Source organism: Salvelinus namaycush, chromosome 20, assembly GCF_016432855.1.
Source record: "Salvelinus namaycush isolate Seneca chromosome 20, SaNama_1.0, whole genome shotgun sequence".
Taxonomy (NCBI): domain Eukaryota; kingdom Metazoa; phylum Chordata; class Actinopteri; order Salmoniformes; family Salmonidae; genus Salvelinus; species Salvelinus namaycush.
In genome coordinates this window covers 42,410,740-42,668,476 of record NC_052326.1, presented here as the reverse complement: position 1 = coordinate 42,668,476, position 257,737 = coordinate 42,410,740, and the positions used below count along the sequence as shown (strand labels likewise).

The following is a 257,737-nucleotide window of genomic DNA, read 5'->3' as shown; positions in this document are numbered from 1 at the left end:
AGGGCTGCTGCTGGTTCAAAATATACAACCATACAGGGCCTGCTGCTGGTTCAACTATACTACCATATAGGGCCTGCAGCTGGTTCAACTATACTACCATACAGGGCCTGGCTGGTTCAACTATAATACCATACAGGCCTGCTGTGGTTCAACTATACAACCATACAGGGCCTGCTGCTGGTTCAACTATACAACCATACAGGGCCTGCAGCTGGTTCAACTATACAACCATACAGGGCCTGCTGCTGGTTCAACTATAAAACCATACAGGGCCTGCAGCTGGTTCAACTATACAACCATATAGGGCCTGCTGCTGGTTGAACTATACTACCATACAGGGCCTGCATGGGTTCAACTATACAACCATACAGGGCTGCTGCTGGTTCAACTATACTACCATACAGGCCTGCTGCTGGTTCAACTATACAACATACAGGGCCTGCTGCTGGTTCACATATACTACCATATAGGGCCTGCTGCTGGTCAACTATACAACCATACAGGGCCTGCAGCTGGTTCAACTATACAACCATACAGGGCCTGCTGCTGGTTCAACTATACTACCATACAGGGCCTGCAGCTGGTTCAACTATACTACCATACAGGGCCGCTGCTGGTCAACTATACAACATACAGGGCCTGCTGCTGTTCAACTATACTACCATACAGGGCCTGCGCTGGTTCAACTATACTACCATACAGGGCCTGCTGCTGGTTCAACAATAACAACCATACGGGCCTGCGCTGGTTCAACTATACAACCATATAGGGCCTGCAGCTGGTTCAACTATACAACCATATGGGCCTGCAGCTGGTTCAAATATACAACCATACAGGGCCTGCTGCTGGTTCAACTATACAACCATACAGGGCCTGCTGCTGGTTCAACTATACCAACCATACAGGGCCTGCTGCTGGTTCAACTATACTACCATACAGGCCTGCAGCTGGTTCAACTATACTACCATAGGGCCTGCTGCTGGTTCAACTATACAACCATACAGGGCCTGCAGCTGGTTCAACTATACATCATACAGGGCCTGCAGCTGGTTCAACTATACAACCATACAGGGCCTGCTGCTGGTTCAACTATACTACCATATAGGCTGCTGGGGTTCAACTATACAACCATACAGGGCCTGCAGCTGGTTCAACTATACAACCATACAGGGCTGCTGCTGGGTTCAACTATACTACCATACAGGGCCTGCAGCTGGTTCAACTATACTACCATACAGGGCCTGCTGCTGGTTCAACTATACAAACATACAGGGCCTGCGCTGGTTCAACTATACACCATACAGGGCCTGCTGCGGTTCAACTATACACCATACAGGGCTGCAGCTGGTTCAACTATACTACCATACAGGGCCTGCGCTGGTCAACTATACAACCATACAGGGCTGCGCTGGTTCAACTATAATACCAAATAAGGGCCTGCAGCGGTTCAACTATACAACCATACAGGGCCTGCTGCGGTTCAACTATACTACCATACAGGCCTGCTGCTGGTTCAACTATACTACCATACAGGGCCTGCTGCTGTTCAACTATACTACCATACAGGCCTGCTGCTGGTTCAAATATACAACCCATACAGGGCCTGCAGTCTGTTCAAATATACAACCATACAGGGCCTGCAGCTGGTTCAAACTATAACCATACAGGGCCTGCAGCTGGTTCAAATATACAACCATACAGGGCCTGCTGCTGGTTCAATATACAACCATACAGGGCCTGCAGCTGGTTCAAATATACAACCATACAGGGCCTGCTGCTGGTTCAAACTATACAACCTACAAGGCCTGCTGCTGGTTCAACTATACTACCATATAGGGCCTGCGCTGGTTCAACTATACTACCATACAGGCCTGCAGCTGGTTCAAATATACTACCATACAGGGCCTGCGCTGGTTCAACTATACACCTACAGGGCCTGCTGCTGGTTCAAATATACAACCATACAGGGCCTGCAACTGGTTCAACATATACCACTACAGGGCCTGCTGCTGGTTCAATATACAACCATACAGGGCCTGCAGCTGGTTCAAAAATATACAACCATACAGGGCCTGCTGCTGGTTCAAATATACAACCATACAGGGCCTGCAGTGGTTCAACTATACAACCATACAGGGCCTGCTGCTGGTCAACTATACTACCATACAGGCCTGCTGCTGGTTCAACTATACAACCATACAGGGCCGTGCTGGTTCAACTATACTACCATACAAGGGCCTGCTGCTGGTTCAACTATACTACCATACAGGGCCTGCTGCTGGTTCAACTATACAACCATACAGGGCCTGCAGCTGGTTCAACTATACAACCATACAGGGCCTGCAGCTGGTTCAACTATACAAACCATATAGGGCCTGCAGCTGGTTCAACTATACAACCATACAGGGCCTGCTGCTGGTTCAACTATACAACCATACAGGGCCTGCTGCTGGTCAACTATACAACCATACAGGGGCCTGCTGCTGGTTCAACTATACAACCATACAGGGCCTGCAGCTGGTTCAACTATACTACCATATAGGGCCTGCTGCTGGTTCAACTATACAACCATACAGGGCCTGCTGCTGGTTCAAATATACAACCATACAGGGCCTGCAGCTGGTTCAACTATACTACCATACAGGGCCTGCAGCTGGTTCAAATATACAACCATACAGGGCCTGCTGCTGGTTCAACTATACTACCATACAGGGCCTGCTGCTGGTTCAAATATACAACCATACAGGCCCTGCTGCTGGTTCAACTATACTACCATACAGGGCCTGCAGCTGGTTCACTATACTACCATACAGGGCCTGCAGCTGGTTCAACTATACAACCATACAGGGCCTGCTGCTGGTTCAACTATACTACCATACAGGGCCTGCAGCTGGTTCAACTATACTACCATACAGGGCCTGCTGCTGGTTCAACTATACTACCATACAGGGCCTGCAGCTGGTTCAACTATACACCATACAGGGCCTGCTGCTGGTTCAAATATACAACCATACAGGGCCTGCTGCTGGTTCAACTATACTACCATATAGGGCCTGCAGCTGGTTCAACTATACTACCATACAGGGCCTGCAGCTGGTTCAACTATACTACCATACAGGCCTGCTGCTGGTTCAACTATACAACCATACAGGGCCTGCTGCTGGTTCAACTATACAACCATACAGGGCCTGCAGCTGGTTCAACTATACAACCATACAGGGCCTGCTGCTGGTTCAAATATACAACCATACAGGGCCTGCAGCTGGTTCAAATATACAACCATACAGGGCCTGCTGCTGGTTCAAATATACAACCATACAGGGCCTGCAGCTGGTTCAACTATACAACCATACAGGGCTTGCTGCTGGTCAACTATACTACCATACAGGCCTGCTGCTGGTTCAACTATACAACCATACAGGGCCTGCTGCTGGTTCAAATATACAACCATACAGGGCCTGCTGCTGGTCAACTATACAACCATACAGGGCCTGCAGCTTGTTCAACTATACAACCATACAGGGCCTGCTGCTGGTCAACTATACTACCATACAGGGCCTGCAGCTGGTTCAACTATACTACCATACAGGCCTGCTGCTGGTTCAACTATACAACCATACAGGGCCTGCTGCTGGTTCAAATATACAACCATACAGGGCCTGCTGCTGGTTCAAATATACAACCATACAGGGCCTGCAGCTGGTTCAACTATACAACCATACAGGGCCTGCAGCTGGTTCAACTATACAACCATACAGGGCCTGCTGCTGGTTCAAATATACAACCATACAGGGCCTGCTGCTGGTTCAAATATACAACCATACAGGGCCTGCAGCTGGTTCAACTATACAACCATACAGGGCTTGCTGCTGGTCAACTATACTACCATACAGGCCTGCTGCTGGTTCAACTATACAACCATACAGGGCCTGCTGCTGGTTCAAATATACAACCATACAGGGCCTGCTGCTGGTCAACTATACAACCATACAGGGCCTGCAGCTTGTTCAACTATACAACCATACAGGGCCTGCTGCTGGTCAACTATACTACCATACAGGGCCTGCAGCTGGTTCAACTATACTACCATACAGGCCTGCTGCTGGTTCAACTATACAACCATACAGGGCCTGCTGCTGGTTCAAATATACAACCATACAGGGCCTGCTGCTGGTTCAAATATACAACCATATAGGGCTTGCTGCTGGTTCAACTATACTACCATACAGGGCCTGCAGCTGGTTCAACTATACAACCATACAGGGCCTGCTGCTCGTTCAAATATACAACCATACAGGGCCTGCTGCTGGTTCAACTATACTACCATACAGGGCCTGCAGCTGGTTCAACTATACAACCATACAGGGCCTGCTGCTGGTCAACTATACAACCATACAGGGCCTGCTGCTGGTCAACTATACAACCATACAGGGCCTGCAGCTGGTTCAACTATACTACCATACAGGGCCTGCTGCTGGTTCAACTATACTACCATACAGGGCCTGCTGCTGGTCAACTATACAACCATACAGGGCCTGCTGCTGGTTCAAATATACAACCATACAGGGCCTGCTGCTGATCAACTATACAACCATACAGGGCCTGCAGCTGGTTCAACTATACTACCATACAGGGCCTGCTGCTGGTTCAACTATACTACCATACAGGGCCTGCTGCTGGTTCAACTATACTACCATACAGGGCCTGCTGCTGGTTCAACTATACTACCATACAGGGCCTGCTGCTGGTTCAACTATACTACCATACAGGGCCTGCTGCTGGTTCAACTATACTACCATACAGGGCCTGCTGCTGGTTCAACTATACTACCATACAGGGCCTGCTGCTGGTTCAACTATACTACCATACAGGGCCTGCAGCTGGTTCAACTATACAACCATACAGGGCCTGCTGCTGGTCAACTATACAACCATACAGGGCCTGCAGCTGGTTCAACTATACTACCATACAGGGCCTGCTGCTGGTTCAACTATACTACCATACAGGGCCTGCTGCTGGTCAACTATACAACCATACAGGGCCTGCAGCTGGTTCAACTATACTACCATACAGGGCCTGCTGCTGGTCAACTATACAACCATACAGGGCCTGCTGCTGGTTCAAATATACAACCATACAGGGCCTGCAGCTGGTTCAACTATACTACCATACAGGGCCTGCAGCTGGTTCAAATATACAACCATACAGGGCCTGCTGCTGGTTCAACTATACTACCATACAGGGCCTGCTGCTGGTTCAAATATACAACCATACAGGCCCTGCTGCTGGTTCAACTATACTACCATACAGGGCCTGCAGCTGGTTCAACTATACTACCATACAGGGCCTGCAGCTGGTTCAACTATACAACCATACAGGGCCTGCTGCTGGTTCAACTATACTACCATACAGGGCCTGCAGCTGGTTCAACTATACAACCATACAGGGCCTGCAGCTGGTTCAACTATACTACCATACAGGGCCTGCTGCTGGTTGAACTATACTACCATACAGGGCCTGCAGCTGGTTCAACTATACTACCATACAGGGCCTGCTGCTGGTTCAACTATACTACCATACAGGGCCTGCAGCTGGTTCAACTATACAACCATACAGGGCCTGCTGCTGGTTCAACTATACTACCATACAGGGCCTGCTGCTGGTTCAACTATACTACCATACAGGGCCTGCAGCTGGTTCAACTATACAACCATACAGGGCCTGCTGCTGGTTCAACTATACTACCATACAGGGCCTGCTGCTGGTTCAAATATACAACCATACAAGGCCTGCTGCTGGTTCAACTATACTACCATATAGGGCCTGCAGCTGGTTCAACTATACTACCATACAGGGCCTGCAGCTGGTTCAACTATACTACCATACAGGCCTGCTGCTGGTTCAACTATACAACCATACAGGGCCTGCTGCTGGTTCAAATATACAACCATACAGGGCCTGCAGCTGGTTCAACTATACAACCATACAGGGCCTGCTGCTGGTTCAAATATACAACCATACAGGGCCTGCAGCTGGTTCAAATATACAACCATACAGGGCCTGCTGCTGGTTCAAATATACAACCATACAGGGCCTGCAGCTGGTTCAACTATACAACCATACAGGGCTTGCTGCTGGTCAACTATACTACCATACAGGCCTGCTGCTGGTTCAACTATACAACCATACAGGGCCTGCTGCTGGTTCAACTATACTACCATACAGGGCCTGCAGCTGGTTCAACTATACTACCATACAGGGCCTGCTGCTGGTTCAACTATACAACCATACAGGGCCTGCAGCTGGTTCAACTATACAACCATACAGGGCCTGCAGCTGGTTCAACTATACAACCATACAGGGCCTGCAGCTGGTTCAACTATACAACCATACAGGGCCTGCTGCTGGTTCAACTATACAACCATACAGGGCCTGCTGCTGGTTCAACTATACAACCATACAGGGCCTGCTGCTGGTTCAACTATACAACCATACAGGGCCTGCAGCTGGTTCAACTATACTACCATACAGGGCCTGCTGCTGGTTCAACTATACTACCATACAGGGCCTGCAGCTGGTTCAACTATACTACCATACAGGGCCTGCAGCTGGTTCAACTATACAACCATACAGGGCCTGCAGCTGGTTCAACTATACTACCATATAGGGCCTGCAGCTGGTTCAACTATACAACCATACAGGGCCTGCTGCTGGTTCAACTATACTACCATACAGGGCCTGCAGCTGGTTCAACTATACTACCATACAGGGCCTGCTGCTGGTTCAACTATACTACCATACAGGGCCTGCAGCTGGTTCAACTATACAACCATACAGGGCCTGCTGCTGGTTCAAATATACAACCATACAGGGCCTGCTGCTGGTTCAACTATACTACCATATAGGGCCTGCAGCTGGTTCAACTATACTACCATACAGGGCCTGCAGCTGGTTCAACTATACTACCATACAGGCCTGCTGCTGGTTCAACTATACAACCATACAGGGCCTGCTGCTGGTTCAAATATACAACCATACAGGGCCTGCAGCTGGTTCAACTATACAACCATACAGGGCCTGCTGCTGGTTCAAATATACAACCATACAGGGCCTGCAGCTGGTTCAAATATACAACCATACAGGGCCTGCTGCTGGTTCAAATATACAACCATACAGGGCCTGCAGCTGGTTCAACTATACAACCATACAGGGCTTGCTGCTGGTCAACTATACTACCATACAGGCCTGCTGCTGGTTCAACTATACAACCATACAGGGCCTGCTGCTGGTTCAAATATACAACCATACAGGGCCTGCTGCTGGTCAACTATACAACCATACAGGGCCTGCAGCTTGTTCAACTATACAACCATACAGGGCCTGCTGCTGGTCAACTATACTACCATACAGGGCCTGCAGCTGGTTCAACTATACTACCATACAGGCCTGCTGCTGGTTCAACTATACAACCATACAGGGCCTGCTGCTGGTTCAAATATACAACCATACAGGGCCTGCTGCTGGTTCAAATATACAACCATATAGGGCTTGCTGCTGGTTCAACTATACTACCATACAGGGCCTGCAGCTGGTTCAACTATACAACCATACAGGGCCTGCTGCTGGTTCAAATATACAACCATACAGGGCCTGCTGCTGGTTCAACTATACTACCATACAGGGCCTGCAGCTGGTTCAACTATACAACCATACAGGGCCTGCTGCTGGTCAACTATACAACCATACAGGGCCTGCTGCTGGTCAACTATACAACCATACAGGGCCTGCAGCTGGTTCAACTATACTACCATACAGGGCCTGCTGCTGGTTCAACTATACTACCATACAGGGCCTGCTGCTGGTCAACTATACAACCATACAGGGCCTGCTGCTCGTTCAAATATACAACCATACAGGGCCTGCTGCTGATCAACTATACAACCATACAGGGCCTGCAGCTGGTTCAACTATACTACCATACAGGGCCTGCTGCTGGTTCAACTATACTACCATACAGGGCCTGCTGCTGGTTCAACTATACTACCTTACAGGGCCTGCTGCTGGTTCAACTATACTACCATACAGGGCCTGCTGCTGGTTCAACTATACTACCATACAGGGCCTGCTGCTGGTTCAACTATACTACCATACAGGGCCTGCTGCTGGTTCAACTATACTACCATACAGGGCCTGCTGCTGGTTCAACTATACTACCATACAGGGCCTGCAGCTGGTTCAACTATACAACCATACAGGGCCTGCTGCTGGTCAACTATACAACCATACAGGGCCTGCAGCTGGTTCAACTATACTACCATACAGGGCCTGCTGCTGGTTCAACTATACTACCATACAGGGCCTGCTGCTGGTCAACTATACAACCATACAGGGCCTGCAGCTGGTTCAACTATACTACCATACAGGGCCTGCTGCTGGTCAACTATACAACCATACAGGGCCTGCTGCTGGTTCAAATATACAACCATACAGGGCCTGCAGCTGGTTCAACTATACTACCATACAGGGCCTGCAGCTGGTTCAAATATACAACCATACAGGGCCTGCTGCTGGTTCAACTATACTACCATACAGGGCCTGCTGCTGGTTCAAATATACAACCATACAGGCCCTGCTGCTGGTTCAACTATACTACCATACAGGGCCTGCAGCTGGTTCAACTATACTACCATACAGGGCCTGCAGCTGGTTCAACTATACAACCATACAGGGCCTGCTGCTGGTTCAACTATACTACCATACAGGGCCTGCAGCTGGTTCAACTATACAACCATACAGGGCCTGCAGCTGGTTCAACTATACTACCATACAGGGCCTGCTGCTGGTTGAACTATACTACCATACAGGGCCTGCAGCTGGTTCAACTATACTACCATACAGGGCCTGCTGCTGGTTCAACTATACTACCATACAGGGCCTGCAGCTGGTTCAACTATACAACCATACAGGGCCTGCTGCTGGTTCAACTATACTACCATACAGGGCCTGCTGCTGGTTCAACTATACAACCATACAGGGCCTGCAGCTGGTTCAACTATACAACCATACAGGGCCTGCTGCTGGTTCAACTATACTACCATACAGGGCCTGCTGCTGGTTCAACTATACAACCATACAGGGCCTGCTGCTGGTCAACTATACTACCATACAGGGCCTGCAGCTGGTTCAACTATACAACCATACAGGGCCTGCTGCTGGTCAACTATACTACCATACAGGGCCTGCTGCTGGTTCAACTATACAACCATACAGGGCCTGCAGCTGGTTCAACTATACAACCATACAGGGCCTGCTGCTGGTTCAAATATACAACCATACAGGGCCTGCTGCTGGTTCAACTATACTACCATACAGGGCCTGCAGCTGGTTCAACTATACAACCATACAGGGCCTGCTGCTGGTCAACTATACAACCATACAGGGCCTGCTGCTGGTCAACTATACAACCATACAGGGCCTGCAGCTGGTTCAACTATACTACCATACAGGGCCTGCTGCTGGTTCAACTATACTACCATACAGGGCCTGCTGCTGGTCAACTATACAACCATACAGGGCCTGCTGCTGGTTCAAATATACAACCATACAGGGCCTGCTGCTGGTCAACTATACAACCATACAGGGCCTGCAGCTGGTTCCACTATACTACCATACAGGGCCTGCTGCTGGTTCAACTATACTACCATACAGGGCCTGCTGCTGGTTCAACTATACTACCATACAGGGCCTGCTGCTGGTTCAACTATACTACCATACAGGGCCTGCTGCTGGTTCAACTATACTACCATACAGGGCCTGCAGCTGGTTCAACTATACTACCATACAGGGCCTGCTGCTGGTTCAACTATACTACCATACAGGGCCTGCAGCTGGTTCAACTATACAACCATACAGGGCCTGCAGCTGGTTCAACTATACAACCATACAGGGCCTGCAGCTGGTTCAACTATACAACCATACAGGGCCTGCTGCTGGTTCAACTATACAACCATATAGGGCCTGCAGCTGGTTCAACTATACTACCATACAGGGCCTGCAGCTGGTTCAACTATACTACCATACAGGGCCTGCTGCTGGTTCAACTATACAACCATACAGGGTCTGCTGCTGGTTCAACTATACAACCATACAGGGCCTGCAGCTGGTTCAACTATACAACCATACAGGGCCTGCAGCTGGTTCAACTATACAACCATACAGGGCCTGCAGCTGGTTCAACTATACAACCATACAGGGCCTGCAGCTGGTTCAACTATACTACCATACAGGGCCTGCAGCTGGTTCAACTATACTACCATATAGGGCCTGCTGCTGGTTCAACTATACAACCATACAGGGCCTGCAGCTGGTTCAACTATACAACCATACAGGGCCTGCTGCTGGTAGAACTATACTACCATACAGGGCCTGCAGCTGGTTCAACTATACAACCATACAGGGCCTGCAGCTGGTTCAACTATACAACCATACAGGGCCTGCAGCTGGTTCAACTATACTACCATATAGGGCCTGCTGCTGGTTCAACTATACTACCATATAGGGCCTGCAGCTGGTTCAACTATACAACCATACAGGGCTTGCTGCTGGTTCAACTATACAACCATACAGGGCCTGCAGCTGGTTCAACTATACAACCATACAGGGCCTGCAGCTGGTTCAACTATACTACCATACAGGGCTTGCTGCTGGTAGAACTATACTACCATACAGGGCCTGCAGCTGGTTCAACTATACAACCATACAGGGCTTGCTGCTGGTTGAACTATACAACCATACAGGGCCTGCTGCTGGTTCAACTATACAACCATACAGGGCCTGCAGCTGGTTCAACTATACAACCATACAGGGCTTGCTGCTGGTAGAACTATACTACCATACAGGGCCTGCAGCTGGTTCAACTATACAACCATACAGGGCTTGCTGCTGGTTGAACTATACTACCATACAGGGCCTGCAGCTGGTGAGAGTAAAGGGAAAACCCATTCGTTGTGCCCAAAAAGTCTATTCCAAAAATGATCAACGTTTATGCCAAAAAAAACATCAGCTACAATATCTGTTCATATGTACAGTAAAACATCTGAGGGCATTATAGGTCATTTATGTAGATTTCAGAGCTTGTGATGAGCTTTCGGTCCAGGGTAAGCTTTTGGTCCAGGGAAGCTTAAATTAGCAAGAGGCTGCTCAAAGTATCACAATAACAAAAGTGTTGGGGTAATCTCTGACGACCCAGGGACAGCGCATCTATATCAACCTTGTTTCTTCCCTACGGAAAATAAATAGCGCCTCCCAAACTAGATCAATGTCTGTGAGATAAAACTCCCCCAGACAGGTGTCTTTTGTTGCGCCATAGAAACCCCCTGACCCCCTTCCTCAAACCCCCATTTTAGGAGAAACTGATTGGTAAAAAAGTAATGTGTCCACAATCTCACCGTTTATAATGCTACAGGGGGAGATTCGCCAGGGTAGAGAGAAAACCCATCATCGCACCATCACCTGGCTGTAACATTTTTTTTGCCAATCTATTTCTCACCCTGCTCCTTTGGAGGAAGAAATTGACAGTTGACTCAAGGTAGCAAAGTCCTATTTTTTTCCCTGTTGAGGCGAACCCTGCAGTTGTATTAACCTTGTGCATTCCTATGGGATGTAGAGCCCTAAGAGGGAGGTTCATGTAATTTTGTGTTTCTCCTATTCCGGGAGAATTCTCACTATTCCTGGAGAACTCCCTGGGTGTGCCATTTTTATATTAGCCCAAGTAGTAAGACACCCGCCATTCATTACAGGTACCATGAGAGCATTTTTATTTTTTATTTAACCTTTATTTAACTAGGCAAGTCAGTTAAGAACAAATTCTTATTTACAATGACGGCCTAGGAACAGTGGGTTACCTGCCTTTTTCAGGGGAAGAACGACAGATTTTTACCTTGTCAGCTCGGGGATTCGATCTAGCAACCTTTCGGTTACTGGCCCAACCACAAGGCTACCTGCATGCGTTAAATATCTTCCGATGACTGTCTACCTTCATCCTTCCAGTCAAAACAACACATAGTTATGTCTCATCCGCAATCATATCACCCTAGCAAGTGTGCAACAACTGAATAATTAAACAAGCAATTAAGACAGCTTAAAGTGTTTAATTTGATTAGTAAGTATACCCATCCCTCTGGTCTGTGTGTGTGTGTGTGTGTGTGTGTGTGTGTGTGTGTGTGTGTGTGTGTGTGTGTGTGTGTGTGTGTGTGTGTGTGTGTGTGTGTGTGTGTGTGTGTGTGTGTGTGTGTGTGTGTGTGTGTGTGTCTGAGAGAGAGTGTGCGTGTGTGTGAGAGTGTTCGTGAGAGTGGAGAGGAAACAGCCTCGAGTAAGGCTCCTTGTTATTTCTATTGCAATTATTTCCCACTGGGCACAGACGTCAGTTCAACATCTAGTTTTGATTTACATTCTGTTGAGTTGTCAACTAACATAAATTCTAAGTGAAATCAACAACAAAAAAGTAATCCTGTCATTGGATTTACGTTAAAAGTTAGGTGAAAAGAAGACAAAGTTATCTTACGTTGCAAATTCTATCAGTTTTCCATGTTGATTCAACGTCATCACATGAAACATTTTTGTTGAAATTACTTGGATTCAACCAGGTCTTGCCCAGTGGGTTATACTTTCAGTGGCCTGAGCAAAAGCTACAGCCATGCAGTAGCTAGAGACCCCTTATCACTCTCCCCCTCACTCTCTCTCCTGTATCCCCTCACTCTCTCACCTGTATCCCCTCACTCTCTCTCCTGTATCCCGTCATTCTCTCTCCTGTATCCCCTCACTCTCTCTCCTGTATCCCCTCACTCTCTCTCCTGTATCCCCTCACTCTCTCACCTGTATCCCCCCACTCTCTCTCCTGTATCCCCTCACTCTCTCTCCTGTATCCCCTCACTCTCTCTCCTGAACCCCTCACTCTCTCTCCTGTATCCCCTCACTCTCTCACCTGTATCCCCTCACTCTCTCTCCTGTATCCCCTCATTCTCTCTCCTGTATCCCCTCACTCTCTCTCCTGTATCCCCTCACTCTCTCTCCTGAACCCCTCACTCTCTCTCCTGTATCCCCTCACTCTCTCTCCTGTATCCCCTCACTCTCTCACCTGTATCCCCTCACTCTCTCACCTGTATCCCCTCACTCTCTCTCCTGTATCCCCTCACTCTCTCACCTGTATCCCCTCACTCTCTCTTCTGTATCCCCTCACTCTCTCTCCTGTATCCCCCCACTCGCTCTATCAATCTGTGATCATCTCCGAACAGTGGTAGATGCTTGAGCTCCGGCTGTCTGTGGCAGGATGTGCCTTGAGGGATCAGCATCCATCACTCAATATTATCTGCGTCCACCCAGTGTTCTCAAAGGGGGGATTTGGGTTGCGGGAGCAAGGGAACAGTGGTTCAGAATCTAAACACTGCAGGCATTTATTCATTCACACATACAAGTTCCAAATGTGCACACTTCATTCACACACACTCCAGATGTAATGTCCAAGCATACTGGGATTTTGCTAGCTGCTCAAATACCCTCTAAACCCTGAAAGCTAAAACCTCAGAGCACCCACCCACCCACGCAGACACACACACACACACACACACACACACACACACACACACACACACACACACACACACACACACACACACACACACACACACACACACACACACACACACACACACACACACACTGATGAATTCAGATGAAAGCTATGATCCCTTATTGATGTCACTTGTTAAATCCACTTCAATCACTGTAGATGATGGGGAGGAGACAGGTAAAAAAATATATATCCTTGAGACATGGATTGTATATGTGTGCCATTCAGAGGGGGAATGGGAAAGACAAAATATTTAAGTGCCTTTGAACAGGTGCCAAGCACACCGGTTTGAGTGTGTCAAGAATTGCAACGCTGCTGGGTTTTTCAAGCTCAACAGTTTCCCGTGTGTATCGAGAATGGTCCACCACCCAAAAGACATGGGGGGGGCTTATTTGATTGAACAGAAGTTTCCAGACAATATTGATGTGCCCGTCTCTCTGAAGGGAATTCAATTAAATGCTTGTTTACAGTTGTAAAGCTGAAATAAACATGTTTCCATGCTGGGAGAAGGTCAGCGAACAGACATAAAGGTTACCGTGATAGCAATTAATCAAAGCCTATCACAGCACTGCACACAGAAAGACATTGACATTAGAGTCCACCTCCCATCGAATGGGTCTCAAAGTACCATCTGCCTGGTTGGATATCTCATGGAAGCCGTGCTGAAATGCTAACAAACAAGATGGAGCAGTCCAAAGATGACGAGAACCTACTATTTTGACAAAGGATTTAAAAAAGTCCTGTGGGACATTGACTGTGTTTTACATATGCATGTAACTTGGTAGTTAAATCAAATCAAATCAAATCAAATTTTATTTGTCACATACACATGGTTAGCAGATGAGCGAAATGCTTGTGCTTCTAGTTCCGACAATGCAGTAATAACCAACGAGTAATCTAACCTAACAATTCCACAACTACTACCTTATACACACAAGTGTAAAGGGATAAAGAATATGTACATAAAGATATATGAATGAGTGATGATACAGAACGGCATAGGCAAGATGCAGTAGATGGTATAGAGTACAGTATATACATATGAGATGAGTAATGTAGGGTATATAAACATAAAGTGGCATAGTTTAAAGTGGCTAGTGATACATGTATTACATAAAGATGGCAAGATGCAGTAGATGATATAGAGTACAGTATATACATATACATATGAGATGAGTAATGTAGAGTATGTAAACATTATATTAAGTGGCATTGTTTAAAGTGGCTAGTGATACATTTTTACATACATTTCCATCAATTCCCATTATTAAAGTGGCTGGAGTTGAGTCAGTATGTTGGCAGCGGCCACTAAATGTTAGTGGTGGCTGTTTAACAGTCTGATGGCCTTGAGATAGAAGCTGTTTTTCAGTCTCTCGGTCCCTGCTTTGATGCACCTGTACTGACCTCGCCTTCTGGATGATAGCGGGGTGAACAGGCAGTGGCTCGGGTGGTTGTTGTCCTTGATGATCTTTATGGCCTTCCTGTGACATCGGGTGGTGTAGGTGTTCTGGAGGGCAGGTAGTTTGCCCCCGGTGATGCGTTGTGCAGACCTCACTAACCTCTGGAGAGCCTTATGGTTGTGGGCGGAGCAGTTGCCGTACCAGGCGGTGATACAGCCCGACAGGATGCTCTCGATTGTGCATCTGTAGAAGTTTGTGAGTGCTTTTGGTGACAAGCCGAATTTCTTCAGCCTCCTGAGGTTGAAGAGGCGCTGCTGCGCCTTCTTCACAACGCTGTCTGTGTGGGTGGACCAATTCAGTTTGTCCGTGATGTGTACACCGAGGAACTTAAAACTTACTACCCTCTCCACTACTGTCCCGTCGATGTGGATAGGGGGGTGCTCCCTCTGCTGTTTCCTGAAGTCCACAATCATCTCCTTTGTTTTGTTGACGTTGAGTGTGAGGTTATTTTCCTGACACCACACTCCGAGGGCCCTCACCTCCTCCCCGTAGGCCGTCTCATCGTTGTTGGTAATCAAGCCTACCACTGTAGTGTCGTCCGCAAACTTGATGATTGAGTTGGAGGCGTGCATGGCAACGCAGTCGTGGGTGAACAGGGAGTACAGGAGAGGGCTCATGACGCACCCTTGTGGGGCCCCAGTGTTGAGGATCAGCGGGGTGGAGATGTTGTTACCTACCCTCACCACCTGGGGGTGGCCCGTCAGGAAGTCCAGTACCCAGTTGCACAGGGCGGGGTCGAGACCCAGGGTCTCGAGCTTGATGACGAGTTTGGATGGTACTATGGTGTTAAATGCTGAGCTGTAGTCGATGAACAGCACTCTCACATAGGTATTCCTCTTGTCCAGATGGGTTAGGGCAGTGTGCAGTGTGGTTGCGATTGCGTCGTCTGTGGACCTATTGGGTCGGTAAGCAAATTGGAGTGGGTCTAGGGTGTCAGGTAGGGTGGAGGTGATATGGTCCTTGACTAGTCTCTCAAAGCACTTCATGATGACGGAAGTGAGTGCTACGGGGCGGTAGTCGTTTAGCTCAGTTACCTTAGCTTTCTTGGGAACAGGAACAATGGTGGCCCTCTTGAAGCATGTGGGAACAGCAGACTGGGATAAGGATTGATTGAATATGTCCGTAAACACACCAGCCAGCTGGTCTGCGCATGCTCTGAGGACGCGGCTGGGAATGCCGTCTGGGCCTGCAGCCTTGCGAGGGTTAACACGTTTAAATGTTTTACTTACCTCGGCTGCAGTGAAGGAGAGCCTGCAGGTTTTGGTAGCGGGCCGTGTCAGTGGCACTGTATTGTCCTCAAAGCGAGCAAAAAAGTTATTTAGTCTGTCTGGGAGCAAGACATCCTGGTCCGCGAGGGGGCTGGTTTTCTTTTTGTAATCCGTGATTGACTGTAGACCCTGCCACATACCTCTTGTGTCTGAGCTGTTGAATTGCGACTCTACTTTGTCTCTATACTGGCACTTAGCTTGTTTGATTGCCTTGCGGAGGGAATAGCTACACTGTTTGTATTTGGTCATGTTTCCGGTCACCTTGCCCTGGTTAAAAGCAGTGGTTCACGCTTTCAGTTTCACGTGAATGCTGCCATCAATCCACGGTTTCTGGTTTGGGAATGTTTTAATCATTGCTGTGGGTATTACGTCGCTGATGCACTTTTTAATGAACTCGCTCACCGAATCAGCGTATTCGTCAATGTTGTTGTTGGACGCAATGCGGAACATATCCCAATCCACGTGATCGAAGCAGTCTTGAAGCGTGGAATCAGATTGGTCGGACCAGCGTTGAACAGACCTGAGTGCTGGAGCTTCTTGTTTTAATTTCTGTTTGTAGGCTGGAAGCAACAAAATGGAGTCATGGTCAGCTTTTCCGAAAGGAGGGCGGGGGAGGGCCTTATATTGATGTAGTTATGATACTACACGGTTGACAACTGAGCTGTCTAGTCTCAGTTGTCAACCGTGTAGAGCACCACAATACGTCTTTATGGGAAATAGGGAGTTTGGCTGGGAAATGTTTGTGCAGACTAGCTCAGATATTAGAACACTGAAGGATACTGATGTGGGGTGTTTTCATCTACAGCATATTTTTGGGATGCTGGAAAAGTGTGAAGGTAATGCAAGGATGCATACATTTACTGTATAATAGCCAACTAGAAAGAACTAAAAGCCAATTCCAGATAGAAAGCACCACAACACAAGCCAATAGCTTATGCAACTGAGACGTGCCAGCTGTCATTGGCCATGGACATTATCAGTACACTTTTTTGGGTTGTTAGACACACATCCTGAGGAGGTGTCTGTTGTTCAGTCCTACAGATAACCCGGCAGAATTTGGCAGATAAATATCCCCTTGAGGCAAAGCATCACAGCAGTAGTGAAAATAGCTAAGAAGTGAATCACAATAGGGAGAAGTGAATCACATTAGTGAATCGGGCTCAACTGAGAATTGTTGAGAGGCAATGAAACATTTTACACCCTTCTTCATCGTATGGATTGGAAATATGATGAAGATTATTTATTTTTTTCACCTTTATTTAACCAGGTAGGCTAGTTGAGAACAAGTTCTCATTTACAACTGCGACCTGGCCAAGATAAAGCAAAGCAGTGCGACAGAAACATCAACACAGAGTGACACATGGAATAAACAAGCGTACAGTCAATAACACAATAGAAAAAAAAGAGTCTATATACAGTGTGTGCAAATGGTGTGAGGAGGTAAGGCAATAAATAGGCCATAGTAGCAAAGTAATTACAATTTAGCAGATTAACACTGGAGTGATAGATGAGCAGATGATGATGAGCAGATGATGGTGTGTAAGTAGTGATGCTGGTGTGCAAAAGAGCAGCAAAGTAAATAAAAATAATATGGGGATGAGGTAGGTAGATTGGGTGGGCTATTTACAGATGGACTATGTACAGCTGCAGCGATCGGTTAGCTGCTCAGATAGCTGATGTTTAAAGTTAGTGAGGGAAATGTAAGTCTCCAGCTTCAGCAATTTTTGCAATTCGTTCCAGTCACTGGCAGCAGAGAACTGGAAGGAAAGGCGGCCAAAGGAGGTGTTGGCTTTGGGGATGACCAGTGAGATATACCTGCTGGAGCGCGTGCTACGGGTGGGTGTTGTTATCGTGACCAGTGAGCTGAGATAAGGCGGAGCTTTACCTAGCATAGACTTATAGATGACCTGGAGCCAGTGGGTATAGCGACGAATATGTAGTGAGGGCCAGCCGACTAGAGCATACAGGTCGCAGTGGTGGGTGGTATAAGGCGCTTTGGTAACAAAACGGATGGCACTGTGATAGACTACATCCAATTTGCTGAGTAGAGTATTGGAAGCTATTTTGTAGATGACATCGCCGAAGTCGAGGATCGGTAGGATAGTCAGTTTTACGAGGGTAAGTTTGGCGGCAAAAGCATGCATTGGGTTTTGCTAGCATTTAAGAGCAGTTGGAGGCCACGGAAGGAGTGTTGTATGGCATTGAAGCTCGTTTGGAGGTTAGTTAACACAGTGTCCAAAGAAGGGCCAGATGTATACAGAATGGAGTCGTCTGCGTAGAGGTGGATCAGGTAATCACCCGCAGCAAGAGCGACATCGTTGATATATACAGAGAAAAGAGTCGGCCCGAGAATTGAACCCTGTGGTACCCCCATAGAGACTGCCAGAGGTCCGGAAAACAGGCCCTCCGATTTGACACACTGAACTCTGCAAAGTAGTTGGTGAACCAGGCGAGGCAGTCATTTGAGAAACCAAGGCTATTGAGTCTGCCGATAAGAATACGGTGATTGACAGAGTCGAAAGCCTTGGCCAGGTCAATGAAGATGGCTGCACAGTATTGTCTTTTATCGATGGCGGTTATGATATCATTTAGTAACTTGAGCGTGGCTGAGGTGCACCCATGACCAGCTCGGAACCCGGATTGCACAGCGGGGAAGTTACGGTGGGATTTGAAATGGTCAGTGATCTGTTTATTAACTTGGCTTTCAAAGACTTTAGAAAGGCAGGGCAGGATGGATATAGGTCTATAACAGTTTGGGTCTAGAGTGTCACCCCCTTTGAAGAGGGGGAAGACCGCGGCAGCTTTCCAAACTATAAGGATCTCGGACCAAAATGAAAGAGAGGTTGAACAGACTGGTAATAGAAGTTGCAACAATGGCGGCGGATAATTTTAGGAAGAGAGGGTCCAGATTGTCTAGCCGAGCTAATTTGTACGGGTCCAGGTTTTGCAGCTCTTTCAGAACATCTGCGATCTGGATTTGGGTGAAGGAGAAGCTGGGGAGGCTCCGGCAAGTAGTTGCGGGGGGTGCGGAGCTGTTGGCTGGTGTTGGGGTAGCCAGGAGGAAAGCATGGCCAGCCGTAGAGAAATGCTTATTGAAATTTTAGATTATCACGGATTTATCGGTGGTGACAGTGTTTCCTAGCCTCAGTGCAGTGGGCAGCTGGGAGGAGGTGCTCTTGTTCTCCATGGACTTTACAGTGTCCCAGAACTTTTTGGAGTTAAAGCTACAGGATGCAAATTTTTGTTTGAAAAAGCTAGCCTTTGCTTTCCTGACTGACTGTGTGTATTGGTTCCTGACTTCCCTGAACAGTTGCATATCGCGGGGACTATTCGATGCTATTGCAGTCCGCTACAGGATGTTTTTGTGCTGGTCAAGGGCAGTCTGGTCTGGAGTGAACCAAGGGCTATATATGTTCTTAGTTCTACATTTTTTGAAAGGGTCATGCTTATTTAAGATAGTGAGGAAATTACTTTTAAAGAACGACCAGGCATCCTCGACTGACGGGATGAGGTCAATATCCTTCCAGGATACCCGGGCCAGGTCGATAAGAAAGGCCTGCTCGCAGAAGTGTTTTAGGGAGCGTTTGACAGTGATGAGGGGTGGTCGTTGGACCGCGGACCCATAGCGGATGCAGGCAATGAGGCAGTGATCGCTGAGATCCTGATTGAAAACAGCAGAGGTGTATTTGTAGGGCAAGTTGGTCAGGATAATATCTATGAGGGTGCCCATGTAACGGATTTATGGTTGTACCTGGTGGTTTCCTTGATGATTCGTATGAGATTGAGGGCATCTAGCTTAGATTGTAGGACTGCTGGGGTGTTAAGCATATCCCACATGATTGGACTGCCAGCCAAGGTAAAACACATTATGTAAAATACTTGAAAATAATTAGTTGTTATTTATTAAGCTTGACCAACATGCAGGGTGGATGGTGTTTGCACTGTTGAGTCTATTCCATTGATTTACGTGTGCCCGTCAAGATAAATCAAGTGGATCTCTCAAGTCTTTGAAAGTATATTGTTTGTATTTGACACAGGTCTGTTGGGCAAGCGTGTCACTGACCAGGGTAGGGTAAATGTGGTTGAGGAGGCCTAGTATTTTGACTGGCCACATCCTGACTTGAAATAATAGCACATGATGCAGAGATTAAAAAAGTTTAGCTCTCATATCTCATGTTTGGATTTGACATTCATTAAACTTTTCAGTTTAGTACAGTATCCATATTAGGACACAATCTCAGAATCCCAGTCACCAGTGTTTCCTAGTCATATGACCATACCGTATGTATGTTTCTTCAAACAGAAAAAAACATTCACCAAAACGTGCAAACTGTTAGGCCGCAATGTTATTCTCTCTCAGGATTGACAAGGATGGAAAAGACAGGACAGCTGTTGACCGGGGAAGAGGTACTGTTTGCACGTTTGAATGTTTGTACTGGTGGTTAAATTCCCTTAAGTTCAGAATCAATGAATAGCTTTTAAGCCTTTGGAGTTTCTTGCCTTTGAACTTGAATGTAATATCAAATTAAAAATATCAAAGTAAAAAAAAATTGCATGAAAGAGTGTGTGGTTTCATATCCAATGACAATGCCCTCGAGAGGTACACTACATGACCAAAAGTATGTGGACACCTGAATGTCGAACATCTCATTCTAAAATCATGGGTATTAACATGGTGTATGTCCCCCCTTTGCTACAATAACAGCCTCCACTCTTCAGGGAAGGCTTTCCACTAGATGTTGGAAGCACAGAATCATCTAGAATGACCATAATTCCTCCTCCACCAAACTTTACAGTTGGCACTATGCATTGGGGCAGGTAGCATTCTTCTGGCATCCACCAAACCCAGATTCGGCAGTAAGCTTTACACCACTTCAGCCAACGCTTGGCATTGGGCACAATGATCTTAGGCTTGTGTGCGGCAGCTTGACCATGGAAGCCCATTGTATGAAGCTCCCGACGAACAGTTCTTGTGATGACGTTGCTCCCAGAGGCAGTTTGGAACTTGGTAGTGAGTGTTACAACCGAGGACAGATGATATTTACGTGCTATGTGCTTCAGCAATTGGCGGTCCCGTTCTGTGAGCTTGTGTGGCCTACCACTTTGTGTCTGAGCCATTGTTGCTCCTAGACATTTCCACTTCACAATAACAGCACTTACAGTTGACCGGTACCTCTAGCAGGGCATCAATTTGATGAACTGATGCCACAATGAAAGTCTCTGAGCTCTTCAGTGAGGCCATTCTACTGCCAATGTTTTTTTGTGCTCAATTTTATAAACCTGTCAAAAACGGGACTGGCTGAAATTGCCAAATCCGCTAATTTGAAGGGGTGTCCACAGACTTTTGTATATATAGTGTAATCTTCCAAGTGTTAATTAGGCAGTTAATTAACACCTCCGATATAGTGTTAACATTCTGAGTAAACCTGCAGTGCAGTTCTTATAGTATGTCTTTGTCAGTGATTGAACACTGAAACACTGACTGCAAAGTTGAGGGAAATGTTAATCTGTTAATGGAAAATGGGAGATTTTTTTCTTTCTTGTCTGATCATAAATTGTAGGCTAATTGTCTCGGAAAAGTGGACAAGCGTTAAAATCAACCTCAGCTTACCTTGCACTTATCCAACAAACCCTTGTCTCTTTGAACTGCCAGCCATTACTAGTCAACAACATAGCTCAGGCAGTAGGGAGCTCTCTCATCCATTTATATGCATGATACAGTCTTACTCAGCTGGTCCCTCCACGGATTTTGTGTTAAACGCTCTGCAACAAAGCTTTCTTAGTGTCCAACAAGCTTTCTCTGCCCTTAACCTTGTTTTGAACACCTCCAAAACAAAGGTCATGTGGTTTGGTAAGAAGAATGCCCCTCTCCCCACCGGTGTGATTACTACCTCTGAGGGTTTAGAGCTTGAGGTAGTCACCTCATGCAAGTACTTGGGAGTATGGCTAGAGCGCTAGATGGTACACTGTTCTTCTCTCAGAACATATCAAAGCTGCATGCTAAGGTTACATCTAGACTTGGTTTCCTCTGTTGTAATCGCTCCTCTTTCACCCCAGCTGCCAAACTAACCCTGATTCAGATGACCATTTTACCCATGCTAGATTACGCAGACATAATTTATAGATCGGCAGTTAACCTCTACTTAACACCCATCCCGGATCCGGGAGCATCCTCATCAGTAAAAGCTGACTAGCATAGCCTAGCATAGCGCCACAAGTAAATAATAGCATAAAAAAATCATGAAATCACAAGTCCAATACAGCAAATGAAAGATAAACATCTTGTGAATCCAGCCATCATTTCCGATTTTTAAAATGTTTTACAGCGAAAACACTATTTATTTATATTAGCTAACCACAATAGCCAAAGACTCAACCGCATATTTTCACCAGGTAGCTATCACAAAACCGACCAAATAGAGATATAATTAGTCACTAACCAAGAAACAACTTCATCAGATGACAGTCTTATAACATGTTATACAATAAATGTATGTTTTGTTCGAAAATGTGCATATTTGAGGTATAAATCATAGTTTTACATTGCAGCTACCATCAAAAATATCACCAAAGCAGCCAGAATAATTACAGAGAGCAACGTGAAATACCTAAATACTCATCATAAAACATTTATGAAAAATACATGGTGTACAGCAAATGAAAGATAAACATCTTGTGAATCCAGCCAATATTTCCGATTTTTTAAGTGTTTTACAGCGAAAACACAATATAGCATTATATTAGCTTACCACAATAGCCAAACACACAACCGCATTTATTCACCGCATAGATAGCATTCGCAAAAACCAGCAAAAGATATAAAATTAATCACTAACCTTGACCAACTTCATCAGATGACAGTCTTATAACATCAGGTTATACAATACACTTATGTTTTGTTCGAAAATGTGCATATTTAGAGCTGCAAACCGTGGTTATACATTGTGAATATGTAGCATCGATTCACCAGAATGTCCGGAGCTAGTTTGGACACTCACCTAATCTGACCAAAGAACTCATCATAAACTTTACATAAAAATACTTGTTGTATGGCAAATGAAAGATACACTGGTTCTTAATGCAACCGCCGTGTTAGATTTTTAAAAATAACTTTCCCATAACAAACAGCTTGCGTTATTGCAAGACAGCGCCCGCCAAAACGGCAGAGAATAGGAATAACATTTTCCACAGAAATACGAAATAACATCATAAATTGTTCTTACTTTTGTTGAGCTTCCATCAGAATCTTGTACAAGGAGTCCTAGGTCGAGGATAAATCGTTGTTTGGTTTTAGAATGTCCTTTTCTCCTGTCGAATTCGTGCCACAATGCTAGCCAATGTTGATTACGTTCCCAGTTTCTCTCGACGCAAAGAACGGAAAACTCCAAAAGTCCCATTAAACGTTGAATAAACTGATGAAACTCGGTTGAAAAAACCTACTTTATGATGTTTTTCTAATATGTATCAAATAAAAACAGAGCCGGAGATATTAGCCGTGTATACCGAACGCTTATCATAAGACAATATGGAGGTGCTTCCCGCGCCTAGGTAGAGAAAGGAAATTCTGGACACGTCATTCCAAGAGCTCTTGTTCGACCTCAGATCAAGCTAGACACCCCATTCCACCTTCCACTGCCTGTTGACATCTAGTGGAAGGCGTATGAAGTGCATGCATATCGATAAATATTAGGCAATTGAATAGGCAGGCCCTGGAACAGAGCATCGTTTTCAGATTTTTCACTTCCTATCTGGAAGTTTTCTGCAAAATGAGTTCTGTTTTACTCACAGATATAATTCAAACAGTTTTAGAAACTTGAGAGTGTTTTCTATCCAATAATAATAATATGCATATTTTACGATCTAGAATAGAGTACGAGGCAGTTTAATTTGGGCACGATTTTTTCCAAAGTGAAAACAGCGCCCCCCTATTGACAAGAAGTTTTAAGGGTGCTCTTGAGTGGCTAGATATTCTTTACCATTCAGCCATCAGATTTGCCACCAATGCTCCTTATAGGACACATCACAGCACTCTATGCTCCTCTGTAAACTGGTCATCTCTGTATACCCGTCACAAGACCCACTGGTTGATGCTTATTTATAAAACCCTCTTAGGCCACCACCTCCCCACCCACACTATCTGAGATATCTACTGCACCTGTTCTGCCAGTCACATTCTGTTAAAGGTCCCCAAAGCACACACATCCCTGGGTCGCTCCTCTTTTCACTTCGCTGCAGCTAGCAACTGGAACGAGCTGCAAAAAACACTGGAACTGGACAGTTTTATCTCCATCTCCTCATTCAAATACTTAATCATGGACACTTTTACTGACAGTTGTGGCTGCTTCGCATGATGTATTGTTGTCTCTACCTTCTTGCCTTTGTGCTGTTGTCTGTGTCCAATAATGTTTGTACCATGTTTTGTGCTGCTACCATGTTGTGCTGCTGTCATGTGGTGTTGCTACCATGCTGTGTTGTCATGTGTTGCTGCTATGCTATGTTGTTGTCTTAGGTCTCTCTTTATGTAGTGTTGTGGTGTCTCACCTTGTCCTAAAGAGATTTACATGGTTATCAAGACGTCATGCCAGTGTAAGCCTACACAAACACAGCCCTTATTTTAAGTGTTTGTAAAATCCACCATGGGAAAAATGAATGGTGGGAAAACGATTGGCACCATTTCCTTGTTTGACCACTTCTCTCCTCGTCACAGAAAGACAGGATAAACCTCCGGAACAGAGGAGTGATGCAACTGGACTTCTCCTGAGCCATGAGGAACTTGCTGTTGTGGTAGAAGACCTCTGTGTTGTGTGGACACTGGGACAGTGCCCATAGCCACACCCCAACACCCTGCTCACTGTCCACCTTCCCCACGTACAGGCCTTACAGGGCATCTAACAGGGCACAGGTCTGCAGGCACAGCGCCAACAGGGACTCGCACAGCTCCAGGCCCGCATTGTACCTTCCCAGCAGGCTATAGGCAGTGATGAGGTTATGTGTGTAGAGGAAGACAGGCCAAGGTTATTTCACTGGGAGGCAGAGTCTGGTCTGTGCACTGATGCAGTGCATCTTCGAACACAGCGATGAGTATGTCAGGCTCTGTGCAGATGTTGAGTGGCATTCTCCCGGGAAGGGTGAAGGCCTCGGTGCTGACTGGCCGGGAGGGGTTGGAGTTAGCCGGGCCGTACAGGCTGTCCGGCAGGTGGTCAAACTCCGTCACGTAGATGAAGGACAGCCAGACCAGGCAGCGGTCACTCATGGTCAGGTAATCAGTAATGCACCGCTCAATGACTGACTTCAAGGCATTTTGTAGGATGGCCAGGGTGTTCTGTAGCCGGCCTGTGAACGCACTGAGTTGGACCCTGTAGAGTAGTGACTCCTCCAGTATCTAGATGGACAGCCTCTCAGAGAGACAACTAGTCCAGTCCATTTTTGGCTTTGAAGTGAAAAATCTCAATTTCAGTTGTGATTATTTATTTATTTTGGTCCTGTGCAGTTGTAAATGAAACAAACCAAACCAACACCAAAAAATAAAATTTAAACTTATTTTAGAAGAAATAATGAATCGTGCAAGGGTGTACTGGACCGCAACTGTATATTGTGCTTAGCCCTTTATCACTGTATCATGCTGTAACCAAATTGCGTGTTTATGATTAGTTCTGTTAGTTTGACAGTCATGTCTTCTCTGGTTCTTTTAGATCTTGGTAGTATAATAAAAAGGTAAATTTTCTCAAAATCACCCTTATGAAACACATGGTTATTGTATTGGATTTTTGGCACTGATTCAATCACAAGTATGTGGACACCTCTTCAAATTTGTGGATTTGATTATTTCAGCCACACCCATTGCGGACAGGTGTATAAAATTGAGCACACAGCCATGCAATCTCCTTAGACAAACATTGGCAGTAGAAAGGCCTTACTGAACAGCTCAGTGACCTTCATCATGGCACCGTCATAGGATGCCACCTTTCCAAAAAGTCAGTTTGTCACATTTCTGCCCTGCTAGAGCTTACCCGTTCAACTGTAAGTGCTGTTATTGTGAAGTGGAAACGTGTAGGAGCAACAACGGCTCAGCCGCGAAGTTGTAGGCCACACAAGCACACAGAACTGCACCGCAGAGTGCTGAAGCTGGTAAAAATCATTTGTCTTCGGTTGTCCAAACTGCTTCTGGAAGCAAAGTCAGCACAAGAACTGTTCGCCGGGAGCGTCATGAAGTAATGAATCACACTTCACCATCTCCCAGATGAATCTGGGATTGGCAAATTCCAGGAGAATGCTACCTGCCCCAATGAAAAGTGCCAACTGTAAAGTTTGGTGGATGAGGAATAATGGTCTAGGGCTGTTAATTCATGGATTCGGGCTAGACCCCTTAGTTCCAGTGAAGGGAAATCTTAATGCTACAGCATACAATGGCATTTTAGACAATTCTGTGTTTCCAACTTTGTAGCAACAGTTGGGGATGGCCCTTTCCTGTTTCAGCATAACAATGCCCCCGTGCAGAAAGCGAGGTCCACACAGAAAGGGTTTATTGAGATCGGTGTGGAAGAACTTGACTGGCCTGCACAGAGCCTTGGAACGCCGACTGCGAGCATCAGTGCCCTAACTCACTAATGCTCTTGTGGCTGAATGGAAGCAACTCCCCGCAGCAATGTTTCAACATCTAGGAGAAAGCCTTCCCAGAAGAGTTGAGGCTGTTATAGCAGCAAAGGAGGGACCAACTCCATATTAATGCCCATGATTTTGGAATGAGATGTTCGACAAGCAGGTGTGCACATATTTTTGGTTATGTAGTGTGTTGTATAATAGTATGTCATTGATGAGTCATCTAAGAGTCTTGAGAATCTGCTGGTTGAGACTATTTTTAGCTAGTTGGGGGATAATGGTGAGATTTCTCCAGCCTAGCAGAAAGAGCACTCACCAGAGTCTACCCCCATGACGAAACGACCAATTATGAGCCTGCCTACTCCCCAGGACCAACAACAGAGCAGCTATAACTGCAAAGCCGTTATTCAGGAGCAAGGTGCCCTTCCTAGAGAGAGAGAGGTGGGGAGGGAAAGAGCGAGATAAGGAAGAAGGGATGAGTTCAGAATAGTCACAGGTGGAATTTTTAATCCACAGAGCGTTTTGCAATATTGAAACAGCTTCTTATCATAGAAGAAAAAGGATTAAACTAATGAATACACCTTATTTCCTTCAGTCAGTGAGACAACCTGTACACTTGCCTCAAACCTTACAGCTCACTGAGCTTGGTGTCCTTGGATATTCATAAAAAACTGGTTAAAAATTATCCAGATTGTAGCTTTAATGAATTGACTATTTTATCATGATTACAGGCTGAAGATTTCTACTCTGACATTATTAATTCAATAAGCTTAACAAATGACCTCATCCATAAAGTAGCTGTCAATAAATGTATCAGGGTAGTTGAGATGTATTGTCAACGAATTCCAGGAGTAAACACACCACGTCAAATAGTTTGACAAAACAATTACGTCTGCACACTATCATCTACACAGATGACAGTGAAGTATTTGTATAATTTGCCTCAGTGTCAATTGTGGCATGATAGCAATGACATGCAGAATCCTAATGTCAGGTGCATTAGGATTGAATGCTATTACAATCCTTTCTGTGTAGATAAGAGAATAGAGCAGGGAACATAGCTCATTAGATTTGTCATGTCATTTCCCATGCCTGTTTTAATGCCTTTGCCTCAACTAGTGAATAACATTTTGCACACTTGACCAAGTCCATCCAATCTAATTACAAACAACACCACTGAAAAGGGAACAGTTCTTGTGCCTTTGTTTTGATGCCTTTTTTGAGTGGGAGATGACATATCTCTGATGTGGGAGAAAAACATATCTTGAGTGGGAGAAAAACATATCTCTGGTGTCCCTTGATCTCTGCCTTCAAATGATCCCTTCTGAATGCACAAGTGCTCAATGCAGCATTTTTCCCCAAACAGAGGCTGAAAACGTCAGCCCATGATTACTTTTTATTATTGAAGTCACAGCTGCTTTAGTGACTTCACTTTTCAAATAAAGCACATCTCTCCAAAATGTTTTGAGTTGTTTACAAAGTGTACATGACTGAACTGATAATGTATTGGGCAAAATGTTAAAATGAGGTGTATAAGTAGGTGTAATAACATCCTGTTCACTCAAATCTGGGTCAAGAGGACAGCGAATTAAATTAGAATTGGATTTATACACCCACTTTGTTGGAAATAAGAAATGTGGAGCAATTCATTAAATAAATAAAATAAATAAAATAACAGCCATCGTTATTCACTTGGTAGAAATTAACGGAAATAAGACTCTCCACGGTTTTTATGAATAATTCTCAAAGTAGTGAAAAGTAATCTTTTAATGAGGCTGAAAAAGGCCTTTGAAAGGCCGTAATGGATTCCTGGCGGAGGAAAGGGAAAGAACATAGAGGTTATCATTAGTCTGTTCTCTCGTCACACCATGGAGCCATTTCATCCATTAGCAAAATGAAACATAGTCACTGGGATTCCATAATCCTCCTTCAGTCTGAGGAACCACAGATATACAGTATGGGATGTGTTCCATTTCTCCATTCGTTTTCTTTTTTACTTCTGTGTCTGCAAGGGGAGATGTCGGAGAAACAGACTTGAGACACTGTTATTGAATGAATCATCCAAATGTGACCATTTCATGCCCTACTGAATGCAATGCTTCCCTCATGTTATGTCACCCTTCAACACACAGAGAGTGTGATGTCTGCCGGTCTGCATATTATTCCACACAATTGCGTACTATTTTCATATCGACAACTGGATGCACTGACAACACACAAAACAACTACAACACAACGAGGAAAAGTGTGAATTTCGTTTTCTGGTTATATCCCCCAAACAAATGAACAACAGTCCCCAGTGTCAGAAAAATACTGTAAATCTCTTCATTACAATGGTCACAACCTCTATTTACCGTAAAGGATTTTCTACAAGGCTCTCATCCACCCTTTGGTATGAGGCTTGCTAAATTTCATCTGATTAGGTTTCCTTTTCTCAACCTTTCTTTTCCTCTCAAAAGGCTGGAATTACAGTTGGAAACTCCCACAAAGGTGCAATGTAGCACTTGTTAATCTATTAGCATCAAAGTCTTTCGGGCCGAACAGTTCTTTGAACACAAATGCTTTGCCAAAAATGTAAATTGTCTGCATTGCTGAATGCAATTCAAAGTCTCTGAGCCTCAAGTGAAGGACTGATAAGTAACACACAAAAAAGGTCAATTTTGTGCTACAGTATTGACCACACCAACATTTGTAACTTTCGTGCAAAAGAAGACTGCGATAGCGCATATCTGAGAAACATTACTCATGTTGTTGATTTATGCCTCTGTGATTTCATTTTCTACTCCATTAATTTGAGCCTTAACTTGTCTGTCTCAGAAAACGTTCTGTGCATTCTACACACAATATCAAATCATTTCTGAGATTTTTTCAACAAAACAATTGTCAAAAAGCTTCTTAGCAAAGAGCACTTTCTCAAGCAAGAATTTTGAGTGGAGAGGGGAAAACTGAAAGATTGCTGTTATTGGCAGAGAGTTTTGGAACTCTTTCATATTGGTCTATTAAGTAATTTACTGCATGGTGATGCCATCATGAAAGGCCAGAACCCCCTCTCATCGATACAGGCTGAAATTTCAGGCGGTCTTTTCAAACAGTTCTTACACTAAAGGGGCATTATCATCATTTTCACAATTTCACAGTATCATTCCAACGTCATAGTGTGGAAATATATATAAAACACAAGAAATCACGTATTAGACTGCACTGGACCTTTAATTTTTTTGTTGTTGAAAGATCAATCTGTATATCAAGGCTATCTTGACCTTCGGCGAGTCCAAGACCTTGATTTTGTTATTTTAATATGATCGTTTAGTTTGAACAAATTATTTGGGAAAAGGATGAAAAAGTTCCACTTGCACAGACAGATTGACAGTCTGATCATTAGTAGAAAATGGATTCTTTGAAATGTACATTTGTTGAAGTAATGAGGTGAAAGTGGGTAGCAGGGGCATTGACACTGCAGTCGAGGCACTGTCTGACAAAATGACACTGAGCACAACAATCCCTAACCTTGCTAACTCATCATACTTTCACCTAAATTAGATATGAGGGACTGGAATTGGTCTACAGATTTCTGAGAAAGAATATTACTTTTCACCCCCAAAAACATTATGTTCCAATCTGCACTTGAGTGAGAAAGCTTGTGTTGAAACTTTGTTTTCCCTAATAGAAGAACAAATCATTCTCGTAAGTTTCGGTCGATTGCAAGGATTTTTTCCAGTTGATGATGTCCTACTTATTTCTAACTTCAACTTATATCTTACTGGTATACTTAGTTAGCTAACATATTGATCCTGCTTCCTGTCATACCCTCCGGCCGAAAATATAATCAATAACATGTAAGCTAACAGACCCGCCTGCTTCCTTTACCCACATAAGCTTCCTTAGCAGGAAAACAGGTTGGTTCTTATTAACACTATTTTAGCAACCAGAAAAATCTGGTTGTGTTCTGGTTATAAAAGGTCTTCTCAACCAGAAAACGAGTGTACAACCAGAAAATAACGACGTTAAGATGTCAAGTGACATATTTTTCCGCTGGGTCCTTTCACATTGGCCATCACACTTGATTTTCTCTGTTCCAATTCTGTCTAAACGCAACCTTTTTGTTTTCCTAATCATATATTGCTGTCTCGTTAATTGACTCATTTTAGGCCATGCAGAAAGTAATCAACCTATGTTGTATTAGTCGTATGATAAATGAATGTATTTATGAATCTCATCCTAAGGCTATTTATTACCACATGCAGTAGTCTTAACAGCTCATTCACTTAGCCCACAAATCACAGAGGGCAAACAAGGAATGATTGCTTGGCGATGTCAACACGCCTCCAGAGTCTACATTATCGCTCTCCAACAATGTCAAGAGCTGCAATCGGACTCTCAAAATCATTACTGGCCGCAGTGCGCGACAAATTCCCAAGTGTCTGCACCGGGAAATTTGCTGTAGCTGCATTGCTATGAGCCACATAGAACGAGTTGGCAAAGTTAACTTTTGTTTGTGCTATAGTAAACTTTTGTTTATGAACAGGCAGGGTTGAAATGACAGAATTAAGGGAAAAACCTTTACTATTCTAGAGGTTCATTATGACATTTAGAGAGTAGGCAATGTACTGTCACATAATACTGTCTGTGTAATTGACTTGGTTAAACTGGAGCAACAGCACATATAGGCTATAGGTAACTTACATTTACAAACCTTGATTCACTCTGCTAAACAATTCTGAATTTGTTCATTTCAGCAAATGCTCATTTGCTATACTTTTTCCACAAATTGAGGAACAAAACAATAATCAAGTGTCAAGTGAAAGGAATGAGACATCCGAGGGAATGTGTCTCCTCCCACACTTTCCATGACGTCATAAAATGTCTAGTGACAAATTCCCTGACCCGGCGTATTGGAACAATGAATATCTTAATAATTCCCTGCTATTATTTTTGACACATGCACTAAACACTACCTGAATACAGTACTGCTTAATAATTACAAGGGGTTTTAAATGCTGGAGCTGAAAGGTGGATCACATGTTTGCCCCTGCGTCACGTACCATTTCTGTCAACAGGCTTTTAAGTCATGTTCAGCCTCACACCCACTAGTATCTCCGATGAACTAAGAGAGGGAATGGGGGACTGAAGCATGAAGCTGTACATCTCAGTTAATGGAGGCTTCGTGTTAAATTGACTTTACACTTTACTCTCCCCGGGGGAGGGAATATTGACTCAAAGTGTGTTTATTTTTGTGTGTGGCTATATATTTGTGTGGCTATATACCGTATTTATATGTGTAAACTTGCCCAATTTAGACTTGAAATGCGTTCCTCTCTCTCTCTCCAAACACATGATACAAAAACAACAACACATATTAAGACACATAAAGGTGCAGGTGTCTTGATGTGTCTTACATTTTTTTTAAATTGCTAACATACATTGGTCAAAACTGAAGTCTTCACACAGTCAGCGAAACAGAAGTGTATGTGGACCAAACTGTGAATCATTTTTCTTTGCTTTCACACAAAATGCATTCAATGACCACATTCTCCGAAATCCATGAACTCTTTTCTCATTCATACTCCACCACCTGCAAAACTATATATTTGCAGCACATGTTTTCAAATGCTGACACACTGTTTCCAAAACTGTTAAAAACACATTCAAAACAGAATGATGGCAAATGTTGTGCATTACTGCAGTAACCAGATTGAAACATATAGAAAATCTCAGCAGAATATTTAGTCATTCCAAACACAGCTGATTGCAATTTCAGCTGAAAGCCTACCCAAGTGTCAGGTTTTTTGTCCCGTTACCAAACAGACAAAAGAGGACGGCTTCGGAATGATTTAGTTTGGAAACACGGATCAAGGAAGACAGGTTGGTGGGGAAAGAAGAGTGGCAGGGAGAGGGAGAATGCGTGGAGGACAAAGGAGAGAAAGACCAAGAGCAGTGTTCTCTAATGAGATAAGGGCCACAATTATTGACCATGTTGTAAACCATGGTCTCTCTTTGAGAGAGGCCGGTTTAAGGGTGCAACCAAATCTGCAGCTTTCAACACTTGCATCAATAGTATGAATTTTCCAGCAAACAACAAGTGAGATGTGCATCCTTCAATGATAATTGAACTACATATTACAGTACAATACAGTATGTTCACATTTTTACATTGTTGAAGGAATTTATTTCCTATATGTTCATTAACCAATTTAATTATACAAAGCAAACACTCTGTCCATTTATAAGAATTTGTAAGATCCTTATTTGCATAAAATAGACATAGACCAGTGTCCAAATGTAATCAATAGTGTTTATTCTCGAGAGTACTCTGACGTGCATATACAAAAACCGTTCTTTTTATCCCTTCTATTACTAACGCACATACATACACACTAATCTGGTGTCACGTTCCTGACCTTATTTCCTTTGTTTAGTCTTTGTTTAGTTGGTCAGGACATGAGCTGGGTGGGTATATTCTATGTTATGTGTTTCATTGGTTTAGGGTTGTCTAATTGGCCTGATATGGTTCTCAATCAGAGGCAGGTGTTTTACGTTGTCTCTGATTGGGAACCATATTAAGGTAGGCTGTTCTCACTGTTTGTTTGTGGGTGATTGTTCCTGTTCATTGCGTTCTTTGTTTTCACGAGGTTCACATGTTCAGGTCTGTTATTGTTTTGCTCGTGTTTATAAGTGTTCAAATAAATATGGAAACGTACCACGCTGCGATTTGGTCCTCCTCTCTTCCACCCAACGACGAAAGCCGTTACATCTGGATTATCTCCTGAAGCCTTTTACCAGCCTTTATTACCACTTAGCTGACAGTTCCAGCCCCCCCCCCCCCCCCCCCCCCCCCCCAGATACGGAAAACCTGGAGGGGGGCTCTCCCTGTCTCCTCTTATCTTCACAGAGTTATAGCTGGGTCGGTTCAAACATAGTTTAATGATCCACAGTGTTTTCTTTAAGCACACACACAGACATTCCTTTCTAACCCCTCTACATGCTACCTAACAAATAATGCCAATGGTTAAGTTTCTGGGTAGAATTATTTAATAATTTATCTTAACCCTTGATAAAATATTCTAATATACATGTACTGACATTTTGAAATATATTGATTGTTTTGTGTATTTCAGGATCCAAATATTATCAGATGCGCAGGAAATTGCCATTGTTGACATGGTAATTGGCAACAATGCAATAAAACTGTGGACAATTCAGGAGAGAGGGGCAAGAATCTCCCCTACCTTCGTTGTTGTGTGGGATAATGTGGCATTCCACCACTCTGCTGCAGTCACAGACTGCACATCCCAGGATATCAGTACTATTCCTGCCTCCATACTCCCCCTTCCTAAACCCCATTGAGGAGTTTTTCCTCTGCGTGGAAGTCGAAGGTTTATGACCACCATCCACATGACCAGTTGTACTTACTGGATGCCATGAATGCGGGGTGTGGAGACACTTCTCCTGAAGACTGCCAGGGTGTGGAGACACTTCTCCTGAAGACTGCCAGGGTTGGATTAGACATTCCAGAAGATACTTTATAAGATGCATCGCCAGAGAAGACATAAGAAGTGATGTTGATGAGAACTTGGGGCCAAATGCAGGAGAGAGGGAGAACTAGAACCCTCACAGTCCTGTACAGTATGAGTGATTATACTACACATTTTGTTTATTTTTTCTTTGTTGTTGTAATTATTACTGCAGCCCTGGAATTTCAGGAATTTGTTTTTGTTTCAACTTTTTATTTTTCACCAATAAATTACTATATGCAAAGATATAGAAAAAAATAAAGACTTTTGAAGCAAATTGCTGCATTTCTGATTCATTCTTGTTATATACTTTAGTACAGTCAATAAAGTGAAAAGTTGTTATTCTTATTCTATAATGAACTACTGATTTATGTGTAATCATTCAAACTTCAAAGAGAAAAGTTAATTTATGTAATGCTCCCTGTTAGTGTGTTTTAGGTCAGTGTGTTATGAGTGACAACGTATGCTTTCTGAGTGAGAATTGTTGCCAGTGTTATGGTCGAACGAGCTTATTTTGAGACATGTATGAAGTGTTTTGGTGGTTTGAGTGAGTTTTGGAGATGAGATTAACTGTTTGGCCAAGATGCATGTTGATAATGCAGACTGCAAAGTTTTTAAAAAGTGGTTTCAGTATTGACCAATGCTTGTTGAAAAAACTGTAATATGTTGTATTTTATCATTGTTGTGTGTCCTGTCCTTGTAAGTCATTGATGCATGCTGTGGTAAAACAATTTCCCAAGTTGGGATTAATAAAGTAAAACTCTAATTTACTCTATTCAACTCGCTCTCTCTCTTATCCTACAACCACCTTGGCCATTGAAGCAGATGACCAGCTTGTTTCTGGAGGCCTTTTGGTTTATCATCAGTGGATCCTAGTTTGACAAATTCGCACACACAGTCAGGGCCTACAGGGATAATGAGGGGGAACAGCATGCAAGTTGGTCTAACACTCTGAAATTGAAAGTGTAACCAGCCGCCCCAGTGATTTATTTTGACTGTGTGCGTGTGTGCGTGCGTGCGTGTGTGCGTGCGTGCGTGCGTGCGTGCGTGCGTGCGTGCGTGCGTGCGTGCGTGCGTGCGTGCGTGCGTGCGTGCGTGCGTGCGTGCGTGTGTGCATTCATGCGTGTCGGTCTGGACTATTTTTAACATAACTATATTGACTGATTTGTGAGTATATGTGTTAAAGAGAGAGACAGCTAGAGAGAGAGACAGCTAACTGGATTTAGATACAGGGTGGGAGACCGAGACTACGTGTCTCGGGACTATCAGGCTGCTCAGGATCCAATTAGCCAACTAATTTGTGTATTTTAATTGGGTTCTGCAATAAATGAAGAAAGACGAATGCCAAAGCAGTCATTTTGAGCTCAGAACCTGGAGTCATGAACAACTGCTCAGAATGCATGGGTGGCAGTATCCACTCACACTAGATGTGTTAAAATTCTGTAAAACATAGAGGATCATTTGGATTATTTCCAAATTAATTAGATTATTACTGTAAACCTTAGTTACCCTATTCTTGAACCCTCTATGATAAGACCTACAGTGGCTTGTGAAAGTATTCACCCCTTTTGGCATTTTTCCTATTTTGTTGCCTTACAACCTGGAATTAAAATTGATTTTTTGGGGGTTTGTATCATTTGATTTACACAACACTTTTAAGATGCAAGATATTTTTTATTGTGAAACAAACAAGAAATAAGACAAAAAAAATCTGCTTGAGCGTGCATAACTATTCACCCCCCATAGTCAATACTTTGTAGAGCCACCTTTTGTAGCAATTACAGCTGCAAGTCTCTTGGGGTATGTCTCTATAAGCTTGGCACATCTAGCCACTGGGATTTTTGCCCATTCTTCAAGGCATAACTGCTCCAGCTCCTTCAAGTTGGATGGGTTCCGCTGGTGTACAGCAATCTTTAAGTCATACCACAGATTCTCTGGGCTTTGACTTGGACATTCCAAGACATTTAAATGTTTCCCCTTAAACAACTCAAGTGTTGCTTTAGCAGTATGCTTAGGGTCATTGTCCTGCTGGAAGGTAAACCTCCGTCCCAGTCTCAAATCTCTGGAAGACTGAAACAGGTTTCCTTCAAGAATTTCCCTGTATTTAGAGCCATCCATCATTCCTTCAATTCTGACCAGTTTCCCAGTACCTGCCGATGAAAAACATCCCCACAGCATGATGCTGCCACAACCATGCTTCACTGTGGGGATGGTGTTCTCGGGGTGATGAGGGGTGTGGTGTTTGCGTCAGATATAGTGTTTTCCTTAACGGCCAAAAAGTTCAATTGTAGTCTCATCTGACCAGAGTACCTTCTTCCATATGTTTGGGGAGTCTCCCACCTGCCTTTTGGCGAACACCAAATGTGTTTGCTTATTTATTTTTTTGAGCAATGGCTTTTTTCTGGCCACTCTTCCGTAAAGCCCAGCTCTGTGGCTTAAAGCGGTCCTATGGACAGATACTCCAATCTTCGCTTTGTTGCCTCTCTGATTAATGCCCTCCTTGCCTGGTCTGTGAGTTTTGGTGGGCGGCATTCTCTTGACAGGTTTATTGTGGTGCCATATTCTTTCAATTTTTTCCATCTTCGGGATGGGTGTCCCTTCCACGGGACGGTTGAGCTAACGTAGGCTAATGCGATTAGCACGAGGTTGTAAGTAACAAGAAAATTTCCCAGGACATAGACACATCTGATATTGGCAGAAAGCCTAAATTCTTGTTAATCTAACTGCACTGTCCGATTTACAGTAGCTATTACAGTGAAATAATACCATGCTACTGTTTAAGGAGAGTGCACAATTTTGAACATAAAAAATTATTAATGAACAAATTAGGCCCATTTGGGCAGTCTTGATATAACATTTTGAACAGAAATGGAATGGTTCATTGGATCAGTCTAAAACTTTGCACATACACTGATGCCATCGAGTGGCAAAAATCTAAATTGCACCTGGGCTGGAATAATACATGATGGCCTTTCTCTTGAATTTCAAAGATGATGGTACAAAATAAATACAAAATATATATTTTTTTCTTTGTATTATCTTTTAACAGATCTATTGTGTTATATTCTACTACATTCCTTTCACATTTCCATAAACTTCAAAATATTTCCTTTCAAATGGTACTGAGAATATGCATATCCTTGTTTCAGGGCCTGAGCTACAGGCAGTTAGATTTGGCTATGTCATTTTAGGCAAAAAAATAATTTAAAAAGGGGGTGGATCCTTAAGAGGTTTTTAATAATGGATGTAATGGTGCTCTGTGGGATGTTCAAAGTTTCAGATATTTTTTTATAACCCAACCCTGATCTGTACTTCCCCACAACTTTGTCCCTGACCTGTTTGGAGAGCTCTTTGTTCTTCATGGTGCCGCTTGCTTGGTGGTGCCCCTTCCTTAGTGGTGTTGCAGACTCTGGGGCCTTTCTCAACAGGTGTAATTATGCTGAGATCATGTGACAGATCATGTGACACTTAGATTGCACACAGGTGGACTTTATTGAACTAGTTATGTGACTTCTGGAGGTAATTGGTTGCACCAGATCTTATTTAGGGGCTTCATAGCAAAGGGGGTGAATACATATACACCACTTTTTTTTTTTTACTTCTTTTTTTTTTCACTTGACCAATTTGGACTATTTTGTGTATGTCCATTACATGAAATCCAAATAAAAATCCATTTAAATTACAGGTTGTAATGCAACAAAATAGGAAATTACCAAGGGGGATGAATACTTTTGCAAGACACTGTATAGTACAGGACAGTCATTATAATGCTGCTATGATATTGACATAGTACTAGTAGGTCGGTGTCATAAGCCATACTGTATACAGCTGAAATTAGCTTTAGCGACTGATTTTACATTGTCAAGACACAAGACACAAAAAGAGGGTGTCCTTACGACGTATTTGGTAGAGAGAAGGCAGTTAACAAAGCAAGACGACAGAAAAAGTTCAGACTTTGCTTCTGCCAATTATTACTTTGTTGTGTGTGTCATTTTCTTCCCTCTATGATACAAGCCTGTAATCAAGGCTGACACTCTGATCTTTGGTTTTCTCAGCTTGTCCACAATAGGGCCAATTATCAGAGGAACCCCACTGTTCTGGGACGATCAGGAGGCGCCTCTTGGGCTTTATTTCATACTCCAGTCTAATTACTCTATGATCTTTCCTGTTATCAAGGAAATCAAAAGGCATGTTTGCACCACTGTATCTAAATTAGCAGAGGGAAGCTGTTAAAAGTGGTAACACAGCGAATTACTTAATGGTCTCTACAAGTTTCTCTCTCGGTTTAGTCACTGGCCCTTTATTGTGAAACTAATTATAAGGGTATGTGAATCCTTAGAAATGGCCTAGAAATAGAGGCCCAAGTGTCACAGCAGTCTAAGGCACTGAATCTCAGCGCTAGAGGCTTTCCTACAGACCCTGGTTCGATCCTGGGCTGTATCACAACCGGCCGTGATCGAGAGTCCCATAGGGTGGCACACAATTGGCCCAGCGTCGTCCGGGTTAGGGGTGGGTTTAGCCGGGGTAATCCATCATTGTAAAATAAGAATGTGTTTTTTGAAATTATTATACATTTTAAAAAATCATTGAATATCTGAAACATACAACATACTTGCAGTGAAGCCGCTCAACAACAACATCATACCAGTCATCCAACAGACTCCCATTCAGAGCGACACACAGAAGCATCCAGGGTCAATGCCCTGCTCAAGGGCACGTTGACAGATCTCCCACCAGGCCAGAAAACGTGAACCCAAACCCTCCAAGATCCCTCCACAGTTCCCTAATAGCTGGCCCTCAACCATTCGAGACCCCTCCCACAGTCCCCCCCCCCAAGAAGAAAAATAAAATAAAAAATACAATTCATTACATTCCCCACCCACAAGAACCCCCCAATGCACCAACAACCAAGAGAATGAACTAAATAGAAAATAAAAATACAGGAGAAAACAGCAAACAATGCAATTGTTTTTTTTTTAAACCAAAAATATATATATATATAAAAAATAAAAAACAAATGACATCAAGGACAAATCATAATAGCAATGCCAACTGTATATGTTTGTGTGCACAATTGGCCCTGCGTCATCTGGGTTAGGGGAGGGTTTGGCCGGGGTAAGCCATCATTGTAAAATAAGAATGTATTATTAACTGACTTGCCTAGCTCAATAAAGATTGGGAATGATACACATTTCAACATAACAGAGAGCCATTGCTGTATGTTGAATAAAATATAAATGGGAGCAAGTCTCCCATGAAAGTCTGTTTAAAGTAGCCTCACTTCCCAGCCTTATATCAACACTATGAAACTATTTTTCTGTAGTTTGGTTCCATTTAGAATACATGGCTAAATCTCTGATAAAACCTGGTACAGGCTGTCTTGGAGGAAAAGTGATGTTGCAGAACAATACCTTGGTGATGTAAAAACCTAAAACATAGTTAGGATAAGTTCAACCCAAGCTAGGCTAGACAATAGATAATCTCAGTTAACTCAAAACAAAAATCTCACGTAATTTGGTCAGATGCTCGATTATGTCTACGTAGTCTGTCCACGAGAGGTTATGCAATATATATGCATGATTGTAATAACTATTCAACAACAGTTCCGCAAGCCTTCTCTTTTTTGTTGATTTTTTTCTATATACTGTATATCTAGGTAAGTTAATTAGAACCCAATACTTATTATCAATAATGAACTGTATAAGACACAGGATATTATGGAATTGATGCCTGAAGCCTCTATGATATCCTCCGGGAAAATACTGACCACTGCAGAGGATGTTCCCCTCATTCTAAAATGAATCAAGTTACCAGTGGAAGACAGAAAAACAAACACAAAGCCAGCACTGAGTGAACAATGACAAACAAACCAAACAGTGACAGCTGTATCTCCATCTGAAGATGGATGATGGCTCTTGTCTCCATGACAATTTGAAGGGCTACACACATTTCACACTTGTTCAGATCGAAGTGGAGAATTACAGTCCCTGATAACTCTGGGCCCTGTGCCTGTACCAGATACAACGGTAAATCAACACTATTTTCCTGCCGGGTATTGTTGCTTCCTTGTGATGTCTTGCTTACGTGCCAAATGGAAACAATTAACAAAGCTCTAAGGCTAACAGACGGAAATGCTTTAAGACTGAAATACCACTCACCTCCCTAAAAGAATCTCCCATCTGCCAAAAAGAATGCAACAACAGAAGTTTTTTCTGATACATAGGTTTATTAAAAAGCTGATGTGTTTCGAACTAATTCGGTCTTTGCCAAACTTGCCTTTTTCACTTGCTTCAGTCTGCTAAATTCTAACTATTTCTTAAACCTCAAAAGAGCTCCCAATGGTCAGGGAGATTATTTTCTCAACTTTCCTTCTGTAGATTAGATTTCATTAGAAGAAATCAAGAAACCTGGAAGAAACCTTCCAAAGGAACATTTGTGGGAATCGTGAACATTAAAAACCCACATGACAGGACATTACGTTCAACAATAAAGTGCATGTAGCTAATAGACTCTATTAGCATTCATGAAAGGAAGTGAAAGGAGCTCAAGGGGGGTGCCTAACAGGACTGGGGTAACAAATTGGCAATCCTCATTAAGTAGCACATCATATGAATGTGGGTACAAAGCTAGAGGCCCACTGGTAAGCCCATTTGGTTATCATGGACAGAGACTATATCATGCACGTTGATGATATAAGGGTATATCATGCACGTTGATGATATAAGGGTATATCATGAGTTGATTAATCGGGTGGGTGTCAAAAGATATCCTTGCCCTTTTTGTGGCCCAAAAAAAAAAAACACATGGGGCTCATGGTTTATAGATTTTTGAAGAGTGCCAACAAGGTTTCACAGGGGATAAATCAATGTTAGATGGCACCTTTAGCTACAGGAGTACATCCGAGTTGATACAATAAATCTCACTGGTGCAGGAGCGTTGACGACAGATAGGTTGTAACCATAGAGATAAGTGGTTTCCTTTTTGTTTCAATGGAACTGATTGTCAAGGAGTACAGCAATCCATTACTTTAGTGTGTGTGTGTGTGTGTGTGTGTGTGTGTGTGTGTGTGTGTGTGTGTGTGTGTGTGTGTGTGTGTGTGTGTGTGTGTGTGTGCGTGTGCGTGTGCGTGTGCATGTGTATACACACGTTTGGAGAGAAGTGGCAGACCCAATAAACCAAAAAACTGGGATGATTACTGATCTTTGTCCAATTACTTTTTTGAAGAGGATGGATGGGCAATCTAATCTGGTCTAATCCCAAATGGTGGGATTCCCTTTAGATTTCAGTGTAAAACTGAAAGTTTTACACCTGTACAGTAATGGGCTAAAAGTTGAGCCATTAAAGTACAGCTTGTCTTCATTGTTTATAGGTTTTCGAAGAGTGCCAACAAGGTTTCACAAGGGAGTACATCCGAGGTGACACAATAAATTGACTCACCAGTGCAGGAGCGCTGACAAAAGACAGGTTGTAACGATAGAGATAAAATGAGCCAAGGGCACCGAAGAAGGCTACATTCCCCAGACAGGCTGTGATGCGATGTGGCTAAAAATAAAGACACACACAAACCACATTAAGCCATTTCAGAGGTCATGTCATTGTACAATTGCATTTCATGTGCATGTACAATCCAATCAAGGTCAGGGTGAGACGCAGGGGTATTCTGGCAATGACAATCCATGTATATATCTGGGCCACAAGTCCAGGGCCTCCCCCATACGTCCTAGAGCAGGGTTTCCCAAACTCTGTCCTGGGTGCACGTTTCGTTTTTTGCCATAGCACTACACAGATGATTCAAATAATCAAAGCTTGATGATGAGTTGGTTATTTGAATCAGCTGCATAGTGCTAGGGCAAAAACCAAAATGTTTGTGTGGGGGGGAGACTAGAACATTGCACTATTATATTACTGGCACTGTGACAGAATGCAGTGTATCCCCATAGGGATGATCAAACTTTGCAGCTTTTAAAAACTTAACCAGTTATAGCTAAATATAGTACAGTTATAGCTCTTCATTATGTTGTTTTCTCAATTTAATCAGTGAACCATTACATCACAAACTTTTGGTTGCTTATTCATTCTGGGTAATCCACTCCTCACAGCCATATTAGAAATCCCCATAGAGATTAAACAACTAAAAACTATACATAACAATGCATGTGGATAAATCACTCTTTTGATTATAGCACAGGTACAATAGATATGTGGTTATATATTTGTCAACAAATCAAACAAATTACAAGGTTCCTCGCAGTTATCTGATCAGAAAGTGAAACCCCAGAGAAATCTTAGCAGGAAAGCAAATCATTGCCCCTCTCTGTTTTTGGCTGAATGCATTTCCGACACCTTCTTCAACTCCAAGACCAATACCCATCTAGTGTATGAGCAGAAGTGTATCTGAATATCAGGAGGATGAAATTAGGAATTACATCCGAGATAAAAATGCAATGTACTATTCCCCAGGCAACCGGCCTCTACTGTGTGTGACTCAACAAGACCAAGCCACAGTGCAGTACAAAGAGCCTTTGTCAGGATCACACTATACCTGGGGAAAAAGGGAGGAAGCGAAGAAGGGAGTAAGGGGAGGAGAGGGGTTGGCCATGAAGAGGGGACAAAGGAGGACCGCTAACAAGTGCACTTGGGCTAATCTTTCAATTGGATCTGACAGAGACTTTGTAGGCGTGTATGGAATATGGAATCCCATTACATTCTAATAGTTGGTTTAGAATCTATTAATGTGTTTTTCCACATTACAGTGAACTAATTTCTTGTGAAAATGTTGCTTAGTTCTTGTGGTTACAACTGAGTTAAGCTTAGGGCAATTGTTTCACTGCAACATGGGAATACATTTTTCAAATAAAAATAAATAAACTGCTTGCTGAGGGAGAGAAATTGAAATACACTATATATACAAAGTATGTGGACATACAGTACCAGTCAAACGTTTGGACACACCTACTCATCCAAGGGTTTTTCTTTATTTTTACTATTTTCTACATTGTACAATAATAGTGAAGACATCAAAACTATGAAATAACACATGGAATCATGTAGTAACCAAAAAAGTGTTAAACAAATCAAAATACATTTTATATTTGAGATTTTTCAAAGTAGCCACCCTTTGCCTTGATGACAGCTTTGCCCACTCTTAGCATTCTCTCAACCAGCTTCATGAGGTAGTCACCTGCAATGCATTTCAATTAACAGGCGTGCTTTGTTAAAAGTTAATTCGCGGACGTTTAATGTGTTTGAGCCAATCAGTTGTGTTGTGACAAGGTAGGGGTGGTATACAGAAGAGAGCCCTACTTGGTAAAAGACCAAGTCCATATTATGGCAAGAACAGCTCAAATAAGCAAAGAGAAACGACATTACTTCATTACTTTAAGAAATGAAGGTCAGTCAATCCAGAAAATGTCAAGAACTTTGAAAGTTTCTTCAAGTACAGTCGCAAAAACCATCAAGCACTATGATGAAACTGGCTCTCATGAGGACCGCCACAGGAAAAGAAGACCCAGAGTTACCTCTGCTGCAGAGGATAAGTTCATTAGAGAAATTGCAGCCCAAATTGTCACGGCTGTCTTCCTCTTCTTCCTCTTAAGAGGTGTAACAAGGATCGGACCAATACGCAGCGTGGTAGGTATCCATGTTTTAATATAGAAAACTGAACTATGAACACCAATACAAAACAATAAATGTGAACAAACCGTAACAGTCCCGTGTGGCACAAACACTGACACAGGAAACAATCACCCACAAAATACCCAAAGAACATGGCTGCCTAAATATGGTTCCCAATCAGAGACAACGATAAACACCTGCCTCTAATTGAGAACCAATCTAGGTAACCATAGACTTACATAAACACCTATAATGAACACAACCCCATAAATCTACAAAAAAAACCTAGACAGTACAAACACCCTAGACGAGACAAAAACACACAAACCACCCTCGTCACACCCTGACCTAACCAAAATAATAAAGAGAACAAAGATAACTAAGGCCAGGGCGTGACAGTACCTCCCCCCAAAGGTGCGGACTCCGGCCGCAAAACCTGAACCTATAGGGGAGGGTCTGGGTGGGCATCTGTCCACGGTGGCGGCTCTAGCGCTGGACGTGGCCCACCCCACCATAGTTAATTCCCGCTTCCGTGGCCTCCTCTTAATGGCGACCCTCCAAATTAACCCCACTGGACTGATGGGCGCCTCTGGACGGAGGGGCAGCTCCGGACTGAGGGGCAGCTCCGGACTGAGGGGCAGCTCCGGACTGAGGGGCAGCTCCGGACTGAGGGGCAGCTCCGGACTGAGGGGCAGCTCCGGACTGACTGACGCCTCTGGCAGGTCATGGCTGACTGACGACTCTGGCAGGTCATGGCTGACTGACGACTCTGGCAGGTCATGGCTGACTGACGACTCTGGCAGGTCATGGCTGACTGACGACTCTGGCAGGTCATGGCTGACTGATGACTCTGGCAGGTCCTGGCTGACTGACGACTCTGGCAGGTCCTGGCTGACTGACGACTCTTGCCAGTCCTGGCTGACTGACGACTCTGGTCGGTCCTGGCTGAATGACGGCTCTGGTCGGTCCTGGCTGAATGACGGCTCTGGTCGGTCCTGGCTGAATGACGGCTCTGTCAGCTCCTGTGTGGCGGGCGGCTCTGTCAGCTCCTGTGTGGCGGGCGGCTCTGGCAGCTCCTGTCTAGCGGGCGGCTCTGGCGGCTCCTGTCTGGCGGGCGGCTCTTGTCTGGCGGGCGGCTCTGGCAGCTCCTGTCTGGCGGGCGGCTCTGGCGGCTCCTGTCTGACGGACGGCTCTAGCGGCTCCTGACTGACGGACGGCTCTAGCGGCTCCTGACTGACGGACGGCTCTGAAGGCTCAGGACAGACGGGCAGCTCAGACGGCGCTGGGCAGACGGGCAGCTCAGACGGCGCTGGGCAGACGGGCAGCGCAGGCGGCGCTGGGCAGACGGGCAGCGCAGACGGCGCTGGGCAGACGGGCAGCGCAGACGGCGCTGGGCAGACGGGCAGCGCAGACGGCGCTGGGCAGACGGGCAGCACAGGCGGCAGCTCAGACGGCGCTGGGCAGGCGGGCAGCGCAAGCGGCCCTGGGCAGACGGCAGACTCTGGCCTGCTGAGGCACACTGGTATGCCTGGTGCGTGGTGCCGGAACTGGTGGTACCGGGCTAGGGACACGCACCTCAAGGCTAGTGCGGGGAGAAACAACAGTGCGTACAGGGCTCTGGATACGCACAGTAGGCTTGGTGCGTGGTGCCGGAACTGGTGGTACCGGGCTGGAGACACGCACCACAGGGAGAGTGCGTGGAGGAGGAACAGGGTTCTGGAGACGCACAGGAAGCCTGGTGCGTGGTGTTGGCACTGGTGGTACTGGACTGGATCGAGGAGGTGGCACCGGATATACCGGACCGTGAAGGCATACTGGCTCTCTTGAGCACCGAGCCTGCCCAACCTTACCTGGTTGAATGCTCCCCGTAGCCAGGCCAATGCGGGGAGGTGGAATAACCCGCACTGGGCTGTGCTGGCAAACCGGGGACACCATACGTAAGGCTGGTGCCATGTACACCGGCCCGAGGAGACGCACTGGAGACCAGCTGCATTGAGCCGGCTTCATGGCACCTGGCTCGATGCCCACTCTAGCCCGGCCGATACGTGGGATGTACCGCACCGGGCTAAGCACACGTACAGGAGACACCGTGCGCTCTTCCGCATAACACGGTGTCTTCCCGTACTCTCGCTCTCCACGGTAAGCCCGGGAAGTTGGAGCAGGTCTCCTACCTGACTTCGCCACACTCCCCTTTAGCCACACTCCCCTTTTCCCCAATAAATTTTTGGGGCTGACTCTCAGGCTTCCAGCCTCGCTTCCGTGCTGCCTCCTCATACCACCGCCTCTCGGCTTTAGCTGCCTCCAGCTCTTCACGAGGGCGGCGATACTCTCCAGCTTGAACCCAAGGTCCCTTACCACGCTGCTTGGTCCTATGTTGGTGGGTGATTCTGTCACGGCTGTCTTCCTCTTCTTCCTCTGAAGAGGTGTAACAAGGATCGGACCAATACGCAGCGTGGTAGGTATCCATGTTTTAATATAGAAAACTGAACTATGAACACCAATACAAAACAATAAACGTGAACAAACCGTAACAGTCCCGTGTGGCACAAACACTGACACAGGAAACAATCACCCACAAAATACCCAAAGAACATGGCTGCCTAAATATGGTTCCCAATCAGAGACAACGATAAACACCTGCCTCTAATTGAGAACCAATCTAGGCAACCATAGACTTACATAAACACCTATAATGAACACAACCCCATAAATCTACAAAAAACCCTAGACAGTAGAAACACCCTAGACGAGACAAAAACACACAAACCACCCTCGTCACACCCTGACCTAACCAAAATAATAAAGAGGACAAAGATAACTAAGGCCAGGGCGTGACACAAATAAATGCTTCACAGAGTTCAAGTAACAGACACATCTGAACATCAACTGTTCAGAGGATACTAAGTGAATCAGGCCTTCAGGGTCAAATTGCGGCAAAGAAACCACTACTAAAGGACACCAATAAGAAAAAGAGACTTGCTTGTGCCAAGAAACACGATCAATGGACATTAGACCAGTGGAAATCTGTCCTTTGGTCTGATTTTTGGTTACAACTGCCGTGTCTTTGTAAGACGTAGAGTAGGTGAACGGATGATCTCGTATGTATGGTTCCCACCGTGAAGCATGGAGGAGGAGGTGTGATGGTGTGGGGGTGCTTTGCAGATGACACTGTCAGTGATTTATTTAGAATTCAGGGCACACTTAACCAGCATGGCTACCCCAGAATTCTGCAGCAATACGCCATCCCATCTGGTTTGCGCTTAGTAGGACTATCATTTGTTTTTTAACAGGATAATGACCCAACAGACCTCCCGGCTGTGTAAGGGCTATTTGACCAAGAAGGAGAGTGATGGAGTGCTGCATCAGATGACCTCACAGCCAACAAGTGCTCAGCATATGTGGGAACTCCTTCAAGACTGTTGGAAAAGCATTCCAGATGAAGCTGGTTGAGAGAATGCCAAGAGTGTTCAAATTTGTCATCAAGGCAAAGGGTGGCTACTTTGAAGAATCTAATATATAAAATATATTTTGGATTTGTTTAACACTTTTTTGGTCACTTCATGATTCCATATGTGTTATTTCATAGTTTTGATGTCTTCACTTTTATAATACAATGTAGAAAAAATAAAAAATAAAGAATAACACTTGAATGAGTAGGTGTGTCCAAACTTTTGACTGCTACTGTACCTTCAAATTAGTAGATTCGGCTATTTCAGCTACACCTGTTGATGACAGGTGTATAAAATTTCCCACACAGCCATGCAGTCTCCATAGTCTCTGTGTTGTTGTTTTCGTCGCACTGCTTTGCTTTATCTTGGCCAGGTCGCAGTGATAAATGAGAACTTGTTCTCAACTGGCCTACCTGGTTAAATAAAGGTGAAATAAAAAAATAAAAATTTAAAAAATAGACAAACATTGGCAGTAGAATGGCCTTACTGAAGAGCTCAGTGAATTTCAACATGGCACTGTAATAGGATGCCACCTTTCCAACAAGTCAGTTCATCAAATCTCGGCCCTGCTAAAGCTTCCCTGGTCAACTGTAAGTGCTGTTATTGTGAAGTGGAAACGTCTAGGAGCAACAACGGCTCAGCCGCAAAGTGATAGGCCACACGAGAATAGGACCGCAGAGTGCTGAAGTGCGTAAAAATCATCTGTCCTTGGTTGCAACACTCACTACCCAATTCCAAACTGCCTCTGGAAGCAATGTCAGCACAATAACTGTTAATCAGGAGCTTCGTATAGCTTCACCATCTGGGTTTGGCGGATGCCAGGAGATCTCTACCTGTCCCAATGCATAGTGCCTGCTAACTGTGAAGTTGGGGGGAGGAGGAATAATGGTCTGGGGCTGATTTTTATGGTTCGGGCTAAACAGTAGCTACTGCTAACAAAGGAGCTAAAGAATAATATAGTATAATGCTTCTAGAAAGAAATGGAAAAATGCATAAGGGAAATAGGGCCTAATTTCAGATTAGACAGTGTGTGCGTTCGTGAAGAGTGGGAATAAATCCACATCGTTACAGTCACAGATTAACATTTTTTTATGACCTTTGTTCTTAACTTTTTAACCACAGATTATAGAAACGCACTGTTTTCACACATGTATATGAGGTTGAAAACATTTGGAAAAAAGAATAAGCTGATTGTAAAATGAACTCTATTTTGTTTCAAATGGCATCTTGAACATGTATTTATTTCACAGTGGGTTACAGAAATAGAGTCCATAGTGCTTCCTGTAAATGGCCATAAAAGATCATGGATGCTAGTGTTTGACAATAAATAAAAGTCGCTTTAGGAAGTGTAGAGGAAAGCTTGCTTGACAAAGCAAAAATTGCATGCAAGGCCAGAATGGTTGAAACTTCAACGCTTTCCATTATTTTTGAACGGGTATAAGTATCAGACAAGAATACATGCATGCAACATTTTAAATGACCAAATTGTTACCAGGTGATATCATTATTTTATCCTCTGATATCCAATGAATTAGGGTATATTCACTTTATATCCACTGAATGGTACTGCATCAATTGACCCTCACAACTGGTAAAGATGGCAAGCAGCAGGGCACATAGACTCATGGTATATGCTTGAAATGCTCCAAGTAACATGATTGCTCTGGTGGAATCAGCACTTTGAACTTGTACATCATGGAATATCTGTCTGGTTCCATCCAGAACACACATGGTAATATATATTCTTATAAGAACAGGTGGGGTTACAGTGCCTTCAGAAAGTATTCATACATCATGACCTATTCCACATGTTGTGTTACAGCCTGAATTCAAAATTGACTAAATATTTTTGTTCACCCATCTACACACAGTACACCATAATGACAAAGTGAAAACATGTTTATATTTTTGCACATTACTTGAAATTGAAAAGCTGAAATATCTCATTTACAAAAGTATTCACACACCTGAGTCAGTACAAGTTACAATCACCTTTGGCAGCGATTACAGCTAAGTCTCTAAGAGCTTTGCACACCTGGAATGTAAAATATTTGCACATTGTACTTTTTTAAATACTTTAAGCTCTGTCAAGTTGGTTGTTGATCATTGCTAGACAGCCATTTTCAAGTCTTGCCATAGATAATTCAAAACTGTAACTAGACCACTCAGGAACATTCAATGTCATCTTGGTAATCAACTCCAGTGTATATTTTACCTTGTGTTTTAGGTTATTGTCCTGCTGAAAGGTGAATTTGTCTCAGTGTTTGTTGGAAAGCAGACTGAACCAAGTTTTTCTCTAGGATTTTGCCTGTGCTAAGCTTTATTCCGTTTTTACTCTAAAAAACTCCCTAGTACTTGCCAATGACAAGCATACCCATAACATGACGCAGCCACCACCATGCTTGAAAATATTAAGAGTGGTACTCAGTGATGTGTCGTGCTGTATTATCCCCAAACATAATGGTTTGTATTCAGAACTGTCACGCCCTGGCCTTAGTATTCTTTGTTTTCTTTATGTTTTTTAGTTAGGTCAGGGTGTGACATGGGGAATGTATGTGTTTTGTAGTGTCTATGGGGTGTTGTATGTGTATGGGGCAGAGTAGAGTATAGTTGTCTAGTTATGTCTATGGCTGCCTAGATTGGTTCTCAATCAGAGACAGCTGTCATTCATTGTCTCTGATTGGGAGCCATATTTAAGGCAGCCATAGGCAGTAGGCTTTTGTGGGTAGTTGTCTATGTTGTACGTTTGTAGCTTGTTATTGCACTTACGTCTTTAGCTTCACGATCGTTTGATGTTTTGTTTCGTTTTGTAATTGTGTTCGTTACGTGTTTTTTCCTTCTCTAAAATAAAAGAGATGTATTTTGCACACGCTGCGCCTTGGTCCACTCTCTCTCACGAAGACGATCGTGACAAGAACATAAAGTTAATTTCTTTGCCACATTTTTAGCAATTTTACTTTAGTGCCTTATTGCAAACAGGATGCACGTTTTGGAATATTTTTATTCTGTCCAGGCTTCCTTCTTTTCACTCTGTCATTTAGATTAGTATTGTGAAGTAACTACAATGTTGTTGATCCATCCTCCATTTTCTCCTATCACAGCCATTAAACTCTGTAACTGTTTAAAAGTCACCATTGACCTCATGGTGAAATCCCTGTGCCGTTTCCTTCCTCTCTTGCAACTGAGTTAAGAATGCCTGTATCTTTCTAGTGACTGGGTGTATTGATACACCATCCAAAGTGTAATTAATAACTTCACCATGCCCAAAGGCATATTCAATGTCTGCTTCTTTTTTTCTTCCATCTACCAATAGGTGCCCTTCTTTGTGAGGCATTGGAAAACCTCCCTGGTCTTTGTGGTTGATACTGTGTTTGAAATTCACTGCTCGACTGAAGGACCTTACATGTATGTTTGTGGTACAGAGATGAGGTAGTCATTCAAAAACCATGTTAAGTACTATTATTGCACACAGAGTGAGTCCATGCAACTTATTATGTGGCTTGTTAAGAACATTTTTACTCCTGAATTTAGGCTTGCGTTAACAAGGGGGTTGAATACTTACTGACTCAAAACATTTCAGCTTTTTATTTTTTATTCATTTGTAAATATTTCAGAAAACATAATTGAGATGACATGTAAACATATGAAACCATGACCCACATTGGTGTCAGGATCACACATGAATGATTGACAAAAAGGTATTGTGATAAGCCACCATGTGACAAGCCATAAACAAAGATATTACTTATTCTGAAAAGATCCTGAAATTACCCACTAACCTTTTCTGGGTGAGAGTCTATTGACTCTTGATCTTGTGGTCTGGTTCAACATTTTCAATGTTAGGTTCCATTTTTTACTTTTAAGACATTGTAATGAAAATAAAGTCCTAAGTCACATTACTCTCACAGAAGGACATCCATTCAGGTCCAAAATGATTGACATCCGTGATAAAGATCAGCAAAAATGACTGTATAAAATAAATAATTCAAATACTGAGCTATATAGTAATGTAATTGCTCAGAAAAAAATATTTTGTTTAACAAGGCTGTATCACATCCAGCCGTGATTGGGAGTCCCATAGGGCGGCGCACAATTGGCCCAGCGTCGTCAGGGTTCGGCCGAGGTAGGCCATCATTGTAAATAAGAATTTGTTCTTAACTGACTTGCCTAGTTAAATAAAGGTTCCATTTAAAAAACAATAAAACAAGTAATAAACTCAGCAACAAATTTAACATGTGTAAATATTTGTATGAACATAATAAGATTCAACAACTGAGACATAAACTGAACAAGTTCCACAGACATGTGACTAACAGAAATGGAATAATGTGTCCTTGAACAAATGGGGGGTCAAAATCAAAAGTAACAGTCAGTATCTGGTGTGGCCACCAGCTGCATTAAGTACTGCAGTGCATCTCTTCCTCATGGACTGCACCAGATTTGCCAGTTCTTGCTGTGAGATGTTACCCCACTCTTCCAACAAGGCACCTGCAAGTTCCCAGACATTTCTGGGGGGAATGGCCTTACCCCTCACCCTCCGATCCAACAGGTCCCAGACATGCTCAATTGGATTGAGATCTGCCATGGCTTTTCGCTGGCCATGGCAGAACACTGACATTCCTGTCCTGCAGGAAATCACGGCCAGAACGAGCAGTATGGCTGGTGGCATTGTTATGCTGGAGGGTCAGGATGAACCTGCAGGAAGGGTACCACATGAGGGAGGAGGATGTCTTCCCTGTAACGCACAGCATTGAGATTGCCTGCAATGACAACAAGCTCAATCCGATGATGCTGTGGCACACCGCCCCAGACGATGACATACCCTCCACCTCCAAAATCGATCCTGCTCCAGAGTACAGGCCTCGGTGTAACGTTCATCCAACCATCACCCATGTTGAGACAAAACCGCGACTCATCAGTGAAGAGCCCTTTTTGCCAGTTCTGTCTGGTCCAGTAACGATGGGTTTGTGCCCAGAGGCGACGTTGTTGCCGATGATGTCTGGTGAGGACCTGCCTTTACAACAGGCCTACAAGCCCTCAGTCCAGCTTCTCTCAGCCTATTGCGGACAGTCTGAGCACTGATGGAGGGATTGTGCATTCCTGGTGTAACTCGGGCAGTTGTTGTTGCCATCCTGTACCTGTCCCGCAGGTGTGATGTTCGGATGTACCGATCTTGTGCAGGTGTTGTTACACGTGGTCTGCCACTGCGAGGACGATCAGCTGTCCGTCCTGTCTCCCTGTTGCGCTGTCTTAGGCGTCTCACAGTACAGATATTGCAATTCATTGCCCCGGCCACATCTGCAGTCCTCATGCCTCCTTGCAGCATGCCTAAGGCACTTTCACGCAGATGAGCAAGGATGAGCAGGAGCATCTTTCTTTTGGTGTTTTTCAGAGTCAGTAGAAAGGCCTCTTTAGTGTTCTAAGTTTTCATAACTGTGACCTTAATTGCCTACCGTCTGTATGTTGTTAGTGTCTTAACGACCGTTCCACAGGTGCATGTTCATTAATTGTTTATGGTTCATTGAACAAGCATGGGCAACAGTGTTTAAACCCTTTACAATGAAGATCTGTGAAGTTATTTGGATTTTTACGAATTATCTTTGAAAAACAGAGTCGTTTCTTTTTTTGCTGAGTTTACTTTTTTCTCAAAAGGTAGGGGTCAAAATTATTGACACCCCATTTTCAATACCTCACCTTGTGAGGATAACACCACTGAGCCTTTTTCTAAAATGTTTTATGAGTTGGAGAACACCTTGGGAGGGATCTTAGACCAATCCTCCAGACATAATCCTTCCAGATCCTTGATATCCTTCGTCTGATATCTTTTGTTTTCATTTCATCTGACCAAAGCACCGGTTCCAATCCAAGTGCCAATGGCGTTTAGCAAACTCCAGACTTGTTGGATGACATGAAACTAGAGCTCTTTGGCCACTCACACCAGTGGTGGGTTTGGTGTCGAAATGAGAATGCATGAGCAGAAAAGAACCCTACTGTAAAATATGGTGTTGGATATTTGATGTTATAGGGCTATTTTGCTTCCCCTGGTCCTGGGGGCCCTTGTTGATTTCAACAGCATCATGAACTTTACCCAGTACAATGATATTTTAACCAAAAACCAGGTTGTCTCTGCCAGGCTAAAACTTTGCCGCAAGTGGATCTTCCAGCAAGACAATAACCCAAGCACACATCAAAATCCACAAAGAAAGGGTTAATTGGCCACCAAATCAACATTTTGCAATGGTCATCTCAGTCTCTGAACATGGAAAGCCTGTGGTTTGAATTGAAGAGTGCAGTCCATAACCACAGACAAAAGATATCAAGGATCTGGAAGGATGATATAGATCCCTCCCAATATGTTCTCCAACTCTTTTTTTAAATCATTTTTTAAAGGCTCAGTGCCGTAATTCTCACAAGGTGGGGTATTGAAGGGTAATATATATATATATATATATATTACTTGTTAAACAAAATCTCTTTCTCTGAGCAATTTAATTAGTTTACGATCCTATAATTTACCCCAAAACTGTTTTACGTACAATATTGCTCAGTATTTGAATTATTTATTTTACACAGTCATTTTTGCTCATTTTTATCAAGGCTGTCAATAATTTCAGACCCTACTGTATGTATGGAGACATGCAGTATGGTAAGGAAAGTTATTTTAGGGAAATAGCTTGTGACTCTAAACATGGGAGCTTAAATGTGGTGGATGAGTGCAATATTAGGTGCAAAAAGTTTCTATTCAATCAAAGCTGGAAGTTTCCATGTGAATATAAGCTCCAAGTATGAACAATTTAATCAATGTTCTTGTAAAATAAATTATTAGTATGTGCAAGAGGAACAAAAAGAAACTCAACTTGATACTAACACAAAAAGATCGCTCACAGCATGGGCTGAATAAATAATATTTAGCTTCCCTCATCCTGGAAACGTTGAGAAGCCATTTTTGATTTAACATGATCTGTAGTAGTGGACTGATGATGAGCCATGTCCTACTACCTAAACTGTATTACACAGTTCTAAAAATAGCCAACTGAGCCACACTGTCCTCTGTTACTCAGTGGTTGACAAGGAAAGGATGAAGAAACAGAGGTAAAGTAAGTCTGCCATCTGGTGGTTGACATTATATTTCACTTCTCACAGTTCCTTACTTTCTGATAGACTATGGGTGGAATTTATTCATGATATTGTGCGGTATAATATGACACACCTCCCATGGGAGGTATAAGATGACACGCCTCCAACCCTGCTTCCTATTACTTCAATGTAACCTGAAAAACTGCCATCTTGTGGGACGTTGGATTTTGATGCACACCCACAGCCGTCTTAACACCCACCCGTGCATGTTTATTACAACTCTAAATGCAAATCGCTTTACATTGATACTCAGACAATAATTATTAACTGGATATAACGTAGGCTACTGTACGTCCCGTCTTCAAAACCCTGACAAGACTATGTATTTAAGATAAGCGACAGAGGAAATACTTCAAAATCTAAAACACTTTCTAAATATATCATAAGACTAGGAAAATAACTATGCAGTTACTTTGAAGTGACTCCGACCTATATTAAACATAGAGGGAATGAGAGCCAATGGTAGCCATGTTAATTCGCTCAGGAGTTTGAGTTACATGCATGGTGTATCAAATTAGGAATCAGCCCATCAACTGTATTAGAAAACCATCACTATTGGACAATTCAACATTATTGTAATTCAACATGTCTATTTGCATATACATAAACAAAAATTGCAGTCAAATACAAACGAATATAACTGTTTTGGTTTGTTTTACTGTTAAGATACCAGCTGGACTCGTATCCATCCAATTTTCAGAATGAGGTATGAGTTTTTAGGCTATGCACAACATTGGCACGATGTGGGCCCAACCACATGAAAAAATACTATAGTATACTGTAGTATTACTATATTTATGTACTGTATGATTTACTATAGTGTTTTTGCTTTATTAGCTTTGACATAGAAGTGGGGGCTATCTCCTTGAGGACACCTACTGGACAAATACTAAAAGAGATAATTTTCCATAACCTGTCGGTAGGTAGGACTGGAGTCAGAGTTTCTGTTATTTTCTATAATATTGGTCTATACTTGGGCATGCAGGTTTCTCACTCACGGGTGGCACGCATTGGGATATGGGGGAAGGGAATGTGTGGGGTATATGCACATTAAATACTGTAGTATTACTATAGTTAAAAAATACTGTAGTGTTTTCGCGGATACTGTAGTGTTTTTGCAGTCATTACTGTAGTATTTACTACAGAGTTTTTTTTAGGATAATACTGTAGCATTTGCTATAGTATTCTACAGTATACCACAAAATGATATAGTAAGTACTACACATGACCGAGGGATACTACAGTGTGTAGTGTATTCTACAGTGTACTACAAAATTCTATATTAAGCCCTACCCGATCGAGGGATATTACAGTGTGTAGTATAGTATTCTACAGTAAACTGTAGTATTTTTTCATGTGGGCAATGCGGGATGAATTATTGGCCCAGTATCAGCAGCCCATATCTGGTGAGGGCTGCCCTCACTTTGCCTCAATAAGCCCATACTTTTGATCTTTTATTTATTTGATTTTATTAGGATGCCCATTAGCCATCGCCAATGGCGACCGCTACTCTTACTGGGGTCAGACACATAACGAAAAAGACATTACAGGCAAAAGACTTTACCATTTACATACATTAAAAACATTAACATGTAGTGTGTGTGTGCGTGCTTATCTATCAGTTACACATACATGTCAGTACATACACACAAAAAGTAGGTCACATGGGGAGAGGTGTTGTGCCGTGAGGTGTTGCTATATTTGTTTTTTGAAAGCAGGTTTACTGTTCGCTTGCTCTATATGAAATGGAAGGGAGTTCCATGCAATCACGGCTCTGTATAATACTATACGTTTCCATGAATTTGTTCTGGACCTGGGGACTGTGATTTAAACAGTGGAGGCTCCTGAGGGGAGGACGGCTCATAATAATGGCTGGAATGGAGTCAATGGAGTGGTATCAATGACATGGAAAGCATGTTTTTGGTGTGTTTGTTACCAATCCATTGACTCCATTCCAGCAATTATTATGAGCCGTCTACCCCTCAGCAACCTATACTCAGTGGTGCTTTTAGCATGTCACACAAAAAAAAAAATTATGCATGCCAGCAAAGCCATTACACAACACAATACTAAACAATACATAAATTGCACTATAATGGTGACAAAGGCTGCCCACAAACTGTTAGGGCCTACAGTACATAAAGCTGTCCCAACAGCAGAGTATTCTTTTCAACACCATGGACTGAATCCTTACCACCGCACACCTGGCTATCAGCGGAGCCTTGTCTGACATTAATGAGCGAGCTATGATGGGTGTAGTCATTATAACTATTTGTTCATCACTTTTGAAATGTACAGCGACAGAATTCAGAACATGGACCACTCTTACAGTATTCTCCCTGTACACCAAGTCAGAAACATAGGATAAATAAAGGGGGCATATAAGCGGACAACGAAAGCTCTTACAATATTCAATGATGACATTTCTCTAAAACAGGATATAAGCTACATGTGCACCACCAAGTCAGAACAGTAGGCTAAGTTATGAGGGGGGAAGGGACCAAATTATTAGGGTGTGTCACGCCCTGACCTTAGAGATCCTTTTTATGTCTCTATTTTGGTTGGTCAGGGCGTGAGTTTGGGTGGACATTCTATGTCTGGTGTTCTATGTTGTCCTTGTTTTGTATTTCTATGTGTTTGGCCTGGTATGGTTCCCAATCAGAGGCAGCTGTCTATCGTTGTCTCTGATTGAGAACCATACTTAGGTAGCCTGTTCCCACCTGTGTTTGTGGGTGGTTATTTTCTGTTTAGTGTTTGTTGCTGTAACGGCTATCGTCATATTCGTTCTCCTCCTCAGACGAGGAGGAGCATGGATCGGACCAACACGCAGCGAGGTATGTAGACATAATGATTTATTATAACAAGACGAAACACTATGAACACTTGAACAAACTACAAAACAATAAACGAAGTCAACAGACCTGAACAAACGAACTTACATAATAATACGAAGAACGCACGAACAGGAACAGACTACATACACGAACGAAAACGAAACAGTCCCGTGTGGTGCGACAAACACGGAAGACAATCACCCACAAACAAACAGTGAGAACAGCCTACCTTAATATGGTTCTCAATCAGAGGAAACGTCAAACACCTGCCTCTAATTGAGAACCATATCAGGCAACACATTAGACCCAACATGGAAACACATAACATAGAATGCCCACCCCAACTCATGCCCTGACCAACTAAACACATACAAAAACAATGGAAAACAGGTCAGGAACGTGACAGTTGCACCTTTCAGAACTGTTCGTTGGTCATTTTGTTGTTTTTGTTCGCGTGTTCATCTTTATTAAAAGTATTATGGATACGTACCACGCTGCACTTTGGTCCTCCTCTCCTTCTCCCGACGACAATCGTTACAGGGTGAGGCACATTGGCTACTAACAGCTTAAAACAGAACATACACTTAGTATTACTTTCTTAGCTACAGTATACATATCTCTCTGGCATATTACATAATTTATGCAGCTGCACACAAAACATTTCTGGACTCACCGTTGTGCTTTACTCACTTGAACAGGAAGGTGTCGTGGCGGTCCTTCTTATGGGAAAATTTTGTCATGAAACTTTGTCATCAAAGTCTGTCAGTCTCTGGATTTGTAGTGCTTTCAAGACAACTGGGACACGGAAAAAACAAGATTGAATCATGACGTCAGTGATCTTCAGGTCGGAGCTCTAGAAAGAGGCCTGAGTTCCCAACTTGGAATTCCGAGTTGGATGACCGTTCAAAATTAATTTTCCCAGTCTGAGAATTTCTTTCCAAGCTCCCAGTTGTCTTGAACTCACTGAAGTCTGAGATTTCCCAGTTCTGAGTTTCCAGTTGTTTTGAATGTGCAGAAGTCATACAGCATTGACAATTTATTCAACCTTTTCTGGCCAATGTTGTTGCGTGTAAATGTTTATCCTTTTAAGCTTAGAAAAGACACCCTTAAACCCAGAAATGGACGACAAACCCTCTCTACCGAAATAGCACGGGAAGCAAAATAGTGACTGCTTTGCATAGTTTGCACTAGGCCACTAATTCCATCTAAACCACTCATTGTTAAATTTGCGATTTCCAACTTATGGCTGATGAGCACCGATACATTTTATCTATAATTTCTCTTCATATGACAAGGATTGAAAAGGATTTGCCAGTAGATTGTCAACATCATTCATGATGATGACTGCTTGTCTAGCTTGCTAGCTAAGATTTTGAAATTATGATGTTGACATGATCAGTCCAATCAAAGCTACGGTAGATATAACATGATTTGACGTCCTTTTATCTGTGAGCGATGACCTTAAGCCTTCTTGGATGGGCACTTCTAATGTAAATCTATGGCAGCCCCCAAGGGGGCTTGAACTTTCTAGCTCTCCCTGTAGATTTTGCAGTGACGTAGTGTCCTCCTGAGTGACAGAACACTGAGGCAATCACAGCACAACTAGAGAAAATTACCAACCCCTACGCTCTGTATTTTCCGCTGACTACCTCTCCACCACAGAACACTGAGCTAGGCTGAAACACCTGCATTTTGGAGCTGTCTTACTCAAGAAAGCAAAAAAGAGACCATGTTTGTATGCAGCTTTACTAACTCAAATAGTTATTTTTTTTACATTATTTGCGCAAAACAGGCAACAAAAAATAATACAAAAATAGATTTTTAAGCTAGAATGATGGGTCGCCACTGCTAAGTTGGTGTAATGTTTACATTACACCAATGTAAACATTTTTTTTGCTTGCTCTTTATTAAATGCCTTTATTATGGCTAATAATTAGACTAAGGAAAAGCCAGTAACACTTCATTAAGAAAACACAAATAAAGTGTTACCAAAAAGTAATTTGGCACAGAGACTGTTCCACAGCAAGCCACAAAATACAAATTAATACAAGAGCTTATTTTATAGGAAATCTGATTTGTTGGTAACAAGGGCACTTTTTCAATAATGCAGTGCTCACAAGGCAAGTCTAGGTCCAAGAGGCTTCTAAACAGCTTCTACCCCCAAGCCATAAGACTACTGAACATCTAATCAAATGGCTACCCAGACTATTTGCATTGCCCCCCCTCCCTTTTACGCTGCTGCTACTCTCTGTTATTTTCTATGCATAAGTCACTTTAATAACACTACCTACATGTATATATTACCTCAATTACATCGACTAACTGGTGCCCCTGCACATTGACTCTGTACCGGTCCCCCTGTATATAGCCTCGCTATTGTTATTTTACTGCTGCTCTTTAATTATTTGTTACTTTTATTTCTTATTTTTCTTTAGCCAACCAGCTCAGGGAATGGGGACCAGTGACCACCACATTATACTAATTTAGCCATCCGCTACATCTACTTTGTCCAGGTTAACAGAATATTTATTAGAAATGCTAATGTGATGGACATTAGTCCCGCCCACAAAGGAGCTTCAGAAGCTACAAAGAATCTGCAGTTCAGGCGCTTCCGAGGCGGCGTTTTCCATCTGTCTGAAAAGGTCTCATTTTATATAAATACTTGTTTTTGAAGGCAGTCTGAGATAGCATTTAAAGGAGTCGTTTTTTACAACTTGATGTTTGATTGTTTCTCACCCTGAAAGTAGTCTATAGGCCAGGAGAAACAAATTAATGTTTCAGTCCTTTAAAGAGCCACCACAAACTTCAGCTAACCTTAGCCACCAAAAGCTAACAATCAATCACCTGAAATCAATTCATATTAACTACATATTTGGTTTGATGTTACTTAAAATGTGATTTGACCATTAAAAAAAGTATAAAATGCATGCTCACATGCCCATCACTTCCATTGATTGTTAGCTTGTGGTGGCTAAAGTTAGCTGAAGTGTGTAGTGGATGTTTAAAGAGAAGGAACCATGGATTACAATTTATCCAGGCCCATAGACCACTTTCAGGGTGAGGAACTATCTTACATCAAGTTATAAAATCATGAACTATAACGCAAAAATCTTAATCGTTGCACAGTAATATCTATAAAGATGGAACATGTGACTAGACTGGACCTTTAAACCAAAAATATATTGCTGGTAAATGTTCCAGTACACATGTAATATCACACCCAATAACAAACCTAATGTAATATCATATGTCAATACTTTTGCTTGATTTAGCCTAGCTCGAGTACTTGAAAGTGTTTAACAAATATTATGCATTTGATCAAGGACTGTATAGTACAGGTTGTAAACAACCTCTGCAGTAGTCAAATATCCTACAACCAAATTAACAAAGATACGTCTCGAAAACAAGACTTTTCAGAGACCAAACCACCTGAAATACATTCATAATAACTTGGTGGGTGCTTATATCTGTCCTATTTTACATGTACGAGTGTGTATTAATACGCATGCTTGAATTAGATTTTTTTTTTTTTTCCATATCCCATATCTGAGAGTGGGGTCGCGGACAGGGTCTGCCATTATCAACAGCGACCCTGGAGCAATTAGGGTTAGGTGCTTTCGGCTCAGGGATTCAAACTAGCGACCTTTTGGTTACCATCCCAGCACTTACCGCTAGGCTACCTGCCGTCCTTCATGGAGATATTCAGATGAATACCCTCTACTAAACCACTTTTGCCAGTGTTACCAGCCAAACAATCAACGCCATAGTCAAAGGTTAACAAATAGGAAATCAAACTGAACACAATTACAGCCTCTAAAATCTCCATGCCATTTTCAAGGCTCAGATTATACATGCATTCTCTATATTAGCAGAGAAGGAATGTGACGTCACCGGGTTAAAAGACTCTCTTTCCCGGGAGCATATACACAAGGAGGGAACCTAACACTGACCCTTAAAACTATCCTCCTTGCAATTACAGTATTTGAAATACATTTGAAAACCTTAGAAGTGATTAACAGGCACTGACTGAAAAAAATTGTGTAGCACATGTGAGGTCCTGTAAATAATCAAACGCACAGTATGGAAGTTGGAAAATTAAAAGTCGGACATTTCCATGTAAAAAGCCCCATAAGCACTAATGTGAAGTTCATAGGAGCACATTTTAAATTTGGTGTCAAATGAAATCTAAGAGTCTATATTTGAGAAATGATGGTATACATGGTCAAACGGATGGAAAAGTGGTCTTAGAAAACATCTATCAGAAAAAGTCTTAAGTCAGTAGAAATACATCAACACAATGTTGATGTAAAGACCCCTGCCAACTAATATCAATATTCGTTTTACAAAAATGATTTGCCTTCTGCATGTTTAAGAAAGTGTCTTGTCATTATGTTACCAAAAAAAAACAGATCCTAGATATTTTCTCATTTCTCCCCCTCATGAGGAGGGAGGACAATGACAGTTCACAGAAGTAACAAGTAAAGGTAGACCTACCAATTAGTGTTTTTACTGCAAAGAATTGGGTTTATGATTTATTAGTGATTAAAATGAGTAATTCTGTTACCAAATATCCTATCCTTTGCACTTTAACAATCATTTACACCAAACATTGTGACCAAACAAATGACAACACATGGCATTCATTTTAAATAAAGACATCTTTATCAAATTGCTGCATATATTAATTATACGATGAGTGCACGCTCTTAGATTTATATTTGCAACATTATCTTAAATCAGACAAACCATTTCAGTTTCTAGCAGCTTTCCTGTTGCCTTGTGTGCAGCATGGTGGACAGATGTGTTTGTTAGAGGGCTAGCTGCTAATTGGCATGTCCTCTCATCCTGAAATGTAGGGGCGTGATGGGGGGATTTCCCCAGTTTAAAATGTTATGCTAGAATTGTATTTAAAAAATTATTATATTTCAAACCAATCATGTTAATGGTAATATTTATGAATAAAATCCTGTTTCTGATAAAAAGGAATATATCCTTGAATAAAAATGATGTGCATCTTTGTAGTCTACCTGCTCAGATGTGGAACTGGCCACTCCCTTTATTTTCTGTGTGCTAACTTTATGACTTCAATTAACCCTTGGAGTGGTGCTGGTTCTGCTATGTAGACCTCAGTTATACATTTATCTATGTTTGAGGTTTTAGAACATTTGTACTTCTATTGATTTACAGAATTGTAAGTACTTTTTTTACTATGCCTTTTTCTCTCTCTTTGGGTAAATAAAACTCCTAATATTTGCACCCAACTCAGTTGTCTCTCGTTGCCTGCTTGGTCATCCCTTACATATGATGGCAGCGGTGGTATTTGAACCAACGCCTCCGAAGAGACTGGAGCCAATCAGGCACCAGGAAAGAGCTGCAAGAAACTCAAATACTAAATCATAGAAAACAGTTTGTTAGGTAAATATATGCAACAATGTAATAAAGATGTCTTTAATATTTGAAATGAAAGCCATGCAAATGAAATGTTAAAGTGCAAAGGACAGGGATATTTAGCTGTGCGTTATGTGGCCGTCACAGACACACACTGACCGATAGGTTTGACTGTATGTGCCTCCCTTCCCACAATATGTCATAATATAACTTACAGTACTATCTTTTTAACCTTATTACTTTCATCTGAAATAAATTGCAATTACTGTAGTAATTCTGGATATACATTAAATATATCGATGTGAATGCAAATAAGAAATGTTATTTTGTAACCGTGTCAAATCCACTTATGTAAATGGTCATAACACATACCAGTGTAACAGGGTGGATAATCCCTGTTACTGATAGCCTGTTTAAGTATTTGTTGGGACCGCCATTTTGTGTTGAATGTGATCGGTATTCCATTATGTTTGTTTTCCTGTTTGCAGATTAATAATCTGATTGAGCACACCTGTGCCCCTCCCTATAAATGAGGAGCACATCGTGTGCTCTGAGCGCAAGTTTGCTGTTGTAACGGCAGTCTACTTCGTCCTCCTCCTCAGACGAGGAGAGGCGAGAAGGATCAGAGGACCAATGTGCAGCGTGGTAATTAGACATAATGAAATTTAATAGGACAAAACAAACACACTAACCGTCACAGTCCTTGCTGGTGCAGACAAAACACAAAGACAGGAAACAACCACCCACAATCCCCAACACAAAACAAGCCACCTATATATGATTCTCAATCAGGGACAACGAATGACAGCTGTCTCTGATTGAGAACCATATCAGGCTGAACATAGAAACAGACGAACTAGACACACAACATAGAATTCCCACCCAGCTCACGTCCTGACCAACACTAAACAAGCAAAACACATAAGAACTCTGGTCAGGACGTTACAGCTGTCAGTGTTTTATAGAATTGTTTGTCGAGCATCATAGTTAAAGCCCCCATGCAGTCTTTTTAATTATATTTTTAAATCATCACTATTTCTAATAAATCAATGTTTATTTCATTTAAATAACTTAAAATATATTTTTAATAATTTATTTCCCTGAGCCACAGTTTGCCATTACAATGCTCAGTCTGATCATGTGGGCATGTTGACACAAATGTAAATATATTTACATACACAGCCCTGATATGCAGGTAGGATCATCTATACTCTAGAGCAGGGGTATTCAACTATTACTCTACGACCCTCAAACTCAACTCTGGACCTCGAAGCCAGTTCCACTGCATTTTTTCAATGTCCAGTCATCTTTTATTTGAAGAGGTAAGCTTGGTAGGCGCTAGATCCCTCAAACTCAACTCTGGACTTTGAAGACTGATGTAGACCTGGCACACCACGTGGGTGCAATTAATTATCAGGTAGAACAGAAAACCAGCAGGCTACGGACCTCATAGGGTAAGAGTTGAGTAACCCTGCCCTACAAGGTTCAGAGCGTGCTGGTTTTCTGTTCTACCTGATAATGAAATTGTACCCACGTGGTGTGCCAGGTCTACATCAGTCCCTGGTTAGAAGGGAACAATGAAAACAAGCAGTGGAACTGGCTTCGAGGTCCAGAGTTGAGTTTGAGGGCTCTAGAGCCTATCCTCCTTCAAAGGAGGATACATATGCAAATAAAAGATGACTGGTCATTGGTCAGAATAATCGGATCAGATTGTGATGTCATGCTATGGGCCAAAAACTCCACCCCACCTGAACAGGTGTATGTTTTTTTTCTCTCCAAATGCTCTTACACTTAAAGGGCATAAGCATCCTTTTCACAATTTGAGTTTTCAACATCAGTGTATAAATATCATTACAAAAACCTGGTAAATCACATTTGACTGGACTACCCCTTTAAGGTATTTATTAAAGTAAATTGTGGTTTGTATCTTGGTGTGGCAGCTTGGCGTCTTACTTCCCCAGCAAGAAAACCCAAAATTGTCAAACAGAAGGGGGAACTAACAAAGAGTCCGTGACAACAACCAAAACTTAACAGGTGGGGTTTTAGGTGGGGTTCTGAAAGACACTCATTGGGGTGTCCACTGAAAGTTGACTAGCAACAACAACTGGGACCAAAAAGACACCCACTAATTTTGTCCAAGAAGAGGCAAACAAAAGAAAAACCCACACCAAACTTAAAGACAGGAAGCAAACCAAAAGTGGAGCTAAACAAAAACAGGGACAAGTCCAACAAGGTAAAGCACAACCCTATTGAATTGTTTGTATTTTAATACCTATACTCTTAAAGGGGAAGGCTAACACTTTGTATAGAACATTTGCTTATTTTTGCTTATTCTAACTTATTATTGCAGCGTTGTATGGCTTCTCACTGTGTGCTGTTTGCTGTGCTATATACCTGTGACCATTATGTGGCCTCTGTACCGTTCTCTGTGCCTGTCACGCTCTTCATAATGAGACCAAGGCGCAGCGTGAGTAGAGTTCCACATAATTTGAATCAACTGAAACTCACCTAACAAAACAACAAACAACCAAACGAAACGTGAAGCTACAGGTGTGCACTCAGGCAACTCAATGTAGACAAGATCCCACAACACAAATTATGAAAATGGCTACCTAAATATGATCCCTGTGAGGTTGTTGGTGAATGGAAAAAAGCGGAGTCAGGCGCAGAACACAGATATGAGTAATAATCTGAATTTACTCAAAATATAAGTCATGTTCCAACAAGGAAAAATACAATATTCCAGAGCACAACAGAACGAACCCACATGACAAACAATAACGCACAAAACAGAGAGGGAAGCCAGAGGGTTAAATAAGGAACATTAATTAATAGAATGGAAACCTGGTGTGTATGAATAAGACAAAACAAAACGAAAATGAAACATGGATCAGTGGTGACTAGAAAGCCGGTGACATCGACCGCCGAACGCCGCCCGAACAAGGAGAGGGACCAACTTCCGCAGAAGTCGTAACAGTACCCCCCCCCCTTGATGCGCGGCTCCAGCAGCGCGCCGACACCGGCCTCGGGGACGACCCGGAGGACGAGGCGCAGGGCAATCCGGATGGAGGCGGTGAAATTCCTGCAGTAATGACAGATCCAGGATGTCCTCCACCGGCACCCAGCATCTCTCCTACGGACCGTACCCCTCCCACTCCATGAGGTACTGAAGGCCTCTCGCTCGACGTCTTGAGTCCATGATGGCTCGCACAGTATACGCAGGGGCCCCCTCGATGTCCAGAGGGGGCGGAGGAACCTCCCGCACCTCAGACTGCTGGAGCGGACCAGCCACCACCGGCCTGAGAGACACATGGAACGAGGGGTTAATACGGTAATCAGGGGGGAGTTGTAACATATAACAAACCTCGTTCAATCCCACAAACCGCGGACCCAGCTTCCGGCAGGGCAGGCGAAGGGGTAGGTTTTGGGTCGAGAGCCAGACCCCGGTCCTCCGGTGCATACACCGGGGCCTCACTGCGGTGGCGGTCGGCACTCGCCTTCTGCCGCCTGATGGCCCATTGTAGACGCACATGAGCAGCGTCCCATGTCGCTTCCGAGTGCCGAAACCATTCATCCACCGCAGGAGCCTTGATCTGGCTCTGATGCCACGGTGCCAGGACCGGCTGATAACCTAGCACACACTGAAAAGGTGATAGGTTAGTGGAAGAGTGGCGAAGGGAGTTTTGGGCCATCTCCGCCCAGGGGACGAAAACCGCCCACTCCCCCGGCCGGTCCTGGCAATAGGACCGCAGAAACCTACCCACATCCTGGTTGACTCTCTCCACCTGCCCGTTACTCTCGGGGTGAAAACCTGAGGCAAGGCTGACCGAGACCCCCAGGCGTTCCATAAACGCCCTCCAGACTTTAGACGTGAATTGGGGACCCCGATCAGAAACTATATCCTCAGGCACCCCGTAGTGACGGAATACGTGGGCGAACAGGGCCTCCGCAGTCTGTAGATCCGTAGGGAGACCGTGCAAAGGAAGGAGACGGCAGGACTTAGAAAACCGATCCACAACGACCAGGATCGTGCTATTACCCCGTGATGGGGGAAGATCCATCACGAAATCCACCGATAGGTGTGACCACGGTTGTTGTGGAACGGGAAGGGGCTGTAATGTCCCTCTGGGCAGGTGTCAAGGTGCCTTGCACTCTGCGCACACCGAGCAGGAGGAAACATAAACCCTCACGTCCTTAGCTAACGTGGGCCACCAGTACTTCCCAGCAAGACAGCTCACTGTCCGACCGATGCCAGGATGACCAGAGGAGGGTGACGTGTGGGCCCAACAGATCAAACGATTGCGGACATCAAACGGAACGTACAGATGCCCAACTAGACACTGTGGGGGAGTGGGCTCTGCACGTGACGCCCGCTCAATGTCCGCGTCCACCTCCCATACCACCGGTGCCACCAGGCAAGAAGCTGGAACTATGGGAGTGGGATCCGCGGACCGCTCCTCTGTGTCGTACATCCGGGACAGTGCGTCTGCCTTAACGTTCTGGGAACCTGGTCTGTAGGATAGGGTGAAAACAAAGTGGGTGAAAAACATGGCACACCTCGCCTGGCGAGGGTTCAGTCTCCTAGCTGTCCGAATGTACTCCAGATTGCGGTGGTCAGTCCAAATAAGGAAAGGGTGTTTAGCCCCCTCAAGCCAATGTCTCCACGCCTTCAGAACCCTGACAACAGCCAACAGCCAACAGCTCCCGGTCCCCCACATCATAGTTTCGCTCCGCCGGGCTGAGCCTCTTCGAAAAGAAAGCGCAGGGTCGGAGTTTTAGTGGCGTACCCGAGCGCTGAGACAGTACAGCCCCTATCCCAGCCTCGGACGGTCCACCTCAACTATGAACGCTAAGGAGGGATCAGAATAAGCCAGCACGGTAGCCGAAGTAAACAGAGCTTTCAGTTGACTAAAAGCCCTGTCCGCCTCAGCTGACCACTGAGGTCGCACCGGTCCCCCCTTCAGCAAGGAGGTAATGGGAGCCGCTACCTGACCGAAACCCCGGATAAACCTCCTGTAGTAGTTGGCAAACCCTAAGAACCGCTGCACCTCCTTTACCGTGGTTGGAGTCGACCAATTACGCACGGCTGAAATGCGGTAATTTTCCATTTTCACTAGAGGTCAACCGATTAATTAGGGCCGATTTCAAGTTTTCATAACAATCGGTAATCGGTATTTTTGGACACCGATATGCCGATTATTATTCAATGACGGCCTAGGAACGGTGGGTTAACTGCCTTGTTCAGGGGCAGAACGACAGATTTTTACCTTGTCAGCTCGGGGATTCGTTTTTGCAATCTTCCGGTTACTAGTCCAACACTCTAACCACCTGCCTTATATTGCACTCCACGATGAGCCTGCATGGCAGGCTGACTACCTGTAACGCGAGGGCAGCAAGAAGCCAAGGTAAGTTGCTAGCTAGCATTAAACTTATCTTATAAAAAACAATCAATCTTAACATAATCACTAGTTAATGATATTACTAGTTATCTAGTGTGTCCTGCGTTGCATATAATCGATGCGCCTACTTCGACAAACAGTGATGATTTAACAAGCGCATTTGCGAAAAAACAGTCGTTGCACCAATGTACCTAACCATAAACATCAATGCCTTTCTTTAAAATCAATACACAAGTATATATTTTTAAACCTGCATATTTAGTTAATATTGCCTGCTAACATGAATTTCTTATAATTAGGGAAATTGTGTCACTTCTCTTGCGTTCCGTGCAAGCAGTCAGGGTATATGCAGCAGTTTGGGCCGCCTGGCTCATTGCGAACTGTGTGAAGTCCATTTATTCCTAACAAAGGCCGTAATTCATTTGCCAGAATTGTACATAATTATGACATAACATTGAAGGTTGTGCAATGTAATAGCAATATTTAGACTTAGGGATGCCATCCGTTAGATAAAATACTGAACGGTTCCGTATTTCACTGAAAGAATAAACGTTTTGTTTTCGAAATGATAGTTTCCGGATTCGACCATTTTAATGACCAAAGGCTCGTATTTCTGTGTGTTATTATGTTATAATTAAGTCTATGATTTGATAGAGCAGTCTGACTGAGCGATGGTAGGCAGCAGCAGGCTCGTAAGCATTCATTCAAACAGCACTTTCGTGCGTTTGCCAGCAGCTATTGCGCTGTTTACGACTTCAAGCCTATCAACTCCCGAGATTAGGCTGGTGTAACCGATGTGAAATGGCTAGCTAGTTAGCAGGGTGCGCACTAATAGCGTTTCAAACGTCACTCGCTCTGAGACTTGGAGTAGTTGTTCCCCTTGCTCTGCATGGGTAACGTTGCTTCGAGGGTGGCTGTTGTCGATGTGTTCCTGGTTCGAGTCCAGGTAGGAGCGAGGAGAGGGACGGAAGCTATACTGTTACACTGGCAATACTAAAGTGTCTATAAGAACATCCAATAGTCAAAGGTATATGAAATACAAATCGTATAGAGAGAAATAGTCCTATAATTCCTATAATAACTACAACCTAAAACTTCTTACCTGGGAATATTGAAGACTCATGTTAAAAGGAACCACCAGCTTTCATATGTTCTCATGTTCTGAGCAAGGAACTTAAACGTTAGCTTTCTTACATGGTACATATTGCACTTTTACTTTCTTCTCCATCACTTTGTTTTTGCATTATTTAAACCAAATTGAACATGTTTCATTATTTATTTGAGACTAAATTGATTTTATTGATGTATTATATTAAGTTAAAATAAGTGTTCATTCAGTATTGTTGTAATTGTCATTATTACAAATTCTAAAAAATTAAATCGGCCGATTAATCGGTATCGGCTTTTTTGGTCCTCCAATATCGGTATCGTATCGGCGTTGAAAATCATAATCTGTCGACCTCTAATTTCCACCCCTGATGCGGAAAAGCGGTACACTAGGAAGGAGATGGACTGTTGGAAGAACAGACATTTCTCAGCCTTGATGTACAGGTCATGCTCCAACAGTCGACCAAGCACCTTGCGCACCAGAGACACATGCTCGGCGCGTGTAGCGGAGTATATTAGAATGTCATCTATATACACCACTACACCCTGCCCGTGCAGGTCCCTGAAAAGGAAACACCTACACACCTCCCTAAGCACTGACTGGACCATCCCTTGAGAGCCCTCTGTTGCCACGAAATAGTGTGGTCATGAGAGGCCAACCAGGAAAGGCCCAACACAACAGTAAACACAGGAGAGTCGATCAGAAAGAGACTAATTCTCTCCTCATGACTCTCCTGCGTTATCATACAGAGTGGAGCTGTGACCTCCCTGATTAGCCCTGACACCAAAGGACGACTATCTGAGGCATGTACAGGGAAGGGAACATCAACAGGAATAATAGGGATCCCTAAACTAAGTGCAAAGGTACGGTCAATAAAGTTCCCAGCTGCGCCTGAATCTACTAGCGCCTTATGCTGGGAAGGCGGGGAAAACTCAGGAAATGCTATATACAACCACATGTGTGCAACAGGGAGCTCTGGGTGAGGTGTGTGCCTACTCACCTGGGATGAATCACCAGTGCTCCGCCTGCCACCTCGACCCCCTGGGGAACCTCCCCAGCACCGACCAGCAGTGTGTCCTCTGCGGCCACAGGTGGTGCAGGGAACGGGCCCCCCTCCGGTCCCTCTCATAGCAGCACCTCCCAGCTCCATCGGGGTAGGATCAGAGGTGCTGGGGGATGGAACTGACGGACCCCGATCCGGACGTCCGCGGGAGGCCAACAGGTTATCCAGCCGGATGGATAGGTCCACCAGCTGGTCCAGGTTAAGGATGGTGTCCCTGCAGGCTAGCTCCCTACGAACGTCCTCGCGTAAACTACACCTGTAGTGGTCGATCAGGGCCCGCTCATTCCATCCCGCGCCGGCGGCCAGAGTTCTAAAGTCCAGAGCAAACTCTTGAGCGCTCCTCATCCCCTGTCTTAAATGAAACAAGCGTTCCCCCGCTCTCCCTTCAGGTGGATGATCGAAAACCGCCCGGAAGCGGCGGATGAAATCTTCGTAGTTGTCCAACGTCGGGCCTTCTCTTCCCCAGATGGCGTTGGCCCATACCAGTGCTTTTCCAGTCAGACAAGAGATGAGGGCGCTCACTCTCTCGCGTCCCGAGGGGGCCGGCTGAACAGCTGCCAGGTAGAGCTCCAGCTGGAGTAGGAACCCCTGGCACCCGGCAGCCGTTCCGTCATACGCTCCTGGGAGCGAGAGCCGAATCCCACTGGATCCTGATGAAGGAGGGGTGGACATCAGGGTCGGTTGTTGTGGGAGCTGGGGAGGTGCTGATGGGTTAACCGGAAAACCTCCTCTCTCCCATCAGTCCATGGTTTGCAGCACGCGATCCATGGCTGTACCGAGACTCTGTAACATAGTCGCGTGTTGCTGAACCCGCTCCTCCATTGGGAGAGGAGGGCTGGCTGTACCTGCTGACTCCATAACTGGTGCGTTATTCTGTGAGGCTTTTGGTGAATGGAAAAATGCGGAGTCAGGCGCAGGACACAGATATGATTAATAATCCGAATTTACTCAAAATATAAGTCATGTTCCAACAAGGAAAAACACAATATTCAGAACGAACCCACATGACAAACAATAACGCACAAAACAGAGAGGGAAGCCAGAGGGTTAAATAAGGAACATTAAGTAATAGAATGGAAACCAGGTGTGTATGAATAAGACAAAACAAAACGAAAATGAAACATGGATCGTTGGTCCATTGTAGCAAAGTGTCATTTCTTCAGTGTTGTCACATGAAAAGATATACTCAAATATTTACAAAAATGTGAGGGGTATACTCACTTTTGTGATATACTGTATATATATACACACACAGTACCAGTCAAAAGGGCAAACCTCTTTGCATTCTCTCATCCAGCTTCATGAGGTAGTCACCTGGAATCGTGAAGAGGGCAAGGCAAAACCTATTCCCCCTCAGGGGACTGAAAAGATTTGGCATGGGTCCTCAAGAGGTTCTACAGCTGCACCATCATGAGCATCCTGACTGGTTGCATCACTGCCTTGTATGGCAAATGCTCGGCCTCTGACCGCAAGGCACTAAAGAGGGTAGTGCGAATGGCCCAGTACATCACTGGGGCCAAGCTTCCTGTCATCCAGGACCTGTATACCAGGCAGTGTCAGAGGAAGGCCCTAGAAATTGTCAAATACTCCAGCCACCCTAGTCATTGACTGTTCTCTCGGCTACCGCACGGCAAGTGGTACCGGAGCGCCAAGTCTAGGTCCAAAAGGCTTCTAAACAGCTTCTACCCCTAAGCCATAAGACTCCTGAACACCTAATAAAATGTCTACCCAGATTATTTGCATGCCCCCCCCCCCTCTTTTACACTGCTGCTACTCTCTGTTATCCTCTATGCATAGTCACTTTAATAACTCTACCTACATGTACATATCACCTCAACTACCGGTGCCCCCGCACATTGACTCTGTACCGGTACCCCCCTGTATATAATAGTCTTGCTATTGTTATTTTACTGCTGCTCTTTAATTATTTGTTACTTTTATTTCTTATTCTTATCTGTATTTTTTAAAACTGCATTGTTGGTTAGGGGCTCGTAAGTAAGCATTTCACTGTAAGGTCTACACCTGTTGTATTTGGCGCATGTGACTAATAAAATTTGATTTGATTTGAATATATTTCAATTAACAGGTGTGCCTTGTTAAAAGTTAATTTGTGGAATTTCTTTCCTTAATGCGTTTGAGCTAATCAGTTGTGTTGTGACAAGTTAGGGGTGGTATACAGAACATAGCCCTATTTGGTTAAATACCAAATCCACATTATGGCAAGAACAGCTCAAATAAGCAAAAAGAAACAGTCCATCATTACTTTAAGACATTAAAGTCAGTCAATGCAGAACATTTCAAGAGCTTTGAAAGTTTCTTCAAGTGCTGTCACAAAAACCTTCCAGCGCTATGATGAAACTGGCTCTCATGAGGACCGCCACAGGAAAGGAAGACACAGAGATACCACTGCTGCAGAGGATAAGTTCATTAGAGTTAACTGCACCTCAGAATGCAACCCAAATAAATGCTTCACAGAGTTCAAGTAACAGACACATCTCAACATCAACTATTCAGAAGAGGCTGCGTGAATCAGGCCTTCATGGTCGAATTGCTACAAAGAAACCACTATTAAAGGACACCAATAAGAAGAAGAGACTTGTTTGGGCTAAGAAACACGAGAAATGGCATTAAACTGGTGGAAATCTGTCCTTTGGTCTGATGAGTCCAAATTTGAGATTTTTGTTTCCAACCGCTGTGTCTTTGTGAGACGCAGAGTATGTGAATGGATGATCTCTGCATGTGTGGTTCCCACCGTGAAGCTTGGAGGAGGAGGTGTGATGGGGCTTTGCTGGTGACACTGTCAGTGATTTATTTAAAATTCAAGGCACACTTAACCAGCATGGCTACCACAGTATTCTGCAGCGATACGCCACCCAATCTAGTGGGACTATCATTTGTTTTCAACAGGACAATGACCCAACACCCCTCCAGGCTGTGTAAGGGCTATTTGACCAAGTAGGAGAGTGATGAAGTGCTGTATCAGATGACCTGGCCTCCACAGTCACCCGACCTCAACCCAATTGAGATGGTTTGGGATGAGTGGAAAAGCAGCCAACAAGTACTCAGCATATGTGGGAACTCCTTCAAGACTGTTGGAAAAGCATTCCAGGTGAAGCTGGTTGAGAGAATGCCAAGAGTGTTCAAAGCTGTCATCAAGGCAAAGGGTGGCTACTTTGAAGTATCTCAAATATAAAATATATTTTGATTTGTTTAACACTTTTTTGGTTACTACATATGTGTTATTTCATAGTTTTGATGTCTTCACTATTATTCTAGAGTGCTGAATTTTTCATCATGTTGAAAGAGCCTGCATGCTAACCGCTCGGATTAACTCTCAAACTCATTACTTAAGAACTACAGATGTATCAAGTCAATTAAGTGTTATTTGCATGTGGAAATTGTCAGGACCCGGTGCGAGAAACAGTCACTAATAATCGTCAGAACCCAGAAGATGAGGCAGACACAGCAGTACTAGAGATGGTGGTTTAATTAAAGAACAAAATCTTCAGGCAAAGAAACTAAATCCACAATGTCCAAAAATAAAGCCAAGAGGCACAAAGTGGAAATCCTCCAAAATACAAAAGAAACTCCACAAAGTGGTAAAAAACAGCAGGGAAAAACAAACCTCAAAAGACTACTCAAATAATACACAAGAACTAAACCAGAGAACCTCTGGAAAATCCAACAAGAGAAATATCTATATAAAACAAGGCTTGGGCAGGGGCTGGGTGCTAACTTACAAACACTGAGCAAGGAACTGAGGAACACACAGGGTTTAAATACTAACAAGGGAATGACCTACAGGTGCAAACAATAATTAGAGCAAGAAAAACAAAAGGTACAAAAAAGGTGCAATGGGGACATCTAGTGACCAAAACCCGAACAGTCTTGGCCAAAACCTGACAGAAATGTCACGGGATGCATTTGCTCAATTGTTAAATTTTTTGTTGGTGGCCCAGTCTGAGGGTATTCACAAATTAGACAAATCACAAATTAGACAAATCACAAAGTAGCGTGACAACATAACAAAAAACATAAACGCAGTATTTAGATAGCAGTGAGGGCATATACTGTACATAGCAGCATCTAAAGTACATCAGGAACGTTGAGTGACACTGAGTGAGGAATGAGTGACATTTAATTTATCAGCCAAGTGACATTTAATTTTGGCACCAGTGAGCATACATGGCATTTTAAAAAAGACATTCAGGCTCTTTCAACATGATGGCAAATTCAGAACTCTAATTTGTGTGTGCCCACACCCACACATGATGCAGCAAGTGACATTTAATTTTGGCACTAGCGAGCATAAAATAGGTGTACTGTCACGTTCTGACCTTTATTTCCTTTGTTTTTGTCTTTATTTAGTATGGTCAGGGCGTGAGTTGGGGTGGGCAGTCTATGTTTGTTTATCTATGTTTTTCTATTTCTGTGTTTGGCCTGATATGGTTCTCAATCAGAGGCAGGTGTTAGTCATTGTCTCTGATTGGGAACCATATTTAGGTAGCCTGTTTTGTGTTGGGTTTTGTGGGTGGTTGTTTTCTGTCTTTGTGTGTCTGCGCCAGACAGTACTGTTTCGGTTTTTCACATTTGTTGTTTTTGTATTTTGAGTGTTCACCTTCATTAAACAAGATGAACAATTACCACGCTGCACCTTGGTCCTCTTCTTCTCCTCCAGATGACAACCGTTACATGTACATGGCATTTATACATTTTTTGACAGAATATGTCCCAGAGTAAAGTTTGAGTGGGTGTGGAATGCGCTCACCTCCGTAACCATAAACTATTGCTAGTCATTACTGTCAGACCTGGGTTTAAATACAATTGGAAATAATTAAAAATACTTTATGTGCTTGACCTTTTTGGTACTTGACCTTTTTTCAGTGGACAGAGTTCACCAATAACTTCCAATTGATATTTAAAGGAAAATTCCACCCCAAAACTGTTGGTATTTGTTTCATTAGTCCATTGTTGATATAGTCCCAAAAAGTTTTGCATGTCAGCAATCAAGCCTAAGATATATAAAAACTTTCAAAATACTGAAATACAGCCGGTATGATGTATTTTGCATCATATCAAAGTTGGGTGGAGTTTTCCTTTAATAGCAATGTATGGCCAAAAATATAATGATGAAGATTAAATTAACAAATGTCACTGCATGCCTCAAATTAAATGTCACTCAATTCTGACCTAGTGTCACTCAACATTCCTGATGCACCTTAGATGCTGTTATGTACAGTATTTTCCTTAACTGCTATCTAAATACTGTTTTGAGCTGTTTTGTCATGCTGTCACGGTACTTTGTGATTGGTTTAATTTGTGAATAGCCAAAGACTGCACCACCCCAAAAATGTTTTTACAATGGAGCAAATACATCCAATGACATTTTCACATGCATATAACACTTGATTTACTTGATACATCTGAAGTTGCTCCTCTGTTCCTCTGGCGATGTGGAGGTGAATCCAGGCCCTGCAGTGCCTAGCTCCACTCCTATTCCCCAGGCGCTCTGTTTTGATGACTTCTGTAACCGTAATAGCCTTGGTTTCATGCATGTTAACATTAGAAGCCTCCTCCCTAAGTTTGTTTTATTCAATGCTTTAGCACACTCTGCCAACCAGGATGTCCAAGCCGTGTCTGAATCCTGGCTTTGAACTTCTACTTTTAAAAATCCACCTCTCTAAAAACAAGTCTCTCACCGTTGCCGCATGCTATAGACCACCCTCTGCCCCCAGCTGTGCTCTGGACACCATATGTGAACTGATTGCCCCCCATCTATCTTCAGAGCCCGTGCTGCTAGGTGACCTAAACTGGGAGATGCTTAACACCCCAGCCATCCTACAATCTAAACTTGATGCCCTCAATCTCACACAAATTATCAATGAACCTACCAGGTACTACCCCAAAGCCGTAAACACGGGCACCCTCATAGATATCATCCTAACCAACTTGCCATCTAAATACACCTCTGCTGTTTTCAACCAAGATCTCAGCGATCACTGCCTCATTGTCTGCATCCGTAATGGGTCAGCGGTCAAACGACCTCCGCTCATCACTGTCAATAGAGGATGCCTGGTTATTTTTTTTAAATGCCTTCCTCACCATCTTAAATAAGCATGCCCCATTCAAGAAATTTAGAACCAGGAACAGATATAGCCCTTGGTTCTCTCCAGACCTGACTGCCCTTAACCAACACAAAAACATCCTGTGGCGTTCTGCATTAGCATCGAACAGCCCCCGTGATATGCAACTTTTCAGGGAAGTTAGAAACCAATATACACAGGCAGTTAGAAAAGCCAAGGCTAGCTTTTTCAAGCAGAAATTTGCTTCCTGCAACACAAACTCAAAAAAGTTCTGGGACACTGTAAAGTCCATGGAGAATAAGAGCACCTCCTCCCAGCTGCCCACTGCACTGAGGATAGGAAACTCTGTCACCACCAATAAATCCACTATAATTGAGAATTTCAATAAGCATTTTTTTTACGGCTGGCCATGCTTTCCACCTGGCTACCCCTACCGCGGTCAACAGCACTGCACCTCCCACAGCAACTCGCCCAAGCCTTCCCAGCTTCTCCTTCTCCCAAATCCAGTCAGCTGATGTTCTGAAAGAGCAGCAAAATCTGGACCCTTTCTTTCAAAAATGATCTGCCGAAATTGTTGCAACCCCTATTATTAGCCTGTTCAACCTCTCTTTCATGTCGTCTGAGATTCTCAAAGATTGGAAAGCAGCTGCGGTCATCCCCCTCTTCAAAGGGGGGGACACTCTTGACCCAAACTGCTACAGACCTATATCTATCCTACCTTGCCTTTCTAGGGTCTTCGAAAGCCAAGTCAACAAACAGATTACGACCATTCCAAATCCCACCGCACTTTCTCCGCTATGCAATCTGGTTTCAGAGCTGGTCATGGATGCACCTCAGCCACGCTCAAGGTCCTAAACGATATCTTAACCGCCATCGATAAGAAACAATACTGTGCAGCCGTATTCATTGACCTGGCCAAGGCTTTCGACTCTGTCAATCACCACATCCTCATCGGCAGACTCAATAGCCTTGGTTTCTCAAATGATTGCCTTGCCTGGTTCACCAACTACTTCTCTGATAGAGTTCAGTGTGTCAAATCGGAGGGCCTATTGTCCGGGCCTCTGGCAGTCTCTATGGGGGTGCCACAGGGTTCAATTCTTGGGCCGACTCTCTTCTCTGTATACATCAATAATGTCGCTCTTGCTGCTGGTGAGTGTCTGATCCACCTCTACGCAGACGACACCATTCTGTATACTTCTGGCCCTTCTTTGGACACTGTGTTAACAACCCTCCAGACGAGCTTCAATGCCATACAACTCTCCTTCTGTGGCCTCCAACTGCTCTTAAATACAAGTAAAACTAAATGCATGCTCTTCAACCGATTGCTGCCTGCACCTGCCCGCCGGTCCAGCATCACTACTCTGGACGGTTCTGACTTAGATTATGTGGACAACTACAAATACCTAGGTGTCTGGTTAGACTGTAAACTCTCCTTCCAGACTCACATCAAACATCTCCAATCCAAAGTTAAATCTAGAATTGGCTTCCTATTTCGCAACAAAGCATCCTTCACTCATGCTGCCAAACATACCCTCATAAAACTGACCATCCTACCGATCCTCGACTTCAGCGATGTCATTTACAAAATAGCCTCCAATACCCTACTCAATAACTTGGATGCAGTCTATCACAGTGCCATCCGTTTCGTCACCAAAGCCCCATATACTACCCACCACTGCGAACTGTATGCTCTCGTTGGCTGGCCCTCGCTTCATACTCGTCGCCAAACCCACTGGCTCCAGGTCATCTACAAGACCCTGCTAGGTAAAATCCCCCCTTGTCTCAGCTCGCTGGTCACCATAGCAGCACCCACCTGTAGCACGCGCTCCAGCAGGTATATCTCTCTGGTCACCCCCAAAGCCAATTCCTCCTTTGGCCGCCTCTCCTTCCAGTTCTCTGCTGCCAATGACTGGAACGAACTACAAAAATCTCTGAAACTGGAAACACTTATCTCCCTCACTAGCTTGAAGCACCAGCTGTCAGAGCAGCTCACAGATTACTGCACCTGTACATAGCCCATCTATAATTTAGCCCAAACAACTACCTCTTCCCCTACTGTATTTATGTATTTGCTCCTTTGCACCCCATTATTTCTATTTCTACTTTGCACATTCTTCCACTGCAAATCTACCATTCCAGTGTTTTACTTGCTATATTGTATTTACTTCGCCACCATGGCCTTTTTTTGCCTTTACCTCCCTTATCTCACCTCATTTGCTCACATTGTATATATACTTATTTTTCTACTGTATTATTGTATGTTTGTTTTACTCTATGTGTAACTCTGTGTTGTTGTATGTGTTGAACTGCTTTGCTTTATCTTGTCCAGGTCGCAATTGTAAATGAGAACTTGTTCTCAACTTGCCTACCTGGTTAAATAAAGGTGAAATAAAAAATAATACAACATTTAAAGTTGGAGAATTTAGCTGTTTTCAAACACCTGAAATACCTTTTTCCTGCAATCTAGAGCCATAATCATTCTGCTTAATTCAATGTAAAATATGTTTATTTTTTTCTGCATATATAAAAGGTTACCTCTTGAGCTGTCTGTATCCTGACTGGTGGTTATTTTTTTAAAGAAACTAAATATGCTTCTCTGTAGCTCTGGGTAAAATCTGGCCCGCTTTCCTCACCAGGGTCTTGACCTGACTGCAGTTCGGAGTCGTAACCAACTTCAGTGTGCAAATGCTCACCTTCGATGGCCACTGGCACGCTGGAGAAGTGTGCTCTTCAACGGAGGAATACTGGTTGGTTTCAACTGTACCGGGCAAATGGCAGACAGTGTATGGCGTCGTGTGGGCGAGCAGTTTGCTGATGTCAACATTGTGAACAGAGTGCCCCATGGTGGCTTTATGGTATGGGCAGGCATAATCTACGGACAAAAAACACAATTGAATTTTATCGATGGCAATTTGAATGTACAGAGATACTGTGACGAGATCCTGAGGCCCATTGTCGTGCCATTTACCCACCACCATCACCTTATGTTTCACCATGATAATGCACAGCCCCTTGTCGCAAGGATCTGTAAACAATTCCTGGAAGCTGAAAATGTCCCAGTTCTTCCATGGTCTGCATACTCAGACATGTCACCCATTGAGCATGTTTGGGATGCTCTGGATTGACATGTACGACAGCTTGTTCCAGTTCAAGACAATATCCAGCAATTTTGCACAGCCATTGACGAGGAGTGGGACAACATTCCACAGGCCCCAATCAACAGCCTGGTCAACTCTATGCGAAGGAGATGTTTTTTTAAGGTATCTGTGACTAACAGATGCATATCTGTATTCACAGTCATGTGAAATCCATAGATAGGGCCTAATGAAGCATTTCAATTGACTGATTTCTTTATATGAACTGTAACTCAGTCAAATCTTTGAAATTGTTGTATGTTGGGTTTATATATTTGTTCAGTCTTATTATTGGTAAATTATTGTTAAAACATTACTTTGTCTGGACACAAACATTTATTGGCCTAAATTTTGATATATATATATACACACACACACACACAACACACACAATTTTTTTCAGTTGCATAAGAGGCAATCCTACTGACCAAACAACGTGAATGGAGACTGCAAAGCTGTGGTTGGCTAGCCAGCTAGATCATTGAGGCTGGCCTTTTTTGTATTGTGATTGATTTTATACAGGAAATCAGACAGCATTCAGACATTGTTAAAGATGCACATATCATAAAAAATACATCTGAAACAAAATACAATATGCAAATGTATTGCAAATTACCTGCAAGGTCTACCAACCCATCTGAAAGTGAGTCCGAAAGGAAAAGGTCACTCACTGTATGTCGGGATCACCTTCTCCACAAATCAGTACTCTCCCGGACTCATCTTCAATCCCATCAATAGTGATTGCTAGTAGGGGAAGCAATGCGTCAATACTATCAGGACCAAAATCAAAAAAATCTTCCACACCTACTCCAGCTGCTCTTCTCGCAGCATACATTTCAGTTTTGCCAAGAACTAACAGAAACTAACAGAAATGGAACATTAGTGTTAAAAACTTTCAACAAAGTGTCAAAAAAATATATGAAAAAATTGCCATGAGCGTTCGCAAACAGAAGTTGAACACACCTCTGGTCTGACAAACAGTGCTGTAGCTCTGCCTCTTTCCACCGCAGATGCAGAAGGCAGACAGAGACGGATGTGGTGGATTGAGACGCAGCCCATGCAAAAAAACATCTATCTTAAACAGTTTTTTTCTCCTTGTGTTAATTAGATTGACACAGGTGCATCAGAGAGAGAGAGAGAGTGACTGCCCCTTAATACCAACTAATCCCTTTGAAAACGACCTATGTGGCATTGATACGAGTCAAAGATGTATTCTAAATGTCAAATTTGACTAAAGTGTAAATAGGATAAGAGTAAATGAAGGTTGGGTTTGGATTACAATTATGTCGACAATTCAAGCCCGCTTTTGTCAAGCTTCATGTGCAAATTGCCCCCCTCGCTGTTGTTTCATAGCTCCTAGCGCGTTCAAAGAATTACTGCTGTTTGAGACTCCGGCTCAACAATGCATGCTTCCAGCAGGATGCAAAGCCAACTATTGTTTGCATGCCCTGCCGAAGGGCCCTATCATGGAGAATAGGTGGCTGGAGTTCATTGGTCCCCAATGGTGAAGAGTATACCGGTAGCTAGACCATAGACAGCTGGTTATGTATATTTTGATTATCATCGCTAGTATAGCTGACGTTAGCTAGCTACATCAACGCCGCCCTACCAGACGAGCTAAACACCTTTTTCTCATGCTTCAAGCACCACAATGACTCTGAGCGGCTGAGGAGTTTAAAACATTTTTTTTTTAAACAAAGGACATCAAGGACAACTAAAATCATAACAGCAATGCCAACTGTATATGTTTGTGTGCATGTCTGGCACTATTACACATGTGTGTGTGTTCTTGTATGCGTATATTTGAATGAGAGTGTGTGTATATGCATGTGTACAAACACCTGCATGGCATCAGCCTCAGGCAAACCGCATTAGTTGTAAAAACACTGCCCCTCAGTGTCATTCAAACATACTTTTTATTATGTTTTATTCAGACTTTAAAAAAAAAACTTTTATCTTTGACCATCATTCTATCTCCCGCACAGCAACTCCACTCCCACTTGTCTCTAATTGAACATCATAACCCTCAGCCCATCCCATCTATCTCTGCTGGCCACCCACTTCAGGTTTCTACGCAACACATATCTTTCAACTATGCTGTGATGTTTAACGTACAATTTCAATCTATCTAATTGAATAGAATCCGAAGATTCTAAGAGTTGAAGATAAATACTTCTACTAAGAGTATTAGTAAACTCAGCAAAAAAAGAAACATCCCTTTTTCAGGACCCAGTCTTTCAAAGATAATTCGTAGGAATCCAAATAACTTCACAGATCTTCATTGTAAAGGATTTAAACACTGTTTCCCATGCTTGTTCAGTGAACCATAAACAATTAATGAACATGCACCTGTGGAACGGTCGTTAAGACACTAACAGCATACAGACGGTAGGCAATTAAGGTCACAGTTATGAAAACTTAGAACACTAAAGAGGCCTTTCTACTGACTCTGAAAAACACCAAAAGAAAGATGCCCAGGGTCCCTGCTCATCTGCGTGAACGTGCCTTAGGCATGCTGCAAGGAGGCATGAGGACTGCAGATGTGTCCAGGGCAATGAATTGCAATGTCCGTACTGTGAGACGCCTAAGACAGCGCTACAGGACGGACAGCTGATCGTCCTCCCAGTGGCAGACCACGTGTAACAACACCTGCACAGGATCGGTACATCCGAACATCACACCTGCGGGACAGGTACAGGATGGCAACAACAACTGCCCGAGTTACACCAGGAACGCACAATCCCTCCATCAGTGCTCAGACTGTCCGCAATAGGCTGAGAGAGGCTGGACTGAGGGCTTGTAGGCCTGTTGTAAAGCACGTCCTCACCAGACATCACCGGCAACAACGTCACTTATGGGCACAAACCCACTGTCGCTGGACCAGACAGGACTGGCAAAAATTGCTCTTCACTGTCGAGTTGTGGTTTTGTCTCACAAGGGGTGATGGTCGGATTTGCGTTTATCGTCAAGGAATGAGCGTTACACCGAGGCCTGTACTCTGGAGCGGGATCGATTTGGAGGTGGAGGGTCCGTCATGGTCTGGGGCATGAGACATGGCAATCTGCACAAAGGCAATTTTTTAACAATGGATGAGCTTTTCTACTTGATAATCTACTTGAGAACCATTTAGGATTCAAGTAAAACTTTTGAATAAGTGAAGCCTTTAGAGAGAGGTTTAGTGCTTTTATATTTAATAATCTCAACCCACCCAATTCATAATCATTATATAGATAGGCACATTTTATGTTGTCTGGTTTAACGTCGCAGATAAAGCAAAATATTTTTTGCTCATATGATTTGAAAAAACAAATCATCAGGAGTAGGCAGTGCCATAAGTAAGTGAGTAAACTGAGATATGACTAAAGGAGTTAATCAGGGCAATTTTTCCATAAATAGACAGGTATTTACCTCTGCATGGTTGCAGGATCTTGTCTATTTTTACAAGTTTTCTATTGAAATTCATTGTGGAAAGCTTATTTATATATATTTTGTGATATGAATACCAAGTATGTCTACTTCACCATCAGACCATTTTATAGGTAAACTGCAGGGTAATGTAAAAGTTGTATTTTTGTAATAGATTACATTAGATTGTTCTTGAATAAGTTCCTCAAGTTCTTTTTGTTTTTCCTCTAACTTATTTTATATCTCGGTAGTATCGTTTTTATTGCCATCTACCTGTATTATTTGTTCATGTATTCTTGTCTCTGTAGCCAGAAACTGCTTTTTTATTATTGATGAACATTGAATTGAATGACCTCTGAAGGTACATTTAAAGGTATCCCAAACAATAAGGGGATATGCTGAACCGATTTTATACTGGAAAAATTCAGTTATAAATTATTTTGTCTTAGTTAAAAATAAGTTGTCCTCTAGTAAACTTTGATTACATTTCCAATATCCCCGTCCACGTGGAAAATCTATAAGAGTTATGTGAATGCCAATTAGATGAATATCCGATCGCATTCTGTCTCCTATTAAAACCTTTTTAACCTTTGATGCAAGATAGAAAGAGACAAGAAAGTAGTCAAGACGACTAGCTTGATTAAGTCTCCTCCACGTATACCTCAATAGGTCGGGGTTTTTTAGTCTCTAAATATCCACTATTTCTAATGTCTAATTTCTAATGTGTCCATAATTTTTTATTTTTTTAACCTTTATATATTTATTTAATATTTGTGATTTCCTTAATGGCACGGCGATGATAGTTTGTAGAGTGATTACCTTTACGGTCCATTGAGGTACTTAACACTGTGTTATAGTCTCCAACCATAATGATCATTTGTTGCCTGTAAGTTCAATAAATTGGTATACACATTTTCGAAGTATGGATCATCCTGATTTAGACCATATAGATGAATGACTAAAATCTATTTTTCGTCCACTTTCATATTCAAAAGGATCCACCTTCCATGCGAATCATTCCTGACTATTTGCACATTCAGATCGACATTTTTGTTAATTAATATCATCACACCTTTTGAGTTCCTTTGTCCATGACAGAAAATTGTTTCACCACCCCATTCCCTTTTCCACGCAACTTCATCTAAGGATGTAGAGTGAGTTTCCAGTATACAGTTGAAATCGGAAGTTTACATACACCTTAGCCAAATACATTTAAACTCAGTTTTTCACAATTGCTGGCATTTAATACAAGTAAAAATTCCCTGTCTTAGGTCAGTTAGGATCACCACTTTATTTAAGAATGTGAAATGTCAGAATCATAGTAGAGAGAAGGATGTTTTTCAGCTTTTATTTCTTTCATCACATTCCCAGTGGGTCAAAAGTTTACATACACTCAATTAGTATTTGGTAGCATTGCCTTTAAATTGTTTAACTTGGGTCAAACGTTTCGGGTAGCCTTCCACAAGCTTCCCACAATAAGTTGGGTGAATTTTGGCCCATTCCTCCTGACAGAGCTGGTGTAACCTAGTCAGGTTTGTAGGCCTCCTTGCTCGCACACGCTTTTTCAGTTCTGCCCACAAATTTTCTATAGGATTGAGGTCAGGGCTTTGTGATGGCCACTCCAATACCTTGACTTTGTTGTCCTTAAGCCATTTTGCCACGACTTTGGAAGTATGCTTGTGGTCATTGTCCATTTGGAAGACCCATTTGCGACCAAGCTTTAACTTCCTGACTGACGTCTTGAGATGTTGCTTCAATATATCCACATAATTTTCCCGCCTCATGATGCCATCTATTTTGTGAAGTGCACCAGTCCCTCCTGCAGCAAAGCACCCCCACAACATGATGCTGCCACCCTCGTGCTTCATGGTTGGGATGGTGTTCTTCAGCTTGCAAGCCTTCCCCTTTTTCCTCCAAACATAACAATGGTCATTATGGCCAAACGGTTCTATTTTTGTTTCATCAGACCAGAGGACATTTCTCTAAAAAGTATGATCTTTGTCCCCATCTGCAGTTGCAAACTGTAGTCTGGCTTTTTTATGGCGGTTTTGGAGCAGTGGCTTCTTGTCGATATATTTACTTTTGTACCCGTTTCCTCCAGCATCTTCACAAGGTCCTTTGCTGTTGTTCTGGGATTGATTTGGACTTTTCACACCAAAGTACATTTATCTCTAGGAGACAGAATGTGTCTCCTTCCTGAGCGGTATGAGGGCTGCGTGGTCCCATGGTGTTTATACTTGCGTACTATTGTTTGTACAGATGAATGTGGTACCTTCAGGCGTTTGGAAATTGCTCCCAAGGATGAACCAGACTTACGGAGGTCTACAATTTTTCTTCTGAGGTCTTGGCTGATTTCTTTAGATTTTTCAGTGTATGTAAACTTCCGACTTCAACTGTATGCTTGACCTCACACAGTTCCAACTCCATCATTAAGGCACTCTTGACAGCATGGTGCCAAGTTTAATAACCTCTCCCTCAATGTCAGCAAAACAAAAAAGGAGCTGATTGCGGACTTCAGAAGGAACCAGGCTGGGCATGTCCCTATCTTCATCAACAGGGCCGTCGTGGAGGATTCCTCAGTGTGCATCTCTCTGAGAAACCAAAATGGTCACCTTCACCACAGACATTGTGGTGAAGGTGGCATGTCAACGGTTCTTCAATCTCAGGATGCTGAAGAAATTCAGCCTTGTGTTTTATGTTTTTGCTGCTGAAAGGTTAATTATATTTCTCTGATTTTGCCTGTGCTTAGTTCAGTTTATCCTAAATAACTCCCTAGTCCTTGCCAATGACAAGCATAACCATAAAATGATGCAGTGATGTTGGATTTGCCCCAAACCAAATGCTTTGTATTCAGGACAAAGTTACTTTCTTGCAGTTTTACTATCGTGCCTTATTGCTACAGGATGCAAGTTTTGGATTTTTTCCCCCAATTCTATACAGGCTTCCTTCCTTTCACTCTGTCATTTAGGTTAGTATTGTGGAGTAACTACAATGTTGATCCATCCTCAGCAGAGGACACCATCGGATTCACACTGCCTGCCCTCCAGGACATATACAGCACCAGGTGTCGCAGGAAGGCCAAGAAGATAATTAGGGACACCAGCCACAACCTGTTCTCCCCGTTTCCTTTACTCAGACACGGGCAGTCCAGGAACATCAGGGTGATACAGTGCCTTCTGAAAGTATTCAGTTCCTTATTCCACATTTTGATGTGTTAGAGCCTGAATTTAAAATGGTTTAAAATGAGATTGTGTAGGCTAGTGACAGACACACGTCAAAGAGGAATTATGTTTTGGGCTGTTAAGTTACTACACTTCGGATGGTGTATCAATACACCCAGTCACTACAAAGAAACAGTCGTCCTTCATAAACTCAGTTGCCGGAGAGTAATTTTAAACCAGGTGATTTTAAACCAGTTAGAGTTAAATGGCTGTGATAGGAGACAACGGAGGATGGATCAACATTGTAGTTACTCAGGCTTCTCGAGTGGCACAGTGGTCTAAGGCAGTGCTAGCTGTGCCACTTGAGATCCTGGTTTGAGACCAGGCTGTCGCAGCCGACCGACCCATGGGGCGGTGCACAATTGGCTCAGCGTTGTTCGGTTTAGGGAAAGGTATGGCCGGCCGGGATGTCCATGTCCCATCGGGCTCTAGCGACTCCTATGGCAGGCCGGGCGCATACACGTCGCCAGGTGTATCCTCCAACACTGACTTCCAGGTTAGTGCTGCTTGTTTCGGAGGATTTTTCTCCCCAATTTCATGGTATCCAATTGTTAGTAGTTAGTGTCTTGTCTCATCGCTACAACTCCCGTACGGGCTCGGGAGAGACGAAGGTCGAGAGCCATGCGTCCTCCAAAACACAACCCAACCAAGCCACACTGCTTCTTAACACAGCGCGCATCCAACCCGGAAGCCAGCCGCACCAATGTGTCGGAGGAAACACCGTACACCTAGCGACCTGGTCAGCTTGCACTGCGCCCGGCCCGCCACAGGAGTCGCTAGTGCACGATGAGACAAGGATATCCCTGCCGGCCAAACCCTCCCTAACCCGGACAGCGCTAGGCCCAACAGTGTGCCGCCCCATGGACCTCCCGGTCGCGGCCGGCTGTGACAGAGCCTGGGCTCGAACCCAGAGTCTCTGGTGGCACAGCTAGCACTGCGATGCAGTGCCTTAGGCCACCCGGGAGGCCCTGTTTTGGAGGATTTTTAATTTAAAAACTTTAACTACGCAAGTCACTTAGGCCGTCATTGTAAATAAGAATTTGTTCCTAGGAACAGTGGATTAACTGCCTTGTTCAGGGACAGATTTTTACCTTGTCAGCTCGGGGATTCGATCTAACAACCTTTCGGTTACTGGCCCAACGCTCTAACCACTAACCTACCTGCCGCCCCAGGGATTCACGACTCTCGACCTTCGCCTCTCGAGTCCATACGGGAGTTGCAGTGATAGTCTGGTCCTAACTACCAATTGGATACCACAAAATTGGGGGCAATTATTTTATTTTTTAAAAGGGGTAAAGAAACAAATATTCAGTCAGCTGCAATAACACACAAAAGTAAAACTATAAAAAAAATGTGGCAAAGAAAATGAACAAAGCCTTGTGTGGTGTTGGATTTGCCCGAAACGAGTACAACTTCTTATTTTGAAGCATAGTGTCGGCTGCATCATGTAATGGGTATACTTGTCATCAGCAAGGACTAGGGAGTTATTTAGGATAAACTGAACTAAGCACAGGCCAAATCCTAGAGGAAAATATGGTTAGTTTGTTTTCCAACAGACACTGGGAGACAAATTCACCTTTCAGCAGCAATAACGTAAAACACGAGGCCAAATCTTCAATGGAGTTGCTTACCAACACATCATTGAATGTTGCTGAGTGGCCTAGTTACAGTTTGAGCTTTATAACAAAAATATATATTTTTAAAAGCCATGAAATTCTATGGCAAGAAAATGGTTGTCTAGCAATGATCAATAACCAACTTGACAGAGTTTGAATAATTTTTAGTATAATGCACAAATATTGTACAATCCAGGTGTGCAAAGCTCTTAGAGAGAGACTTACCCAGAAAGTGTCACAGCTGTAATCACTGCCAAAGATTCTAACATGTATTGACTCAGAGGGTTGAATACTTATCTAAATCAAGATAAATGGGGGTTCTTTTTTTTAACATTAAGGATTTTTTTTTTTACACTTTGGCATGAGTATTGTGTGTAGATCATTGACATAAAATTTAAATCTAAAAAGGGATTTAAATAGATCAAATGGATTTAATTGTAATTTTAAGGCAGCATAATGTGAAAAGTTCAAGGGGGTGTAGACTTTCTATAGGCATTGTATGTGAAAGTAATTGAGATATTTGAAATAGTATCTGAACCCAGGTCTGGTACCTGTTGATTCCCAGTCATTCCACAAAAGCTAGTTGGCATTGGCTAGCGAAACTAACTCTAACTTCCTTCATACTGCACGCAGATACATAGAAATGGTATCCACAATTAATTGACAGAAACTCGCAGTATTGCTTTAAACATGAGTAGCACGAAATGGACATGAGTTGCTAGAAATGAGTAACGTTTGTTTTATTGTCATTAATATTATTAAATCATATCCACCCTTAAGAAAAAGTGGAAGCATCAAAAAAAAAATATTTAAAAAAAAAAGGGGGAAAAGGTAAAAAGTATAAGACGGGAACATCGTGAGCCAAAAAGAAAAAATGGCAACAGTACAGGAGATTCATTGAATACACCGCATTTTGATTGTACACATGATTCATTTCTCTCTTGTTTTAAGTTCCTACTATTGCTCTCCCAATCACATTTGTTCCAACTAGAAATCATTCTGAAAGACATTGACGTTATGGAGTCAAAGAGAGAGGCCAAGAAAAAAAAAAAGCTAAATACCCACTCCCATACAAATGGTAACATCAACCTCGGCTGAAAACATGAACTAACAGGCAAGCACAATCGGAGGGCCATTCATTCGCAACTCAATCCCATTCAGGAATGTAACTGAAATATACCTCCATTGTCAATAAGGATAATTTTTCCCCCCATAAATGTTTTCATTCCCGAGTTAACAGAGTTCAGATGAAACAACCCTCCAAACACACAGGCATGTCAGGTTGAACTGACATAAAGCTGTTGTCTCTGGAATGTTGAGCTTACAATTGGTTTCCTTGACCAGAAAAGCTTGATATAAATGCAGCTATTTGGGTTATTTTTCTTTGTTCCTGCATTAGTGAACCATTTAAAAGAATCAAAGAAAAAGACTGCGTTGGGACTGCAATGACCGACAATTGACAATTTCAGGGGTTGCTGACAAGAGACCATCAATTAGATACATACAATATTATAAGAGTAAGAGGGAGAGAGCGGTCTACAGTAGTCCTTGTCCCTAATGATCCGTTCTTGTACAGATCAGAATTTTAGAGTCCACTGCTTGATGCTGGCATCATGGGAGGTAGTCACTAGCGTGTGCTCATCTATCCAGGCCAGGCCACTGACATGGTGCAACCTGTGGGCGTCTGTGGAAAGGAATAAGAGAACAGTCATTTTACAGTGACACTAGTTATCAAGCGATGTCATATGGCTAACATTTAAAAAATTGGGCGTGAATATACAGTATGTGTTGCTGCTAAAAACTTGAGCATATGGTTTTCCACTGGAAAGTGTGAGCATTTGAATGTATCCCTAGAACATGGATTAAAAGACACTCTTACACATCTGTCTAAGTTGGAAATGTTGCTGTCAAAATAAATCCTTTTCATTCTGAACTGGAATAAAACAGATCGAACACATCACAGATGTACAACAGAACACACAGGCTCAGTTTGATAGGGTTGCACTAACAGTACAGATGAAAAATGACCAGGCCTACTGTACATCTTACTGTAGAAATTGTTGAAAGAAAGTCTAGGAACTGTTGCTGTTAAAATACAATACATATTTTTATTCTGAACTGGAATAAACTGATTGATCACATCACACAGATGTAAACCACACAGAGTCCTAATGAGAGGTGTGGCTGGTTGAAGTTTTCAAAAAGCATGTATATTCTGAACTGGAATAAACTGATTGATCACCTCTGTAGACCAGGAAACATGTATATTCTGAACTGGAATAAACTGATTGATCACCTCTGTAGACCAGGAAACATGTATATTCTGGGCTCTGTTTTGCAAGTGCAACACTGAGGTCATACTCTTCCTGTACTTTTTTTTTTTTTTTTTTAAGTATGTCAGAGTTGTGAACCCCGACTCACATAGGTATGTGGTGCCAAACTGGACCAGAACACCTACTGCTTTCTCAGTCAGACAGGAGACCGCTTCCTGCTGTAGATGAACAACCTACAACTGGGTGTTTGCCTCAAAAAGCATCTTGCCTCTGTTTAATCCAGTTAAGAATTTAAATTATTGTATTTTAACAGCAACAGTTCCAACCTAGACTTGTTTTAAATAATTTTGACAGTAAGATGTACAGTAGGCCTGATCATGTTTCCTCTGTACTGTTACTAGGGTTGCACTATCAGTAGCTAGCTTGATTTGGTGAATGTTAGCTACTACCTGTGTACAAGGCCAGGGGATTGTTTGAAAGAGAAACTCACATCTACGATGAGTTCGTACTCCCTTATTTCTGCTCATCATCACCTATTATAAAATTACAACAATGCCTTGCTAGCAGACTTAAAATTTTCCACTGTCGAAGCACTGTTTTCTGAAGCATTCTGCCCTGTTCTCAAAGAACTCCCTGGGTTTACCATCATGCTGTGGATGTTTGGTCAGGACGTGTCGTTTTAATAATTTGTTTGTTTTGATAGCCATTACTAAGCACTTCACCGCTCAAAACACATTGTGGGCGCTCCTCGTTATAAGTTTGTATGAAAGAGAGAAACTCATCGCTGTATATCCGTTTCATAACAATTGAGCTCAGTCAGAACTTGTGGCTAGCATGAGTCCATTTGATAACAGCGGTGAGTGATGGCGAGTGGGACTGACAAGTCAGTGGCTGACAGCGCTGCAGTGTGTGTCACGGAGTGATCAAGAAAACTACAGGGGGAAAGAATGTGGTAAACCGCAAAGCACACGGGCATCACCCTCTCACACAGCTGCCAAACTGAGCAGAGACCGCAGATGCACTTGGCCAAATCAATTCCAGTAATGAAAGAAATAATTATGAATTTACTCTGACACGTCACGACCCACCATTAACAGGTCCACACTTTAAGGCTGCTCTAGAATGACGGTGTATAAGGAGGATACTGCCATCTAGCGGTGGTGAAAATAATGACATTTGGGAACATTGGGGAAATTCTGCAGCAATGGTACAAGATACTTCGCCAGTTATCACAGACACTAAAAATTTGATTTTTTTTTCTATTATCCCAACACCTCCCCCGTCCTTTTTGTAATATTAACATTTGTTGTCCTGACAAATTGAACTACCTGCACAAAATGGTAGATTTAGCTACCAGCTCAAAATGGTTGCTACAGAAAGATCAGCAGTTTAAAACCCCATCCCACAGTCGAGAATGGTGACACATTATCCCAGCAACATCCTCAGTTTCCATGACTTCAAATATCTGAATACGATGACAAAGAGAGGATTTAAATAACTCCAGATACTTCTCTCTGTGGGTGTGTGCACATGCCACCTTTGCTCTCTGAAAGCAATTTTCCCCCTCACCTGGGATCTTCAGCCTCTTGTCTGCATCATTCACTGTCCAAACGTAGACCATCATGTCCATTCCACCGCTGGCAAAGTGCTCATTGTCGGGGGACCAGGCCAAGGTAACTACTTTAGCGTGGTGTCCATAAAAATCATTTTTGACCTGTAGGAGGGGGATAAACAGAAATGGATACAGAATCCAACATGTAACATTAAAAGTCTCCACTCACACTTAAATTGATTGTATGCATTACACTACCACCGACTGATATTCACAAACCCAAATGGCATTTGCTGTTCATTGGGCTTTAGGATATATTTATTGTACATAATTTGAGCATTCAGGACAATCAATATGGGACATGTTAATAGGTAATTTTAGCAAATTTTGCTTGAGATGGATGCGTGAGAGACTGCATACCGAGTAATCATCCGCCACGGTGAAAACTGTGACGACCTTCTTCTCGTCAGTGACGGCCAGGTAGGCTCCGTCTTTTGAGTAGGCCATGTCTGTGACTGGCCCTTTGGCCTCCATGCTCTTCCCATCATCCTTCAGAGTGTTGCCTTGGACAGAATACAAGCGGACCTTCCCATCCTGCCGGGAGGAGGGAGAGAGGTGTCAAAGAAATACTATGGACAAGGGGAGGAATATTGAGTAGTTAGATCCGAACAACACCTAAATAAAATCAGCAATCAGTTGAACAACAGTGTCATTCCCTCAGAGTTTCATAGCACTTGTTAATAGTGCAGAGTGGCTGTGGATCCAACTTCTTGGGATCTTTAGTCAGCTGCACCAAAAGATCTGGAGCTTCTGCGTATCACATTAAGTGCATGTGTATAATCAGGCTATTCAGGAAAACTGTCATGGTGCTCCTTTGATCTAACTTTATTAATGTCTGCAAGATCACACAATCACAGTATTCATAACAGAACCAAATAGCACAGTATAACGTCATTGTAAGACAAAACCACCACATTTCGCTCTAATGTGGCCAAAACGCAACAGCGCTCGCCACTTGGCAAAATACACAGGTATTTGGCTATGCTACAGTTTGTTAACGACAATCTGCTCTAAAATTTGAAACTGTATAACTCCAAGATCTAAATACATATCCCATAAAACTGATTGAGATCAAAATGGTTACTATGCAGAAAGATGTTTCACCGTTAACTTGAATTATTCTGCATGATTGAATGCAGTGGTGTTTGTCTTACAGTAACGTAAATTATGCTATTTGGTTATGTTCTGAATACTGTGATCACTAGAGCTGTAGCGGTGACCATATTACCGCCACACGGCAGTCATGAGTCATGGCCGCAGTAAAAATTGCTTCTCTCGAGGGAGTAAAGGTGCTGTCAACAGTTAGTAACATGTTTTCGCAACTAAATCTATCGATGTGCCGAAAAGATTTCACTTGGTTTCCCAAATTAAGCACTGAGGAGCTGGAGGAACAGGGTTGGAGAGACCATGGTACAGAGAGTTTGGGTGGAATATCACCTGTCGCACTGCGAGACCATGCTCTTCAAACAGTGGCTAATACTTAGAGTTTAATACGTGTTCTTATATTTATTTCTCAGCTGCTCATATTAAGCATATCCTCTGCTATAAAACCGAAGAAGCCTAACCAGCATCAAATAGACCTTGACAGCATGATCAAATAGACCTTGACATTCCATTATTTTTGATCCCACACTACATATAGCAACTTAATTTGAACTGGAACTATTATAGCTTATACTTACTGCCCCGCCCACTGCCGCAGTACTGCCCCCTGGGTGGATGGCTCCTGCTTCAGGCTCGTAGTCCAGACTGTCCAGCGTGAACACCTTCTTCTGGTTCTTCAGCAACACCACCTGACGACCACACAGTCAATATTAACACTATCCAGAACAGACAATTTAATGGTGTCACCCATATATGAATAACACAAAATACTTATTTGTATTGACAACAATGTCTGCCATGCTATGATGCCTGAATGACATGAGTTGGCACACATTAGGAAAATATGTTTTTACCTGTCCAATGCACACGGCCAATGTGAGCCCCCCTGTTGCTACGGAAACATGTTTAGGCTGGACGTCCATCTTTACCAGGTTGGAAGCACTGCAAAAACAAACTGTTAGTAACCACGTTTCCAGCCACAAGTATGCGAGTAAAGTCATACCCTATAAAAAAAAAAAAGAAACATGAAGTTAGTGCAATTTTATAAATGGCAACAGAATTTGTTAGTTCGACATGGTCAGAACTTTGTGTTGTCAATTACGCGTGAAATGACGGCGGACGCCTTTATGTGCAAACATTGATATAATAACCATCATATCGAAGTAAACTTGGAGTCATACGATAATATGGTGTGTGGTCCTCCCACTAGGACTCTGAACTTCACAGGGTGGTGAAAGTGCACGGTAATGAGCTTGATGCTGCTGTCCAAAAAATATCTAGGGTCTTATTTTGTTGACATTATGATCAATGCTCAACTGCCGTTGGAAAAATAAAAATATTATTGAATTTACCCATAATCTCATGTAGACTAGCCTATCAGCACAGTCTACCTGCAAACTGTTGGCTAGAGCGCACAAGGCAAGATCAGAATGGGCACATTTGCTATTTAATGCAATAGTTGTGACAAAGCTACCAGTAGAGTTGAAAATGTGACGGAAACACACTTCAGATTTTTTTTTATTCGGTACATGAAAACTTAAGTGAAAAAGTACATTGTGTGCACTACGTCATCCCGCACTGATTTTTCTCTGCAACAACTCAGTTTGGTGGAAACATTCACATTTTCTTGCACACTTTAGAATATTGATATATCGCTAATTGGATGGAAACCGAGCTATGCAATCGTTTTCAAATAACATGGCCCTTTAAGTCTTGGGGGGGGGGGGAGAAATCAACATGTCAATAGATTAACTATTAACTGAACATACCCTTTCCCAGAGGTGTGGACTCGAGTCACAAATATGATGACTTGCAACTCGACTAACACTAATGACTCGTGACTTGGATTTCTGCCTTATGACTTGACACTCTCCAAGCCCAAATATAAAAAAATGGTGCTATTAAAAAAAGTGTGCAGCGCATCAACTCCTCATTTAACGGATTACAGTTTGAATCGGACAGCAGCCAATCAAATTGTGCCAGCTGAGAAAAAGTTGTGCGTGGCAGTGCAGAGGAACGTCGGCGTGTGAATTCAGATGGAGCCCTTGGAAAGATGATACCCAAACATTTTTATTTTCGGATATAAAGACGACGCTGTATCAAAAAATGGATTGCAACTTGCAAAACATGCGGGAAGAAAAGTAGACGGAGGCGCAACAATTTCCAACTTTGTTCGACATTTGAAGCTGCACAAAGAACGGTAAGTTGTGGCTAATATAGCCGACAGCTATATATTTTATTACTTTACTAGTGTAGGCTAACGTGACGTTAAATCAATGAGCCTCCACACAGTCAGTCAGTGCGGGTACGTGATCAGTGCACCCAAGACTGAGCTACAGCTGGCTGGGCAGTTGGTAGCCTAAATCCTGCCTGATGTTACTGCTGTTCCTAAAACCATTGACATACGTTAGCCTACTGTAACCACACAGAGAGTGTGTGTGTGGTAAGGTTGGGCGATTGTGTACAAGCTTAAGTCGCCCGATTGCGATCCTCGATCACTATTGGGGGGGGGGGGGGGGGTTCTTTCTCATGGCTACCCATGTAGTTCCATGGAAATATGTTTGTTTATTTGGAAAGTAATAAATAGTTATTTTTTAAAAGCATTCATGATTTGCGTAAATGTAATACTAACTATTACCTTTGTTAAAAATATGAAATGGCATTACATTTGGTGAAGAGCACATTATGACTTGTTTAGGACTCAAAACTCAGTTTAGGACTTGAGACTTGCCTGTCTTGACTTGGGACTTGAGTGCTAAGACTTAAGACTTACTTGTGACTTGTAAAACAATGACTTGGTCTCACCTCTGCCCTTTCCAATATCATTAATAGTGTTCAATCAAATGTATTTATAAAGCCCTTTTTACATCAGCAGAAGACAAAGTGCTATACAGCAACCCAGTCTTAAACCCCAAAGAGCAAGTAATGCAGCTGCAGCATTTATACCTAGAAAGGCAGGAACCTAGGAAGAAACCACACTCTTCTGTCTGTGCCAGGTAGAGATAAGAGTACATGACCATTAAGGCCAGATCGTTCTTCAAGACGTTCAAACGGTCATAGATGACCAGCAAGGTCAAATAATCAGTGGTTATAGAGGGTGCAACACGTCAGCACCTCCAGAGTAAATGTTAGTTGGCTTTTCATAGGCGAGCATTCAGAGGTCAAGACAGCAGGTGAGAGCGAGAGGGTTGAAACAGCAGGTCCAGGACAAGGTAGCATGTCCAGTGAACAGGAGGTGTCAAATATACATGTCACTATTGGTTTACGAATGAACATACCGAAAGTACGACATCACAACAGCTATCTTGTCCAATGACAAAAAGTGAATCTCATCATAAGGAAGCAGTATTATTACAAAGCTACCCTCACTAGAGATAAGAGAGAACTGATAAATATTTCAGTGAAATCTGTCTTTTAATCTCATCTTCTACACTAAGTATATGTAACAGTTTAACTTTAGTACGTCCCCTCGCCCCGACCCGGGCACGAACCAGGGACCCTCTGCACACAACAGTCACCCACGAAGCATCGTTACCCATCGCTCCACAAAAGCCGCGGCCCTTGCAGAGCAAGGGGAACCACTACTTCAAGGTCTCCAAGCGAGTGACGTCACCAATTGAAACACGAGCACCACCGCTAACTAGCTAGCCATTTCACATCGGTTACATATAGAACACTTCTGGACCCACCTGTATTCTTTCTTTGTCACGCTGGTGAAGCGGACCGTGTCATCCATGCTGCAGGTCACCAGCTGGTCGGCCTCGTCCACCGCCATCTTGGTGACAAGGTTGCTGTGGCCCTTCCCTGAGAAGCAGTCGTTCTCCCCGGTCTCCGCATCCCAGTAATGTGGAAGCCACAGTTAAGGATCGTGTCTGACTGTCACCAGGAGAGGGCAGCAGAGCAGATCTTAACATGAGCTTAACTAACGCAAGGGACCAGAACATTGGTGGTGTGGGCCTCTTGTTAAACTAACAGATGGATACAAGGACATTCGCAGCAGTTATGTGCAGTACATTTATGTAATGGAATATAAGCAGACGTGGCTATTACATTTTATGTGAGTCTTCATTAGGTGCCAATGTTGCTACTGGATTATGAATACACAAGGCTTTGACTATTAGCATTTATTAGGCTCCTTGTGTTCCAAATGCCAACCATCTAGATAAGCCCCATTCATTCAGGGGAAATGGACTGTGTAGAAAGCACAGTTCATCATTAATATGCCTCAGTGTTGACACAGCATGCCTTCATTTTCCCAGTGAAAGGATATTGATGTGCCCGTCATGGCTGCCAGAGTAGATGTAAGCCCGCCCCTTGTTTTTGTGAACTGTCAAGGACTGAATGGATTTGCTGTGACCCTGTAAGGCACAATGTGAGAGATTTGTTTAGCACAGTCATCAAATAGTTAAGAGCATTCTATTTGACTCAAGTGTCGCAGTTGTGATACTTTCAGTTTTGGCACGAATTTAGCATTTCCAATCAATGTGCAATTTCATGGGTCTCTAGCAAACTGTCAAAATTAACTATTTAATTTTGAGGAATGCTGACAACCACTTGTATGCCATCTCCTTTCCTGTTACTGAACTAAGTGCTTGTTTTGAATAACAAGTGACTTGAAGACTATTTTAAAGGCAGATTATGTGATCAGGACAAAGAATGTTTGTAGACATCATGATAAGCTAAGTCAGCTAGGGACCGTTTCTGTGCAGAGCATCAATATCAGGAGATTAAGCCTGCCAGTTGTGTCCAAATTGTAAAAAATAATAAAATATTAAACACCCTCAAGCCCTGACCCTCAATCGCCAACTCTAAGTTGTGTTCACACTACACCATATTGCATTCTGAAAACCCTGTAGTGTGAAAGAAGGTTTAGGCTTACCTTGATGGTGCGGAGCGGCCGGTCGGGGTTGCTCTTATCCAGGTAGTTGATGTAGCCCGACAGGGATATGCTGAGCAGATGGTCCTTCTGCCACAGGCAGCCCAGCTGCTGGTCCATGACGTCGGTGCCAATGTTGAAGGTGGTGAGGGCCATGCTGGTGCCCACATCCCACAGCTTCACAGTCTTGTCACCCGAGGCAGAGATGAGCTGGGAGCTGTCAGGGCTCCAGCTCACCTGAAGGAGAACAGAGGGAAGGAGTGGACCCAGGGTGACAAATAGGCATCACATCACTGTCGGTTATCACAATGCTTTCAGAAGAAACCGGTGCCGCAAAATGTACAGTCCCAAGCATTTTATTAAGCAGATGGCTAAGTTAGTCACTACGGTCTTCCTGAGACCTGAAGTAGTCACACTGGAGCTAGACATTCCAACACTGCATTGCATGTCATGGGTTAGAATCCCAGTTCAGATATGCCAGTGATGGAATACATTAGATACAGTCTAATTATGTTGTTATACTCAATCACCAATTAAAATTCCTAGAAATCAAATATTGTTGGGGGCATGCAAAGTGAAATAGAGGAGTGATGTTTTAAAATGCAGGGGGTACAAGAAAGTCTGACTTCTTTTTCACAGGAACACATTGCACTTCTAATTTGAAAAGGAAAGCATCCATTTAGTTTGTTTACGTTCAAGTCCCTCTAGCAACTGCATGGCAGCTTTAATCTTGACTGGGTGTTCAACCCTCAGCAGTGAAGCCTGACAAGTTATGCTGAAGAGGAAAAATACTTTTCCATTCTCAGGAGGCTAAAGTAAAAACCCAATGCCTACATGTCTCAAACCACCAGGCAAAGTTGAACGATAAGAGAAACTCCGTAAAAGCCGTCGAGATACTTACGGCATAGACTCCTCCTTCGTGGGCCTTCGCTCCGCCCAGAGCCCCAAGCTTCTCGCCAGTCTTTCCGTCGTATAGGAAGATCTAGGAAAACAGGGCAATGTGACACTTCTAGTTAGAACCAGTACTGTAGGGTAAAATTGAATTTCAAGAGCCACGTAGAAACACTTGTCTACTACTGCCTTCCAGTCAGCAATTGTCGGTTCACTGGAAAGTATCTGACAATGTACTGAGTCACAGCTGTTTTCTACTGTACTTCTAATCCCCCTCCACCACACACATTCACTAAAATATACTGAACAAAAATAAAACGCAACATTCAACAATTGAGTTACAGTTTATTTAAGGAAATCAATTGAAATAAATTCATTAGGCCCTAATCTACGGATTTCATGACTGGGCAGGGGGGCAGCCATGGGTGGGCTTAGGCCCACCCAATCAGAATTTGTTTTCCCCACAAAAGGGCTTAATTACAAAAGTACTCCTCAGTTTCACCAGCTGTCCGGGTGGCTGTTCTCAGACGATCCCGCAGGTGAAGAAGCCAGATGTGGAGGTCCTGGGCTGGCGTGGTTACACGTGGTCTGTGGTTGAGGCCGGTCGGGTGTACTGCCATATTCTCTAAAATGACGTTGGAGACGGCTTATGGTAGAGAAATGAACATTAAATTCTGGCAACAGCTCTGGTGGACATTCCTGCAGTCAGCATGCCAATTGCACACTCCCTCAACTTGAGACATCTGTGGCATTGTGTGACAACCTTTGAGTGGACATTTGTCCCCAGCACAAGGTGCACCTGTGTAATGATCATGCTGTTTAATCAGCTTATTGATATGCCACACCTGTCAGGTGGATGGATTATCTTGGCAAAAGAAATGCGCACCAAATTTGATAGAATAAGCTTTTTGAGCATATGGAAAATGTCTGAAATCTTTTATTTCGGCTCATGAAACATGGGACTAACACTTTACATGTTGCGTGTATATTTTTGTTCAGTATAAAATACAATGCTAGAAGAATTAAGACAGGCTGTCAATGTCCGGCCAACTGTGGTGGGTTCTGAGACCACCTTAGTGATGCTGGGTCCCTGACCATGGAGCAGCTCTGGTAGCTAGCGGACTCACCTGACCATCAGCGCCAGCTGTACAGAAGCGGTTCCCGTCTGGAGAGAAACGCACGCAGTTGACAAACCGGCTGTGGTCCTAGGATGGGGTAGGAGATTGTTAGAGACTTGAGCTTTTCCAAAAAGAAGGACTATTAACTAATGATTTTCTGGTTAATTTAAGCTACATTTGTATATTGGTTGTTGTCTATCAATTATACTGTCAAGTTTAAGTCTCTTAAATATTGCAAGTAATTTGACAGTTACCTGACTAACTCATTGATCCAACTTTCTACAAACCCATTCTCTTTTAAAACAGAGAATATACACAAACAGAAGGGACAACCTACTTCTGGAGACCCTTTGCAGAAATTCTTCAGAGGAATTTCAGTTGTTTCGTTACATAAGGTTCCCTTTTCAACCAGCAGTGACACCCATATAGTAGATCTCATAAGTCTCAATTATTCCGTAGTCTCTGATGAAACTTCATGGGAAAAAGCCTACATGGAGCTCAGACTGGCACCAAAAAACACAACAAAACATAGCAGCGTGAATATCAAAAGGAAGTCAGTGCCAAAATACTTGATCTAAACGCAATGCTCTTAACTCTTGGCGCACAGATCCCTTTAGCGGGATCATTTTCGGCAACATCCGCTGAATTGCAGAGCGCTAAATTAAAATTAAAATACAAAAAATATTTAATATCATGAAATCACAAGTGCAATATACCAAAACACAGCTTAGCTTGTTGTTAATCCACCTGTCGTGTCAGATTTTGAAAATAAGCTTTACAGCGAAAGCAAACCAAGCGTTTGTGTGAGGACATCGATCAGTAGACAACATTACAAACAGCTAGCAGCAAAGTAGCTTGGTCACGAAAGTCAGAATAGCAATAAAATGAATCACTTACCTTTGATGATCTTCGGATGTTTGCACTCACGAAACTCCCAGTTACACAATAAATGTTTTGTTCGATAAAGATTATTTTTATATCCAAAAACCTCCATTTGGTTGGCGCGTTTTGATGAGTAATCCACAGGCTCGTGCAGGTCATGACAGGCAGACAAAAATTCCAAATAGTATCCGTAAAGTTCGCAGAAACATGTCAAACATTTTTTATAATCAATCCTCAGGTTGTTTTTAACATAAATAAATCGATAATATTTCAACCGGAAGGTAAACTATTCAATACAAGAGAGAAAGAAAATGTCTAGCTACCACTGTCGCACGCATGAACTAATCGAAGGACATCTGGCAGTCCACTGACACGATGTGATAAATCTTGCTCATTTTTCAGAATAAAAGCTTGAAACTATGTCTAAAGACTGTTCACACCCTGTGGAAGCCATAGGAAAAGGAATCTGGTTGATATCGCTTTAAATGGAGGAAAGGCAGGCAATGGAACAGGGATTTTTCAAAATAAGAGGCACTTCCTGGTTAGATTTCCTCCGGTTTTCACCTGCAAAATCAGTTCTGTTATACACAGACAATATTTTGACAGTTTTGGAAACTTTAAAGTGTTTTCTATCCTAATCTGCCAATTATATGCATATTCTAGCATCTGGGCCTGAGAAATAGGCAGCTTACTTTGGGAATGTTATTATTCCAAACATAAAAATACTGCCCCCTAGCTTCTTAATGACTATCAAGGAGTATGAGATTAGCGGAATCAGGATGTGCTTGAATGGAGACTGCAACATTCTGACAAATAGATAACACTATCTTGCCTCGTTTGACCGCATATAGTTTTAAAATTACTGATTGAAAGGGGTATCCCATTTGCATCCTTCCTAACTAATAGACCAAATGGTAATGTTCAGCACTACAGCAGAAGTGATTTAATCTCTACGAGTGAGGTCATGTGCTTAATAAGTATATCTGTTACAGAGGAGTGTAAATGCTTTTTTTTTTTTAGGCTGGATCACGTTGAATTGTAGGTTTTAATTCTGTAATGTATTGATTGTTGTCCCCCCCCCCCCCCAATATTTTTGCTAAATTAGCAATGGGACTCAAATGTGGATTTGTAAGCACTAAATGTGTATGGACTTGGCCCAAGACCACAAACAGGGACTGGTGGCAGCCTGTAGCGAACCCTAGTCCAGACTAGAGGTCGACCGATTAAAATCGGGGCCGATTTCAAGGTTTCATAACAATCGGAAATCGGTATTTTTGGGCGCCGATTTGACGTTTTTTTTTTTTACACCTTTATTTAACTAGGCAAGTCAGTTAAGAACACATTCTCATTTTCAATGACGGCCTAGGAACGAGGCAGAACGACAGATTTTTAACCTTGTCAGCTCGGGGGATCCAATCTTGCATTGATTACATTGCACTCCACGGGGAGCCTGCCTGTTAGCGAATGCAGTAAGCTAAGGTAAGTTGCTAGCTAGCATTAAACTTATCTTATAAAAAAAACAATCAATGACTGTCATTGCTCCAATGTGTACTTAACCATAAACATCAATGCCTTTCTTAAAATCAATACACAAGTATATATATTTTTAAACCTGCATATTTAGCTAAAAGAAATCCAGGTTAGCAGGCAATATTAACCAGGTGAAATTGTGTCATTTCTCTTGCGTTCATTGCACGCAGAGTCAGGGTATATGCAACAGTTTGGGCTCTTTGCGAACTAATTTGCCAGAACTTTACGTAATTATGACAACATTGAAGGTTGTGCAATGTAACAGGAATATTTAGACTCATGGATGCCACCCGTTAGATAAAATACGGAACGGAATAAACGTTTTGTTTGAGGTGATAGTTTCCAGATTAGTCGACGCGTTATAATTCCTGCAATAACTTGCGGCTGAATTTGAAAGTGGTTCCTTCGTTATTTCACCGTTCATGTCTTCCATAGAGAATGTCTTGATCTACTTCAAATAAGGTCTGTGTTTCGTGCAGGCTTAAACCGCCTCGACGTTTTGATACCCGTGTAAATCGCACTAGGATAAGGTAACGTTTGTCAACATATTTTCATAAATCCACTCTACAATTTTTTTTATCTTCGCTTATATTTAGCCAATATTGATCAGAGTTACCTTGTCCTATGGATATCTACACAGTTATAAAATTGGCACGGTGATGTAAGCCTACACGAAACACAGACCTTATTTTAAGTGAATCTAAAAATATCCTATGGAATAAATGAAGGAACCGCTTTTCAGATTTTGCTAGGTGTCATGGAATTATGACTCGCACTTTGGTCGTCAATTCTTACCATGCCCATTATTAAAATAGGATTTCCTGCATATAGAAATTAAAGTTTGTTTTCAACATTCATCACAGGTAACTTAAACTCTATTTTTATTCAAACAGTTGAGAGTATTTGTCTCCTAAGCAGACTCTTCAGTATCATTGTCACTTCAGAGCTGTGTGCGTGTGTGTATTTATGTATTATATTAAGTTAAAATAAAGTGTTCATTGTTCATTCAGTATTGTTGCAATTGTCATTATTACAAAAATGTGTGTGTGTATGATATATATATAAAAAAAAAATGTTTATAAAAATCGGCATCGGCTTTTTTGTCCTCCAATAATCGGTATCGGCATTGAAAAATCATAATCGGTCGACCTCTAGTCCAGACACATCATTCCAAAACTGCAAAAAAGCTGACTGCTCCAAGGCAGGTAGTGTTTGCTAAGCATAATGCACCACCTTTTTTTCCCCAAAAAGGATACTTATTGAATAAGTTGAGGTCAGTCTGTACTTCCCCTATTCACACTTTCAAAATGTAGGAATGAAGTTGACATGTGAAAGTACATAAAACACTGATCCTGAGAAACTGAGAACCACTCAAAAGTAGTCAGGAATGTACAGTGCATTTGGAAAGTATTCAAACCCCTGGACTTTTTCCGCATTTTGTTACGTTAGACTTATTCTAAAATAAATTTTGCAATCTACACACAATACCACATAATGACAAAGCAAAAACTGATTTTTATAAAATGTAAGCAACATTTTAAATTAACTGAAATAACATTTACATAAGTATTCAGACCTTTTACTCAGTACTTTGTTGAAGCACCTTTGGCAGCGAGTCTTCTTGGGTATGACGCTACAAGCTTGGCACACCTGTATTTGGGGAGTTCCTCCCATTCTTATCTGCAGATCCTCTCAAGCTCTGTCAGGTTGGATGGGGAGCGTTGCTGCACAGCTATTTTCAGGTCGCTCAAGAGCTGTTTGATTAAGTTCAAGTCTGGGCTCTGGCTTGGCCACAAGGACATTCAGAGACTTGGCCTGAAGCCACTCCTGCATTGTCTTGGCTGTGTGGGTCATTGTTCTGTTGGAAGGTGAACCTCGCCCCAGTCTGAGGTCCTGAGCATTCTGGAGCAGGTTCATCAAGGATCTCCCTGTACTTTGCTCTGTTCATCTCTCCCTCAATCCTGACTAGTCTCCCAGTCACTGAACAACATCCCCACAGCATGATGCTCCCACCACCATGCTTCACCGTAGGGATGGTGCAAGGTTTCCTCCAGACGTGATGTTTGACATTCAGGCCAAAGAGATCAATCTTGGTTTCATCAGACCATAGAATCTTGTTTCTCATGGTCTCAGAGAACTTTAGGTGCCTTTTGGCAATCTCCAAGCGGGCTGCAATGTGCCTTTTACTGAAGAGTGGCTTCCGTCTGGCCACTACCATAAAGGCCTGATTGGTGGAGTGCGGCAGAGATGGGAGAACCGTCCAGAAGGACAACCATCTCCACAGAGGAAATCTGGAGCCCCGTCAGAGTGACCATCCGGTTCTTGGGCACCTCCCTGACCAAGGCCGTTCTCCCCTGAACTGCTCAGTTTAGCCGGGCGGCCAGCTCTAGGAAGAGTCTTGGTGGTTCCAAACTGCTCACATTTAAGAATGATGGAGGCAATTGTGTTCTTGGGGACCTTCAATGCTGCAGACATTTTTGGTACCCTTCCCCAGATCTGTGCCTTGACACAATCCTGTCTCGGAACTCATGGCTTGGTTTTTGCTCTGACATACACTGTCAACTGTGGAGGTTATATAGAGACTTTCCAAATCAAGTCCAATCGATTGAATTTACCAGAGGTGGACTCCAATCAAGTTGTAGAAACATCAAGGATGATCAATGGAAACAGGATGCATCTGAGCTCAATTTCAAGTGTCATAGCAAAGGGTCAGTTTTATTTATTTTTTGCAAAAATTCAACAACAAAAAACTGTTTTCGTTTTGTCATTGTGTGTAGATTGATGAGGAAGAAATGCATTTAATCCATTTTAGAATAAGGTTAGAAGATAACAAAACATGGAAAAGGTCAAGGGGTCCAAATAAACTGTAAATGCATAGGCCCAAGACCAGAGTGTAGTTCACCTTGACTACAATATTTTCAATATGTTCACTACAGAGTGTTCTTTGCTGTTCTGGAACCCTCTTTAAATTAGAGATGGAGGGGGGAAAAAAGATACAGTAGAATATTAGTCGGATGTACCCGCACCAATTCCAGTATTTGTCCTTGATAGTTTGCTCTCCATCTTCTTTTTAAACAGTGAGCTAATTTGTTTTCAGCACTTTATTTCCATGACTGATCAAAACTCACTTTCTCATGGCTCGCACGTCACTCAGCAGCAGACATATGGTGAGCAATAACATCAAGTCACAAAATAAATGTGCAGTATCGAATTGCAATACATAGACTTGTGAGAATCGTGAGTCGCAATACATATCGTATCAGCACCAAAGTATCATGGTAATATCCTATCATGAGGTCCATGGTAATTCCCAGCCCTACTTTAAAGCCTCATCAGAAATACTCCACTTTTCTTTTTTTAAATAGAGAAAATCTGCAACATGTTAACCAGACTAATGTCATCAGCAGCTCAGCACCATGAGCTAAGTGACTGAGATACTGTCAAAATCTCCTTTCACACTTTAAAAAGAAACCAAAGTTGGCTTGACTCCTACACACACTGATACGTTCCATGGTCAACAAATGTATGGCTTCCCAGTGGTGTAAAGTACTACTTAAGTCATTTTTTGGGGGTCTGTACTTTACTATTTATATTTTAAATAACTACATTCCTAAAGAAAAGAAAAAGAGGTACTTTTTACTTCATACATTTTCCATGGAACTCATTATATTTTGAAAGCTTAGCAAGACATGAAAATGGTCCAATTCAGACTTATCAAGAAAACATCTTTGGTCATCCCTACTGCCTCTGATCTGGCGGACTCACTAAACAAAAATGCTTAATTAATTTGTAAAGGTGTTGGGGTGTGCCCCTGGCTATCCGTAAATAAAAAATAAAAATGGTGCCGTATGGTTTGCTTTATATAATGATTTTTAAAATGGTTTATATACTTTTGATACTTACATATATTATAAACCAAATACTTTGACTTACTCAAGTAGTAATTTACTGGGTGACTCACTTTTATTTGAGTAACTTTCTATTAAGGTATCTTTCACTCAAGTATGACAATTGAGTACTTTTCCCACCATGACTTCCGCCCGTGCTCACGACAGGGCTAACCGAGTGAAAAGTGCTATAGTACCAAAAGGAAATACAAAAAAAAAATCCAGAACCAATTCCCAAATTTCTTCAGAAATGTCAGACACATTGGCCTTTTCTAATTTGGGGAAAAGTCTGTACTCTGCCCTCTCTCTGTAACTCACAAACCGATAAGTGGTCAAGTGGAGTGTCAATTAGTTAGTAGGCAAACGGAAGACTCTCCTCCCCTCCTCAATAGCCTCCTTTTGGCGATGAAACAAGTATATCCTACCAGAGTCCTTTTACCGAAGAGTTCTGAAATCTGCCACCCCCCTTTGAATCAGCTAATTGCTTTCTTCTAGGAGAAAAGCTTGCAAACATTTAAAAACGATATGCTACTCATCCTTTTATCTTCAAAATGTCTTTCACAACTAGCTAAATTTGAAGTCAATTTATACATTTATTCTGGGATTACATCCTGTAAACGTCAGTTGCCTGATGCACAATTGGAGTAGTAATTTCATACAAGCACATTTGTCCACTTTCCCTCTCCGCCTCTGCTCGATTACCTTTTTCTAAAAAAGGAGGAGGTCAGAGACACATGAGTTCAGACTCATTGAGAAAAGGCCACTCACTGTGCTTGAGAACTTGAACTTGAAAGGGGGTCCCTCAAAGAAGGCCCCACAGTTGTCATCACTGCCGGTGATGAGGCGGTAGGGGCGAGTCTGCTTTATGTCCACGCTGTTGATGATTTTGGAGTGGCCCGAGATCTCGCCCACTGAGGAGCCAGTGTCCCACAGGAACACAGCCCCAAACCTGGAAGGAAGAACACACACATTTACAAAGTGGGACAAGACATGATGCAATGCAAAAAAAATGTGCAGCGATTCACTAGATAGAAGCAAATCATTCATAAGTGCATAGATGAAAGAGGCAACCTTATCCAAGTTTTAGGGGAGTTATGAAAGTCTTGGGTGAAGGGTGTTTTTGAATTCATCTTCTGACATGTCCCAAAATCACATTTTAAAGGGGTTCAAGCAATATCTAGTAATTGAATATTCAATTAATGTCAGATACTGGAATGTTTACAACCGGGTTAGCCACTACAGTTGAGAGCTGTTGCCCCAACATGCTGGGGACATGTTCAGAAGACAAAACGGGAGGAAGCAATTGAAAAAAAGGAGGCATCACCTGAACATACCCATTAAGGATGTTAATTTTAGTTTCAAAAGAGTTTCTGTCTTATGCCTGCTGAACACAACCCTGATTCAGCTGATCATGATTCTATAATTGATGGACATCTTATTGCTGATGTGGAACAAAAACCTGCACACCCCGTAATGCATTAACAGCTGACCTAAAGCTTATACAATCCTCTACGACATACAATCATTGTTCACCAAAGTGTAAATGCTGCACTGTTAGCAGAACCTGAGCTCTTATTTGGAAAATAACGTTACAGGCACCATGTCCCTGTCCTGCATGTGGTCTGAACTAGGCCCTACAGACTTACTTCTCACGTCCCTCTCCCACACAAGCAATCCTTTTGCTGTCCTCAGTCCAGGCGATGTCCTTGATTTTGCCCCCAAAAGGCTGGTACTCGTACTTCAGAAGGTGCTCCTTCTGGGTAGTGTCCCAGATACGGATCTTACCAGACACATCTGTAGGAAACATATGTGAACATTGTAGATTTGGCATCACTACCATAAAAATGATCTCTGCCCATTTGGCTTTGTGCAAATGAGATGTTCTCCACAGAAACCACATGCATGAGAAGACTAGGTACAGGGCTTGTCACTATTCACAATTAAGACAAATCCATTGACAGATGAGATCTGAGTGAATTTGAAAAAGCGTTCGTTTCTTGGCATGTTTTATGATAAGACATGATTTATTAGGATCCCATTAGCCAACAGCTAGTCTTACTGGGGTCTGACAACAAAAAAAGACAAAAACACTACAATTAAAATACATTAACATGTAGTGTCTATGCGCGTGCATCTATCAGTTACACATGCATGTCAGTACATACACACAACAAGTAGGACATAACTATCTAGCTACCTCCAGACGCAATGTAGAAGCCACTGGGAGCGTACTTGGCAACAGTAACTTGATGAGGGTGCTCGGTGTAGATGTCAGCTATGGCAGGGTTCTGTCAGAGATGAAGGCAAAACTTGAACGTTAGTACAGGTTCTCACACACACACAATATAGACTGGGGAAGAGGTTATATCCTTTAATAAAATCTGACCAGCCCAGTTCACACGTTGTACTGTACATGAACACACCCAAATATAGGCCTGTGAGTTTCAGGTTATCAGCTGCCAACAATGTGTCAGGTGATATGTTCATTTGATTTAAGGAATTACATCTATGTTCCTGATGATGACACTCTTCCCATTGGTGTAGAGGAAGTTGTTGCCTTTGGGATCTCCACCAAGGACTTTGGCAACTCCTCGTTCCATCTGCGGGAGGCTGGCAAATACATGCTCTGTGTGAACGACAAGGAAGTGTGTATTATTATTATCATCATCCAGGTTAGTCTAGGCATTGACCTATTTGGTTGGTAAATAACATACACATCAAGATCAGCCTACAGCAGCTGTAAAAACTGACAAATCAAAACTATACTTCAATCAATTAATACAAACTAAATGACACTTGCTTGTATTATGTATGATGCCAGGCCTCTGAAATGCATAACAGACGACCTGTAATAGCCTTCTGTCACAAAGACAATAAATAGGCCGTCATGTACCTCTGCTTTTAGCTGATTCATTAACTACACGTTAGCAGATAAATGTAAAATATGCATACGACTGTGTAGTCTTACTAAAATCACGCACACACATTCAGTGACATGTCAACAATGCGTTGCATATTTCGTGCAGAAATCGAGATTGAAATTGTTTGTAGGAAATATGGCAAAATCGAGTAGGTTCCCTTTCAAGCTCCATCCAATGAGAAGAAACTCAACTCAATTATGAATACGTGGCTATTTACCTAGTTACAGAAGAACTTTAGCAGCGGTGTGATGTCTCAAGACAAGAAATGTGATTGAAATTGCAGAATGGGCGAGGTTAGTGCTTACACACGTAGTTACAGTAGCTAGCTAGCTGTTTCTCTGTGGTGAAGCACTATTTGTACTGAGGGAACGATTAAAGGTCCATCTTTAATGTATATAATTTCAAAAATGAAACTAATAAAACGACTTACTCAATTCATAGGTCATATTCGCAGATTTTGTATTAATTCCTCCGATGAATGAAACGCCAAACCTCCCTTATCCACCAGCAGTTCTGGACTCTGCTAATCGCACAAACACGGAAGCGAACGGCACTCTCCGTATGCCTAGCTTTGCCCATATATAGTAAACTCAGCTTCGACGCGAGCAGCTGTCGCCCACTAGACTTGCGCTTACTTGCCTGTCGAGGAAATGACGTTACCTTGAATAGTCAAGTAATTCAAGAAGATACCCAACAAGGTAAATAAAGGACACTTTGCCCCAGAGGTTATGGAATCGATGTGATGACAAATAGGTAAAAAATAACTATTTTAAAACCTAACACACTCATACAGCTATGCAAGCATCAGCACTGGATGTGGGGATGGGGGATCCCCAGCACAGGCGGCTGGTGGCACCTTAATTAGGTAGGACAGGCTCATTGTAATGACTGGAACGGAATTAATGAAACGGTATCAAACACATGGTTTCCATGTTTTACATTTGAGTCATTAACGCACAGGGTTTCCCAAACTCAGTCCTGGGCCGCGAGTCCTGTTTCTAAACACTACCTCATTGATGTGGATGCTACCATGATTACGGATAGTCCTGAATGAATGGTGAATAATGATGAGTGAGAAAGTTACAGACGCACAAATAGCATACCCCCAAAACATGCTAACCTCGCACCATTACAATAACACGGGAGTTTAGTATTTTCTTTGGGGGGGTATAATATTTGTGCATCTGTAACTCTCTCACTCATTATTCACGAATTCAGGACTATCCATAATCATGGTGGCATCCACATTAATGTAGAAGTGTTTAGAAACATATTATATTCTTATTTACAACAAAAAGTGACTCCAAAATGACACACTACATTATTTACCATTAATTTCTATTGGGCACAAAATAATCTGAAACACAACCAAAACAAATAGCAAATTCATCCAACATGTTTGTAGAGTCACGAGCTTGATGTAATCATTGCGTGTTAGGAATATGGGACCAAATACTAAACTTTTGACCTACTTTAAATATGTGGATTTGTCCCAATACTTTTGGTCCCCTAAAATGGGGGGGGGGGGGGGGGTGGCTATGTACAAAGAGTGCTTTAATTTCTAAACTGTTCACCTGATATGGACGAAAATAACCTCAAATTAAAGCTTTAAACTCATAGTCAAATCAAATCAAATGTATTTATATAGCCCTTCTTACATCAGCTGATATCTCAAATTGCTCTACAGAAACCCAGCCTAAAACCGCAAACAGCAAGCAATGCAGGTGTAGAAGCACGGTGGCGAGGGAAAACTCCCTAGAAAGGCCAAAACCTAGGAAGAAACCTAGAGAGGAACTAGGCTATGAGGGGTGGCCAGTCCTCTTATTTTATCAATGTTTATTATGAGTATTTATGCAAAATCACCGGATGTTTTGGAATCAAAACATTACTGCACGTAACGCGCCAATGTAAACTGAGATTTTTTTTAATATATATATGCACATTATCGAACAAAACATAAATGTATTGTGTAACATGATGTTATATGACTCATCTGATGAAGATGTTCAAAGGTTAGTGATTCATTTTATCTCTATTTGTGGGTTTTGTGAAAGCTACCTTTGCTGTGAAAGAAATGTCTGTGCTTTTTTGGATTTGGTGGTGAGCTAACATAAATATATGTGGTGTTTTCGCTGTAAAACATTTTTTTAAATCGGACATTATCTTTCATTTGCTGTATTGGACTTGTTAATGTGTGAAAGTTCAATATTTTTTTAAAATATTTTTGAATTTCCCGCGCTGCCTTTTCAGTGGAATGTGGGGCGGAACCCCAGTCCTAGACAGGTTAACTGATATTTGTCCTCTGACGTCCTTGGGTAGGCAGAGGGAGTCTGGAAGGGCATCAAGGAATCTTTGTGTTGTCTGAGAATTTATAGCACGTCATTGTATCATTTCATATCCAAAGTGCTGGAGTGCAGAGCGGTCACGTGTGTTTGCAAGGCAGATGTCCCGAGTTCGAGCCAGGTATGATGAGCCGGATTTGGGGGAAGTGGTACTCGCTAAGCAAGCAGCGTGATGTCCTTGGCAATTGTTCTGTGACCCGGATCTGCAGTTGCGCTCAGATCAACCGCGAGTTTGGGGGGTGAATGTAGCCGATGGAGATTTTTTAAACTCATCCCTCAGCCTGAAATGTCGCCCCTTGCACCTTTGAAGAAGGCTTTGTTCGGTGGCGCAATATGTTGTAATGCTTTAGGAGGGCGGTCCCATGTGTTTGCCAGGCAGATGTCGGAAGTTCGAGCCAGGTATGAGCTGGATCGGGGAGAAGTGGTTCTTGCTAAGCATGCAGCGTGACTTTCTTTACCTTCAGACCGATAAAAACAGAATACTGCTCCCCAAGGGAGTTAGCTTTCTTGGAGCAGTGCAATAAGTCAGGCTCTGTTGGACCCTAGCGTGCCAGGTTCAAATCACGCCTCCCGTCTCAAAATCTTAAACTGGTACTACATCATGCATTATTGCAACCCTCCAGGATTAGTGGCAGGGTTTCTGTAACCACATCCATCTTGGTCTCAAATTTCTGTGAAAAAGGACAAATATTTGCCCCTTCTAAAGAGGTCTCCTTGGCCCTACTAATTTGACTGAACTGTCTACTCTGCTGAAGTTATTAGGACGAACTGCAACTCCAATCCACTAGGTGGCATCTGTGTCTCGCTCATATGGTTGCTCAGTCCAACTATTCCACCAAAGAATAATCAACGTTTCTAGCCTGTAAAGACAAAGTTAATTTCCTTCACATTCTCGTTGGTTTGGTCATCACGATGGCTGCTGCCTTAAGAGAGAGCCTTGTAACTTTGACCAAGGTTAGTCGGTAGATAATGTTTACAGCCATCAAATTGTGGACAAAGTGTTTCGTGTAAAACCCTTCGTTGTTGCTATTGGGGACAGCCGTTTTATTAGAAACTGCTTGATATAAATTAATTTAATCACCAATGCGATAGGGATAGGAGGATGATGATAGCTGGCGTTAGCTAACTTGGCTAGCTAGTAGCTACTGATAGAACAATACAAATCTGTGACACTAACGTTATCTGTGATGGTGTGTTATCAGCTTCAGACCACACAGCGTCAGCGAGCCTAAACCTAATTTTTGCAGCCTGATAAACCAATTGGGCTGTCTTCTGATACGAGAGACCGGCGTAAAGGTAGCTCAAATTGATTATTATAGCCTGTCGCTTCATAGTGTAAAACGTTCTGAATTATGTCCCCCTTATCCTATCATCAAGGTACATGACACTTATTCAGAATGTTCTTCATGCCTGAACACGGTCCAGTTTTCTAGTGTAATTGGTGGGGGAACCATGCTTCTGGTCTAAGCAACCCCCATTGTCTTGAAGTTGTATTGACACGGTGTTGCTAATGGTGATGCCATCAGATGAGACATTCAGATAATGCATACTTTCTATGGTAGGCCTAATTTACTATTTTGTCCTGTTCTAGGGCCTGACTGGCACTGTCCCGTGGTGGCAGCAGCTGGCTGCCCGGCCCCACAGTATGACCGCCTGTCTGGGTGTGCCCGAGGCGCCGCCGGCCCGCACCGATGCCACCTTCAAGGTCACCATGGTGCCCGGGGATGGAGTGGGACCTGAGCTGATGACTGCTGTCAAGGAGGTTTTCAAGGTATGTACATTATGGTGGCTCCCCTTAAGTCTGACCAGGAGAGGTGATGTGTCTAAGGGTGTTTTCAAATATGAAATTTGGTTTCCTGCAGCATTAGTGACAATGTATATTCTACATGGCGTTAGCAAGCTAGCTTGTTTACAATGGGCAAAAAGTTCCAAGTGACTTGCGCTGCTGTGTCACAATACCTGGTACTCTGGTCCTGGACCTTGAACCTGCTACTCACGCAGGTCAAGTATTTGTTTCAGCCAAGGTTTGTTTGTGTTTCACACATGCTTTATAGCATGTATTAAGGTGCCAGGATCCGGATCACACAGATATGTGAAAGCGCCTTAAGAGTGCATTGGTGTGGATGTCTGGTCCCTCGGTTGACATTTAGCTAACTAACTCATCTCCTTGGCACATTCCACTCCAAGTATCCTATTACTTATGCTTTCACCGCACCTTACCCCCAAGCTCATGAACCTCTCTTGGTGCCCCCCACCTAAACACTCGATACCGGATTGTCACTTTTCCGCACATAGTAAACACACACAGTATGTTGCCCATGTGGGAACGGAGCCCACTGTCTTGATATTGCCTGCACCATGCATCAAGCGTTCTCTGAGCTCAATCCAATATTTTCGGTGTTCATTGATAACTGAATATACAAGACTAATTTTTAAGTTATTGTAGCCCATTTGCTCACTCCTTTATTCATTAATCTTCAATATGTCCATCCTGTTTCTCATCCCTTTGTCTTATCTCCTTGTTTCTAGCCTTAAACCTGCCTTTCCATCCCCCTCCAGGTGGCTGACGTCCCAGTGGAGTTTGAGGAGTTTCACCTGAGTGAGGTGCAGCACATGGACAGCAACGAGAAGCTGGAGCAGGTGTTCGCCTCCATGAAGACCAACAGGGTGGCCATGAAAGGTAACCGACTTGTCTCCTCTCATTTCCTATGCAGGAGATTTGCTCCCACTTGAATGCTTTTATCAGATCAGTGTGTTCTGACTGGGTTTTATTTTCTCTGTCCGTGTGTAGGAAAGATTAACAACCCCATGTAGTTTAAAGGGGAGCTGGCTGGCTTTGAGATGGCTGGCTGGCACATAATCTGGGCATGATAACTACAAGATTTAGATAGGCCATCTTGCCTACCTAGGTAACATGGGATTAGTTTATCAACTGGGAATTTCTGACAGGATATAGCTCTCTAGGGTCTGTCAGTTCAAATCAAAGTTTATTTGTCACGTGCGCCGAATACAACAGTGAAATGCTTACTTACAGGCTCTAATCAATAGTGCAAAAAAGGTGTTAGGTGAACAATAGGTAAGTAAAGAAATAAAAACAGTGAAAAACAGTAGCGAGGCTATAAAAGTAGCGAGGCTACATGCAGACACCGGTTAGTCAGGCTGATTGAGGTAGTATGTACATGTAGATATGGTTAAAGTTACTATGAATATATGATGAACAGAGAATAGCAGTAGCGTAAAAGAGGGGTTGGCGGGAGGTGGGTGGCGGGACACAATGCAGATAGCCCGGTTAGCCAATGTGCGGGAGCACTGGTTGGTCGGGCCAATTGAGGTAGTATGTACATGAATGTATAGTTAAAGTGACTATGCATATATGTTAAACAGAGAGTAGCAGCAGTGTAAAAGTAGCAGCAGTGTACACATGGTTGATGATATTACTAGATATTATCTAGCGTGTCCTGCGTTGCATATAATCTGACTGAGCATAGAAGTATCTAAGTATCTGACTGAGCGGTGGTAGGCAGAAGCAGGCGCGTAAACATTCATTCAAACAGCACTTTCGTGTGTTTTGCCAGCAGCTCTTCGTTGTGCGTCAAGCATTGCGCTGTTTATGACTTCAAGCCTATCAACTTCCGAGATGAGGCTGGTGTAACCGAAGTGAAATGGCTAGCTAGTTAGCGCGCGCTAATAGCGTTTCAAACGTCACTCGCTCTGAGACTTGGAGTAGTTGTTCCCCTTGCTCTGCATGGGTAACGCTGCTTCGAGGGTGGCTGTTGTCGTTGTGTTCCTGGTTCGAGCCCAGGGAGGAGCGAGGAGAGGGACGGAAGCTATACTGTTACACTGGCAATACTAAAGTGCCTATAAGAACATCCAATAGTCAAAGGTTAATGAAATACAAATGGTATAGAGGGAAATAGTCCTATAATTCCTATAATAACTACAACCTAAAACTTCTTACCTGGGAATATTGAAGACTCATGTTAAAAGGAACCACCAGCTTTCATATGTTCTCATGTTCTGAGCAAGGAACTCAAACGTTAGCTTTCTTACATAGCACATATTGCACTTTTACTTTCTTCTCCAACACTTTGTTTTTGCATTATTTAAACCAAATTGAACATGTTTCATTATTTATTTGAGGCTAAATTGATTTTATTGATGTATTATATTAAGTTAAAATAAGTGTTCATTCAGTATTGTTGTAATTGTCATTATTACAAATAAAATACAAATCGTCCGATTAATCGGTATCGGCTTTTTTGGTCCTCCAATAATCGGTATCGGCGTTGAAAAATCATAATCGGTCGACCTCTAGTTTGGACCATTCTAGTTTGTTGGTGATGTGGACACCAAGGATCTTGAAGCTCTCAACCTGCTCCACTACAGCCCCGTCGATGAGAATGGGGTCCTCGGTCCTCCTTTTCCTGTAGTCCACAATCATCTCCTTAGTCTTGGTTACGTTGAGGGACAGGTTGTTATTCTGGCACCACCCGGCCAGGTCTCCGTTAATGACATTCGGAAAACTGCCCATGCACTAACAAATTTTGAAATTGCATCTTGTGCATTATATTACAACTTTCAACCATATTCATTTGAAGCCTGACTTGAATACCCTTAGATTTTTTTCTTGGTATTGACCCCGTTCGGGTTCCGGGCCACGGTTCACATGTTGTATGGCTGTTCTAGTGTGTGCGTGTGGCTGGCTGGTTGGCTGATCTCATTAATGAAGCTCTCCTCAGGTGTAGACTGGACCGGTTTGCCAACGTGGTTCATGTGAACAGCCTCCCTGGCTATAGCACCCGCCACAACGACCTGGTCATTATCCGAGAGCAGACCGAGGGAGAGTACAGCTCTCTGGAGCACGAGGTACATCACATATTGCCATGCAACCAAACAATGGGTGTGTTTTTATTTTAGCTCACCTACGGTGCCAGTTAGGTGGATCTTTTTTTCTTCCAAATTTAGAACATTTCATTGGTAGTGCTGAGTGATTAACTGAAATTTCTGTTATTTTTTGTTTTTTAAACAACTAATGGACTAAATTATTTAACCCCCCCCCCAAAAAAAATGTGAGCTCAATGTGCACATTGCACAGTTTCTCTAGAGGTAAATCAGATCAAGCGTAAAACAGAGTTGTAGTTTCCAACAGGCCAATATTTGACACAGTTTAGTACAGAAAACGTGGTCATTAACTACAATGACCATAATCCATTGCGCTCCTACTTGTCCGGTCTGTTTCTTTTACGCCTGCTATGTTACGTTAGTGTGGGACAGATGCAGAGAGGAGACAGAAGAATGCACGATTGAGGTGGATAGAGAGCAGTTGCTTAGAGGTATCTACCTGAAAATACATGATCTAAGTGATTTGATAGTTGGTATTCAGCAGTCATAAAAGTATGCCTTATTTACTTTGAAGAACTACTAAAATAGTGATTTTGTCAGACAGCATAGGCAGCAGCTCTATAGAGGGGAGATGATGACATGGAATGAAGTAAGTCATCAAATAAAACATGTAATAGACACAACTGATATTTTATTAAAGTAATGTGAATAAATGATAAGCAGTAATGGGCAGTCACTACCGTCATTGGACTTTTATTAAATGTTTTAATCTGTGTTACAGCATTCAACCCACATAATGCATAGTGATTTAAAAATATATATATATTTAACCGAAACCAAACTAACTTCAAAAAGCACTAATTGGTCAGCACTTCGAGGGAAATCTCCACTCACCCTGGGGGGGGGGGTCTGGCTAGCTAAAGTCGATTGACCCGGTCCTGATGGAAATCTTACCATGTTTTTGATTCGTTTGTTGTATGACTAATACACATTGAAATCATGCATGAGGCATTGCACACTGGAAAGAACACGACCACATATGTAAGCACTCTAACACCATGGTCAAACCACGGTCTGATGGAAGTTTGTCTTGATCTGAACTCTGCTTTCTGTCTCTCAGAGTGTGCCTGGAGTGATCGAATGTCTGAAGATTATCACCAGGGAGAAGTCTCGGCGCATCGCCAAGTTTGCCTTCGACTGCGCCACCAAGGAGGGTCACGGCAGTCCACAAGGCCAACATCATGTGAGTCTTGGTGCCAGAAACAACCTTTTTTTAAAGGCTTCTACACATCTATCCAACTACAGCCAAGGATTTTGTCTCCTTCTGCCTTTCTACAGGAAGCTTGCAGATGGCCTGTTCCTACAGTGCTGTGCTGAGGTGGCAGAGCTGTATCCCAAGATCAAATACGACAACATTATTATAGACAACTGTTGCGTGCAGGTACGCCCCACCTCTCTCTCGCACGCGCGCACTCACTCACTTACTGCTTCTCTCTCTCTCTCTAGCTGGTCCAGAACCCATACCAGTTTGCCGTGCTGGTGGGGCCCAACCTTTATGGCAACGTCATTGACAACCTGGCAGCTGGGCTGGTCGGCGGGGCAGGAGTGGTCCCAGGAGAGAGCTATAGTGCCGAGTACCCCGTGTTTGAGACTGTGAGTGTCCAGGAGTCTGCCTGAGATCCAACTTAACCAGTCCGCTGCAATCATACACTAGTTACATTACAGACCCAAGCATAGATAAAATGGCCTGAGAAATGTAATGGACTCTCTTCGTCTCAGGGAGCGCGACACCACTTTGCCCAGGCTGTGGGCAGGAACATCGCCAACCCCACGGCCATGCTGCTCAGCGCTGCCAACATGCTCCATCACCTCAAGTAAGTGGGCACTGCTTCCAATGGGATTTGTGCGCGTGTGTGTGCGTGCACTAACCTCAACTGACTGTTTTGTGTTACAGCTTGGAATACCACTTCAACATGGTGTCAGACGCTGTCCGGAGGGTCATCAAAGAGGGCAATGTAATTGTGTGTGACGATATTGTATCAACACTACTAAATCCTGTTGGTTTGTGTGCATGTATTAATTCTACAGTTGGATGGGAGAGCACACGGTTGGGTTTTTGCAATATGTATATGAATTTTGTGCGTCAAATCTAAAAATACTATTCATGGGTGAAAAGTGTAAAAACAAACACTCTGATCCAAACAATTTAATGACCCTCAAATTGCATTTATCAATGAAAATACACCTAAAAAGCAATAACCCATATCCTGGTGTGTGAGAGAACCTTTTGATTGTGCATGTTGACGTGGGTGGAATCCTGTACACCACTCTGTGTCCTGCTGTACATTGTTCTTGTAACTGTAGAAACTGACTGGTAACAAAGATGGACTAATTTTGTCTGCGCTCCAGCCCGTATTAGGACTAATAGCAGCAGCACTAACCCTCTAACCCTAAGTAATACCATGGTTTCTAGACAGGTGCATGGTCAACACAGAATGTATGTTTTTGCAGAGTGAATGTGGGAGAATGATTTCTGTTCACTGAAATAGTGGAGGTATTATGGTCTGATAATTTGGAGAAATGGTGGTAGCTTGATTGAAAGTGGAAGGACGTGTGATCTGAATTTGAAGTATAGTGTTTGTCAATTCACTAGTGCAGGGGTGGGAAACTCCAGTCCTCAGTGGCCAAAGAGGTGTCAGACTTTCCCCCATCCCTAGCAAACGCATGTGATTTTAAACTAATTGCATTCTAAACTGAAGATCATGATTACTGGAGTGCGGTGTCTTAGCTGGGGCCAAAGTGTGACACCAATCAGGCACCTGAGAACTGGAGTTTCCTATCCCTGCACCAGTCTGAATTACCCTCCACTTTTCCCTCTCCTCCTCCTATTCCCTTGCACCCTGTGTGTGTGTGTACATGTGTCCCAGGTGCGGACCCGAGACCTGGGCGGTTACAGCACGACCGGGGACTTTGTGCAAGCCGTTGTGGGGAACCTCCACCACCGACCCGCGTACTAAAGAAGTACTGGTCCCCTGAACAGCCCTTTACCCTGAACTGAACGGCCAACCAAATATAATCTGGATATATTGAACCCCATATCGCCATATATCCCCTAATAACTTTGCCACAACTGTTTTGCTCCCTGTCCCACTAAACTAATTCTCCTTACATCACTCTTGGCAGCTCTTGTTCCTCTTCTCCGCTTCTCACATTCTTCATAACACGCTTTGCGTATCCTCTAAGGGTTTCTGTTTCTCGATTTGGCCAAAGCAATTCATTTTCTGCATTCATCTTTTAAATTAATTGTTTTCGACCAAATTGTCCATTTATGCTGCTGTGACCTTCTCTATTTTCTCCCAGTCTTTTCCTTGCTGAACACTTTCTCCAACTCCATGTCAACCGGTTCTTTTGTACTTCCTCTGCTGTTGGATGCACTCTTCTATCAGCTCTACTACCTCTCTATAGTTTTCTGTCGGCTACCAACTCTCTTTCCCTTTACTCTCCTACTCTGCCTTCTCTCTACACTGTTTCCTTGTTTGTGCTGTGGACATGCATATGATTTTATATTAAATTGATCACCGCTAATCTAGCCTTGCAGTCCACACTGGTTGTGCTGCAGGTTGTTCAGCAGTATTGATCAAGCTAGTTGTGCCACGAGGACAATTTACCAACACCAAAGCAAGTGAAATCTTATCACTGCATAAGTGAACTTCGGGTCTTCCATTTCACAGCAATGAGTTGTGGCAGGCATTATAAAGTGCCTTGTTCATAACTGTACGTGCAGTGTGTCCATGGACAAAGGATAACTGGCCTTTTGCAATAACAGCCTTAGTCACGTCAAGAAAACCTGCTGTAGTTACTATATAAAAAAAAAAACTGGACTGTTTCTCACAAACGCACACCGCCACTGTCGTAAAATCAGCAGGATGCGGAGGTCATTCCTGTGAAGGGAGAACATTGTAAACACTGAAAATCAATGTTTTCACATTGTTGCGTTAGCAGGGATGCTAACAAGCTGAACTGTGAAATTGGCTAGCTTCACTGAATCCTATTCACTCATACTCAATTCATAATCACTAGTTACTAAAAACTAAAATGTCTTAATATTCTGTCCACTGTGTATGCTGTAAAATTCAGTGTATCGTAGAGGTCACTATCTTGGGAGCCCTTTGCTGGAGTTGTGACCTTGGGGATCCATTGTGTTCGTCTATTCAGTCAAAGCTAAGCTTTTTCATCCTTACATTTCACAAACGAACAAGCCATTGTAACCTGAGCCTATGACCAGCTTTGCCTGAGTTCACAAGAGAAACCATTTGATCATGTCAGACCAGTGACTTTTCTGTTTTTGTACTGTATGTGCTATATGTCCGTTCCATTATATATTGGTTATGATGATATCAGAGTGGTGGCATTGCTACTGGCGACTTAGACAGGCATGTCAGCCAGTCCATTGGGACTTTAAATATTTTGGTTTTTGGTAAGACACTACATGACCAAAAGTATATGTGGACACCTGCTTGTCGAACATCTCATTCCAAAATCAGGGGCATTATTGTGGAGTTGGTCCCCCTTTGCTGGTATAACAGCCTCTACTCTGGATGTTGGAACATTTCTGCAGAGACTTGCTTCCATTCAGCCACGAGCATGCTGAAACAGGAAAGGGATTTCCCCAAACTGTTGCCACGAAGTTGGAAGCACAGAATTGTCTAAATTGTATGCTGTAGCGTTTAGATTTCCCTTCACTGGAACTAAGGGGTCTAGCCCGAACCATGAAAAACAGCCACAGACCATATTCCTCCTCCACCAAACTTTATAGTTGGTGCTATGCATTGGGGCAGGTAACATTCGCTAACCCCGATTTGTCTGTCGGACTGCCAGATGTTGAAGCATGATTTATCACTCCAGAGAACGCATTTCCGCTACTCCAGATTCCAATGGCGGCGAGCTTTACACCACTCCAACCAATGCTTAGCATTGTGCATGGTGATCGTAGGCCTGTGTGCAGCTGCTCGGCCATGGAAACCCATTTAATGGAGCTCCCGACTAACAGTTTTTGTGCTGACGTTGCTTCCAGAGGCAGTCTGGAACTCTGTAGTGAGTGATACAACTGAGGACAGGCGATTTTTGCACACTTCAGCACTCGGCGGTCCCATTCTGTGAGCTTTTGTGGCCTACCACTTTGCGGCTGAGCTGTTGTTCCTCTTAGACGTTTCCACTTCACAATAACAGCACTTACAGTTGCCCGGGGCAGAAATTTGACGAACTGACTTGCTGGGAAGGTGGCATCCTATGATGGTGCCACATTGAAAGCCACTGAGCTCTTCAGTAAGCTCATTCTACTGTCAATGTTTGTCTATTGAGATTGCATTGCTGTGTGCTTGATTTTATAAACTTGTCAGCAATGGGCTGAAATAGCCGAATCCACTAATTTTAAGGGGTGTCCACATACTTGTGTGTATATATTTATTATAAATATATATATATTATAAATGCTTCAAAGTGCTGTTCTGGGTACATAATGGTTATGGCTATAGTACTGGTGTTATAATATTGGATCTTTGAACTAGCACTTGATAACACCAGGCTGTATCACATCCGGCTGTGATTGGGAGTCCCATAGGGTGGCGCACAATTGGCCCAGCGTTGGCCGAGATAGGCAGTCATTGTAAATAATAATTTGTTCTTAACTTGCCATTGTTCCCTAACTGTTACAATGGCTGACAGACCTTTTGTTCTTTTTAAAGATATCATCATGGTCAAATACTAAAGAATAAAATATGGAAAAATGCATGTTGGCCTATGTTTCTCAAAAGAGTTAGACTGAATATGTATTTTAAATCTAAGGCAAGACAATGTTAAAAAAAAATGTATGGCTTGGATGAATTTTGCACAGATGTAACGTTCTAAGTCACAGGTGTCAAACTCATTCCACGGGGGGCCGAGTGTCTGCGGGTTTTCGCTCCTCCCTTGTACTTGATTGATGAATTAACATCACTAATTAGTTAGGAACTCCCCACACCTGGTTGTCTAGGGCTTTATTGAAAGGAAAAACCAAAAACCTGCAGACACTAGGCCCTCCGTGGAATGAGTTTGACACCCCTGTAAAATCGAAGTCATACGGGGATGATTTCCCTATTTTAAAAGTTACATATCAAACTTGATTGCTGACAAGCAAAGCATTTTGAGACTCAACAATGGATTTATGAAATAAATACAAAAATATATTCTTGTTGTAATTTTCCTTTTAAGTTGCTTCAAAATAACCTAATATTCACCTGTATTGTGTTTGAGTTTGGTGAATAAGGCTCTCTTACACACTAGTCATGTTTGTATGTATTTGTGAGGGCCATTTGCCTGTGTGAATGGACCGTGTGTGTAACACTACTTTTATTAGTGGCAGCTGTGCACAGGAGACCTGGGAGGCTCTGCTACAAGCGACGAGTTCACCAGAGCTGTCATTGCCAACCTAGCCGCCTGAGCTATCCTCATACTGGCAGCTCGTAAACACACATACTTTATTTACCTTCTGTCAAAACTAATCTCTGTATTGACACCCACGCTGCAAATTAAATTCTCCAGACCATGCGAAACGACAGCTTACACCCATGGGAGTATACTCAAATATATGTAAAATATGCACAATTAAATAGAGGAACTGCTACATAATTTTAGGCTGGGTTTCTGTACAGCACTTCGAGATATTAGCTGATGTACGAAGGGCTATATAAACTTGATTTGATAATTGAGAAACCAATATAGGGACCGCACATTCAGTCTTATAAGCAGTACCAAAATAAGAATGTTTTCCTATGTGACAATAGAACTATAACACTTGTAAGTCACATACCATATTCTGTAGCAGTGTTCTTTCTACTTAACTGTTCTTCAATGACTGGACCATGTAGTATATCAGTATTTTTTTTAATGTATTCTCTACATGCATTATTGACTTAATTCATGAACTGTAATAAACATATTACTATATCTGAAACTCTGCTGTATAGAAAATCGGTCTTAACATAAAATGTGTTGTATTTGAATGATGTTATTGCAGACGGTAATGTAATTTGTATTGCATAAATATTGAATTGCAACAGTGTGACGCTGGGTTTAAAATAGTTTTGAACCACCAGTAAAATCAATATAAATCTTAAACGTTTGAAGTGATCTGGAAGTGAGTTCCAGAAATGACATCTTTTTAGAGAAGGGGGGAAAAAAGCTGATTGGGACATTGCTTTTTTATATCTCAGAACGTGTAAATTTTGGCAGAGAAATATTTGTACCCTAGTGGCTTTGGTAAAGCCTCTTGCAGCGTTTGGTCAACCAATGGTTGGTTGGTCCTCCCGAGTCCTAGACCAGTGGTTCCTAACTCCAGTCCTCGAGTACCCCCAACAGCACACATTTGTTGTAGCGCTTGACAAACAACTGACTCAATTCATTGAGGGCCTGATGAGTAGTTGAATCAGGTGTGCCTGTCTGGGGCTGCAATAACAATGTGTACTGTTAAGGGTACTCAAGGCCTGGAGTTGGTTGGAAACCGCTGCTATAGTGGGTACAGGCTTTTGTTCTAGCACTATACCTGACCTGATTCAACTAATCAATTAAACGTCAAGTCTCAATACTGTATCACAACTGGCGGTGATTTGGAGTCCCATAAGGCGGCGCGCAATTGGCCCAGCGTCGTCCGTGTTTGGCCGGTGTAGGCCATCGTTGTAAATAAGAATTTGTTCTTAACTGACTCGTTAAATAAAGGTTAAATAAAAAAGAAATACCTTGATCAGTTGAATCAGGTGTGCTACTGCTGGGCTCAGTGGGATGGAACAAAAGCCTGCGACCTTTAACCCAGGACCAGGGTTGGTGACCACCATTGGCCAATGTTGACAGAGGGCCAACTAAATGGGATCGTGTGCCCCGGCAGCCTATGGGAAATTAATAAACCCGTCCAATTTTCGACTGTGTATGTGACAGAAATGACCAGATGGTTGACTCGTGCTCTTTTGGATAGGGATGCTGTTTACTCCGTCTCGTGATGATCCGCCAGATGTCGCAGTGGCACCGGGGAGGAGCCTGGCCTGGGAATTCTCTGCTTCCCATTCCTTCTATTGCAGACGCAACATGGCGGACTAGAAGAGGCGGCGACTCCCCTGGATGCAAGGAATAAACTGGGATTCACGTCCCCCTATGCCTCGAGGAAGACGGAGAGATACAAATGTGTTATAGAGACCTTCGGTAACATTGAGGAATGTTTGGGACCGTTCTAGTCACTCGTTAGGATAAACAGACGTGCGATCTTTTGCCTCCAAATTGCCTGTCCCAGATCGTTCCTATCACTGACACAGCCCCCCCACACACACTTGGATACTGGAGTGTGGAGACGGGCCGGGGTTGAGAACGTGTGAAAAGGAAGAAAGGAATTTCACTACTGTAGATATTCAGGATTGTATTACACCAAACGGGCGTCGTGGTGAGTTTTGTTTTTATTCTGCTGTAAATTGTCACTAGTTGCGGTGAAGCGTGTTTCATTAAGTTGTAATAATGTCTGGCTACTTGCCACACAAATAAGCACTTTTGAATTGTCCCATATCATTATCACAGTTTAGTATTGCACGGCTAACATCGTTTCGGTGATGAAAGAGATAAGGCGGAGGGAAGAGGTTGTTTTTGTATAACGTTCCATGGGTATCATGGGAGCGCACCCAATTATATGTTTGTAGCGACACGAACATTTACAGAATGAGCTTGGAGGCAGGGAGGAAACATTTTGCGAAGGGGGAGAAAAGTGCCACAACATACATTTTAGATTTCCAGAGTGTGATCGTGTTGTGAACGCGTAAAGTTACATTGTAACAATGCGACATGGAAACAATCGGAGGGCCAGTGCGTTCTAACTGAAAAGTATATATTGATCAACGCTTTGTTGCTAAATGTTTCGAGATGGGGGGAGTAACCCGGGGTTGGGGTGGGGGGGATAGGGAGTTTAGTGGGAACACAGCCCAGGAATTAGGTCGCTTTAGACAGACAGGCCTTCAAATCACAGCACACATTTACATTTTTGTCTAACAAGTATACTGCTTGACTCTGCCTCGCTCTCTATTTTCTCTTCTGATACTAATTATTCTGGCTTGACTGGAACTTGAGGTTACTTAGTCTAGCCTAAATGTAGTTCCGCAATATGAATCTTAACTAATTGTGCACTGGTGTCACAACTGGTGACCCCCTTAACCCTGGTAATAACTATAATATAATGTATAAACATGGCTTGTGTCCCAGGCAGGCTGGTTTCAAAAAGTTTGTTTCAGTGCAAACCCTCAGTGTTTACATACCACATACTGTATAGTTGGTGTGCTGTGACAAAACTCCCTCAATGATTCTAATCAATAAAAGTTCATTGGCATGAAAAATACATTTGTCAACGCAGGAGTCATCAAGGAATATGTTCCACATTTTGTCTGCTGACCTTTTGAAACCATTGATTTCATGAAGGTGGAGGCCACTGTCCCATGAGTTTCAAGTTTTAATGTCATGTGCACAAGTACAGTGAATGCCTTTCTTGCAAGCTTTAAACCCAAGGATGCAGTAATCAATGTAATACTAAAAATAACATAAGGTAGAACAAAAACACAAGAAATAAGAACACGAGAAAGTAAACTATATACAGGGTCAGTTCCAATACCATATTTACAATTTGCAGGGATACTGGAGTGATAGAGGTAGATATGTATTGGGGTAAGGCGACTAGGCATCATGATGTACGATAAACAGAGTAGCAGCAGCGTAAATTAAGATTGTATGTGTGTAGAGTCAGTATAATTGTTTGTTTGTGTTGGAGTGAGTGTGTAGAGCCCTGTGCGTGTGCATAGAGACCGTGCAAGGTCCTGGATGGCAAGGAGCTCGGCCCCAGTGGGCTGGGCTGTCCGCACCACCCTCTGTAGCGCCATGTGACGGTAGTGACTGCCCATTATGCTTATCACTTATTAACCATAATTTATTCACTTTAATAAAATACACTGAGTGTACAAAACATTAAGGACACCTGCTCTTCCATGACATAGACTGACCAGGTGAAAGCGATGATCCCTTATTGATGTCACTTGTTAAATCCACTTCAATCAGTGTAGATGAAGGGGAGGAGACGTGTTAATGAAGGATTTTTAAGCCTTGAGACAATTGAGACATGGATTGTGTATGTATGGCATTCAAAGTGTGAATGGGAAAGACAAAAAATGCATGTGCCTTTAAACGTGTTATGGTAGTAAGTCACACCGGTTTGTGTCAAGAACTGCAATGCAGCTGGGGTTTTTATGCTCAACAGTTTCCCATGTGTATCAAGACTGGTCCACCACCCAAAGGACATTCAGCCAACTTGACACAACTGTGGGAAGCATTGGAGTCAACATGGACCAGCATCCTTGTGGAATGCTTTTGACACCTTATAGAGTCCTTGCCCCGACGAATTGAGGCTGTTCTGAGGGCAACTAAATATTAGGAAGGTTTTCTTAATGTTTTGTTTTGTATATTACTTTTGTTTTATTTGATAACTTTATTTAATTCCAAGTCATCATCTCATCTCTTTAGATCTGCTGCCTATGCTGTCTGACAAAACACTATTTTAGTAGTCCTTCAAAGTAAATAAGGCATACTTTTATGACTGCTGAATACCAACTATCAGTCACTTAGATCATGTTTTTTCAAGTAGAGACACATTCTATGTATAGGCCTATGTCCGACACATAAAATATGGCCTGCTGCACATAGCCTAGCCTGGACCTTTATTATCAAAGCTACATGTATGCTCACTGTCAGTCTCAGCCGGGAACATGGATAACATTCTCAAAAGCTTGCACAAGGGAAGAAACTAGTATTTGGGTCAAGAAGGAAGTAGGCCTATGGCAGTGCTTGGCGTGCCTTCATAAGTGAATTGAACTGTGTGCAGCTGTGTCCACCTGGAGCGTGACTCGTCATGTCTCTGGACTGCTTCAGGTTGCATTCCCCTGCTCAGAGGTTTCATCCATCAACCAATGGTTGCATGCCACATTGTCGACTGACAGTTTGCTATAACATGACGTGGTTAGCTGATACTTAAAATACCTATCCAGACATTGTAAGATCTGGCATGCATTAGCAACACCTGGGCAGAGGAACACACCCTCCAAAAACTTGTTTTATTTAGAACAAGGCCTGTATTAGAAAGAATTATCTGCACATTTATCGATATGCCAAATCAAACTTTTTGTCACATGCGCCGAATGCAACAAGGGTAAGACTTTACCATGAAATGCTTACTTACAAGCCCTTAACCAACAGTGCAGTTCAAGAAGAGTTAAGAAAATATTTACCAAATAAACTAAAGTAATACAATAACGAGGCTATATACAGGGGGTGTGAAACAATGCCTAATTTATCATAACCATTACAGATAACAAATCCAAATAGCTAAATTGCCCCATGTATATTCTGGCAATAAAAAAACAAGTGCCATTTTAAGATTTAATTTATTGAAATCGTAATATCAACTGGTTATATTATATTGTGGAACCTCGGCAGTGGCACTTTCTTGTAGAAGAAGCCTATGGCTCAGGGCTCTGCGCTAACCTTTTTTACAAGCAGCACGCGTGTGCCTAAGATTTAAAAAAAAAAAAATAATAATTAAAAGGAGTTCAACAAAAAATGTTTGAGGTATTAGAGCCGATATACAGATGTTCGATTTAGTTCATTCTGCCTGTTCTTTGGAATTGTCTAAATGGGTTAACAATTCCACATTGAACACTGCATGGGGATGAATTACATCCACAACACCCATTTGGTGAGTAGGACTAGGCTTAATGATTCAGAGGAAAATACTCTCTTTGTCTTTTATCAAAGTAATGTTTTTGTATATTTTCAGTGTGAACTTGTCTGTTTAGGGGGTTATAACCTATGCTAACCAATTCTAAATGGCAGTTTGCAAAGCAGGGTCATCACTAGTTTGCACAAAGTCATAAACCCTGCCTATTTCTACAATTTATCATCTTAAAATCAGATTTTAAACCTAACACACACTAACCACACTGCCAATTTTGACTTTGTGCTTGTAACTAGTTACAACCGTAAAGTAGCATAAGCGGAAAGTAAACGGACGCAATTATTCCAAAACTGCAGCTCTTTGTTGGAATACATATTTCCCTACTTCAATCAACCAGTCCATTTCGAATTTGTGATAAAGCTGTCGTCATTTGGCAAAGAATGTCACTTGTGTATCCGATCAGTTACAGTGCCTTCAGAAAGTATTCATACCCCTTGACTTATTCCACATTTTGTTGTTACAGCCTGAATTCAGAATTGATTTTTTTTTTAATCTCACCCATCTACACACTATACCCCATAATGACAAAGTGAAAACACGTTTTTAGAAATGTTTGCAAAAGTTCTGTATTTAATTTTCAATACAATCTCATTTACATAAGTATTCACACCCCTGGGTCAATAAGGGTAAGTAACAACACATCTGTCACGCTGATCCTCAACATGGGGGCCCCTCAGGGGTGTTTGCTCAGTCCCCTGCTGTACTCCCTGTTCACTCATGACTGCATGGCCAGGCACGAATCCAACACCATCATTAAGTTTGCAGATGACACAGCAGTGGTAAGCCTGATCACCGACAACGATGAGACAGTATATAGGGAGGAGGTCAGAGACCTGGCCGCGCGGTGCCAGGACAACAACCTCTCCCTCAACGTGATCAAGACAAAGGAGATGATTGTGGACTACAGGAAAAAGAGGACCGAGCACACCCCCATTCTCATCGACGGGGCTGTAGTGGAGCAGATTGAGAGCTTCAAGTTCCTTGGTGTCCACATCACCAACAAACTATCATGGTGAAGAGGCTACGACAAAGCCTATTCCCCCTCAGGAGACTGAAAAGATTTGGCATGGGTCCTCAGATCCTCAAAAAGTTCTACAGCTGCACCATCGAGCATCCTAAATGCTTGCATCACTGCCTGGTATGGCAACTGCTGGGCCTCCGACCGCAAGGCACTACTGAGGGTAGTGCGTACGGCCCAGTTCATCACTGGGGCCAAGCTTCCTGCCATCCAGGACCTCTATACCAGGCGGTGTCAGAGGAAGGTCCTACAAATTGTCAGACTCCAGCCACCCTAGTCATAGACTAGCAATAGACAGCAAGCGGTGCTAGAGTGCCAAATCTAGGTCCAAAAAACTTCTTAACAGCTTCTACCCCCAAGCCATAAGACTCCTGAACAGCTAATCAAATGGCTACCCAGGCTATTTGCATTGCCCCACCCTTTTTTTTATGCTGCTGCTATTCTCTGTTTATTATCTAATATTTTAATTATGTACGTGCTTCTTTCTTTTCACTCTGTCATTTAGGTTAGTATTGTGGAGTAACTACAATGTTGATTCATCCTCTGTTTTCTCCTATCAGAGCCATTGAACTCTTAACTGTTTTAAAGCCACCATTTGCCTCATGGTGAAATCCCTGAGAGGTTTCCTTCCTCACCGGTAACTGAATTAGGAAGGGGGCCTGTAGTGCCTGGTTGGTTTTGGTACACCATCCAAAGTGTAATTCATAACGTCACCATGTTCAAAGGGATATTCAATATCTGTTTTTATTTTTTACCGATCTACCAATAGGTGCCCTTTGCGAGGCATTGGGAAATCTTTGTGGTTGAATCTGTGTTTGAAATTCACTGCTCGACTGAGGGACCTAACAATTATCTGTATTTGTGAGATACAGAGATGAGGTAGTCATTCAAAAATCATGTTAAACACTTATTGCACACATGCAATTTATTATGAGACTTTTTACTCCGGAACTTATTTAGGCTTGCCATAACAAAGGGGTTGAATACTTTTTGACACAAGACATTTCAGCTTTTAACTTGTAATGAATTGGTAAAAATGTAGGAAAAATCATTCCACTTTGACATTATGGGGTGTTGTGTGTAGGCCAGTGACACAAAATCAAAATTGAATCCATATTAAATTCAGGCTGCAACACAATAAAATGTGGAAACGTCAAGGTGTGTGAATACTTTCTGAAGGCACTGTAGATATGTTTTTATAGGTGTTCATTTCTGTAGACTTTAACGGGAGCTCAGCAAGCATGTGTAGAGGGAGAAGTCGGAACGCAATTTGTGTGAGTGAGACGTAGGGGAAAGGGAATTAATGGAGAAGAACTGTTTGATTGTTGGCTTGGTTTCTTTTTTGTTGTGCCCCACAAATACACATGTACAAATGGAACACTGGATTCAAAGCAAATTAACATTGTCTTCAAGACAACATTTTGACCAAATAAAAAAAGATATCTGGTTAAAGATCGACTTTTGACGTCCGTTCGAGTACTCGATTACTCATGCCTATCCCTAGTGAGTGGTTGCACCGGTCTCGCCTCTTCACCAAGTTCGGCTTGTCATGTTTTGATTATTCAAGTACAAAGCAGAAGCTGCTTAATTTCGCTCTGACATTGACTCGTCATACCTGGACTTCCCCTAGCGTGCCGACAGGCCTGCCCTGACATCAGGTTGTCATGTCTGGGCTCGTCACTGCTCCTCACTAAGTGGTATCTAGGTGTAAGAGCAACTGGGCCTCATCTAGCGTCTTTCCAACAGTTGGGAGATTCATGTCAATATTTAGGGAAAGTAATTTGGTTCTACCATGTCTGAATGTATTAGAGGTGGCTCTCATAACTTTGTTAATTTTGCTTAGTATTTCCATGAGAACACTGAATATGTAGGCTAGGCTACTCTGTAAAGGACAGCCTGTATGATGTTTTGTTTGGTGGGTGTTTTAAACTATCGGATATAGTATGCTGGGAAATTTCACAATTTCTCAGTCCTGACACAATACAGTAAATAAAAAAGTACTTTGGGTTGGGGTGGGGTGGGAGGCAGACAGACTGATAATCTGTTTCCACCAATGTAACACATGGAATAAAATTTCTCAGTGTTACTGCATTGCTGAATGCTGCAGTAAACGTGTTCAGAGATGTTTTTGTCAGTGCAGTTGTGGCCTATATTTCAGTACTATAGTGATTGAAAGTGGTAGAAAGATGAAAACAATTGCCTACTTGGAGAAACAAGAGAATCTGTCTTGCCTCCCACTTTCCCCTAAATATGTGTAGGATAACACGCTATGCTGGCATAGGCCTAGCTAGTGAAGCAAATAACAACATCAGATCCTTCAGTAAATCTTTATCTAACAACTAGGGATGGGTGTTGTCTTTACAGTCCTAGGACCGTTTCTAGTGCCCCAGAGTCTAGACACAGGAGTAGGTTCATTTCCATGTTAAAGCACCCATGAGCACCAACATGTGAAGAGGCTATATTTTGTAGAAATTAAGGCATCAGTATGTAAAACATTAGGAACACCTGCTCTTTCCATGACACAGACTGACCAGCTGAATCCAGGATCCCTTATTGATGTCACTTTTAATCCACTTCAATCAATGAAGATGAGGGGAAGGAGACCGGTTAAAGGAGTTTTAAGCCTTGAGACGATTGAGATATGGATTGTGAATTGGTGCCTTTCAGAGGAGGAATGGGACAAAAAATGTATGTGCCTTTGAATGGGGTATGGTAGTAGGTGCCAGACGCACCAGTTTGTGTCTCAAACTGCAACACTGCTGTGTATTTCATGCTCAACAGTTTCCCGTATGTATCAAGAATGGTCCACTACCCAAAGGACATCCAGCCAACTTGAAATAACTGGGGGAAGCATTGGCATCAATATGGGCCATCATCCCTGTTTTCAACACCTTGTAGAGTCCATGCCCTGACGAATTGAGGCTCTTCTGAGGGTAAGGGCAACTCAATATTAGTAAAATGTTCCTAATGTATAGTATACTCAGTGTATACATTATTCAACCATTTTCCATCCTAAAAATGAGGAATAAGCAAAGGCTTTGATTTAACAGATGGAAAAGGGGTCTTAGAAAAAATCTAGCAGAAAAGTCTTGAAAGGTTTTAGAAATACATCATAACACAATAATGTTGAAATCTAAGACCTCTGCCAACTAATACCAACACTAATATTTTGTTTGGCATAATGTTTTCTGCCTTCTGTAAGTTTAAGAAAACGTTGCCTTGAAATTCCGTCACCAAAAATATTTAAGATATTTTCACATTTCTCTCCCTCATGAGGGAGGATAATACAAGTTCACAGAAGTAACAAGTAAAGGTAGACCTATCAATTAGTTCGTTTTTACTGATATACATTTTGTTTGAATTATTAATTGATTAAAGCCCAAAATTCTGTTTCCAAATCGGTAACAAAATTTCCCAAAAATCTGTTACTGAATTTCTGCAATTTAATTGGCTACAATGAGAAATCATAGTAGTCACAAACCACAGTTGGGTCACCTGCCTCTGTCCTCCCTTCCACCTGCATACTGTTATGATCAGCTGATAACGGTTTTCTTCCTGTCATCTGGTGGTTTTAAGTGAGTGTAAAAAGTCTAGATACCCCCCCCCCCCCCCCCCCCCTCTCCAATTAATGTCACCTTTCCCAGCTCTTACTGACACCTACCAATGAGCCACGTCTTTCCATTTACTGTAACCAGCATCCTCACCCACTAAGCACCGACTGACACCTGACAACCATGGACGTTGATAAGCAGTAGAAATTTGGTCAGTCCGTCCTGGCCTAAATTTCAACGTCCATAGATGTCGTTTTTTGTTCTGTCCGGACCAGCCCTGATTTCAACGAGCACAGACGTCTGGCCTGACCTTCCTTTGGCCCAAACATAGACGTCCATGATTGGTTAAGATTTGTCCTGGAACAAACCAAATCTTACCCAATCATAGACTTCTATGTTTCACAAGTTTGGACAGTACAGTAAACAAAAGTAGGGTATAGTACATTGAGTTCAGTACAATACACAGTAGAGCACATTAGAATACACTATAATGTACTGAACTATACTCTACTGTATTGAACGATACTCTACTGTTCTGTAATGTACTCTACTGTCCTCCACTGAGCTCTACTGTGCTGTGCTTTATATCCAAACAACATGGGTTGGCCGTGGGGGCTTTACTTTTCCTCATCGCGCTCTAGCGACTCCTTGTGGCGGGCCGGGAGCCTGCAGGCTGACTTCCGGTCAACAGTTGAACAGTGTTTCCTCTGACACGTTGGTGCAGCTGGCTTCCAGGTTAAAACTTCTTGTCAATAGGGGGAGCTGTTAGCACTTTTTTTTTCTTGGTGTTTCCAAATTAAACTGCCTCGTACTCAATTCTTGCTCGTACAATATGCATATTATTATTACTATTGGATAGAAAACACTCTCTAGTTTCTAAAACCGTTTGAATTATATCTGTGGGTGAAACAGAACTCGACTTAGAGCAATTTTCCTATGTGTATGTAAGAATGCAGAATTTTACTGGCTGTTCTGAGACCTGTGTATTAATTTGCCTGTCCTCTATTGGTTGAGATGCACTGCATACGCCTTCCCCTGGTTGTTAGCGAATAGGGAGACTTGAAATGGAGTTTCTACGCAGTTCAGAAAGTCTATAAATTGATTGGAATCGAGGTGTCCACCCTTTTGGATCCTCGCGCTGACGCAGAGAGGGTCTTGGCATGTCTTTTTAGAAGCTCTGGTTTTAGCTCCTATATATATCCGGCTCTGTTTTTATTCGATATAGGCTTTAAAGACATCATAATCTTGTTATTTTAAACCGATTTATATCAGTTTGTCAGTATATTGCGATTTTCGGGTATTTCATTTTCTGGCGTTGTAGAAAATTGGGTATCTCTCTTTCGCATGCCATTGTTTACTGCTAATTGCAACATGGAAGAGGACGTTCTCCAACCCAGCAACGATTCTTTTGGACAAGGACACCCATCCCAAGATTCTGATGGAAGCTCAGCTAAAAGTAAGAACTATTTATGCTGATAATTCGTTGTTCTGTTGAAAAAAGTAAAATGCATAAGACGCCATTATTTGCAGTGTAGCCTTGCGTTATCGCACCCTGTATTGCACCCTGTATTGCGCAGTAAGGTTAATTTTAAAAATGTAATTCAGCGATTGCATTAAGAACTAATTTGTCTTTCAATTGCTGTCCACCCTGTATTTTTTAGTCAAGTTTATGATTATTTATTGATTAGACTAGGTGACTCTCCAAGATGGCGCCCGACATTTTCTGGGCAGCTTGGCAACTTTTTTCATTGTATAAGCACGATTTGTGCCGCTAAATATGCACATTTTCGAACAAACTCTATATGCATTGTGTAATATGATGTTACAGGACTGTCATCTGAAGAATTCTGAGAAGGTTAGTGAAAATTAATATTTTTGGTGGTGAATACGTTATCGCTATGTTTGGCTGGAATCAATGCTGTTGTGTGGTTTGCTACTGTGCTAAGCTAATATAACGCTATATTGTGTTTTCGCTGTAAAACACTTAGAAAATCTGAAATATTGTCTGGATTCACAAGATCTGTGTCTTTCAATTGCTGTACGCTGTGTATTTTTAAGAAATGTTTTATGATGAGTAATTAGGTAATACACGTTGCTCTCTGTAGTTATTCTAGTCGAGTTGTGATGGTGGCTGCAATGGTAAACTATGATTTATACCTGAAATATGCACATTTTTCTAACAAAACCTATGCTATACAATAAATATGTTATCAGACTGTCATCTGATGAGGTTGTTTCTTGGTTAGTGGCTATTTATATCTTTATTTGGTCGAATTTGTGATAGCTACTGATGGAGTAAAAAACTGGTGGAGTAAAAAAAATGGTGTCTTTTGCTAACGTGGTTAGCTAATAAATTTACATATTGTGTCTTCCCTGTAAAACATTTTAAAAATCAGAAATGATGGCTTGATTACCAAGATGTGTATCTTTCATCTGGTGTCTTGGACTTGTGATTTAATGATATTTAGATGCTAGTATTTACTTGTGACGCTATGCTAGCCTATGCTAGTCAGCTTTTTTACTGGTGGGGGTGCTCCCGGACCCGGGTTTCTGAGGAAGTAGAGGTTAAGCGGGTGGGTGTTAAGAAGCGCGGTTTGTCGGGTCATGTTTCGGAGGACTCATGACTCGACCTTCGCCTCTCCGAGCCTGTTGGGGAGTTGCAGCGATGAGACGATCGTAATTGGATATCACGAAAAGGTGGGTAAAATAGAAAAAATAGTACACAAATTTGCGAAGGAGCATATTGTATATTTCTACCTTTTGTGTACCTATTTAGGATACATAACCATGACGAGAATGACATTGATATCCATAATTATGCATTTCTGTGTAGTACAGATCAGGGACCCATGATGAATTTCCATTACCACAATTCTGTTAGAGTGTGAATACAATTAACTTAATGTAGTTCAATAACCAAGCTTTTTTTTTCTTCCAAACTCAAGTTGTCATGATTGAAACCTCATTCTTTCTGCTGACATCTTTTGGAGCAGATGGTCACATAAAAAATGGAGAGAGTTTACGGAAATTCTATTACCATATTTTCCATCGGCATAGTTCTTCCAGTAAATGTGTTTTTGTAAAATGTTCAGTGTAAATTATTAAAAGTAGTAATTGTGCAGAGAGTGAATAGTAGGGTTAGGCGATATCCAGATTTCCATACCTTCATACCATGCCTGTGCCATCCCAGGTATATACGGTATTACTGGTAGAGCACAATTCTCATAGCGGCTATAGGTAAATGCTAACAAGTGCATGCAAACATTTACTACTAGGACAGACAACCCAGCTCATAAAGTTAGGCAACTAGCTCAAAACGCAGTTTGCAGCACGCACAAAACAAATATTATCTGAATCCAGGAGGGGATTGTCTCTGCTGCTGTTACCAAGGCAATTGATTTTGCAAGCTAAAGTTAGCAAAACATAGGTGGAAAGAGTTTAGTTGGCAAATCTTAGATATATATAGTTAGCTTAATAGTTATAAAATACATATATACAGTTGAAGTCGGAAGTTTACATATACTCGGTTGGAGTCATTAAAACTAGTTTTTCAACCACTCCACAAATTTCTTGTTAACAAACTATACAACAATTGTTTAGACAGATTATTTCACTTATTTCAAATCACTGTATGACAATTCCAGTGGGTCAGAAGTGTACATGCACTAAGTTGACTGTGCCTTTAAACAGCTTGGAAAATTCCAGAAAAGGATGTCATGGCTTTAGAATCTTCTGATAGGCTAATTGACATCATTTGAGTCAATTGGAGGTGTACCTGTGGATGTATTTCAAGCCTACCTTCAAACTCAGTGCCACTTTGCTTGACATCATGGGAAAATCAAAAGAAATCAGCCATGACTTTAGACCTCCACACGTCTGGTTCCTCCTTGGGAGCAATTTCCAAACGTTTGAAGGTACCACGTTCATCTGTACAAACAATAGTATGCAAGTATAAACACCATGGGACCACGCAGCCGTCATAAAGGAAGGAGACTCGTTCTGTCTCCTAGAGATGAACGTACTTTGGTGTGAAAAGTGCAAATCAAACCCAGAACAACATTAAAGGACCTTGTGAAGATGCTGGAGGAAACAGGTACAAAAGTATCTATATCCACAGTAAAACGAGTCCTATATCGACATAACCTGAAAGGCTGCTCAGCAAGGAAGAAGCCACTGCTTCAAAACTGCCATAAAGCCAGACTACGGTTTGCAACTGCACATGGGAACAAAGATCGTACTTTTTGGAGAAATGTCCTCTGGTCTGATGAAACAAAAATAGAACTGTTTGGCCATATTGACCATCATTATGTTTGGAGGAAAAAGGGGGATGCTTGCAAGCCGAAGAACACCATCCCAACCTTGAAGCACGGGGGTGGCAGCATCATGTTGTGAGGGTGCTTTGCTGCAGGAATGACTGGTGCACGTCACAAAATAGATGGCATCATGAGGATGGAAAATTATGTGGATATATTGAAGCAACACCTCAAGACGTCAGTCAGGAAGTTAAAGCTTGGTCGAAAATGGGTCTTCCAAATGGACAATGACCCCAAGCATACTTCCAAAGTTGTGGCAAAATGGCTATAGTACAACAAAGTCAAGGTATTGGAGTGGCCCCCACAAAGCCCTGACCTCAATCCTATAGAAAATGTGTGTGCAAAACTGAAAAAGCGTGTGTGAGCAAGGAGGCCTACAAACCTGACTCAGTTACACCAGCTCTGTCAGGAGGAATGTGCCAAAAATTAACCCAACTTATTGTGGGAAGCTTGTGGAAGGCTACCTGAAACATTTGACCCAAGTTAAACAATTTAAAGGCAATGCTACCAAATACTAATTGAGTGCATGTAAACTTCTGACCCACTGGGAATGTGATGAAAGAAATAAACGCTGAAATAAATCATTCTCTCTACTATTATTCTGACATTTCACATTCTTAAAATAAAGTGGTGATCCTAACTGACCTAAGACGGGGAATTTTTACTAGGATTAAATGTCAGGAATTGTGAAAAACTGAGTTTAAATGTATTCGGCTAAGGTGTATTTAAACTTCCGACTTCAACTGTGTATATATAGCTGGTAAGCATTTAGTAGTGAATTGATCACCTCACTTAAATTGTGCTGCAGAGATGACTCACCTCCCATTTTGCTCGTTGTGCTTCTTTTGTAAACAAACACACGTGACTTGCTCAAACCACTGTTTTGGGAAACTAGTACCAATAAGCTTCATAATGGAAAAAGCTTCATAATTAAAAATTATCTAATGGGCGAAATGATGATCACGATCTGCTTTATCGATTATCTAGTGCACAAGTTGACTGCAGGTATTTATTTAAAATGTACTAATATTCAAAGCCCCAAAAAACGCCACTTACCAGATTGCCAACCAAATGTTAACCAGTACTAAGGAATCCTCATAGAGAATGCTAATGAACGCATTGTGAACATCTTGTGCAGTTTCTGAACTAAACTACACAAGTATAAAAGTAACAAAAAAAATGCTACTCAGTTTGCTGATATTCTCTGCTGTTACCAAGCGAATGCTTGATTTTGGAAGAAGCTAACCCCTTAGCTAGACAGCGAACTAGCTACTAAATTAGCAAGCCAAATGCACAACTGCAGATTTTAACTTAATAGTTATAAGATATCTAGCTGGCAAAGATTTAATTGTTAATTCCATACTGTACTTAGATTTGGCTTAGGTCCTCAGATCCTTAAGTTCTACAGTTGCACCATCAAGAGCATCCTGACTGGTTGCATCAATGCCTGGTATAGCAACTGTTCGGCCTCCGACCGCAAGGCACTACAGAGGGTAGTGTGTACGGCCTAATACATCACCGGGGCCAGGCATCCTGCCATCCAGGACCTCCTATACAAGGCGGTGTCAGAGAAAGGCCCAAAAAATGGTCGAAGACTCCAGCCACCTTAGTCATAGACTATTCTCTCTGCTACCGCATGGCAAGTGGTACCGGGGTGCCACGTCTAGGTCCAAAAGGCATCTTAACAGCTTCTACCCCCAAGCCATATGACTCCTGAGCAGCTAATCAAATGGCTACCCAGGCTATTTGCATTGTCGTCGTCCCCCCACCCCCTCTTTTACACTACTCTCTGGTTATCTATGCATAGTCACTTTAACTCTACCTACATGTACATATTACCTCGACTAACCTGTGCCCCCGCACATTGACTCTGTACCGGTACCCCCCTGTATACGGCAGGTAGCCTAGTGGTTAGAGCGTTGGGCCAGTAACCGAAAGGTTGCTAGATCGAATCCCCGAGCTGAGAAGGTAAAAATCTGTCGTTCTGCCCCTGAACAAGGCAGGTAACCCACTGTTCCTAGGCCGTCATTGTAAATAAGAATTTGTTCTTGACTGACTTGCCTAGTTCAATAAAGGTAAAATAAATGTTTTTTAATACAGCCTCGCTACTGTTATTTTACTGCTGCTCTTTAACTATTTGTTATTTAGATTTTTTACTTATCTACTTTTTTCTTAACTATATTGTTGGTTATTAAGGACTTGTAAGTAAACATTTCACTGTAAAGTCTACTACACCTGTTGTATTCGGCGCATGTGACAAATAACATTTGATTTGATCACCTGGCGTGTGCTGCACAACAGTGAGTGATTCACAAGGCTCCCGTCATCTTTGTGTGCTTGTAAACAAACACCATGTGACTGGGGACCAACTTGTGCAATACATTAGGATATACATTTTCTTTATATCTTAATGTATTGCACAAGTTTACTGCAGGTATTTACTTAAATGAAACAAATTAAAAGAAATAGTTTCAACAGTCCCATGGCTTTTTCCAAATACCTAAGTCTACGGTATACCGCCCAAGCCTAGTGAGAAGGAAATGTAAACTTTGCGAGGTGGAATTGAGGTACAGTAATGGTAGTACAGGTACAATGCTTAACTATCTGAAAGGGATGCACTATGACACCCAAACCGTTGCTTGCAGCGGCATTGTGAATTAATGTGGAATTTTATACATTTTTCTTATCGTTTTAACGGAAAACCTCAAAAAACCTTGTCAAATCCCTGTTCTTAGCGGAGTTCCGTTATTGTGGAATTGCCCATAGCAGCTCATTAAATAAGTTCACCTTGAGTGACAGTTTGACACTACAGTGGAGCTATTTTCATTCATTAGGCCCATCTTCACTACTACAACATGCACTGTCAACCTGCATGCTTGCTCCAGAATTTTTCTGTTGTCACAACGGGGACCCAAATCACTGACATGAACTCGCTTATGGACTAAAGGTGTTCGCATGCTTCCCAGCCAAAACAGTTCGGAAGAGTTTGTGCATATATTATAATGACATTTTGAGACGTTTTTGTTTGTTTTGGACTTCGGTGAGGGTTTTTTTCAGCTGTTCGGGCACACAAAATTCGGTGAGCTGAAGTCTACGCCCCTTTGTCGGTGATTGGTCAACAGTAGGGATTCTTCAATAAAGTCTTGTCATTCAACGAGAGATGACAATTTTTCATGCACATTTTTCGTAGAGAAACTGCCCCAAACATCTTAGTTAGATGTAAAATTGTGTAACTAAGATCTCCTCGGCAAAAACATCAAAATTTATGACAGATTAATTCTGTCTGTTTTGAGGAAGTGTATACTGGCTACGGTGTCTCAAAATTGAAAATGGTACTAATGATGCTTTTTTTCTTGTTTTTCAAGCGACGGTCTTTTAATGGAGAATGTGAGCATGCTCATTCGGCTAGCCGAGTTCAGCTAAGCGCAAGCTGAAGCATGCTGAGTCTTAACAAGTCACACAATAACTGGCTAGAGGGGGGTTTCTAGTATGGTATGTAGGTTTATGTCTACAGTGTTCTTCAACCATTAACTATGGTGGGTCGCCCATCTCACCTAGGTCGGTTGACTGCCGCCAAGTTAGGCGTCCACTGATTTCAGTGGAAAAGTTATTTGGTGTCATCTCTTCTGCCCTATGTAAAAATATAAAATACTGATGTCACAGAGAGGGTGTAGAGTAGCTCTGGTTCTATAATGAGCCCGGGATGGGTTTCTTATTGTGCATAGCTAAGGGAGTGTCATGGTTTCAGCAGAGGTTGGTCAGTTTTTCCAGTCACATAGGCCTGGAGCTTACGGTTGGGGCTAGTTCTTTGAAAATATAATGTATACTTGATTTGGTGCACTGGGTAGACGGGTGAAATATTTCAAAAATATTTCCAACTTGCTAGCGGCCCTCAGGTCGCTAACGCATTCAACTGAAATGTGTCTTACGCATTTAACCCAACCCCTCTGAATCAGAGAGGTGCGGGGTCTGCCATAATCGACATCCACGTCTTCAGGGAACAGTGGGCTAACCCCCTTGCTCAGGGGCAGAACGACAGATTTTTACCTTGTCAGCTCGGGGATTCGATCCAGCAACCTTTCGGTTACTGGCCCAACGCTCTAACGACTAGTCTACCTGCCGCCTGGGTCTCTGCACTCTATTGTTCCTCTAATCAATCATCAATGCAAATGAAATTGAAAATCATATGCCTGTATTTTAAAATCTGAATGATGAGGATAACTGGTGATGGGAGAATTATTCTTTTTTTTAAATCAATGGCGGTCTAATTATTTAGGCTGGGTGGAAGTATCATGCTTTTAAAACTCACTGTTACATTGTTTTACGTCACTATGATCAATCAATTTAAAGAAGTTCAACAACATGTTGACTGTCAGGCTGTGCAGGCAGGCTGCTCCTTCTTTGTTGTGAGGTTTCTCATAGAGCTCACCAGGGGCCTCTACAGTCTGCCCACATCACACAGGTTTAAACTGAGTGGAAAACATGGTTGTTGGAATCTTGTTTCAAAGCCAAACACAACAGCAGCCAAGTTCACTCTACTCTACTGAACCTTCTGTTATAGTTTTGTGTGCAGGGCAATGCATGGCAGCCCGCTGCCTCTACATTGGGCTGGTAGAGTGAGTGAGTGTGGGTTTTGCGGCTTTCAGCTCTCCTCTTGGCCCTACACCACGCTCACAGGTCACAGTGGCTTTGGAGGAAGGCTGCTGCCTAGTGCCGCCACATCCTCTCCTCTGTGTGATGTGGGCAGACTGGAGAGGCCCCTGGTGAGCTCTGTGTGAAACCTCACAACAAAGAAGGAGCAGCCTGCCTACACAGCCTGACTGAGTCAACATGTTCGTTCACTCACTGGGATGAGTTTGTGCTTGGTCCTTCGAACCGGACATGATCGTGCTCACGCAAGCTTCGGCTGACGGACACTAAGGTTGCTCTGCACATTATGCCTTGGCGCTAGTCCTGGATCCTCCCCTCCATTTGGCCGATTTACTGTCTCATATGAATGAGGTGAGTGAACACAGTCACAGAGCATACTAGGAGTCGTATTAGCCCTACAAAGGGAAATCCAGAGGATTGTGGGTGACGCATGTGGTGTTGAGGATGTATAATCCGTGGTCTGTGTTGGGGGTGAGGGAGAGTAGTCCTCTCAGCCCTTGGCATGGCCTACTTGAGCCACCATGAAGAGGGGCATTCAGAGTATTCTTGTCACAGCAGACTCCCTCAGGACACAGGCAGAGTATTAATATGCCATGAATGGGGACAGACAGACTGTCCTTATCTCTCCCCGCGATGACTCGTGAAGCAGTGCACCCTCAAGTGAGAGCGCAAACTTCTTCTTGCTCAATCTGTGGAATGGGAGAATACCCAGACATCCTCCTCACTTATTTGCTTGCCTTGCTGGCGTCATTCCATCAAGGACGTTGGGCTTCTTATCGCTGAGGCTCCTGGCAAGTCGTTCGGACAGTCTGAGCTACCCACCCTTGATGAAGTAGAGTTGATGGCATTTGGCGCGCATGTACCCTTATGAGCTGGTTTGCTTGAGCTGTAGAGGGTGACTCAGTTAAATGTAATTGTAATTCGGTGTCTGTTTCAACTACAGAGAATGAAACAGGACGTTAGAGAATTAGGTGAAATCCACTGAGTCGAGAGCTCTGCTCAGATTGATGTTATAAGGTGCAAACGTGACAGGAAGAAGAGGATTGGCAATCGGCGATCAATGTGGGCCTACTTATTATGAGCATAGATTAAACCCAAAGCCGATGGGAACAAGTGGGAGGATCTAGCATACCACTAAAATGCATTGTGGTTTAGCTGTTTTAATTTTATGATGATATTTTGAGGGTGGATGGACATATATGAAACAAATTGTAAAATGCCCCTTTAAAGATGCACTGTTGGCTAAAATTCTAATAGTTCAAAGAGTAAAATACACAAAAACAAAACTTTTAATGTGAAGCGTAGAAATTTCGCACATATAACAGATCTACCACTTCTTTTTTATTTTTTTTAAAGGGTGTGTCAGCTTTAATATTGCGGAAAGATTGTTGCTTCCATCAATGTAATTGTCTGCATCATTTCCAATCCCCTATATATTTTGGGGGTAAATATCTATATCCATATGCATACATACACGCATGTATGTATGTATGTATGTATATGTGTGTGTGTGTGTGTGTGTGTATATATAAAAAACATTTTTTTTTAGAATATACCTTTATTATTCACTGCAAACCCTACCACCCCTCCCCCAATTGGAGTAAACTAATAAACAATAACACTTAGGCTTCTATCTTCAGTGTATACATAATATACATATTTTACAGACAATCTATTTCACAATAGTTATATTTTTTGTTTTTAGTCCTTCCTCTATTTCTGATGTCCATCCAGATTGATTTGTAACTGTGCTATTTCACCAAATTTCTGAACCTTTATACATTTTACTAACCCCGTATATTTTACAATGGTTATCTTGTTGTTATTAGTCCCACCCTTCAGCTCCATTCAACCCCTCCCATCTATCTCTTAACACCATCAATTTTGGATTTCTAGATCTACCACTTCTTAGACTTGCTTTCAATGAGAATGACAGATCTATAACTCACATTTCTATAGGATTTTGTCGGGTCGCACCAAAAAGTTACATATTGCAGCTTTAAGTAGCCTAAATCTCTCACACTATGTGAATCAAATACCATGAGGAGCAACAGAGGCCGCTATAGAGGCCTGTGTGCGGGATATTCACCTAAAGAGACTACGTCGGAAAGTGGATAAATCGCTTCTACCGTCCGTTCTATTGGCAAATGTACAATCACTGGAGAATAAACTGGATGAGCGCTGTTTGAGACTATCCTATCAAGCTTTTCTGAATAACTGTAATAGCCTGTGTTATATTGGTAAATATATATCTAGCTGGTTTTTCTATACCCCTGGCAGGACAAAACATCTGTGTCGTGGAAGCTGAGGGGGGGGGGGGGGGTGGTTTCTCTTTGTTAACAACAACTGGTGAGTGATCTCTAATATTAAGGATGTCTCAAGGTTCTGCTTGCCTGAGTTAGTGTGGTCTACAGTTCATCATGAGCTATTCTATTTGCCAAGAGTTTTTATATTTTTCGTAGCTGTCTCTTTACCACCACAAACCAATGCTGGCACGAAGACCGCACTCAATGAGAACATGCTCACCCAGCGGCAACGCTTCTAGTGGCCAGTGACTTTAATGCAGGAAAGCTGAAATCCTTTAACCTAATTTCTACCAGCATGTCACCTGTGCAGCTAAAGACGAAAAAACTCTCGATCACCTTTACTCCACACACAGAGACCCATACAAAACTATCCCTCGCCCTCCATTTGACAAATCTGACCATAACACTATCCTCCTGCTTACAAGCAAAATCTCAAACGGGAAGTACCAGTGAAACCCTCAATACGGAAGTGGTCCGATGAAGCGGATGCAAAGGTACAGGACTGTTTCGCTAGCACAGATTGGAATATGTTCCGGGATTCAGCCGATGGCATTGAGGAGTTTTAGGGCTGTCCCCAACAACAACCAAAAAATCTTTGTCGACCGAGAGTCGTTCTTTTGACTAATCGATTGGTCAAAATGTTTAACCTTATTTTTTACATATATAGACACACACCCTATGTGTTTGAATAAAATCAACTACATATGCACTGAGCTTGTCTGATGCTTTAAGCACACTGTTTGATTAAATAAGTAAGACACAAGTGACTCAGAGCCTGATGGTCACTGTGTTAAAATTACAGTGAGTTTTGAAACCAAAATAGGTGACCTACGTGATTTGTGTAGATCTGATGAGAAAAGTTTGGGGGGGGGTTGGATCACTACTGGCTGTATCCAAGGCTCAGCCAATCGTTCACATAACAGAATGCAGCGCAGACAACCAATTTACTAGTTACAGCATCAGCGCGAGCTCTGGAAAGGCAGCTTACCAGTTACAGCAGCGCGTCCCCTGAACGATAACGAAGAGGTAAAGTTAGGTGAGAAGCCTGACCATGGAGACCGGGGTGAGAAGGTGATGAACTGTACTTCATGAGCTGTAACCGAAAAACAACTGGCATTTGGAAAGTTTGAGATGAGGGAGCAAGTGTGGTGGAACAAGAATTGTTAGCATTGTTAAGTATCTTGCTAGGTGGATCAAATTCTACGATAGCTAGCTAGAGAATTGTTGAGCAACATTAACCAACTCATCTGATCAAATAATTGAGTTTATGGTGTGAAAATTAGCTTGCTAATAAAGTCAGACAGCCAACGTTAGCTTGCTAACGTTACAACATCAGATGAGCTGACATTAGCAACCTAACCAATTCACTATAGTATTAACTGGTATACGATTCCTTGACGTTCCTCAAGTTATAACTCGTTAGTTACTTACTGGACCCTGGCAATCTGTGTGAAATGTTAACTAGCTAACGAACTAACCACTATCTGTTAACTAATGTTTTCCCTCTACAGTATGTGGTTAATTTTCAGAATGAGAGAATTAAGGGGAAATGAGGCATTGCTTCTTAAACAAGTGGATTCAGGGATCAAGTGTAGCTGGAGCTGGGCCTGGCTTAAGCTGGATGCCACTATAGAGGTGAAAGGAACACCACACACTTTCCCTCTTTCTCACTTTTGCTGGCATATTGTAGAACAGATGTCCACTGGCAGAATGTGTACAATGTAATAATGTGCAGTGTAGCACAAATATTGTTTTTGTTTTTCATGTTTCAGTGCAACAACAACAAAGTGTCACCGTTTTGGGCCCTCACCAGTTTTCATGTTTCAGTGCAACAACAACAGTGTCACCGTTTTGGGCCCTCACCAGTTTTCATGTTTCAGTGCAACAACAACAAAGTGTCACCGTTTTGGGCCCTCACCAGTTTTCATGTTTCAGTGCAACAACAACAAAGTGTCACCTTTTTGGGCCCTCACCAGTTTTCATGTTTCAGTGCAACAACAACAAAGTGTCACCTTTTTGGGCCCTCACCAGTTTTCATGCCTGTGCTAAAGCTGCAACATCATTTCAGACGTTTAGTTTCTTACTTTTTTCTGACTGAGAAGTTCTGTTACCGAAATCCCTCATTTGTTAAGGAATAACATTCCCTTTTCCCTCAACCCTTGCTCTCTTTACGTGTAACATGTAAGCATCGCATGCATGTGACCAATAGGGCCTGACATACAGCCCATCATAATCACATCAATAAATTGGTTATTACAAACTCCGAACACAGTAACACGTGAAGGCAAAATGGATGCGGAGGATGTGAAAAAGAACCTTGAAACAGGCAAATGTTTACTGGTTGCTCAGGAGGGAAAGGGGGAAGTCAGATCTATGGAAAACATTTGACTTAGTTGTGGAAACTACTAAAGCTCAAGAAAAAAGAGGGTATAGGAGCAAGCATTGCGTGAGTATTATGTGTGCCAAACAGTTGCTGTTAGATTACAATATTTATAACTTTTTCTGACCATTTGGAATAGTGTAAACAACACTGAATAAATAAGTTTACCGGACAGTCTGTTCTAACTATATATATATATATATATACATATATACATACATACATACATACATACATACATACATACAGTTGAAGTCGGAAGTTTACATACACTTCGGTTGGAGTCATTAAAACTCGTTTTTCAACCACTCCACAAATGTCTTGTAAACAAACTATAATTTTGGCAAGTCTGTTAGGACATCTATTTTGTGCATGACACAAGTAATTTTTCCAACAATTGTTTACAGACCGATTAATTCACTGTATCACAATTCCAGTGGGTCAGAAGTTTACATACACTAAGTTGACTGTGCCTTTAAACAGCTTGGAAAATTCCTGAAAATGATGTCATGGCTAGAGGTCGACCGATTAATCGGAATGGCCGATTTAATTAGGGCCGATTTCAAGTTTTCATAACAATCGGAAATCGGTACTTTTGGACACCAATTTTGCTGAGTTAAAAAATATATATATATATATATTTTGTTTATATATAAATATGTATGATCTCTGTAATTGCAAACAAAGGTTTCTGTACCAAATATTAAGTTCTGCTTTTCTGATGTATCAAATACTTATGTCATGCAATAAAATGCAAATTAATTACTTAAAAATCATACAATGTGATTTTCTGGATTTTTGTTTTAGATTCCGTCTCACAGTTGAAGTGTACCTATGATAAAAAATTACAGACCTCTACATGCTTTGTAAGTAGGAAAACCTGACATTCTCCCAACCAACCTGACAACCTTGACATTCTCCCAACCAGCTTCATGAGGTAGTCACCTGGAATGCATTTCAAATAGCAGCTGTGCCTTGTTAAACGTTTATTTGTATAACTTCTTTCCTTAATGCGTTTGAGCCAATCAGTTGTGTTGTGACAAGGTAGGGGTGGTATCCAGAAGATGGCCCTATTTGGTTAAAGAACAAGTCCATATTATGGCAAGAACAGCTTAAATAAGCAAAGAGAAATGACACTACATCATTACCTTAAGACATGAAGGTCAGTCAATGCGTAACATTTCAAGAACTTTGAAAGTTTCTTCAGGTGCAGTCACAAAAACCACCAAGCGCTATGATGAAACTGGCTCTCATGAGGACCGCCACAGGAAAGGAAGACCCAGTGTTACCTCTGCTGCAGAGGATAAGTTCATTAGAGTTACCAGCCTCAGAAATTGCAGCCCCAAAAAATGTGTCTGTAAATTGAAATCTGAAGCATCTCAACATCAACTGTTCAGAGGAGACTGCGTGAATCAGGCCTTCATGGTCGATTTGCTGCGAAGAAACCACTACTAAATGACACCAATAAGAAGAAGAGACTTGCTTTGGCCAAGAAACACGAGCAATGGACATTAGACCAGTGAAATCTGTCCTTTGGTCTGATGAGTCCAAATTTGAGATTATTGGTTCCAACCGCCGAGTAGGTCAACAACTGATCCCCGCATGATTCCCATGTGAAGCTTGGAGGAGGGGTGATGGTCTGTGATTTTTATTTTTAATTCAAAGCACACTTAACCAGCATGGCTACCACATCATTCTGCAGCGATACGCCATCCCATCTGGTTTGCGCTTAGTCTGACTATCATTTGTTTTTCAACAGGACAATGACCCAAAACACACCTCCAGGCTGTGTAAGGGCTATTTGACCAAGAATGAGAGTAATGGAGTGCTGCATCAGATGACCTGGCCTCCACAATCACCCGACCTCAACCCAATTGAGATGGTTTGGGATTAGTTGGACCGCAGAGTGAAGGAAAAGCAGCCAACAAGTGCTCAGAATATCTGGGAATTCCTTCAAGATGGTTGGAAAAGCATTCCAGGTGACTACCTCATGAAGCTGGTTGAGAGAACGCCAAGAGTATGCAAAGCTGTCATCAAGGCAAAGGGTGGCTACTTTGAAGATTTTGAAATATAAAATATATTTTGATTTGTTTAACAAATTTGGTTACTACATACTACATGTCTTCACTATTATTCTACAAATATCATATATATATATTTTTGCAAATGGTAAAAATAAAGGAAAACCCTTGAATGAGTAGGTGTGTCCCAACTTTTGACTGGTTGTGTGTGTGTGTAAGACTAAAAAAGTTGCATGCATTCGTGAATAGTGGTTTATTTCTTTTTTGGCCTAATTATTCAAAGCTCCCTTTGTTATTTAATTTTAAAACTAAAATGCTTGATTGCATTTCAGAGCATGAATGTCTCGTGTGCTGTGTAATGGCATGAAGGAATGATGCAACTTAGGCCTATATTTCAATATATAGGCTACTGTAAGTTATGGTATTAAGACTAAACAGGACGCGCCCTTCGGCCTACAGCTCAATGGTGGTTATTGAAGGATACTATACAAAGCCTGCTTATGATAATGACATGACTTATTATAATGATCATAATAATAATTGTAATAATAAGAAGGAGATCAAGAAAAAGGAGAGTATAGGAGCGAGACCTGCGTGCATATGATGTGTGACATAGGTGCTGTTAAATTACAATATAATTTTTCGGCCTGTTTGGAACAGTGTAAACTACACTAAATAAATTCTAAGTAATACCAGTCTGTTCTAATGGAAAAAGAATGTAAAGGCTTTATTAAAGCAGTCCAAAGATTAAAAACAGCTGACTCTGTGAAATTGCTTTATACAAAATGTTTCTGTTGCATGAGGCTTGGTGCTCACGGAATCAGTATGCTGGTTAACTTTGCTATTATGCACATGGCAACATAGGTAAAGTCACCAATTTTATGGCGCACTGAAGATTATGTTTCCGAACCGTGGAGAGTGACCATATACAACACAGGAGAAATGGCCAGAATGCGTACTCTGAGCATGCGCTGACCAGCTGACACGTGTCTTTATAGAGGGTAGTGCGTACGGCCCAGTACACCACTGGGGCCGAGCTCCCTGCCATCCAGGACGTCTATACAAGGCGGTGTCAGACAAAGACCCTAAAAATTGTCAGACTCCAGCCACCCAAGTCATAGACTGTTCTCTCTGCTACCGCACGGCACCAATGCACCAGGTCTGGAACAACAGGACCCTGAACATCTTCTACCCCCAAGCTATAAGACTGCTAAATAGTTAGTTAACAAATAGCTACCTGGACTATCTGCATTGACCCTTTTTGCACGAACTCTTTTGACTCATCACATACGCTGCTGTTATTATCTAGCCCGTTGCCTAGTCACTGTATCCCTACCTAAATGTACAGATCTACCTCAATTACCTCGTACTCCTGCACATCAAATCGGTACTGGTACCCCGTGTATTTAGCCAAGTTATCGTTACTCATTGTATTTATTCCTCATTATATTTTTTACATTGTTGGGAAGGGCCCAAAAGGAAGCAATTCACAGTTAGTCTACACCTGTTGTTTATGAAGCTATAAGGTTCTATCGGATTCTGCCTTTTTGTAAAAATGTTGTTGTTGACATAGCCTTGTTCTGTTCAATGTTCTCTACCTAGCCTATATAGTACTCTAAATATCCCAATTCATGGTGTTAAGTTCAAAAGAATACAATATCAAAATCGCTGACACCATTCAAACCAATGAGGGTTGTGAACTTTGAAGCCAATCATCTCCGGATCATCTTTTTGCAGATAGAACCAAGTTTTGGTTCCAGTCCTGCTGTGCTAACACTTCCTTTGGCCGCCTTTCCTTCCAGTTCTCTGCTGCCAATGACTGGAACGAATTGCAAAAATCACTGAAGCTGGAGACTTATATCTCCCTTTCTAACTTTAAGCATCAGCTGTCAGAGCAGCTTACCGATCACTGTACCTGTACACAGCCAATCTGTAAATAGCACACCCAACTACCTCATCCCCATATTGTTATTTATCCTTTTGCTCTTTTGCACCCCAGTATCTCTACTTGCACATCTATCACTCCAGTGTTAATGCTAAATTGTAAATATTTCGCCTTTATGGCCTATTTATTGCCTTACCTCTCTACTCTTCTACATTTGCACACACTGTACATAGATTTTTCTACTGTGTTATTGACTGTACATTTGCAGTCTATCCACAGTGCCATCCGTTTTTCACCAAAGCCCCATATACCACCCACCACTGTGACCTGTATGCTCTCGTTGGCTGGCCCTCGCTTCATATTCGTCGCCAAACCCACTGGCTCGAGGTCATCTATAAATCTTTGCTAGGTAAAGCCCCACCTTATCTCAGCTCACTGGTCACCATAGCAGCACCCCCCTGTAGCACGCGGTCCAGCAGGTATATTTCACTGGTCATCCCCAAAGCCAATTCCCCCTTTGGCCGCCTTTCCTTCCAGTTCTCTGCTGCCAATAACTGGAACGAATTGCAAAAATAACTGAAGCTGGAGACTCATATCTCCCTCACTAACTTTAAGCATCAGCTATCAGAGCAGCTTACAGATCATTGCACCTGTACATAGCCCATCTGTAAATAGCCCATCCAACTACCTCATCCCCATGTTCTTTTTTTTTCTGAACCCCAGTATCTCTACTTGCACATTCATCTTCTGCGCATCTATCACTCCAGTGTTTACTTGCTAAATTACAATTATTTCGCCACTACGGCCTATTTATTGCCTTACCTCCCTAACCTTACTTCATTTGCACACACTGTGTATAGACTTTTTCTATTGTGTTATTGCCTGTACATTTGTTTATGCCATGTGTAACTCTGTGTTGTTTGTGTCGCACTGCTTTGCTTTTTCTTGGCCAGGTCGCAGTTGTAAATGAGAACTTGTTCTCAACTGGCCTACCTGGTTAAATAAAGGTGAAATCAATTTAAAAAAGTATTAGCCTAGGCACAGTTGGTGTGAAAGAAAAGGATCAGAGGCTTGATAAACCACCAGCCACAGCTAAGGGGTCAGGTAGAAAACTCACTGTTTTGCGTAAAGAAAGCAGCGTAAGTGCAGTGGTTAACCTATGTTCTACTGTCACACTTCTTGCTTTTAAATATGAACGTTAACGCCACCACTGTTTTATATAGGCCTATGTGGCGCAGGGAATTATAAACCCAAAATGTAACTGATTATAAAATATCCATCACACACAATTGCAATAGGCTAAACAACATGCAAAGGTAATCGTGTGTGAGGAATGTATCTTTTATAATGAACTGAACAACTGTCACACTTGGACACGATTTTGTGTGCTTTTTGTGTCTTTGTTGATACGGTTAGGCCTAATGCACATTGGCATCGTTACCCTGCAGCGTCCTGATCTCAAAAAGCCTAAATCCATCAAGACTTTTGGTGATTTGAGTTCAGGTTTGGAAGACATTTTCCCTGTAAGATTGAGCCTTGTGTTGGACAGGAGTGTATTGTTCATGAGGCAACAGTCAACACCAGTGACTAACATGCATGATGCTTTTGGAATATCTTGGCGATCAGATAGAATGCAGCGTTTGCGCTGGATTCGCTGTTCTGAGTAGGTTGTGTATGTATGCACCACTGTTGCTGTTTATAAGGAGGCACATGAACATTATGACGTTTGGGCCCGCGCCCTTCTGCACTTAAACACCTTTCCTGTCTTATGCCGATGTTGAAATGAAGGCTTTTCTTTTAAATTGTTCACCTATTTTGATCCATTTGAGATCAGATGGCAACTAAACAAAATACTGAAAAACAGGCCTTCGCAGTATCGAACTGAATGTGTTTTGTGGACTGCTGCATTATAGCAATTGTGACGGGGCTTTACGAAGACCTTTTTTACAAGGAGCACGTGTGCATAAGTTGAAAAATGTAGGCGTACACAAAGAAATTTAGGAGAACAATGAGAAATATTTGAGATATTAAAGCTTTCTAGGTGCACTAGTGCTAAAAAAAGGATCCAGGTCACACAGCAAAATATGTGGGTGCATACGTGAGTATAATGGTTGCATGCAGAGCCCTGAGTGGCTATTAATGCAGTGGCATGAAGGTTAGGCTAATAATAAAACATTTCCTCCAATGTAGTCTAAGTCTACACTTATGTTAGGGCCTGGATGATCCCAGTATCACTTTTATTTCCCCCCAAGGCAAAAATGAAAACACGAAGTAGACTTAACTCTTCGGTCCGTTAACCTGCTGTATGTAAAATATTGTGTGCTTGGGAAATAAATGTGACTCGATGATAACATAATTATGTTTGTTTCCAACATTAGGACTGTTATCCTAAAGAAGAGAAATCCTCTTTGTATGTTGTTTCCTTGCCACAATACTTACTATTACCGCAATACTGGTATCGTCCCTAGTTTGTGGTTCGGAGTCAAAACAGTAAAACAGTAACCCTGTTGAACACCTTATTAGTCAGTCCTGTAGTAGAAGAACAACATGTCTCTGCCTGAATTGTTTATCTCCCTAGAAATAGGGCGTTTGATGAGACCGCTCATCTCAGGGGGTTGCTGTGATGAAAATGGAGGATAATGCAGCAAGATATCAAAACATAGGAAGTGAGAAATGGGGCACTTTTGGAAAGGTTATGCACATTCTGGCCCAAGCAGACCCAGGTGGACTAACATTGAGCTTGCTAGAACGTTCTAGACATGGCCTTAATCAATTGGATTTGCCTGTGTGGAACTAAGCCTTAGATATCGGAAGATTGCGATCCGAAATGAAGCATTGAGAGGAAGCCACTGTGGACCACGACTTTGTTCTCTGGGTTAGCAGAATATCTTGGTCGGGTATAGCTGTCAACAAAGCTTTCACAACAGGAAACTGAGCAAGAGGAGAACGTTGTACCTTTGCGGTATAGTACAGTGGCATACTAGGCTTAGAAGATGTTTGTGTTGTCAAACTTAGATTTTTTTGGGGGTGCTAGGCTATATTTACTATAAGCTTTGAGTGATGAGGCTGAATATTCTCATATGGATGGATGTGCATGATTCCGTGTCCCTCACATTCTACTGCTACTACAACCAGAGATTGTTCAGTAAGCTTTCTCTACGGTCTCTGCTACAAATAGGCCTATAAGAGCCATCACTCCAAAGGGTGTTTTGTTCTCTTACTTGACTATAAAAGAGAGCACTTTGTTGTTGAGTGAGTGTAGCCTAGGTAGGCCTATGAAGTAGAAACACTTGACTAGTGCCTCTTGAATTAATAATTTCCTCTCCACTTAAGTCACTGGGACATGCCTCTCACAGCACCCACACCTCTCTGTGGGCACACACACACACACACACACACACACACACACACACACACACACACACACACAGAGAAAGGGTTTGGGGACTGCTTAGGTGGACAAAACACATCTATCTGGGTCCCCATAGACTAATGCACTCAGACCTATAGATCAGACTGGTAGGCTACACTTGTACACTACACTCACGGACTGCAACAGTTGCGCCTACTAGCTACGGTTAGCATCGGATGGTTTCACCTCACCACCATAAACACTTCGCCCAATCACATGGTGTCCAAAAAGGTCATTTAGGCTCCCAGTGTTGCAAGCCGATTTCAAGTGCAAAGGCTGATTCATAGAAGACAGCTGATGCAACCATGCCAAATTTTGGCCAAATTTAAAGAGGATGCTGCTGTTTCAATCGGTCTAACATTAATTTATAGTCGCTAATGTTAATGGGGATGGTTGTGTCATAGCTGAATCATTGGTTATGAGGATGGTTGTTCTGTGTGTCAGGTGAGGGGAGGCTGGGGCATTCGACAGGAAGGGTTAAAGGGTCAGAGGCTGGTTTTGGATGAGCAAGGGGTTTAGGGGACTAGCAGGCAGACAGACTGCAGGGGAAGGAAGCAATGGTCTGGGCTCTTGCTGTTTTACGACTTTCCTGGAGTCTGAATCAGCTAGGGAGATGGTCTACTAGGGAGGGAGAAAAGCAGATAAAAGCCGATAAAAAATGTTGTCTGCTTTCCATGCTTTGTTTCTGATCGTTAAGTTATTGTGGCAACTTTTAAATGAAGCAAAACGCCATTTTAAGAAGGAAGGAAATTTGCTCAATGAAATGTTAGTATGACATGCATAATCTACTATATTTAGTGTGTTTAGTGTGTAGGCCTCTTTGTCGGTATGTTGGTTGTTTTCCTTTAGTTCTATCCTGGATTCAGCTCTGCAGTGATTAGTCTGCTTTAAGAGCAAAGTCAAGTGAAACACTCGCAATGCACAAGGCCACCCTTTAAATTTAGAAACACCTCTTCTAAATTTAGCACAGGGATGAATCCTCATTCTCTGTCCTCGTTTGGGGATAGAAAATGGCAAAAGTGAAACATTTACGTTTACATTTTAGTAATTTACCAGACATTTTTCTCCAGATCAATTTACAGGAACGGTTAGGGTTAAATGCCTTGCTTAAGAGCACATCAGCATATTTCTCCCCTAGTCGTCTCAGGGATTCGAACTAGCAACCTTTTGGTTATTGGCCCAACGCTCTTAACCGCTAGGCTACCTGCCGCCCAGGCGTGCCATAAAGTCATAAAACCACCCATACGAAAAAGATAGCAGTCAGAGTGTAGTATACCTGCAGTATGCTGCAAATACTGCGTCCAAAAATACCAGTCGACTGCAGTTACTGCACATTTACTGCAGTTTCAAAACTGTAATATTTTTTGTAAGGGCAACTATTTATACATTTTCTCTTCTCAAAATCATATTTTAAACCTTACTGTCACCTTAACCTTAACCACACCGCTAGCCTTAGCCTTACCCTAACCTTTTAATTAAGACCAACAAGCTAATTTTTGTTCAATTTGTATGATATAGCCAATTTTGACTTTGTGGCTGTTTTTATCTAGTGGAAACCCAAGTGTAGGCTACAGAGAAAAGCTGTTTGGCTCAGACGACTCATGAATAGGAAGACATTTGCAGCAGGTGTTTCTGATTAATAAACATTGCCATGCTGGTGGCTGGTAACATTTTAAATAAAACCCACCCTGAAACGAAACGTAGGCTGAAATAAATGTGCTCGTCATCTCATAGGAAAAGACATTTAAGACTCACGGTAACATCCGAAGTCCCACATTCGGATTTGGCACTTCAAGCCCAAATATATCATACTTTGACTTACTGATGATGACTTATTGACTTGCGTCGATGTGCAACATAATGGGTAAACTCTGGCCGTTGTCTTTCAGCTCAAAAAAGTGCACTTCTACTGGTGTGGGCATTTAATATCATACATTTGATAGTGGATGAGTAGGCCAAAAGGTTCCCATTTGGAAGTGTCCAACTGATGTTTGGACAGTCTCCAGGTTGAAGACCAGGGCTGGGAAATACTGGTCTAAACTGTAAGAATCACAGCCTTTCCCTCTAGATAGAAGTGGCACAGTAGCTGTTTTTTGCACCCAAATTGGAGATTCTGGCAGTAAATTCCTGATAACCAGGATTTGTATGTCTGTCTGCAGTCATCCCTGTGCGTACGTGTGTGTGTGTGTGGCTAGATTGCAATAAAGAGAGCCAGACGGGCTGGATTATTCCTGGGTCAGGACCATGGGATTAGGCCAGGGATTATCACAGCTCAGTCAGTAAAACCGCACCCAGTGGACTAGTGGGATTACATCAGACAGTCAACCCACCATGCCGGCGCTCTCTAGGCCCTTCCCTACACACACATTTCAACTGAATCCCTTTCATTGTTGTTTGAGGTGAGCCCCACTGCAGTCAATGCAGAAAGCTATTACACAATACAGGCAATTTTGCCAAATCCATGTCCAAGTTCAAAATCTTTGTCTCAATCCCGACTCGTGGGTCCTTCGCAGTCCCTAACTTCTCGATTTATTTCCAAAAGTAGGTTAACTATGTCCCGTCTTGCACATAGGGCTAGGCCCAAGTTGAAATGCATACATAACATGCTTTTTCCCCCCAGATTCCGTTTCCTTCACCGTGTCCCACTATGTGGTCATTTATTATTCATGTTACGGCGCACCACCTGGATACGAGACACATCCAGAACAAGAGGGAGAGAGTGATGGGGATTTAGCACACAGAATGGTGGGCTTCTATGTGCGTCCGATGGCTCAGTTGGTTGGAGCACGGAGCTGGCAAAAATGGGGTTGTGGGTTCGATGCCCGCATGGGTCATAGTAGGTTTGGGCGATATGGCCTAAAAAACATATTTTTTAATGTATTTATTTATTGATGGCCTATTTACGATATATACACGACATGGCAAAAGTATATGCTGCTCGTCGAACATCTCATTCCAAAATCATGGGCCTTAATATGGAGTTGGTCCCCCCTTTGCTGCTGTAACAGCCTCCACTCTTCTGGAAAAGGCTTTCCACTAGATGCTAGAACACAGCAGTGAGAACTTGCTTCCATTCAGCCACGAGCATTAGGGAGGTCGGGCACTGATGTTGGGCGATTAGGCCTGGCTCGCAGTCGGCGCCCCTATTCATCCCAAAGGTGTTCCATAGGATTGAGGTCAGGTTCTTCAGGCCAGTCAAGTTCTTCCACACCTATCTCAACAAACTATTTTGTTGCCTCGCTTTGTACATGGGAGCCGTGTCATGCTGAAGCAGGAAAGGGGCTTCATAAAACTGTTGCCACAAAGTTGGAAGCACAGAATTGTCGAGAATGTCATTGTATGCTGTAGCATTAAGATTTCCCTTCACTGGAACTAAGGGGCCCGAACCATGAAACACAGCCATAGACCATTATTCCTTCTCCACCAAACTTCTCAGTTGGCACTATACATTGGGGCAGGTAGCGTTCTCCTGACATCCGCCAAACCCAGATTCGTCCGTCGGACTGCCAGATGGTGAAGTGTGATTCATCACTCCAGAGAACCCATTTCCACTGCTCCAGAGTCTAATGGCGGCGAGCTTTACGTCACTCCAGCCGACGCTTAGCATTGCGACTGGTGATCTTAGACATGTGTGCGGCTGTTCGGCCATAGAAACACATTTCATGAAGCTCCCGACTAACAGTTCTTGTGCTGATGTTGCTTCCAGAGGCAGTTCGGAAGTCTAGTGAGTGTTGCAACCGAGGACAGATGATTTTTACGTGCTTCAGCACTCGGCGGTCCCGTTCTGTGAGCTTGTATGTGTTAAACTAACTGTAAATCACTTTATTTAAAAGCTGCTGCAAAGTAAGCAGATAAAATAAATGATGCAGGCATTGTTTGATAACCTAACCGCAGAATATGTAGTGCATTCAGTATAGGTTTTTTTTAACTGAGGAGATAGTCAGATATTTTGGGGATAAATCACCACCTAGCAAGTTTGGGATTAGTCAATCCTTCTGGGAAAAATATTTGACCTTGACCATCCCTAATTCAAAAGGCAGAGGATGTGCACAGTACAACAATATGATGAAGTGAGAATATTTGTGCCACCCACATACAGGAAAACGGTTCCAAATAAATGACATTATTACGTGTTCCACCACCCATGTTATTTACATTATTACATGTCCATGTGGGCTGTGCTATGTAGGTAAAACCTCTCGTTCTCTCAAACAGAGAATCAGTGAACATAAAAGTTAAATCAGGAGAAATGACAGGGATTATCCAGTCGCAGTACATTTTAATGACCTAAAGCATGGTATTTCTACCTTTTTTTTAGATTTTGTGGCATAGAGAAAGTTAAGATATCAGACAGGGGAGGTGATATTAATAATACTCTTGAGTAAAAGAGAATGTTTTGGGATTTTCACCCTCCAGACATTATTTCCTAAAGGTCTTAATGATGAAATGCTTATGTATGTTATGTTGTGAATTTGAACATGAATTATGCCCCTATTTAAGATTACTCTGATGTTTTTCGTACGATGTACCCAATGATGACTGAAAACTTGCTCGGTAGGTCTATGTCCTCATTGTGGTTTTACATGCGTGTTTAATACGTCTTATTTACACACTTTATTCGAATATTTATGCATATTGGTATATTTGGTAGCACTTATTTGTTTTTCCTTCGCCTCCAACCCCTTTCGATAAGTGGAACGGATGTGGGTGGGGCTAGGTCTACATAAGGGTGCACATTTCTTTTTCAACTCAAAATGCTCTGACGAAGGCCATGAGGCCGATACGTAAGCTTATTAAAGATCAGTGGTACTATCAAGAGCAGTGTGCGGTTCTAACATTGTCTTCCATTCTGTTTGGATCCAGGACCACACTGTGCGAATGAGTGATTGATGCCAACTTCGCTTCTTAAGGTAAGAGAACAACTCCTTGTTCCACTCAAATCATGATAATAAATCATGATAATAAATGCATTTAAGAAGTTTTATATTTACTTGTAAAAATATATATATAACCCCCCCAAAACAATTAAGTACCCACATTTAGTTAGATTATACTGTAAAAGTAATCACCCAGGATTAGGATTAGCCTCCAGTTACAACTACAACACATCTGGATTAATAATCCAATCATCTGTTTGCACTGTGAAAGGGTCATTTTGTGGATGTCATTAAGTAATCAGGCATGTGTTCCGATTCTCCCAGGGCAGTATGGGTGTGTCTCCCATGCTCCTGTTGCTCAGTGTGGCCCTCAGGGTCTCCGTCTCGGACCAGGGACCACCTCTCACCCCCACAGGTAAGAAGGACCCACATGACATCACCTGAACAGCCGGATCCCACCGCTGACACCATTTGACATATTCAACGCTATTGTTTACTGCACTTCTCATGAAGCTGCAAATTGACTCAACAGAAATAGCCTAAATAAACTGAATATCTCTCTCTCTCACTCGCTCCTCTCGCTCCTCTCTCTCTGTCTTTCTTCTCTCTCCTCTCTCACACCTTATCTTTCATCCCTAGGAGGTCCAGTCCCCACTGCCAAATCCAAGGACCCTCCCTCCACCACCCTCCCCAATGTTCCCTTGACAACAACCATCACCCCCCCTCCTCCCCCTCCAACAACCACAGCCCTGAAGGTTGCCACGACGACAATGACAACTACCACAACCGTGGATGGTGTCATATTGACTGCAGGCCCCAGTGGTGCCACCCCTGCGCCCGTCCCCCCTCCACCAACCCCTGGCCCAACCGAAGCCCCCCAAATCCATACAGGGGTGAACTCCACCCCGCAGCCACCCCCTGCTCCAACCACAATCAGTCAGGGAGGGGGTGGGGAGAATGGGACCTCTGTTCCAGAGACTCAGTCACCAGACACCGCCACCAACACAGACACAAAACCAACGGTGGAAGCCACGTCGGCCACTAGCGGGGCTACTGTTCCAGGTGTGTGTCTGTGTGTTAATTGTATGTTGGTTGCTAGTGGAGTGTGTGAGAGTGAAAGTTGAGAAGTTAAGTGCTGTTGGGGGGGGGGGGGTTGGTGTATGTTTTTTTAGGTTTGATAGTAATGACTCTTGTTTTGTCCTCCTCAGGTGGTGGAGAAGAAGACACCGGTAAGACTGTTTGTGTGTGTGTGAGGTGTTGATGTCTCATTACAATGGCATGCCAAGCGGTCATACAACCGCGCTGACAATTTACGATAGCATAACAGATAAGTCATAAGCAGTCGTGGTAGCGATGTGCCAATAATTTAACTGGCCTGTCGAACACACGCAGTATTCAAGCCCTCCAGTATCTCTCCTCTGTCTGTGGTTTCTGTCCATCCTCTATGCCCATGGTATGAGACATTGAAATTAAATGGACCAAATTGTCCCTCTTCTCTACTCCTCATCAGTTTCAATTACCTTCCTAACAACGTGGTGCAGCACTATTCAATGTGTACATTGTCCCTCAGAGAACACTGAAAATTCCACAGAATAATGAAAAATGAACAACAATTAGCTGAAATAGCCAAGATGGCAGTTTGAACAACATGAAATCAAATGTGGGCCCCTGTGTGGCTCAGTTGGTAAGAGTGGCTTAGTGCTAGCAATGCCAGGGTTTTGGGTTCGATTCCCACTGGGATCACTATCACTTACTGTTGATTTTATCCAACCTGCAAAACACCAGTCTCAACGTCAACAGTGAAGAGGCGACTCCGGGATGCTGGCCTTCTAGGCAGAATTGCAAAGAAAAAGCCATATCTGACTGTCCAAAAAAAAATAAAAAAATTTAAGATGGGCAAAATAACACAGACACTGGACAGAGGAACTCTGCCTAGAAGGCCAGCATCCTGGAGTCGCCTCTTCGCTGTTGACGTTGAGACTGCCAGTGAAGCTGCCAGTTGAGGACTTGTGAGGCATCTGTTTCTCAAACTAGACACTCTAATGTACTTGTCCTCTTGTTCAGTTGTGCACCGGGGCCTCCTACTCCTCTTTCTATTCTGGTTAGAGCCAGTTTGCGCTGTTATGTGAAGGGAGTAGTACACAGCGTTGTACGAGATCTTCCGTTTCTTGCCAATTTCTCACATGGAATAGCCTTAGTTTCTCAGAACAGGAATAGACTGATGAGTTTCAGAAGAAAGTTATTTTTTCCAGCCATTTTGAGGCTGTAATTGAGCCCACAAATGCTGATGCTCCAGATACGAACTAGTCTAAAGAAGGCCAGTTTTATTGCTTCTTTAATCAGAACCACAGTTTTCAGCTGTGCTAACATAATTGCAAAAGGGTTTTCTAATGATCAATTAGCCTTTTAAGATGATAAACTTGGATTAGCTAACACAGCGTGCAATTGGAACACAGGAGTGATGGTTGCTGATAATGGGCCTCTACGCCTATGTAGATATTCCATTAAAAATCTGCCGTTTCCAGCTGCAATAGTCATTTACAACATTAACAATGTCTACACTGTATTTCTGATCAATTTGATGTTATTTTAATGGACAAAAAATGTAAATGTTGGTTGTTTTTTGCTCTAGGACACCCACAGATCTCACATGACTTGTCTTTTGATAGTGAATCTGTTATTCTATGCGTTTGTATGGGCTAATAGCAGTAAGGCCGAAAAATAATTTTCCTTTAAATTATTATTTAAAATAATGTATACTTCAAGCGGTCTTGAAATTCAAAATCAAATAGCTAAATGATCCTTGGTATGACCTTATTCATACAATTCCATATAGCTTAGTAGAACCCCCTTCCCCCTGGCTTAGACTCTTAATAGTTAATGACGTCTCTGTAACGACGGTTAATGACGTCTCTATAACGACGATTAATGACGTCTCTGTAATGACGGTTAATCTCATGTCACTATGATGAATATGTTACGTAAGACATAACGAAGCTGTCCAGATTAACTGTCACCATGATGTCCTTAGTTAGGAGCTCCTGTAATCAGTGTAGAAGTCACAAACAAAGCAGCCAGAGTTGCATATAGCCTGTCTAACATGTTTACCATTAACCAAATTAAATATAATTGTTTCTCTTTTCAAATACTTAATTTGTGCACTTGATCAAGCTTGCTTAGCGCAAAGTGCCAACCCAAACCCAATTTGTCACTCCAGACAGGCTCAATCAAATGTCAAATCCAGTTTGAACCCAAGTCAGATGCGTACTGAGAGCATATGTTAAACTGGGTTTCAGTGCCTGACACCAGCCTCCTGTTTTGTAGCCTATCATGTGACAGATTGACTCTGCCTGCCAATTAAATAGTGATGTATCTACACTCTCAAGGACAGTGTCCACGTGTACGCTCAGCACGGTTATTTTTCTTTGAGAGCAAATCAAATATTACCACACCAGGCACTTCCACCACCATCTTGCTTTTGTAGGTACTGGGAATTAAAGAAGTTGCCTTGCCAAAGGGAATCCCAGTGCTGACATGAAAATGTAGGCTAGTGAACCGGCAACCAGGGGGTTTCTGGTGCCCCGCCGCCACCTACTACCGTTGTGCCCTTGAGCGAGGCTAAGTGCTCCAGGGGCGCTGCTCTGAGGCTGACCCTGTGCTGCTCCCAGCCTGTCGTGTGTTTGTGTGTTGAGTCTTGTAATGTGACCAACATAAGACAAGTAGTCATTGTACAATGGATAGATACACTTTTAAAATATGTTGTGAATTATCTCTCTCCTGTCTCAGATGACACGCCCATCATTGCGGTGATGGTGGCTCTGTCGTCCCTGCTCGTCATTGTCTTCATCATCATCATCCTCTACATGCTCAGGTCAGTCATACTCACTCCGGTATAAACCACCCACACCGCTAACCCTGACCCACACCGCTAACCCTGACCCACACCGCTAACCCTGACCCACACCGCTAACTCTGACCCACACTGCTCACCTGGTTCCGGTTCATTAGGGCACACGGTAACCAAACAATTTTCAACAAAGTGAAAATTGTATGAGTTCAGCCAGTACCTTGGCTGAGTTCAGCTAGTACCTGTCCTTTTCAAAAGTTGTCTCCCTGCTGAACACAACCATGGGGTGGGTTCCCTGAAAGCTTTGTGGCTAAAATAACAGCCATGCCCCACAGCAGTGAGAGAGTCAGAATGGTAAAATCTTACGTTTGACAATCTATCTTCTTCGCTTGAAGCGAGCAAAGTTCTCAAAATTAAGCCTTTTGCTGTTCTGCCAGGGGCCTGGGTCTATACTCTACGTCAGGGTGAAAATAGTGCCACATTAGCTACGAAGCTTTAGGGGGACTCGCCCCTGGGTCGTGTTCATGAGGCACCAAAGAGAAAAAACGGACTGACACCGGGAGAGCTCCCTGAACTTGTCCAATAAAAATGCTTGTTTTGTCCAAAAAGAAACACATACTATGTTTTGTGAAATAGTGGTGTGTGTGGTGCGCCATAATGAATACATCCCTGGTTTTCTGCCTGACAGAAGTGTCTTCAGCCTCATTTCAGGCTGGCATATTTAAACTGAAAAGAAGAAAAGTGTGTAGAGCTATACAATATTGAGACATGAGACCCACGTAAAACGCTAACTGTCTTGTACACACAAACCTACTCACACAATTCATTACAGTTTTTCGAAAGGGCAGAGCAGGAAATGGCTTGCTTGTCACCTTTCATACACTCACACCCTATTGAGGACAGTATTGATGAACTAAGTGTTACAGAAGTTACCATGGCAATGGCAGTGTGTGTCATTCCGGATATATCTATTCATGCATGTCGTGTGATTGACAGGTTTAAGAAGTACAAGCAGGCCGGCAGCCATTCTAACTCCTTCAGGCTGACCAACGGTAGATCAGATGATACAGGTAAAATCACTGTAGTTGTGTGAACACACATTTTGCCTGTGGTAGTACACTTACAGGGACTTGTAATCTATATCATAGCCAACTTTCTGCATTGTTTTCTGTTTGGATAAGATCACATTGGTTTTGTAGTCATTTACTGGTTCTCGGCCTATGCTGTTGTTCCATATGATGACTTGTGGTTCAGTAGCAGTGTTGGATTGGTTTACAGCGCCCCCTTGTGGGCTTTTGTGACAGAACAGACAGTCAGTTTGGAGACATTGCGTGTGCAGTTAGGAATGTAATGTTTAGGACATGTAATATATATAGTATATTTTTCTACAGTGTATTGATTTAGTTTATAATCATTGGTTGGTGAATGTGTCACTATCTGGCTCTTACAACAGGTTTTTGTTATTGTATTTTACTGTAACAATTATTGAAATACTATGTATAGTGTATATAATTAATGGTATTTGTATAATTTATTGTTGGCAGTGTCACAACAATAAGGGTTTATGTCTCTATCTTTCTGTCTCTGTCTATCTCCTGTGGAACTCTATCTCGACCCATCTTTCTCCTCCCATTCCTTCCCTCCTCTCTTTCCTCTCCCTCTTCCCTCCCTTCCTGCTTCCTGCTCTCGCAGAGCTCCAGAGTGTGCCACTATTGGCCCGTTCACCCAGCACCAACAGGAAGTACCCTCCCCTTGTTGTCGACAAGCTGGAGGAGGAGATGAATCGTCGCATGGCTGACGACAACAAGCTCTTCCGGGAGGAGTTCAACGTATGAAGTCCTTATGCACGCACATACATATATATATATATATATATATGCATACTCTCACGCGTACACACACATTTTAGTCATCTATGGGCCACATCAGTACAATGGGCAGATCGTACTTGCAACTAGAACCCTTTATGTTTGTGATTCTAGCTACCGACTCAGATTGGAGAGGTACTACCTTACACAGAGCCTATAGCTGTGTTTCAATACTTCCTAATTCCCTTTCCCGTTCTTCCCTTATTTGCTTTATTTTCGTGTCCATCAGGGCTGGTTTTGGGAATAAGAATATCACCCATAGAAACACGCATCACTGGGCATTCAGCTAATATCACTGTTACCTGTCTGTGTGTCTAATGCGCTCTGTGTCCAGGCGCTGCCGGTGTGTCCCATTCAGGCGTCGTGCGACGCGGCCTCTAAAGAGGAGAACAAGGACAAAAACCGATACGTCAACATCCTGCCATGTGAGTCCCCGACATGGCGCTAAAGCCTGATTCAACCTTTGGGAACGTACTGTGCTGGCTTGTATGTTTCCTTTCCAGCACTGTTCAAGCATCTATGGCGGATGCGTAACCGCGCCAGTATAGCTTGGATCGGTTCGGCCCAATAGTCTGAATCGGGCACTAGTCTGTCATACTGCTCTTCCTGGAACAGACTTTAAATGAGCTACATGTAATATTTTAGCCATAATTCTTTTTTTTAAGGACACTGCTTAATAACGCCTAACATCTCATAGTGGCTTCTTACCATTTGCAAAGACGTAATACTTTCAGAAGAAAGTTATTTGTTTCTGTCCATTTTGAGCCTGTAATCGAACCCACAAATGCTGATACTCCAGATACTCAACTAGTCAAAGAAGGCCAGTTTTATTGCTTCTTTAATCAGAACCACAGTTTTCAGCTGTGCTAACATAATTGCAAAAGGTTTTTCTAATGATCAATTAGCCTTTGAAAATAATAAACTTGGATTAGCTAACACAGCGTGCCATTGGAACACAGGTGTGATGGTTGCTGATAATGGGCTTCTGTACGCCTATGTAGATAGCCCATAAAGCTGCCGTTTCCAGCTACAATAGTCCTTTACAACATTAGCAATGTCTACACTGTATTTCTGATCAATTTGATGTTATCTTAATGAACAAAACATTTGCTTTTCTTTAAAAAAACAAGGACATTTCTAAGTGACCCCAAACTTTTGAACGGTAGTATAAATGTTACATGTAGCTCCTTTAAAACAGGCTGGCCATTCAGCTAATCAAGGTTCTGTTGTGTTTCAGATGATCACTCCAGGGTGCATTTGTCATCACTAGAGGGAGTTCCAGACTCCGACTTCATCAACGCATCCTTCATCAACGTAAGTGATGCCACAAGCCATTGGCATCAATGACAGGCTCTGATTTTTTTATTTATTTTTTATTTAGCTACTCCTTGGCCAGGTCTCCCTTGTAAAAGAGGTCTTTTGACCTTAATTGAACTTCCTGGTTAAATAAATAAAAGGTTGCCTTAGAATAGTCTTTTTCATCACTCTCACTCCCTTCCTCTCTCTCCTATGTTCTTTCTTTTTTTACAAAATGAAAATAATATTTCATTTGTAGAACGAAAGTCCCACGCTAAATGCGCATGAAGTAGAAACAACATCAATACATCAAAAAGTAGAGTAACATCGATGATACAGCAGAACATTACCTAACATTACAGACACGGTCATTAAACCTATTCAGCAATCAAACACACACTCACTCTCTTCCTCTTCTGCCTTCCTCTTGTTCACAGGGGTACCAAGAGAAGAACAAGTTCATTGCAGCTCAAGGTAAAGAGGCTACTCTAGCCACTGGGATAGGCTAATGTGGTGAATGCCATGTTAATATGACATATTTCATTGCCTGTGCAAACATACAGGAACGTATTAAATCAATGATGATAATAAACAGTGGATTATAATATATCTTCTGTCTCCCTCTCTCTCAGGGCCAAAGGAGGAGACGGTGAACGACTTCTGGAGAATGATCTGGGAACAGAACACAGCCACCATCGTCATGGTGACCAACCTGAAGGAAAGAAAAGAGGTAGGGGAGAAGGAGGGAAGAGCGGGGGAGGGGTGACAACAGGTGTGTTCAGAAAGGTGGAAGGTTCAGAATTTTGCAGATAGAAAGTTCATTAAAACAATTGACACAACTGCCTACTCAACATGAAATGCATTTAAAATATGTTCTTCACAGTACAAAATCTATTGGAACTGTTGTGTAATGTTCCACCCTTCTGAACAGACCTTGCTATATGACGATGATTGGGTATGTTCAGCATGTCAAATTTGCAATGTGAAAAGGCATATGAATGTACGACTATGAGTGTTTGTTTCTTTTCATTTGAAAGAAATCCATACAGCGGCAATCTCTCTGTGTGTCTCAGTGTAAGTGTGCCCAGTACTGGCCAGACCAGGGCTGCTGGACCTACGGCAACATCCGGGTCTCTGTGGAGGACATGATGGTGCTGGTGGATTACACCATCCGCAAGTTCTGCATCCAACAGGTACCCTGCTCTTCCCTTTTCCTCTCTCCTTCTCCTGTCTTCTCTGGACTTGTCTTCTCACCTCTTTCTCCTCCCTTTTTCTTGTCTTGTTTTCTCCTCTCACCACACCATCTATCAAACCCATGTGATATGGATGTACACCAAGCAGGTACACTGTATGCAAAGCTCATGTGAAAATGGAAAAACAAAAAATTATTTGAAGATAACATTAGTCTTGAATAATACTCCAAAACAGTTAAACGAATGGTGTCTCTGTGTCTACATCTACACCCCTCCTTCTCTACTTCTCACTCTCTCTCACTCTCTCGCTCTCTTTCTCTCGGCCTCTCTCTCTCTCTAGGTGGGGGATGTGGGGGGTAAGAAGCCTCAGCGGCTGGTGACCCAGTTCCACTTCACCAGCTGGCCAGACTTTGGCGTCCCCTTCACGCCCATCGGCATGCTCAAGTTCCTCAAGAAGGTCAAGACCTGCAACCCCCAGTACGCTGGCCCCATCGTGGTCCACTGCAGGTGAGTGTGTTATTGGTGTAGGTGGTTCTGTGACGCCTAGATGCCAAGCTAATGCCTAGGCTTAAGCTTGGTGGGCTAACACGCCCTAGGTTCAGTCACATACCACATACTATCTTTATGTGCGTGCTCTTTTCTGCCTGTCTGTCTCTCCCTCTGTCTGTGTGTCAGTGCGGGGGTGGGGAGGACCGGTACCTTCATAGTGATAGATGCAATGTTGGACATGATGAACACCGAGAGAAAGGTGGACGTCTTTGGCTTTGTCACACGTATCAGAGCCCAGCGCTGCCAAATGGTCCAGACAGACGTAAGTTGAACTGACCGCAACAAGCACTAACCACAACATTACCCTGACCCAAACCAGTACTCATTATTACCCTGACCCAAACCAGTACTCATTATTACCCTGACCCAAACCGGTACTCATTATTACCCTGACCCAAACCGGTACTCATTATTACCCTGACCCAAACCGGTACTCATTATTACCCTGACCCAAACCGGTACTCATTATTACCCTGACCCAAACCGGTACTCATTATTACCCTGACCCAAACCGGTACTCATTATTACCCTGACCCAAACCGGTACTCATTATTACCCTGACCCAAACCGGTACTCATTATTACCCTTGACCCAAACCGGTACTCATTATTACCCCTGACCCAAACCGGTACTCATTAGTACCCCTGACCCAAACCGGTACTCATTAGTACCCCTGACCCAAACCGGTACTCATTAGTACCCTTGACCCAAACCGGTACTCATTAGTACCCTTGACCCAAACCGGTACTCATTAGTACCCTTGACCCAAACCGGTACTCATTAGTACCCTTGACCCAAACCGGTACTCATTAGTACCCTTGACCCAAACCGGTACTCATTAGTACCCTTGACCCAAACCGGTACTCATTAGTACCCTTGACCCAAACCGGTACTCATTAGTACCCTTGACCCAAACCGGTACTCATTAGTACCCTTGACCCAAACCGGTACTCATTAGTACCCTTGACCCAAACCGGTACTCATTAGTACCCTTGACCCAAACCGGTACTCATTAGTACCCTTGACCCAAACCGGTACTCATTAGTACCCTTGACCCAAACCGGTACTCATTAGTACCCTTGACCCAAACCGGTACTCATTAGTACCCTTGACCCAAACCGGTACTCATTAGTACCCTTGACCAACACAAAACCACAAAGTACTCAGACTGCAAAAAAATCACATAACATTATAACCCTGACTAACACAAGACCACAACAAGATCACATAACATTATTACCCTGACCTGACGAAGACCACATTACCTTGACCTGAAATAGGTCACACACTCATATCAATATACTATATGAACATGTTTCCATTCAAATCTCAATACTGGCAGTGTTCAGGGTATGTGGTTATTTCCCGTTTATGTTGTGTTGTCATCTGACTCCTCTTCTGGCTGTATGATATGAGCATGACAAGTGCACTAAAAGTCGATTTCTCTTTCACCCACTGGGGTGGGGGGGCTACCACCCCTCTTTCTCTCTCATCCCCCCTCTCTCCTCCCCCTCTCTCTTTCTCCTCCCCCCTCTCTCTTCTCCACCCTCTCTCTTCCCCCACTCTCTCTCTCTTTCCTCCCCTCTCTCTATTCCCCCTCCCTCTCCACAGATGCAATACGTGTTCATCTTCCAGGCCATGCTGGAGCACTATCTGTATGGGGACACCGAGCTGGAGGTGACCTCCCTGGAGTCCCACCTGGCCAAGCTCTACGCCCCCTCCGCCGCCGGCTGTGGGGGCATGGAAGCGGAGTTCAAGGTGATTTAGTTTGCCTGGTACAATGGAACTAATGGAATAGTCCCAAAAGTACAAAGCTTAAGCAAGCTCACTTCAGCTACGCTTAAATGTTTGACAGCCTATCTGTTTGACTCTGGATCATATTTATTTGGCACCAAGCGGAAGAAATTGATACATTGAAATTGAAACAGGGAGGGACTACCTGAAAATGCTTGTTTTTGTTTTCCTTGCAACATGTTTTGCTTTGGTGTGAACCAATGAATATGAAGCCATTGAAGTAGCACTGTGAGCGCTAAATTGTTAGTTTTTTTGTTAGATGTGTTTTTTCCCTGAGTGTGAGAGCTAAGCCAGTGGTTTTGTCTCCCCACACAGAAGCTGACTTCCATCAAGATCCAGAACGACAAGATGAGAACAGGCAACCTGCCAGCTAACATGAAGAAGAACCGAGTTCTCCAGATCATCCCATGTGAGTCACGGCTCCAAACCTCCCTGAGCTAATCCCTAGGCTTTAGCTCCACAGATTAATGCAGTCTGGTATTCAAACCTAGTCGGTCACATAGCTCCATGTAATGTAACCTGTTTGTTGGTGTCTCGTAGATGAGTTCAACAGAGTGATCATCCCAGTCAAGAGAGGGGAGGAGAACACGGACTATGTCAACGCCTCCTTCATTGACGTGAGTAGACGAAACAACTGTGAAACCGACACCAGATTATGGCTCACTTCACCTATGTTATGAGTGTTTTTAAAATGAGACAAATTAACAAAACGTTAGCACAGATACAAGTTCGTCTTCACATAAATGGTGAAAAGATGGTCCCGTGTGACTCAGTTGGTACAGCGTGGCGCTTGCAATGCCAGGGTTGTGGGTTTGATTCCCATGCGGGACCAGTACGAAGATGTATGCACTCACTACTGTAAGTTGCTCTGGATAAGAGCATCTGCTCAATGACTCAAATGTGAATGTAAGGAGATGCCTATCAGGAGATATGATAGTGATGATACAGTAGAGACCTTTGGGAAGGGTAGACCCCTAGTGTACAAAAACATCAAAATACAGACATCTACACAACACAGGAGATGAGTCTAATACGGGCAGAAATGGATCCTACAGTGGTTGTTGTGTGTATGTCTAAGCTGGCGCGTGTGTGCCTATGTACAGTACCAGTCAAAAGTTTGGACACACCTACTTATTCAAGGGTTTTTCTTCATTTTACTATTTTCTACATTGTAGAATAATAGTGAAGATATCATAACTATGAAATAACACGTGGAATCAGGTAGTGACCAAAAACGTGTTTAGCAGATGTTATTGCGGGTGTAGAGAAATGCTTGGCATTCTATCAACCAGTGTCACCTGGAATGCTTTCCCAACAGTCTTGAAGGAGTTCCCACAAATGCTGAGCACTTGTTGGCTGCTTTTCCTTCACTCTGCAGTCCAACTCATCCCAAACCATCTCAATTGGGTTGATGTCGGGTGGTTGTGGCGGCCAGGTCATCTGATGCAGCACACCATCACTCTCCTTCTTGGTCAAATAGCCCTTACACAGCCTGGAGGTGTGTTTCGGGTCATTGTCCTGTTGAAAAGCAAATGATAGTCCCACTAAGCGCAAACCAGATGGGATGGCGTATCGCTGCAGAATGCTGTGGTAGCCATGCTGGTTAAGTATGCCTTGAATTCTAAATAAATCACTGACAGTGTCACCTGCAAAGCACCATCACACCTCCTCCTCCATATTTTACGCTGGGAACCACACATGCGGAGATCATCCATTCACCTACTATGCGTCTCACAAAAACACAGCGGTTGGAACCAAAAATCTCACATTTGGACTCATCAGCCCAAAGGTGAGATTTCCACCGGTTTAATGTCCATTGCTCATGTTTCTTGGCACAAGCAAGTCTCTTTTTCTTATTGGTGTCCTTTAGTAGTCGTTTCTTTGCAGCAATTTGACCCTGAAGGCCTGATTCACTCCTCTGAACAGTTGATGTTGAGATGTGTATGTTACTTGAACTCTGTGAAGCATTTATTTGGGCTGCAATTTCTGAGGCTGGTAACTCTAATGAACTTATCCTCTGCAACAGAGGTAACTCTGGGTCTTCCTTTCCTGTGGCGGTCCTCACGAGAGCCAGTTTCATCATAGCACTTGATGATTTTTCAAATGCATTTGAAGAAACTTTCAAAGTTCTTAAATTAATGATGGACTGTTGTTTTTCTTTGCTTATTTGAGCTGTTCTTGCCATAATATGGACTTGGTATTTTACCAAATAGGGATATCTTCTGTATATCACCCCTACCATGTCACAACACAACTGATTGGCTCAAACGCATTGAGAAGGAAAGAAATTCCACAAATTAACTTTTAATTGTTAATTGAAATGCATTCCAGATGACTACCTCACGAAGCTGGTTGAGAGAATGCCATGAGTGTGCAAAGCTGTCATCAAGGCAAAGGGTGGCTACTTTGAAGTATCTCAAATATAAAATAAATTGTGATTTGTTTAACACTTTTTTTGGTTACTACAATATTCCATATGTGTTATTTAATAGTTTTGATGTCTTCACTAGTATTCTACAATGTAGAAAATAATAGTACAAATAAAGAAAACCCTTAAATCAGTAGGTGTGTCCAGACTGGTACCATTTGTGTGTGTGTGTGTGAACACCTAACCTCTGCGTATCTCTACCTGTGTCTGGTCCAGGGGTACCGTCAGAAGGACTCGTACATGGCCAGCCAGGGTCCGCTGCAGCACACCATCGAAGACTTCTGGAGGATGATCTGGGAGTGGAGGAGCTGCTCCATAGTCATGCTCACTGAGCTGGAGGAGAGAGGACAGGTACAGAGGGATGGAGGGAGGACACAGCAGAGACAACATGTGGAGAGGGATGGAGGAAGAAGATAGAGAGGACAGGTAGAGCGGTGTGAGAGGGAGAATGGAGGCCATAGGAAGGAGGAGATGGGCAGAAAGGAGAGAGCACAGTGAAGAATGGGGGCCATTGAACCAATCTGACGACAGTGTGTTCGCTAAGCTCAGTCATGCCAGTAAAGTATGTTATTACTGAGAACAATGATTGGAAGAGAAACGTCTCCTTATTGGTCTGTTTCCTGGTTCTGTCTCGTGATTAGAGGATCATTCTCTGTTAGTTTAAATACTTCCTGGAGCTGATTGCAGAGTGCCATCAGATCTTTGTCTGTCTGTCTCTCTCTCTCTCTCTCTCTCTCTCTTTGTTTATCTTTGGGAAAGGGGATACCTAGTCAGTTGTACAACTGAATGCATTCAACTGAAATGTGTCTTCCTCATTTTACCCAATACCTCTGAATCGGAGAGGTGCGGAGGGCTGCCTTAATCGACATCCACGTCTTCGGCACCCAGGGAACAGTGGGTTAACTGCTTTGCTCAGGGGCAGAAGGACAGATTTTTACCTTGTCAGCTCAGGGATTCGATCCAGCAGCCTTTCTGTTACTGGCCCAACCCGCCAGGCTACCTTTGTCTGTCTGTCTGTGAGTGTCTGTCTCTCGCTAATATCTCCATCTATCTACCTCTCTCTCGCTCTCTTCCCCCCTCTCTCTGTAGGAGAAGTGTGCCCAGTACTGGCCCAGTGATGGGGTGATAGTGTGTGGGGACATCTCCATCGAGCTGAAGAAGGAGGAGGAGAGTGAGAGCTACACTGTTAGAGACCTCCTGGTCACCAACAACAGGGTGAAGACAGAGGCCGCCTCGAAAAACACTAACACCCCAAGCAAATGTCAACAAGATTTGATTAGTCACTTCTATGTGTCTTCAGTGTGTGTTTGTATGTGTGGGCAGTGTTTACCCCTCCACCCATAAATCATCATTTTACATCATCTTTGAGAACCAATAACTACCAAAATATAAACTAGAGAGTCAGGGAGAATCGGAAATTTAAAAAAAAAAAATGGCATGGCATGGGGCTGTCATTGATTTTGTAATAATATTTGAGTCACTCAGATAGCATAAGACTGCCACTACCCCGCTAGGCTAACTTTGCCACCGCTGCTGAAAATATCCCTTTGGGAAACACTGGTGTTGGGCGTGTCTCTTCCTGTCTTACTCTTTCCTTTCTCACTCTTTAGGAGAACAAGGCTCGTACGGTGAGACAGTTTCATTTCCATGGCTGGCCAGAAGTGGGCATTCCCAGTGACGGGAAGGGAATGATCAACATCATTGCTGCGGTCCAGAAGCAGCAGCAACAATCTGGCAACCACCCAATCACTGTCCACTGCAGGTAACCTACACCTAATGTTTTAACAATTTATCATATCTTGTGTGTGTGCCTAACCACAGCTAACCTTTGTGTGTGTGTGTGTATGTGTCAGTGCGGGCGCGGGGCGGACGGGGACCTTCTGTGCCCTGAGCACGGTCCTGGAGCGGGTGAAAGCTGAGGCCATCCTGGACGTCTTCCAGACCGTCAAGAGCCTTCGACTGCAGAGACCCCACATGGTGCAGACACTGGTGAGGACACTCTGTTACACGACACCGACATACATGATGCAGACTGTTACACTACTGTTACACTATCTGAAATGGATGTTGCAGTTTCACCAATTAAGGATTCCAGCTTTAATGATATGCGTTATAATAATGCAATTATTCAACCTGAGTTTAGCCAACTGTACAATGCATGGGATGCACGTGATGCAATTGCGAGTTACAAGCTTAAGAACTCGCATTGAATAAATATGCCTTCCTGTATTTTGGAAATTTTACAGTTATTTCGGTCAGTGCTCACTGCTAATTGCTCACGCTAAATGTCACACTGTGAAAATATGGAAAGTATTGTGAAAACGGTGCTGACTTAAGTTTCTACCTAGAGCTCAACCAAATTTTTTGGGGGTCATATATCGTTTTTTGGGGGGGGGACAAAACGTAGTGATTCTGATATATCTGCCGATATACTGTTTTTACAGCGGGGAAAAAGTTTTCCCACACTGAATTCTCATAAATTCAGAACAGCGATTACTCACCTCGAACTGGACGAAGATTTTTTCTTTAATGAGTCTTCTCCGAGACCAGGCCCAAATCCCTGTCATTCGCTTGAAGAAAAGACGGAAATATACCACAAGATCGGGGTGCCTAGACCACCTTTACTCCATATGCAGAGATGAATACAAAGCTCTCCCTCGCCCTCCATTTGGCAAATCTGACCATAATTATATCCTCCTGATTCCTGCTTACAAGCAAAAACGAAATCAGGAAGTACCAGTGACTCACTCAATACGGAAGTGGTCAGATAACGCGGATGCTACTCTACAGGACTGTTTTGCTAGCACAGACTAGAATTTGTTCCGGGATTCATCCAATGGCATTGAGAAGAATACCACCTCAGTCACCGGCTTCATCAATAAGTGCATTGGTGACGTCGTCCCCACAGTGACCGTACGCACATATCCCAACCAGAAGCAGTGGATTACAGGCAACATCCGCACCGAGCTAAAGGCTAGAGCAGCCGCTTTCAAGTAGCGGGACACTAATCCGGACGCTTATAAGAAATCCCGCTATGCCTTCAGACGAACCATCAAATAGGCAGAGCGTCAATACAGGACTAAGATTGAATCCTACTACACTGGCTCTGACGCTCGTCGGATGTGGCAGGGCTTGTAAACTATTACGGACTACAAAGAGAAACCCAGCTGCGAGCTGCCCAGTGACGCGAGCCTACCACCATAATCCCTGTGCCCAAGAAAGAAAGTGAAGGTAACCTACCTAAATGACTACCGCCCGTAGCACTCACGTTGGTAACCATGAAGTGCTTTGAAAGGCTGTTCATGGCTCACATCAACACCATCATCCTGGAAACCCTAGACCCACTCCAATTCGCATACCACCTCAACAGATCCACAATGACTCAATCGCCTTCCCACCTGGACAAAAGGAACACCTATGTGAGAATGCTGTTCATTGACCACAGCTCAGCATTCAACACCATAGTGCCCAAAAAGCTCATCACTAAGCTAAGGACCTTGGGACTAAACACCTCCCTCTGCAACTGGATCCTGGACTTCCTGACGGGCCGCCCCCCAGGTGGTAAGGGTAGGCTACAACACATCTGCCACGCTGATCCTCAACACGGGGGCCCCTCGGGTGCGTGCTTAGTCCCCTCCTGTACTCCCTGTTCACCCATTACTGGCAATGTGGTGCCAGGACAACAACCTCTCCCTCAGCGTGAACAAGACAAAGGAGCTGATCATGGACTACAGGTAAAAGAGGGCCGAACACACCCCCATTCACATCGACGGGGCTGTAGTTGAGCGGGTCGAGAGTTTCAAGTTCCTTGGTGTCCACATCACCAACAAATGATCATTGTCCAAACACACCAAGACAGTCGTGAAGAGGGCACAACAACACCTTTTCCCCCTCAGGAGACTGAAAAGATTTGGCATGGGTCCCCAGATCCTCAAGTTCTACAGCTGCACCATCGAGAGCATCCTAACTGGTTGCATCACCATCTGGTATGGCAACTCCTCGGCATCCGACCGTAAGGCGCTACAGAGGGCAGTGCATATGGCCTAGTACATCACTGGGGCCAAGCTACCTGCCATCCAGGACCTATATACTAGGCGGTGTCAGAGGAAGGCCCCAAAAAATGCCTCTGCTACCGCACGGCAAGCGGTACCGGACTGCCAAGTCTAGGTCCAAAAGGCTCCTTAACAGCTTCTACCCCCAAGCCATAAGATTGCAGAACAAGTAATCAAATGGCCACCCGGACTATTTACATTGACACCCCCCCCCCCCCCCCCCCCCCCCCCCCCCGCTTTGTTTTTGGACTTGCTGTTTATCATCAATGCATAATCACTTTAACCCTACCTACATGTACAAATTTTCTCGACTAACCTCTACCCCCACATATTGTACCGGTACCCCCTGTATATAGCCTTATTTTATTGTTACTTTTTATTGCATTTTTTACTTTAGTTTATTTAGTAAATATTTTCTCTTTCTTGAACTGCATTGTTGGTTAAAGGATTGTAAGTAAGCATTTCACGGTAAGGTTGTATTCAGTAAGCTGTTGTATTCGGCGCATGTAACAAATAACATTTGATTTGAAAAGAGCAATTGTCCAATAACTATGCTTCAAATGTTGATTTCATACATTGTGACGTTTATAAAAACTAATTGGCAGACACTCTTAACCAGAGTGATATCGACAGTTTTTTCACCTAGTCGGCTTGGGGATTCGAACCAGCGGCCTTTCGGTTACTGGCCCAACGCTCTTAAGCGCTAGGCTACCTGCAATATTTTTTATTTAACCTTTATTTAACTAGGCAATTCTTATTTACAATGACGGCCTACCCCGGCCAAACCCGGACAACACTGGGCCAATTGTGCGCCGCCCTATGGGACTCCAAATCACGGCCGGTTGTGATACAGCCTGGAATCAAACCAGGATCTGTAGTGATGCCTCTAGCATGCTTCTAGCACTCGGGAGCCCAATAATGACACGTCATGAATGTCACAAGTGTTCAGATAAGCATGAGATTCCCTTTATTCATCCTATTCATTGAATATCGGTTTAATTATGGGCCGATAGCGATATAGCGGTAAACGGCCAATATCGACCAACAATATAGGTTTGACTCCATTTCTACCATACCAGCTTTGTTGTCAACAACAAATGTAAACACAAACAAGATTATATGAACTCATCAACAAGCTCTTGACTCACCACGTCAGAAACTCACCTCTGTCCACGTGTTCTTTTTCCCCCCCATATTTCTTTCCTCTTTATGTGTTCACCGCCATATAAGATACTGTGTTGTGTGTGTGTTCACATGCACAATTTTCTCTACTGTCTTTTTGGACAGCATTTAAAACACAACTTTTTCAGTGACTTAGAATAGTTTTGCAATTCCATTTGTGTGCAAATGAATTTATCTTGGTTGTATATTTAGTAGTATCCTTTTTAATCATTATTGTGATGTTCTCCTCTCTGTTTTAGGAGCAGTACGAGTTCTGCTACAAAGTGGTCCAGGAGTATATTGATGCCTTTTCTGACTATGCCAACTTCAAGTAGGGACAGACCCACACAAGGGACGGACATCCATATACAGTCATAAAAACAAAGCAAACACACGTGTACCCGACGGAAGCAAAGAAACTGGTCACGGCTTAGATGACTGGACAGCCTGTGTGCTAGAAGGAAAATGGAAGGGAAGTCTTGTGACAGAGCAAGTGCAGCGCTGCAGTGTACTGGAGGGAGGGAGGGAATATCAGAGATGATGCCTTGAATATTTTGTAATATTGATCTTGTTAATACGGCCCCCTTGTCCCAATCTTTCCCCATCCAGACATCCCCCAATCATGTACATATACTTAGCCTGTCACATTTTGTTGTTTTGTTTTTTAGACCTTTTTTGCTGCAATTTTAGGGTGAAGTTATAATGTATTTTATTGGTTTATATAAATATATATGAATATAAATTGGACACTTGAGGCTAATGTCAAAAATTGCGAATTGAGGGAATGATGTTGGTGTTTTTTTTATTTCTCTTGTCTTTTGTTTTTTATGGTTCAGTGACTGAGACTTACGTGGTTGATGGCTTCATCTGATTCAGGCTGCAGCTTAAAGCTGATAGGTCGACCTCAGAGGAATTGATTTACACAGCCAATCAGAATTCTTCTGTTCACACGAACGCACACACGCTACAGCTGGCCAGAAGCACATCCAGAATTGGTCATGATGGCTTTGCTAATCACATGGTCCAAACTCTTTCGACTAGTTTTCCGTTGAGTTCACACAGAGGTCAATGAATCATGGCAGGACTGAAGGCGTAGCTAGCCACATATCTCCAATACATTGTGGCTTTGCTGTGTTTGTGTTCAAGGACCTAGGAAACGCTGTAATTTAGGTGGTCTTATACATGCTGGGCGTCAGTGGATTATATGTGTGTAGAAAGTTTAGGGAAGTTGAAGTTTCCCATACTGAAAAGATATCAAACGTCAAATATATTGAAATGTAAGGAGCGTGTTGAAGATTTGGCCAGCAATGCATTCAAAATAGCCTTTGCATAATAATGATGAGTATGAGGTTGATATGTTGCCACAATATAATGATTCTTTCAGAATGACCCTGTATAAAACTGTCGATTTTGGGTGTATGTCCATATATCTCAACATATAGTAACCATGCAATTACTGTGCATTTCCTATCTTTGTTGCATCATGGAAATGAACCAATTCTTATGTATGTTTTCATATTTAATTGCTTACAGTTGGAATGGGGGAAAACATGTCCTATCTCTTATTTACGCGTCATTCCATTTACTTGTTTGTAATCTATTGGGTATATTTCTTTTCGGTATAGGTTGGTTGAGAAGATTACGTCAAAATGTGAAGACCCCCTCTGTTTTTCAACTGGGGCCTGTTCAGGGTGATGAAACATTACAGAATGTTCAGATAGAAATGTATTGTGTAGAACATATATGGTTGTCATATAGAATAGAAATTGTCAGCTCTTCATTATATTTCTATCTGCACCATTTAGAACGTCTATCTGTTAGTGTTTTATTGAAATAGAATTCAACGCCAATGAAATAGAATTCAACTCCGATGTCACATACTGAGAATTTGTTATACTTTAATGCTGTTGCTTTGATACTCCCACCCTCAAATGGATAAATTGTTAATTTTAATATTGAAATGTGTGACATGATGGAATGTTTGCAGTGATTTTGTTTTTCTCTTCGGAATGGCTGCCTATAAGGACAGCTTGGCTAGAAACACACGCTATGGGTTTGTGGATGAGGCCACCCTCGGGCGTACCTCAGTCTTTAGTTTTTTTTTTTTTTGTAATGAAAGATAAATGATGTCAGTTAGCTAGCAACAAGGTTGAGGTCAATTCCATCTCTGCTTGGTCAACTCAGGAAATGATTTAAAGTTGTCGGGGGGGGGGGGGGGGGTTCCTGTACGGGTTCTTTCAATGTATATACAGTTCATTTCAGTTTGTCTACTTAGTTGGTTGAGTGCAAATGGAATTGACCCCGCCCCTGGTCTGTTAGCCAATCACAGCTACTAATTGCCCTCAAAGGATTGTAATAAACAGCGTGTGCGCGTGCGTAAGAGATTCTCACCCACTCCGCCACAAACCCAACCACCCCACTCACTTGATATCTGCAAGGTTTGAGTGTATGAGGGGTAACTGACATGAGGTTTTAGCTGTCAATTGTGATCAGGGATTATTGGTCAATTATAAGAGCTGCCATTTTGATCCCAGTTTCTTCATTGGTATGTGGAGTTGACAGCACAGGAGGCTGCTGATGGGAGGACGGCTCATAATAATGGCCGGAATGGCGCAAATGGAATGACATCAAACACCTGGAAACCATGTATTTGATACCATTCCCCCAATTCCGCTCCAGCCATTCCCACGAGCCCGTCCTCCCCAATTTAGGTGCCACCAACCTCCTGTGGTTGATGGATATGCTAGAGAGCCATGAAGATATGCCAAGCCTAGTTGATGCCAAACGCATTCTCTTATACACAGATGGCCCTATTTGTACGGTCATAAAGATTCAGCATTGTTTTGTCATTAGGACATAAGGAAAGCCCACAGTCTGTAGAAAAATACCTGCACAACTCCTACTGTTCAGGAGTTGGAATGGATTGGTTTAGCTTCTCCCTTTTCTATATTTTTATAGGTCGAAAGGAAAGAGCACAATCCAACTCTGTCGTGATTGAATCATATGGGATCAGGAAATTAGAAATAGTCTCTGAAACTCCACAAAAGAAAGCACCAGTATTGACAAATTGTTGTTATTGTTGAATGTTCAAATGCTTGAACAATTGGCGCCAAAATAAAAATCAGAACCGGTGATGCAAAGGCCAGATGGGTAACATGACCCTGAGATAGTAAATTACTTGGCAACTAGGGTTGCAAAATATATATATATTTTTTATCATGGTTGAAGAATTCTAGGTGGGAGGATTCCCTTGCAGCTTATTCCCTTCTGATTACAGGATTTCTGGAAAAAAACAGATTTTTGTCTTTAAAAAATAATATTTTGCAACCCTCATGTCAGCATTTAAGAGGGCTTTTTAAAGACTCTGGTTATGGCCTCTAGTTCTGACTTGTTCTATTAGGTTAAACCACAGGACATAGATAGCTAGGTAGAGATTTTCAAACCGGATGTCTCACTTAGACCAGTCACTTAAAAAAATACGGTCAACGTCATTTCAGACCGTGTTTCATTCCAAAGCATCTCAAATGCCCATGTGTTACAATTGGTGCCATTTTATTTTCCTTCCTGGATGTTTGGTTGTGTTAGATCTTTGTAATCGTCAGGGTGGGCGTTTGCTAGAAGGTTTGCTGAATGTAATCACCTGTCACCAACAACACTGTGCCAACCACCAACACTAGTGACTTAAGGCTTTACTCTGGAAAGTGCCGCACAGGTTGATTTATATGGAAAATATGTTCCCTGCGCCTCTCCCTCGGTGAGTTGATTGAGTGTAGGTGTATAGACTCTTGGTAAACCAGTATCATTCTACAGATTAGTACATCTATTTGGCCCCTTCCCACTACTATTTTTGAGCCATTGTAGATAACTTTATCGAGAAAGCACCTCTATACAAAGCCCTGAAACCGTAGCTGACGCTTGGCTTTGTAACACTGAGACCAAGATCAGGGCCTTTTATTATCCTGTTCAAGTTCATGATCCACCAGCCTCCTTTCCATTTCATGCTGTAACGCCAGGTTCCATTCCAATCAATCTCCATTGCTTTGTTTTGAACCAGCTTTGTCTTGGCTCCATGTCTTCCTTCTATTCCACTGAAGTGCTGGACCCTTGACTATTCCATCATTATGTCCCCTAGTCAGGTCCTCTACCTAACCTTCACCCACTGTAGTGGGTAAAATACATTGCCCTGAGTTATTCCAACCACAAATCACAATGACATTGTTTACTGGTTATTACAGAGGACAGCCAGGTGCATCCGGGCCCTTGTTCCACACCCCTGCTGGCTGCCGATAGAAATGTGATGCAACACCCCAGTAATGTAATGTCCCTGTCTGAGCAACAGGGCACACCTTTCTTCAGAGATGGAAAAAGCGAGCGAGACAGACTGGAGGAGTGGGGCTTCTTAGGGTTCAACCAGTCTCTCTGTCTCTCCCACCTCTAAACCTGTCTCTCCCAGCCTTAAACCAGTCTCTCTTGCCCACCCCTAAAACTCTTTCACCCCTAAACCTGTCTCTCTAGCGACCCCACCTCTTAAACCTTTCTCTCTCTGGCGACCCCACCTCTTAAACCTGTCTCTCTCTGGCGACCCCACCTCTTAAACCTGTCTCTCTCCTCCTGATCCTGTTTAGCTGTCCCTTGGATGTCTGTCTCTCGGTCTGTCTGTCTGTCTCTGTCTCTCTCTCTCTGTCGGTCTGTCTCTCTTCTCTCTCTCCTTTCTTTTTTTTCTTTCTTTCCTTCACTTAACTCATATTTCCTTCCTCTCTTGTTCAATTTGCCCCTTGGGCTGGTTTTGTCTCATCGATAACCGGTCACTGCCCCACTCCCTTCTGTACATAATGTAGGGTTATTTATATTTAATTCCTGTCTGCTGCCTTGCTTTTTTTCTTTGCTTTTTTAAAGAAAATGTACATGAGTTGTACTGGGACAATTTAGAAATGTATTAGATATTTTGTTTTTCTTGATATTTTTTTATTTGTTATTATTATTGTCTTAAGAAAATCCTATTTTTTATTTGCATCTTTTGTTTTCTAGTGTTTTATTAAAATGTTGAATATATGTATATATAATTATATATATGATAAAATGGTATATAATTATATAATGCCAAATGGCCTTTCTAAGCAAGATATTGTTTAAACCTAATAAAATGCTTGAGATTTTGTGTTGTTTGTTAGCTACAGCATTATCTGGTGAAATTTGCAATAGTTACAAATGTTCAGTGGTAACACCAATCCCAACATCAATACTATAATCTTCAATACTGGAATTGAACCAAGTCCTCTAACCTGCGTTCTGTTCAGTAGGGCAATCCACAGCTAAACTTTTTATAATGGAAAATGGAAATCTGTGTTTTGATAGGTAACGTTACAGGCCTCCCCTTTATAATTACATTTCGAAACGTTTTCTCCCTACTGAACACAACCATGTTCTGAGACTATTTACACTGCATGATGATGATTATGTGCCCCAATGCACATCCAGGTCATGCACTGTTATTGAGTTTGTCTGGACTGGCTTTTCAGTTAAGAGTTTAACCCTTACCCTCAATCAAATTTATCTTTTTTTATATATATATATATATTTTTAACTAGGCAAGTCAGTTAAGAACAAATTCTTATTTACAATGACGGCCTACCAAAAGGCCAAAGGCCTCCTGCGGGGACGGGGGCTGGGATTAAAAATATAGGACAAAACACACATTACATTACACACTGCAGCAGGGGTTGTGGTGGAATGTGTGTGAAGCAATATGTTTATTTTTATTTGAATGTTATAGTAGTCCATAATAGTTGAGGCTGCTGAGGGGAATACTTCACCTAATAATAGCTGGAACAGAGTGAATAGAATAGCATCAAACACATGGAAACCATGTGTTTTATGTATTTGATACCATTCCACTAATTCCGCTCAAGCCATTACCACGAGCCCATCCTTCCAAATTAAGATGCCACCAACCTCCTGTGGTCCATAACCAGATAATACATTATCTAGAATCTACAGCTTGGAGTAAGCACTTGATTGAAGCTACTTCTGCAGGAATGGGAGGATTCTGGACCTGGAAGCAGAGGCGTCATGCCCACAGGGGCAGGTGCCCCCTCATATTTTTAAACAGGACAAATCTATGTTTTGATTTTGTTTCTATAATACAACTAGCCACCTAGCAATTTTATGATGTTGGCTTTGGGAACCTATCTGGGCTCGCTAATCTCCTAACCTCATAACTAGCTACCAAGCAGCCATTTCATGCTATCAAGTTAGAGTAGCTAGCTTGTCTATTTTAGCTTGCATGCCTGCTGGCAAGCAATTACTAAATGTATTGAATAAGACTCGCATTCCTTTCCATCTCTTACCCAGATTTTAGCAGAGATGCAAAGAATCATATTTATTTTCTTTAAAAAAAGAACCACCAGTCAGTAGGATAGACAGCTTTAGGTATGCTTAGATATGCAGAAAAATAAACATAAGCATAATGATTATGGCTCTAGGTTGCAGGAAGAAAAAAAATGCAGGTGTTTCCAAATTCTCCAACTTCCACCACCCAGCTATCCTTACGTACTTTGTGCCCCCACAGATTTTTGGGGTGCATGACACCCCTTCCTGGAAGGCCACTCTCAGTGCAGGGTTTTGTTCCAGCACTAACACACCTGATCCAACTAATCATGGTCTAATCTGATAGTGATTAGCTAAATCAGGTGTGTTAGCGCTGGGCTGGAACAAAAGCCTGCACACCCTGCTATAGCTCTCTCCGGGACTGGAATTGTCCATCTCTGCGAGATCCAACTTGACGGTCCCACACCCTTGATAAGGTCCAAGGCCCCTATTCACATCATCTAAGAGTAGGAGTGCTGATCTAGGATCAGGTCCCCCCTCTTCATTATGGTTTAAAAGGCAAAACTGACCCTAGATTAACTGATCCTACATTCTACTCTAAGACGTTTTGTGAATAAGTTATCCGCTTCCGTTGGCGGGTCGTGTCTCAGGAAGGTTTGGCAGGCGAGATGAATTCTCCTCTGTGACTCATGCACCGCACCGTCATGTCCTCCTTCTTCCTGCGCCCTCCTCGCATTGGCAGCCCCGTGTCAGTCAGCAGATTAACTAAGTCAACGGCGAGAAGACATGCTGTCAATCAACCGCCAGATAGGAACTCCCCCTATGCATTTTAAACATGAATTTGCCAGTCCCCAATTGATACCCCCTCACCCAAACCAAAAGGCCTGTCAGACTGGAATTAAGAGAGATGGTGGCGGCTGGTGTGTTTGCCCGTGCTCGTGTTTGCTTGTCATCCGGTGTCCCCATGGTCAAAGTGTTCTGGCGGTCACTCGGGTGTGATGGAGGGTGCGAGACAGGCCACTGCACCACTTTAAGCAGGGGCAAATACAGAGGAAATTAGATTTGGCCTAGGTCAGTGATCCTCAACCCCCAGTCTGCAGACCAACACTGGATCCTGGAATGTTGTTGACCGGTCCCACAGACTGTTAGCGAAATTACAGTTCTCGAGTGCTAGTTGTAGGTGTCCCTCTAAGCAGGAAGGACAACCGGTTGCCAGTCCCTGGTAAAGTAAGGACGGTAGCTTGCCGGTCCCTGATATAACAAGGTTGAGAAACATTGAAGATTCAATGTGTTCAATCTTTGTTAGTTTTAGGTTTTGTCAGGTTGTCTATGTGTCCTCCACAGTTCTGAAATCTCAACGCAACTGACAAAATCTGAACCAGTCCAGTTGAAATTTGTCTTCCAATACATTTTTCCATGAACGTGATGTGTGAAGAAATGTAAGAACATCATGAAGTGACCGAACTTGATTTATCCAGCCACATGATGTTTATAGTAAACCATGTCAACCTATTGATTTTGGTGGCTGGGAGCAGGTTGGCTGGGGAGTGTAATGGAAGGGGGTGGGTATTAGGTACAGACAGGATGAACATCCCAGGGGAGGTCAGGACTATTTAGAGATGATAATTGGAATTGAGTGGATCTTACGCACACCCCGCGTCGCTAAACACCTCTGAGCTGACCACTGGGAGGGAAAGGAGCAATGGGGGCGAGGAGGGGTAGAGTGAGGGAGGGAGGTGGCGGGGGGCATTTGAGGTGGGGACATAAATTGAGGAGGAAGAAGAGGCTTCAGAGATATCATCAGAGAGCAGCTCTACAACACTCATCGTCGCCTTGGGAAAGTGATTTGACACTGAGTTGCTGTATACCAACAGCTTAGAAAGTAATAGAAGTGAACAGCGCACATAGACAGACTTGGTGGACATCAACAGTGATAACCGATCCCATAGAACAAGTATTATCAGACTGAGGATCTAAGGTAAGGATTGCTACGATTTTTGCTATTGGGTATCAATGGGTTAAAAAGTGAGCTCTGAGAGAATTTTTGCATTTGCTTTAGGTTTTACGCTTTCTATGAAGTATACATTAAACCCATAGACAGCTAAATATTTTGGTTACATTGTATGGTGAATGAATGGTGGCAGTACCAGTATATATTTTGGAATTAGATGTTTTAAAAAATAAACAAAAATTAAGCTTAACATGCGCTTTATTTTCAATCCTGCCTTTCTAAGTGGAATCTTGAGAAGAAATTCCCACAACAATTGCCTATGAGAAACGTATCTTTGAAACCCACTGTAAACGTACTGTTTTTGTTTGTGGAGATTTTTTTCCCTGTGTATAAATATTAATAATGTATTGTATTAAATATTTATCCTGCATAAAATTAAGTTATGAGCTGCACACCAAAAAAACTTTAAGGCTTGTTGCTTTTTGCTCTTTGCTTCTCCAATCGTGCCTCTTCACCAAGATTTGAATAATTATCCTAATTTGCCTGGCAGATCAGATGCCGCCATCACACTTCTAACACCAATGTAGCGACCATGTAGCAGTAGGTACGACCACAGGGGATGTTCAACCCCAGTTGTCTAACCCCAAGGCAAGCATAGTCTCCCTAGGCAGTCGGTTGCCTCCCACAATGTATCCAATGCTACTGTTGCCTAGGGTTTGGTTTATGAGACTAAGGCAAGCATGCAGTCCCAAGACAATTAACTCCCTTGAGAGCTCTAGGGTCATCACAGTATTCTCCCCCTTCTCGCACATTCTCTCGTTCCCGTGGCGTGAATTGTATAACGATCCCCCATCCCTCCCTTTCTTTCCTTGTGAAAGGTGTGCAAGCCTGACAGGTGTCTCATGCTCTCTTACCCACACCCTCCCTCTCCTTACATCTCTCCAGCTCCAGTGATGGTGAGTGTGGCTAGGCTGGTGTTGATGATGGGGCTGCTGCTGTGTCTGGGAGCCCAGCTGTCCTCCTCCCAACACTGGTCCCATGGCTGGTACCCAGGAGGCAAGCGGGAACTGGACTCATTTACCACCTCTGAGGTGGGTCACAGTACTACAATCACAATGACTCAAATGGATATTATGCATGTGTAAAATACACAGTAGCCATTTGTGTCACCATCATTCTATTATCTCTCTCTCTCTCAGATTTCAGAGGAGATTAAACTCTGTGAGGCAGGAGAATGCAGCTACCTGAGACCACAGCGAAGGAACATCCTTAGGAACATTCTTGTGAGTGCAGGGGCACTCTTACGAAAAAATATTGCAATCAGAGTGCAGTATAACTGCAGTATGCAGCAAATACTACATCCAAAATAACACCGTTTTTTTACTGCAGTAATTTTGCAGTGTAACTGCAGTTAGAGTGCAATATAATACTGCAGTTATTCTGCATCCAAAATAACACAGTCGACTGCAGTTACTGCACTTTTACTGCAATTTCAAAACTGCAATCTATTTGTGTAAGGGCAGGAAGGCAGTAGTACATTAATGTAATGATAATGTATCAGGTGGCATTCACATAAGCCAGGGATACAGTACCTCAAATCTGAGCCTGGGAGGCCGGAATACTGCTAGTTTAATTTTCACTGATTGGCCACTCAGAGCCTGAGAGCCATGTTCCGTAGCCAACCGTTGTGGAACATTGCAGATTTTAATCCTTATTCAATGTGTCAGAGAGGCATGTTTGTTGTACGTAATGTATTTCTATCTGAACGTTCCATAATAATATGTTTCATTGTCACATACACCGGATAGGTGCAGTTAAATGTGTTGTTTTCCAGGGTCAACCATAGTAGTACTGCACCCCTGGAGCAAATTAGGGCTAAGTGCCTTGTTCAAGGGCATATGGACATATTTTTTCATCTTAACTGCTCGGGTATTTTAACCAGTGACCTTTCAGTTACTGGTCCAATGCTCTAACTAACCGCTAGGCTACCTGCCACCCTTTAATGTTGTGCCCTGCTGAATGCAGCACTGGTGTCCCAGGTCTAAATCAGTCCCTGATTAAAGGAGAAGAATAAAAGCCCACTTGTGTGTGAGCATAGGAGTGTATTGTATCTACATGTGTTACAAGCATGCTGCATAGAGGTGGAAATGGGGGGGGGGTATATTGCACCTTTAATTCATATGGTGTTACTCTCTTTGCAGTTGGATGCCCTGGCCAGAGAATTCGAGAAGATAAAGTAACCTATCAACTGAAGCTGACTTAAATCCTTCCTTGTCTATCTGTTTATTTCAAATGACCTCTATTCTAATCTTATGTCCTTTGACCCAATTTTATGGTTTATCAATTTTGATAATAATGTCGCATCCCTCCTTTACCCTTGCACCCTCTTTATTGTCCCTTTAGACTCAATTACAGATGTAACATCATGCACATGCCATTTCCTGTAATAAAGTATCTATTTTGTTATTAATGTCTTCATCTTTGTCCTCTTCATTTAATTTGATCCAAAGAAAGAATAGGTATAGAAATATACTGAACAAAAATATAAACGTATAATGCAAAGTGTTTGTCCCATGTTTCATGAGCTGAAATGCCATACATTTTCCACACGCACAAAAATGTTATTTCTCTAAAATGTTGTGCACAAATTTGTTTACATCCCTATTAGTGAGAATTTCTCCTTTGCCAAGATAATCCATCCACCTGACAGGTGTGGCATATCAAGAAGCTGATTAAACAGTGTTACACAGGTGCACCTTGTGCTTGGGAAAATAAAAGTCCACTCTAAAATATGCCGTTTTGTCACACAACACAATGCTAGAGATGTAATTGGCATGCTGAAGGTCCATCAGAGCTGTTCCCAGAAATGTAATGTTCATATCTCCACTATTTTGAGGTGCTGAGGAGTATTTCTGTCTGTAATAAAGCCCTTTTGTAGCGAAAAACTCATCCTGATTGGCTGGGCCTGGCTCCCCGTGGATCGACCTGGCTGCCATGTGGGTGGGCCTATGCCCTCCCAGGCCCACCCATGGCTGCGCCACCACCCAGTCATGTGAAATCCATAGACTAGGCCTTAATGAATTTATTTAAATTGACTGATTTCCTTATATGAACTATAACTCAGTAAACATTTGGAAATTGTTGCATGTTGCCTTTATATTTTTGTTCAGATTTGAAAATACAATTGAGCAGAAAAACATAAACAATACAGTAAAAGGTTTTCAGTTATTATATGCAAGTTGAGCACACAGAATTCCCAACCAAGTCAAAACAAAACTCTAACTTTACAGAGAGTAAATAATGTTATGTTTCACTATATTGGATTGGAGTGATCCATATAAGCTCACATAACCATGGTTACATATGTAACCTTAGTTATCATGTTCTGCAAACATGTATGAACACATTGCGCCTGCGTTGCTCAGATAGGAAGAAAGATGGAGGAGGGAAGTATCTGTGCTCCGCTGCTAGCGGAGTCAGATACTGAAAATAACATTATTTCTACTCATAACGTGGCTTCTGTATCAGATGCTGACACAGTAATAAACACTAATAATACCAATAGTTCACAGATTGAAGGTGAGTTCATTAAGAACGCGAAATTACAGCGTCTGGTGAATGGATGCCCAGTTTGTAGCAAGCTAGCTAGCAATGCTGACGTTAGCCAAGGGCGTTCTCAAATTTAGCGAGTTAGCTAACTGTTAAATGTCGAATTAGGCACTTTAGCCTATGATAGTTATCCGATATGACCACTTTCTGTCGGTTAACAATCGTGTCTTTCCCATGTGAACGTCGTTTTACGCATATCCTTGTAATCACTGCCAGCTAGCTAACTATTAGCTATACGTTAGTTAATACGTATAAACACTTGACTGGGAGGCCCTACAGTAGCTGCCATTGCATTGAAGCCAATTTGCTAGCACAATCCCCCCACTACAGTTGCTGTCACATTGGATGGGTTAGCACGAAATTATTGACTAGTCCTATTCAATCAGAACCGGTGCCTGGGTTAAGAAACTAGCTATACACAGCAAGGCACATTGTTTTTGTCTTGCCTGGGTCACCAGTCTTGAAATAGGGTCTTGGCTAATTTATTCAAAACTGCTGCCTAAACATTGTTACAGTGTATATTACCTCTTGTGAAACTTTTTGACTTGTCTAGTATTACATTCAATTCCATTATTAGGCATAGGCTATCTCTTTACACAGTGCTCACATGACTATCTGGAGAGAGTTTGCAATACCAATAGGTTGTCAACATCAACAAACAGTTGTTTTCAGTTCATTGCTATACTTAATATAACTATATAACTTGTGCAGTAGTAAGGGACTTGTATGCCATTTTTGTCAATTCACATCAGCCATATTGAAAATGCCCACACACGGGTGTTCAAACCTTCTGAACATCAAGTTCAGTTCTATTTCTGCTATCTTGTTTACCATCACTAAAGGGTGCGGTTAACAGTTGGTAAGTACTGTACTTTAAAGTAGTATATGTGTGTAGAAATCCAGTCTCTTTATGGGACATTTTGAAAGTAAAGGTTGTGGAAGCAATAGCCATTTTGAGTTCTAGCAATAGCACTAAGTGCATTCTCAATTGTAGATGGTTTTGAAACAATGATTTATAACTCCCAAGATTCAAGCATGGGCATGCGTCAATGAACCTAGTATGTAGCCTGCCGGTGAATTATTCTCCATGGAGTCCTCTCAAAATTAGGAGAGCAAACAAGTGGGAAAGGAAACAGTTGATTTCTAAATTAATATTACAGGGTGTAGTCAAGGCAAAATATGGGCACTTTATAAGCAAGACAGATAAGTTATCAGTAACATTGAGTAGTGTTTTTAAGGCCTTCTTTACGGTTTATGATTGGGGTACAGTTAAAATTATTTGTGACTAGGCAGAGGAACAGTACATTGTCCTCACCCAAAGTTTCAGCTACATCTGTGAATTCAATTTTAGTCCTTCCTTCTACAGAAAGATGGTAGTGTACATGATACACAGTCTGCATGCAAGAGACTACAGTATGTGTCGCTTTCTGTTATTATATTTCAGAATGAGCCTTGACAGCATTTGGAATGATCAATTCAGTAAAAGTGATAGTAAGAGTGTTTTGGCTTCAGACATCTGATACTCGGAATACATTATGTAGTGAAGTATATAGTGTACATGTAATGAACTGAGTTTTCACCCTACACAATCGACACAGTAGGTTAGACTCACTGATTTTCATACCAGTTTATCACATTAAAGGGGCACTTTCTAACCTCACATTCATGATCTCCAGCACCATATCAGTGTCTACATTATGTGCGAACAGTGATTTGTCTATGTTCTGTTGTCAAAATGATCAGTAGAAAAGGTCCTAATGACCCCCAAATTAGATGACATCTTATCAATCTAATATGAATCAAAATAGTGCATGAGTGTTACTGTAGGTCACATATAAACATTTAAACATCAGTGGGGAAATTCACTTGCAACAAAGACTGACATTGATTTATTGCAAGACTCAGGTTTGGCAGTCATTGGGTTGAGAAAATTGAATCTGAGTAGTGAGGTTGGTTCTTCATATTGTGTCTTCCAACGAAATGGTCACATATCCTTACTCTTACAACTTGCCCCCTCCATTCTGTCAAGTGTCCAAACATTGTCTCATTCATCTGCACACATGGACAAAGATGTTGACTTGAGTGAAGACCTATGGTTGCTCTTAACTCAGATGCTGCTTTCAATAAGCTCAATGTTTCATAGTTATTTTATTTTTGTCTTGGTTATGTACAGTACACATGTGGGTCGATGTCCCAAGTTTTCTCTTTTGTGTTTTCTTTCAACTTTATTATCCATTTCACACAGTGATTCATGCAATCACAACAACAACAGATGTACTCTATTTTTCACAGCATGGTTCAAATATTTATCTTCTGTTTTGAGGATTTCATTTGTATTGTGTATTTTGTCTTTCATCCAGGCATTCTTTTGCTCAGAACGTTCTCTGAACATTCAAAAATGTTAAAGGATTGTGCCTTGTTCCCAGCAGACTTGGGAGAAAGTGACCTGAAGGGTCTCTTCACCGACAGCCACTGCCATGTGTGTGAGGCTTCTCTGCTGTTCGAGTCCCAGAGGATCGCACACTACGAGGTATGTGAGTGTGTGTCCGTCTTCCACGTCTCAACACTTAGCCCTGCCCCCTGGTAAACAGTGTATGATCGCTGGATGATTCGTTTTAAGTGTAATACTGCGGGTAATGGAGTAGCCAATGACTAGGGTTTTCAATTTGTCAGAGCTAATGGTGGGAGCCTTCGGCGTCTCAGACCCCGTAACGGGAGGAGTAGAGACCAGAGAAGGCTCGGCCTCTGACTCTGACTCGCTGCTTAATGGGGAGAACCGGTTGAACGTTTCTGTCGGCTGAATGAGCGACAACGGTTGAGTGTTGTAATTATGATAACCAATAACGTTTAAACAGTACATTCCTTTAGGTCTCAACGCACTTGTCATTGGGGGTAACTCGCTCCACCCACCACCAATGTGTCTGTCTACCCACCAACCCAAGTTTAATTCAACAGAAACCATCTTCATCATATTTTAGTGTGTTCATTTTACGTGCTGAATGTCTTAATGTTAGCCAACTGTACAGTTTGAGCTCCTCTGCAAAGAAGCTAGAGAAAAAATGATAATGTCCTCCTCTGACTGCAGGGAAAGAAGCATGCTCAGAAAGTGAGACTCTACGTGCAGACCAAGAAAGATGAGAAACGAAGTAAAGACTTCCAGGTAAGACTTTGATGGAACAGATGCCTGGACAAAATGTTATTTGCATTTTTATTTTTATTTAACTAGGCAAGTCATTTGTGTGTGTGTGTGTAAATCCAGCTTCTGGTAGCAATTTTATGAACCCAATCCTGATGAAATCAAAATTAGGCATTGTGTTGACGTTCCAACCATCAGAAGGGGAAAGGGGGGTACCTAGTCAGTTGTACAACTGAATGCCTTCAACTGAAATGTGTCTTCCGCATTTAACCCAACCCCTCTGAGTCAGAGGTGCAGAGGGCTGCCTTAATCGACATCCACGTCTTCGGCGCCCGGGGAACAGTGGGTTAACTGGCTTGCTCAGGGGCAGAACGACAGATTTTTACCTTGTCAGCTCGGGGATTTGATCCAGCAACCTTTCGGTTACTGGCAAAACGCTCTAAACACTAGGCTACCTGCCGTGAATGCCATATGATCGCAACCCTAAAGTGTTATTGTAATGGGTCCGACATGGTCCAATGCGTTCCAACCCGATCCAGGTGAAATCAATAAGCTTCTAGAGAACATTATTGTTACTTCCTCTGAAAGGTTGTAGAATATCATGTTATTGTTACCGTTATGAGTGTGGGTGTCTGATGTTGTGTTGAGCAGAGAGGAATCACTATGGACAAGGACCGCTTCTGTGAGCTGTGCAGCATGGTGTTCAGTTCTCCGGTGGTGGCCCGCTCCCACTACGACGGCAAGGTCCATGCCAAGAACCTGAGAAAACAGGCCCTTTATCCCACCACCCAGCCAGCAGGTTAGTACTGCCTATATCACACTGTCTAATAGACAGGTTAGTACAGCCTATATCACACTGTAATAGACAGGTTAGTACAGCCTATATCACACTGTCTAATAAACAGGTTAGTATAGCCTATATCACACTGTCTAATAAACAGGTTAGTATAGCCTATATCACACTGTCTAATAAACAGGTTAGTACAGCCTATATCACACTGACTAATAGACAGGTTAGTACTGCCTATATCACACTGTCTAATAGACAGGTTAGTATAGCCTATATCACACTGTCTAATAGACAGGTTAGTGCAGCCTATATCACACTGTCTAATAGAAAGGTTAGTACTGCCTATATCACACTGTCTAATAGACAGGTTAGTGCAGCCTATATCACACTGTCTAATAGACAGGTTAGTGCAGCCTATATCACACTGTCTAATAGACAGGTTAGTGCAGCCTATATCACACTGTCTAATAGAAAGGTTAGTACTGCCTATATCACACTGTCTAATAGACAGGTTAGTACAGCCTATATCACACTGTCTAATAAACAGGTTAGTATAGCCTATATCACACTGTCTAATAAACAGGTTAGTATAGCCTATATCACACTGTCTAATAGACAGGTTAGTACTGCCTGTATCACACTGTCTAATAGACAGGTTAGTGCAGCCTTTATCACACTGTCTAATAGAAAGGTTAGTACAGCCTATATCACACTGTCTAATAGACAGGTTAGTACAGCCTATATCACACTATACTAGACAGGTTAGTGCAGCCTATATCACACTGTAATAGACAGGTTAGTACAACCTATATCACTCTGTCTAATAGACAGGTTAGTACAGCCTATCACACTGTCTAATAGACAGGTTAGTACTGCCTGTATCACACTGTCTAATAGACAGGTTAGTACTGCCTATATCACACTGTCTAATAGACAGGTTAGTACAGCCTATATCACACTGTCTAATAGACAGGTTAGTATAGCCTATATCATACTGTCTAATAGACAGGTTAGTACTGCCTAATCACACTGTCTAATAGAAAGGTTAGTACTGCCTATATCACTCTGTCTAATAGACAGGTTAGTACTGCCTATATCACTGTCTGATAGACAGGTTAGTACAGCCTATATCACACTGTCTAATAGACAGGTTAGTACTGCCTATTTCCCTCTGTCTAATAGACAGGTTAGTACTGCCTATATCACACTGTCTTATAGACCGGTTAGTACAGCCTATATCACACTGTCTAATAGACAGGTTAGTACTGCCTATATCACACTGTCTTATAGACAGGTTAGTATAGCCTGTATCACACTGTCTAATAGAATGGTTAGTACAGCCTATATCACACGGTCTAATAGACAGGTTAGTACAGCCTATATCACACTGTCTAATAGACAGGTTAGTACAGCCTATATCACACTGTCTTATACACAGGTTACTATAGCCTATATCACACTGTCTAATAAACAGGTTAGTATAGCCTATATCACACTGTCTAATAGACAGGTTAGTACTGCCTGTATCACACTGTCTAATAGAAAGGTTAGTACAGCCTATCACACTGTCTAATAGACAGGTTAGTACTGCCTGTATCACACTGTCTAATAGACAGGTTAGTACTGCCTATATCACACTGTCTAATAGACAGGTTAGTACAGCCTATATCACACTGTCTAATAGACAGATTAGTACTGCCTAATCATACTGTCTAATAGACAGGTTAGTACTGCCTATATCACTCTGTCTAATAGACAGGTTAGTACTGCCTATATCACTGTCTGATAGACAGGTTAGTACAGCCTATATCACACTGTCTAATAGACAGGTTAGTACTGCCTATTTCCCTCTGTCTAATAGACAGGTTAGTACTGCTTATATCACACTGTCTTATAGACCGGTTAGTACAGCCTATATCACACTGTCTAATAGACAGGTTAGTACTGCCTATATCACACTGTCTTATAGACAGGTTAGTATAGCCTGTATCACACTGTCTAATAGAATGGTTAGTACAGCCTATATCACACTGTCTAATAGACAGGTTAGTACTGCCTATTTCCCTCTGTCTAATAGACAGGTTAGTACTGCCTGTATCACACTGTCTAATAGACAGGTTAGTGCAGCCTATATCACACTGTCTAATAGACAGGTTAGTGCAGCCTATATCACACTGTCTAATAGAAAGGTTAGTACAGCCTATATCGCACTCTGTCTAATAGACAGGTTAGTACTGCCTGTATCACACTGTCTAATAGACAGGTTAGTGCAGCCTATGTCACACTGTCTAATAGACAGGTTAGTGCAGCCTATATCACACTGTCTAATAGAAAGGTTAGTACTGCCTGTATCACACTGTCTAATAGACAGGTTAGTACAGCCTATATCACACTGTCTAATAGACAGGTTAGTACAGCCTATATCACACTGTCTAATAGAAAGGTTAGTACTGCCTATATCACACTGTCTAATAGACAGGTTAGTACAGCCTATATCACACTGTAATAGACAGCTTAGTACAGCCTATATCACACTGTAATAGACAGGTTAGTACAGCCTATATCACTCTGTCTAATAGACAGGTTAGTACAGCCTATCACACTGTCTAATAGACAGGTTAGTGCAGCCTATATCACACTGTCTAATAGAAAGGTTAGTACTGCCTATATCACACTGTCTAATAGAAAGGTTAGTACAGCCTATATCACACTGTCTAATAGACAGGTTAGTATAGCCTATATCATACTGTCTAATAGACAGGTTAGTACTGCCTAATCACACTGTCTAATAGACAGGTTAGTACTGCCTATATCACTCTGTCTAATAGACAGGTTAGTACTGCCTATATCACTGTCTGATAGACAGGTTAGTACAGCCTATATCACACTGTCTAATAGACAGGTTAGTACTGCCTATATCACACTGTAATAGACAGGTTAGTACAGCCTATATCACTCTGTCTAATAGACAGGTTAGTACAGCCTATATCACACTGTCTAATAGACAGGTTAGTGCAGCCTATATCACACTGTCTAATAGACAGGTTAGTATAGCCTATATCATACTGTCTAATAGACAGGTTAGTACTGCCTAATTTAATTGTCTAATAGACAGGTTAGTACTGCCTATATCACTGTCTGATAGACAGGTTAGTACAGCCTATATCACACTGTCTAATAGACAGGTTAGTACAGCCTATATCACACTGTCTAATAGACAGGTTAGTATAGCCTATATCATACTGTCTAATAGACAGGTTAGTACTGCCTATATCACTCTGTCTAATAGACAGGTTAGTACTGCCTATATCACTGTCTGATAGACAGGTTAGTACTGCCTATATCACACTGTCTAATAGACAGGTTAGTACTGCCTATTTCCCTCTGTCTAATAGACAGGTTAGTACTGCCTATATCACACTGTCTTATAGACAGGTTAGTACTGCCTATATCACACTGTCTTATAGACCGGTTAGTACAGCCTATATCACACTGTCTAATAGACAGGTTAGTACTGCCTATATCACACTGTCTTATAGACAGGTTAGTATAGCCTATATCACACTGTCTTATAGACAGGTTAGTATAGCCTGTATCACACTGTCTAATAGAATGGTTAGTACAGCCTATATCACACTGTCTAATAGACGGTCTAGTACAGCCTATATCACACTGTCTAATAGACAGGTTAGTACTGCCTGTATCACACTGTCTAATAGACAGGTAATTACAGCCTATATCACACTGTAATAGACAGGTTAGTACAGCCTATATCACTCTGTCTAATAGACAGGTTAGTACAGCCTATATCACACTGTCTAATAGAAAGGTTAGTACTGCCTATATCACACTGTCTAATAGAAAGGTTAGTACAGCCTATATCACACTGTCTAATAGACAGGTTAGTACTGCCTAATCACACTGTCTAATAGACAGGTTAGTACTGCCTATATCACACTGTCTTATACACAGGTTACTATAGCCTATATCACACTGTCTAATAAACAGGTTAGTATAGCCTATATCACACTGTCTAATAGACAGGTTAGTACAGCCTATATCACACTGTCTAATAGAAAGGTTAGTACAGCCTATCACACTGTCTAATAGACAGGTTAGTACTGCCTGTATCACACTGTCTAATAGACAGGTTAGTACTGCCTATATCACACTGTCTAATAGACAGGTTAGTACAGCCTATATCACACTGTCTAATAGACAGGTTAGTACTGCCTGTATCACACTGTCTAATAGACAGGTTAGTACTGCCTATATCACACTGTCTAATAGACAGGTTAGTACAGCCTATATCACACTGTCTAATAGACAGGTTAGTATAGCCTATATCATACTGTCTAATAGACAGGTTAGTACTGCCTAATCACACTGTCTAATAGACAGGTTAGTACTGCCTATATCACTCTGTCTAATAGACAGGTTAGTACTGCCTATATCACTGTCTGATAGACAGGTTAGTACAGCCTATATCACACTGTCTAATAGACAGGTTAGTACTGCCTATTTCCCTCTGTCTAATAGACAGGTTAGTACTGCTTATATCACACTGTCTTATAGACCGGTTAGTACAGCCTATATCACACTGTCTAATAGACAGGTTAGTACTGCCTATATCACACTGTCTTATACACAGGTTACTATAGCCTATATCACACTGTCTAATAAACAGGTTAGTATAGCCTATATCACACTGTCTAATAGACAGGTTAGTACAGCCTATATCACACTGTCTAATAGAAAGGTTAGTACAGCCTATCACACTGTCTAATAGACAGGTTAGTACTGCCTGTATCACACTGTCTAATAGACAGGTTAGTACTGCCTATATCACACTGTCTAATAGACAGGTTAGTACAGCCTATATCACACTGTCTAATAGACAGGTTAGTATAGCCTATATCATACTGTCTAATAGACAGGTTAGTACTGCCTAATCACACTGTCTAATAGACAGGTTAGTACTGCCTATATCACTCTGTCTAATAGACAGGTTAGTACTGCCTATATCACTGTCTGATAGACAGGTTAGTACAGCCTATATCACACTGTCTAATAGACAGGTTAGTACTGCCTATTTCCCTCTGTCTAATAGACAGGTTAGTACTGCTTATATCACACTGTCTTATAGACCGGTTAGTACAGCCTATATCACACTGTCTAATAGACAGGTTAGTACTGCCTATATCACACTGTCTTATAGACAGGTTAGTATAGCCTGTATCACACTGTCTAATAGAATGGTTAGTACAGCCTATATCACACTGTCTAATAGACAGGTTAGTACTGCCTATTTCCCTCTGTCTAATAGACAGGTTAGTACTGCCTATATCACACTGTCTTATAGACCGGTTAGTACAGCCTATATCACACTGTCTAATAGACAGGTTAGTACTGCCTATATCACACTGTCTTATAGACAGGTTAGTATAGCCTGTATCACACTGTCTAATAGAATGGTTAGTACAGCCTATATCACACGGTCTAATAGACAGGTTACTATAGCCTATATCACACTGTCTAATAGACAGGTTAGTACAGCCTATATCACACTGTCTTATACACAGGTTACTATAGCCTATATCACACTGTCTAATAAACAGGTTAGTATAGCCTATATCACACTGTCTAATAGACAGGTTAGTACTGCCTGTATCACACTGTCTAATAGACAGGTTAGTACAGCCTATATCGCACTCTGTCTAATAGACAGGTTAGTACTGCCTGTATCACACTGTCTAATAGACAGGTTAGTGCAGCCTATATCACACTGTCTAATAGACAGGTTAGTGCAGCCTATATCACACTGTCTAATAGAAAGGTTAGTACAGCCTATATCGCACTCTGTCTAATAGACAGGTTAGTACTGCCTGTATCACACTGTCTAATAGACAGGTTAGTGCAGCCTATGTCACACTGTCTAATAGACAGGTTAGTGCAGCCTATATCACACTGTCTAATAGAAAGGTTAGTACTGCCTATATCACACTGTCTAATAGAAAGGTTAGTACAGCCTATATCACACTGTAATAGACAGGTTAGTACAGCCTATATCACACTGTCTAATAGACAGGTTAGTACAGCCTATATCACACTGTCTAATAGAAAGGTTAGTACTGCCTATATCACACTGTCTAATAGACAGGTTAGTACAGCCTATATCACACTGTAATAGACAGGTTAGTACAGCCTATATCACTCTGTCTAATAGACAGGTTAGTACAGCCTGTCACACTGTCTAATAGACAGGTTAGTACTGCCTATATCACACTGTCTAATAGACAGGTTAGTACAGCCTATATCACACTGTCTAATAGACAGGTTAGTATAGCCTATATCATACTGTCTAATAGACAGGTTAGTACTGCCTAATCACACTGTCTAATAGACAGGTTAGTACTGCCTATATCACTCTGTCTAATAGACAGGTTAGTACTGCCTATATCACTGTCTGATAGACAGGTTAGTACAGCCTATATCACACTGTCTAATAGACAGGTTAGTACTGCCTATTTCCCTCTGTCTAATAGACAGGTTAGTACTGCTTATATCACACTGTCTTATAGACCGGTTAGTACAGCCTATATCACACTGTCTAATAGACAGGTTAGTACTGCCTATATCACACTGTCTTATAGACAGGTTAGTATAGCCTGTATCACACTGTCTAATAGAATGGTTAGTACAGCCTATATCACACGGTCTAATAGACAGGTTACTATAGCCTATATCACACTGTCTAATAGACAGGTTAGTACAGCCTATATCACACTGTCTAATAGACAGGTTAGTACTGCCTGTATCACACTGTCTAATAGAAAGGTTAGTACAGCCTATATCGCACTCTGTCTAATAGACAGGTTAGTACTGCCTGTATCACACTGTCTAATAGACAGGTTAGTGCAGCCTATATCACACTGTCTAATAGACAGGTTAGTGCAGCCTATATCACACTGTCTAATAGAAAGGTTAGTACAGCCTATATCGCACTCTGTCTAATAGACAGGTTAGTACTGCCTGTATCACACTGTCTAATAGACAGGTTAGTGCAGCCTATGTCACACTGTCTAATAGACAGGTTAGTGCAGCCTATATCACACTGTCTAATAGAAAGGTTAGTACTGCCTATATCACACTGTCTAATAGAAAGGTTAGTACAGCCTATATCACACTGTAATAGACAGGTTAGTACAGCCTATATCACACTGTCTAATAGACAGGTTAGTACAGCCTATATCACACTGTCTAATAGAAAGGTTAGTACTGCCTATATCACACTGTCTAATAGACAGGTTAGTACAGCCTATATCACACTGTAATAGACAGCTTAGTACAGCCTATATCACACTGTAATAGACAGGTTAGTACAGCCTATATCACTCTGTCTAATAGACAGGTTAGTACAGCCTATATCACACTGTCTAATAGAAAGGTTAGTACTGCCTATATCACACTGTCTAATAGAAAGGTTAGTACAGCCTATATCACACTGTCTAATAGACAGGTTAGTATAGCCTATATCATACTGTCTAATAGACAGGTTAGTACTGCCTAATCACACTGTCTAATAGACAGGTTAGTACTGCCTATATCACTCTGTCTAATAGACAGGTTAGTACTGCCTATATCACTGTCTGATAGACAGGTTAGTACAGCCTATATCACACTGTCTAATAGACAGGTTAGTACTGCCTATATCACACTGTAATAGACAGGTTAGTACAGCCTATATCACTCTGTCTAATAGACAGGTTAGTACAGCCTATATCACACTGTCTAATAGACAGGTTAGTGCAGCCTATATCACACTGTCTAATAGACAGGTTAGTATAGCCTATATCATACTGTCTAATAGACAGGTTAGTACTGCCTAATCACACTGTCTAATAGACAGGTTAGTACTGCCTATATCACTCTGTCTAATAGACAGGTTAGTACTGCCTATATCACTGTCTGATAGACAGGTTAGTACAGCCTATATCACACTGTCTAATAGACAGGTTAGTACAGCCTATATCACACTGTCTAATAGACAGGTTAGTATAGCCTATATCATACTGTCTAATAGACAGGTTAGTACTGCCTATATCACTCTGTCTAATAGACAGGTTAGTACTGCCTATATCACTGTCTGATAGACAGGTTAGTACAGCCTATATCACACTGTCTAATAGACAGGTTAGTACAGCCTATATCACACTGTCTAATAGACAGGTTAGTATAGCCTATATCATACTGTCTAATAGACAGGTTAGTACTGCCTATATCACTCTGTCTAATAGACAGGTTAGTACTGCCTATTTCCCTCTGTCTAATAGACAGGTTAGTACTGCCTATATCACACTGTCTAATAGACAGGTTAGTACTGCCTATTTCCCTCTGTCTAATAGACAGGTTAGTACTGCCTATATCACACTGTCTTATAGACAGGTTAGTACTGCCTATATCACACTGTCTTATAGACCGGTTAGTACAGCCTATATCACACTGTCTAATAGACAGGTTAGTACTGCCTATATCACACTGTCTTATAGACAGGTTAGTATAGCCTATATCACACTGTCTTATAGACAGGTTAGTATAGCCTGTATCACACTGTCTAATAGAATGGTTAGTACAGCCTATATCACACTGTCTAATAGACGGTCTAGTACAGCCTATATCACACTGTCTAATAGACAGGTTAGTGCAGCCTATGTCACACTGTCTAATAGACAGGTTAGTACAGCCTATATCACACTGTCTAATAGACAGGTTAGTACAGCCTATATCACACTGTCTTATACACAGGTTACTATAGCCTATATCACACTGTCTAATAAACAGGTTAGTATAGCCTATATCACACTGTCTAATAGACAGGTTAGTACTGCCTGTATCACACTGTCTAATAGAAAGGTTAGTACAGCCTATCACACTGTCTAATAGACAGGTTAGTACTGCCTGTATCACACTGTCTAATAGACAGGTTAGTACTGCCTGTATCACACTGTCTAATAGACAGGTTAGTACTGCCTATATCACACTGTCTAATAGACAGGTTAGTACAGCCTATATCACACTGTCTAATAGACAGGTTAGTATAGCCTATATCATACTGTCTAATAGACAGGTTAGTACTGCCTAATCACACTGTCTAATAGACAGGTTAGTACTGCCTATATCACTCTGTCTAATAGACAGGTTAGTACTGCCTATATCACTGTCTGATAGACAGGTTAGTACAGCCTATATCACACTGTCTAATAGACAGGTTAGTACTGCCTATTTCCCTCTGTCTAATAGACAGGTTAGTACTGCTTATATCACACTGTCTTATAGACCGGTTAGTACAGCCTATATCACACTGTCTAATAGACAGGTTAGTACTGCCTATATCACACTGTCTTATAGACAGGTTAGTATAGCCTGTATCACACTGTCTAATAGAATGGTTAGTACAGCCTATATCACACTGTCTAATAGACAGGTTAGTACAGCCTATTTCCCTCTGTCTAATAGACAGGTTAGTACTGCCTATATCACACTGTCTTATAGACCGGTTAGTACAGCCTATATCGCACTCTGTCTAATAGACAGGTTAGTACTGCCTGTATCACACTGTCTAATAGACAGGTTAGTGCAGCCTATATCACACTGTCTAATAGACAGGTTAGTGCAGCCTATATCACACTGTCTAATAGAAAGGTTAGTACAGCCTATATCGCACTCTGTCTAATAGACAGGTTAGTACTGCCTGTATCACACTGTCTAATAGACAGGTTAGTGCAGCCTATGTCACACTGTCTAATAGACAGGTTAGTGCAGCCTATATCACACTGTCTAATAGAAAGGTTAGTACTGCCTATATCACACTGTCTAATAGAAAGGTTAGTACAGCCTATATCACACTGTAATAGACAGGTTAGTACAGCCTATATCACACTGTCTAATAGACAGGTTAGTACAGCCTATATCACACTGTCTAATAGAAAGGTTAGTACTGCCTATATCACACTGTCTAATAGACAGGTTAGTACAGCCTATATCACACTGTAATAGACAGCTTAGTACAGCCTATATCACACTGTAATAGACAGGTTAGTACAGCCTATATCACTCTGTCTAATAGACAGGTTATTACAGCCTATCACACTGTCTAATAGACAGGTTAGTGCAGCCTATATCACACTGTCTAATAGAAAGGTTAGTACTGCCTATATCACACTGTCTAATAGAAAGGTTAGTACAGCCTATATCACACTGTCTAATAGACAGGTTAGTATAGCCTATATCATACTGTCTAATAGACAGGTTAGTACTGCCTAATCACACTGTCTAATAGACAGGTTAGTACTGCCTATATCACTCTGTCTAATAGACAGGTTAGTACTGCCTATATCACTGTCTGATAGACAGGTTAGTACAGCCTATATCACACTGTCTAATAGACAGGTTAGTACTGCCTATATCACACTGTCTTATAGACAGGTTAGTATAGCCTGTATCACACTGTCTAATAGAATGGTTAGTACAGCCTATATCACACTGTCTAATAGACAGGTTAGTACTGCCTATTTCCCTCTGTCTAATAGACAGGTTAGTACTGCCTATATCACACTGTCTTATAGACCGGTTAGTACAGCCTATATCACACTGTCTAATAGACAGGTTAGTACTGCCTATATCACACTGTCTTATAGACAGGTTAGTATAGCCTGTATCACACTGTCTAATAGAATGGTTAGTACAGCCTATATCACACGGTCTAATAGACAGGTTACTATAGCCTATATCACACTGTCTAATAGACAGGTTAGTACAGCCTATATCACACTGTCTTATACACAGGTTACTATAGCCTATATCACACTGTCTAATAAACAGGTTAGTATAGCCTATATCACACTGTCTAATAGACAGGTTAGTACTGCCTGTATCACACTGTCTAATAGACAGGTTAGTACAGCCTATATCGCACTCTGTCTAATAGACAGGTTAGTACTGCCTGTATCACACTGTCTAATAGACAGGTTAGTGCAGCCTATATCACACTGTCTAATAGACAGGTTAGTGCAGCCTATATCACACTGTCTAATAGAAAGGTTAGTACAGCCTATATCGCACTCTGTCTAATAGACAGGTTAGTACTGCCTGTATCACACTGTCTAATAGACAGGTTAGTGCAGCCTATGTCACACTGTCTAATAGACAGGTTAGTGCAGCCTATATCACACTGTCTAATAGAAAGGTTAGTACTGCCTATATCACACTGTCTAATAGAAAGGTTAGTACAGCCTATATCACACTGTAATAGACAGGTTAGTACAGCCTATATCACACTGTCTAATAGACAGGTTAGTACAGCCTATATCACACTGTCTAATAGAAAGGTTAGTACTGCCTATATCACACTGTCTAATAGACAGGTTAGTACAGCCTATATCACACTGTAATAGACAGGTTAGTACAGCCTATATCACTCTGTCTAATAGACAGGTTAGTACAGCCTGTCACACTGTCTAATAGACAGGTTAGTACTGCCTATATCACACTGTCTAATAGACAGGTTAGTACAGCCTATATCACACTGTCTAATAGACAGGTTAGTATAGCCTATATCATACTGTCTAATAGACAGGTTAGTACTGCCTAATCACACTGTCTAATAGACAGGTTAGTACTGCCTATATCACTCTGTCTAATAGACAGGTTAGTACTGCCTATATCACTGTCTGATAGACAGGTTAGTACAGCCTATATCACACTGTCTAATAGACAGGTTAGTACTGCCTATTTCCCTCTGTCTAATAGACAGGTTAGTACTGCTTATATCACACTGTCTTATAGACCGGTTAGTACAGCCTATATCACACTGTCTAATAGACAGGTTAGTACTGCCTATATCACACTGTCTTATAGACAGGTTAGTATAGCCTGTATCACACTGTCTAATAGAATGGTTAGTACAGCCTATATCACACGGTCTAATAGACAGGTTACTATAGCCTATATCACACTGTCTAATAGACAGGTTAGTACAGCCTATATCACACTGTCTTATACACAGGTTACTATAGCCTATATCACACTGTCTAATAAACAGGTTAGTATAGCCTATATCACACTGTCTAATAGACAGGTTAGTACTGCCTGTATCACACTGTCTAATAGAAAGGTTAGTACAGCCTATATCGCACTCTGTCTAATAGACAGGTTAGTACTGCCTGTATCACACTGTCTAATAGACAGGTTAGTGCAGCCTATATCACACTGTCTAATAGACAGGTTAGTGCAGCCTATATCACACTGTCTAATAGAAAGGTTAGTACAGCCTATATCGCACTCTGTCTAATAGACAGGTTAGTACTGCCTATATCACACTGTCTAATAGACAGGTTAGTACAGCCTATATCACACTGTAATAGACAGGTTAGTACAGCCTATATCACTCTGTCTAATAGACAGGTTAGTACAGCCTGTCACACTGTCTAATAGACAGGTTAGTACTGCCTATATCACACTGTCTAATAGACAGGTTAGTACAGCCTATATCACACTGTCTAATAGACAGGTTAGTATAGCCTATATCATACTGTCTAATAGACAGGTTAGTACTGCCTAATCACACTGTCTAATAGACAGGTTAGTACTGCCTATATCACTCTGTCTAATAGACAGGTTAGTGCAGCCTATGTCACACTGTCTAATAGACAGGTTAGTGCAGCCTATATCACACTGTCTAATAGAAAGGTTAGTACTGCCTATATCACACTGTCTAATAGAAAGGTTAGTACAGCCTATATCACACTGTAATAGACAGGTTAGTACAGCCTATATCACACTGTCTAATAGACAGGTTAGTACAGCCTATATCACACTGTCTAATAGAAAGGTTAGTACTGCCTATATCACACTGTCTAATAGACAGGTTAGTACAGCCTATATCACACTGTAATAGACAGCTTAGTACAGCCTATATCACACTGTAATAGACAGGTTAGTACAGCCTATATCACTCTGTCTAATAGACAGGTTAGTACAGCCTATATCACACTGTCTAATAGAAAGGTTAGTACTGCCTATATCACACTGTCTAATAGAAAGGTTAGTACAGCCTATATCACACTGTCTAATAGACAGGTTAGTATAGCCTATATCATACTGTCTAATAGACAGGTTAGTACTGCCTAATCACACTGTCTAATAGACAGGTTAGTACTGCCTATATCACTCTGTCTAATAGACAGGTTAGTACTGCCTATATCACTGTCTGATAGACAGGTTAGTACAGCCTATATCACACTGTCTAATAGACAGGTTAGTACTGCCTATATCACACTGTAATAGACAGGTTAGTACAGCCTATATCACTCTGTCTAATAGACAGGTTAGTACAGCCTATATCACACTGTCTAATAGACAGGTTAGTGCAGCCTATATCACACTGTCTAATAGACAGGTTAGTATAGCCTATATCATACTGTCTAATAGACAGGTTAGTACTGCCTAATCACACTGTCTAATAGACAGGTTAGTACTGCCTATATCACTCTGTCTAATAGACAGGTTAGTACTGCCTATATCACTGTCTGATAGACAGGTTAGTACAGCCTATATCACACTGTCTAATAGACAGGTTAGTACAGCCTATATCACACTGTCTAATAGACAGGTTAGTATAGCCTATATCATACTGTCTAATAGACAGGTTAGTACTGCCTATATCACTCTGTCTAATAGACAGGTTAGTACTGCCTATATCACTGTCTGATAGACAGGTTAGTACAGCCTATATCACACTGTCTAATAGACAGGTTAGTACAGCCTATATCACACTGTCTAATAGACAGGTTAGTATAGCCTATATCATACTGTCTAATAGACAGGTTAGTACTGCCTATATCACTCTGTCTAATAGACAGGTTAGTACTGCCTATTTCCCTCTGTCTAATAGACAGGTTAGTACTGCCTATATCACACTGTCTAATAGACAGGTTAGTACTGCCTATTTCCCTCTGTCTAATAGACAGGTTAGTACTGCCTATATCACACTGTCTTATAGACAGGTTAGTACTGCCTATATCACACTGTCTTATAGACCGGTTAGTACAGCCTATATCACACTGTCTAATAGACAGGTTAGTACTGCCTATATCACACTGTCTTATAGACAGGTTAGTATAGCCTATATCACACTGTCTTATAGACAGGTTAGTATAGCCTGTATCACACTGTCTAATAGAATGGTTAGTACAGCCTATATCACACTGTCTAATAGACGGTCTAGTACAGCCTATATCACACTGTCTAATAGACAGGTTAGTGCAGCCTATGTCACACTGTCTAATAGACAGGTTAGTACAGCCTATATCACACTGTCTAATAGACAGGTTAGTACAGCCTATATCACACTGTCTTATACACAGGTTACTATAGCCTATATCACACTGTCTAATAAACAGGTTAGTATAGCCTATATCACACTGTCTAATAGACAGGTTAGTACTGCCTGTATCACACTGTCTAATAGAAAGGTTAGTACAGCCTATCACACTGTCTAATAGACAGGTTAGTACTGCCTGTATCACACTGTCTAATAGACAGGTTAGTACTGCCTGTATCACACTGTCTAATAGACAGGTTAGTACTGCCTATATCACACTGTCTAATAGACAGGTTAGTACAGCCTATATCACACTGTCTAATAGACAGGTTAGTATAGCCTATATCATACTGTCTAATAGACAGGTTAGTACTGCCTAATCACACTGTCTAATAGACAGGTTAGTACTGCCTATATCACTCTGTCTAATAGACAGGTTAGTACTGCCTATATCACTGTCTGATAGACAGGTTAGTACAGCCTATATCACACTGTCTAATAGACAGGTTAGTACTGCCTATTTCCCTCTGTCTAATAGACAGGTTAGTACTGCTTATATCACACTGTCTTATAGACCGGTTAGTACAGCCTATATCACACTGTCTAATAGACAGGTTAGTACTGCCTATATCACACTGTCTTATAGACAGGTTAGTATAGCCTGTATCACACTGTCTAATAGAATGGTTAGTACAGCCTATATCACACTGTCTAATAGACAGGTTAGTACAGCCTATTTCCCTCTGTCTAATAGACAGGTTAGTACTGCCTATATCACACTGTCTTATAGACCGGTTAGTACAGCCTATATCGCACTCTGTCTAATAGACAGGTTAGTACTGCCTGTATCACACTGTCTAATAGACAGGTTAGTGCAGCCTATATCACACTGTCTAATAGACAGGTTAGTGCAGCCTATATCACACTGTCTAATAGAAAGGTTAGTACAGCCTATATCGCACTCTGTCTAATAGACAGGTTAGTACTGCCTGTATCACACTGTCTAATAGACAGGTTAGTGCAGCCTATGTCACACTGTCTAATAGACAGGTTAGTGCAGCCTATATCACACTGTCTAATAGAAAGGTTAGTACTGCCTATATCACACTGTCTAATAGAAAGGTTAGTACAGCCTATATCACACTGTAATAGACAGGTTAGTACAGCCTATATCACACTGTCTAATAGACAGGTTAGTACAGCCTATATCACACTGTCTAATAGAAAGGTTAGTACTGCCTATATCACACTGTCTAATAGACAGGTTAGTACAGCCTATATCACACTGTAATAGACAGCTTAGTACAGCCTATATCACACTGTAATAGACAGGTTAGTACAGCCTATATCACTCTGTCTAATAGACAGGTTATTACAGCCTATCACACTGTCTAATAGACAGGTTAGTGCAGCCTATATCACACTGTCTAATAGAAAGGTTAGTACTGCCTATATCACACTGTCTAATAGAAAGGTTAGTACAGCCTATATCACACTGTCTAATAGACAGGTTAGTATAGCCTATATCATACTGTCTAATAGACAGGTTAGTACTGCCTAATCACACTGTCTAATAGACAGGTTAGTACTGCCTATATCACTCTGTCTAATAGACAGGTTAGTACTGCCTATATCACTGTCTGATAGACAGGTTAGTACAGCCTATATCACACTGTCTAATAGACAGGTTAGTACTGCCTATATCACACTGTAATAGACAGGTTAGTACAGCCTATATCACTCTGTCTAATAGACAGGTTAGTACAGCCTATATCACACTGTCTAATAGACAGGTTAGTGCAGCCTATATCACACTGTCTAATAGACAGGTTAGTATAGCCTATATCATACTGTCTAATAGACAGGTTAGTACTGCCTAATCACACTGTCTAATAGACAGGTTAGTACTGCCTATATCACTCTGTCTAATAGACAGGTTAGTACTGCCTATATCACTGTCTAATAGACAGGTTAGTACAGCCTATATCACACTGTCTAATAGACAGGTTAGTACAGCCTATATCACACTGTCTAATAGACAGGTTAGTATAGCCTATATCATACTGTCTAATAGACAGGTTAGTACTGCCTGTATCACTCTGTCTAATAGACAGGTTAGTACTGCCTATTTCCCTCTGTCTAATAGACAGGTTAGTACTGCCTATATCACACTGTCTTATAGACCTGTTAGTACAGCCTATATCACACTGTCTAATAGACAGGTTAGTACTGCCTATATCACACTGTCTTATAGACAGGTTAGTATAGCCTATATCACACTGTCTTATAGACAGGTTAGTATAGCCTGTATCACACTGTCTAATAGAATGGTTAGTACAGCCTATATCACACTGTCTAATAGACGGTCTAGTACAGCCTATATCACACTGTCTAATAGACAGGTTAGTACAGCCTATATCACACTGTCTAATAGACAGGTTAGTACTGCCTGTATCACACTGTCTAATAGACAGGTAATTACAGCCTATATCACACTGTAATAGACAGGTTAGTACAGCCTATATCACTCTGTCTAATAGACAGGTTAGTACAGCCTATATCACACTGTCTAATAGAAAGGTTAGTACTGCCTATATCACACTGTCTAATAGAAAGGTTAGTACAGCCTATATCACACTGTCTAATAGACAGGTTAGTACTGCCTAATCACACTGTCTAATAGACAGGTTAGTACTGCCTATATCACACTGTCTAATAGAAAGGTTAGTACAGCCTATATCACACTGTCTAATAGACAGGTTAGTATAGCCTATATCATACTGTCTAATAGACAGGTTAGTACTGCCTAATCACACTGTCTAATAGACAGGTTAGTACTGCCTATATCACTCTGTCTAATAGACAGGTTAGTACTGCCTATATCACTGTCTGATAGACAGGTTAGTACAGCCTATATCACACTGTCTAATAGGCAGGTTAGTACTGCCTATATCACACTGTAATAGACAGGTTAGTACAGCCTATATCACTCTGTCTAATAGACAGGTTAGTACAGCCTATATCACACTGTCTAATAGACAGGTTAGTGCAGCCTATATCACACTGTCTAATAGACAGGTTAGTATAGCCTATATCATACTGTCTAATAGACAGGTTAGTACTGCCTAATCACACTGTCTAATAGACAGGTTAGTACTGCCTATATCACTCTGTCTAATAGACAGGTTAGTACTGCCTATATCACTGTCTGATAGACAGGTTAGTACAGCCTATATCACACTGTCTAATAGACAGGTTAGTACTGCCTATATCACACTGTAATAGACAGGTTAGTACAACCTATATCACTCTGTCTAATAGACAGGTTAGTACAGCCTATATCACACTGTCTAATAGACAGGTTAGTACTGCCTGTATCACACTGTCTAATAGACAGGTAATTACAGCCTATATCACACTGTCTAATAGACAGGTTAGTACTGTCTATATCACACTGTCTAATAGACAGGTTAGTATAGCCTATATCACACTGTCTAATAGAATGGTAATTACAGCCTATATCACACTGTCTAATAGACAGGTACGTTTTGCCTATATCACTCTGTCTAATAGACAGGTAAATTCTGCCTATATCACACTGTTTAATAGAATGGTAAGTTCTATCTAATAGACAGGTAAGTACTGCCTATATCACTCTGTCTAATAGACAGGTAAGTACTGCCTATATCACGCTGTCTAATAGGCAGGTAAGTACTGCCTATATCACACTGTAATAGACAGGTTAGTACTGCCTATATCACTCTGTCTAATAGACAGGTTAGTACAGCCTATATCACACTGTCTAATAGACAGGTTAGTGCAGCCTATATCACACTGTCTAATAGACAGGTTAGTATAGCCTATATCATACTGTCTAATAGACAGGTTAGTACTGCCTAATCACACTGTCTAATAGACAGGTTATTACAGCCTATCACACTGTCTAATAGACAGGTTAGTGCAGCCTATATCACACTGTCTAATAGAAAGGTTAGTACTGCCTATATCACACTGTCTAATAGAAAGGTTAGTACAGCCTATATCACACTGTCTAATAGACAGGTTAGTATAGCCTATATCATACTGTCTAATAGACAGGTTAGTACTGCCTAATCACACTGTCTAATAGACAGGTTAGTACTGCCTATATCACTCTGTCTAATAGACAGGTTAGTACTGCCTATATCACTGTCTGATAGACAGGTTAGTACAGCCTATATCACACTGTCTAATAGACAGGTTAGTACTGCCTATATCACACTGTAATAGACAGGTTAGTACAGCCTATATCACTCTGTCTAATAGACAGGTTAGTACAGCCTATATCACACTGTCTAATAGACAGGTTAGTGCAGCCTATATCACACTGTCTAATAGACAGGTTAGTATAGCCTATATCATACTGTCTAATAGACAGGTTAGTACTGCCTAATCACACTGTCTAATAGACAGGTTAGTACTGCCTATATCACTCTGTCTAATAGACAGGTTAGTACTGCCTATATCACTGTCTAATAGACAGGTTAGTACAGCCTATATCACACTGTCTAATAGACAGGTTAGTACAGCCTATATCACACTGTCTAATAGACAGGTTAGTATAGCCTATATTATACTGTCTAATAGACAGGTTAGTACTGCCTGTATCACTCTGTCTAATAGACAGGTTAGTACTGCCTATTTCCCTCTGTCTAATAGACAGGTTAGTACTGCCTATATCACACTGTCTAATAGACAGGTTAGTACTGCCTATTTCCCTCTGTCTAATAGACAGGTTAGTACTGCCTATATCACACTGTCTTATAGACAGGTTAGTACTGCCTATATCACACTGTATTATAGACCTGTTAGTACAGCCTATATCACACTGTCTAATAGACAGGTTAGTACTGCCTATATCACACTGTCTTATAGACAGGTTAGTATAGCCTATATCACACTGTCTTATAGACAGGTTAGTATAGCCTGTATCACACTGTCTAATAGAATGGTTAGTACAGCCTATATCACACTGTCTAATAGACGGTCTAGTACAGCCTATATCACACTGTCTAATAGACAGGTTAGTACAGCCTAATATCACACTGTCTAATAGACAGGTTAGTACTGCCTGTATCACACTGTCTAATAGACAGGTAATTACAGCCTATATCACACTGTAATAGACAGGTTAGTACAGCCTATATCACTCTGTCTAATAGACAGGTTAGTACAGCCTATATCACACTGTCTAATAGAAAGGTTAGTACTGCCTATATCACACTGTCTAATAGAAAGGTTAGTACAGCCTATATCACACTGTCTAATAGACAGGTTAGTACTGCCTAATCACACTGTCTAATAGACAGGTTAGTACTGCCTATATCACACTGTCTAATAGAAAGGTTAGTACAGCCTATATCACACTGTCTAATAGACAGGTTAGTATAGCCTATATCATACTGTCTAATAGACAGGTTAGTACTGCCTAATCACACTGTCTAATAGACAGGTTAGTACTGCCTATATCACTCTGTCTAATAGACAGGTTAGTACTGCCTATATCACTGTCTGATAGACAGGTTAGTACAGCCTATATCACACTGTCTAATAGACAGGTTAGTACTGCCTATATCACACTGTAATAGACAGGTTAGTACAGCCTATATCACTCTGTCTAATAGACAGGTTAGTACAGCCTATATCACACTGTCTAATAGACAGGTTAGTGCAGCCTATATCACACTGTCTAATAGACAGGTTAGTATAGCCTATATCATACTGTCTAATAGACAGGTTAGTACTGCCTAATCACACTGTCTAATAGACAGGTTATTACAGCCTATCACACTGTCTAATAGACAGGTTAGTGCAGCCTATATCACACTGTCTAATAGAAAGGTTAGTACTGCCTATATCACACTGTCTAATAGACAGGTTAGTACAGCCTATATCACACTGTCTAATAGACAGGTTAGTATAGCCTATATCATACTGTCTAATAGACAGGTTAGTACTGCCTAATCACACTGTCTAATAGACAGGTTAGTACTGCCTATATCACTCTGTCTAATAGACAGGTTAGTACTGCCTATATCACTGTCTGATAGACAGGTTAGTACAGCCTATATCACACTGTCTAATAGACAGGTTAGTACTGCCTATATCACACTGTAATAGACAGGTTAGTACAGCCTATATCACTCTGTCTAATAGACAGGTTAGTACAGCCTATATCACACTGTCTAATAGACAGGTTAGTGCAGCCTATATCACACTGTCTAATAGACAGGTTAGTATAGCCTATATCATACTGTCTAATAGACAGGTTAGTACTGCCTAATCACACTGTCTAATAGACAGGTTAGTACTGCCTATATCACTCTGTCTAATAGACAGGTTAGTACTGCCTATATCACTGTCTAATAGACAGGTTAGTACAGCCTATATCACACTGTCTAATAGACAGGTTAGTACAGCCTATATCACACTGTCTAATAGACAGGTTAGTATAGCCTATATTATACTGTCTAATAGACAGGTTAGTACTGCCTGTATCACTCTGTCTAATAGACAGGTTAGTACTGCCTATTTCCCTCTGTCTAATAGACAGGTTAGTACTGCCTATATCACACTGTCTAATAGACAGGTTAGTACTGCCTATTTCCCTCTGTCTAATAGACAGGTTAGTACTGCCTATATCACACTGTCTTATAGACAGGTTAGTACTGCCTATATCACACTGTATTATAGACCTGTTAGTACAGCCTATATCACACTGTCTAATAGACAGGTTAGTACTGCCTATATCACACTGTCTTATAGACAGGTTAGTATAGCCTATATCACACTGTCTTATAGACAGGTTAGTATAGCCTGTATCACACTGTCTAATAGAATGGTTAGTACAGCCTATATCACACTGTCTAATAGACGGTCTAGTACAGCCTATATCACACTGTCTAATAGACAGGTTAGTACAGCCTATATCACACTGTCTAATAGACAGGTTAGTACTGCCTGTATCACACTGTCTAATAGACAGGTAATTACAGCCTATATCACACTGTAATAGACAGGTTAGTACAGCCTATATCACTCTGTCTAATAGACAGGTTAGTACAGCCTATATCACACTGTCTAATAGAAAGGTTAGTACTGCCTATATCACACTGTCTAATAGAAAGGTTAGTACAGCCTATATCACACTGTCTAATAGACAGGTTAGTACTGCCTAATCACACTGTCTAATAGACAGGTTAGTACTGCCTATATCACACTGTCTAATAGAAAGGTTAGTACAGCCTATATCACACTGTCTAATAGACAGGTTAGTATAGCCTATATCATACTGTCTAATAGACAGGTTAGTACTGCCTAATCACACTGTCTAATAGACAGGTTAGTACTGCCTATATCACTCTGTCTAATAGACAGGTTAGTACTGCCTATATCACTGTCTGATAGACAGGTTAGTACAGCCTATATCACACTGTCTAATAGACAGGTTAGTACTGCCTATATCACACTGTAATAGACAGGTTAGTACAGCCTATATCACTCTGTCTAATAGACAGGTTAGTACAGCCTATATCACACTGTCTAATAGACAGGTTAGTGCAGCCTATATCACACTGTCTAATAGACAGGTTAGTATAGCCTATATCATACTGTCTAATAGACAGGTTAGTACTGCCTAATCACACTGTCTAATAGACAGGTTAGTACTGCCTATATCACTCTGTCTAATAGACAGGTTAGTACTGCCTATATCACTGTCTGATAGACAGGTTAGTACAGCCTATATCACACTGTCTAATAGACAGGTTAGTACTGCCTATATCACACTGTAATAGACAGGTTAGTACAACCTATATCACTCTGTCTAATAGACAGGTTAGTACAGCCTATATCACACTGTCTAATAGACAGGTTAGTACTGCCTGTATCACACTGTCTAATAGACAGGTAATTACAGCCTATATCACACTGTCTAATAGACAGGTTAGTACTGTCTATATCACACTGTCTAATAGACAGGTTAGTATAGCCTATATCACACTGTCTAATAGAATGGTAATTACAGCCTATATCACACTGTCTAATAGACAGGTACGTTTTGCCTATATCACTCTGTCTAATAGACAGGTAAATTCTGCCTATATCACACTGTTTAATAGAATGGTAAGTTCTATCTAATAGACAGGTAAGTACTGCCTATATCACTCTGTCTAATAGACAGGTAAGTACTGCCTATATCACGCTGTCTAATAGGCAGGTAAGTACTGCCTATATCACACTGTAATAGACAGGTTAGTACTGCCTATATCACTCTGTCTAATAGACAGGTTAGTACAGCCTATATCACACTGTCTAATAGACAGGTTAGTGCAGCCTATATCACACTGTCTAATAGACAGGTTAGTATAGCCTATATCATACTGTCTAATAGACAGGTTAGTACTGCCTAATCACACTGTCTAATAGACAGGTTAGTACTGCCTATATCACTCTGTCTAATAGACAGGTTAGTACTGCCTATATCACTGTCTGATAGACAGGTTAGTACAGCCTATATCACACTGTCTAATAGACAGGTTAGTACTGCCTATATCACACTGTAATAGACAGGTTAGTACTGCCTATATCACTCTGTCTAATAGACAGGTTAGTACAGCCTATATCACACTGTAATAGACAGGTTAGTGCAGCCTATATCACACTGTAATAGACAGGTTAGTACAACCTATATCACTCTGTCTAATAGACAGGTTAGTACAGCCTATCACACTGTCTAATAGACAGGTTAGTACTGCCTATATCACACTGTCTAATAGACAGGTTGGTACAGCCTATATCACACTGTCTAATAGACAGGTTAGTATAGCCTATATCATACTGTCTAATAGACAGGTTAGTACTGCCTAATCACACTGTCTAATAGACAGGTTAGTACTGCCTATATCACTCTGTCTAATAGACAGGTTAGTACTGCCTATTTCCCTCTGTCTAATAGACAGGTTAGTACTGCCTATATCACACTGTCTAATAGACAGGTTAGTATAGCCTGTATCACACTGTCTAATAGAATGGTTAGTACAGCCTATATCACACTGTCTAATAGACAGGTTAGTACAGCCTATATCACACTGTCTAATAGACAGGTTAGTACAGCCTATATCACACTGTCTAATAGACAGGTTAGTACTGCCTGTATCACACTGTCTAATAGACAGGTAATTACAGCCTATATCACACTGTCTAATAGACAGGTTAGTACTGTCTATATCACACTGTCTAATAGACAGGTTAGTATAGCCTATATCACACTGTCTAATAGAATGGTAATTACAGCCTATATCACACTGTCTAATAGACAGGTACGTTTTGCCTATATCACTCTGTCTAATAGACAGGTAAATTCTGCCTATATCACACTGTTTAATAGAATGGTAAGTTCTATCTAATAGACAGGTAAGTACTGCCTATATCACTCTGTCTAATAGACAGGTAAGTACTGCCTATATCACGCTGTCTAATAGGCAGGTAAGTACTGCCTATATCACACTGTTTAATAGACAGGTAAGTACTGCCTATATCACACTGTTTAATAGACAGGTAAGTACTGCCTATATCACACTGTTTAATAGACTTGTAAGTTCTGTCTAATAGACAGCCTAAATCACTCTAATTGACAGGTATGTACTGCTTATATGACTGTAGTGTGTTCATTGTGTTAAAGTTTATTTCACGCTGCCTAATAGGCAGGTTAGTACAAGTAATCTAATACTATTATAGTCAGTGGTTAAAACTGAACCCACACATCTCTCTTTCGCTATCAGACACTCTCCCTCAAAGGGGCCCCGGGTTGGCCATACCAGGCCCACTACAGGCCTCTGGCATTGACCAGGGAATGGTCGAGGAGGGGGGGAAGGGACCCCAGAACACCTCAGAGACTGTGGACCTGAGTGACCCTAACAAGCACTGCCGCCTGTGTGCCGCCTCCTTCAACAACCCCCACATGGCCCAGCAGCACTACGCCGGCCGCAAGCACCATAGGAACCACTCCCGCCAGCAGCTGCTCAAAGACCTGGGAGAGGACCCTGCACAAGGTACCCATGCCCTACACTGTCTGTCTATCTGTGGTCATAGACCGGTCAGTGAAATGGGTGGAAAGGAAAGCATGCCTGGAGAGGAAAGGAAGCAATTGGCCAAGGCTTTTAATCCCTCAAATAGCTCCATCTTCTCCCAAAATGCAAAAACAAGGTTTCTGTCTCCTCTGAGGAGTAATTATAATATTCTGTCCACTATTCCTCTGTTTTCAGCCAACTCCTTCACATGTCCGGTGTGTAACATTAAGCTTGACTCTGTGGAGATGTACCATGCTCACATGCAAGGAAACAAGCACCAGATCAAGTAAGAGGACAGCCACATTCATTTTGACCTCATACATTTCATGAAGAACACACTTTGTTTCCCCAAAACAGATCATTTTCACTAAGTTCCCAGCTCTGCACTATGTCAAAGTATGTAACCCTTTGGCTCTCACCCTGTGTCCCATCAGAGAGAAGAAGGTTGTTGACCTATGCAAGTCTCAGAAGAAGGTGTATGATTCGTTCGCAGATGAATTGGCCGACTACATCTACGTGCAGAAGGCCCGCGGTATAGCCCCAAAAACCAGCTTCGGGGCTACCGGGGAAGAGGAGGAGGAAGAAGCGAACCTCGGCAAGGTTGACGGCCAAAATAAAATCACCTTGGGCCTTCCTCCTTCTTCCCGCCCTTCTCTTCCTCTCACCTCTCTTCCTCTGCATCCTGCTGCTGCCTTTTATCCTCCTCCCCTTTGGTGCCCGCCCTATCAGGCTCCTCCCACTCACTTTGGGTTCAAGGGAGGCACCTATGAGCAAACAGCCTGGGGCCACACTTTCCCTCAGCCCTTCCCCCCAGGATCTGCTCCGGCAGGCTTTATTGGCTGGCCTAAAGCCAGGGGGAGGGGCAAGGAATGTTCAAGCTCCTCCTCTTCCTACACAAGCTCCTCCTCTTCCTACAGCAGCAGCAGTGACAGCAGTGACAGCAGTGACAGTGACTACAGGCACAGAGAGAGGAAGAGGAGGAAGAGGAAGATGAGGAAGGAGAGAGGGAGGAGGGCGAGAGAGGAGGACTCGGAGGAGAGGAAGAGGAGGAGGAGAGGGAAGAGTCTAAGAGATGACGACACAGAAGGGAGAAGAGGAAGAGAGCATGACGAAGAAGCCGAGGAAGAGAGGAAGAGGAAGAGAAAAAGACTGCACTATAGTAGCAGGAGTCACAGGGAGGGACACAGGGTCAAGAAACGCCGGGAAGAGGATGAAGAAAAAGAAGGAAGGAAGGAGGAGAAAGAAGAGTGTACAGAGGAAAGGGTGGGAGGAGGAGAGGAGAAGGAGGTGCATATTCAGGCTGAGATTCAGGAAGAGATGGAAGAGAGGGAGCAGGCCAAGGAGACCAAGGCCAAACACAGGAAAGACAAGAAGAAGACCAAGGAGAAAGTGGATACCAGGACAGAGGAGGAAAAGCTATGGGATGAGTCCATCATAGGCTTGTGATGCAGAGACCCTCCTGGAACCCACCATCTGAAGGCTAAAGCCAGGAACATACTTAATGCAAATATGTCTAGTGACATGATAAAAAGAATACAGTTGGTGAACATGAACAAAAGCAACCAAGTTCTACGTGCTTCCCAAACTTTGTTAAGCAAAGTAGGCTCGCATGAAGAAATGTTACCGATCCATTTGGCATCACAATTTGCAGCAAACAAGCTCCCATGTTCTTGTTTTTTTTATGTTCACCAACTGTCAGCTCTTGATGATGTCACTAGACGTCTTAACGCGTTAAGTATGTTCCAAGTTTTACAGCTGTCACGCCGGACATTACAGACGTCGACAACAACATTGGCTTACGACGACTGACTTTACACAGTCATGACACAAGCAGTAGTGTAGTAATGCTAGCTGGCTAGCCATATGCTTAGTGTAAAATACGGGTTTGTGTCATGAATGTAATATAGTTTATTCACATCAGCTGCCATGACTGTTTATTACGTCTGCTATAACGTGCTTCTGACAGCGAGATGATGGGCGTACAAGGAATATGTCATGTTGTCGGCAACCTCGACACGCAACTCTATTGCACATCCATTTTGAAGTATCATAGCTCACTTAACGGCGCAAAATAATATGATGTTGCAATGACATTAAAGGCCCAGTGCAGTCAAAAATGTGATTTCCTGTGTTTTATATAGGGTTACAAAGGGAGGGTATATTACTAGAAACATTTTAAGTTTACCAGTTAAATACCATAGTTTTGGTACTGTATCTTTCAAGGGTTTTATGTAATCTGTCACAAAACATCAGTGGCCCATTTTGGATCTTCAGATTATCACAGGTGTCTGTAATCATCTCTGGCCCTCTGTGTGGCCTTAACACATGTCAAATATATGAAATAATTAAATAAGATTTAAAAATAGACTGACAAACCATTAAAACATTATCCTACATATAAACCATCAACTTAGTTAATACGGTTGAGTTTTTACTCTGAGAATTAGAACCTAACAGACACTATGAAAGCTTAATCTTCCCAGAGGGTCAATACAGCTACATTAGACAAAAACATGTTTACAATAGTGGTGGTATATGTACCCCACTTTGGGTGGAGTCTCCTCACTAAACATTGTATCTTTATTGCTAGGCAGAAAACTAAGTGATACGGGTAATAAACTTTTCTTCTCCCTTAACGTGACCTGACCTGTCCTCGACCCCCTTCATCACTAATCCATGTCTCTCTCCCCCCATATCAATGCCTGCCACGTGATCGCTTTCCTTACACTCAGTACATTCCAAGTTTAATTGCACCCCCCATATACCTTCTTCCTACAGATAACCATTAACCTCTGGTGTAGCCCCTCGGCTATGGCACCCCTCAGGTCTCTGTTACAACTAATGATTAATAACATTTAAAGTTCAGAAATCCAAACCTATCCAAACCTGTCTGGTCCATTTCTCTCACCAGTACACGGCTGAGCATGGTCACTGCGGCTGAGACTTTCACCCTCTCGTTTCAGGTTTAGCAGAGAACCAACCCCACCCTGGTTCTTACCCCCTAGGACTTACCCTCTGCAGGTACCAGCTAGCTCGGGCTTACCTTCCAGGACTCACCCTGTTTCCTATAGTACTCACAGGAACCAACCCCCTGGGGATCTACCCCCTAGGACTTACCCTTTGCAGGTACCAGCTAGCTCGGGCTTACCTTCCAGGACTCACCCTGTTTCCTATAGTACTCACAGGAACCAACCCCCTGGGGATCTACCCCCTAGGACTTACCCTTTGCAGGTACCAGCTAGCTCGGGCTTACCTTCCAGGACTCACCCTGTTTCCTATAGTACTCACAGGAACCAACCCCCTGGGGATCTACCCCCTAGGACTTACCCTTTGCAGGTACCAGCTAGCTCGGGCTTACCTTCCAGGACTCACCCTGTTTCCTATAGTACTCACAGGAACCAACCCCCTGGGGATCTACCCCCTAGGACTTACCCTTTGCAGGTACCCGCTAGCTCGGGCTTACCTTCCAGGACTCACCCTGTTTCCTATAGTACTCACAGGAACCAACCCCCTGGGGATCTACCCCCTAGGACTTACCCTCTGCAGGTACCAGCCTGCTCGAGCTTACATTCCGGGACTTACCATATACTTTATAGTACTAGCAGGAACCAACCTACCACCCCCTAGAACTTACCTTCTACAGGTACCAACCTGTTTGGGTTTACCTTCCGGGACTTACCCTATACTTTATGGTACTAGCAGGAACCAACCTACAATGGGATTTACCCGATAGGACTTACCCTCTACAGGTACCAACCTGTTTGGGTTTACCTTCCGGGACTTACCCTATACTTTATGGTACTAGCAGGAACCAACCTACAATGGGATTTACTCGCTAGGACTTACCCTCTACAGGTACCAACCTGTTCGGGTTTACCTTCCGGGACTTCCCATATACCACAAAGCTACGACCGGTCGTAATACAATGGGACTACTGAATAAGCTCAGGCTTTCTAGGTCCGTATCTTTTAATTGGTTCAGACTTCGACTCTCATCTCCCCAAGATGTCAGAACTAGTGATAACAGGTGTAGGAACTGTGCCTACTGTTGTGACGTTGTATTGATTAATATGAGGACTGCTGCTCGACGAATGATTAACGGTTCATAATTACGTGATTAAATGAATCAGGCAACTGTTAACTAATTAACCTGGGGCACCATGGGAAAGTTTTAGCTTTATTGAGTTTCTATTTCCCAAATTAACTCGAAGAATATCGATTTTACACCAGTCGTTAATTAATTAATTTCCTCTACAGTCTCATTCTGAACAGTCGCATAATCCGGGAATCCGCACAAACCCGTGTCTCACCAAATATGTACGAACCACACCAATTGAGTTGATTATTTATTTGCTAACAAGCTTAAATGGTAATATAAGATACACATACACAAACACACAGTCTAGGCTATTGATTAGAACTTAGTACGATAAAACAGGTCCCTAGCGGGCCAACACAATATGACACGTTACACAAAATGGGGATTTCAAAAGAGAGAGAGAGAGAAAAAAAAAACTAACCTTGCCCTGAACTGCCCCTCATATGGGTCAGAATATAATGATGTAATTACGTGTTGAATGTCTCCGATGGGTTGTCTCTGCGTGGACCGGATTCCGACTTCTCTGATGACGGTCCGTCTTCGGTTACCAGGTGTAACTCTCTGTTTCTCCTCACAATGTCAGTGTCCTTTCTCTTAGTGGTCTGGTTCCTCACCCTTGCTCTAACAAGGGGTCTTCGGAGGAGGGCTAATCAGCCGTGTGGATGGTTCCAGCGTGGGAAGGGAAACAGTGTAGACACACGATTCCTTGGAGAGCGGTGACCAGGTGGTCCTGCTTGAATTCACCCCCTTTAGATACAGCTACTCGTCCGTAGCATAGGTTATTAAAAGGTTCCTTTGTCTTCTTCAACATCGTGTTCCGTTTTGGGTTTGCTGACCACTCAGACCTTGGCTGCAGCTCAGGGTCACTTATTCTGGTATGTTAATTCATAACTCACATGTTTTATACCCTCGGGTCAGAAATGGGCATTTCCGCCTTTATGGCAATTCTCTGGGCGTACTAAGTTACGAGGCAAGGTCTGGATTTTACTCATATCCAATTTAGACAACTAACTTCACATTTCATCTTTACAAAAAAAAAAATTTGGTCTGGACATTTTCCACACAACGTACAATATGCAAACATCGGGCACATATTAGGAAAACTCTTAAAGTTACAATGTTTTTGTTATAACGTCATCCTTTAACTTTTAATAACATAACAAAAATGACATACATTTTCATATTCCATCTATTGTCATTACCACCATTGTGGCTGACGAAACCTATTGTCCCAAAGTCCATTTATTGCATGTTAATGTTCTGAGGCCGGTTCTCCATAGTGAGAGGACAAAGGAATTTTGTCTGCTGCCTTAAGATTTACAATGGGCGTGAGGTGTCATAAAAAAAAACATCTCCATACCTCTCGATCTCCTCCCCTCTGGCGGGTGTGAGAGATCTCTCTGTACGATTGTGGTCCACAGTAACCTGACCCGAACAGGCCAGTCATGACACAACCTTATTTCTGATGCCATCTCCTGTTTTACTGATTTGGAATCTCTAGTTCGACTGAAAATCGTGGTGAACCCTGCTCGCAGTGCCGACTCTTAGGTTCTAATTCTCAGAGTAAAAACTCAACAGACACTATGAAAGCTCAAACCAAGTTTATTTTTCCCAGAGGGTCAAAACAGCTGCATTAGACAAAAATATGTTTATAATAGTTGTGGTATACAGTTGAAGTCGGAAGTTTACATACACCTTAGCCAAATACATTTAAACTAAATTCCCTGTTTTAGGTCAGTTAGGATCACCACTTTATTTTAAGAATGTGAAATGTCAGAATAATAGTAGAGAGAATTATTTATTTCAGCTTTTATTTATTTCATCACATTCCCAGTGGGTCAGAAGTTTACATACACTCAATTAGTATTTGGTAGCATTGCCGTTAAACAATTTAATGGGTCAAACGTTTCAGGTAGCCTTCCGCAAGCTTCCCACAATAAGTTGGGTGAATTTTGGTCCATTCCTCCTGACAGAGCTGGTGTAACCTAGTCAGGTTTGTAGGCCTCCTTGCTCGCACACGCTTTTTCAGTTCTGCCCAAAAATGTTCTATGGGATTGAGGTCAGGGCTTTGTGATGGCCACTCCAATACCTTGACTTTGTTGTCCTTTAGCCATTTTGCCACAACTTTGGAATTATGCTTGGGGTCATTGTCCATTTGGAAGACCCATTTGCGACCAAGCTTTAACTTCCTGACTGACGTCTTGAGATGTTGCTTCAATATATCCACATAATATTCCCGCCTCATGATGCCATCTATTTTGTGAAGTGCACCAGTCCCTCCTGCTGCCACCCCCGTGCTTCACGGTTGGGATGGTGTACTTCAGCTTGCAAGCCTCCCCCTTTTTCCTCCAAACAATTACAATGGTCATTATGGCCAAACAGTTCTATTTTTGTTTCATCAGACCAGAGGACATTTCTCCAAAAACTACGATCTTTGTCCCCATGTGCAGTTGCAAACCATAGACTGGCTTCTTTATGGCTGTTTTGGAGCAGTGGCTTCTTCCTTGCTGAGCGGCCTTTCAGGTTATGTCGATATAGGACTCGTTTTACTGTGGATATAGATACTTTTGTACCTGTTTCCTCCAGCATCTTCACAAGGTCCTTTGCTGTTGTTCTGGGATTGATTTGCACTTTTCGCACCAAAGTATGTTCATCTCTAGGAGACAGAACGCGTCTCCTTCCTGGGCGGTATGCAGGCTGCGTAGTCCCATGTTGTTTATACTTGTGTACTATTGTTTGTACAGATGAACGTGGTACCTTCAGGCGTTTGGAAATTGCTCCCAAGGATGAACCAGACTTGTGGAGGTCTACAATTTTTTTCTGAGGTCTTGGCTGATTTCTTTTGATTTTCCCATGTTGTCAAGCAAAGAGGCACGGAGTTTGAAGGTAGGCATTGAAATACATTCACAGGAACACCTCCAATTGACTCAAATTATGTAAATTAGCTAAAGCCATGACATACTTTTCTGGAATTTTCCAAGCTGTTTAAAGGCACAGTCAACTTAGTGTATGTAAACTTCTGACCCACTGGAATTGTGATACAGTGAATTATAAGTTAAATAATCTGCCTGTAAACAATTGTTGGAAAAATGACTTGTGTCATGCACAAAGTAGATGTCCTAACTGACTTACCAAAACTATAGTTTGTTATCAAGAAATTTGTGGAGTGGTTGAAAAACGAGTTTTAATGACACCAACCTAAGTGTATGTAAAATTCCGACTTCAACTGTATGTACCCCACTTTGGGTGGAGTCTCCTCCTTCTTGCTAAACTGTCACGCCCTGGCCTTAGTTATCTTTGTTTTCTTTGTTATTTTAGTTAGGTCAGGGTGTGACATGGGGGATGTATGTGTTTTGTATTGTCTAGGGGTTTTTGTATGTTTATGGGGCAGTGTTCAGTCTAGGTGTATGTGTGTTTATGGTTGCCTAGATTGGTTCTCAATTAGAGACAGCTGTCTATCGTTGTCTCTGATTGGGAACCATATTTAGGCAGCCATATTCATTAGGTAGGTCGTGGGTGATTGTCTATATCTTTACGTTAGTTGCTTGTGTCTGCACTTTCGTTTTATAGCTTCACGGTCGTTTGTTGTTTTGTTTAGTTTGTATAGTGTTCGTTTCGTTTTCGTCTTCAAATAAAGAAGATGTATTGTTATCACGCTGCGCCTTGGTCCTCCTCTCTTCCACGTTACGACGATCGTGACATAAACGTTGTATCTTTATTGCTAGGCAGGAAACTAAGTGATACGGGTAATAAACTTTTCTTCTCCCTTAACGTGACCTGACCTGTCCTCGACTATGTCAATATGTATTTGTTGTAAATGTTTTGGCATCAAACTGGTAGCAGTTGTGAAAAAAGTAAATAGTTGGAAGATTTGCAGAGTTAATTGAAAATAATGCCATGTTGATTAGATGCTTTTTTAATATTTATTAATTAGGCTATTTTCTTTTGAACCATATGGTCAATCTACTAGAAACTCATGGACAATATGCTCACAGATATAAAAAATAATAATACACTTAAGTTATTCAAGTATAAATAAAACATTTAAGTTAATTTCCAAAATTACTGAAGATTCCAAATTACCGGTAGCTTTGCAACCTTATATATATTTCCACACTATCAAGTTGGAATAATACTGTGAAATTGTGTAAATGATAATTCCCTTTTAGTGTAAGAGCTGTTTGAAAAGACCGCCTAAAATTTCAGCCTGTTTTGGTGGGATGGAGTTTTGACATCACCAGGCAATAAATTAGTTGATTGACCAATAAGAAAGAGTTCAAAACCTCTCTGCCAATAACAGCTAGTTTTCAGTTTTCCCCACCCCACCCAGACCACTTCTAATTGAAAACAATCACAGTAAGGTACATAATTGTTACCCAGAAATGGTTTGATGAGATAAAAACGGCTGCATTGGGCAGTGCATAAGACACTTTGTAGGTTAGAATTCTGAACAGGTGTTTCAGCTGGGGTATATTCATTACACAGATTCTGTTGCAAAACATGTTTGCAACAGAAACAGTTTACTCCAAATGGTAAACATTTTGCAAAGAAAACAGAGTTTCTTTTGGACAAATTCAGATAGGTCCCATTTCATTTTGTTTGGTTCTTAAACGGTTTATGTTGCAAGACATAATGAATGAACCTCAGATCTGAGTCTGAATGGCATATGACCTCCCTATACCCAGCATGTGTATAGCCTTCAGAAAGTGTTCATACCCCTTTGACATTCTACATTTTGTTGTCTTACGGCCTGAATTTAAAATGTATAAAATGTTTTTATTTTCTCACCCAGCTACACCCAACACCCCATAATGACGAATTGAAACCATGTTTAGACATTTTCGATTTTTATGAAATATCTCATTTACGTAAGTATTCACACCTCTTTGCTATGACAGTCCAAATTGAGCTCAGGTGCATCCAATTTCTTTTGATCATCATTGAGATGTCACTACAAGGGGAGAGAGCTTGGCTTTCGGTTGGTTGGAGAGAGTCCTCTGAGACATGCAGCCCCGGGGGGGGGGAAAGTTATAACGATAGAATAGAAGCATGGAGAGGTCAGAGATAGCCAGACTTATAAATTGGGCTAAGGAACAGAAGTTGGGTTTTGGCAAAACACATCAGTGCGTGCTCTGCAAGCAATACAGCGGATGAAGGCACGGCAAGAGCGTGGTGAACGGATAGACGTGGTTATGGACAGAGAGGAGGAAGGAGAAGAGACGGTTGCAGTGGGAAGATGTGTGTTGTGGAAGAAAGACGCCAAGTACAAACCGTGTTCTGCTGTCTCTGATCGCTCAGAAATTGAACCTGAAGAGAGTGAGGATGAATTGCCTCTGGTGGAAGGTGTGGTGAAGACCTCCAAGTCCGAGCCTCACCTCAATGGTGATTCCGGCCCAGTGGGAGTGACATTTTTGGAGAAAGTGGATCTCTGCCTTTTGGCTGACCCATATGTAGTCTAAGGCTGGGTAGAAAAAAAGTTTGGTACTGTTAAATCGGTGAAGGTAGCTCGGAGTGGACTTGTGATGATTTTCTGGGTTTCTTCCATCCAGAGGGAGTGGGCGCGTCACGTCACGTGACTCGGGTCAAGACCTGTGACTTGCTTTGCTCTCTTGAGCAGAGCGCCTTTGAAAGGAGTGATTACAGGGGTGGTTGATGTGGAGCAACTGAAATGGAAAATTCCCTGTGTCTGTGACGCCAGCTGTTTGGTGCGACGCAGACCCGGTGGCGAGCGTTTTGAAACTGAGAAGACAGTCTGTCCTTTTGAGTTTTGAAGCATAGTCTTTACCTGATAAAGTCATGTTAAGATATGTCAGTTATCCAGTGAGAGCTTTTGTGCCGAACCTATTAAGGTGTTTCAGGTGCCAAGATTATGGTTATGTTGCAGTGTGTAGGAGGGAGATTCCTAGATGTGAGAAGTCTACAGTAGGGCATGTAACAAAGGAATGTGTAGTATCGGTGGAAAAAACTGTCAATTGTGGGGAGCCCATGTTTCTGGGGATCAGAAGTGCCCGGTGCGAGAGAGACAGGTTGAGGTTGCCAGAGTAGAACAGAAGAGTTCTTATGCTGAGTCAGTGAAGAGAGTATAGGATGATGGGTCAAGGGTGAGTAGTAGGCCCAGGTGTTACGCACGCCTCTGTGAAGAGGGAACGCAACACCCTGCTGCAACTCAACTCCCTGTGAAGTGAAATAGGTATGAACTGTAGGTGTGAGGAAGGATGACAAAAAGGCAGATTTGACCGCTTATTAGGATTTATTTCCTTATGGGGTAATATGGGGAAAAGGGGCTGGACGGAACCAAAGCAAAGAAAGTAAATATCAAAGCTCCCCCTCTCCTATCTAACCTGCCTACCCACTACTTACCTATCTTAACACCACCTGGTGCCCTAACCAAAATACAGGGGGTGGTCCGCCCAGGTCTTACCTAGTGTGCCTAGACAGTGAATATACTACGGGTATATGTATGCCCGCGGGCCTCTTGCCTAAGCACTCCCTAGGCGCCTTCCCCTTCCCCCCTGGGAACAAATGAAACAGAATAATTATTAACAATTTCACAAACACTCAGAAACACAGGACATCAATGAGGCTCTGTCTGACTGAGCAACAAACTCACAGAATATACCAACTGCTCCCAGCAACACCTAACACAGTAAATTACCCCAAAGCCATCAGCCTCCTCTCTCAGCAAATATCTCTCTCACAATCAAACTCTCTGCATTCCTCAGCCTTCAATTCTCTCTCTCTCTCTCTCTCTCTCTCTCTCTCTCTCTCTCTCTCTCTCTCTCTCTCTCTCTCTCTCTCTCTCTCTCTCTCTCTCTCTCTCTCTCTCTCTCTCTCTCTCTCTCTCTCTCTCTCTCTCTCTCTCTCTCTCTCTCTCTCTCTCTCTCTCTCTCTCTCTCTCTCTCTCTCTCTCTCTCTCTCTCTCTCTCTCTCTCTCTCTCTCTCTCTCTCTCTCTCTCTCTCTCTCTCTCTCTCTCTCTCTCTCTCTCTCTCTCTCTCTCTCTCTCTCTCTCTCTCTCTCTCTCTCTCTCTCTCTCTCTCTCTCTCTCTCTCTCTCTCTCTCTCTCTCTCTCTCTCTCTCTCTCTCTCTCTCTCCTGAACAGAACAGAACACTGGCTTTTATATCTTCAGGTGGCAATAGTAATTAGAGTCAGCTGCTTCTTGACGAGGGGGCGGGGTCAGCTCTCCAATCATCCATTAGCCATTGAGTCGACCAATCAGCTGGTTGGGGAGTTTACAGGAATTTCTCCTGAAACACACACGCTCAAATACAAACCAGCACACAGAAACTGGGGAACGTAACACCAGGCCAAAACAGAGTGATACTGAAGCCCAAATTCGTAAGTTTGGCTTCTTAGCATTCATTGTCATGGTTATCAACTGTACTGCAGAAATGGAACGTAAATCACAGAAATATATGTTGTGGTGGCAGCTGCAGAGAAGTACTTAAAAACATATTTCATAGTTGTATATACAGTGAGCTCCAAAAGTATTGGGACAGTGACATATTTTTGGTTGTTTTTTCTCTGTACTCTAGCACTTTGGATTTGAAATTATACAATGTTAGGTTCAAATCCAGACTGTTAGCTTTAATTTGAGGGTGTTTTCATCCATATCGGCTGACCCGTTTAGAAATTACAACACTTTTTGTACATAGTCCCCTGCATTTTAGGGGACAAAAGAATTGGAACAAAAGCACTTATGTGTATCAAAGTAGTAAAAGTTATCAAATCAAATGTAATTTGTCACATACACATGGTTAGCAGATGTTAATGCGAGTGTAGCGAAATGCTTGTGCTTCTAGTTCCGACAATGCAGTAATAACCAACGAGTAATCTAACCTAACAATTTCACAACAACTACCTTATACACAAGTGTAAGGGGATGAAGAATATGTACATAAAAATATATGCATGATTGATGGTACAGAACGGCATAGGCAAAATGCAGTAGATGGTATAGAGTACAGTATATATATATGAGATGAGTAATGAAGGGTATGTAAACATTATAATAAGTGGCATTGTTTAAAGTGGCTAGTGATACAATTTTTCCATTATTAAAGTGGCTGGAGTTGAGTCAGTATGTTGGCAGCAGCCACTCAATGTTAGTGATGGCTGTTTAACAGTCTGATGGCCTTGAGATAGAAGCTGTTTTTCAGTCTCTCGGTCCCTGCTTTGATGCACCTGTACTGACCTCGCCTTCTGGATGATAGCGGGGTGAACAGGCAGTGGCTCGGGTGGTTGTTGTCCTTGATGATCTTTATGGCCTTCCTGTGATATCGGGTGGTGTAGGTGTCCTGGAGGGCAGGTAGTTTGCCCCCGGTGATGTGTTGTGCAGACCTCACTACCCTCTGGAGAGCCTTACGGTTGTGGGCGGAGCAGTTGCCGTACCAGGCGGTGATACAGCCCAACGGGATGCTCTCGATTGTGCATCTGTAAAAGTTTGTGAGTGCTTTTGGTGACAAGCTGAATTTCTTCAGCCTCCTGAGGTTGAAGAGGCGCTGCTGTGCCTTCTTCACCACACTGTCTGTGTGGGTGGACCATTTCAGTTTGTCCGTGGTGTGTACGCCGAGGAACTTAAAACTTACTACCCTCTCCACTACTGTTCCGTCGATGTGGATAGGGGGGTGCTCCCTCTGCTGTTTCCTGAAGTCCACGATCATCTCCTTTGTTTTGTTGACGTTGAGTGTGAGGTTATTTTCCTGACACCACACTCCGAGGGCCCTCACCTCCTCCCTGTAGGCAGTCTCGTCGTTGTTGGTAATCAAGCCTACCACTGTAGTGTCGTCTGCAAACTTGTTAAGTATTTGGTCCCATATTCCTAGCGCACAGACTACATCAAGTTTGTGACGACACATTTGTTTGTATTGTATTTGCTATTTGTTTTGGTTGAGGTTCAGATTATTTTGTTACAGTAGAATTGAATGGTGAATAAGTTATTTATGCCTCTAACTTTCTCACTCATCATTTTTCATGATTCATTCAGGATTATCCGTAATCATGGTAGCATCCATACTAATGTAGAAGTTTTTATAAACATATTCTATTCTTACTTACAATAAAAGTGAATCCAAACTGACACGATACATTATTTACTATTAATTTCTATCGGGCGTGTCGTGGAAATTCTATACAGGGACACTCGAAGTCAATCTTAAATGAGTCATTGTTTATTAACAGCAAGCTGGAGAGGTCACAGTCAAACTGAGATGCATAAAGTACCGGTCTGAAGTGAGCTCCATTGGGGCAGTCCCGTTAGTTCTCTGATACACTACTTACACAGACATATATTTGCATGATTTAGCTTATTCATTATTCATCATTAATTCATCATTAACGTTTTATTCATGCATGTGACCGACCAACATCTCACGAGGATTCTTCTGAGACTGCTGAGACGTTGAAACTGAGATATGCCTTTCAAAACAAGGTTCTGGGCGTACTGCCAAATTGCAGATACTGATAGTGAGGATTCCTCCCAGGCACATTCATTCGTCACTTGCATGAACACAGAAATTGGTTATTAGAAAAGCACAAACATAAAAATGTTCCATCACAGGCGCAACTGCATCCAAAAAATGTGTACAGTCACAAGCATAAGTAGTCATTGCGTGCTAGGAATATTGGGCCAAATACTTAACATTTTTCACTACTTTAGTACACATATAAGTTAATTTGTCCCAATACTTTGGTCCACTAAAATGGGGGGGGACTATGTACAAAAAGCCCTGTCATTTCTAAACGGCTCACCCGATATGGATGAAAATACCCTCAAATTAAAGCTGACAGTTTGCACTTTAACCTCACAGTCATTGTATCATTTCAAATCCTGGAATACAGAGCCAAAACAACAACAAAAAATTGTCACTGTCCCAATAATTTTTGAGCTCACTGTAGGTGTAGGGTTAGTTGGTAGTACAATTTCTGGTAACACAAACATCATTTGTCATAGCCTGTCATAATATAGTCATAACAATGTCATGACCCATATATTTACACTTGATGTGACATATATTGTGTTATTTTGTGGCTGGTTATTACACCTACATGTGTCAAAACCCACATTTTTTCAAATTAGTTTTTTCCCTACAAAGAAGTTTACTTACGTTTGAAAGTTTCTCTTAAATCCTTTGTTTTTGTTGTAATTAATTCTTAACAGTCATGTTTTTTTCTTCTCATATTTAAAATAACTTGTAGAAAATTTACTTTATGACACTGTCAAGAAGCATTATGACCATCATAATCATATAAGCCAGAAAGGCCTATCACGTACATGCCCTTATATCAGTCACCAGTCAAAAAGAGGGTGTCTTGTCCTGGTACTGAAATCTGATCCTGCATTCATCCCAGTCATCAGCAACAGAGCATTGGGTTAGATCAGTGCATGACTGACATCATTGTATGCGCAATTACAATGATAATTTAACATGATCAATTTAAAAAAACGTTAGCTATATCATAAACATACTGTTGACATGTAGGCTATGGTGTGATGGAATGTTTTGCTTTGTGTGATAGGTTTTGTGGGTTTTTACACTCTTGTGTAGGTGTCATAACCAGCCATAAAACAACGCGATATATGTCACAACAGGTCTAAATATATGTCATGACAGTGTTATGACCATATTATAACAGGTTATGACAAGTTAAGTCAGCTGTTATGACATGGTTATGACTGTGTCATAACGTGTTATGACGCTGGGTGTCAAGTAAAGTGTTAACCAAATGTTGACATTTTCCCCCTTCCTTTTTTATTTTCGTATCACAAAGTGTAACGTGATTGACCACATACTACCGCACAGTAGGTGGCAGCATGCACAAACAAAATGTGCGAATGCCGTGATAACTAAGACGAACAAGAAGACATTACTACAACTTGATTGGAGTCCACCTGTAGTCAATTCAATTGTTTAGACATGATTTAGAAAGAAACACACCTGTCTATATATAGAGCCCACAGTTGACAGTGTATGTCACAGCAGAAACTATACCATGAAGTCCAAGGAACTGTCTTTGGATCTCAGAGATACAGTGGAAATGTGATGAGGCATATATCTGGGGAAGGGTAGAAAACTATTTCTAGAGTGTTGAAAGTTTCCAAGAGCACAGTTGTCTCCATCATTGGGAAAATGAAAAAATATGGAACTACCCAGATTGACTAAAGCTGGCTATCCGAACAAACTGTGCAACCGGGCAAGAAGGAACTTGGTCAGGGAGGTGACCAAGAACCCAATGACCACTCTGACAGAACTACAGAGTTCCTTGGCTGAGATGGGAGAACCTGCCAGAAGGACAACAGTCTCTACAGCACGTCTGTAGACTGTGCACGTCTGTAGACAATGACTGAGATCATAAGGCAAAAGATTCTGTGGTCTGATGAGACAAATTAAATAATCTGTCCTGAATGCAAAGTGCTATGTCTGGAGAAAACCAGGCACAGCGCATCACCTGTCTAACACCATCCCTACCGTGAAGCATGGTGGTGGCAGCATCATGCTATCTTTTCAGCGGCAAGGACTGGGAGACTGGTAAGGATAGAGGGAACAATGAATGGAGCCAAATACAGGAAAATCCTTGATGAGAACCTGCTTCAGAGTGCAAACAACCTTGGACTGGGACAGAGATTTATGTTCCAACAGGACAATGACCCTAAGCATACAACCAAAGCAATGCTGGAATGGCTTCAGAACAAGAATGTGAAAGTCCTTGAGTGGCCCAGCCAAAGCCCAGACTTGAATTCCATTTAAAATCTGTGGAAAGACTTGATGGTTGCTGTTCACTGCCGCTCTCCATCTAACTTAACAGAGCTTGACAAAATCTGCAAGGAAGAATGGGAGAAAATCCCCAAATCCAGATGTGCAAAGCTGGTAGACATACCCAAAAGTGCTTAGACAAAATATTGACTCAGGGGTGTGAATACTTATGTAAATTAGACATTTCTCTATTCAATTTTCAAGAAATTTGCAAACATGTTTTTACTCATAATGGGCTATTGTGTGTCGATGATGAGAGAAAAAATGTATTTAATCAATTTTGAATTCAGGCTGTAACAACAAAATGTGTAATAAGTCAAGGGGTATGAATACTTTCTGAATGCACTGTAGTATTGAATCTCTCAAAAGTCCTCTGTATACATTTTCTTACCAATGATGAATGATTTTACTGTTATTCTCTGTTCCACTTTCATTACTCAGTAATGTCCAGTAGAACAGGGATCAAACATCCCTCCTCCTGGAGAGCAACTGGGTATGCAGGCTTTTGCTCCAGCCCTGCTCCAATACACCTGTTTCAGCTAATAGAGCAGGGCTGGAGCAAAAGCTTGAAAGTGATTGTTCTACTATTTTGTTTGCAAAGGAGGTCTGGCAATCTGGTGGTGAATGGATTAGATGAATAGTGTTAGGTGAAATCTTAAATAATTATGGACGTGTTTGGGCAGACTATAAACTTGTTGTGATGGATAAAAACCAACTGGTTATTCAAGCTGATTTCAAGACCACATTAATGCATTTTCAGTTCTCTTTCTGCCTTGTGAGAATAAAAATTGTGAAAAGTAATTTTTCCTGCATAATCAACCTATTCTGAGAACAATTTGGACGTGTCGTTTGAGAGATTGAGTTTTGAAGAGCCAAATGCGGCATGTGTATAACTACAACCAGTTGGCAAGTTGTAAATTTCAGTGTCCTAGTTCAAATTAAATTGTATTGGTCACATACAGATGTTTTTTACTGATCTTTACAGGAAACCTACTGATCGTAACAGTTTGTTGAGGGCTGATAGTTGTCACCCGCTTTCCTTGAAAAACAGTTTGCCCTACAGCCAATTCTGTTGAATCAAAAGATTGACAGAAATATGGCTGAGATGCAAAAAATTCAAGGAGAGGGGGTACAAAAAATGGTCAGATTAATACTGCCATTGAGAAAATTCAAAACAAACCGAGACATGATCTTTTTCAAGGTCAGTCTCGCAAAAAGAAGCGTTCTTGTGTGTGCTCTGAACAAATTAAGGGAATCGTTCACAAACATTGGCACATTCTAAGATCCGATGACAGTATCGGTAATGTGTTTTCGGACCCTCCCTTGATCATATTCTCGCGGGGCAGAAATCTCAGAGATTAATTGGTAAACTCTGATTTACTGCCCCAAAATATCCCTGCACAACGTCTATTTACGCCCCTACTGGATGGAAACTAAGTGTAATGGCTGTGCTCAATGCAATGGCACTTATAAATGTAGATCTTTCAAACATCCCTTAAACAGGGAAACAGATCCCAATCAAAGGTGTTATTACGTGTTCCACTACGGCAGTTATTTTATAACTTGTCTTTGTGTGTAATGACTCTCGTGGGTTGAAGAAGGAGACCAAGGTGCAGCGTGGTAGGCATTCATGATTTTTAATAAACTGAACACCGCAACAAAATAACAAAGTAGAAAAAACGAAAGCGCACAGTTCTGTCAGGCAACAAAACAGCTAAACAGAAAATAACTCCCCACAAAACCCAAACGGAAAATCACAACTTATATATGATCCCCAATCAGAGACAACAATAGACAGCTGCCTCTGATTGGGATCCACACATGGCAAAAACAACAAAGAAATAGAAAACATAGAATCTCCCACCAGAGTCACACCCTGACCTAACCAAACATAGAGAATAAATAAGGATCTCTAAGGTCAGGGTGTGACATTGTGGTAAAAACTGTGGGTAAAACAAAGCGCAAATGAAAAGTACGAATCCCTGCATTATATCGGCATCGAACATGTCATCCTCCCTAGGAGAGGGGGTGACCTCGACAATTTTTTAAAACAAGAGGCTGGCTGGATCTTTATTTTAAAGACCCTTGTTCCCGTCGGTCTCAACATAGACTGATCTGAAGCAATTCTTGTCATATTGCTAAATATTTGGAGGCCTAAGTAGCCAAATTGAATGGATAGCATATGATCATAGATACATGTTTTTGGTATGTTATTTTTATATCTGAAATTTAACCAATGAAATCTCTCAAAACGCAGACTGTGTTGAAGTAATGTTAGAGAGAATACAGTAGACGGCACACGTCAAACGTGTGATTTATGACCCTATGTCATGGGTCGTGTGTATGCCTATATATGGGCATCCTGTCAGGACATCCTGGCGGGAAGTTCTCGTGTTCTAGGGAGTGCCCATATATGGGCATCCTGTTCCCACGCTTTAGAGTGTGTGTTAATTTATGCATATATTGCATCTATTCCTTTGAAGTTGTCATGATTGATGTGTAGGGAATATTTTTTATTTATTTTTTTCCACCGTCAGTCTGCACTTTCTTAACGTAATACTTGATGTTTGCAAAAATAAAAATTCAAAATGAAAATGAAATGTCATTATTTGAGAGGCTCATTAACATTATTGTACATCAGAGGCAAGAAGGACTGTGGAGTAGATGTTGAAAAACATTTATTATACCCCATCTGTTACGTACGCCTCTGAGAAGAGGGAACGCAACACCCTGCTGCAACTCAACTCCCCGTGAAGCAAAAGAGGTATGCACTGTAGGTGTGAGAAAGGACGACCAAAAGGCAGAATTGACCGCTTACTAGGATTTATGTCCTTACACGGTAATATGGGGAAAAGGGGCTGGACGGAACCAAAGCAAAGAAAGTAAATATCAAAGCTCCCCCTCTCCTATCTAACCTGTCTACCCACTACTTACCTAACTTAGCACCACCTGGTGCACTAACCAAAATACAGGGGGTGGTCCGCCCAGGTCTTACCTAGTGTGCCTAGACAGTGAATATACTACGGGTATGTATGCCCGCGGGCCTCTTGCCTAAGCACTCCCTAGGTGCCTTCCCCTTCGGGAACAAATGAAACAGAATATCAAACAATACTCAAACAAACAAAGGACATCAAATAAGCTCTAGCTGAGCAACAATCTCACACAGAACATACCAACTGCTCCCAGCAACAACTAACACAGTACATACCAACGCTTTCTGATAAACAACCAACACTATATCACAATCAAATTCTCCAGCAATGATCTCAGCCTGCCTATGATCTCTCCCTTCTGAACAACAGAACACTGGCTTTTATAGCTTCAGGTGGCAATGGTAATTAGAGACAGCTGTATCTTGATGAGGGGGCGGGGTCAGCTCTCCAATCATCAATTGGGGCCGACCAATCAGCTGCTTGGGGAGAATTTCAGGAAGCCATCTCCTGAAACACACACTCAAATACACAAACTACAACACAGAAACTGGGGAACGTAACACCCTCTAACCAAGGGTCTTAAGGGGGTAAGGAGCAGTTACAGAGAGCTATAGCCGAAGAAACAGGTAGCCGGTTAGGCGCTGCTCAAGTGAATGAATGGTTGGCAGAGCAGGACGCTTATACTCTGCATAAACCTGTGCATAAACAATTTCCACAAAATAGAGTTTTTTCTACTCATCCCATGTCCCAGTTTCAGGCGGATCTATGTGACATGCAGGCCCTTGCAGATAAAAATGATGGAAATCGCTACATGATAGCGGTTATAGATATTTTCTCTAAAATAGCATTTGTAAGGGTCTTAAAAAATAAGAGTGGGGCCGAGGTGACCCGGGCCTTTGACTCTATCTTGAAGGAAGGAGGCGCACCCAAGAAAGTGCAGACTGATGGCGGAAAATAATTTTTTAATAATACTTTTCAGAAACTCATGAAGAAGCATAATATAGTACATTTTGCTACAGGTTCGGATTTGAAAGCTTCAGTTGTTGAACGCTTTAACAGAACTTTGAAGGAGAGGATGTGGAAATATTTTACAGCTCACAACACGCATAGATATATCGATATAGTTCAAGATTTAGTAAAGGGTTACAACTACAGCTACCATAAGAGTATACGGATGAAGCCCTCCGAGGTCTCTTCTGAAAACTCTTTCCAAGTCTTTAAAAATCTGTATGGTTTGTTCCCCCTTCGCCGTAAGAAAAAACTTGATTTTAAATTCATAGTGGGGGACTTGGTACGTATATCCAAGTTGAGGGGTGTTTTCAACAAAAAATATGAGCAAGGTTACAGCGATGAGTTGTTCACAGTTACCGGATGTCTACCACGTATACCCCCCTGTCTACAAGTTAAAAGATTATGATGGGGAGCTTATAGAGGGTTCCTTTTATGAGAAGGAACTCCAGAAGGTACAGCTGGGTAAAGACAAAGTCTTTCACATGGAGGAGATTCTGGATCAAAAGAGAGAAAAGGGTAGAAAATGGGTGTTGGTCCGTTGGAAAAACTGGCCCCAAAAGTTCAACAGCTGGGTTAACTTAAACCCTCATGCATGATAAATACAACATCATTCGCGTGTACACAGGAGTGCATCATGGAACACCACGGCTTCTACCCGAGTCTCCCCAGTAGTGCGTCTGCACATATATATATGAATAACCAAAGTTCAAATTATACAACCAATTTTCCAAAGCCTATAGAGTTATCAGAGGCGTGGGAAGTAGGTCTCAGCGAGATTACATACCTCCATAGTTGGTATAATATCGAGGATAAGGACCGGGATTTTTATTGCAAAATGATATCGGAACCCCCGAAACTTATAAAGCTTAAAAAAGGGTTCTATAGAACCGTCGACAGGATCATCTCAGAGTTGAACGAATTCCTAACCCTGAACAATATGGAAATACTCTTGATCTACAACCCTATTCATAAACGTGTACAAATCTCAGGGGCTGCTGATTGGGGTATAAAGACCAGTGGTAATTTAGCCTACATGTTGGGGATGGGTCCCAATAAATGGACGTATGTGAAAGATAAATTATTCCCATTCCCTGCGGATATACATGCAGGGTTTTACAACATATTTGTGTATACCGACATCATATCCTATCAAAGGGTAGGAGGCAGTTATGTGCCCCTCCTGAGAACAGTTCATATAGAGGGGAAGGATGGTGATGTAGTCACTGTTAACTATGACAAGCCACACTATGTACCTGTAAGCAAGAAATATATTGAAAACATTCTGGTTGAGCTTAAAACGGATCAGAACGAAAACATAGAATTTACTTATCGTAAAACGATTGTAAAACTCCACTTTAGACCCACCAAAACCTCTCTACATATCTAATATATTATTAGTATTATATATATATATTTTTTTTAATAAACATAATACAAATAAATTAAAATGGTTATGGTGCACAACCACCATCTCGACCCAAACCGATATGTCTCATATTAGGTTGATCAAGTGGGTAATGGATTACCCGGCTATCATGGATCCCCTACCATGTATGGTTCGGGGATAGGAGGTCTTTTTCGTAACCTCTTTAGGATGGTTTTACCATTTATGAAGAGAGGCCTCAGCATACCCAAACCACATTTAAAATCAGCGGCAAAAAATATTGTAAGTGAGGTTGTAGCCAATGCTATGACCCGAAGGGCGTCACCAGATGCCGAGCATCAAGAAGGCTCGGTGCTTATGCTGTTGTCTCGAAGACCAAAAAAGAGACCTCCGGGTATAAGGTGCAGGCCGGCACCTAAAAAGCAGAGGTTAACCGTTAAAAGAAACTCAGTAAGTCAAAGACGAGGTAAGGCGAGGAGGTCTGGACCAAAAACGGCAAAAAGAATACTCGGAAGTATTTTCTAAAAGAACAAGCAACATGGCTCTTTTACACCGCATGTCCTCTGAAGCTATGAAGACAGAACTCGATCTTTTCACGGCCCCCTTAACCCAATTTTCAATAGATAGGTCCTGTTATGTGGAGATAGCCCCACTCTCTGCCATTTTTGACAACGGTCCTATATAATTTTTCGTACCAGGCCACGGTGACAACTACCTGGACCTCAACAACACCTTATTGCATTTACGTCTCAAAGTGACCAAAAGAGATCTTTAGGGGTGCTGTAGCTCGTTGAAGGTTTTTGTTTTAAAGTTTGAATCTGTTGACGAAGCTTATAGTTGGGTACACCCGATGGGGGAATGTTGAGGATTGCCACGGCCTTAATCTTGTCAATAGGGGGGCGCTGTTTTCACTTTGGAAAAAATCGTGCCCAAATTAAACTGCCTCGTACTCTATTCTAGATCGTACAATATGCATATTATTATTACTATTGGATAGAAAACACTCTCAAGTTTCTAAAACTGTTTGAATTATATCTGTGAGTAAAACAGAACTCATTTGGCAGCAAACTTCCATACAGGAAGTGAAAAATCTGAAAACAAGGCTCTGTTTCAGGGCCTGCCTATTCAACTGGCTTTTATTTATCGATATGGATGCACTTCATACGCCTTCCACTAGATGTCAACAGGCAGTGGACGGTGGAATGGGGTGTCTAGCTTGATCTGAGGGCGAACAAGAGCTTTTGGAGTGACATGTCCAGTATTTTCTTTGTCTTCGACGGCGCGCTGGGGACCTCGACATTGTCTTCTGAAAAGCGTTCGGTATACACGGCGAATATCTCCGGCTCTGATTTTATTTGATACATATGATAATAACATCATAAAGTAGGTTTTTTCAACCGAGTTCTATCAGTTTATTCAACGTTTATTGGGACTTATGGAGTTTTCCGTTCTTTGCGCCAAGAGAGGATGGGAATGTTAGCAACCTTGGCTAGCATTGTGGTGCGAATTCGACAGAAGAAACGGACATTCTAAAACCAAACAATGATTTATTCTGGACCAAGGACTCCTTGTACAACATTCTGATGGAAGCTCAGCAAAAGTAAGAAAACATTTATGATGTTATTTCGTATTTCGGTGTAAAATGTTGACTCCTATTCTCCGCCATGTTGGTGAGTGCTGTCTCACAATAACGCAAGCTGTATGTTATGGTAAAGTTATTTTTAAAAATCTAACACAACGGTTGCATTAAGAACCAGTGTATCTTTCATTTGCCATACAAGTATTTTTATGTAAAGTTTATGATGAGTTCTTTGGTCAGATTAGGTGAGTGTCCAAAATATCTCCGGAGATTCTGGTGAATCGTTGCTACTTATTCACAATGTATAACCAGGATTTGTAGCTATAAATATGCAAATTTTCGAACAAAACATAAATGTATTGTATAACATGATGTTATAAGACTGTCATCTGATCAAGTTGTCCAAAGGTTAGTGATTAATTTTATATCTTTTGCTGGTTTTTGCGAAAGCTACCTTTGCGGTGAATAAATGCCTTTGTGTGTTTGGCTATTGTGGTAAGCTAATATAATTCTATATTGTGTTTTCGCTGTAAAACACTTAAAAAATCGGAAATATTGGCTGGATTCACAATATGTTTATCTTTCATTTGCTGTACACCATGTATTTTTCATAAATGTTTTATGATGAGTATTTATTTATTTCACGTTGCTCTCTGTAATTATTCTGGCTGCTTTGGTGCTATTTTTGATGGTGGCTGCAATGTAAAACTATGATTTATACCTCAAATATGCACATTTTCGAACAAAACATAAATGTATTGTATAACATGTTATAAGACTGTCATCTGATGAAGTTGTTTCTTGGTTAGTGACTAATTTTATCTCTATTTTGTCGGTTTTGTGAAAGCTACCTATGCGGTGGAAACATGGTGAAAATATGCGGTTGTGTGTTTGGCTATTGTGGTTAGCTAATAGAAATACATATTGTGTTTTCGCTGTAAAACATTTAAAAAATCGGAAATGATGGCTGGATTCACAAGATGTTTATCTTTCATTTGCTGTATTGGACTTGTGATTTCATGAAAATTATATTATATGATTACCCTGTCCCGTTAGGCTAAGCTATGCTAGTCAGCTTTTTTGATGAGGAGGATCCCGGATCCGGGAGGGTGATGAAGTAGAGGTTTTTAATACATATTTCTGTGACGCGTTACATATAAAGAAGCCAAGTGAAACAGTTCAGCAGTGTCTCGCACAATGTTTGCTTCATAATGTCGCCTTTATAGATAAGTCTCTCCACTAACCTTTTATTTGTGTTTCTTCATGGTTCCAAGGTGCTGTCATTTAACATTTCCACTCTTGCAAAACGACTGGTTTGATGATAGTGTTGGTTTGTGCCTGTTCAGGTTATTTGCTTTATTTTACATGGAGCAGTTTCAAACCTTCTGGTTTCTTTTCTAACTTACTTTATGTATTTCAGGTATCATTTATCTGATTTAAATAAACACAACACTGGTGAAAGCATATTTATTTAATTACATTACAAGCAGATAATGTTTCAATCTTTTACGGATCTTTGTCAGGTGAAAATATTGTAGGACAGCGTACGTGTCACGGACATCCATCATGTCTTATTATTTTGATCTCTGTCCAGCATACACTTTTATTTTAATTTGATTTCATCTTTATTTAACCAGGTAGGCTAGTTGAGAACAAGTTCTCACACAAATGGCAACAGGACCTCATTCCAACAGTATTGTTCATATACTGTATGTCTCCTTTGATGTGGTGGCAGTTTGTTTAGCCAAACTAAACCTCCATTCACTTCTCCTATCCCAGTGTCCCACCAGACAGTTTCAGAGTCCGACTTCGTCCGCTACCCCGGGATCAACGACACAGAGGTCCTCACCTGTGAGTGTTCCAACCACGCCTGTCAGAAGGTCTTCTGGTTCCGCACTCTCCACAACAACCTCGACATCCAGTTCCTTCTCAGCCTCAACAATGCTGGCCGGACCAGCCACGAAGCCAGTGTGGACGAACACCGGTTCCAGGCCAGTAAGCGTGATACGGGAAGCAAGATGACTTTCACACTGCGCCTCATTAACATAAGGTCAGAGGACGCAGGGCTTTACACCTGTATGCTCCAGAACCAGAAAGAGAACAAGCTGTGGAGGCCAGGAGTTCTACTCAGACCTGGAGGTGAGAGGAACCCATTCCCCTGCATGGCACTGACGCTTCCCATTCTTCTTATGGCTGATTAGAGATGAGAAGATTCCTGAATGAATCCAGAATTCCTACATTTCTGACCTAAAACTAGTTACACAACAATGGAATGCACTCTCTTACACTATACTACATTATTAATATTTTAATTGCCCGAGAACAGACCAATTTCTTGATTTTCAATATTCTCCCGAAACAGTTTAATTCAGATTTCGCTTTGTATCTCTTCACAGAGTTGGGTTGGAATTCATTTAATTTCTAGTGAAGTCAGGACGTCAGTGGGCAATTCAGCCTTATTATCAAAAAGAAAAACCAATTAGAAGGTACTATTCCTCTGTGCCAGTTGAGTTAACGTCTAAGTTTCTTCATCTGTCCTAATCCCTCTCCATTATCTTTTGTGCATTTTGTGTCTCTCACAGTGTTTCTTATATCCATCACATTGTGTATTTTTGTGACCCACCAGAAACTCGGCCAACATTACTCCCCATCACAAAGCCCCAGCCCCAAGGCATCCCAAACAGCACCCCAAACGGCCGCTGCACCAAAGGCAACTATCAAACCCCAAAAGGTAAGATTCATAAGTTTAACAAGTCTGTCCAATAAGTTGTTTATTGTAACAAGTTGAATGTTTTTTATTTTTTAAATTTTTTATTTCACCTTTATTTAACCAGGTAGGCTAGTTGAGAACAAGTTCTCATTTGCAACTGCGACCTGGCCAAGATAAAGCAAAGCAGTGTGACACAGACAACAACACAGAGTTACACATGGAGTAAACAATAAACAAGCCAATAACACAATAAACAAGTTAATGACACAGCAGAAAAAAGAAAGTCTATATACAGTGTGTGCAAAAGGCATGAGGAGGTAGGCAATAAATAGGCCATAGGAGCGAATAATTACAATTTAGCAGATTAACACTAGAGTGATAAATGAGCAGATGATGATGTGCAAGTAGAGATACTGGTGTGCAAAAGAGCAGAAAAGTAAATGAAATAAAAACAGTATGGGGATGAGGTAGGTAGATTGGGTGGGCTACTTACAGATGGACTATGTACAGCTGCAGCGATCGGTTAGCTGCTCAGATAGTTGATGTTTAAAGTTGGTGAGGGAAATAAAAGTCTCCAACTTCATCGATTTTTGCAATTTGTTCCAGTCACTGGCAGCAGAGAACTGGAAGGAAAGGCGGCCAAATGAGGTGTTGGCTTTGGGGATGATCAGTGAGATATACCTGCTGGAACGTGTGCTACGGGTGGGTGTTGTTATCGTGACCAGTGAACTGAGATAAGACTTATAGATGACCTGGAGCCAGTGGGTCTGGCGACGAATATGTAGCGAGGGCCAGCCGACTAGAGCATACAGGTCGCAATGGTGGGTGGTATAAGGTGATTTGGTAACAAAACGGATGGCACTGTGATAGACTGCATCCAGTTTGCTGAGTAGAGTGTTGGAAGCTATTTTGTAGATGACATTGCCGAAGTCGAGGATCGGTAAGATAGTCAGTTTTACTAGGGTAAGTTTTGCGGCGTGAGTGAAGGAGGCTTTGTTGCGAAATAGAAAGCCGATTCTAGATTTGATTTTGGATTGGAGATGTTTAATTTGAGTCTAGAAGGAGAGTTTAAAGTCTAGCCAGACACCTAGGTATTTATAGTTGTCCACATATTCTAGGTCGGAACCGTCCAGGGTGGTGATGCTAGTCGGGCGGGCGGGTGTGGGCTGCGAACGGTTGAAAAGCATGCATTTGGTTTTACTAGCGTTTAAGAGCAGTTGGAGGCCACGGAAGGAGTGTTGTATGGCGTTAAAGCTTGTTTGGAGGTTAGTTAGCACAGTGTCCAAGGAAGGGCCAGAAGTATACAGAATGGTGTCATCTGCATAGAGGTGGATCAGGGAATCGCCCGCAGCAAGAGCGACATCATTGATATATACAGAGAAAAGAGTCGGCCCGAGAATTGAACCCTGTGGTACCCCCATAGAGACTGCCAGAGGTCCGGACAACATGCCCGATTTGACACACTGAACTCTGCCTGCAAAGTAGTTGGTGAACCAGGCGAGGCAGTCATTAGAAAAACCAAGGCTATTGAGTCTGCCGATAAGAATACGGTGATTGACAGAGTCGAAAGCCTTTGCCAGGTCGATGAAGACGGCTGCACAGTACTGTCTTTTATCGATGGCGGTTATGATATCGTTTAGTACCTTGAGCGTGGCTGAGGTGCACCCGTGACCGGCTCGGAAGCCGGATTGCACAGCGTAGAAGGTACGGTGGGATTTGAAATGGTCAGTGATCTGTTTATTATTGGCTTTCGAAGACTTTAGATAGGCACGGCAGGATGGATATAGGTCTGTAACAGTTTGGGTCTAGGGTGTCACCCCCTTTGAAGAGGGGGATGACCGCGGCAGCTTTCCAATCTTTAGGGATCTCGGACGGTACGAAAGAGAGGTTGAACAGGCTGGTAATAGGGGTTGCAACAATGGCGGCGGATAGTTTTAGAAAGAGAGGGTCCAGATTGTCTAGCCCAGCTGATTTGTACGGGTCCAGGTTTTGGATCTGCTGTCTGGATTTCGGTGAAGGAGAAGCTGGGGAGGCTTGGGCGAGTAGCTGCGGGGGAGGCGGAGCTGTTGGCCGGGGTTGGAGTAGCCAGGAGGAAGGCATGGCCAGCCGTTGAGAAATGCTTATTGAAATGTTCGATTATCATGGATTTATCAGTGGTGACCGTGTTACCTAGCCTCAGTGCAGTGGGCAGCTGGGAGGAGGTGCTCTTGTTCTCCATGGACTTTACAGTGTCCCAAAACTTTTGGGAGTTAGAGCTACAGAATGCGAATTTCTGCTTGAAAAAGCTAGCCTTTGCTTTCCTGAGTGTATTGGTTCCTGACTTCCCTGAACAGTTGCATATCGTGGGGACTATTCGATGCTATTGCAGTCCGCCACAGGATGTTTTTGTGCTGGTCAAGGGCAGTCAGGTCTGGAGTGAACCAAGGTCTATATCTGTTCTTAGTTCTGCATTTTTTGAACGGGGCATGTTTATCTAAGATGGTGAGGAAATTACTTTTAAAGAATGACCAGGCATCCTCGACTGACGGGATGAGGTCGATATCCTTCCAGGATACCCGGGCCAGGTCGATTAGAAAGGCCTGCTCGCAGAAGTGTTTTAGGGAGCTTTTGACAGTGATGAGGGGTGGTCGTTGGACCGCGGACCCATAGTGGATACAGGCAATGAGGCAGTGATCGCTGAGATCCTGATTGAAAAGAGCGGAGGTGTATTTGGAGGGCAAGTTGGTCAGGATAATGTCTATGAGGGTGCCCATGTTTATGGATTTAGGGTTGTACCTGGTGGGTTCCTTGATGATTTGTGTGAGATTGAGGGCATCTAGCTTAGATTGTAGGACTGCCGGGGTGTTAAGCATATCCCAGTTTAGGTCACCTAACAGAACAAACTCTGAAGCTAGATGGGGGGCGATCAATTCACAAATGGTGTCCAGGGCACAGCTGGGAGCGGAGGGGGGTCGATAACAGGCGGCAACAGTGAGAGACTTATTCCTGGAGAGGTACATTTTTAAAATTAGAAGTTCAAACTGTTTGGGTATAGACCTGGAAAGTATGACAGAACTTTGCAGGCTATCTCTGCAGTAGATTGCAACTCCTCCCCCTTTGGCAGTTCTATCTTGATGGAAAATGTTGTAGCTGGGTATGGAAATCTCAGAATTGTTGGTGGCCTTCCTAAGCCAGGATTCAGACACGGCAAGGACATCAGGGTTGACGGAGTGTGCTAAAGCAGTGAGTAAAACAAACTTAGGGAGGAGGCTTCTGATGTTGACATGCATGAAACCAAGGCTTTTTCTATCACAGAAGTCAACAAATGAGGGTGCCTGGGGACATGCAGGGCCTGGGTTTACCTCCACATCACCCGAGGAACAGAGGCGGAGTAGGATGAGGGTACGGCTAAAGGCTATCAAAACTGGTCGCCTAGAGCGTTGGGGACAAAGGATAAAAGGAGCAGATTTCTGGGCGTGGTAGAATAGATTCAGGGCATAATGTACAGACAGGGATATGGTGGGGTGCGGGTACAGCGGAGGTAAGCCCAGGCACTGAGTGATGATAAGAGAGGTTGTATCTCTGGATAAGCTGGTTATAATGGGTGAGGTCACCGTATGAGTGGGAGGTGGGACAAAAGAGGTATCAGAGGTATAATGAGTGGAACTAGGGGCTCCATTGTAAACTAAAACAATGATAACTAACCTAAACAACAGTATACAAGGCATATTGACATATGAGAGAGACATACAGCGAGGCATAAAGTAATCACAGGTGTTGATTTGGAGAGCTAGCTAAGACAACAACGGGTGAGACAACAACAGCTAATCAGCTAAAACAACAACAGGTAAAATGGCGATGAATGGGCAGAGAGGGTCGGTTAACTACACACAGAGGCTGAGTTCGCGGCTGGGAGCGACAGATAAACAAAATAAATAAATAAATAAATAAACAGAATGGAGTACCATGATTAAAACCACTTAGCATTCCAGATAGATGCAATGGCTTAGGACTGTTGTGAACGTGTGCTCTAAACCAGAACATGTTGGTAAATAGAGTACATAGAATGCTTGATTTAAGTGAACTGAGTAATTCTTTATTTGACAGTCCTGTTTCTACTCGTGTTTAGGGGACTGTAAAATAAAGTGTTACCCAAGAGTGTAAATTAAAGTGTTTCCTATTTATTTAATAGGAAATAATATGATAGCAATGCCAAAGAAACATAGTTTGTCAGCTACTATATCAAATACGTAGTGATGATTTTTTCAATTAATCCCAAAGAAACCAAATTGTAATTATTACAAAGTGATTAGGTAATAACCACTGTAAAATAAAGTGTAGCTATGAACAAAAATTCTATGTACACTTTTCTGATGCCCAATTCCACCATCAACCACTGCAGTCAACTTTGCCCATTTCTTTTGTTAGGACACAACATCAAAAATAAACAATGTGACAGACATTCAATGCAATGACAGGAGTTGAAATAAAGTTAAGGGTTTTGTATTGTCTGACGACAATGTACACATGCCTTCTCTCTCTCTCTCTCTCTCTCCTTTTTCTCTTTCTCCTTTTTCTCTCTCTCTCTCTCTGCCTGTGGCGTGGTCTGTGGTCGCTCTGCGGTTGTTTTGTTTCAGCGTCAAGATGAGGGACTCAAAGTTTAAAGAACAACGAGATAGAGAGAGCAAAAGCATCTCAATGTGCGCAGCGCTCTCTCTCTCTCTCTCTCTCTCTCCTCTCTCTCCTCTCTCTCTCTCTCTCTCTCTCTCTCTCTCTCTCTCCTCTCTCTCTCCTCTCTCTCTCTCTCTCTCTCTCTCTCTCTTTCTCTGTCACACAGGAAATGGTCTTGTTCACTCGTCGAGACCCGAAGAACCACCGACGACAGATGTTTTTATCACACCATTCAAATGCTACAGGTGTGCATGCTGTTTTATACAAGCGTTATCTTTGTGTGTTTATCATGTAGACTAATATTGTGGTTAACATCAATAAATACTTTTTATATACAGTGTTACAGAATGTCCCTGCTCTCCGCAATGTGAAGTGAAATAGTGGAGAGCAGGCTTGATTATGTTTCTGTGTTTAAACACACACAGTGAGATTAAAAGTCTCCTACTCAACAGCTAAACAAGGAAATACCACACACACGTCTGGTCCCTGTGATAAGATGACAGTATGTGGACATTAAGTCATTCTATTTTTTTTGTTTTTTACAGCTTTTATTTATCATCAATACATGTTGCACAAATCCAATAATCATAACATTAGGCTACCGCAGCAGAATGTATAGCATTGGTGCAATACTAGCACATACCAGAGTAATACTGCTTCAATATAAAGGTTTTATATATGATACATCCCCTTAATTACAAATCCATAGCCAGAGACGTTAACATTGTGAACAGAATCCTAAATGTTTTCTTTTAGACAGTTGGAACTTCAGGTTGGTTCATCGTTGTAATGAACAAAGAATAGAAAAGTAAGATGATGATAAAACAGTCTTCAGATTCATAAAGTGGAAGGAGATCCCTGTAAGGACACATACAGTAAATACAGCACTGTCTCTGCGTCTGCAGTGTGGGCGCTCTGAATTACTCCAATGGTCCTTTCCTGTGAGGCAGATACAAACAATCAAAGAAAGTCAAATACACAGAGATGAATACAGAGACAAAGACAGTGTCAATTATAGAGAAAGTGATCAATCACATGCAATCGTATTCATTGTGATCTAAAAGGCCAAACTGATCCTATTCTGAGACACTTTATGAATACAGGCTCAGATCTACTTCTGAGAAAAAGATGAAGTCCCCGAGATTGATACAGCAGCAGGAAGATATATTTTATCGTGTTGTGAGAAAAGGGTAGAGGAGGAGAGGAGAAGTGGAAGATGTCATCACAGATTTGTGAAGTTTACACGAGAACTTACTTGGCAAACTGATGTCGACACTTTTTGGGTAGTCCTGTAGCACATGCAAAAAACGAATTCAGAACAACAGCAGAGTAACTATAATATATATTATTTTTTATGTGCTACATACAAAAACTGTAATAAACATGAATACATTACTGCCTCCTCCATGTATATCGATATCCCATATAGAATGCGTACATTTGGATATTGTTGTTTACGCCCAAATGTACTTTATTGCCTTTGCTTTGTCAAACATGTGAAATGTTGTTTGTGTCTGTTAAGGCCTCTGAGCCTGGGTTCCTAATTTGTTATCCATACTTGTAACTCAAGTTTTCACAAAAATATTCCTTTGACAACAATGCACATTTTATGCAAAAGTCCAAGTTAAGCATCCGCATCTCAAGTATGTCTTTGGCCCTGTATGACCAGCATCTTTGATAATTGACTATACTAATTAGAAACAGCACTGGAGCTCATTCCTTGTTGGTTATTCTATATTACTTTATCGGCAGGTAAGGAAGGAGAGAAGAGACTCACTGCTGAAGTAGTACTGTGTGGAGATCAAAGCCACAGCCAGGGCCAGCAGCACTCCAACCAACGGCCAGACAACCTTGGAGCCACAGCCTGAAACACAACAGAAAACCTGTTAAATAATCTTTAAACTGCTGGGACGTATATCGTGTCAACGTAACTAGTTACATAACATTGGGGTTACAGACATAGCCCTGGTTCTCCAAAAGAGAGAACGAGACATCACTAATTGGGATGGGATAATCTTAGTGTGGATTTAGTTGAACACATTGCCTGGTAACTGTCTGTAAATTACTACAACTACAATACCTCTTTCGCCATCTGGCTTGCATCCTTAGTCGACACGGCGCCCCGCCGCACCACCACGACAGGTCTGCCGACGAATACTCCATCCGCTGTGCTTTCAACCGGCCTCCTTCGGACGTCGGAGCAGACGCTTCTACTAGCCCCGGGCTACTAACTTTAAACGCCGTGTCGCCCGCGTACTAGCGTAGTAACGACTACTCCGCGGCTTCCCTGTTCCTTCTATTGCTGCCCCCTGGACCCTATGATCACTTGGCTACATAGATGATGCCCACTGGACTGTCCATTATCCTGAAGAGAGACGTGCTGAACATTTCATAGAATCTGAAGATATTCTAAGAATACTAATAACTTTACAAGAAATATGAATGCTTGTTGCCGGAGCATAATATTACTTGACAGTGAAAACTATAACTGAAAAGTAATCCTGTCATTTAATCCATGATTTCTGTTTGAGCATAGTACAAATAATGTATATCACACATAAATATACACTTGAACAAACACTCAATGTAATATTTATTAATGTAATATTAGAATTACATTTAGCACAATAGCGCTCCTAAAATGTTTCTCTTTTATTTGCTTTGAAAGATATTTGAAAAAATAAGAAAAAAACAAACAATGATATTGTGATCAGAACAATAGTATTATATTTAGTTAAACACATATATAATATATAGTATAGTTAATCTTGTGTACAAAATCTAATGTAACTATGGTTGAAGATATAATTTTTTATATTTCTGCTATTCTCATCATTTGTAGTATTTGTAGTCTCATACTTGTATTTCTTTATATTTCCCTCTGACAATATAATTGTTAATTTGGGCTTGTAACGCTCCTCCTCTTCGTCTGATGAAGAGTAGTCAAGATCGGACCAACACGCAGCGTGGTAAGTGTCCATGTTAATATTTTAATATAACAGAACACGAAACAAAAATAACAAGGAGAATGTAAGAAACGAACCAGTCCTGTCAGGTGAAACAACACAAAACAGAAAACAACTACCCACCAACACAGGTGGGAACAGGCTACCTAAGTATGGTTCTCAATCAGAGACAACGATTGACAGCTGCCTCTGATTGGGAACCATACCAGGCCAAACACATAGAAAAGGACAACATAGAACAAAACATAGAATGCCCACCCCAACTCACGCCCTGACCAAACCAAAATAGAGACATAAAAAGGATCTCTAAGGTCAGGGCGTGACTGTAACGTCTGGAGAGTGATGGGTGTGGAGTCAGACGCAGAGAGCAGCAGGTAGACGGGAAAAACGCTTTAATGTCCTTTCGGCTAGTAAAAACATGGGTGAAGCCCAAAACACAGGTGCAACAAACCCAAAACCATAGTTACTAAAAAACCCGGACAGCGAAAACCCAACAGAACACAAACACCACATACGTCAAAATAACAACAAGCCCGCACAAACACCAGCGGGCTAAACGAACTTAAATAACACCCATCCCAAAACCCCAACAAGGAACAGGTGAAAACAATTAGACAAAAACAAACGAAAAGGAAAAAGGGATCGGTGGCAGCTAGTAGACCGGTGACGACGACCGCCGAGCGCCACCCGAACAGGAAGGGGAGCCACCTTCGGTGGTATTCGTGACAGTGACAGGGCTCATCCATTTCTGTTACTATTGTTACACCAAAAGGCAATCAACAGCAGTGGCAAGAACCACTTTTATTTAGATTTGTCATTCTTTTATTTTCTCCATACTTAACATTGATACAAATAGCTTTTTGAAAAAAAGCAATTATTAAAAGGCAATCATATACTGTACACAGCAATCCCTTATATCACACATTTGGTTAAATACTTTAACAATTTTTTTTTTTAAACATTTAGCAGACACTCTAATACAAAGTGATTTACAGGAGCAATTTGCTTAAGGGCACATCGACAGATTTTTCACGTAGTCGGCTCAGGGATTCAAACCAGTGGCATTTCGGTTAATGGCCCAACACTCTTTTTTTTAGGGGGTGGATCAGCTTTAATATTGCGGATAGATTGTTGCTTCCATCAATGTAATTGTCTGCATAATTTCCAATCCCCCGTATATTTTTGGGGTAAATATATATATCTATATAGTACTTTAAATACACATACCCACATACATACATATATATATATACTGTTCTCCCCACTGTATATATACATATATATACATATATATATGTATATATGTGTATATGTATGAATATTTATGTATATATATATATACATACATAAATATTCATACATATACACATATATACATGCATACATATACACACTTTTTTTTTAGAATATACCTTTATTATTCCCCGCAAACCCTACCACCCCTCCCCAATTGGAGTAAACTAATAAACAATAACACTTAGGCGTCTACCTTCAGCTCATACATATTATACACACTTACAGACACAATCCATTTTACAATAGTTATATTTTGCTTGTTTTTAGTCCTTCCTCTATTTCTGATGTCCATCCAGTTTGATTTCTATTTGTAACTGTGCTATTTCACCAAATGTCTGAACCTATATACATTTTACAGTCCCCGTTTGTTTTACATTGTTTATCTTGTTATTAGTCACCCTTCAGCTCCATTCAACCCCTCCCATCTCATTCCTGGACCTGTGAAAAAAAACGAGCTACATATTTGATACCAAAATAAATGATCTAATGACTCTGCCTCCTCGCAGCAAAATCTGCAGAGCTGGGAAGATTGTATCCCCCATATATATAACATTCTATTTGTTGCAAGAATTTTGAATAATAATTTTAATTGAAAAATTTGAAGTTTTGAATCCGGTGTCGTTTTGCGTGTCAATTCATAAACCATGTTCCATGGAGTTGGTTCATCAAAAATCTCTTCCCAACTATTTTGCAATTTATATGGCACATCTGTCAATTTTTTGGTCCTTAAATTAAATTGGTGTATATTTTTATTCATCACAATTGTCTTTAACCATTTTTGGTATTTAATGCAGGGCCAACAGACAAGTTCCTTACTTTTCCCCCCTTCCACTTGCCTATCCCATTTTTGTGGTAATGCTGCAATTAGTTGGTTGTAATTTTGGGTAGAGCAGACATTTCCATATGTCTGTATTAGCTGCATGTGTGACATAACTCCACCAGTCCAACTTATGATATAATTTACAAAAATTATACCTTTTTAAACATTTGAGCAATTAGCATATTTGAGTCTTTTCAGGTTGATTAAACTGAGAATGCAACCAACTTTCTAAGGCTTGTTTAAAAAATAACGATATATTGTTTTCAAATAACAAAATGTTAAGGCCCAACACTCTTAACCATTAGGCTACTAGCTGCCCTATGATTGGTTAAGTACTGTAAGAAACATTGAAATATAGTTCACCTTACACAAGTAATTCATTAAACAATGCTAGACGAAACATTAGGCAAAACATGTGTGTGTGTGTGTTCTGTGTCTCTGTCTGTCTGTGTCAGTCTGTGTCGATTATCTAGCTCTAATGATGACAGACAAGGCAAGCTATATCACAGCTAGTCAGCCATTGCTACTTACTGTATGCTTAGTTCACCCAACTGTAGCTTTTACATTTACATTTAAGTCATTTAGCAGACGCTCTTATCCAGAGCGACTTACAAATTAGCTTCTCTGTCTCTTTCCTTCCCACAATGCATAGAGCCCCTATAAGGGCAGGGGAAATGATCCTAATACTGCTGCTGTTCCATCTCAAATGAGAGGAGCCTTCTTCTAACTACATTTGAATGGCAAGTAACTCACACACTCTGTTTGTCTAATGTAGTGCTAAATGTTCAATGAACTCTCTCTCTCTCACACAGGCATCCCCCGGTCATCCCCACACACACACACACACACACACACACACACACACACACACACAGACACAGACACAGACACAGACACAGACACAGACACAGACACACACACAGACACACACACACACACACACACACACACACACACACACACACACACACACACACACACACACACACACACACACACACACACACACACACACACACACACACACACACACACTGTTTGGGGTTGGAGAGCCCTCATTGTGAGTAAAACAGGGAAGCCCAGGTAGGATTAGAGAAAAAGCACCATGGAGGGTTAGGTGAGTCAACACAGATACAAGGGGATGGAAACTGGCTAACTGTCAGAGCCCCTATATCTCTGTCTGACTGGCTTTTCCTGGACACCCACCTTCTAACTACAGAACACACCAACACAATGCACAATCCCCCTGTGGTTATGAGTTATTGCGTCACTTATAGTCCTATAGTATTAGGCAATGACAATCAACATGACATTCAGATCTTTTGTTACTTTAGGCTACTTTAAAGCAAGTAAAAGTGCTCTTTCCTTTTCCAATGTCAAGGAAGAGCATGAGGTGACGCAAGACATGATTGCAACATGAACAAGGTGAGAGGAGCACTTAATTGCATTTCTCAAATGGAAACTCAAATGGAACAGTTGTTATGCCCACAGCCACCCCAGCTAGCAAATGTGGTTCCTTGGAAGTTGTGGGAACATATGTTCTTGGTTCCACATTGGTTGAGGGAACAAAGCCTCAGTGGTGGAAAAAATACCCAATTGTCATACTTGAGTAAAAGTAAAGATACCTTCATAGAAAATGACTAAAGTAAAAGTGAAAGTCACCTAGTAAAATACTACTTGAGTAAAAGTCTGAAAGTATTTGGATTGAAATATACTTAAGTATCAAATATAAATGTAATTGCTAAAATATACTTAAGTATCAATAGTAAAAGTAAAAGTATAAATCATTTCAAATTCCTTATATTAAGCAAACCAGACTGAAACATTTTCTTGTTTTTTAAATTTACGGATAGCTAGGGGAACACTCCAACACTCAGACATAATTTACAAATGAAGCATTTGTGTTTAGGAGGCCACCAGATCAGAGGCAGTAGGATGACCAGGTAAGTTATCTTGATAAGTGAGTGAATTGGACCATTTTCCTGCCCTGCTAATCATTCAAAATGTAACAAGTACTTTTTGGGTGTCAGGGAAAATGTATGGAGTAAAAAGTACATCATTTACTTCAGGAATGTAGTGACGTAAAAGTTGTCAAGAATATAAATAGTCAAGTAAAGTACAGATACCCCAAAAAACTACTTAAGTAGTACTTTAAAGTATTTTTACTTAAGTACCGGTAAAACGGAACGTTTTTTAAAAGTCCTGAGAAATGACTATTTCGCCTGTTCTGGGAATGTTTATTTTTAGGTTGCAGGTAGGTTCTGAGAACGTTTTACTCTGGTTCCTTGAAAGTTTTCCTGGGAGGTTTTATTAATGCTCTGAGAACAGAAATTCTATGTTATTTGGAGGTTATTCAATAACTTCCTTAAAACTTTCACTGAATATTTCAATACGTCTTTTAATAACACTGCTAGCTTATTTGGGGTAAAAAACATTTTTTACTCCAAGCACAGACAGGACACAAAGAAATTCACTTCCTTAGGCATTAATCATATAAACGCATCTTTTTTTTTTTTTATTGTGACGCGGCATCAGTGAGATTGGAACTTGTCATTTTCGGTTCTTTATCCATGGAATTAGTCCACTGCACTACCAGGATGGAGCTAGCATGCCATATTTTTTTACGCTTGCAAAGCTGATCATTTTAGTCTATTTAAACATAGCCCATGTCAAAGGGAACAAGCACTCATTAAGATCAGGTCTGGCAAATTAGTGGGCGCAGCCAACACACTGAACAAGATAGAGGATAGAGAGAGTTTTGTTGACGCTGAGAAGGGAATTTTTTAAATAACATTCTTAGAATGTTCTCTGAACATTACTAAAGTTTTCTTGTGTTTTTTTATGGAAAGTTTTCTTAACGTTCTCTGAACATTACTCAAGTTTTCTTGTGTTTTTTTTATTGAAAGTTTTCATAACGTTCTCTGAACAATTTGAGAACATTACTTTAAATAGAACCATGAGTAAATCTGTTGGAAACATTATGCTGAAGTACTAAAATTCACATAGAAGAATGTTGTTTCTTAACGTTCTTGAAACAATTTGAGAACATGACTTTAAATAGAACCATCACAAAACCTGTAGGAAACATTTTGCTGAAGTACTGAAATTCCCACAGGAGAATGTTGTTTCTTAACGTTCTCTGAATTATTTGAGAACATTCCCAATGTCAAACCAGTTGTATAACATTCCTAGAACAATACCAAACATTTAAATTAAATGTAACCATGTTTGAACCTTTAGGAAAATGTTTTGTTCAAGTAATGAAATACCAAGAAATTGTATTTTTGTTGTCAAGTTCTTAAATGTGCTGAGAATGTTCCAAAGCAAAGCAACTATCCTGCACGGTAAGGTTGTATGCAAAATAACCGTAGGACAACCAAGCTCTCACCAATCTCTCAGAAACATGGTTTTCAGAACGTTATGTGCTAGTGTAATGTCCTTGCTTACATTTGGAGATGTTGGCCAAACTGCTAATATAATGCGGCCGACAAATTCGACTATGCCAACAAATTGGCAAAAGACAGGTCATTATAACTATAGCCTGTAGGCCAGTAAGACTGACGTAATATTTATGTTGATAGGCATATAGTCGCATGCGTAAAAGGTGGTCAATGTGTCTACAATGAGTCTAGGCTACACACCTGTTTCTACATCCCATGAAGAATAGCTTAAAAGTGTTGCTGTGCAAAAAGACATGAAAATGGTCCAAAAGTGGATGCAGACACTTGTTTTACTGTTCTTTTGTCAAGGTAAGTCAGACTTTTTCATATTACTATACTGTAGTACGTTCATTCCCTTCAGATGATCTTTTTAAAGTCATCGATTTGATGTTGCCAGAATACTTGAACTCTCACAGGCCTAGATCATACAGTGTCGTTATATAGGCTTGCCATATAGCATTTTATATTCAATTTAAATTTAAATTTGAATTGTAATTTATTTGTTGTCCAAATTAATTCAGTGTTGTAGTTTTGTCTAAAGTGTATTTTTAAAGTAAAAGTTATTGTTTAGGCTATAGCCTGGTAAACCATCATAAAATATATCACGTTCAGCAATTGCATTTTTAATGAATGACACTGTGAAGCAACACAAACATAGGCACAGACACATGTATACACACGATAACATACGCACTATACACACGTACACGTAGATTTGGTACTGTATATATGTGGTAGCGGTGGAGTAGGGGCCTGAGGGTACACAGTCTGTGAATGTATTGTAATGTTTTTAAAATTGTATAAATTGCCTTAATTTTGCTGGACCCCAGGAAGAGTAATGGGGATCCATAATATATACAAATTAATAAGACATCTTCAATAAGAAATAATGTATTTAGAAATTTGTTGAATCTCTAATTTGTACTTTCTTCCCTTCAAAAAAAATTCACAAACGATATCAGAAACTCTCCAAAGGAATTATCTAACAGAGAAAAGGGATGGTGACCATGCACCTTGCTGGGCCAGGTGAGTAGGCTAGCTAGGCTACATTACATAAATCAATTGTATCAGAATAATAAAGTTCTAAACATCAATGTTTTTTTAAATCAGAGGTTCTTTATAGCCTATTAACAGTCTGAAATTTATCCATGCTAACACACCTCACTTTTTAGCCCCTCGACAACAACAACCACGACGACTACATCAATGAGCACAGCCATAGAGCTAACCAGCTCTACAACTGCCAAGTCGTGCAAAGGTAGAATATTTGACATCATCAACATCACAATTATTCTTTTCATTATATAAATGCCCTCATATCTTTGATAGGGTTGATTTGGATAATCATAGTAGAATTTTCCATTATTGAATGGGGTTGAACATTGTAAAACATTTATCCCAAATGTCTTCTGTGTTTGACTTGTGTTTTTGCAGTGGGAAAGGTGGACCCTACTGCATCCTGTGATTTGATCGTTTGGGCCCCTCCTGGCATCTGACAAACCCAGTTTAGTCCGGCAGACTGCCAGATGATTAAACGCGATTCAGGCGTTTCCACGGCTCCAAAGTCCGGCGGTGGCGAGCTTTCATATAATTTCCACCACTCCAGCCGATGCTTGGCATTGGGCATGGTGATCTTAGGCTTGTGTGGGGCTGCTCGGCCATGGGAACCCATTTTAGGAAGCTCCCCACGAGCATTTATTGTGCTGATGTTGCTTCCAGAGGCCGTTTGGAACTCGGTAGTGAGTGTTGCAACCGAGGACATACGGGGTATGCGCTTCAGCACTCGGCGGTCCCGTTCCATGAGCTTGTGTGGCCTACCACTTTACGGCTGAGCCATTGTTGCTCCTAGACGTTTCCACTTCACAATAACAGCACTTAAAATTGACCAGGGCATCTTTAGCAGGGCAGAAATGTGACAAACTTACTTTTTGGAAAGGTGGCATCCTATGACAGTGCCACGGTGAAAGTCACTGAGCTCTTCAGTAAGGCCATTCCACTGCCAATGTTTGTCTATGGAAATTGCATGGCTGTGTGCTAGATTTTATACACCTGTCAGCAACGGGTGTGGCTGAAATAGCCAAATCCACTAATTTGAAGGGGTGTTCACATACCTTTGTATATATAGTGTATTAACATTTTCATATACATTTCCATTTTA

General features: G+C 42.1%; 5 protein-coding genes, 1 non-coding gene and 1 pseudogene across 9 annotated transcripts; 5 read left to right on the top strand and 2 right to left on the bottom strand.

The window, feature by feature from the left end:
* Positions 1–55,518: 55,518 nt before the first annotated feature.
* Positions 55,519–55,573, bottom strand: LOC120065748. Its single transcript, XR_005478702.1, has one exon. It is a non-coding gene; the product is annotated as a U7 small nuclear RNA (small nuclear RNA).
* Positions 55,574–88,632: 33,059 nt separating this feature from the next.
* LOC120065387 (WD repeat-containing protein 1-like) lies at positions 88,633–109,555 on the bottom strand. The gene is made up of 15 exons (XM_039016363.1): positions 109,442–109,555; positions 108,595–108,716; positions 108,288–108,378; positions 107,737–107,884; positions 106,859–107,039; positions 99,801–99,878; positions 98,684–98,764; positions 97,786–98,019; positions 97,177–97,264; positions 96,596–96,752; positions 93,761–93,848; positions 93,485–93,595; positions 92,163–92,336; positions 91,760–91,904; positions 88,633–89,601 (listed from the first exon to the last, which is right to left on the bottom strand). The coding sequence occupies exons 1-15, from the start codon at positions 109,455–109,457 to the stop codon at positions 89,495–89,497; spliced, it is 1,821 nt and encodes a 606-aa protein (XP_038872291.1). The 5' UTR covers positions 109,458–109,555; the 3' UTR covers positions 88,633–89,494.
* A 2,641-nt stretch (positions 109,556–112,196) lies between these two features.
* On the top strand, positions 112,197–120,777 carry LOC120065388 (annotated as a pseudogene).
* A 3,534-nt stretch (positions 120,778–124,311) lies between these two features.
* LOC120065386 (receptor-type tyrosine-protein phosphatase alpha-like) lies at positions 124,312–178,830 on the top strand. Of its 3 annotated transcripts, none has more exons than XM_039016362.1 (23): positions 124,312–124,659; positions 158,437–158,483; positions 158,775–158,865; positions 159,090–159,512; positions 159,659–159,679; positions 162,237–162,321; positions 163,294–163,367; positions 163,990–164,126; positions 164,500–164,590; positions 165,403–165,479; positions 165,899–165,935; positions 166,094–166,191; positions 166,535–166,654; positions 166,995–167,161; positions 167,330–167,465; positions 168,815–168,961; positions 169,313–169,406; positions 169,538–169,614; positions 171,642–171,776; positions 172,515–172,640; positions 173,036–173,187; positions 173,279–173,414; positions 176,899–178,830. In XM_039016362.1, the coding sequence occupies exons 2-23, from the start codon at positions 158,463–158,465 to the stop codon at positions 176,971–176,973; spliced, it is 2,520 nt and encodes an 839-aa protein (XP_038872290.1). In that variant the 5' UTR covers positions 124,312–124,659; positions 158,437–158,462; the 3' UTR covers positions 176,974–178,830. The 3 variants fall into 3 exon arrangements, with proteins under 3 accessions (XP_038872290.1, XP_038872289.1, XP_038872288.1); XM_039016361.1 differs by having other exon boundaries at positions 166,499–166,654; positions 169,316–169,406; XM_039016360.1 differs by having other exon boundaries at positions 166,499–166,654.
* A 5,928-nt stretch (positions 178,831–184,758) lies between these two features.
* Positions 184,759–187,384, top strand: LOC120064635 (progonadoliberin-2-like). The gene is made up of 4 exons (XM_039015261.1): positions 184,759–184,943; positions 185,862–186,007; positions 186,116–186,199; positions 187,118–187,384. Exons 2-4 carry the CDS (start codon positions 185,870–185,872, stop codon positions 187,154–187,156), a joined length of 261 nt encoding a protein of 86 aa, XP_038871189.1. The 5' UTR covers positions 184,759–184,943; positions 185,862–185,869; the 3' UTR covers positions 187,157–187,384.
* Positions 187,385–188,347: 963 nt separating this feature from the next.
* On the top strand, positions 188,348–219,083 carry zmat1 (zinc finger matrin-type 1). Of its 2 annotated transcripts, none has more exons than XM_039016358.1 (7): positions 188,348–188,495; positions 190,952–191,055; positions 191,611–191,685; positions 192,313–192,460; positions 216,653–216,922; positions 217,136–217,226; positions 217,375–219,083. In XM_039016358.1, the coding sequence occupies exons 1-7, from the start codon at positions 188,354–188,356 to the stop codon at positions 218,384–218,386; spliced, it is 1,842 nt and encodes a 613-aa protein (XP_038872286.1). In that variant the 5' UTR covers positions 188,348–188,353; the 3' UTR covers positions 218,387–219,083. The 2 variants fall into 2 exon arrangements, with proteins under 2 accessions (XP_038872286.1, XP_038872287.1); XM_039016359.1 differs by having other exon boundaries at positions 190,955–191,055; positions 217,375–219,082.
* A 7,147-nt stretch (positions 219,084–226,230) lies between these two features.
* Positions 226,231–247,118, top strand: LOC120064835. The gene is made up of 4 exons (XM_039015431.1): positions 226,231–226,420; positions 241,477–241,836; positions 242,324–242,428; positions 247,024–247,118. Exons 1-4 carry the CDS (start codon positions 226,231–226,233, stop codon positions 247,032–247,034), a joined length of 666 nt encoding a protein of 221 aa, XP_038871359.1. The 3' UTR covers positions 247,035–247,118.
* Positions 247,119–257,737: the final 10,619 nt, after the last annotated feature.

Bases quoted from the DNA above. Each gene is read 5' to 3' on its own strand.
- LOC120065386 (XM_039016360.1), top strand. From the start codon at position 158,463: ATGCCAACTTCGCTTCTTAAG. The intron at 163,368-163,989 runs GTAAAATCACTG...CTGCTCTCGCAG, and splicing joins CGGTAGATCAGATGATACAG to AGCTCCAGAGTGTGCCACTA. The intron at 172,641-173,035 runs GTGAAGACAGAG...CTCACTCTTTAG, and splicing joins TCCTGGTCACCAACAACAGG to GAGAACAAGGCTCGTACGGT.
- LOC120064635 (XM_039015261.1), top strand. From the start codon at position 185,870: ATGGTGAGTGTGGCTAGGCTGGTGTTGATGATGGGGCTGCTGCTGTGT. The intron at 186,008-186,115 runs GTGGGTCACAGT...TCTCTCTCTCAG, and splicing joins ACTCATTTACCACCTCTGAG to ATTTCAGAGGAGATTAAACT. The intron at 186,200-187,117 runs GTGAGTGCAGGG...CTCTCTTTGCAG, and splicing joins ACATCCTTAGGAACATTCTT to TTGGATGCCCTGGCCAGAGA.
- LOC120065387 (XM_039016363.1), bottom strand. The intron at 99,879-106,858 runs GTGAGTGGCCTT...ACCCCATCCTAG, and splicing joins AGTTCAAGTTCTCAAGCACA to GACCACAGCCGGTTTGTCAA. The intron at 97,265-97,785 runs GTAAGCCTAAAC...TGTGCCTTACAG, and splicing joins GGCCGCTCCGCACCATCAAG to GGTCACAGCAAATCCATTCA.
- LOC120064835 (XM_039015431.1), top strand. From the start codon at position 226,231: ATGGACAGAGAGGAGGAAGGAGAAGAGACGGTTGCAGTGGGAAGATGT. The intron at 226,421-241,476 runs GTGATTCCGGCC...CTCCTATCCCAG, and splicing joins GTCCGAGCCTCACCTCAATG to TGTCCCACCAGACAGTTTCA. The intron at 241,837-242,323 runs GTGAGAGGAACC...GTGACCCACCAG, and splicing joins AGTTCTACTCAGACCTGGAG to AAACTCGGCCAACATTACTC.
- zmat1 (XM_039016358.1), top strand. From the start codon at position 188,354: ATGGAGGAGGGAAGTATCTGTGCTCCGCTGCTAGCGGAGTCAGATACT. The intron at 191,686-192,312 runs GTAAGACTTTGA...TGTGTTGAGCAG, and splicing joins AACGAAGTAAAGACTTCCAG to AGAGGAATCACTATGGACAA. The intron at 217,227-217,374 runs GTAAGAGGACAG...GTGTCCCATCAG, and splicing joins GGAAACAAGCACCAGATCAA to AGAGAAGAAGGTTGTTGACC.